The sequence below is a fragment of the Leguminivora glycinivorella genome, chromosome 1, assembly GCF_023078275.1.
Source record: "Leguminivora glycinivorella isolate SPB_JAAS2020 chromosome 1, LegGlyc_1.1, whole genome shotgun sequence".
NCBI classification, from domain to species: domain Eukaryota; kingdom Metazoa; phylum Arthropoda; class Insecta; order Lepidoptera; family Tortricidae; genus Leguminivora; species Leguminivora glycinivorella.
Window position 1 is genome coordinate 26,267,623 of NC_062971.1, and position 239,761 is coordinate 26,507,383.

General features: G+C 36.8%; 14 protein-coding genes across 19 annotated transcripts; 4 read left to right on the forward strand and 10 right to left on the reverse strand.

Moving 5' to 3' along the window:
- The first annotated feature begins 14,928 nt into the window (after positions 1 to 14,928).
- On the forward strand, positions 14,929 to 20,664 carry LOC125235022. Of its 2 annotated transcripts, none has more exons than XM_048141560.1 (6): positions 14,929 to 15,254; positions 15,431 to 15,613; positions 16,193 to 16,319; positions 16,854 to 17,014; positions 17,749 to 17,853; positions 18,947 to 20,664. In XM_048141560.1, exons 1-6 carry the CDS (start codon positions 15,225 to 15,227, stop codon positions 18,977 to 18,979), a joined length of 639 nt encoding a protein of 212 aa, XP_047997517.1. In that variant the 5' UTR covers positions 14,929 to 15,224; the 3' UTR covers positions 18,980 to 20,664. The 2 variants fall into 2 exon arrangements, with proteins under 2 accessions (XP_047997517.1, XP_047997460.1); XM_048141503.1 differs by having other exon boundaries at positions 14,933 to 15,254; positions 18,958 to 20,664.
- On the reverse strand, positions 20,659 to 54,315 carry LOC125234901 (inactive pancreatic lipase-related protein 1-like). Of its 2 annotated transcripts, XM_048141343.1 has the most exons (8): positions 54,208 to 54,315; positions 53,038 to 53,083; positions 34,221 to 34,488; positions 32,147 to 32,295; positions 30,184 to 30,410; positions 23,384 to 23,488; positions 22,265 to 22,418; positions 20,659 to 21,794 (listed from the first exon to the last, which is right to left on the reverse strand). In XM_048141343.1, exons 1-8 carry the CDS (start codon positions 54,251 to 54,253, stop codon positions 21,656 to 21,658), a joined length of 1,134 nt encoding a protein of 377 aa, XP_047997300.1. In that variant the 5' UTR covers positions 54,254 to 54,315; the 3' UTR covers positions 20,659 to 21,655. The 2 variants fall into 2 exon arrangements, with proteins under 2 accessions (XP_047997300.1, XP_047997360.1); XM_048141403.1 differs by lacking the exon at positions 23,384 to 23,488.
- Positions 54,316 to 57,815: 3,500 nt separating this feature from the next.
- Positions 57,816 to 94,522, reverse strand: LOC125234761 (serine/threonine-protein phosphatase 6 regulatory ankyrin repeat subunit B). Of its 2 annotated transcripts, XM_048141185.1 has the most exons (19): positions 94,095 to 94,522; positions 79,196 to 79,297; positions 76,316 to 76,417; positions 75,786 to 75,902; positions 73,833 to 73,925; positions 71,113 to 71,326; positions 70,629 to 70,825; positions 70,322 to 70,420; positions 70,090 to 70,234; positions 69,846 to 70,003; positions 68,523 to 69,750; positions 68,235 to 68,434; positions 67,602 to 68,138; positions 67,302 to 67,508; positions 66,503 to 67,193; positions 64,681 to 64,901; positions 62,227 to 62,355; positions 61,102 to 61,237; positions 57,816 to 60,205 (listed from the first exon to the last, which is right to left on the reverse strand). In XM_048141185.1, the coding sequence occupies exons 1-19, from the start codon at positions 94,425 to 94,427 to the stop codon at positions 59,982 to 59,984; spliced, it is 5,133 nt and encodes a 1,710-aa protein (XP_047997142.1). In that variant the 5' UTR covers positions 94,428 to 94,522; the 3' UTR covers positions 57,816 to 59,981. The 2 variants fall into 2 exon arrangements, with proteins under 2 accessions (XP_047997142.1, XP_047997219.1); XM_048141262.1 differs by lacking the exon at positions 73,833 to 73,925.
- Positions 94,523 to 98,571: 4,049 nt separating this feature from the next.
- Positions 98,572 to 104,984, forward strand: LOC125230927 (medium-chain acyl-CoA ligase ACSF2, mitochondrial). Of its 2 annotated transcripts, XM_048136221.1 has the most exons (12): positions 98,579 to 98,845; positions 100,263 to 100,440; positions 100,687 to 100,815; positions 101,019 to 101,239; positions 101,409 to 101,521; positions 101,645 to 101,751; positions 102,193 to 102,320; positions 102,459 to 102,624; positions 102,815 to 102,928; positions 103,061 to 103,203; positions 103,456 to 103,597; positions 104,719 to 104,984. In XM_048136221.1, the coding sequence occupies exons 1-12, from the start codon at positions 98,787 to 98,789 to the stop codon at positions 104,944 to 104,946; spliced, it is 1,728 nt and encodes a 575-aa protein (XP_047992178.1). In that variant the 5' UTR covers positions 98,579 to 98,786; the 3' UTR covers positions 104,947 to 104,984. The 2 variants fall into 2 exon arrangements, with proteins under 2 accessions (XP_047992188.1, XP_047992178.1); XM_048136231.1 differs by lacking the exon at positions 103,061 to 103,203 and having other exon boundaries at positions 98,572 to 98,845; positions 104,719 to 104,978.
- LOC125230940 (medium-chain acyl-CoA ligase ACSF2, mitochondrial-like) lies at positions 104,984 to 113,079 on the forward strand. 2 transcript variants are annotated; one of them, XM_048136240.1, is made up of 12 exons: positions 104,984 to 105,188; positions 106,232 to 106,397; positions 106,945 to 107,073; positions 108,568 to 108,785; positions 108,858 to 108,970; positions 109,156 to 109,262; positions 110,044 to 110,171; positions 110,465 to 110,630; positions 110,787 to 110,900; positions 111,028 to 111,170; positions 111,512 to 111,653; positions 112,705 to 113,079. In XM_048136240.1, exons 1-12 carry the CDS (start codon positions 105,133 to 105,135, stop codon positions 112,930 to 112,932), a joined length of 1,710 nt encoding a protein of 569 aa, XP_047992197.1. In that variant the 5' UTR covers positions 104,984 to 105,132; the 3' UTR covers positions 112,933 to 113,079. The 2 variants fall into 2 exon arrangements, with proteins under 2 accessions (XP_047992197.1, XP_047992205.1); XM_048136248.1 differs by lacking the exon at positions 106,945 to 107,073.
- A 6,767-nt stretch (positions 113,080 to 119,846) lies between these two features.
- LOC125229795 (cytochrome P450 4C1-like) lies at positions 119,847 to 144,351 on the forward strand. Its single transcript, XM_048134739.1, has 9 exons — positions 119,847 to 120,016; positions 121,494 to 121,606; positions 121,840 to 121,930; positions 138,628 to 138,813; positions 139,072 to 139,439; positions 139,552 to 139,620; positions 139,699 to 139,870; positions 140,015 to 140,185; positions 143,544 to 144,351. Exons 1-9 carry the CDS (start codon positions 119,863 to 119,865, stop codon positions 143,711 to 143,713), a joined length of 1,494 nt encoding a protein of 497 aa, XP_047990696.1. The 5' UTR covers positions 119,847 to 119,862; the 3' UTR covers positions 143,714 to 144,351.
- A 146-nt stretch (positions 144,352 to 144,497) lies between these two features.
- LOC125229805 lies at positions 144,498 to 150,535 on the reverse strand. The gene is made up of 5 exons (XM_048134748.1): positions 150,283 to 150,535; positions 149,804 to 149,882; positions 148,695 to 148,834; positions 148,255 to 148,356; positions 144,498 to 145,325 (listed from the first exon to the last, which is right to left on the reverse strand). Exons 1-5 carry the CDS (start codon positions 150,337 to 150,339, stop codon positions 145,239 to 145,241), a joined length of 465 nt encoding a protein of 154 aa, XP_047990705.1. The 5' UTR covers positions 150,340 to 150,535; the 3' UTR covers positions 144,498 to 145,238.
- Positions 150,536 to 152,814: 2,279 nt separating this feature from the next.
- LOC125231660 (5-hydroxytryptamine receptor-like) lies at positions 152,815 to 155,312 on the reverse strand. The gene is made up of 3 exons (XM_048137161.1): positions 155,217 to 155,312; positions 154,273 to 154,380; positions 152,815 to 153,498 (listed from the first exon to the last, which is right to left on the reverse strand). Exons 1-3 carry the CDS (start codon positions 155,310 to 155,312, stop codon positions 153,442 to 153,444), a joined length of 261 nt encoding a protein of 86 aa, XP_047993118.1. The 3' UTR covers positions 152,815 to 153,441.
- Positions 155,313 to 155,465: 153 nt separating this feature from the next.
- LOC125224993 (neurotensin receptor type 1-like) lies at positions 155,466 to 156,377 on the reverse strand. The gene is made up of 2 exons (XM_048128512.1): positions 156,149 to 156,377; positions 155,466 to 156,110 (listed from the first exon to the last, which is right to left on the reverse strand). The coding sequence occupies exons 1-2, from the start codon at positions 156,375 to 156,377 to the stop codon at positions 155,503 to 155,505; spliced, it is 837 nt and encodes a 278-aa protein (XP_047984469.1). The 3' UTR covers positions 155,466 to 155,502.
- A 6,457-nt stretch (positions 156,378 to 162,834) lies between these two features.
- LOC125228564 (retinol dehydrogenase 12-like) lies at positions 162,835 to 164,016 on the reverse strand. The gene has a single exon (XM_048133179.1). It carries the CDS (start codon positions 163,884 to 163,886, stop codon positions 162,915 to 162,917), a length of 972 nt encoding a protein of 323 aa, XP_047989136.1. The 5' UTR covers positions 163,887 to 164,016; the 3' UTR covers positions 162,835 to 162,914.
- Positions 164,017 to 185,165: 21,149 nt separating this feature from the next.
- Positions 185,166 to 187,179, reverse strand: LOC125225000 (neuromedin-U receptor 1-like). Its single transcript, XM_048128516.1, has 4 exons — positions 187,002 to 187,179; positions 185,614 to 185,714; positions 185,304 to 185,411; positions 185,166 to 185,211 (listed from the first exon to the last, which is right to left on the reverse strand). The coding sequence occupies exons 1-4, from the start codon at positions 187,177 to 187,179 to the stop codon at positions 185,173 to 185,175; spliced, it is 426 nt and encodes a 141-aa protein (XP_047984473.1). The 3' UTR covers positions 185,166 to 185,172.
- A 2,993-nt stretch (positions 187,180 to 190,172) lies between these two features.
- On the reverse strand, positions 190,173 to 194,959 carry LOC125226818 (neuromedin-U receptor 2-like). Its single transcript, XM_048130923.1, has 4 exons — positions 194,331 to 194,959; positions 193,876 to 193,976; positions 193,388 to 193,495; positions 190,173 to 190,256 (listed from the first exon to the last, which is right to left on the reverse strand). Exons 1-4 carry the CDS (start codon positions 194,956 to 194,958, stop codon positions 190,185 to 190,187), a joined length of 909 nt encoding a protein of 302 aa, XP_047986880.1. The 5' UTR covers position 194,959; the 3' UTR covers positions 190,173 to 190,184.
- A 911-nt stretch (positions 194,960 to 195,870) lies between these two features.
- LOC125226807 (carotenoid isomerooxygenase) lies at positions 195,871 to 233,046 on the reverse strand. Its single transcript, XM_048130915.1, has 15 exons — positions 232,993 to 233,046; positions 232,638 to 232,751; positions 231,800 to 231,911; positions 231,239 to 231,385; positions 228,291 to 228,401; positions 223,828 to 223,925; positions 223,344 to 223,424; positions 219,092 to 219,172; positions 218,049 to 218,173; positions 216,882 to 217,058; positions 216,089 to 216,245; positions 215,350 to 215,411; positions 214,896 to 214,994; positions 212,859 to 213,035; positions 195,871 to 195,927 (listed from the first exon to the last, which is right to left on the reverse strand). The coding sequence occupies exons 2-14, from the start codon at positions 232,738 to 232,740 to the stop codon at positions 212,859 to 212,861; spliced, it is 1,530 nt and encodes a 509-aa protein (XP_047986872.1). The 5' UTR covers positions 232,741 to 232,751; positions 232,993 to 233,046; the 3' UTR covers positions 195,871 to 195,927.
- Positions 202,778 to 203,561, reverse strand: LOC125226821. Its single transcript, XM_048130937.1, has 2 exons — positions 203,537 to 203,561; positions 202,778 to 203,209 (listed from the first exon to the last, which is right to left on the reverse strand). Exons 1-2 carry the CDS (start codon positions 203,540 to 203,542, stop codon positions 202,844 to 202,846), a joined length of 372 nt encoding a protein of 123 aa, XP_047986894.1. The 5' UTR covers positions 203,543 to 203,561; the 3' UTR covers positions 202,778 to 202,843.
- Positions 233,047 to 239,761: the final 6,715 nt, after the last annotated feature.

Consider the following 239,761-nt stretch of genomic DNA (forward strand, 5'->3'; position numbering starts at 1 on the left):
TGCCATCAGACCTTTCAACCCAAAGGGTAAACTAGACCTTATTGGAATTAGTCCGGTTTCCTCACGATGTTTTCCTTCACCGAAAAGAACCTAGAAAACATATATCATATGCAAAATGAAATAAAACTAAGAAAACGGATTATATTCATTATACGCGAAATAATCTGATTCCATAAATTTATTTCATGAGTAACTATCGCGGTGACAGAAGACAATATTATATACACAATTTATTATATTATAAAAGGTTTTTTAAATTATTTCTTCCAAGGCTACACACGTTTTAATAGAAAAAACTGTGATAACTTTAATAATTAAACTAAAAGGTCAAGTATTTATGCACGAAATCATGTATGCAAATCTTATACTTTTAAACGAGCAATTCTTGTATATTTATTTATTTATTTATTTATATATTTATTTACACTCACGATCTCGGAAACCGCTCTAACGATTTCGCAGAAATTTGTTATGTGGGGGTTTTTGGGGGTGAAAAATCGGTCTAACTTATCCTTAGGTCCCGGAAAACGCGAATTTTCGAGTTTTCATGCGTTTTTCTTCGCGCGCCATCTCGTGTGCAGTAGTTGTACTGTTAAGACAGAATTCTTTCGGTCGATGTAAGTACTATTTATTGCAAAAACTAGATGGCGACACAGGTCAAGGCTAAAACGAATAGAAAAATACACTATTTGAGTTTTTGTGGCGAAATGCGCGCCATCTCGTGTGGAGTAGTTGTGTTGTTAAGGCTGAGAATTATTTCGCTCGATGTAGGTACTATTCATATTTGAACTAGATGGCGACACATGTCAAGGATACGAAACAGAACCGAGCGAAGCTCGGTTGCCCAGATATTATGTAATTTATATGGCGGTGTTTTTACGCAAGTATCAATAATGGTTAGTCCGCAACGCTACTGACGGCGTGGCGGTACCGACCATGAATGCTATCCCTTTCGCTCTAGCCGCACGTAAGGTTGGTTCGAAGAGGATCGCACGCTATGTCTGTACCGCAGGCTACAATCGTTATGCTTCTGGTTATAGTGTGCGTCTGCACACAGGCGCACGCCAGCGCCGCCGGCGTCGAAATTCGAGCAAGCAGATTTTTTGAAAGCGCTCTTAAATTAAAACGGGACTTAATCGCGTAAAACTTACGTTTTATATTTAACCCGACGTTTCGGACATGACATTACGTCCGTGGTCACGGGTAGACTGGCTGGGAGTTGTATCAACATCTTCTAGCTGTACGAGTTTTTCGAACTACCCGCACTTGATTGTCATCAGTCACTTTTACGCTAGGGTTGCCACTCTGCCTACATACAACACTCACGACATCCGATGGTATGAGACGGGAAGTTTTCTCACCGTTATGTCCGAAACGTCGGGTTAAATATAAAACGTAAGTTTTACGCGATTAAGTCCCGTTTTAATTTAATAATATAATATCAAATTATCAATATTTATACGGAAACGGATTAAGTCGCGTATAATCTTCTTCCTCTAAGAATTACAATGTAAGTATTTTTGCATTCATTTTGATCAGAGCACAACACAACAGTTCAAAAATCAGTCTACCAGAGCTTCTGAGTTCCGTCGCCGACGACGGGTGACCAAGGGTCAGAAAACCCACGCACCCGCGACCGACAGCGTGTGGTACAGCGGCACATGCGGCTCACATCCAAACATTCCAAACGCCGCCGGGCGCGTGTGACGGGCCAGAGAAACCAGGGCCTTAGGGCTAGGTGATTATCGCCGCGCCGCAGAGGACGCGCTGAGGGGGGGCGGTGCCTACAGCAGTTGTAGTTGTATGCATACCTAGCTCACGCACACAGACGCGTCCGCTGGCGCCGCCAGGGGCGGCTCACTCCGCTATCCTATCGCCGCGCTACAAGTATATCCTGGCGGCCGCGAGCTGTGGCCGCGAGTTCGCGGCTTACTCAAGGGTGGCGCACATTCTCACGGAATGCACGTTCGCACTTTCTATTGTTACTTTACGTCGCGAGGTTTTTTAAGCGATGTCCGCGGGTGGAATGGCTAATAATACTTAATTAAATAGACATATTGAATAAAATAAATACCAAAAGATATTCTTATACAGATCTACTACTGATTAAGTCCCACGGAAAAGTTCAATAAGGCTTGTGATGTTGGAACCTTGAACAAAAATATATAAATACAGCGTATATACCTAGAAAGTACTCAAGACTTGAATATAATAATATAACATTTAATGTGAGTATTAATTCGTTTGGATCCATTGGTAACCCTATCACCGGACGCCGCGCACGTGCGGCTCGTTTCTTTGTAAGAATGTTGTAGGTATTTAAAAAGGCGGCATTTCGGAAACATCAAAGCAGTGGGCCCTCTTTACTTGTGCTATTATATATTCTGTGGCGCCGCGCCGGTGTCCACGTGCGCTCTCTGCAGTGTGCGCTGCCGCTGCCACGAAACGTTTACCTACTCCGTGTAATACTGATAAAAGAAAGTATTGACATGAATTCACACGTTTCGGAAATGACTGTAGGTGTTTTAAATATTTTAGCACAATATGTTTTTTGCCTCTTATTGCCTATTATACAATATAGGTATACATACCTACTATGGCAACTCTATCACAGCGCAGAATATGCAGAAGCCACATGGTGGTCTGCGACAGAAACTCAATAGACATTTTCAGAGTTTTTAAAATAAGTACCTAAGTAGGTACGTGAAGTAACATGGTAAATTAAAAAAATATCATTAGATACTTATTGCGAAGGTGTAAACAATTTCCTTCGTTTTGCCACATATCAATAATTACCTATATAAATTAAATTCATTAATCCGTATACAACTATACATTACATTTTTACAGTACGGTAATACTCACCCCGTTATTCATAAACGTACACTATTAAGTTATCAAGCCGATAAAGTTCGGTTGTCCCTTTCCGACGTATTGGTGTGATAGAAAGGGATAAACGAACTTTATCGGCTGGATAACTTTAGTGTACGTTTATGAATAAAGGTGTTAAAATTTATAGCTACGAAATTTTACATAAAACACCTACTTTAAAATAAAATAAAAAATGTTGAATTTGGTTAACATTATAAAAGACCTCACGCAAGCTGTGCTAATTAGTTCGCGAATTCGTCGAGAGGTGGCGCTAAACACAATTATGCTCATTAGGGATCATCCATAAATTACGTCACACGTTAAGGGGGAGGGAGGGGGTCGACGAACTGTGACAATGTGTGACAAGGGGGAGGGAGGGGTCCTAAATTTCGTGACGTCACATTTCAAAATCTATCATAATCTAAGGGTTAAAACACGAACTATAAACTTTCTTTATGATAACCTCATACATAAATATAACTCAAACATGAATCATAAAAATAAAAGCCAAAAGTAGGCGATAGTCTAGACCATTCAGAACATTCTTATGTTAATAAAATAAATTTAATTCGTCATTTTTAGGGTTTTTTTAAACTTCTCGGTGAAAACTCCAAAATCGATAAGCGTTTAACAAAAAATAAAACCGCCTTCAAAAATAAGCGCGTTACAAAACACGGAGAAACTAAAAAGCAAAAAATAATAAACCTTTGAATTCAGATTTCTTATCGTATTGCAATAATCTAAACATCCAAATTATAAACAAATCAATTATTTTTGCAGTCGGTACCAGACCTGTTCGTCGCCTTGCTATTGCCTGTTTGCCCCACCCAACCATACGCAGGCTGGCACCGACTCCAAAAATAATTGATTTGTTTATAATTTGGATGTTTAGATTATTGCAATACGATAAGAAATCTGAATTCAAAGGTTTATTATTTTTTGCTTTTTAGTTTCTCCGTGTTTTGTAACGCGCTTATTTTTGAAGGCGGTTTTATTTTTTGTTAAAAAAGTTTATTTATTTGTTGATTTTTAGTGGTTCCTATTGATATTATATGTATCAGTCCGAATACATGTACACTAGTGAAAGAATTATCCTTTAACTCCTAACCATTGAGGAGTTGACCTTCCATCATCAGCTCAGCCACATAAAATTATTACCATCAGGCGTAAATACTGGTTTACCTTTGAAAAATACACTGAAGACATTACATGTGCCTATAACATTTGAAGAGTTCCCTCGATTTCTCCAGGATCCCATCATCAGACCCTGACTTGGTGCCAATGGGACCATCTCGGGGTTATACCCGTTCGATCAAAAAAAAATTTTGAAAATCGGTCCACAATTCTCGGAGATATCGAGGAACATACATACAAAAAAAAAAAAAAAACATTCAGTCGAATTGAGAACCTCCTCCTTTTTTGAAGTTGTTTTGGTTTTATTTCGTATTGTAAAATGTCTATTGTATACCATAAAATAAATTAGACATATCTGTGTCTAAAAAAAATTAAACTACAGCAATTTGAAAATTAAATAACATAAAAAAATTATTTGAGCGATTACTTAGGTCGAAAAAAAAAATTAAAATTTGTCTAAGCCATGTATAGCTGAAAATGTTGTAAATGGCCTAGAATATCACCTATCCTCGACTTTGCATCTGGTTATAAAATATATAAGATACCAATTGTTTTGTCGACCGATTCAGAATGTGGAATCTTGAGCGTTGCGGGGGTTTCATTCAAGGCATGTAGGTTAAATAAATTTGTCACTCACACACCAACACGTGGAAAATATTAACTGCAAAACAAAAACATCAAACAATGTAGTTTGATTCATTTTTTTTTTAACATTTAAGAATCAAAATCATCATTTAAACGTTTATTCTACCAGCCACCGCTAGTTGTGGACATCAAGTTAAAATTTCTATGAAATTACTTTGCACTCTTGTAGATAAAATGAAACTTTGTAATTCGTTTTTAGGGTTCCGTAGTTAACTAGGAACAGTAGGAACCCTTATAGTTTCGCCATGTCTGTCTGTCCGTCCGTCCGTCCGCGGATAATCTCAGTGACCGTTAGCACTAGAAAGCTGAAATTTGGTACCAATATGTATATCAATCACGCCGACAAAGTGCAAAAATAAAAAGTGGAAAAAAATGTTTTATTAGGGTACCCCCCCTACTCGTAAAGTGGGGAGTGATTTGGTTTTTCATTGTAATCCTAACGTGTGATATGTTGTTGGATAGGTATTTAAAAAGGAATAAGGGTTTACTAAAATAGTTTTTTGATAATATTCATATTTTCGGAAATACAAGGAGGGGGGGAGGGGTCAAAAATCACGATTTTTAGTGTGACGTAATTTATGGATGATCCCTTAGAGAACCTATACTTCTAGCCTAGCCCAGTCTTTAGACTTATGTGAGTAACGTAAAAGTACCTAATAGTTTTGTAGGTACGGAACCCTCGGTGGGCGAGTCCGACTCGCACTTGGCCGGTTTTTTATATAGGATTTACAATCTTCTTTCTAAGAATCGTACTTTTTTGCGCCACCTACATTGCTGATGCCTACATTTTTTTAAATGTGTATTGATATGATATTAAAATAAAGAAATATTTCATTTGTTCGTATAAAAAATAAAAACACTCAAAAATATTTGGGGATAATATGATTTTGGCCACTTCCAGGCTGCGAAACAGCGCCATCTAGTTTTAAGCCTAAAAAGCCCGTACATTTCAGGCGTACGCTTTTTTGTATGGGCTTTGTCAGTTCCGTATTATATAGTTCTTGTTATGAATATTATGATCCTTAGTTCAATATTATTGCAGTTAATTCTAAAAGTTACGCTGCACGCTGGTTATTGATTTTGAGAGGTGCCTCTAGAATAGTAGTCGTTAGCCACATTTTTAAATTTGCCGCTGTTTTGTACTGCCGGATATAGCTTTTTTTTTTGTTACAGGCTTTTAGTATTGCTACACATAAGTAATATTAAATAATCCCTTGAATCGTTATTTTCGTTATTATGTTTTATGTTAGTTAAGTAAAGATATTTTCAGTACAGATGGTGTTTTTTTTACGCACTAGTGTGAGAAGTGGTTCATTATATGCCAGGTCGAAACTTCGGAGGGCCATCTGTACTGAAAAACGTCGTACGATACGCGTGCAAAAAGGAAATTCGTAACTCGTGTCGATTTAAAACACTCCCTTCGGTCGTGTTTTAATTTATCGCCACTCGTTTCGAACTTCCTTTTTTACGCACTTGTATCGTAATGTACTATTATTAATTGACACTATATTATGACAGCTAAATGAATATTAATATTTTAAGAAACAAATGTGAAGAAATATTTAAAAAATTGTTTGTCTGTAAAGTCGGTTTACGGACGGTAGTTTAACGTGATAACGTCAAACATTACAGTAGTATAGACAGGGGCGGTCAGAGTATAGCAAAAGGGGCCCGATTCTGGGACTTTTTTCACGTTTTTTTATTTATTTATTTATTTATTAAAAATACACAAAAGTTAACAGTATTTCACCAAAGCACTTATGTGGTAATATAATTATGTACATGTTAAATTGACATAAATAAAAGCAAACACACTTAAAAGTTAAACTATGGTTATTACATTAATAACCTAAGGAGTGTAGAGTCTATGAACCTTAAGAGTTTTCTGTAAAACACACCAACACTATCAGCAAATATGTCAATATCGTCTGTCTCCAACATGATGCGGTTAAGAGCAGCTCGGGCTCGAGCGGTGCGCCGGCCGCCGCGAACAGGCGCCGCCGCCGCCACATTCGCTCTTGGCACTTGCAGCCCCATTCTCTCAAGCACGGATGCGTCATCTACTCTATGGTGAAACAGTTGGCGGTAATGCATAATATGCAGCAGTTTCCGTCTGGTTTCTAGAGTTTGAAGACCAACCATTCCTGTTACGAATAGAGATGGATACATATATGGGTAATATCCGTACAGTCGTTTGTAAATGTGCCTACAGAACTTCCTCTGCACTCTTTCTAGCATAGTGTTTTGTTCTTATTAGAAAGAATGCATTAAAATAAGCATCTTTTATAAATTAAAGTTTTTTTTAAAACCTACTAATTTAGGAGTTAGAGTGGTGCAAAGTTGCAAAATTTTCCCGTAGCATTACTAAGGCGCCAGAGACAGAAAGCGATATCGACGGAGCCCCGCTTATTACAGAAACTGCACAGAATAGAAGCCTTCGTCCGTTTGAAGATACCTAACGAACCTAACCTATACCTATATAAAAGTCGTCATTTTGTATCCTAGACCGTTTGCGAGACACGCGTTAATTTTATTAAAGTGCTAGTGCCATTTACTAATCTTAGAACCCTAATATCTCAGTAAATATTAATGGAGAAGAAAAAGTTTATATAACAAAACATCCTTATTTAAATTGGTTATATTGGTAAAAAAATCTCTGGCGCCTTAGTAAATACTATGGGAAAATTCGCAACTTCGTACTGCTCTAACTCCTAAATAAGTAGGTTTTTCAAACAACTTCATTCTATAAAAGATGCTTATTTTAATGCAATCTTTCATGTTTTTAAATTACAAACACTCAAAAATAATAAACACGGGCGCGCCATCTGTCGCAGCTGTGGTGCTTTACTCAGGCCACACGCTACAACCATACCGACTTTTGTGTCAAAGTGACAGTCAGCAATGTCAGATTCCACATTGGTCATTAATTTTGGAATCAGCACCCCCTAAAACCTATTTTACGACACCCATGATGCCTTTTGTGTCAAAGTGACAGTCAGCAATGTCAGATTCCACATTGTTCATTAATTTTGGAATCAGCACCCTCTAAAACCCATTTTACGACACCCGTGACGACTTTTGTGTCAAAGTGACAGTCAGCAATGTCAGATTCCAAATTGGTTATTAATTTTGGAATCAGCACCCCCTAAAACCTATTTTACGACACCCATGACGACTTTTGTGTCAAAGTGACAGTCAGCAATGTCAGATTCCACATTGTTCATTAATTTTGGAATCAGCACTCCCTAAAACCTATTTTACGACACCCATGACGACTTTTGTGTCAAAGTGACAGTCAGCAATGTCAGATTCCACATTGGTCATTAATTTTGTAATCAGCACCCCTAAAACCTATTTTACGACACCCATGACGACTTTTGTGTCAAAGTGACAGTCAGCAATGTCAGATTCCACATTGTTCATTAATTTTGGAATCAGCACTCCCTAAAACCTATTTTACGACACCCATGACGACTTTTGTGTCAAAGTGACAGTCAGCAATGTCAGATTCCACATTGGTCATTCATTTTGGAATCAGCACCCCCTAAAACCTATTTTACGATACCCATGACGACTTTTGTGTCAAAGTGACAGTCAGCAATGTCAGATTCCAAATTGGTCATTAATTTTGGAATCAGCACCCCCTAAAACCTATTTTACGACACCCATGACGACTTTTGTGTCAAAGTGACAGTCAGCAATGTCAGATTCCACATTGTTCATTAATTTTGGAATCAGAACTCCCTAAAACCTATTTTACGACACCCATGACGACTTTTGTGTCAAAGTGACAGTCAGCAATGTCAGATTCCAAATTGGTCATTAATTTTGGAATCAGCACCCCTAAAACCTATTTTACGACACCCATGATGACTTTTGTGTCAAAGTGACAGTCAGCAATCTGAGGTACTACATATTTGTAATCTGAAAGTAATCAAGTCAATAATTTCAGTTATTTTAAATCGACTATGATTCCGAATTATTGGTAATAGTAATTATTGTATAGATGATTAGTGATTCCTTTATATGTAATGGTAATTTACCGTTTCACTTGATTACATTACAAGTAATCTGACACCCAGTAGTGGATTACAAAGTAAAATCAAGTAATCGTGTAATCCGGAATCGATTACGATTTGCCCATCTCTGCGGCGCTGCTGCAAGTTTTGAGACAGAAGTATATGCTAGAAAGAGATGCAGATATTTGCCACTCACTCTTACCTATAGTTGCGTCTCAAAACTTGCAGCAATAACTTGCTTAACGAGAACAACACACGGGCGCGCCATCTGTCCCAGCTGTGGTGCTTTACTCAGGCCACACGCTATAACCATACCGAGCGCATCGATCAGCCGCTTAGTTCCAACGCGCGCCAATAGATGGCGCAAAAACTATATTGCGAAACGGGACAATGACGTCATCTTTTTCGTGCATGCTGCCCGTAGTAACGAGTTATTAGACGTTATCACGTCAAAAATGACAGTTGGTAGGTTTGGCAGTTCCCAGTTTGTCGAGGAAATTTCGTTCAATGGCAACCCTAACCCATAGACCATGAACTTTATTTTTTCATATAAAGGAATCACTAATCATCTATACAATAATTACTATTACCATGGGGTCTCATCCGGAACAGTGCAAAATTATTTCCAAATAGAAGTCATAGATGGCGCTAAGTGTCACGATTGACGATTATTATTTTTTTATCAACTAGATTTAAAGGTATTTGAAGCGTCATAAATTAAGTACATTATAAATTAAATACAAACATCGATGACAACACAAATTTAATGCATTATTTTAGAAATTTTCAAAGAAATAATATCACGTAATATATTGCTACTGACTATGACGCAACAACGTGAACAACCTGCGCGCGACAGTATCGAGCTACCTAAATTTTATTGCATATTGTCACTAGATGGAGCTGCCACTATCTACAGTATACTGCCAACGAAACGGTGCGATTGTGTGCGTTCCGTTCATTGAGTTATATGTACTACGTACTATAGGCGACGTTGCCAGACGGAAACTCTGCACAAGCTGACAGATGCGCGGAGTGCGCGAAGCGGTAATTTACGCGTAGAGTAGTAAGTCCACCATCAGATGTGACACATTATTATATTCCGCCTGTCAAAATTATTTATTTATTTATTTACAACTTAAAAAATACAAAGTAAGCGATCACTGCCGCCCATGGACACCCGAAACACCAGGGGTGTTGGAGGTGCGTTGCCGGCCTTTAAGATGGGTGTACGCTCTTTTCTTGAAGATTTATCTTCTTCTTTAAAATACAAATATATACTTATATATATAATAATATATATATAGTGCGGTCAGTTTTTTTGGACAAAGCGTATCCATTGTTCTCTTTTTTCATGACCAGGCCAAAGAAAACAGCAAAAAGTGAGCGTGCTAAAAATACAATTTTACTCAATAACTATTAACAATCAATAAACAAATTAACTTTTTTTTATATTATAGTAACATAATTCATAAAGTAGTAAGTAGTTACCTAATAATTTTCCAAATTGAAATAAATATATTTCGCAAATCTATTAGAGGTGAAACACATTAGTAGGAACAATGAAAATGGCACATCTGCGTGGTTAACTTTTTAGTCTATGATTGCGTCACCAAAATCGCGGTAGCCTCGCTCCCGCTCGCGTGTTCGTAGAATATTCAGCTGTCGTGTCGGCCGATAATATTTGTTTGTGTGCGTTAATAATGTAGGTATACGTTTGTAGTAGTGTGCGTGACAAAAATGTCGTCTATTAAACAGCTGCCAATGATCGAAATTCAAATTAGTTGAACAATTTCCATTGAAAAAAAGTTTGTAATGCATCGGTCCGAATTGCGGATACTAGTTTTATCATCTTTTAGTAGATATAATTGAATGTAAAATTATTTATTTTGCCTGACACTCTTGAGTATTTTTTTAATGCCGTTATTTTAATTTTACAATATAATATTTGGAATATAGTGCTTTATAATTATTAAATATAAAACATTTTTTAAATACTTTTTGATACAAAATCATACTTCATTGATTTGGAACAACGCTTTTTATCGGACCTACATCCGACACTATCGGAAGCGTTTATCGGATGTAGGATGTCGATCTGACACCCGATATCGGATCGGATAATGTGAAAACGGCCTAAGCATTCACCGTTAGTGCGTTTTCACATTATCGGATGTAGGACCGATATCCCATACACTGAAGCCGCCATCTTTGATTTTTGCCTTTGAAATCCTTCCGACATTTGCCACATGCACGACCGATGCGATGCATGCGAAATCAAACCTTATCGATATGGAAGTATGAGACGCGCCGATTGCCGACTGGCTAGGATTTCCGAACGCACACGAATGCGCGCTCGGTCGCCGATCTGCGGCGGAGTGGGCCAAGACCTCGACGCGACGCCGTCAGCAACTAAGTACTACCTAGGTACTTATAAATAGTCAAGAGCGTTTGTATGGAGAATTAACTCCTCCTGTATCGTCTTAAGGATGAAATGTAATAATATTCATTTCTATATTTCTAAGTAACTACGCGCCTGCTTTCGAGTGCTTTAAATTTTAACAAATCAATGCATCCTTTGGTCGGGGGCTGGGGCCTCTCAACTCAAGGTCGCCGGCGCGCGGCGCCGTGGTCGCGGGGCGCGGGGCGTGGGGTGCGGGGTGGGGCGCCGCGGATCTCGTTCATTCAATTCCGCTTGCATGTGTTGCGGACAGAGCGAGTATATTATACGTACGCGGCGAGCACACATACAAGCCGCACGGCAACGCCATCTAGTAATGTTCGACTTTAAACGTCCATGTGACGTTATAGGTTTAGTGCGTGATAGCTAAAACAGATGTCGCAAGATGTTGCAGTTTGATGACTATTTCGACGTAGGATACTGATAAGAGTTTTGTTGGCCACGCGTGGCTACTAGCGCCATCTAGCTCTTTGAATGTGGATTAAATTTAGCCTACAGGTCTAGAATACTTAGGACGGCGCCCATTTTTAGTATGGGATTAGGTATCTGTACTAGTATTATTTGATCTGTGCTATTACCAATAATTCGGAATCATAGTCGATTCAAAATAACTGAAATTATTGACTTGATTACTTTCAGATTACAAATATGTAGTCAGGGAGTATAGAAGTATAAAGGAGGAACATCTGTCGAAGTACAACAATCGCAAAAATGACCGGCTGAGGCCTTGTAATTCCAGTTACAAATCTCTCCGCTTGGAGCGCATGTCTCGCTCAATGATCAGCGATGTGACATGACATTAGACGTTCTTTTCTCTAGGCTGATTTCGTCAGACTGAGCAAGTCTAGACGTAGTCCCGTGGTAGTGCGCTGGCTTCGTACGCAGATGTTCTCGGGTTCGATTCTGACAGCGATCTTTTTGCTTTTTGTTTTTTTTTTTATACATGAAATTTCTTTTTGTGTATTTTTATTTGTGTTTATTTATTGTTTTATTCAGACAAATGTTAATTTAAGCCCTTTAACATTGTTTGCCCCATGTTAGGATTCTTAGCTAATGTTGTAAGTCTTGCGAAAGAAATTTCGAAAAGTAGTAACAAAACAAAATATTTTTGGACATTAAAAAAATAAAAAAAATTGAAGAAAAATATTAGTAGAAAAAAATAAAAAGATCTCATCAGGATTTGAACCCGGGACCTCTTGCTCCGTAGGCGGGGTCACTACCGATAAGGCTAAGAGATTGTCAAACCCTTATCTCCCTGCTATTGCAGCGCCACTTATCTTTTCTTTTATATGGGCACTTCTGATACTTAAAGCTTTCGCTCCTTATATTTCTAAACTCCATATATGTAGTACCTCAGATTGCTAACTGTCACTTTGACACAAAAGTCATCATGGGTGTCGTAAAATAGGTTTTAGGGGGTGCTGATTCCAAAATTAATGACCGATTTGGAATCTGACATTGCTGACTGTCACTTTGACACAAAAGTCGTCATGGGTGTCGTAAAATAGGTTTTAGGGGGTGCTGATTCCAAAATGAATGACCAATGTGGAATCTGACATTGCTGACTGTCACTTTGACACAAAAGTCGTCATGGGTGTCGTAAAATAGGTTTTAGGGAGTGCTGATTCCAAAATTAATGAACAATGTGGAATCTGACATTGCTGACTGTCACTTTGACACAAAAGTCGTCATGGGTGTCGTAAAATAGGTTTTAGGGGTGCTGATTCCAAAATTAATGACCAATTTGGAATCTGACATTGCTGACTGTCACTTTGACACAAAAGTCGTCATGGGTATCGTAAAATAGGTTTTAGGGGGTGCTGATTCCAAAATGAATGACCAATGTGGAATCTGACATTGCTGACTGTCACTTTGACACAAAAGTCGTCATGGGTGTCGTAAAATAGGTTTTAGGGAGTGCTGATTCCAAAATTAATGAACAATGTGGAATCTGACATTGCTGACTGTCACTTTGACACAAAAGTCGTCATGGGTGTCGTAAAATAGGTTTTAGGGGGTGCTGATTACAAAATTAATGACCAATTTGGAATCTGACATTGCTGACTGTCACTTTGACACAAAAGTCGTCATGGGTATCGTAAAATAGGTTTTAGGGGGTGCTGATTCCAAAATGAATGACCAATGTGGAATCTGACATTGCTGACTGTCACTTTGACACAAAAGTCGTCATGGGTGTCGTAAAATAGGTTTTAGGGAGTGCTGATTCCAAAATTAATGAACAATGTGGAATCTGACATTGCTGACTGTCACTTTGACACAAAAGTCGTCATGGGTGTCGTAAAATAGGTTTTAGGGGTGCTGATTACAAAATTAATGACCAATGTGGAATCTGACATTGCTGACTGTCACTTTGACACAAAAGTCGTCATGGGTGTCGTAAAATAGGTTTTAGGGAGTGCTGATTCCAAAATTAATGAACAATGTGGAATCTGACATTGCTGACTGTCACTTTGACACAAAAGTCGTCATGGGTGTCGTAAAATAGGTTTTAGGGGGTGCTGATTCCAAAATTAATAACCAATTTGGAATCTGACATTGCTGACTGTCACTTTGACACAAAAGTCGTCACGGGTGTCGTACGGGTGTCGTAAAATGGGTTTTAGAGGGTGCTGATTCCAAAATTAATGAACAATGTGGAATCTGACATTGCTGACTGTCACTTTGACACAAAAGTCATCATGGGTTTGTTATATAAACTTTTTCTTCTCCATTAATATTTACTGAGATATTAGGGTTCTAAGATTAGTAAATGGCACTAGCACTTTAATAAAATTAACGCGTGTCTCGCAAACGGTCTAGGATACAAAATGACGACTTTTATATAGGTATAAGTTAGGTTCGTTAGGTATCTTCAAACGGCCGAAGGCTCCTATTCTGTGCAGTTTCTGTAATAAGCGGGGCTCCGTCGATATCGCTTTCTGTCTCTGGCGCCTTAGTAATGCTACGGGAAAATTTTGCAACTTTGCACCACTCTAACTCCTAAATTAGTAGGTTTTAAAAAAACTTTAATTTATAAAAGATGCTTATTTTAATGCATTCTTTCTAATAAGAACAAAACACTATGCTAGAAAGAGTGCAGAGGAAGTTCTGTAGGCACATTTACAAACGACTGTACGGATATTACCCATATATGTATCCATCTCTATTCGTAACAGGAATGGTTGGTCTTCAAACTCTAGAAACCAGACGGAAACTGCTGCATATTATGCATTACCGCCAACTGTTTCACCATAGAGTAGATGACGCATCCGTGCTTGAGAGAATGGGGCTGCAAGTGCCAAGAGCGAATGTGGTGGTTGGCATGCCGGGCGCGGTGCCGGCGCGGCGGCGGCGGCGCCTGTTCGCGGCGGCCGGCGCACCGCTCGAGCCCGAGCTGCTCTTAACCGCATCATGTTGGAGACAGACGATATTGACATATTTGCTGATAGTGTTGGTGTGTTTTACAGAAAACTCTTAAGGTTCATAGACTCTACACTCCTTAGGTGATTAATGTAATAACCATAGTTTAACTTTTTGTGTGTTTGATTTTATTTACTTATGTCAATTTAACATGTACATAATTATATTACCACATAAGTGCTTTGGTGAAATACTGTTAACTTTTGTGTATTTTTAAAAAATAAATAAATAAATAAATAAAAAAACGTGAAAAAGTCCCAGAATCGGGCCCCTTTTGCTATACTCTGACCGCCCCTGTCTATACTACTGTAATGTTTGACGTTATCACGTTAAACTACCGTCCGTAAACCGACTTTACAGACAAACAATTTTTTCTTATAAAGATCGCCATTCATTAATAATACACTAAAAGACAACGGTTTGTCAACAGACGATCGCTTCGTTTGAATACGTGCGTGTAAAATCATTGGAACGAAAATAAAATACAACATATTGTTCATGCGTGGTTGATGCTTAAGCCCCAACTAATGGTTGTCATGTCAACTAGCTATCGACTTTTATCAAGAGATTATACTCGAATTTAATTTTAAGTTACTAAACATGTGTATTTAACTTGTTGGAAACATTGTGCAGGATAAAATTGTTGTTTTACTTTCCTTGGAAAGTTTTATATCATGTCCGTCATCTCCGATCGTTCTATAGCCGTGAGTAATATTACTTTTCTATTTCGAGAAGTAAAAATATTCCGAAAGCGAGAATTGAAAGTTTCAAATGATGTTCTCTACAAGTTATGCTTACTAAACTTTACATGGAACAAGCAATCTAAAATGTATACTTCTGGGAGTTTGGACCGGTTGCTTTAATGTTATTATTTTTACAGTCTCGACCCAGCCTAGAGCAGGTGGTAGCGATTGTAGACTTTATGGAAAAACATAAAACTCTGGCTCTTGGGTTAATGCGAGGACTGGAAGGGCGGGAAGAGAGCAAGAGGTTATGGTTCCAACTTACTAGAATAGTCAATGGTATAACTGGACCTACAAGACCTATGAAGTCATGGATTAAAGTAAGTCAAAACTGTATTAAGTAAAGATACGAAGTTATAAAATATGTAAACAATAAGCAGTTATTTTAATACTTGCACCACTACTTGATTATATTTAGAAGATAGCTGTGTACCTACACACAGAAAATATTCCAATATATTCCACATGGAGAAAAAATACTTATGATCAAATAATTTTTACACATATTTGTACTCCTTAATTGAAGAAACACTTTTTTTAGAAACTTCTTAAAGTTATGAAGATTTTTTTTGCATTTAATATTAGCATCAATTTACGCAATCATTGTTATATAGACTTTACTTAAAACATCAAAATTTGAAATGTACATTTAATCTTGTGAAATTAAAATACAAGTTGATTCTAAAAGTTGCTTAACAAACAATAGTCAGTTTGAGGGGTATAGTCTACACTCTACAGTTTAATTTATTGCTCCTATTACCAGAGGTCCTGGTATATGGAGTAGACACTTTTTATGTTGATTTTGTATTAGAAATAAGGTGCTTGGCACTGTAAGCATTTGTACAAAATAAATATGTGTAGTATTTTGATTGTATTGATAATAATGTTAAATATTTCAGTATTGGGCCGACAAGAAATCCACTGTAAGAAATAAAGTCATCTCAGGTGGAGGCGATCCCAACAGCTTGTGTTCCAATATCGAGAAGAAGATATGGGACCTGTTCCTTGCACATGATGTAGGGAAAAGTAAGTAAATTTGTATTTTTCTAAATGTTTTTGATTTTTGTTTCAAAAACAGTTTATAATCTCATCATTAGTTTTTCTTACTCTCATACAAAATGAGTAAATTTTTGTTTTTTTACTATGAATATTTGTCACAAATGTTGTTAATGTTACCTGTAATTTCAATAAATCATTTTTTGGAATAGTTGATATTATGTATTGGTAAAAAGAATTTACCATAATGAGCACAGACATTATTTGTGATTGTGTATAATAAATATTCCACTTTGTTACTTGTATCATTATATGAATAAACTGACAAAGTGGCTTTATAGCAATCAACAAAGTAGGATGATTCCCGTACTCACATTTACCATATAAAGAGAAAAAACCCCTACTATGAGTATGCATGTAACCCAATTTTAAATTTTTTAAGTTCCAAATTTAAAAGCATAAAAATTGTGAGATTTAATAGTGTAGTAGAAGAAATACACCATATGGATGTTTATAATTAGAAACAATGTTTACACAACTCTTAAAGCAATATTTTTCTTATAGATTCCCGCAGTGCAGTAAAGCAGGAGGCCCACTTTGTTGATGACAGCTTTTACAATGAAGACAGTATGGACGTCAACCACATTGAGTGTGAACCTGTCCTAGCTTTTGAGGAGCCCATGATAGATTATGAGGACCGACAAGTAGCTGTCATGGAGAAATTAGTGAGTGTACTTAATTGTTTATCAAAGTATTGATGTAATGTTCTGTAGCCAGAATGTAGCAGTACACGAGCATGATCCCTGATTCATACAGTAACTCATAATCGGAGGTCGGCGGGGTAAGCTATTTTCCTGCTAGTATGACAGACATGAAAATAGCTCACCCCTGCCAACCTCTAAATAGTTTTTTGACAAGTTTTCCTAGATTATTTTGTTCATGCATGGAAATTGGAAAGGGTGCTGAAATGCGAACTACCTCACTACCACTGTAGAGGATGAGAAACCCATCTCAGAATAGTGCTATCCTTATTTTTTAAATAATCTATAATTACATTCCAACACTTCAGTATTTTCCATACATACATATGAGTACATAAACTCGCGGTGGTATTTCCATTTCTGCATACATGAATTATTAAATTGAGAGCTTGATAAACTAAAATTCAATTGTACTGTTGCTAGGTTTAGGTTTTGTAGTCTTTTTTTTATATACTATGTTAGTGGCAAACAAGCATACGGTCCGCCTGATGGAAAGTGGTCACCGTAACCTATGGAGTCTATGGACGCCTGCAACTCAAGGAGTGTCACTTGCGCGTTGCCAACCCTTTAGAAACTTGTATCTACACTCCCTGATGTGAATTTTATTTGAGTTGTTTTTTCTAAATTATGCCTATGCTCAGACTATTAATGATATCTTTTGTAGGGCAAATTTCATATTTACTTTAAATTGCTTCCAGGTAAAAGTAATGAGCGACCAAGCAGCGGCAATGTCGCAAATGGCGCATGCCACCCTAGTCAACTCGCAGGCTATGGAGCGGTTAGCAGAATCCTCGCATATACAGGTACTATTATTTCTGAAGAAGTTTTATAAAGTTTACTCGCGGATTGCCCCAGCTTCGCACGCATACATATAAACCTTGGTTTACTTTATAAGTCTATCTCTTTAAAAAACCGCATCATAATCTGTTGAGTAGTTTTAAAAATGTAAACATGTATAGGGACAGACAGACAGCAGGAAACGACTTTATTTTATACTATGTAGCCTACATAGTGAAATCTGAAATGTTTGTATACTTGACTAGGGTGCAAGGCCTAGACGACAATTCTGGCTACTAAAAGAAATACAAATAGGAAAACAATTCCGTTTCTGTATCATAATGTTTTTCATATTAGTGTGATAGAGTAAGTGTTTCATTTCTCTGCGCATTACATCCCATCTTGTCTGGGCTAATAAAGTTTTTTCTCTTTTTTATTTATTAATATCTGGGCGACCGACCTTCGCTCGGTTCTATTTTAATATATCACGTCTTTAGATAAAAAAAAACTCTTAACAAAAACAAAAAAAAAAGACAAAAACAAAAACTTAATTGCTGGCCGGGATTCGAAACCCTGACACCTACGATCTATCTGCGTACATTAGACCGACCTCGTACGACTGAGCTAAGCGGAATCGATGCGCGCGCGGCGAAATTAACTACCATATTTTACGTTTACAAACGCGAAAGAAAAACTCATGAAAACTCGAAAATTCGCGTTTTCCGGGATCTAAGGCTACGCTAGATCGATTTTTCACCCCCGAAAACCCGGTCGGTCTCGGTACATATAAATAAATAAATAAATAAATATACAAGAAGTGCTTGTTTAAAAGTAAAAGATAAATGGGCTCTCGGCCACAGACTAGCCAAAGGCAAAGACGTGGCAACGATGGAGTGAGCTTGCCCAGAAGATGCCTGTTCACCCTTGATTCGAAGGTTGCCGGGTTATGTAAGCTCGGAAATAAAGCCGCCGGCAATTTCATTCCTTGGCGTGCGCATAAGAAAAGAAGGAGCAAAGTGCTTCGTGCGAATTCAAGTTTCAAACTAAAAAAAGATATACAGTCTTGGCCAACACTTACTCAGAATCCCCCACTATTTAAATTTCTCTTATTTTAATCAGATGTGTTACAGGCTCGAGCACTGGAGCGGCTAGCGTCCACGTTCGAGAACATATCGGGCGCGGCGCACGACATCCGAGGCTCCATCGTCGAGATCGATTCCACCATGAAGCGGTTGTACTCCACGTCGCCCACGTAGCACAGGTACTTGTGATACAGGCCGCCGAGACATTAGTTTAGCAGTTAGTCCACAGTTCACTATGTTCTATTTGATGCTATGTATAGCATCAGACGGTCAGACGTATCCGATCTCAGCATCAAAAGTACGACAACGTTGACATTTAAAGAAGACCACAACAGTACATACTAGGTACTTATAATAAGTATTATGAGCATAAGCAGTTCATAGGAGTCCATAGGCTAAACTATGCCTGTCGTGTCGTATGATGGGGCCCCTAAATAAAAGTCATAAAACAATACTGAAGGTTTTACCACATACCAGATTGACTTATTACCCATGAGTTGTCGAACAACCCTATATAAAAAAAAAATGCTCTGTATTAGAGTGCAAAAACGCAAGTCAAATAAAAAATAGCACCCATGGCGATGTTTCATACCTGACATTATTTTATTAAGTCATTTCGAAGGGAATATTATTAGACGCGAGAAGTATAGATGTACCGTGGATATACTACTACCCGTTTGCTGCAGATAAAAATAAATTAGGAAATTATTTTTTGGCTGATAGTACTAGTCACATTTATTAATTACGATCTTCGTACGTGTTTTATTGTAGGTATGCGTGCAGTACCTACAAAGCACATTGATTGCTATACTGAACCGTGCCGTTAGTTTTAGTAAGTGCGTTTAAGACAATCAAGCTAGGATCATAAAATAATACACTAAAATCTATGATCGTAAGAAATATTTTTTTATGGGCTTTTACTATTATTGTGTATCTCTCCTTTCTTGGGTCATCGGCCTTTTGAATGTTTTCCCACCATTCGTATGCCGCCGCCATTAAATACTGAAATATGTATAGTGAAAATTTATAGGTGCTTCCCTGTTTTAAGTGTATTTATTTTCTCTTTGAAGTAAATATGTGGCGTTCCAAGCCTCAAGGATAAGGAATCTAAGGATACCCTCCATGTGCATAAAACGTTGTTTCAAAAATATTTTCAGTAATAAAAATAATTTCGTGCATTATTATTTTAGCAACGTATTAAAAAATTAAATGTTTTATAATCATACTGCATAAAATAAACCAGTTCACCTGATCGTTCTTGTGTTTCTAAATCTAAAACATATTGATAACATATTTATTGTAATTATTTATGTATTTTAGCACAAATATACATCGAATATGTAGGTAACTATCTAACTTTTTATGTACGACTATAGTTAATTTCTGTACAGTCGACTACAAAGACATGTATCCACTTTTTCACCTTATTACAATGCAATAAGGTGAAAAAGTGGATACATCTCTTTGTAGTCGACTGTACGTATGTTACCTATCTTAAAATCTCGTCACTAGTTAAACTTAACTAGTATCGTCAATGTGGTAAGCTTGTGTTATTTGCTTGTAAATTTGTCACAAGATGTTGTAACGTAATAGCAATTCGACTTGTAATATAATTGATTAATTAAGTGTAAACTTCTATGTAGATCGTATTACGTTGTCAATATTTAAAAGTATTTAGCCCTTAAGTATTAGCTGTATATTGTACAATATTGTAAATAGTGAAATTTATGAAATAAAACTAAGTTTTAATTATTATATTGTATTTATTACTATTCTTAGTTTTAATACAGTTCTTTTATCGCTAACATTACACAAAATATGTATACAAAACTAGTTTATTGTCAGAAATAAGCTAACATCTTACATATTTTGTTGTCTACCAACATCATTCACACATTATCGTCCATTGGTAAATTAGTAAACGTACCATCTCATGCCTTTTGACTTAAAAGAAGTATCGCTCTACGACATTAAGAGAAGTCTGGTACGTAGCCGAATGGCACAAATGCTCACGAAACGAAACGTTCGTAGATATCTATCTCTATCGCTCTTGCGTATTGGCGTGAAAGAGCCAGACTACCTTTCGCGGTGTTTCGTTTTCGTTTCGCGTCGCAGAAATGCCATTCGGCTACGGGGCCTGATGTTTCAAGAAATTGACACCCTACTTAAAACAGCAGAGAATTTGGCAGAAGGGTATTTTCAGGAAAATATGTTAAAAACTTGATTCTCACAGATCTCCTGGTATTTTTGGGTTTGTTCAGCTCAGACTCACAATATACGGAAAATTGTAGTTTCCACTGCGTCCGTGAAAACAAATCTTACTAAAACGTGACATGATCACGCGATGGAACGGACATGGACGTGAGAAGGTTTTCAACATTGTTTTGTGGAAACACCCAAAAACGAAGCACGTTCATATTTGGTGCTTGAAAAGTACAAATTGTAGCTGTTTTGGGCTTATTAACTTGAAACTGCAAGCTTTTAACATCTCACACACTGTAATATCAGTACTTTATAATAGCCTGTCTGTACGACCTCAATACTAACTACATTTCGATTAATTGATTATTAAATCCGATTTTGGTACCGGGTCGGTGTTGACCTATATGATGTGTCTTTGCACTACGGATAACGAAGTCGTTGTTACTGTGGGTACACCATAGCACTTTCAGTATCACTAATAAAATAATGTAGCTATAATACGATTGGCAGTCCTTCGCGTGGTTAGCACCGCGTTAACGACGTATCACCTGAGGTACTTGAGCAGGCGTGTGAGCGTGGAGCTCCGCCGCCGCCGCGTCATGTTGTCGTCGGGGATGAGGCCCCGGGTCCCCAGGCTGTAGGGCGAAGTGGGCCCCGTCGTTAGGAAATAGTCGCCCGAGGCACTGAAACAAAGGCAGGACGTTACAAAACTGAAGATTGGTCGCATAATCAAGAAATCTTATTCTAGTGCCGCGTTCAGTACACATTAAAGTTATGCAGGTTAGAGCCTTCCGTGAAAATAAATGGTATTGGAGAAATCATCCCAATTTGGTTAAACGTCGCAAGGATAGTTTTCGGCCCAATTTACCTAATACCTACAAGGTTTGGTCACCAAACCGTAGTCTGTGTAGATGTACCTACACAGACTACGATGTTCGACTTAACATTATACTTTTAACAATAGTCAGGGGTAACATAAGACAAAAGAAAATAAAATTTATAGATAAAACCGTGCCGTGACGTCCATAAAAGACTCGCTAGAGTCAGCATGTCGCAACTGTATTAGGCTAAAACCACGAATCGTGTATTAGGTGTCATTCGAATTCCTGCGGATACCTACAAATATGTGTAAGTTAACTAAGGTTCCTCTCACCGCGTGTTGACCAAGTCTCCCAAGTAGACGGTGTGAGCAGAGCGGGCGTGCCTCGCCCACGTGTCGAAATCCGGCGCGAAGGCGCTCGGGAAGGCCGTCGGCGATTGTATCGACTCCACGAACAGCCGCCAGGAGCGGTCGTGGCTGCACAGGTCTGGAATGTCACGTTATCATTTATCACTTATCCATCGATATTATTACTAAATACTTATACCCTTACGTATAGTGAGAATAATGAGCCTTATAGATAAGGAAATCGTGAATGCTTGATGGTTATTAAATTGTAAATATTGTAATTAACACCGACCGCTCCGTTAACTCCTCAACCAGAACGTTCAGAACTGCTTATTACCTAAAATACCGGTTACCAAAGTTAGATTTTTTTGCACTCGCGTCCGTAAGCTTAACTACTTATACTTTTATTCTTCACATAGACTTAAATTACAAACACCTACATAATTATTATGTTAGCTAGGCGTAGTGCTTGTCTGCATTCAGTGCCAATGTTTTGAAAAGCGTAGCTAAGTAAATATTTAAATAATAATAGGTACCTATCTGGGTGAATCAATTTCATTTTGTCATTTGTTGCCACGGTTATATACTTAGTCACTTATTTCGAATTAATTAACAGACATATTTTTACGACAGTCTTTAGTCCTTTTCCTTTACAACACTTAATAGGTCTGCTGGCTGCAGGGACAGTAAGAAATTGATTCACTCATCTACGGAGTAACTTTGAGCTTACCTGTTATTAAACCATCAGCGGCTAACAAGGGTCACAAGCAATACAGATGGAATTAAATGGACATCCATCACCTTCTCAAAAGCATGCCATACAGTATAACTTCAATGGCGTAGCGTAATAATATGGGGTAGTTCATCGGATGATTTCCAGGCAACCAACTTTGTTTGCATGCAAGAAACTACCCGATGTAATTTCGCCATTATATATTACAGTTGGCGCCCGAATTTTATAGTAATATGCTCTTATTCCATTTGTCATTTCCCAAAAACAACCAATGGGCATTGCATCATGTTTAAGCTCGCGGCCCGCAAATTTATGTCAGCGTTCCTAAAGCTAACCCTTGGCCCGTTTATCTTGTGGTATTCTGAACTTACTACGCTGAGTAATCGTTCGCATCTTTTGCATCCGTGTCATGTTCTGAATTTGCTCGGAGGTCAGATAATATTCGGCGAACTCAGAGTTACTATCGTCAAGAAACTCTGAAAATGTAATTGTGTAGTATCAGGATAACTGCTTCAGTGCAATATCGTACATATACTTATATGTATAGCCAGAGAATATGTCATGTGGGAATCAATTTAAAAAAAAATATTTTTTTTAATTCACTAAATTAATACATATCATCACAGTTGAATTTAAAAATCACAGTAAATTATGTGCCTTGTTTGTTTTTGTAACGGTGTAGCACTAGCACTTAAATTAAATAATGAATGCCGGATCTGGCATTATTTTGTGCTGTCGTATTGCACCGTTATCCAACCTGAACAAAAAAAGAAATCATGTTATGTTGGTACTGAAAAACACGTGATGGTAATTTTTTTATAACAGTGGCAGTGCAACATGTGATGTTTAATTTTATAACTACTGAATAGCGTAACATTCTATTTACATCAAACGACAATATTATGTTTATATATAATAATATATCATGTGTATACCCTCCTGTACGATTGGCATGTTTAGCTAGGCTGTTAATGTTAATTTAAGGAATAAATAAAGAATATTGTATTATTATCTCGTTTTTAACGCAGTTAAATTACCACGTGTTGCACTGTCGTGGACATTTCGGTCATGCAATATAATATACAGGGCCGGATTAAGGGTAGAGCGAGTGGAGCGGCCGCTCTAGGCGCTACACGTAAGGGGGCGCCAAAATCGAGAATGTGGAAAAATCCATACAAAAAAATTATACGTTGCGTAGGCGCGCACATATCACAAAATGGCGAGAAGAGTCGGGAATGAATCCAGCTATTGAAAATCTAGAACTGTAATTCAAATTAAGTGGAAATTTGCACCACATTCCCAACATATACCAACACTCAGGGTGCTGTTGCTAGGGCACCGTAAATGGAGGATTCTCCCTTGACGAACCACATGGAACGTTGTGCGACCGAACGACAAAGATACGTAGCTATCCAAATGCAAAAATATGAGTCTATCCGTTAGTCCAAAGCGGAGTTCCTCATAAAGCCAAAGGCGCAAAACGTCTCAGAGGCGCAACTTTGTGTGTCACAGGAGAAGATAAGCGAACTTCAACGCACGAAGATCCCGAAGGGCACTTAGTGGCAAAATACCAAAATGGGCATCCCGACAGTGAAGATCGAGTCCGCAGTTAATCTCTTAATTAACTCTTAGCATCATAAAAATAATAGTATTAGTCGGGAACATAGGCGCCCTGTGAAGTCAAAATACCCCAAAATATGCCAAAGACGAAAATTCGCGCTCGCTTCGCTCGCGCTCACTATTTATATCAGTTCTCTTTTAGTTACTTAGGAAAAATTCCGCGCTCGCGTTTTCATTCCGAGTCTGCTTTCCTGAATTGGCCACTATAGTACTCCATTTTGTTTGTTATTTTATGTAGGTACATGATATCCACGTTCAGCCCCACGTAACTATACTAGGGTGTGACTGAGAAAGTTCAAACCTTTGTCCCTTTCGTATGATGAAATCCATAAATTCTGTATTATAAATATGACGGCATTACTTACTATGAAAAAAATTCCGCGCTCGCTACGCTCCTCGCGCGTTTTTTCTTGCATAGTAAAACTTCTTGTCAAGAGCGCCGAAACTCAAACTCGCTCTACCCTGATCGGCGGCACGGGCCGGCGCTGATAATATATAGTATATATTCTATTGTGAACTTACTGTTTCTGAAGTGCTCATGCTGCTCATCGATGTACTTGAACTATCTGTGATATCGATCACAGCAGAGGCTTGGCTTGTCTCTCGATTTTGACTGCCGGGTGGTGAAGAACTCGATTCACCGTACGATTCACTAAAATCACTGGTGGACTTAGGTCTTTCACGGTTTTTAAATAAACACTGAACGTCACAAGGTGTTTTGGGACATTTGCCTAAATGGCACGCGAATTTTGTAGCGTTTTTAAATAAATACACATTATTGCAGTATTTACAACAATACGTGACTTTATTGTTCACTGTGTGAGTAGTAAAATGTTCAAACACTTTACTTTTCGGTCTCATGGTTTGAGCACATCTACGCTCGTGTTACAAGCACCAGATATATTGGATAACTAATAAGTGCAACACGGTAAATGCTTTTGGAGGAAGCGAGATTCCCATGGCACATCACTACATGTAATCGAGTCAAGTCAATTAAATATATGGAAACATGAATCAGTACTTTTCTTATCACAGGTTTACGGTTGTTGTTGGTATTCATACGTGACTAAGTTATTGCTTGGACATAAAATAATTTTATACAATTGTGTAATTTGCGTAGGTATTAACTAGATAAAGACTTTTCTGTGACTTCACAGGAAAGAGAAACATTCACGTCGCCAATTTTAGGTAGATTTTTAGTTCGATTTTTTTTCTTATAAATGGAACGGTTTATCAAATAGTAAGAAATTCACAGCTGTATTAAGAAATATAAACTGATACGGAAACGGGTCTCATGGGCTACTTGATAATTTTCTCAATAACTACGTATAGCTACCTCCCTGTTGCATATTAAATTATGGTTATTAATAAGTCAGGAATGCAAAAGCTTTGAATTCATTAAATTGCTAGTAATCAATGGATACTGGAATACCTAAATACTATCTTAACTACTATAACTGGAAATGTATTTACTATACCTATATCGTCACTGACATTACAGGCCTCTACTACGTATATAACTACCTGAATTTTATTAGATATCTGTTGGAGTAAGCTTATAATTGCAGTTTCATCTTGCGTGATTTGATCTAATCGTTTGTTCACGATTATGATATTATGATAATGATAAATTTTACCTCTTTAGTATGTTTCTGATGAAACAATAATTTCGAACAGTAAATCTATCAATTTTGATGTGTTTCCATTTTATGAATGACTGCAATTACGTTGGCGTTGCCCATTAAAGGGTTTAGTTATTACAAGTGTCTTTCAATGTGTTGCAATGGAATTGGCTCTCGTTTTGCCTATATCTGTGTACATATCTTCAAAGTACAGGGACGGCGATAAGCAGCTCTGCAATTATTAAATAATATAGTGTTATACAGTGCGTAAACGTAATAAGGGCGATAAATGAAACCAGGCATATAATTCAATATTGTTATCATTAATTAAGAGGTGTTTTTGAGTTACTCTTAAGTTTCAGCCTATAATTAATTTTTGAAAAATTTCCCAGCAGCAATGTACTGTAAACGTGGTTGCGATGACAATCAATGACAACTGTCAACGAGCGTTTAACGCGAGTGTGTTTGCATTACGTTGCGGGCCGAATTAATTTGTATGGATAAAAAAAATATTTCAATTTTAAGTAAAAGTTATCTAATTCCATTGTTTATGTCCTATACTCACCACCGTTAAGAGGTTCGCCCGTATTAGGTTTACACCCTGTATAAGTTTATAACGAATTTACCTACTCGGAACATGTATCATGTCGTAACTCGCAAAAAAGTATTTCTAGGATAGTTGACCCTTGATCCATGTTTTCTTTATTTCCTAATTTTTATGTATAATATGTATATTTACCGGCGCACCTACACATTTACATCTTAATCGATTTTTTCGAGTTATTGAAGATAATGGGCCATTTTTTCAAAGTTGTCCACCCCACTTTTTTTTTTTGGATTTGGAAATTTTTATGTGGTTTCCCCTCAGAATCGAGAGCTCTTTCAATCCTAATAGGAGAAAAAAAGTGTCCCAGGGTTTTTTTCCCATTCCGTTACCATTTTTTCATACATTTTGTATGGCGGTAACGGAATGGAAGGTCTGAAATATGTATGGAAATCTTGGGACACTTTTTTTCTCCTATCAGGATCGAAAGACCTCGTGATTCTGAGTATAAATCGCGTAAAATATACCCATGTTACAAAAAAAGTGGGGTGGACAACTTTGAAAAAAATGGCCCTAATACTCTGAATCGTGCATCTTAAGTTAAAACTTAGCAGGTGGAAATTAGCTAAAATTACGGCATAATTAATGGAAGGTTTTTTTAAATATGTACGTTATAGACCGAAGTTATTTTTCATCAACCCTCCCCACTCCTCCCTCCTCTGCGTCACCCCTCTACCCTCCCTTAAAGGTCCGAAAATGCGATTTTTCTCGATTTCTGACAAAACTGTTGAAGATACAGAAAAAGCGCGTAGGAACGAAGTAATCCTTAATAAATTTACTACAAATCATTCATTAACACTTTGGATCTAGCACTTATAGTTTACGCGTGATCCGTCACGAAAGTTGGTCCTTTGATGCAATCTTCTTTAGTGAATGTTAAGTTTTCGCCCAAAATGCATACGAAATCGTCGAAATTTGTTTGATATAACTAAAATATTGTAACTCATGACTAAAATAAAATTAAGGGGGAAAAATCACTACCATGGGTGGAATTTCCAAGATGTCTTGGAATTCCAGTAACTATTTAAGACGTAATATTTTCACGGTAGTAGTCGCTAGGAGTAACTTAACATTCACTAAAGAAAATTGCAGTAAAGGACCAACTTTCGTGATGGATCACGCGAAACCTATAAGTGCTAGAACCAAAGTGTCAATGAACGATTTGTAGTAAATTTATCAAGGATAACTTTTTTCCTACACGCTTTTTCTGTATCTACAACGGTTTTGTCAGAAATCGCGAAAAACCGCATTTTCGGCTATTTAAGGGGGGGAAGAGGGGTGACGCAGAGGGGGGAGGGATGGGGAGGGTTGATGAAAAATAACTTCGGCCTGTAATGTACATATCCCAATCAAAAAAAATCTTCCATTAATTATGCCAACATTTTCATACATAACTTTCCAGAAGCAACGGACTATTTGGTGATGATCACAATATAACTAATGATCATATTACTTTGTCGTCGATGAAACATATATTCGTATACCTATCGACTGGACTAAGAGCCCAGAGCCGACTAGACCTTCCTCATTTTCTCAAGGATGAAACTTTGAGAGAATGTAGAGTTAATATCGACGTTTAATGTCTGCATATCACATAGTTCGGCCCGTTCGCCATTTTTTTGCTATAAGGTTTTTAACCGTCGCCTCATATCTCAAGAAGGACGGTTATCAAGTCGTCTGTATGTTTTTTTTTTTTATTTTTTTTTTATTTTTTATGTTTGTTCCTCGATATCTCCGTCGTTACTGGACCGATTTTGAAAAATTTTTTTTTGATTGAATGTATATGCATACAGATTGGTCCCATTTTTCTCAGAACCCAGTTCTGATGATGGGATCCTGGAGAAATCGAGGGAACTCCTCAAATCTGAAAGGCATACATATGGTGATTTTTGTGTTTTTAAAGGAACAGCATGCATTTAGGTACGGAACAGTGACATTTGGTGCAGTGGAACTGCTGATGATGGCCAGAACGGAACTCTTCAAATCTGAACGGCACGCTTATAGTGACTTTGGTATTTTTATACGAACAGCATGCACTTTCGTCCAGAACAGTGACATTTGGTGCAGTGGAATTTCTGATGATGGTCAGAACCGAACTCCTCAAATCTGAACGGCACGCTTATAGTGACTTTGGTATTTTTATAAGAACAGCATGCACTTTCGTCCAGAACAGTGACATTTGGTGCAGTGGAACTGCTGATGATGGCCAGAACCAAACTCCTCAAATCTGAACGGCACGCTTATAGTGACTTTGCCATTTTTATAAGAACAGCATGCACTTTCGTCCAGAACAGTGACATTTGGTGCAGTGGAATTTCTGATGATGGTCAGAACCGAACTCCAGAAAACTGAACGGCACGCTTATAGTGACTTTGGTATTTTTATAAGAACAGCATGCACTTTCGTCCAGAACAGTGACATTTGGTGCAGTGGAACTGCTGATGATGGCCAGAACCAAACTCCTCAAACCAGAACGGCACACTCATAGTGACTTTGGTATTTTTGTAAGAAAAGCATGCATTTAAGTTCAGAACAGTGACATTTATTTAGTTATGTTTGTTAAGCATAAGTTTTGAAGTCAAAGTTTGTCAAGCTTCGATTTCTTATAATATAATCGGATTCATGAGGAATTGAGGAAACTCCTCAAACCTTAACGTTATACGTATATTCATTTGTGTTGCCATCTAATAATTAAAGCATTAAAAGCAGTTTTAAAAAATACTTACACATTTCTACATAATCCAACATTCGCAAGTAGCTTTCACCAGAACCCGAAAGGCGACGGTTTTTTTTTCTTAAAAATTATTTTAAAGACTAACTTTCCTTAAATTCTCAAGGCTGATTTTTATATATGTAATAGAAAAGGCTGTAAGGATTTGATAATCATCAATTCCTGACCATTTCCGCCGGCCGTACTTTTACCAGACGCTTGAAAGTTCTCTAACTTACCCTAAATTATCAAGCTACGGCCGGCGCAAATGGTTAGGAAATGATGATTATGATGACGAACAGTATTATCTAACACATACATAAAAATCAGCCTTGAGAATTTAAGGAAAGTTAGTGTTTTTTTTTAAATCTTTTAGCAAAGAACTGGCCGATGAGCCGAACTAGGTAATATCCAGACATTAAACGTCGATACAAACTACATAATCCCAAAGTTTCATCCTTGAGAAAATGAGGAAGGTCTGGCGGCTTAGGGTGCGTAGCCGAATGACAGAGCCAGACTACCTTTTGCGGCGTTTCGTTTTCGTTTCGCGTCGCAGAAATGCCATTCGGCTACGGCACCTGGGCTCTTAGTCCATACGAGTCGTAGTAGTATTACCTTCGGGTGTGAACATATCAAAGTCGCCATTAGGACAGCCGGGCTGCGTGCCGCCGCTGCCCGCGTAGTTGGGCCAGAAGTCCACGGTGCCGGTGGAGGCGGTGGTGCCGTACCCGCCCGGGTCGCTGTGGATGATGTCCACGAAGCGCGCGCACTTGCGGTCCAGCCCGGCCCGCACGCCCAGCGAGCCCTCGAACAGCGCCCGTGCTGGGTCTAAACCTGTGATGCTGGATACGACAAGTGCTTTTACAATACATCATTATCAGAGATCGGCGGGGTGAGTTATTTTCCGTCTAATTAGATCGGCGGGGTGAGTTATTTTCCGTCTAATTAGATCGGCGGGGTGAGGTTTTTTCCTTCTAATTTGATATAGCTGACCTTATATTATAAGGCAAATAGCTTACCCTTTCTGTGCTCTTATAGTTATTTGTTTTACAAGGGGGCAAAGTTGTTATTTAACTGCACGTGCCAATATTGATACCCGAGCAAGCAAAAGATTCCAATATTGAACCGCGAGGGTAACGAGTGGTTCAAAAAGTGGAGTTTTGAGCGTTGCGAGGGTTTCAAGGCACAAAGGTTAAACAAAATTTGCCACCGACCAACACGAACAAAATAGGTACTGACTATAAAACATCAAACTAAATCCAATCCATCAATATTTATGATTCAAAATCATCATTTATAGGTAAAATTCTACCAGCCAGCTTAAGACATCAAGTTAAAATTTGTATGAAATTACTTTGCACTCTTGTGGATTAAATGCAATCTTGCTATCTGTTTTCGAATAGCAAAGTAAGCCTTTACCAGTTGGTGTGGTGAAAAAATAATTATCACGTCATTAGCTAAAGTACCTAAGTCTTAATAGAAAACCTGGACGAAACACTTTGTGAAGGTTTTAACCTTTTTGATGCCATGTCAAACGCTGTCGCTCAGACGCTAGGTCACCGAAGTTTTAAAAACTCAAATTGCACTTTATTTCTATGCATTGCAGTCTTTGCTGCTCTGTGGTCTATGACGTAGTAATTCGTCTTTGGCGTTGGATTTACGGTGCCAATATACAGGTACGAGTACGTATGTACGTGGTGTGGAAAAAGTTAAGCAATTTGTATTTTTAAGTTGTAGATAGGTACCTAAGCACATTCACTTCATTGATAGCCTATCGGTATAATTCTTTCTTACGTGGCAGATAAGAAATTTGAATAAATAAATAAAAAATAAATATTATAGGACATTCTTACACAGATTGACTGAGCCCCACGGTAAGCTCAAGAAGGCTTGTGATGTGGGTACTCAGACAACGATATACATACATACATACAATCACGCCTGTATCCCATAAAGGGGTAGGCAGAACACATGAAACTACTAAATCTTCACTGCCACTCTTGGCAAATAAGGGGTTGAAAGAAAACGAAATTGTGACATTGCAGTGACAGGTTGCCAGCCTGTCGCCTACGCCACAATTTAACCCATATCCCATAGTCGCCTTCTACGACACCCACGGGAAGAAAGGGGGTGGTGAAATTCTTAACCCGTCACCACACAGGCAACACGATATACATAATATACAAAATACTTATAAATATTCATAGAAAACATCCATTACTCAGGAACATTATACCTGTGCTCATCAGTCATCACACAAATAAATGCCCTTACAGGGATTCGAACCCGGGACCGCGGCTTAGCAGGCACGGTCTCTACCCGCTTAGGTTGTTACTTGTTAGTATTCCGGAAAAAACTTCACGTTTTACATATATGTAACCTTAAAATAGCAAGGACAATGACTGCAACTCAAGATTGTTTACGCGTGACAAGAAAACAGTCTTAAAATAAAATAATCATTAGCATTTTATCGGCAAATATGTGATGAAAACTGTTTTGTTCAGTCTTGAAATAAACCGCTGCTTTGAATAACAATGAGTTACGTTCATGAGTCAAGTGAATTATGTGATTTGATTACCGTGCAACGACATGGCCGTTTTCTCTGGCCCGCCTGCCGGCGTACCCCATCACGTGGGCACCCAGCGAGTGTCCCAGGAGGTGCAGCCGTGTAGTGTTCATCCCGGCTCGCGCCAGCATTGTGAGGGCCTCTCCCAAGTCGTCACCAACCTGCTCGACAATAAATAAATTGCAGAACCTGTTGTACTTACACGTTACATGTAACGTAGGTATTGTATAAAACATTGCCGAAATACAGGCTATCAAACTGGTTATTTAATAGTAAGTTAAGTTTACGGTTAGAAAGACCTCAGGATCGCCGCTGGGCGGAAAAAAAAAATTACGAGTAGAAAACCCTCATTAATTGAATCAGATTGTTCCGAAATTGTTCTTGTACGGACTGGTTTTTAAAGCATATCACTGAGGGTCAATAACATCGATGCAATCTCACGAGCGTTGTCGTGGACGTGCCCGAATCATAGTATTCTCCGTTTAACGAAATATCAGTACATAGTATGTATTGTATTGCACGCGCAGGTCTCTCACCGCCGCGCAGGTGTAGTCGGACCATAACTCGACAGTATACACGCTTGTACAAAAACTGAGGAACAGCTGTCTTTTTACGCTGTCACTATATTTGGCGAATCTTCTAGCCAACATGTTTGCCCTTACTGCGGTGGCTCGCCTCTGCCTTTCTATGTCCTCCTGGTCTTTTAAACTGGACAACAAGATGTGGCCAAGATATTTGACTTCGTGTATTCTCCGCAATTGAACTCCATCAAGCAAAATAGGTGGTACATGTGTGGGCATATGTGCTGCCTCCATGAGCATAAATTCAGACTTGTCCGGATTTTATCTCATGTTATGCTGGCTGGCGTATCTCTCGCATTCTGCAAGTAACTTACGCATAGCTCCCACAGATGGTGCTAGTAGGACCATATCGTCTGCATATGCGATGTGATTTATCATTTGCCCATTGATCGAGCAGCCAACCTCGGTACTGGTCAAAGCCTGCGACAGCCCATCCATGTACACGCTGAAGAGAGCCGGAGACATTCTGCCTCCTTGTCTCACGCCACAGTTTAGCCCGCTGGCTGTGGACAGAGTTGAATTCCACCTTACTACGTTCTTCTGCTGGGAATACCACTTCTCCAGTACCTTAATAATTGGCGTGGGCGCTTTCCGTTCCCGTAGTTTATTCCACAGCAATTGGTGGTCAAATACGACTCAAGTGGACTTTCTATCACTACAGGAGTTGTGCCATCAAGATGCAGAACCAGGACCCTCAAAAAGGAAAAAATAAAATGTAACTAATTCTGTTTTATTTTTCTAATTTACTAAACTTCAAAATTTTACTGTATTTTATTTCTTCATTAGTAATTAATTAGTCAAATCGATGCAAAGTTAGCTTAGACAATTTTTTCAGATAAACGGATATCAAAGAAAGTAAGATCGAATAGATAGCACTTTCAACCTAAAACTTTTAGCGTAAACTATTTTACCTTAACCAATCTACCAGACTCTTCGCTTCTATATTTATAGATTTTTTTTTGTTTACCAAAGTAACTATTCGTCTTACTGACCTTTATTTGCACTAAAACTAATGCAAAATAAATTTTATACAATGTTATATTGCAATATATATCATATCATGAAGTATTTTGCAGATACTTGTCTAAAAATATTGGCAAAACGCTACATTTTATAAATGCGTCAAAAATTAACCTTTTTGACGCTTCATATCTCGAAAACTATTTGACAGACATTGATAAAAATTTTATTATGTGTATTGCATCCTTCTCAACATTTTTTTTATTAACCGTGCATAAATTGGATTATAAATTCTGAAATACCTAACGCGGTGTCTAGAAATCTATACGGCTATTAAAATTTTCTTCTACAATCTTATGTTGGCCAATAACAAGGAAAGATTATTATATTTACTCGATTTATATGTAAATAGACTCGTTTTTGTATTCTCTCGGTAAATCATCGGTAAGTGTGATCAATGATCATCATTCATTCCAATAAAAGGATATTTATTAAATAGTGATTTAAAATTCTAACTTCAAGTTTATTATAGATCGGTCACTTACAATTTTGGCATTCGGAACTGCTGAAAATACATAAGTCATTGGCAGTCCGAGAATCCCGACGTCAGCTTCCTTCTCCCAATCCAGAAGAATCACGTTTCTCTTCTTGGTGGTTAAATAGGCCGAGAGAACGGCGGTGGTGGCCGGGCCGCCCACCTTGCCTCGGTAGCCGAATGTGAACACGATGGTCGGGTGGGCATGGTTGATGCATGTCGAATTAACCAGGAGTTCAGGCTTCGTCAACGGAACCACTTCAAAGTTATCAAGCGTTCTGAAAAATTAAGACATGGTCAATCTTAACATATGTCTAGACTCTAAAGGAAGCATTGACCTCATGCAGGAAGCAATTTTATGCGTCTATTTATAAAATCCAGTTATATATAGCTATTTTTAGCAGATACAATACGTAAAAATGTTACTAAGAATAAGAGCGAATCGAAATGTAGGTAGGTATTTTAATTAAAAGAGTTATAGGAGCTACACTACAGGTGTCATTTGATTTAGTAAATTACGGTGATTACGGATAAATACATAATTAAAAAAATAACACACAGTTCCCTTACTAATCTTGATGAGGTAGAGCCGTTATGACCAAGTTAAGCGGGTTCTTTAACACACATTCCTGATAAGTGGGCATTATGTCTTAGGGCATTTTCAGAATTTGGGTCCCCCCAATTAGCGTAAGTTGTTAACAACAATTAACTCGCTGTCAGTTTTGTGACGACAATTAAGCATACAATTTTTTCACATTCTCAGTGTAGATTATCGCTTAAAGTTTATGTAACTAACACAAAAACAATATTTTTATTGAAATTTCATGCTTAATTATCGTCACAAAACTGACAGTGAAATAATTTTTGTTAACAATTTACGCTAATTGGGGGTCCCAAATAATGAAAATGCCCCTTCGGAGTTTGTGCTGTAACGTGTATCATCTCAGGTATACGAGACATCGAATCGCCCAGTTGCACTTGGTGGCATAGTATACATAAGAATAACTTAAGACGAAAGTCCAGCATCTGCAAGGTTCGCCTATTCATATAAACATAGTCCTCGTTTCCATCTCTAGATATTAAAATTACTGAAAACGCAATTTGTTGTGCCTATTTAGTTACTTTTAAATATATAAAGTATGTAAATTGTATTGTAAAAAAATGGTAAATAGTTATGAAGTGAAAACATATACTAACTCTAGGAGAGGACACTGATTTCTGTAACACAGGTTTTTACCTAGCTCAGAAGTCAGGGACCTACATCACTTCTACTTGTACATTGCTTTTGTCAATTAAATATGAGTCTTATATGACTACCGGTCGGTATGATTTGACGACCGGTCTGGCCTAGCGCGTAGTGACCCTGCTTGCTACGCCGCGGTCCCGGGATCGAATCCCGGTAAGGGCGTTTATTTGTGTGATGAGCACAGGTAATGTTCCTGAGTCATGGATGTTTTCTATACATAATTAAGTAATATCTGGGCAACCGCTCGGTTCTGTTTTGTATCCTTGACATGTGTCGCCATCTAGTTCAAAAATGAATAGTACCTACATCGAGCGAAAGAATTCTCAGCCTTAACAACACAACTACTCCACACGAGATGGCGCGCATTTCGCCACAAAAACTCAAATAGTGTATTTTCTATTCGTTTTAGCCTTGATGTTTCTAGTGTTTGCAATAAATAGTACTTACATCGACCGAAAGAATTCTGTCTTAACAGTACAACTACTGCACACGAGATGGCGCGCGAAGAAAAACGCATGAAAACTCGAAAATTCGCGTTTTCCGGGACCTAAGGATAAGTTAGACCGATTTTTCACCCCCAAAACCCCCACATAACAAATTTCTGCGAAATCGTTAGAGCGGTTTCCGAGATCGTCAGTGTAAATAAATATATATATAAATAAATAAATAAATAAATAAATATACAAGAATTGCTCGTTTAAAAGTATAAGATTTGTATATATATATATCGTTATCTGAGTACCGGCAACACAAGTCTTCTTGAGCTTACCGTGGGACTCAGTCAATCTGTGTAAGAATGTCCTATAATATTTATTTATATTTTATTTATTATATGATATACCAACTTTTATTGCTCTTAGGTTTAAAGGTAAGTAGGAAAAAGTTTTCACAAGTCTGCTCTGTCAAGAGTGGTCAAGATCAATCTAACTTTAGATACTTACTTTACGCTAATGGCCCTATAATTTTGTAAGAGCTACAGGTGTGTTCGATTACGAAGACAATAAATGATTGATAACAGTTAACCTAAGTTTAATATGGATTGAGGCTATTGGGCACTCGCGGCGCGACGGTCAGGGCTGTCACAGACCACTTTTCATGCGCACATCAGCTTATACTGACCTCTCATGACGTGTGGTTGTTACGAACTAGATCAAGTTACACCTCATGCTTATATTCTAGTCTGGCTAGACAAAACATTATGTCAATTAGATAGCTTAATGTCGTAAGCTTGGTCTACTTACAAGTAAATATGTAATGATTCTGTAATGTAGATGTAGTGCAGCAATTACGTATCGTCAAAGTTTGTTATTGTACTATTTAACTAAACTAGAAAATTAGTAATTATATTAAATATAAGTATGTACAGTCGACTACAAAGAGATGTATCCATTTTTTCACCTTATTGCATTGTAATAAGATGAAAAAGTGTATACATCTCTTTGTTTTGTTGTCGACGGTACGTATATTTCAGGTCGTGGCCCATATCATTTGTAGGATGTTAAATCTGCCTGTCCCTACCGACCTATCGGACGGTGAAATTTATCAGCAAATGATGATTGTCAGTTTTAACTGTATTTTCTAACACATATCAAAATCAGCCTTGAGAATTTAAGTCAGTGTTTTTTGAAAAAATCTTTTAGCAAAAAAATGGCCGTCGGGCGGAACTAGCTCATATGCAGACATTAAACATGGATAGTATCGATATGAACTCTACATTGTCCCAAAGAAAATGAGGAAGGTCTGGCGGCTCTGTGCTTTTCATTTTTGTAGGGAGTTAGTCGACAGTTACTTCCATTCCATACCACTCCCATATCAAAGTTTTAGGACTTATTTGGCTAATTTACAATATTTTAGGTAGGTCTAGAAATGTAGCGATTAAGTAATAAAATAAACGGTAAAAACCTATTAACTTAAATCATTTTTGAAGTAATCATAGTAATGTCATAAACTAAAATTCATTGGCCGCGTGCCGTGTCTACCTATAATTTGTAACTTTATACTTATAACGCAAATAATAATCGCGCCTCGATAATCTGCAAAAACAAGATAAAGGATTTATTTACTAAACAAGACTTCACGTAGGTACATATTAACCAATACGTTAAAGTTTACTTGTAGGCATTCGATTGCCAACAACTCGTCCTACCTGTTCGCATGCCTTCTTTGGATTCACTGACTTTTCGGGACTATAACTTAACCTACCTGCTTAAGGCTGCACCACGCCTTTGGCAGGGGTCTTCCTTTAAGTATTCAAGATCTTCTCTCGTTGAATTTCTCAAAGTTATTTGGATCTAATATTTACCATCAATGATATGGTAAATATAATTTAAGGCGGTATCTTTGTGATATGTTACTATCAGGGCCATATGAGTCTACCCGATAGTCTAAAGCGGAGTTCCTCATAAAGCCAAAGGCGCAAAACGTCTCAGAGAGGCGCAATTTTGTGAGTCACAGCAGATGGTGAGCGAACTTCAAAGCACTCAGATCACTTAGTGGCAAAATACCGAAATGGGCATCCCAACGGTGACGATTGAGTCCGCAGTTAATCTCTTAATTAACTCTTAGTATTATAAAAATAATAGTGATGGCGAAATATAAGGCCTAAAAGTATGTTCCCGAACATATTAGGCGCCCTGTGAAGTCAAAATGCCCCAAAATATGTCAAAGACCGCAGCTCTGCAGACGATAAAAGCTTGAAAGGTCGCGGATTCCCCGCTGGCGGGTTGTCTTAATAAATCAGGTCAATAGGAAAAAAATTCGCGCTCGCGCTTATAATTCATAATTTTCTTCTATTTTAGTTAGGACAAATTCCGAATCTGCTTTCCTGACTTGGCCACTATAGTGCTCCATTTTGTTTGTTATTTTATGAACATGATATCCACGTTCAGCCACACGTAACTATACTAGGTAGCGACTACGAAAGTTCAACCTGTTCAACCATTTGTCCCTTTCGTACTCTATATGATGAAATCCATAAATTCTGTATTGCGTTAATCTTCAAATTACGGCATCATCATCCTCCTTACGTTATCCCGGCATTTGCCACGGCTCATGGAAGCCTGGGGTCCGCATTGACAACTAATCCCAAGATTTGGCGTAGGCACTAGTTTTATACGAAAGCGACTGCCATCTGACCTTCCAACCCGAAGGGTATCTAGGCCTTATTGGAATTAGTCCGGTTTCCTCACGATGTTTTCCTTCACCGAAAAGTGACTGGCAAATATCAAATTAGTTCAGAAAAACTCATTGGTACGAGCCGGGTTCGAACCCGCGACCTCCGGATCGAAAGTCACACGCTCTTACCGCTAGACCACCAGCGCTTACGGCATGGCATTACTATGAAAAAAAATTTCGCGCTCGCTACGCTCGCGATTAATTTTCCTACATAGAGAAACTTCATCCCAAGGGCGCCGAAACTCAAACTCGCTCTACCCTGATCGAGTGCACGGGCCGGCGCTGGTTACTATGTCGAAAAACAAATTAAGCTACTTTTCTAATGAGTTCAGAGTTGAGCGACCCGTTCCGGCTTTGTATAGGTTACTTATATAAATTATATAAACCTTCCTCAATCAGTATATTCATACTCGTAGTAGGTGATAATGAAAGCCTATTTAGTACTTTTTAAAGTTTATCGCGATCATACAAACAGACGCGGCGGGGGTTTTGTTTAATCTACTGATTAAGAGGATACGGTAGCGAAAATGCTAAAATGGAAAGGAGCCCCCCTTTCAACATGGGAATTTTAGTCAAATATACAAGTGTTATTAACTAGATTTATCGAAAAAAATTGTCCATTAAGAACAACTCAGTCAAAAGATATTTCAAAAAAATCTTTAAAATCGAGGTTCCGCTCTCGACTATTTCCTCCTTCAAAACTTAATCAATCGGAACGAAATTTGAGAATCTGAATAACAATGAAATAATCTATGTCGGACTGTTTAGCTTTTTTGGTTAATTGTTACCAATCTTGAGTATATCACACATTTTTTTGCGCCACATACCCACTAGTGGATAAAATGCGTTCTTACCCGCTGGTATTAAAGGACAAAACACGTGTTTCCGAGCTAGTGAGGGGAAAACAATATTACGGGTTCATTCAAATCATTTAGTTTTTTACGCACAGGGTTTCAGTAGGTAGGTATCAGATCAGTATATATATTATATCTTGAAGCTAAATCCCCGACGTCAAAAGCCGCAAAGAATTAGCTAGTTATATTAAATTCGTTCCAAAACGTTTTAGCTTTCAAAACTTGATAATAATTATAACTTATCACATGAGAAACGTATTGCGTGAGTGATGTATCCCAAGTGGGTTCACGCTAAAGCACCAATAGAGCGAATAATAACTAGAAAATGCGTTTCATAAGATTGTAATTAAAACAAATGGCCTTGGACAGTTCCAGTCTACCTGTGTGTTTGTATTGGCAATTGTCTCTTCCGCTCTAGACGTTCAGAAATAATTAAAACGTTGGTTAGGTCTAGTGTCTTAATGGCAAAACGATACAGTCGGTAGTTTCGTGTAAGGTACAGCGGGGCAAATCTCGACTGGGGGACAAATGTAACTGGTCCATTTTTTCGATGTTTTACAATGTTTGCATTCTTAAATAGAGTGTCCTCCAGTTATATATGGTAGGCGTGTTCAGTGGATACATGTAGAACTCAACATCATAACTAGTGTAATAATGGAAAAAATGGATTATTAGTTCCAATTGCCCCGCTGTACCTTACCCACTTTTATTAAGTTATAAGTTTTATTGTTGTTGTAAGCGAATTTTCTGACGTAGGTACCTAATTAGAGAAATAACAATAAGACCTGTAGGCCTGATTCGGCGCCTTATTTAGTCCAACATCTTGTCAATATTGTTGCAATGTTATTGCTATGCCAAGATTTCCTTAAATCGTTCAAGTAGCTGGGACTTCATGGATATAAAATTCTCGAGATTCGTACGAAAACCTAAGCACAAAATAGCCAAGTTAACTTTTTCTACGTCGTTAGTTTCTTGTTGAAATCTCTCGCTTACTAATTTAATAATGTTTTATGTAATGTAACATCCGTAATACAGCCTGCTGCCCGGCTTGATTCTCTACATGAAAACAGACTTTTCATAAGGGAACGGATAGCGGGTTGTCAAAGCGTACCCCAGGCTCCAGGCTCCCATGAGCAGCTCGAATCTGGGATAACGCAAGGAAGATGATGATAAGGGAACGGATAGGTAAACTCGAATTTTAAAATTGCCTGAATCAATTAATTATGTTTAAAATATCTGTTAAATTATTGTTGCGCGTGTTTAAAATTTTTCAGTCTATAAAGCGATCCTTTTTCGAGTCATTTTCAACTCGCAGTTCAAAGTGGACGATTGTTTAAAATGTGTAATCTATAAAGAGTCCTAGTTCACATCTGAATCGTGATATAATTAACTTATAACTTACTTTGACGACCGGTCTGGCGCATTCAGTAGTGACCCTGCCTGCTGCGCCGCGGTCCCGGGTTTGAATCCCGGTAAGGGCATTTATTTGTGTGATGAGCACAGATATTTGTTCCTGAGTCATGGATGTTTTCTATGTATGTAAGTATTTATATATTATATATATCGTTGTCTGAGTACCCACAACACAAGCCTTCTTGAGCTTACCGTGGGCCTCAGTCAATCTGTGTAAGAATGTCCAATAATATTTATTTATTATTTATTTATTTATTTATTTATAGGGAAAGTTCGTGCTTCATTTAATTTCATCTAACTTCCAACGTTCTTCCCGATTAGTGTAAGGGAACAAAGATTACATTACAAGGCATGCATGAATAAATACGTGCAGGTTCGTTTGTTTAATTTGAAGTGTAAGATAGCCGGTTAAATAAACCAGTCTTTAACTGCGTGTCAGTCCAGGGATGCCAGACAATAGTATTAATGTCTTACCTACAGACACTACTGTAACGTTTTACTTTTTCCACGTCTTGTTTTTGTAGTTACAAACAGGCTTACACCACTCATTTAAAAAAAATACCTACACAAAAACAGTCCATCTATCTGAAATGTACTTATTGCGCTTTGCTTTAGCGGTCCGTTTATTAGGCAGCCGCTATACTATACATACCTACCTATATTCATTGATTAACGAGTGAAAAAGTTAATATAGACTAGAAGCGAACAACTATTAACTTCGCCTACTGATTTCTAAAAATAGTATTACAATGTAAAAATAATAATATAAGCAGACTATTAATTTCATCTTCTAATAGGTTGTTGTGTACCTAGACTTTTTTTAAATTTCAATGCTTGTGTACATTTATTCAACCTTGTTTTTGTTAATTTGATCTGATAAAACAACAATTTTGTTTTTAAAATTAATTTTGTTTATTTTTATACAGAGTTGGCAACCCTAAAAGTAGGCACGCATGTTTATCAACAAACCTGCAAAGAAAGCGGGGCCACCCGATTACGATCCTCGGCCGCGTGTGTTGTATAACTCAAGGTGCTCCAATGGTCTACTTTGGTAACCTAAACTGAACCGAACTTGCCATAGAAGCTTACTTATTGCAAATTTTCCTAAATCCACTTACGTATGTAACGTATCGTCACCTATTGTAAAATCATTAGGCCTCATTGCATTTATGAGTAGCTAGGTGTTTTTCTAACAATATAGTTAAGGCAACCCTGACATTGTTATAAAAAGCGATTTGATACAACCCAGCCGAGTACGCATTTAGGTTATGTATTAATTATAATGGAAATATAATTGGTGACATTAATGATAATAAACGTTAAATATTTGATAGAAGGTTTCTTAAGACGAAGACATGATTGGAAACAAAATGTAATCTGTATTATAATTATAAGCTTGTTTATTTCCTATTAACCGACTTCAAAAAAAGGAGGAGGTCCTCAATTCGTCGGGATCTATTTTTTCCTCCTACGGTTGGAATTTACATTTACGTCCATTTATTTAATATATGTTTGTCGTTTTTAGGGTTCCGTACCTCAAAGAGGAAAAACGGAACCCTTATAGGATCACTCGCGTGTCTGTCTGTCCCTCTGTCACAGCCGATTTCTCCGAAACTACTGGACCGATTTACTTGAAATTTGGCACACGTATGTAAACCTGTGGCCCAAAGACGGACATGTAATTTAATTTAATGAAATTTAATCACAGGGGTCACTTTTGGGGGGTAAAATTGAAAATTAAAAATCAAAGTTATTAAAACTATATTGTGTTACATATCAAATGAAAGAGCATTTTATCAGCATCTGAAATATATTTTTTTTATATTTTTTGTTTTGGTAATTTAGAAGTAATTTAAGAAAATAAGCAAAAAATGACCATTCCCCCCTTATCTCCGAAACTACTTAGCGTAAAATTTTCAAAAAAATACACGAGATAGCCCTCTCCATGTAGATTACAGGAAAACCTATTAGAAATCTACAGTCAAGCGTAAGTCGGACTAAAGAGAAAAAACTAGATTACGAATTTCACTCACTGCCGCTGCAAGTAGTTACTAAACGTCTTAAAATTGTGTAATCGAGTTGGACAGGTATAAAGAAATTAATTTCTGTCTTTTTCTTTTTAGAACTTGTTCAATTTTTTTTTCATTTGTACAAAATGACTTAAGTTCCTACTAAAAAGGAGGCGCTTAAGACCGTTTATAAATTGACTGAGCAAAATTTTATTCAAATCGGTCCAAAAAAGGTGTCTGTTGACGAAAACATAGAATTTGTGCCACCGAAAGCCCAAATCTGAAGTCCATTTTGCTCTATCTCTTATCGTTTCCGAGATATATACGTAAAGTCTTGAAAGTTCGAAACGTTAACTTTGCCATCATAGTCGTTCAGGCGCTCATGAGTTCTTTGTATGGAAAAGTCGAAAACCGACTCGCACTTGACCAATGTTCATAGAACGTTGTGGTTTTTTTTTATTAGCAAAAATGACTTAAGCGCCTTCAGAAGTGTAGGTGCTTAAGACCGTTTGTAAGTTAAAGTTAGCTGTGATGGCTCAACGAAGAAAGAAGATTTCAGTATCCTACTTATCAGGGCGAGCGGTAGCGAAGCCCTCCTATAGTCGACAAAGTTCCGAACCTTGTGGTACATTTTTTGAAAAAACTATCACGCCTATGAAGTTGTGCTTAAACATAGTAATTTATATTCATATCTAGATTTCATATCTGTAAAAAAATATTATTTTATTGTCATTTAAAAAAAATCAAATCTCAGTTTTGTGTTCAATATTGTACTACTAACGCCATCTGTTAGGACTCTAAGGAGTAAGAAAACATCGTTTACTATTTTGTATAACTAACGCCATCTGTTAGAAAACTAAAGAGGTAACGTTGTATTTTTGACGTCTGTCAACTATGATGATCAATCGAAACTTGGCACTGGAAATGGCGCGTAATTCAATTTTTCTATGGGAATCAAAACTTAGCCCCTACATTTTTAATATTATGTTATGGCTCGTCAAAGTTTAGGAAGCCAGCCAGAAGCCAAGGGAAGAAAGGGAGGGAGAGAGAGGTTATCAACACGGTGTTTTCAGTCAAAAGAAAAAGTAAATTTTATTTATTTATTTATTGTTGAGAAACCCAATGTACTTAGGATATGTTTAGGAAACTCAATGATAGAGTTGTTCGCTGTCGTTCGCTAGATGTCACTGTTACCCCCGCAAACTGGGCAATGACTTGTTTTCGTAAAATGTATAAGTATTTTTTGATGTCCACATTTTTCGTTAGATGTCGCTGTACCACCTGCAAACTAGCGAACGGCATTCTATGGTTCAATAACATATATTTAAATTGTATTAATTTCATCTTTTTTAGGGTTCTGTAGTCAACTAGGAACCCTTATAGTTTCGCCATGTCTGTCTGTCTGTCCGTCCGTCCGTCCGTCCGTCCGTCCGTCCGTCCGTCCGTCCGTCCGTCCGTCCGTCCGTCCGTCCGTCCGTCCGCGGATAATCTCAGTAACCGTTAGCACTAGAATGCTGAAATTTGGTACCGATATGTATATCAATCACGCCAACAAAGTGCAAAAATAAAAAATGAAAAAAATGTTTTATTAGGGTACCCTACATGTAAAGTGGGGGCTGATATTTTTTTTTTCATTCCAACCCCAACATGTGATATATTGTTGGATAGGTATTTAAAAATGAATAAGGGTTTACTCAGATCGTTTTTTGATAATATTAATATTTTCGGAAATAATCGCTCCTAAAGGTAAAAAAAGTGCGTCCCCCCCCTCTAACTTTTGAACCATATGTTTAAAAAATATGAAATTTAGTAGGAGGTAGGGCATAGCGAATGATATTCCGCTTTGTGTGGTAGGGCACAGCACAGCGGATATCGTCTCGCTCGAATCTAGAGCAGAGCCCAACTGGGGAAGTACCTCCGCCTTACAGAAGACCGCAGCCAAATAGCACTAGACCCTACTCATAGTGTTGTGTTCCTGCCGGTGAGTAAGGCTGCCAGAGCTCAACGAGGGTGCGGTGTGCTGATGACGGGAGGACTTACGGAACTAACTTGTTCCGTCTATTGTCCTTTGAGTCGTCGGCAACCCGAACCCTCCTTGGAACTTGTACACTCCTTTTTGCTGTGTACTTAACACAACACACATTGTACTTAACACAGCAAAAGGGAGTGTACAAGTTTCTAATGGGGTGGCAACGCGCATGTGACACTGTTTGAGTTGCAGGCGTCCATAGGTTACGGTGACCGCTTTACATCAGGCGGACCGTATACTTGTTTGCCACCGACGTTGTATTAAAAAAAAAAAAAAAAAAAACACAAAAGTAGAACTTTATAAAGACTTTCTAGGAAAATTGTTTTGAACTTGATAGGTTCAGTAGTTTTTGAGAAATATACGAAAAACTACGGAACCCTACACTGAGCGTGGCCCGACACGCTCTTGGCCGGTTTTTTGTTATATTGTTTTGAACACGAGCTTAGCGATTTGATTGACGTGATTGACATTGATTGATAGATTAGCGATAGACAATATATGACAAATCAAAGAAACAAGTAATTTGCATACATACGTGGAGGATCTAAGAACTTTATTAAACAAAGTTAGGTTAGAAGTAAAGATAAAACTAAATCGATGACTGTACGCATATGTAACATAATTGACCGCAGCAACAGCGTAAGGTCTACATTTGAACTCGATTTGATTGACCGGATGTTCTTCTCTACAGGTCGCAATTCTCAAGCGACACTCATGAAATTTTGTAACCAGATACTATGCATGACAATTTTTTTGTTGTCGATCCAATTTTTGGAAATTTTGGAAATAGCCAAAAAGGGCTTAAGTATCAATAGTGTATATGGCGCTAAATACTATCGTAATTGAATTATACGAACTCTGTATTTTGACATTTGCGTTGTCTAAGCATGTCACGAAGATCTACAGCTCCCAGAGCCATTAGTTAATATGCAAGCAAGAATACAAACCATAATTATATGTCATTATAAGTATATTGTTATCAAACTTACTTAAGGGTTCAATATGATTTTTTAATAGTTAAATCTATAATGGCCATCCACCCATAACGGACACTTGTTAACCACATCACCTGAATATGGTATGTACTAATGTTGAGAAATGTTTTATGGGTCGATTAAAGTTTGTGTACACACCTACTAGTATATTATGTAATTGTCTACTTTACTTTTAGTCAATGAGTGTAATCAGATAGAGCTAACATTAATTGGTTGTGTAGTTGTAGTAGGTTGACAACAGTTTCAACTAATTGCAATTAATATTACTTAGGGGGGTTCTTAGGGCAATAGCCCAGAGCCGCCAGACCATCCTAATTGTCTCAAGGATTAAACATATGGGATAATGTAGAGTTCATATCGACGTTTAATGTCTGCTTATTTGATAGTTCGGCCTCACGGCCATTTTTCCGCTACTAAAAAACCATTTCACTAACTTTTCTTAAACTCTCAAGGCTGATTTTTATGTATCTGTGTTAGAAAATACTGTTAGAAAATAAGAATAAATAATCATTATTGCAGGCGTTACTGCTGCTCCACATGAGTTTCATGTAAATTATGAAGCACAAGGAGGGCGATTTTTGAATCTCGCATAAAATACCGGTTGAAAACGGTGACGAACGCGTGAGACTCAAAAATCGGCCCGCAAGGACTTTAATATCTGATGAAGTAACGTTTTGCTTTGAAATTCTGAATCAACGAAAATAATGTAATCCACGATAAATACGAATAGTGTATTGTTTCGATATTGTACCGCGAGAACTAACGATGAATCTTACGAAAATAATGCATCCTCAACCAGCTTTATTTTCTTACCAAATTTGAAGTCGGTTCGTCCAATATTTCATGAATTCATTGATTTTATTTCAAGATTACATTTAAAACGTCCTGTTGTCGACGACCGGTGAAAATTGCGTCTAAACGTAGGAAATAAAGGCAACGAAATAAATCAACAGACACACCCGCTCATGACTATTTTTGACACCCTTATAGGATACAGATAAATAATACCTTAGGTACCTACTCATGCACTCTGTGGTTTTTTTTTTCAAAATCTGTTTTTCTCTCTCGGACTGTATCATTTTTTGTCAAGAATATTCCTAAAATAATGTAAATAGTTGCTAAACAAAAACATAATAGTTTTGATATTGGATTATTCAAATAGATGCCTCTCCATAGTCTCGCCTTTTCCTAAGGATGTCAAGTTTTTACCCTTTTCGTGCAATGAGGGGCCAACTGACTGGCTACCTACCATTTCGCGGGACGGTAACGTCCTACCTATCAGCCATTTCGCGGAGGACGGTAAAAATGCGTCCTACCACAGGTATCAGCCATAAATAAAAGTATTTGCGGTCAAATTAATATTGGACGTCCCGCTGGTAGGACACAGGTGTTTCCGAGCTAGTGAGGGGAAAAAGTATTTGCTATATTACTTAACGAGTCTCTACGAGTCTCTACAAACTATAGGAACCAGGAATTCCCCGTTCTCGCCACAAGCGCTAGTAGATATCTTTACTTGCGTAGCCTCAGAGCCAGCGGCGTATAGTTCTTTGGCGTCGGAGGTTCGTGTACCGTGTCAGGTATTTGACAATTTCGCCAGAGCGTCGAGTCTGCGTGCACACTCCCGCAAACAATTGAATGATACTGCACGTGTAGAATAGGTGTACTTACCTATCTAGGTGGTCAAAGATAGGTAGGACTTACAAATTCTTAACTAATAGCAAGGACGATAATAAAGGACCAGCAGAGTCCATACTAAATGCCGTACCCCGTTGGCAGCCGTAAATCTATGTCACTAGATGTCACTAAGAGTGTCATTTGAATAAAAATGTCGTTTTTTTTTTTAAAATACGCACGTGGTAGTTCAACGGCATTACAAGTGATACAGTGAAAAGTATATAGGATAGATGACGCTAGGGGCCCGTGTCATGTTTCAGTCCCTGTTTACAACGCAAGCCATCGTTCTTATTTTGAATTATGACAATCATGCAAAAGAGTACCATACTGTCAAATTTTCTATCTCTTTCATTTTGAGCGTGACGTCAATGATTAGTAATATTACTTTCAATATATTTAAAATTTAGATTTTAATGAGGCCATTTCGAACGGTGTTTATGATAGATATCATGTTGACAATCAATCTCCTGACCGTCTCGCTCATACCAATCCTATCCTATATTTGAACGAGTGCGACCGAAACAGTTGAGTATTATTGAAGATTTTTGAATGTCTAAAATCTTATTGGTAGTTGTCGAAAACCCGCTTTTTCCATAAAGTGTTGGCGCGACGTCAAGTGGGTGATAGGCGTACGAGCAAGTACGCGTTGGATGGTCGACTATTATATGCGCAGCGGTTTTTACGCGTACTTACGGTGACACACAATCGAAAAAGGTCGTCGAGCCATAAGTACGCATACCTGCTCGTATCGTACGTTTATCACCCACTTCAGACTGCGTTTCGATCGGCGTTTAGCGACAATGATTATCAGCTCGGCTTCATGGCTTTACGAACCTTAGCTCGGACCATCGAATACTTATAAACTTCTTTATACACAAGGGTATAAAGAAGTTTATAACCAGGTGCTCCATGACACCATTGCACCAATCTGTCGCCAGCACTACTACACTTCAACGGCCAAGTCACACAACATCCATACTAATATTATAAATGGGAAAGTGTGTGTCTGTTTGTTTGTCCATCTTTCACGGCAAAACGGAGCGACGTATTGACGTGATTTTTTAAGTGGAGATAGTTGAAGGGATGGAAAGTGACATAGGCTACTTTTTGTCTCTTTTTATATCCCCCACTTCCTTAGAATGGAGGATGGAAGTTTGTGGTGAGATTTTCGAATTTAACGCGAGCGAAGCCGCGGGCAAAGGCTAGTTAACTATAATGATAAAGAAATCGCAGTAAGGAACTTTATGTAGATTTCATTACTTTTTAGAGATAAACAAGCAGCTCCATCGAGACGGCTATTTTTTACAGAATGTTTTTGGTGGGATATACATAGGCATAGGTATATATCACTAACAAGGTATCTATTGTCTTAGTCCGTTTTCACATTATCCGATCCGATATCGGATGTCGGAAGGATTTAAATGGAAAAAATCCAAGATAGCGCCTGTAATGTATGGGTATCAGTCCTACATCCGATATCGGATCGGATAATGTGAAAATGCATTTAGTCTCATTAATTATTACTTATGTCAGAGTTTCACTAATTATTTCCTTTTATTCATTTATTATCTCAGTTTAGGTTTATACGAGTACCAAACGAGTAGTATACGAGTAGAAAATATATTACCAAAACAATACAAACTATCATTAATTTATTATAAAAACGTAATCCAAAGTGCCACACCTGGCGGCCTAACTATCCGCGTTGTGTCCAAGACGAAGCCTGACCGACGAAGCTAGCAAGTCTCTCTACGTGTTAGCTGAAATACTGTCAAACCATTCACTGTGATTACTCAGATTATTATAAGCAAAATGATCTTCGAATGAACTTTCTGGACAATGTAGATGCATAAGAGTTTTGAATGATTCACGGTTATTTTCATTAGACTTATATTGACCGGGATATAGACCGTGATTACTTTTGCATGCAACTGCGTCGAAATATCGGGAGCTCGACAAAAATCAAAAAGGTAATCACGGTCTATATCCCGGTCAATATAAGTCTAATGTAGATGCATGGGCGCAGTCGAAACCAGCTCGCCCCTTCAGCCGTGTCCCGTTGAAAATCGGAAAGATTCTTTTCCTTAGCACATTTAATGTTTACAAATTGGATTCGCCTTCTGTCACCTAAACTGGTAATTTTATGTATGAGGTCATTGGTCATACAATTATTAATTTATACAGTTATTAATTCTGTATCTCTACTCGCATTGCTGCTGCGATTCTAAAATATTTAATATCCATATTATGAATATTCAATAAATCATACAATGACATTTGTGATGTGACATGGATGTCAGATGTCACATCTGTTGGCACAATGATTGCGTTTTGTTGAACGTATTTGAGCTCAACATATAGGTTTATTATCACTAAGTATATTATATTAATGAACAACGAAACGGATGTGACATTTTCCTAGTCCACCAACGTCATCTAGTCATTTTATTTGGCAATAATTAGACAACATGCGAACAAACTTAGCCAGCGAAGCGATCACAACTACGTCGAGGCCGACCAAAAAATATAATTTGTAAAAATTGTGTTTTGAGCCAATATTTTGATATTAAAATAAAGTTTTTTGATAGTTATTCATAGTAGGTATAATATAAAAACAAGTAAAAATATGTGTGAATATATGTTTTTTTCCACTCCCGGGTTACGAAACAACGCCATCTAGTTTTAAAGCAAAAACTAAGCTTTTTTCAGGGGTACGCTTTTTTGTATGGGCTATATCAGTCTAGTATTAAATGGTCCTTGCTAATAGGATCATGCATGAATTTAAAGAGCATTGACTTGTCTGGCATAAAAAATCGGCTAAGATACGGCATTGGGCTATAAATAGAAACATAACATGTAATATGCGGCTATATTAAGCATGACCGCTTTAATTTTAGCTCGCTAGGTATCTCGGAAGAGTCGAAAGTAATGCTTGCATTTTTTTTAATACTACGTCGGTGGCAAACAAGCATACGGTCCGCCTGATGGAGAGCGGTCAACGTAACCTATGGACGCCTACAACGCAAGGAGTGTCACATGCGCGTTGCCAACCCATTGGAAACTTATACACCCCCTGTTGCTGCCTTTTGCTTTTGCTGTGTTAAGAGGATACGGTTGCGAAAATGCTCAAATGGAAAGGAGCCCCCCTTTCAACTTGGGATTATTAACTAGATTTATCGAAAAAAAAATTGTCCATTAAGAACAACTCAGTCAAAAGATATTTCACAAAAAAATCTTTAAAATCGAGGCTCCGCTCTCGACTCTTTCCTCCTTCAAAACTTAATCAATCGGAACGAAATTTGAGAATCTGAATAACAATGAAATAATCTATGTCGGACCGTTTAGCTTTTTTGGTTAATTGTTACCAATTTGAGTATCACAACTTTTTTTGCGCCACAATGAAAAAGGTCGTTTTTGGAAATTTTTGATTGGCTCTAGAATCTTTAAAAAACAGAATATCAAAAAACTCAAAACGGTCCGACACAGATAAAAATAATAACAATCTGTGTTGAAAAAATCATTGCTCTATCCTCCTGAGTCCCCGCGTACTTGTACAAGTACAAATTAAATTCGAGTTTTGAACTCTTAAACAAATAAAAGAAAGTTCCAAATTCAAAATCGGAAAAATACTCAGGAGGCGAGAGCGATTGTATGGAGAATTGACCTACCGTATCGTCTTAAGTACACAGCAAAAAGGAGTGTACAAGATCTAAGGAGGGTTCGGGTTGCCGACGACTTAAAGGACAATAGACGGAACATATTAGTTCCATAGGTCCTTCCGTCACCAACACGCCGCACCCTCGTTGAGCTCTGGCAGCCTTACTCACCGGCAGGAACACAACACTATGAGTAGGGTCTAGTGCTATTTGGCTGTGCTGTGCCCTACCACACAAAGCGGAATAAAATCTTAGCACAAAGCGAGATATCTGAAGCGGAATTTGGTGTTTTGTTTGTATGAAAAAGCGGTCGAATATTACTCAATAGTTATTACCTGCTGAATTGTTTATGTTATATAAAGAGGGTAAGTTTCTACACTAGTAATTGTTTTGATGCAACTAGGTTGTGTAACGAACTGTTAAAAATAGTCATTTCCCATTTAATCGTTTAACATAGTTACGAAATAGTAAATTGTATTAAAGTTTAAAGCAGTTTAATATGTTTTCAGAGTTTTCTGCTTAAAATGATTAGTAGTCTATTTTTTGATTCCTATCGATCAAAAATCTAAATTAGTCAATATTTTAATACCCCCATTTGTGGTCTTCACTTTCGACTATAGGGAATCAGTACTGAAGACATTGCATGCATATTTGCGATTGTTATTCTCGGTACTTTAAATCCATACTAATACAGGTTGTGTAACGAACTGTTAAAAATAGTCATTTCCCATTTAATCGTTTAACATAGTTACGAAATAGTAAATTGTATTAAAGTTTAAAGCAGTTTAATATGTTTTCAGAGTTTTCTGCTTAAAATGATTAGTAGTCTATTTTTTGATTCCTATCGATCAAAAATCTAAATTAGTCAATATTTTAATACCCCCATTTGTGGTCTTCACTTTCGACTATAGGGAATCAGTACTGAAGACATTGCATGCATATTTGCGATTGTTATTCTCGGTACTTTAAATCCATACTAATACTATAAATGGGAAAGTGTGTGTGTCTGTTTATTTGTCCGTTTTTCACGGCAAAACGCAGCGACTAAATTGACCTGATTTTTGTAAGTGGTGATAGTTGAAGGGATGGAGAGTGACATAGGCTATTTTTTGTCTCTTTCTAACACGAGCGAAGCCGCGGGCAAAAGCTAGTAATAAATAAATAAATATTGGGGACACCTTACACAGATCAACTTAGCCCCAAGCTTAGCACTATGTGTACTATGGGTGCTAAGCGACGATATACACCACAGAACTTAATTTAGATAGAAGAAACAAATTCATATATTTGTATAGGGGCCGAGCGTGTCAAATTTTGTACTGAAGTTGATTCTTGCCTGTAATTTTAAATATGTCTCAGGCTCTTGATTGTTCATAATTTTTGTGTTGTTGCAATTGAATATCACGTAACGAGGCATTTTTTATGTTTTGGTTGACTTCAACTTACAAAACTTGACGCCCGAAAGCTGCAAGCTGCGAGTAAAGACGGGCAACTCAGTGGATTTCACTGAGTTCATTTGACACGCTAAGTAGATACGTTTGCTTGATCTATGGTATATATGACATCTGTGATATACACACATAAATAGATAAATACATATACTTATATACATAGAAAACATCCATGACTCAGGAACAAATATCTGTGCTCATCACACAAATAAAATATGTCCTTACCGGGATTCGAACCCAGGACCGCGGCTTAGTAACCAGACTTTAGTTTTTTTTTTCGTAACTTTCAGATTAGGTAAATTCCTAATAAGTAAAATTATACTCACCCTTTGTAACAGCGTAGCCAAGCCGCTTGCGTGCTGTGAAAAATACCTGCAAGATGGAGTAAACATAATTTACGACTTACAGCATAACCTAATTCCGTGACTATTATTAAAACAACGATGGTAAATACTTTTCCTGCAATAACAATACTATTATGTCACTTGACGGTGATGGTTCTTTCACTAAAATGTTTTGTTACATTTAAAATATATTTTACGTTTATTTGTTTCACAAAGGGATAAATATTTATACCTGAGCATGGAATGGAATCGTGTGCGAAGCGATGGTTTCAAGGTAAGCCGGTAAACAAGGCACCGATGAAACAAAAAATTTCGCGACACCAATACAAGAAAAATACCTATTTACCGTAAAACATCAAACTAAATCAAATTCATCAAGTTATTAAACATTTATGAAATAACTTTTCACTCTTGTGGATAAAATTCAACTTTCTCATCCGTTTTCGGAATATCAAGAAAGCAATTTTCACCACACCAGTTGGTGTGGTGAAAATTGTGTTTGTTATGAAACCGTTACCATTTACTTTTGGGTCTTCCGGGCGTATATGTATAATAAGCATTTCCTCACTGTAAGGCTGTTTTGCATGTAACAAATAATATGCTGCCCCACATTATAAAAAATCTAACCTAGGGTGCCGCATGTTTATGTATGATTATTATTAGTTTAAACAGGCTCTTTTCTATTAGTTTAAAATTAATTGCCATCTAATTGAATTCTGCAAATCAACCCAATACTAAAAGTATTATTATTCGTTGATTGAGTTCTTTGAATAAATAAATAATTTGAATGATCTTGTTGACGGATTAGAAAACTTAGGGTGGTATATACACTTGAAAAATACACATAAGTCAAGTTAAGTAGTACTTAACAGAAGCCTGTCATACTATGAGCTGAAAAACTTATTAAGAATGTAAGGTATTATGCAATAACACTGTTGAAATAAATAACTCTTTCTCTTTGGGTTTTCATTCCTAACTTTTTGATACAGATATACAAATAAAATTAAAACAAAGGAAATAAATCTCAAATACGGAAACGCAGTATTATGCGGTCTTTTTCAGGTTTTCTTTCCCGAATCGACTGAAAAATGAATATCAGCATAGCCTGAAATCCAATCAAATTTAGACAAAATGAATATAAATGTAATGTACCTATAATAAATAACAATATTTTCCAGGGGCACTTTTCACTACACATTTTGTTTGTTTACACCGTGCGGGGTCGTGTGGCGCTGCGTGCGCACGTTTAGCGGCGTCTGCGCACCCTACTGATATGAAACGAGGCACCTCGACGAGGTCTCGAATCTATTTTAATTTGCATTTTTACACCCGACATTATTGCTTTAAAATTTTCACAAAGTGTGTCAACGTAAAATCTTAGATTTTCATAATTATTTCCTAAGTTTACACAGTGTTTATGTAATGCATATACACCGTGGGCCTGAATGACCTGAAAGATTTAACCATGCATTTTTGATGTAAAATGTAACAAAAAATATTATATGACTTCTGTAATTTTTTAGAGATTTTTTTTTTGTATTTTCACATAAAAAGTAAGTAACTGTTATTCATACAACTTGCACTTTAAATGAGTTTTAAGGTTAAATTTGTCTAAAAACCTCATTTTTGAAAGGATTTATTTCTCACTTTTTGACATCTATCAATGAGGATAATGAACGAGACTATTTTCCATAATGTCATCAACGCCGTTAAAAAGGCCTTCTGTACTGAGTAACATTAAGAAAATATAAGTTTTTTTCAATTGGGTAATAACTCTGAAACTAGGCGATATCCAGAAAAGTTTATATGACATTATATAGTCTCTAAATGTGGTCAGGAATGCACTGTTAAATCTTTCGGGTTATTTGGACCAACGATGTATAGATATTTAATGCTTTACGATCACGACTGTAAAACTAAAAAATGCTGAATTGCCTTACCTATTTAAACGGTACCTACCTATATATATAGCAATGCCTACCAACCTACGAATTTATTTGAAATTGCTAAAAAATAATGATAAATACGTTCGCATTTCATAAGTTTCATACCTACTACATATATAGTCACCGTGCACCTGGTATTTATTGTTATTTATTGTCATTATTGTTAACATAATTATATAGAGTCGTGGAATGTATTGGACCCCATACATATCACGACTCTTGACTTTCCGAGCGGACTCTATTAACTGTTCATATAAAATTTGAGATGATGTACCGTGTACATAATAAATTGCTAACTGAGATATAGACGAGACCTTAACGCTTGGATAGTTAACTCTTCAAAGGCCGATGGTGTTCAGAAAATGTAAAGGTTGAATACAGTAAAGGTTAAAGTTTAATTATAATTTAGTCTTAACCTCTAGAATGACTTCCGGTATTAGGTGGCCTAATATGACCTGGGGACTACCTACAAGTAACTATCCTCATCAATGTCTATAATGTCTAATATCCATTTTGGGTATCTTTTCGATACGACGATATCATTCTATATCGAAGATATCAGTTTATGTTTATGTTGCTGAATATGATCTTGAGATTTTATTGTCCACCATCCTAACATACCTAACCTAACAATGCTTTTACTTAATAAGCTATGTGAATTCTGACTGAAAAATACAACCCTAAACCTAAACTAAAAAGGTGTTCTACTGTAACATACCTCTACCCACTTACAAATAAAATAAATAAATATTGGAAATTCTTACACAAATTGACTAAACCCCACAGTAAACTTAAGAAAATGTATGTGCAACACATAAATGCCTTACTGGGATTCGAACTTCGAACCCTTATCATATGCAGTCACTATAGTTACCTAACCAGTTTCTGTTATGAAAAGTACATACTTAACTGACTAATTGTATATTGATTTAAACTAACACGATCTTCACTCATATTATTAAATTAAAACGGGACTACGGGGTAAGTTTTACGCGATTAAGTCCCGTTTTAATTTAATAATATGACTAATTGTAGTCAATTGTTTGACACCATTTTATATTGATTTTAATGGAAATTATCATATCTATGTTTTTCTAAATAGTGCTTTTGATCCTTATTTAAGTGTTCAACACGGCTGTCGGTAATTATTTCTTTATTTACTAATAAGAATGCAAGGTTGTCAAAATAATTAACTGCTTTCTAAGTTAGTAGCAGTTAATTCGTTCGACCGTGCACAGGCATGTCTACCGACCTTACTTGCGGATAGCTACATAGACGCTCACGATCAGAAGACCTAGGAACGAAACACTCACATTCCATTTTAAAAATATGGTACCCACCTAAGGCCAGGCCTACGTCACTCGCTCGCTGTCGCGCGTTAAGTACCTACACGCTAGCCGTTCATTCGAATGAACTAGTGGTCGGGGGGCGTCACACGCCTGCCTGTGTAGTCGCGTGACACGTACCTACTTATCTTCTGAGTTTTACGTAGTAACTTATTAGTTCAATAAAGCGTATATATAATAAAGGTATTTGTTGTTTTGCGGGCAAGTGAAGGATCTGTTACGTTAGTAACTTATTCATAATCTGTGCTAAGGCCGTTGTTCCTAATCCTAGGCGGACGTCTGCGGGATACTCCGTACATCAAGCGTTTATGTATCAACAATTTACTTTTCCCCTCACTAGCTCGGAAACACGTATTTTGTCCTTTAATACCAGCGGGTAAAAACGCATTTTATCCACTAGTGGGTAAAGTAATTTGACCTTGAATAAAGTCAAATTAACTGCTTTAAAATTGATAAAAGTAGGTGAATCTAGTAATAAAGATGATTTACCACCTGTGGAACTATTGGAAGCAGTGATAAACGCATTTTTTGCGTTGTAGTTTCCTCGCTATAGTGAGGGGAAAAGTTTTGTGTTACACTCGGGTGCAATAGTACATTACATCAGAGGCCGGGAAAATGAGGATTTCCGGCCAAGTGGGTATATACGGCCGAGCGAGCGTGCGAGCGAGGCCGGATAGGGATACGAGGCCGGGAATCCGTTTTCACGCCGAGGCATGTATAGTGCTTTTCTCAAACATACAATGAAATAAAAAAAATGCTCTAAAGGACAATATTTTATAAAAAAAAAAGTTACTTTGCAGGCCTAGGCCTAAAAAATAATATGAAATCCCTTTACAGTCCTCTCGAGTTGTTGCGCCCAAAAAGCGATACTTCCCAGCCCATTTTAAGGAACGTAAAGACAATGTTTGAGAAAATGTATTTTATTTCTCGTGTGTTAAAAAACTCGCAAGTTCAGGATTCTATTCTCGAACCACTCGCTTCGCTCGTGGTTCAACTATAGAATCCTTTCACTTGCTCGTTTTTCAATTCCACACTCGGCGTTAAAATACAACTTTGCCCCCTTGTATAACAAATAACTATTAGGTAAACTTGCTGCTGATTTATCGATAAAGTTAATACCTAACAATATTATAGCGATTGAAAAATTTTGTCGGAAGTTTATAAAATTTCTCTCTAACACATTGATTATGAAGTTAGTAAATTAGATCATGCCACTTTAAACGAGGTACCTGTCTAAATGTAACCGTGTCAATGAACTACAAAAGTACTCGTTGGAAAACCTGTTTACTTGTTACTCTTTTATTGATTCCTAATGATAATACTGATGCGCTACTTAATATGTGTATAGAATTTCACATTATATAATACATTTAAGTCACGGTTCTTTTAATTGGGAAATTGATATATAAATATATATTGAAAAGTAATGTAATAAAATAAGAAACAATATAAATACACAAATGCACAACACGTTTATTTACAAAAATATTAGATTACGTTTCTAAAAGAACAAATAGGACAAGTTACTTGCTTTGATTATCTACTCGTATCTCTACTTTATCTTACAATACATTACTTAATTAAAATGGAAAAATATTATTTTCACTATCACAAACATTCGGTCCATATTAAAAGTATCTTATTATATTACATATATTAATTATAACTTACTTGACTTTAAATAGGTATAGGTAAAATCCTAACTTATTGCTTTAAAACCTTGATTTTATTATAATTCAGAAATCTAAAAGATAAAAAGTTATTGTACAAAATGTTATAAACAAAAATATTATTATATCTACCATGCATTTATATTTACAATAATCTATATGTATAAATTGTACGCTATGAAATTAAAAATTTCCCATACAAAATGTTTGCCATGTTTAAAAAGGTTTTATATCGAATATGTGACAGTTAGGTAAAATGTGGCGCTCTCGATTAATTTCTAAGATCGCACTGTACCTATATTAAATTTTTTTATTAAATTTTTTACCCTCCCAATTTCATGTGTTCTCCAAATTTCATCAATCACGTGTTCCCATAATTTCATTTTCAATTTAATTTTATATCCCTTTTATAACAATGTAATCATAGGAGATGTACCTATATACATATTAAAAACGTGTACAAACGGACAAACATTTCAAGGACGTCTTTTTCTCAGTTAACCCTTTAACCATTTTGACGTTTGTTCTACTCGTTCGCGTTTGATTTTGAACTGTAATTCTTATTCTAGAGGTGGCGTCTTTGTTTTAAGTATTATGGCAAGTATTTTGCCGCCACCGATTAAAGGGTTAACATAGAAAAAAGCTCGTGATTTTGAAAAAGTCACCATTTAATACTAATTATTTTTATAACTTTAAATAGAAATGCCCAGGGTACCTAGCCAATGTCACAACCGCTTACGCTTCGTAAGCGTAATGTAGCTAGCTCTCCCTACATCGCTCTTCTTCAGTGGCACGACTGAGCCAGACTGCGTTTTAATCGCCACGTAGCGTTAACAATTGTGTAATTGATTTCCTTCTTCAACTTGAATTCCTAGCAAATTTTATTTATTTAAACATTTGCACAAATTAACAATAAAAAGTACAAATGGCGGACTTAAACCTTAAGGCATTCTCTACCAGTGTACCAAACAATAGACTTGAATGATATTGATCAAACGGTCTTATATTATAATATTCTTCACAGAAGTACTAGTATAGATAGAGGTACTTATTGCCACCGCAGGCAGAAATTTGCGGTTTTGATTTACATTGGTGAAAATATAAGTATCTAAGATGCGGTATCTTCAATTTCCGATCACGTTTATTAGTTATATGTATGACGGGTATTAGTAGGCAGGTATTGTTTTTCATTAGGTGATATTATTCGTTTTCATTACCATGTAATTCGTAAGTGCCAAGTGTTAAGTGGGTAATTTTACTTCTCCATTACAATGTCTTTGCATCGATAGTATGTTATTGTGTACGTTATATAAACTGTATTGTTTCGTACCGATTATTTTTACATTATAAGGAGGCAATTGACATGATGATGGATCTTTTTTGGAAAATACGAGTACACCGATGTAAAACATTTAATGGATACGAAAAAAAAAACAAATGGAAGTTCTAATGCTTTTGCACTATCATATTACTTACACCAAAATGAATAACATGTTGCGAAAAGGTCGGTCCGCATTAAATTCACAGTTGAGATATGCCTTGACATTGGTTTCGGTGATTGTGAATATTTCGAGGTTCATGTGTTCACGATGCACAATAACTACAATAAGTATAGTTATTTAAAACACCGAACAACACGGTAGGCGTGCTATAATCGGAACATTATTAGCAAAGAACGAAATGAGTCACTTCGGATAAATGTCACTAATACTTTTGGATTCTTCATTATTATTTACTAACCTGTTAACTTTAGAAGTCTATTGACTTTAGAAGTCAAGCGATCTTACAGCAGCCTTTATAACGGTCCTACTCAATTTCATATGTGTATTAAATTGCGTCCTATACTTGATTCCTGATCATTTTCTGACCTGAGACTTCATCGACTATATCTTGAGCTCTTGGCGCGCAGGCCACTCCGAAATTCAATATGGTTTCGTGTAAATTCCTGGCTTCTCCCTATGGGTTCAAGGCGGAGCCGCCACATTGTTGGGGACCACCTCCGAGGTGTTGTCGGCCTCCTCCGCGTCGGTGTCCTTAAGCACCGGCTCCTCGGGCTCGTCCCGCATGAGCGCGCGGTACTTCTTGGCGATGATCTCCCAGTCCACCACATTTTCTATCCTCGTCATGTTGTTGAAGCTCATCTGCGAGCCCAGCGGGCTCAGGTGCACCACTGAGAGACGTGTAGAGTCTACAAGGGTGAATAGTTATTATTTGACATTAATCAGTAGAATGGGCTATTTTGTGGAGAAGATTTCTATAACAGTAATCTTAAGATTTATCGGATTTTATTGTGTTTATTTTTCAAGTAATATTATGAGTATAGAGTAGGTACACGCTTATAAATGTTAAATAAAACTATATTATTACAAGGTGCAAAGTAGGTACTTCATAAATCACAATAATTGACTGGTACATCATATTTATAATTACGACTTTTTCCCAGAAGAACGGATAGAGGTCACCGTGTTATTTGATAAAATACTGATACACATCGTTCACATCATTCATTTTTAAAACTTCGCTCATGCATTAACTACCGCCGTGTTGGGACGCTGTTGATCTGACCTTTCCCTAATTAAAATTAACCTACAACACCCGTTTAAACTCGACTTATTTCCCATAAAGCCTAAAAAAGGTGCCTTACTCTTACACTACTTTTCCGACTAGGCACAGTTTCGAAGTTACGTATTTCAGGACATAAAACAATAAATTTGAACGCGTTTTAAGAGCATTAATTGTACTAGACAGCAAGAACGATTATTAAATTACTACGTTACATACATAATGCACAAATATTCCAACTGTTTCTATTTTATTTTATTTTTTTGCGTAACCAATGTAACCATGTTGAACTCGATGGTCGAGTTCGAAACACGAATCAAGTTTTTTTGTTAACTAGTGTTCGTCCTAGGGATATCTATTGAAGACCAATGGATTAAGGATGAAAAACTGGTATACCTTCGGAGAAGTAAGAAGTGATAGATATATAAATACAAAAGTTATATTCAGTAGACGGTCTTTCTGGGTAGACGGTCTTCTCCACACTGGCCTTATACAAAATATGAGTTTGACAGTTAAATTTACCTTTGGGCACAACTTGTCCCCTCTTCACCTTTGACAGCCACTTGGCACCGGCCTTGGTCCTCGCGCTCATCTGGTCCTGCCTCTGCAATCCAATCATATGCACCAGGCTTGGACGCTTCTTCTTTGTAATGCGACCCTGTGCAATGATATTAATGGAGCGTCACTAGGTGGCGTGCGAGTGCATATAATTGTTAATCAATATTTTAAAAATAAGGATGGCTTATGGTAAAAATAATAATTAGATTTTCGAACGGACGACTTGTGATAGTGGCATCTGACTATAAAGAGGCAATGTGTGAGTGCCATAAACGTCCCGTGTGACGATTGTCTTCAAACAAAGGATTTAGCCAATTGAATTATTCATCCGTTCATTAAAAATAAAATCTCGTATTCCCATCCATAGGAACAAAGGAGCCAATGTGTTGTGGATATTTTAGTAGTTTTCTGTAGTCAACATGGGGACTTCATGGTTTGTGTAGATACAGCAGTGATGATGTAGTGTAAAGTGAATCTACGCGTAGACTTTCAGCTAAATAACTGATTTGAGTTTAGGTAGATCATAAGCCAACTGAACTGCGTGTAACTTTAGGTGATAAATAATGTAAATGACATATGCCGTCAAGTCGACACATGAATTAAGAAAATTAGAATCGTTTGCATTAGGTACACGGTATACTTATGTACATTTTCGTAGACTTTATTAGTTTTCTAATTGGCGTTGGAGTTGATAACAAAGAATCGATTTTTTTTTACCACTGTCTGTTTTTCAGTAAGGGCATTTTCAGACTAGTGTATTTTACGAGCATATACGGTCGTTCTGGTGTTGTAAGCTTACACGTGCGCCAAATTGGCCTAAATTCCATTTTTACGAGCTTACAATCGTGTTACTTCTTCCTTTATTTGATTTATTACGCGAGTTACGCGCGTCGGCATTCGCACGTATAAATGACTAGTCTGAAACCACTCTTATTCTTTTTGACAGCCATTTGTCCAATGGTAGTCTAGCATTTGCTTGAAGATATCTGCTATATAAAAATACATATGAGCTTGAGGAGTAGCACCTCTATACTCATTTATATCCTTAAATTTCCTCAATAGAAACATTAGTAGCAGAATTATAGGAACCTTGCACTTGTGTATGAGCCACATGAGCCAGGTGGTGACGAGGTTGAGCGGCGACGGCGCCGTGGTGGTGCGGTGCATGTTGCGGATCAGCTTCGACAGCCCGTACTTCCACTCGATGTCTGACTGAGCCTGTAACACCGCACAGTTATCAATTCCTATCATTAGGTTACATTGTCCGTGTGCAGCAAACGGTACTTGCCGATTCTAGTCGGTTTTTAATCGGAGTAGAAATTTTTGTCATGCATTGTCGTGGCCTCTAGTAAATATAAATCTAAAGGCAGTGCCTTGAAAACGATTTATCTGAGATACGATATCTGGAAATTAATGTAAATGTAAGTTTCATGCATTAAACGTTAATTATTTATGTTAAGTACTTAAATTTAAACATGTTTTATGTAGACATAATAAATAGGTATCTAGACCTATTTATTCTATTTGTAAATAATTTTATTTAATAATTATAAATTAAAACATTTGTGATACTTAACATCGGTTTTTGGAAAGAATTTCTGCGTATTGGACTTAGGCCGGCAACAGACAGTCTTAAAAATTCATAATCTTAGAAAATATTTGTATGCAAACTGACACTGACAGATCTGTCAGTGTCAGTTTGAACTGTCAGTTTGCATACAATTTTTTTTTAAGATTATGAATTTTTAAGACTGTCTGTTGCCGGCCTTAAGTAGTAAGGAGTTAGGGACTAGTCCCATTTAAATGGAATCTAGGTACCTATTTGACGTTTGTCATGCGTTCGGAAATCGACAAATAGCCAATTGTCTCATTCCAAAAACCGACCTTAAGCTGATAATTATTTAATTACGGTGTACCATTTAGTTAAGTAATTTATTGTATCACTAACATAGTTTTTAAGTATTATTGTATTGGGTTGGTAAGAAAGTAATGAGCGAATCATAACCAATATTGTAATTTTTATTTAATTTATTATTTTAATCATTTATCAAAAATATAACGGCCTTCGTTATCTACTACTTGTCTCCGTCGTTCTGGTAAAGAATGAATAGCATCGGCGAAGAAGTTCTTAGGTTTAGATTCAAAAAATCGAACTTTTTTTCATTCTAGGCATTGCTTAGCGATCTGAATGATGCGTAATCCGTAGGTGCCAAGTCTGGAGAGTACGGTGGATGAGGTATCACTTTCCAACCTAGCTCCAATAGCTTTAGCCGAGTCACTTTTGCAATGTGTGGGCGAGCATTGTCGTGTAAGAAAAAAACTTTAGCATGCTGTGGACGATTCTGACATTTTTTTTGGTTTAAATTTTCAAGCTGATTACAGTATACTGATGCGGTAACAGTCATTCCACTTGGTAGGAGTTCCCAGTGAATAATACCATGAATATCCCACCAAACGGACAGCATAACTTTTTTCGGGTGAGGCTCTGTTTTTGGTGCCTCTATTCCTTTTTCGTTTGGAGCTAGCCACTGACGTTTGCGTGTGTGATTTATATATAAGACCCATTTTTCATCTCCAGTGATAAGGTGGTCCAACCAGTTGAATGTGCGGCGAAAAGACAGAAGTTGTATGCAGATATCGGCACGGCGGTTTAGTTGATCTCTATCAAGTTCGTGCGGTATCCAAACACTGTATTTGTAGTTTTTTCCCAACTCGTGTAAATGTGTTTCTATGGTGACATGAGAGCAGCCTAACTCGGTAGCAAGAGTACGACTCGTTAGCCTCGGATCTCCTTCAATTAAGGTTTTTAATTTGTCTACATCAATCTTCACCGGTCGACCAGACTTAGGTTGATCTGATAATGATAAGTCGCCACTACGAAATCGCTGGAACCATCGTTTCGCCGTGACCTCAGACACAACTTCAGGAGCAACACGCTGACATATATTACGCACTGCTTCGGCGGCTGAATGGCCAGACTGAAATTCATGTAGTAAGCAATGCCTTACATGCACTTTTAATTCGTCCTTTTTCTTCCTTATATTAGCTCGGCGACAGCTAGTGAATGACTGACGAAAAACTGTGCGACTCGCCCTTTATATACTTTCGACTGTAGAAGATTCTAGAAATCTCTCAAAAATTTTATGTGGAATTCAATCGATCGCTCGTTACTTTCTTACCAACCCAATACATAACATCTTATGAGCCATGAGCTTGAAATAAATGAAATTTAATTTAATTTAATTTTTAATTTATTCTTTTATAAAATAGTTATGTAATGTATAGAGAATTTTGCGCAAGTGATTAAAATATACTAAGAGTGAATATCTCTTAAATGATACAGCCTTATTGCATATAAGTAGGTAATATGTAGGAAGTACATTGGCCAGAGAAGTGCGCAAACACGCGTGTTGGGTATAAGTAATTTATTGTAATAATTTAATTTATTTAGCCACATGTTTAGTTGCATTTATTGTTTAGTTAAGTATGGCATGATAATTAGTAATGCATAAAGTATACATGATTTTGTCCAACGGACGTTACCTGAATACGCTGGTACGTATCTGACATCATAGCGATGAGCAGATTGATCAGTACAACCACGGACACCAGCATGTAGATTCCGAACACTATTTTGAAGAGATAGTTGGTCCAGAGTGGCTGCACGTTGCTGTCGTTGCGGTGCACGCGCGTCTGTTCCGTCGTCGTCTGCCCGAACACAGCGAAGAACAGCAGCTCGAACGAGAACAGAGGATTCATGGTCACTGTGAACAAACGTACACGCGAGGTGACACACGCAGTTACCTGGATGCGCTGATAAGTGTCCGACATCATCGCAATGAGGAGCGTGACCAACACCACTACCGACATCAGTAAGTATCCTCCGAACACGAACTTGAACAGGTTCTGACTCCACAGAGGCCGCAGGGCTGAGACGTAGTTCAGGTCCGACAAGGTGAGCTGGCCGAAAAGGGCGAAGAATAATTTCTCGAACGCCTCGATCGCCGACAATGACGCTAGAAGACAATACTCAAATGGACCACTTTTCTTTTAGTTCTACTCAAACATCAAGACACGAATACATTAGGTTGATGCAACGCTCGGTGATATTGCTCTAGAGCCGTTCCTTGTGAAACATAAAATAAAACTAAACGTTACTTACTGAAATAGAAAAAAATACATTCGGCAACTTTGAGCTAACACATAGGCCTGTGAGAGATATGTATAAAATCATTAAATAATCGTGTAGGAGAAAGGATGGGGTAGACTGATACATTGGTTTTAAATAAAGAATTAAAAAAATAATTTCTAAATATTAAGATTTTAACTTGTACGATGATGAAAAAATGATACATGATCGGAGTGTTAAGGTTTTTATGCTAATTATTACGATTATGGTGTCAGATTAGTATTAGTTCGAGTCATTGCATCAATCTATCCCGTCTCTCTACTTCAGCTAGGTGTCACAGACATGGACAGCGTGCGCGCCCGGCGCCACATGGAGGACAATCAGCCAAACATATCCGAAACATAAAGGTGCCTCAAGAGCCAAGACACCGGTGTAAAGTAAACGCAGGACATAAGCCAGCCACGGCATGCGCAAAAAAACTTGCTCCATCAAATGCGTGAGGTCGGCCACTCATTCCACTAAATCTAGGGTTGTGACGCGCAATGCATGTTCTGTGTCAACAAGGTAGGTTCAAATTCAAAACGTTTTCATAAAGCACGCGTATGATTCAAGTGCAGCAGAATATGCATTGTATACGGAGTCTTAACAATTAGGTACAAGACAATCTAAACCATTTCGCTACCATGACTCATATCGTATTGGTATATTTATGACGATATAAATTATGGAAAACGATATATTGTATATTACAATTCCTAACACATTCCACATGAGGTGTTTTATAGCAGCACAATCATCTAACAAAACAAAAATATTTCACATTTATTTCAATCAACCAACGATGATAACATTCTCGATGTGATATAAACATTCAAGCTTTAAAGCGGATGCATGGGTCATTAGAAAATAAATAAAATAAGCACATCGAGATAATATGCGATCATCGTATGATAGTGACACATGTAGAGATAATCTGGTTTCGGACTCGGACTTACGTCCCGTAGGCTGTCCCTGTTTTCTCCGGTATGATTCCCCGGGCAGTGGGTTCGTCCATTGTTCATCATTGTTTTGTCTTTTCGTTCGAAGGTTATTATCTATCATGTAATTTGAATTAATAACAGTAGATAATTATATCACAAACACTTTCGAACATTACAACTTAACTACAATAACTAAAAAAACGTATATCTAAAATGATCATGAGGTTATTAAATGATGTAATAGATTCACACTCACCGTCGGAAAATAGTTTCCTCCGAGCCGTTCTTGCAATTTTTGCATCCTCTGGTTTGACAATATTCCTGAATGGCTGGTTTAACGCGACGATATGCATCGAGAAACCAAATACAAATATCGCTAACACAGCGAGAAACCTCCCCAAGTCTTTCATGAGGTCGCCGATGATAATGGCCCACGGTCCGAACAAATGATGGAATGACAAGAAATCCAGAATTTGAACACAAGCTAGTAAAAATGATAAGGCGAAACATTGATTTCTACAGTACATTAGAGTTGGCCAGTATTTTTTTTCGACAAATATCCAGCCTACGACATGAGTGGCTACCCCAATCATACCCAGTAATAACACTGCTATTTTAATCCATCCTAAGCCTGATTTGTCACTGGGGTTAGTTAGCTCGAACAAAAGAAGGCCGCTCAACCAGATGAGGAGCATCCACTCGTACCACCTTGGTACTAAACTTTCCCTAAATATAGAGTTATAAATGGGCGTAATTGCCACTAAAGCTAACAATATCATGAGGTAAATGTGAGAAGTCAAATATGACATGAACTTAATGATTGGAACCTTATTGTATTTTAAAATTGGAAGAGAAAACACCATCCAAACAGGTGGACAGATTATAAATGCGAAAAAAAGGAACATAATTTTGATGCCAGTCCATTTGAGGCTCCCTCTCCAGAGTTCCTGAAACAATAAAGGTGTACATATATAGTTACGAGTATATATACATTTATGGTTTTCTTGTGTGAGAATAGTTTTTTTTTGCAACTTTGCAAGTTACCTATATTTTACCTGAAGATATCTCTGAACAACAGTGTGAGCAATGACTTCTTTTTGTTCATTCTCAATGAGAACATCGAGGAACTCGATGTTTCGGTTGTCGGTGGCGGTGAGGATGTGCCCGGCGGAGTCCGCGCCGGCCGCGAGAGCCAGTAACTCGGTGGCCATCGCCTCGCATTGTTTTCCCGCGGCGATGAGGTCTTTGGCACGTTCCTTTTCCTGTTACGGACACACAATGCATGTTAAATACTTGATGCCATCTGCACGTATCTAACTATACTATGTCAAGGTGTGCAATGACAATGACATTACCTTAGTAGATAAAATAATGTAGATGTTGGATAACTTAGCGGCGGTATCGACGGGCGCCGGTGAAACTAGCACAAATTCCTCGATGGGTAAATTGTTGTGGTTTTTAGAGCACACCATGAGGTTGTAAACGAATCGTTTGTCGTCCATTAGAGATTGTGTGTCATGCTCTTTGTGCAACAAGTATTCAAGGACGTCGTTGTGGTTTTCAGACGCGGCAAACCATATAGGTGCACAGTTTAGATTCGTTTCACTTTTTGGTGATGCTCCAGATTCGCATAGAAGTTTGACAACGTTTAGGTGCCCCGCCTTCGCTGCGCAGTGTAATGGCGTCCAACCGTTTTTATCAGTGGCATTTATTTCTGCCCCCTGTCCTAGTAAAACCTCAACCATCTGGTAATGTCCATGGGTAGAAGCTATATGCAAGCCAGTTTTTCCATGTCGATCAGTGCTTTGAAGTAACTCCGCCGATCTACTGAGTAAAAGTCCCACGATCGACATATGCCCTCCAAAGCACGCAAGATGAAGCGGATTATAGCCCTGAAAAGGTATTCAACAAGTGTTAAAATATTTCCTTATAGGTATTATATACATTGTATACAATACTATATGAATAAATTATCAATTTAAACTAACATTTTCTGTACTAGCGGCGTCGACTTGCACTCCCGCAGAGTTTAGTAGTAATCGCACAACATTTTCGTTGCCGTTGTAAGCCGCCAGGTGAAGTGGAGTCAGGCCGGACTCGGAACCTAGTACGGGCACTAGGGATACGCCAGTTGGGGCTTCCGACTTTACAGTTCCCGGGACATGGGACAGTAGCTCGCGGACGGTTTCTGTAAAAGCAATAATGTAACATTTAGCAAAACTGATTATAAGATAACACATATATTATGTAATATTTTACAAAACAAAAATAAGTACCCGCTTGTCCATAATATGCTGCTATGTGTAATGGAGTAAGACCCAGCTTTTTACTTGATATCCTCAAAGTATTTGTTGATCTCATAACATCTAATACGTTAGTGTGACCATGCTCTGCTGCTAAATGTACAGCGGTGAGCCCTGCTCTATTCTCATCGGTGCAAGATGCGCCTGCTCTTACGAGGACTCGGACAACGTCTGCGTGGCCTCCCTCTGCTGCTAACTGCAGCGGAGTAGAGTCGTTCAGTTTATTACGAGCGGAAATAACACCAGTCCGATCAAACTTCATAAGTTCTTCAATCACTTTTACTGAACCTTGAATAGCGGCAATATGGGCACATGTATTGCCGTCTTTTGTAGTGGCCATTACGAGGTTTGGATGTTGCTGTAAAAATAACTGAACGACCTCTGAATAATTGTTTTGTGCCGCGGCATGTATAGGTTTCTGTCCTAATTCATCAGTAGCATCAATATTTGCACCGAGCTCTAACAAAAGCTTACAAACTTCTATTTGGCCGCTAGCCGCCGCTAAATGTAACGGCGTTTGCTTTTTCAGTGTAAGAACGTCTATCATGGCGTTATGGTCGCGTATTAAAAATTTAACTAAGTGCGCGTACCCATTCATTGCTGCCAAATGCAGTGCTGTTCTTCCATTTCTGGCTTTAGAATTGATGAAGGCTTTATTGGTTAGCAGTGCATCACAGACTTGTAGATAACCGTGTTCTGCTGCCAAGTGCAAAGCAGAGCGTCCTTCAACATCGAATACATCTACCCTGGCATGGTTGGATAATAGTGTACTGACCAGTTCCATATGTCCCCTATGGCATGCTATTAGAAGTGGTGTCCAACCAACAGAATTTTGTTTATTAAGAGCTCTACCAACATCAGCAGCTGACATATGAGTTATCATTTCTGTCATCACATCATTATTTCCCGCAATAGCACAAAAGTGAAAAGCCGTTTCATGATTATGCTTTGTTATAAGGGTTACATCAGCCCCATTTTCTATAAGGCATTTAACAACTTCTCTGTCAGCTGCAGGAATTTTAACTTCTTCTTTTTTGATTTTGCAAGCATAATGGAGTGCGCTAGCTCCATCATCATCTACGGCGTCCAGGTATGATGTGGCGATGCTTTCGCCTTTATGCTCCTTCACGAATTCTATGAGGTGGCGTACGACGTCCGGTTGACAACTTCTGCAAGCCATGTGAAGGGGTGTTTCTCCAGTCTGAAAGTGAATCATAATGAAATATGTTATTACTTTCTGGTCCCGGTTAAAAGTAATGTTTATATGTATTTAGGAATAATTTTTAGTATCTTTACCTTTGACTTCCTTAGAGGATCGCCTCCATCTTCTAATAAAAGTATCAATGTTGCTAAATTTCCATATCTAGCCGCCACGTGAACTGGTGTCATTCCATCCTCAGTCGCTTTATTTGGCCCTGCTCCAGACTTTAACAGCATCAATGCACACTTATCACCTAAAAATGTGTACATACAAGTGATATTTAAGTATTAAAAAAATATTTTATCTTATTATACCTACAAGAATCGCATAATAGTATACCTTCTGGTATTCTCGCAGCAATGTGCAATGGCGTTTCTCGTTGCTTTCCTCCTCTAATGTGTACGTCGGCACCATACCCGAGTAAGGTTTCCACCACAGCAGGTTTGCACGATTCCACCGCTATGTGGAGAGCCGTGTAGTTATCCTGCACATTGGCAATGGAAAGCATATTAAATGTAACAAAATATTTTGATACCAAATTTCATTGCAAGGGTAACATATTTTATCTTACATTAGTAGTGACGTCTACACTTTCCCCCTTTTGCAGCAGGGTGTTGATGATTCCAACGTGCCCGTAGCGTGCGGCTGTGTGTATACTGCGAGCTCCATCCTGAAAAATCGTAAAAGAATATCCGGTTTAACGCAGTCATCAAAGCGTTTGCCTACTTAGCCATATAGGATTGACTGGGCGGGTAGGATTTGCCTTATAAACTTATAATGTCACAAATTAAAAGGACAATAATGACATTTGGTTCTTGTACATTAAAAAAAAGCTCAAAGAATCGTTTGTATTTATGCAGTAAAATCATCATAGGTACCTTATTAGGCATGTGGAGATACACTCCTTTCTTGAAGAGCATCATAGCGCAATCAGCATGGCCGTTCAGGGAGGCGATGTGCATGAGCGTGCTGCCGTCCTTCGTGCGCTCGAAGATAGACGCTTTGAACTTGTCTGCCAGCAGTTCGATGATGGCTGCGTGACCGTTCTCCGCCGCCAAGTGCATCGGAGTCCGGTCTGTAATGGGGTGGCATTGTTTCAATTCAAGTGTCTAAAATGGAATACACACGGCTAACACCAAACACGAGCATTGATGAATAGATGGATGTTTTGTTCGGTGTTTGTTTTGGAGCCGATCCCAAGGTATCAGCATCAGCGTCGGTTTTTTTACAATTCGACACCCTAGCAACTTCGCCATCGTGGAGGGTGCCCTGTTTGTGGTTTGTATGGCGTTTGGCACGTGTTCGATGTTGCCGTTGTTTACCAAGCGTAGGTAAGGAGCCACCAAAAGAAGAGAAACATACCTTCATTATCAGCAATGGCAGCATTAGCCCTGACTCCGTAGAAGTACTTGACGAGCGGCTCGTCGCCCTCGGCGGCGGAGATGTGCAGCGCGGTCATGCCGGCCTCGTTGGTGGCGTCGATGGCTGCGCCGTAATCGACGAGGATGCGCGCCATGTCCACGTCGCGGCGCCGCGCGGCGAGGTGCAACGCCGTGTCGCCGGCCGGCGTTGATGCCTGGTAACATTTAACGTCAGCTTTACAGCTTGTCAAAAAATAATACAAATTAAAATGTGGTATCATCCCTTTACAACAAAATTCTATTCTATTCTATTCTTTTTTATTTAATGTGGGAGAAAGCGAGATGACACGACAATGTTACCACTTTTTGATTTTTAGTGTTTTTGCCAGACTGTAAGATGGATTTCCCTGGATCATTTTGAAAAGGAGTCCTTTTTTATTTAACCGTCGCCTCATATCTCAAGAAGGACGGTTATCAAGTCGCCCGTATTTTTTTTTTTATTTTTTTTTTATGTTTGTTCCTCGATATCTCCGTCGTTACTGAATCGTTTTTTGATTGAATGTATATGCATACAGATTGGTCCCATTTTTCTCAGAACCCAGTTCTGATGATGGGATCCTGGAGAAATCGAGGGAACTCCTCAAATCTGAAAGGCATACATATGGTGATTTTTGTGTTTTTAAAGGAACAGCATGCATTTAGGTACGGAACAGTGACATTTGGTGCAGTGGAACTGCTGATGATGGCCAGAACGGAACTCTTCAAATCTGAACGGCATGCTTATAGTGACTTTGGTATTTTTATAAGAACAGCATGCACTTTCGTCCAGAACAGTGACATTTGGTGCAGATGATGGCCAGAACCAAACTCCTCAAATCTGAACGGCACGCTTATAGTGACTTTGCCATTTTTATAAGAACAGCATGCACTTACGTCTAGAACAGTGACATTTGGTACAGTGGAACTGCTGATGATGGTCAGAACCGAACTCCTCAAATCTGAACGGCTCGCTTATAGTGACTTTGGTATTTTTATAAGAACAGCATGCACTTACGTCCAGAACAGTGACATTTGGTGCAGTGGAACTGCTGATGATAGTCAGAACCAAACTCCTCAAACCTGAACGGCACACTCATAGTGACTTTGGTATTTTTGTAAGAAAAGCATGCATTTAAGTTCAGAACAGTGACATTTATTTAATTATGTTTGTTAAGCATATTGAGTTTTGAAGTCAAAGTTTGTCAAGCTTCGATTTCTTATAATATAATCGGATTCATGAGGAATTGAGGAAACTCCTCAAACCTTAACGTTATACGTATATTCATTTGTGTTGCCATCTAATAATTAAAGCATTAAAAGCAGTTTAAAAAAATACTTACACATTTCTACATAATCCAACATTCGCAAGTAGCTTTCACCAGAACCCGAAAGGCGACGGTTTTTTTTTCTTAAAAATTATTATTCAATCACCCGAATATACCTTACCTTACTATATACTTTTGTTAGTAGGATAAATTAGGTGAGACCATATTAATTACCGTTGATAATTAATTATTTGTGTCTTTATTGTTATACAAAAAATAGTTGTTTATCGAAATAAATGAAATCGCAGAAGTTATGCATTGTAGGTATACAAAACGAGTATCAATTTCAGTTGAAAGTGTTGAAACTCATCGGTGCGCTGAATAAACCAATGCATAATGTAAATTTCAGCGCCAGATTGTATAGCGTGATAACTGATATTTTCACTGATTTATTGGTTTGTATTAGATTTCAGACTGTATTGATTATTGAAGGCAGGTTTATTAAGGCACTGCTTAAAATGATGCTACTGGAAGCTCTACTACTTTCGCACAATTTTTTATTAGTCGTTTTAACAGTGTAATGCACAAACATACATTATCAATATGCGTAGATTATTGATATAAATATAAAGTTAATTGATTCGTTTCTGTTACGAAAATTAACCACGTATATTGTGTAGAATTTATACTTGTATGATGTACTCCTATAATTGGTTGTATTTATTACACACACTCACATTCTAACACACTTTCATGCATGTAACTCAAATATAAATGTCATAATAAAAGGTTTAATTTTACTGTCGTAACAGAATAATTAGTTTGAATAATTACAAGTCCTTAACTTTGTACATTTTTTTTTGCAATTCACTCTTAAGAACGCTATGTATACATACATTCTACAAGCTTTGCAGTGATTCGTGACACGAACATTTGTACCTACAGGCTCAAAAGTGGTGGTACTTAAAGTGCAAGAATATCGATTGCGACCAAGCATATCAAGGCGTTAATGTTTAGTGTAGGCAGAAAAACTCGCCTCGTCTACCAACCTAGAACATCTCAATAGTTGAGCAAACACAAAAAGTTTGAAAAAAGACATTAAAAAAGTGACAAAACATAATTACTTTATTAAATGTTTGTGTTCTCAAAACTAGGTTATGCAGTATGCACCCTCTAACCTACATAACAGCAAATTGTGTAAGGTACATATATTATATAAAAATAAGTATCCGTATATCACAAAAAGTCATTCTATATTATAGTAATATTAATTATTTACGTCATTTCGCATTTCAAATAGGTATTATACAAAGTATTTTGTGATATGTAAAGCAGTGCCTCAAAAACCTGAACGTACGTGTAAATAAAAATAACATTGCTCCATGTGATTTGTCAGGCGTCAATCAAAAGAACTTACCTTGAGCTGTTCCGCGGTCTGTGCGCTGAGAAGCTCGCGCACCATGCTCTGGTTGCCCGCCTCCACCGCCAGCAGGAGCGGGATCTTGCCCCTCTGCAACACCACGTCGCGAATTAACTTTTTCCATTCTTTCTGTCTAGCTCTTTCCTTATTCAACTCTATGAAACTGAGTTCAAGTTTCTGCAAATCTTTCGGCTGCAGAGCCGAAGTGCCGGGCGGGCTGCGGGCGCCGCCGCGCACCGGATTCGCGCTACGTGGGGGCTCCGGCCTGCCATCAGACATTATCGGCACCGGGCTCGCGCCAAACCCGCACTGAAGTAAATGCAGTCTCCATACGGTGCAGCTTAGTGCAACTCACGGCTGCGGCGAGGCGCGGCACGAACCGGCCGCTAACTGTCACACCACAGACAATACTTCCAAACTTATGTGCAATCTTTGTATACGGGGAATGCCAAATCGATCGACTATCGTGCTTCATATTAGATTCCGATGCATGCAAAATTGGTAACAATTTTGATTCACAGCGACGGATCACCGACGTGGGGTATACGTACTTGGTTCTCCATTGAGCCAGTCTACTAGTACCCGGGTACGAGTCGGGGCATAGCAGAGGTCTCGTCCAGCTCGCGCCCAAAGAATGACTGAGACTTCTTGTATTATAATAAGTAATTTTGAAATTCAGTTCTGACGTTATAACTAATATTCCGCGCCTAATTTGCATTGTAAATTCGCGTTGTGACGTTTGCTCGTAGGCTAAAGCTCGCGGATCTTAATTAGCTAGTTTCTATTCGCAAGGGAGGCACGTTTTACTACGGGGGTATGTCCTTGAGACCTCACGAGTATTTTGTTGTTTCGATTTCAGATTATAGGAACAAGTAATTAATATTCGTCAGACTGGTGCGTGTAAGTGAAAACATGGCTAGCGCAAAAGTTTTATTAGTTTTATTTCATTTATGACGTTACGGGACGGGTCTGGCGCTGGAAGGGGCTTTGTTTACAGTGGAGGGCGTTTTCGGGGGTAGTTCCTGATGGCGGCGGATGGCGGTGCCAGGCGACGCGGCTGCACGCGATGCCGCGACTAACGATGCACCGCCACCCAATCTGCCTGCGAACCTCCTCGATTAAACAACTTTATTTCAATTACAGAGAATGCAATATCCTTTACATTTCATAAAAATTGAAGTGCTCCTGTAGAGTTTCGTTCATTTGTTCGATTTGGAATCTGCATATCGGTCTATCATTTCGGGTTTATTTGCTAGACGCATGACAGATTACTATATTTATGTAAAGATATAGGTACTCGTATAATGTTAAGCAGAAGCAGAAAGAGCAGCAGAAAACACGATGCTAAGTTTCGTATTTTCCGCCACGTGGGACTGTAGCTCAAGTTCAGGGGCCGGACTACAGGTAGTCAAGCAGTTAATTTCAGTTGACTTTTATTACTTTACCTTTCGAGTTATTATAAAAACAATCTAGCAATAGATGTATAAACACGTCAACATCCTCCTTGCGTTATCCCGGCAGTTGCCACGGCTCAAGGGAGCCTGGGGTCCGCTTTGACAACGAATCCCAAGATTTGGCGTAGGCACTAGTTTTATAAACTAGATATATAAACACGTCATAATAAGAAGCTTCGACCGTTGATGACTTCATTTGGAAATTATTGTGAGCATATATTTTATTTGTCATGACCAATATAAAAATATTTCTGTACGGCCGTTATTTAAAACCATAATGGATGATCCTTCTCTCTTTTTATATTATTTGCTTATTTGAAGGCCGGCAGCCGGCAGGTCTTAAAAAAGTGCTGTTGTATTTTTTCTTAATATTCCTCATGTTTCCTTTAAGGAGATTTTTCCACTTTCCACAACTCCCGTGAAGGGCACATCGTTAGCTGTGCGACATATTCTTTGTCCCTAGTTGCTTTCATTTCTTATACAAATATGTACTCACTCCATCAGCCCGCAGTCGTATGTCCTTCCCTGCGGCCGTGAGCAGTGCCCGCAGGATGCTGGTGGCCGTACCGGTCTGCCTGCTGGCCACGAGGTGGACCGCAGTCTGCTGTCGGCTCTATTACAAACACAAGTGTAAATTTAATAAATCATCGATATATACAATTTAATAGAGTGCCTAGCCCGTAAAATTACCTATTAGCATTAGTTAGTCTTCGTAGCAAACAAAAATATGGAAAGGAAATAGAAAGGGGGGTTTCAGAAAAAAAAACTGCACCTAGTTTTCAAAAACACTGATAGAGTTGGTGTTAAAAGCCAACCAGAATCACGAGAACAATATTAATTGCGATAAGTAACGTTTAGATAAGTCCCAGAAAGTAGTATTTTAAAGTTTATAAGTGAAGATGCTCGACAAGCGACGATTGGCATGTTGGCTAAGCAACTAGTATGGTAGCTGATTTTCGCGTTACCACAAGAGCTTATGAGAGAGAGAGATTAACATTTAAAAAAAGTACTTATACAAGAACTTACCCCTCCGGTGGCAAAAGGATCCACTCCTCTTTTGGAGAGCAGCAGCTTAACGATGTCCTCACGGGAGTACATCGCAGAGATGTGCAACACATTGTAGTTGTCCTGCCAAATACAAATTTTAATATTAAAAACAAATTTACGTACTTAATTTGTTTAGTTACAAATTTACGTAAAAGTGAAATATTACTGTGCCTCAGTTGAGTCTTGAACTCAATGCCTCATCCAAGGCATTTACACTTTTAAAAATCAAAGCAAAAGTTAAACAATTATACGCGTTTTTAATATCGTCATAACATAACGAAACAGTTGCTACGACTCCAGGGTTAATTTATTGGAGCTATAGATCTGACGACCGGTCTGGCGCAGTCAGTAGTGGCCCTGCCTGCTACGCCGCGGTCCCGGGTTCGAATCCCGGTAAGGGCATTTATTTGTGTGATGAGCACTGATATTTGTTCCTGAGTCATGGATGTTTTCTATGTATATAAGTATTTATATATTATATATATCATTGCCTGAGTACCCACAACACAAGCCTTCTTGAGCTTACCGTGGGCCTCAGTCAATCTGTGTAAGAATGTCCTATAATATTTATTTTTATTTATTTATTATTTTTTTATAGGTACATATAATTGCACAGAGTTGGGTCAAATTACCAAATCATATGCATTGACCTCAACAATAATTTGTCTTACCCCCTAGCCCTGGCTTTAATGTAGGCATAATTTTGAGGTTGCGTGCGTCTCCTCGATCACCTTCGGATTTTACAGGTGATGTCATTTGTGAAGTCAAACTCACGAGTCCAACACCATTCATGAGTCAGTCGTGAGTAAGGATGTGGCATTTGACTGGTCAGCGGCCGGAAAAGTTGAAGCTAGCGATAAGAAATCAAATTGCTGTGTCTGAGAACTTAGTGGCGTGCACTGGGCATTGTTGTTCAGAGTACTTCGTTGTAGTTGGCATATAATGTTCGATATTATTTATACTTCTGTATATGTATTTATTCATTAATTAATGACTTAGTAGCCTTGTAAATATATTATTAGTAGTATATCATTAACACATTATTTCTTGTATTCATCAGTCAACCCTACCAGACTAACTTGCGGCCCAATTCGAACTTTAAAATTCTCCAAATATTAGGTATAGATACGATATGGATCGGATACTTGTCTCAGTTTCAAAATTGTGTTTTAAGAAACGACACTTTTGACGCTCAATATAATATATGACTTACATTCATATTTTATATTGAGCTAATCTTTTAATACAGCCATTTACTTCCAAATGCTTATAAAGCACCGTAAAATTGTCCAATTAGAGCTCTAGTCCGTAGCTTGCTACTATGGTTTGCCTGTGGGCGTATTTTACTATACTTCATGTAAGGCGAAGACACAATAATGTCTACCTAATTAGTAATTATTACATACGCATCTATGAGCAAACAGAAGAACAACTTGGTATTGATAATTAATATCCTTTTGAATTTTGAACCTCTACGCCGTAGGCGTCTACGTTTTCTTTGGAACTTGTGACCTCATCACTGTTTCATTTCACCGTCAAAAACTTAATGAATCTTGAACCTTATCCTCTTGATAAATATGTGAATTGCTTTGATTATCCTTCTGTATATTTCTTCATTTTATAGCTAAAAAGCTAAAAATTGTTATAAAATCATCTAGAAATTATATACTAAATTACTTTAATACTGATTTTAATGCTAATATCCAGTAAGACGTAAATATGCCATACGATAAATAAATAAATGCTAATATTTAATTCGCACACAGGGGCAGGCTAAAACGTTTTAGTTTTCATTCAGTTTCGCCAAGTGCACGTTTGAGAATAAGTCCCCTGCGGCAGGCAAGCGGCAAATTACCTCTTTGTTCCACTTTACCAAGACGTTGGCTGGTAATTACTGGTGTGTACCAAATAGCCAGTACCCTGGCCAGCCAATCGATATCACATCTACTTTTTCATAACATGCAAAATTATGGCCACCACATTCGAGTAACCCAATTGCAGTATATTTATGGATACCGGTATTAGGTACGCGTGCTGTATTATTATTTTTTACGTCCGGAAATACCGTTTCTTGGTAGTCACATATATTTATTCATGTAATTTTGTTGTAATCTGCGTATACCTATACAAGACATAATAATTAATAACATTATATCTCAAATAACAATATCTCTGCTTTGCCTAAAGGTTGACTGGTAGAGAATGCTGTTTCGCATTAAGTCCGCCTTTTGTACTATAAGTTTTTCTTTCTTTGTGTACAATAAAGATTAAATAAATAAATAAACATTTGTACCTAAGTTATTGTCGTAAAAACGATTTTTATATATTGCCTCCATGTTATAGAGCAACCTAGACTTCAGTCACACCTCGGACATGGCGATCAAATATATGAAAGAGGCGCGTTCCTAGCACACAGTCTAAGCTCGTTTAGGTGAACGCGTGTTATGCTTGTATGAGTGAAATATGACAGGTCGACTGTTCGCGTTTTTGACAGGCGGTAACTGTGAGGTAACCGAGAGTGGGTTGCACTTTCAGCGGGGAGCGGGAGTGGTCATACTGTATGATAGTACTCTTTATTATACTGTGCTTCAGTGCATAAAGATAAAGTCTAAATTTCAGTTTTGAATGCGTTTGTGTTTGACACGTCGTCAAAAACTTTCAGGGCAAGTTTAAGAAAAAGCAAGTAAAAAATATTAAAAATAAAAACTACACAACACGCCATGGTTTCGATACGTGTGTATAAACGGAATCTGTACTTATCTATGAATATTTTTCTACTTTACATGGTATTTGAAATATCTAATATAAGTGCCTTTTGGCCTTATAAGAGTCAATTTGAAGAGTTGTAGGAGTACTTACATTGTTTCTGGCGCCGACGTCGGAGCCGAGCTCGATGAGCCGCTCGACGAAGGACGTGCGGTTGTCCTTCACCGCGTACATGAGTGGCGTCATGCCCGTGGTCTGTGGAGTAAACCAATTTTTAAATACAAAAAAAAATTAATCTTAATAAGTTAGGTACATCATCCACAACATATCCACCCACACTTGATCATTTTCACAGACGTCAAAAGCATGTGAGTGTAGGTATAGGATATATTATTTTCATTTTCTGTTTTAATTTTTTATTTTAGTATTTCAATTTATGGCAAATTGCGATACTTCCATAGAACGAAACAAATCCGATTAAGGGCCATTTTGAAAACAGTAAGTTAGATAATTATATACCTTTCCGTGGATACTTAACAGTGCTACAAAATACTAGTAGATGGTACCGTAAGGGAATAAAACAATATATTTTACGTGAACGAAGAAGAAGATTCTATATGAATTCCCCACTATGCTCAGGATTATAAAATAGGTGGAAACTCTTTTGTGACCACGTGAGTGATGTATTGAAGAGCAGGATGTGCCTTTTCACATCTCTTATAATATTTAAAAATAATTGAAACTAAAAATGTGACCTTTTCGTACAAATTGGCGCCGTCGTTTGTTTTCTACAGTTTTATGTTAATTATGTAGTTATCCTTATATAATATATAATTTGATCTTCGGTCGTCCATTCGATTTTATTAGTACTAAAGGAGGAGGAGGGAGTAACTGTGTATTTTGGGTATAAGTACATACTTAATTACGTATCGAGAGTATACTAAATTGTATAATATATTGTACTATAAGTTAATATTCAATTACACACCAAAGATATGTAAAAAAACTAATTCATGAATAATTATATTTTTTTGGTATATTAATTAATAGTTGTTTGTACGTCGAGTTAGTACCCGTAATCAGTCTTGTGACGGGTAAAACTATAAAAAAGGATCCGGGAACGTGAGAACTTAATTAATATGAATAATAAATGACATTAGGTCACCCTAATGATACGTCAGTGGCCTTCCCTGACCTAACAGATTAATGATGTCCTAAAACTTCTAAACGTAAACAACTTTGATATCTAAATTTAATTCGTATTAATCGTGTGGTTGGATCTACGCGGGTTTATATCGCGTTTAATACCGGTTGGCGCAGTAAAGGAAGACATGTAAACATTGATAAATATTTAATGTTGTCTGGAGCTTCTTTAAATAATTTTAGTTTATTTCGGACTAACTGCACATGACCTGGGCTACTCAGTTCTAGTTAGCTCCTTACATCTAGGATTTGTTTAATTTCGACGTAAATAATTAATTGTTATTGGTAATTTCTTTGAACTTATAAAAAACATTAAACAAATTATTTCTAATGGAAACTCAGTAAATGAAAACTGCATTGGGTATTATAATGTAAATTTTCTAGCAGTTATTATATTATAACACTATTTTCTTCTACGATAGGAAAATTACATGTGAAATAGCATAGTTTTATTAATGTGGCTCATTAAGACGAGTCCTTGAGGCTGTCACGACGAGCTTCACGGAATAAACGCTGCTAATGTTTCAGTTTAGAGTGGCAGAGCGGCCGAGCTTCCGTGTCGGTAACAAGCGGCCAAGCTGTCGCGCGCCGCAAGTGATACGCTCAAGCGGGCTTATATATTTTTAGAAGACTCTGGTTACCACGGAGAAATAAGGAAGCTGAGAGTGCTCACTCCACAAAAAAATAATTATGCCTAAAGCCTAAAAGAAAATTCCTTTTCTTAAATATTTTTTTTGATACTTCATTATTTTTTAAATATAAATCAATAGTTACAAAGCATATAAATTTCATCAAGATATTATGAAACTCAGTTTTTAGACAAAACAATATATCTTTTATAGGTCATCAATTTTCTCAGTTTTTGATTCGTATTTATTTCCATAGATTCAAGATAGGTACAAAGTATACATTTATAAAAAAAAACATTTTATACCTACTTATAGTTACCAGTTTCTTAGGCAGGGGATCACATGGTAAATTAGTATGCACAGCCTAGGCCGAATAAATTATTTGTTACTCCCCAGCCGCGCTTAATATGTGTCCCCGCTCTATCTTGAAACTCGCTGACTACTTTTAGAATTAGCAGCCCTCTTCCCGTGATTGGCTTAGAGTGTGCACGGCCTCGCTTTAACAATTACTCTAATGATCTCTCACACAAACGGTTATTAACTACATTTGGATTTACACTTTACACTGAACGGAAAATGTTGTAAGGCGACGTGACGTGACCTCAGGTTTTTCACATTCTCACTGAGCGTGAACTTGAGATGGTATAAAATAAATCTATACAATATTAGAGGAAAATCATATTTTAAGCTATGTGCAGAAAATATTCGGCACACGTAAATGTTAAGGTTGGTGCAATGATTATTAGTAATATATTAAGCAAAAGTTGTAATCATGTTTCTTAACGATAACATTACTAAACTAACCTCAGGTTTTGAAAATTATGATATATATACCGATTTTAAAAATAACTTGGATGTAGGATACATCAACGTAAACCGGTCACTCCCTAGGTTAAAAAATATATTGATATTCATAGGCTAGGTCATGTTTAATTCCTATAAACTAGATGGGATAGGTCTAGGCACACCTAACTCTTGCATTGTAGCTAGCAATAAAGGAGTGGAATCACTCGTAATGTTGCCGCAATTTAGGCAGATACATTCCTCATGTCGAGGACGGCCTTGTTCTGTAAAAATAAGTAGCCCAAATTACTGCGGAACGTGAATTAGGAAAGTAGATTTATTAAATAGGTTTATAGCAAAAATAATTATATCTATTCATGCCTTAAACAAGTCTTTGCGTTACCCCGGCTCCGCTTGGCTTATGGGAGTTTGACTACCAATTCCAAGAATTGTCGTAGGTTAGTTTTTAGGAAAGTGACTGCCGTGCCTCCAGTGCCCATGTTATTGAGACTATTGAGACTAGTCCGATTTTCTCAAGATGATGAAAAACTATTAGAATAGATTTAAATGTATTAGAATTGATGTATATTTGTTAACTTTTTTTACATATGTAAAACTCAAGCAATGTATATAAGTATATATAAGTATATATTATAAGTATACCTAGATATTTTTCTAGCACGAACGTCAAGTTGCTAGTGCTTGACAAAAGAAAAACATCGACAATCTTTTTATCGATAAATAGCCTTACATGAGGTTATTAATTACCCCTCATAATAATCTCTATAATCTTGAATAATCTTGTAAGAAATTATGTAAAGTATTAAAATATGGTTCGATTTATTATTATTGTCCATTTATTTTCAAATATGTGACATTTGTATAAAACATTAATGTTAATTAGACATAAATTCAAGCCTATATTGACATGTTATGATGTAAGTTATCGATAAACTATTAACCACTGTATCACTATTAGTGTCACTTCGTTCGTGCCAGAAAAATATCTAGGTATAATAGAAAAATATTTAGGAAAAATATAGAGTTATAAGTATAACATTTAGTTTAGTCAAAATAAACAAAAACACTTCAATTGTTATAAAAAGAAAAATCAAAATACATAAAGAGTAAAAACAAATAAGTAAGGTCCATCAACAATCGATTACGGTACAGGACAGAAACGTTATACCTAAATAAATACCTAAGATGCATTAGGTAAATATTAGGTAAAGCAAGTTGGTTATTGTAAACATTTTCTGTATTTTTATAGGTATGTACCTAAAAAAAAAACAAATTATCGTTAATCGATCCCCTCTACAAGCTAATTTCCGCACGTGTCCTGATTTCGCGAATAACGTCGCGGCGGGGCACTTCCTGAGCATTGCAATATCCGCTATGTAAACCCTTTTAGTAAATTGTCAGAGCCGATTCAAGTGCTGACCCTCGCCCCTATTACGAAAGCTGTAATGCTTTCGCTATGGCTTTACGGAGCACTGTCATGGTAATGACAAATACAAGTAGGGGCGAAAATGTAGAACGGAAATTAGACAATTATTCGTGGAATCTTGTCATTGTTGGTAAATAGAACACGTTTCAGGTTAAGAAAAAATATCGGGTGTTCAGGTAGTCGTTCCTCGTTGTCTTCTTTGATTTTGGGATGCATAATAGCTCTTGTTAGGTAACTTAGTCTAAAGTAAAGCAATACTGAGTAATACTGATGCCTAATTATTCTCCTTGTTTATCCAATTATAAACTGTATCATAGCTATACATATACAACATGTAACGTCAAAGAAAAAAGTGTCCGGTACTCGGACGAAAAAGTCAGATCGTCATGAGAAGCCCCACTGGCTTTGAAAATATTAAGATCAGGCTATGAATCTCCTTCAAATCTGTATAAATAATCATTTTTATGAAAATAACACCTTATGATTTATAATCATGAAGAAGTCTGAATAACAAAAGCTTTTTGCCTATTGACTGCTAGAGCTTTTCGATATTAGGTAGGGTTTAAAGAATGCAAAGTCACTTCCGCTTTTTTTTTCAGCATAGCAATTAAATTGATGAACTTCCGAGGAAGCTAAATAATGAAGAAGAGCTTTTACATATTTCTAAAATGTGATACCTACTAGTAAATATGCATGTCACTTACTGGTAGGTATAAGATCGGTATATCACACTGAGTATTTTTCGTATGCTGGTGGGGTGACGCCCATGATAATGGCATGTTTATCACGATTATTTGGCCGATTACTAGTTTTATGTGGTTTTATTAAACGTCAACATTTTGATCATCAGCAGGCAATCGATAAAATAGGTCCCTATCGCACTATTAGTAAGTGCGATAGGGACGGCCTGAATTTTATCGTCTATCGCGCGACCATGATAAAACAACTGATAAAATAAATAGGGACGGCCAGATGTTTTATCATTTATCGTTACCATTCTTGCCAGGCAGGAGACGATATGGATGGGATCTGGATCTAATTTTCGACGTATTTATGTATTAAATTAAGAATCAAAGTTGTAGCTTAGTTTAAGGTCTGCATGGCTCTATTAATTTATAAAAAAAAAACTTTTGCATAGGTAATTAACGAACTTTATGACTATGCTAGTCACTTCCGTCATGCATACAAATAAGAAATTTCGTAAAAGAATAACGTAAATATGTAGTTATACGAATTCCTCAAGCCTTAACCAAAAATTTTCATGAAGTTTATAGCTCGAATACTTAAGTTTATTAATCATACTTGCTTTGTGCTAAATATTTATGAATTATTCATAAGGTTACGGCAGTTAGTTCTTGTCATTATAGTACAAATTCGCAGCGAGTGTAAAATGAAAGGAAATTGCGGTAAAGTGTTGTTTATCAGGCAACTGCAGGTAATTATCTGATTATTTTATTGCAGTTTTAGTTTGACAATGTATACGAGTATTGTCATAATTCACTACGGGTTTACGTTGGGCGGTATGGGTAGTGTAAAGTATACGACATCAACGCGACACGACACTTGGATTATTCAGAAAGACAACTCAGTGAGCTCTTCGTGTCATTATTATCTTGTCCATATTATAGTTATTATACTATAATATTGCATCAGATTGGACTTGTTCTTAATGTAACTAACATTTGATATGGAAATAATTTTAAAAAGTTTGTTTTACCGTAACTGTCATTGAGTAAACAAAATTTTACATAGGTATCATTATTTAAGTACATATAATATACCTACTCTATTTGCCAAAAATGTTTCTTAACTATACAAATAATAATAAACAAATATGAGAAAAAATATAATATTTAAACATATTAAACATACAGATTACCATCAAAATGACATCGACTATATCTACGTACCTAACTATTACCTAAAATATAAAGAAACAGTGTTTACAAGAAAACTAGATAGGTCAACGCCAAGGTCATTAATCCTATCGATTGAGCAGGCGCAAGCCGCACGCAAAACTCCTTGCCTTGACACACAAATGGTCAGCCACCGCCACTTCACCAATTTACATCTGAAATTATGTAGGCCGAGCGGTTTGCTGCCGGAAGCGGGCGATCCACGAGCTCGACGTATCCACATTATTTCAATTACTTATTGAAATGAACGGCAGAACTTTGATTCACATCTAATATTGACATTTTGGAATAAATATTACATTTTGGAACTGTAAATGGTACATATAGGAGAGGGCAAGTTGAAATTATATAGGATTTACAATCTTCATACTGAATCGTACCTCCATTTTTTAGCGCCACCTATTAGATACTATCATAACTACACTGATGATGCCTACAATTTTTTTTTTCAAAATGTGTATTGATTATCATGATAGAAATATGTACCTAATTTGTTCTTATAAAAAATAAAAACACGCAAAAACATTTGGGGAAAATATGATTTTGGCCACTTCCATGCTGCGAAACAGCGCCATCTAGGGGTACGCTTTTTTTGTATGTTCATTGTCAGTCCCGTATTATCGTTCTTGATTTTAGCATTTTTTCTAGGATGGATCAGTACTACACCTACATGTGGAATCAGCATGGTCTAGTGTGGAGAAAAAACTCAAGTAGATACTGATCACTATTTGTAGATCAAGTGATTTTTCGTTGTTTTTATTAAGCCTTTAATTATTTGACATTCTTTTCCAGTCATCCGGTTTTAAATCGTGAATTGTATTGAAGAGATTCGTTTTTGTATCAATAATGATTTTAAGAAGGGTTGTTAGAAATGATAAACCACAGTGACGCCGGTTACCAAATTCGAAAACAGAACAAATGTCTCGATTTTATCAAAAACATTTAAACAAAATCTTGCACGTGTCGTGAATTCGGCGCGGAGTAGTCATTTCTATTGCTTGCCTAACTTAAATACGACTACTCCTAACCATTATAATCGTGGTATCACATTACATTTAGTGGTAATTGTTCGTAAGCTCATACTTATACCGGTTATCCTAGTCAGATTCTCCAGCAAAGGGAGCTACAGCCCCTCTCGTTCCTTCGCGAGTACGTTATGGTAAGCAGCCCTCGTTACGCCCGCCGTCTGACACACTTTACTCACGCCACGCTACGGGAGCTGCCCAGTAAAGATTTACTTTTTAATTGAGCCACTGGCACGCTTGCCGCTATCGTAAACGACTATTGTACGGCCAGAAATAGACGACATGTAACTAAAACTAAATTTCGTTTTTAGTAATTATTCGAATGAGTGTTCTGAATTAGGGTCGTTTTCACCATTGGCAACTTGAATGCGCAGTGAGAAAGGTCTCTGTTTTATTACTCCAAATAAACTGACTCATAATAAGAGCCAACTAGATCTATACGTTTGCTACGTACCTAAAACAAAAGAATGCTGTGCAACGCAAGCACGCCGTAAGTGTCGCAACACTCGCAAATGGATCATGCTTGGCCTTTACCCGGAACTTCATCTCCGTATAATAATGTGAATGCTTCATTATTATTATTTAAAGCCTATACCGTGTCCCACTGCTGGGCAAAGGCCTCCCCTTCGATTTCCACTGGTCCCGGTTATGAGCGATCTCCGGCTAGTCGCTGAGATACACGTCCAGGTCGTCCCGCCATCTCCGCCTGGGCCTGCCAGATCCCCGCCCGTCTTGCGGCACCCATACGGTGCTTCATAAAAAACATATTTTTATTAAAACCATATCTTGATATTAAACTTCATCCAAATCTGAATTTTAAAGCTTTCATTTAGGGCATGCAAATGTAATTACAGACGGTCAGAGCTTTCGCATGTAGGTATGTACTTATAATAAGGATATTAGTAGGAAACAAGGAGGAAAACAAGATGGTGGTATTTAAAACTGACAAAGAAAGTTTCTGAAACGCGGTTCGTCCCTCCATGTTTGTGTGATATCTTGGCAACGGTCGCGTGCAGCGCGCAGTCATCTTTACTTGTTTTTACTACCGGAGTCAGTTTACTGCGAGATCGATCAACCATACCCATCCCTGTATGATTTGTTTTGGTTTTTCGTGATCGGAGAAACGGAATACGTGGGTTGTAAATCGATAGGACAACTCGGATGCGATTTTTAACATTCAGTAGCAAAAACTGATAAATATTACAAATGGGCGAAGATGTTTTAAATATGTTACAGATTTCTAAATATACATAGTAAAGAAAAAGAAGTATCCTCATCAGTCATATATATAAGACCAAAAAACAAATCGACTTCTAAGAGGATAAAATAAAATACCTACTATTCCTATAATAAAATCCTAAAATGCGTTAGCAATTTATATGTTTGTTGTCGATGCAAAGTCTATGTTTTTTAATATAACTAGTTTTATTTTATCAAAATAAGTAATAGGTTATTCTCTAATATGAGATAAAAATATTCTGCGCTTATGCGTGTTTTTCGTTTATCAGCTTTTAATGTTATCTAATAGTACGAGAGTCCACGACCAAAATTTTTGTCTCATAGCAATACAGCCAAAACCGCATCAAATCGATAGATACGATTATTCTGAACTCGAAAATACCAATATCAGACATTTTCCGCGTAGCGTTTGATCTGACCGAATTTTCAAAATTGTCAAAGAATTTTACCGAACTGCATCATAGCAATATGTCTGATTTGCAGAATGTAGTTGAATGATAGTTCTGAGATATCGGAAACATATTTTTCAGACGTTAGTGGTGTAGCGCAAACCCGTAAAATCACTTAAAAAAATTAAAAATGAGACAAAAAAAATGTCTCATAGCAATACGTCTGAAAATCTTATTTATTAGTAAATTTTGGTTATTTGATGCGAACAAAACAATTTTCAGACGGAAATGTGAACGCATTAAATTTTGAGACCGTTTTGAAAATGTTAACAAATTTTACCGATCGGTATCATAGCAATATGTCTGAAAATTGTTAGACATGATAAAATAAGTTGTCCACATGTGCAAAAAATTTATATCAGACAAATTAAGTGTAGCACCTTCTCTATTATGGGAGTATATGCTACACTTAAAGTGTCTGAAAACAGGTTTTTGGTAATCATGGCAGCAATACGAAAAGTTAAAAAAAAAATTATCCGTATTGCTATGATACAGGTCGGCTAAATTTGTTGACATTTTCAAAAATGCGCTCAGGCTATGTGCTACGCGCAAAATGTCTGAAAACAAACTTTTTCGTAATACAATTATAAAATCTATGTACATTTTCACTATCAGACGTATTGCTATAATACCGACTGCCTTTTTTTTTGACACAGCAGAAATGGCCTCCCACGCAGTTGCAACACTTTCGACCGTTACTACATACCTAGTCGGGTTCAGAATCATACAATCTAACGATTTTATAGGGTTTTTGCCGTATTGCTATGAGACATGGTTTTGGTCGTGGGCTCTAGTACTATAAAATACACGAATGTACCGTGTTTTTGATAGCAATTACCAAATGTAATGGCATTGCCGCTGTCAGATATATCGGAGTGGACAAGGTGTTCACAAATAGGTATCTAAACTAGCTTGGGTACGTAGCCATTTGTACATTTGGCTACGTACCGTTATATCGTTAATCATAGTACATTATCGTTATAATTTATAATATCGTTGCTCTCTTCCTTATTGGCGCGACAGAGCCAGAATGCGTTTCAACCGGCGTTTAGCGTTAACGATTGTCATTTCATTTCTAGGCGGGCTGTTGTCAGGCCACCAAAGTGTGAATGATGTGGTCCCAATCCAATTCAACTGGTATGGTATGCTCCCATACCAGTTCTCATACAAGTACGCTGACGTCAAAGTCCTTTTTTTTTTAATATATTTATTGGCTCTATTACTAATGTAAATTAATTACACTGTCTAAAACGTTATTGACATTATTTATAAACACGCTTCAGGTCTCTAATAGCGATTAATAATTTGGGTTTTATGTTGTTTTTAGTTAGGTATGTACATATATTATATTTTTAATTATGTCTCTAAGGAAATTGTATAACCAACATTGTTAAATACACCATAACTATGTATAACTAATTTTATTTTTGCATCACGCGTTAGGAAGTATAATTTTTCTCGAAGGGATCGTTGCACTTTTCTACCTAATCAAGAAAATAATATTGCCAGCGTAAAAAGAGTTTGCACATAATATAATTGATCAAAATGTTTTTTATCTGTCGGTAACATGCTTACTATTTGTACATAGTCGATAGTTGTTAATATTTTGAAAAATAATTTCCACCTTGGGCGTTAACACTTGAATCATTTGCTTCGTTCAGGATTCAATTGCGCTCTCGCCGTAAATAATATGTAATTTTGGTCCCTTGTGCCATAATTACATATACTTAAATATATAATTAGGTTTTAGAAGTAAAACATTAAATATTCACTAAGTGGTGCCTATTCTGATTTTAAAATTTGTTATAGTTTTGATATTTTATTGATAACTTATACCAATTTTGTTCCATACAACTCTATGTCATATATTGTATATGTCATGCGTTTATCATCATTTATAAATTAATCAATCTACCTAATACACTTACTACAACAAAAAAAAACGCTAAAACGAAATATAAAAAATCTCACTTAAGTAGAGAACCGACCTCTGGAAGTGAACCCATGATGCTGGCGGCGTTGCCCCTTTGCACCGCTAGACTTAATTTTTGGGCAAAGAAAGACCCTGCCCTGTAGTCCCTATTCAATTTATACATTTTTAATCATTTCATGCCGAAATCTGTAAAATATGACCTAAGTTATTTTTCCCATTTTTTAGGCGTTCTCAAATCCGCCGACCGAGTTTACTTAAATTAAAATAAAACCATGTGCACTAAAATATTCTAGCCTTTTATTTATTGGAAAAGTTGGAGCCTATGTGGAAATTGAGTAGGGGGTTGCTGGGAGGATCCTCCCAGGACCCCAACTTCATTTAGCTTTTACTCTTAAAATAAAGGGGTAGGTACAAATTATTTCAAGTGTACAAATTCAGCACCTATAATCTAAACCTCGTATAATAAAAAAACCCAAAACGCAGTGGGGTTTCTGGAGAGCATCACATAAAAAAAGAAGTTTAACAGTTTTTGGTTAAAATATATGAAAAATGAAAATATCAAGATTGTGAATGCAATGGATGGGATTCGGTTTCGTATATGGATAGATACCGAGACGAACATATATCTCACAAAGGTTTTTATGATTTGTGTAATTATTCGGACTTATCATCACTGGGTGGCTAGCCGAATGGCACAATCGCTCACGAAACGCTCACGAAACGAAGCGCTAGTAGATATCTATCTCTATCGCGCTTGCAAACAGAGCCAGCGATCGCTTTCAGAACTATGTTGGTGCAAAAGTGAGTCAGTATCTACAAAATAGGTATTATCTAATGGATAAAGTGTTTATATTTATCTGCAATAATGTAATAGGTCAGTTAGTTCTTAAGTGTTTTAGCAATAAATTATAAAACAGAAACCAAATTATTAGCCTTTTCTGAAAAAAATAAATAAAGAAACGTGTCAAAATTATGCATGTTGGTTCAGTTGTGCTACAAACTGTAGGTTTGTAATATTTGTTTGTTTGTTTATTTGTAATATTTCCTGTAGAAGAATATTAATAGTATTTCAGTATGTTATCTTCTTTTTAATGTACCTAGTTGATATTTTAGCAATGAGTAATGAGAAACTTGACTAACAGATCCATCCATCATGTGGCTGAAACTAAAAATAAGCTATATAGAGAGTTCAAAATTTGCATACCAGATTACTATATAATATAATGTTCACAAGAAATAAACGACCGATTGTGAGAAATTTACCCCTAAGAGGGTTACACAATAATTACACATGGGTTGAAAGTGTATATGTGTGTACCGAGAACAAAAAAAAAAGGTGAAGGAGTGAAAGCTTTTAAGTCTCTATATTACAATACAGGATTTAAAGTTTAGCCTTATTGTTAGTTCTTCTTAGTTGGTGTTTGATAAAAAAAATCCTATTTTACTACAGGCAAACTTCAGCATTACATGTGCTACGACGTAGCACAATGTTACGCTTTTGGTACATACTCTACGGCTCACCGCTTTACCACCGGGTTTAATTTAAAATAAGTATATGAAATAAAAATAATTAGCTCTAAATAAATACAAATGGATATGACATTTTTATTTGACGGAACGTCATTTTTGACCATGATAATTTGATAAATCAGATCCATATCATATGGAGAGCCATTTGAAGTTAGCATTATTTTACAGATAGAATCGGTGAAAAATAGATGGAGATCCTCCTTTTTTATACACTGGGAGTCAAACGAGCAGACAGGTCACTCGATGGTAAACGATCACTGCCGCCCACGCATTGTCGGACACATTGGACATGGACACCGGAACACCAGAAGGGTTGAAGGTGCAATGCCGGCATTTAAGATGGGTGTACGCTCTTTTCTTGAAGGTTTAGAGGTCGTATCGGTTTGGAAATACCTCATTATTCCTGATTTTCAAACTATACAAATGAAAATAGTCGCTGCTTTGGATGACCCCTATAACTATATGGAAATAATTCAATACATTTTATAGTTTGTTTTCTTTTCAAAAAACCTTTATTTCTAGAATTTACTTCTAATCTACTAATATGCCGTAATATTCACCATATAGTAAAATATCCTATAATGGACGGTGATGCCATTATGGACAAAAAACATATATCCTTAAAAATAAGTATCTAAAATTAGTTTCTAAAAGCTGTCGGCAATATACCATAAACTAGAGTCATAGAGCTGCTTAATTTTGAAGTTTCATTTAATTCGTTTATTTCTGAAGGATTTGGCGACAAGATAAAAGTCATCAGTTTACTACGCGTCATACTCGTGAACGGGTGCCGTCTGTGAAGACCGGTCTGTTTAAGCTTACTGGGGCTATTATAACTAAGTAACTTTAATTCTGATTTATATTAGATTAGGACACTTTGTTCGGTTCTCGTTTGTTTCCTTTCTTTTAGTGAATATTTTAAATATGTGATTTTGACTCTTGGAGACCATATACATCTCGAAGGAGAATTAGATTAAGTATACATTTTATCTTTAGTTGTGACATTTAGAGTCATTTGCACCTCTAAAGTAATTTTAGACTTTTTTTTGTATTTGTACTTTTATATTTAGTGTAGTTCTTGGTTGTAATTCGACATTTAGAGACCTTCTACATCTCTAATTAATTGTAGTAGAGTTAGTATACTTTAGTTAGAACTTAGAATTAGTATAGTATCAATTGTAATTTCAATTAAATTTTAAATACCTCTATTTTCTAAATATGTACATATATGTGTCGTGTAAAAGTGCCCCTGTGGCCTATTTGCTGAATAAATTATTTTGATTTTTAAATTATTTTGATTTTTGATTTTTTGACTGAAAAAAATATCAGGACGAATTCTTAGTAATGTTGCTAAGAGAGTTGAGTTCATGTATAAAATAATAAAAAAATAATACTCGGTGTAATCTTGAATGAGTTTTGAGTATCAGTTGGCTTTAAAAGCAAAATTTTAAACTTATTTCACTGTCCATAATGGGGGATCCATTACCGGAGAACTGTCGTCCATGATTGGAGAAAAAACACCTCGTTTAAATTTGTTAACTATGAAGAAATGTAAAAGAAGGATAAGACATTCAAGTTTTAACACGCTTAGCGGTAGAATTTTTACACGTATCAGTGAATTATCAAAAATAGGCAAAATTTTATCTTAAACTGTCCATGATTGGGTCCGTTACCTTACATGATATATTAATACAACTTTGTAATTCTGTGTGCAAATTGTTGATTTCATCAAAAAAAGTAACATTGGAATGTTTTAATCATTTTCAAACTAAATCACTATAAATATACTTATTAAGTACGTCAGAATTAATAATTTATGGTTGGAAATATTTATACATGGATAATGGTAATACCACAAAAACTTTTATAGTGTATCATGTCAGACGTCTAATTAACAATATATTTATTCTATGTAATACTTACCGAATATCCCAAAGACTTGATGAAGATTTAATTATGTGTATAAAGCTACATTTAGAAGTTTCCTTCCCCGATAAGAAGAAAAGTTTCTGGGGTACCAAACTTAACTTCGAGGTAGATTTTTATCAACACTAAATTGCACCTCGCCAAAGTTTGAGACTGAGTACATGCTAGAGCGCAGACAACTGTTTTTTATTTCATTTTTAATGCAGTCAAAATAGTAAAATCTTATTTCAACCGGCGTTTTGCTGAATAGTGCTGGGCACGAATATGATATAATATTTTATTATATCTTTAGTTTTACTGTCTGGTGTCGGGTTCAAATCCCGCTAAAAGTATATATTGTGATAAAGTAATTCATGAACGCTTACCTATATTTGTTCCTGTGCTATGGGTATTTTCTATGTGGTATATTTAATATACGTAATATGGAATCCACAAAATTTTAAAGTGTATTAAATTCGAATTGAAAGTTTTTTTTTTAACATTTTAATAAAAGTAGCTGAATTATTTAGTTGGCCAGATCTAGGTGTTTCAAAATAGACTAAACTAAATAGTTCAATACAGCTTTGAACCATTTTGCAAATGAACGTTCATTTTTAAATCATGGTTGTTTCTGGTCCCTTTAGAGGCATGTAGGTATCTGCGTACCTAAATATGTAATATTATAAGTACTACGAAAGCAACAAAGACATTTGATACGATTTTATTATTTAGGTATAAATCCTTTTGTGGATTTCGACTGCAGTGCAGCCGTCTATACCAAAATGATTGTTTGTTCCTTTTATACTACGTCTTTTTTTTTATACTACGTCGGTGGCAAACAAGTATACGGCCCGCCTTTTGCTAGACAACGACAAAGTAACGCTTTTCATTTGGTTTCCAAGTAATTTTCTCTACTAACAAATTCATACCATACTTCGGTAGGTAGTCTATGTTTTGTATAGTAGGTCATAGAAATGAGGGTTAATAGCTAACCGGATCGTGTATGCCCGCCATGGGCACGGTGACGGCGTCCTCTCCGCCGGCCGCCACCAGCTTCTCCAGCACCTTGAGGGTGTTCTCCACCGCCGACCACTCCGTCTTCTGGGCCAGCACCAGCACCTTCGCTGCCGCCTCCCGCATGTTGACCCCCGCGCTGGGAGGCTTCGGAACGTCTCCATTGCTCTCCTTGATCTCCTTCTTATCACCATTGACGGAGGACGTCTCGTCCTTATCATCCGTGACCTTCCCCGCTGTCGATTTATCATCCTCAGTGTTTTTCTTAGGCGGACCCTTTCCGCCTTTTTTGCCGCCTGGCGCTTGAGACATCCTCACTTCATAACCAGGTCAGGTTCACGATCACTTCGTCATCACTACACTGAAGCGTCGCGTATCACCGTGCTCGGTCTGGGCTATGTTGAGCGCAGGGCGGGCGGGCCATGACTGCGGCACGGCTGCGTAGCTCAGCCGATTTCTTGCATGATTCGAGTATATAAAGGCGAAGGCAGGTGCGCGAACCGGATTTACAAACAAACTTGAATCGGCGATGTCTCAAAACGTCACATGCATTGGCTCGATTTTTACTTTTCTGTTATCGGGGGATCTCCGTCAGACTTCTAGCTGCTGTCTATCTAACACGTTACACGATGCACGATGCGATGCTCGTAGGAAACATTGTGTATTGAATTTTATACTTGGATATCTTCTTAAAAAAAAAAACGAAATGCTAAACCATATGTTTACCAAAATGTTGTGGAAATATTTTCAGACCTATGGACCTATGGTAAAGAATACGCTTAGAATAAACATCCCTACGATATGTTTAGTTTAGGTCCTACTCGTGGACGGGTGGCAAATATAATTGCTTTTTCTAATTTAGAAATGTAAGTACGTAGCTATCGTTGTCAATAGATTACATTTTGCTGATTACATTATAGTCAATTGGTAAAACGTGTCGAGTCACGTACTTGCAGAACCGAGCCGGTTTGGAATCATCAAACGTGAAGGAAATATCGTAAGTTCATAAGCCAGATTATTAAATTGAAGACTTGAATTTGCATCATATTTCAGGCGCGCATATGAGCCGCAGTTTGTGGGCCCTTAGTTTAGGTAATACACATTTAAACTACTAGCCCCTACTTGGGGCTCTGTGAGTTGTATCGAAAAGCATTGAAAATGTCATTATATTGTCATAAGAGTATGACATAGATTATAAATGCTGCTGCTGTATTATTTATTCAATTTTGTAAAAAAAACGCGACGACAAATAATTTACTAAACTGTTGGGAATCACGAAAAATATGATCTGTATATCTAAGTTCTCTGCAGATATTCAATTTGAAACGGAGACCTTCGCTGGTTACAAGCCCTAAAACTAGGAAATTTATGAAAATTCTAAAACAGAAAAGTCATTCCAATCAGCAGTTACACATTTGTGATAGGTACTCGTATTTCACGTAAAGTCACATTTAACTTCTCAAACCTACACCAACGTAAATTGAACCCTCCATATATTTTATGCCTCCATCATTAGCTAAATCTTGCCAGTGTGTTCTGAGTCATGGCATAATTTACACAATGAATTCGTGTGGTTTCAATGTAATTTTTTGTTTGTTGATCTAAAAATCTTGAATCGGCGACTCCGGGGTAATTTGGTTACAATGAATGCTTCGTAATTTAAAAACTATCAGCAGATTGAGTGATTCAAGTGATGTCTATTGATTAACATCAGGATTAATTATGAGAATTTACCTATTTTTATCAATTGTATCTGTACCGTACCTACATAAGAAATATACTACATAAGAAAAGACTACTACGTATATAATCGTAAAATAATAAAATTGGTATTTTACACTTTAATATGGGCTATAGGTACTTACTAAATGACCTATACTCGGCTTAAGGGCATTAAAATGAATTAACTCCTTATCAGCTCTTTAATTTATTCCCCAGTTGGATGGCCTCGTCCATCCTCGACCTTGTTTGGGAAAATTGGGGGAGGAATACGGACGCGTTTCAGCTACTTCGATTTGTATCGTGGCCTTAAGAGGTCGAGGGAAATTTGCATGTTTCGTCACAGGCGGGGGTGCGCGGCGCGGGGGGCCGTCGCGTGCGCTCCACGCGCCACTTCCGGTGCCGCGGGGCCCGGGGCGCGGGGCAGCTCCGCCACGGCCTCGATTCTGCCACGGCGATGATCAGATACGGAGGAACACAAGGGCTTGACCACCGGTCTGGTTTAACATTTTTAATACAATAACTAGGCAGTAAGACGTGCATGTTCGAGTATAAAGATGCGAATTGGAAGGCAAAACGGGACAATCGTAAAGACATGATATCTACCAGTTTTGTTTGAAAACCTAGGTTTTGCCCGATGCATGACTGGTAGATAACGTCATTGGGCATTAAGTCCGCTATCTGTGCGCGTTTTTTGTAATGAATGGAATCAAGTTTAAATAAATGTTACAGGCATCTGCTTTTATACTAGGTATTGGTAAATTACGTAAATTGGAAATATGGCCCGTTTGCTATATAAGATAATTAATTTCTCAACCTTCAACTGGGGTGTTAAATGTTACAGGTATATTATTTATTTCATATAATTATTACTTTAGTAGTGGAGTGGAGTTGGATATTGCTATGACGCTTTTTCAGGAAGCTCGCGTACCTTAAGTATTTACCCGCGGTAAATAAATACGTCGATGTAATTTTTTTTAATAAGAAAGTAGGCAAATGAAAGAAAGGTCGCTATATGACGGTAAGCTATCACTGCCGCCAATGTACAACCGCAACACCAGTTAGCAACAATTCCAAATTGAGATAGGTACTTTCATACTTATACACGCTATCTAGGTTGTACATTTTGCGTTCAAAAATACCTATATGCTCCAATCGAATCGTTTTACATATTGCAGGCATGCATATTCCAGATTATATGTTAGAGGATTGCTAATGGAGAGCTAATTTTGACGATACGTTATTTATGATGACATTGATGACTATAATAGTATAATGTAATGTAATGCTTAAATTTTCCCGTAGTAAAGTTCTCCTAAATAGTAAACACTCGAAAAATAGTCGACTAATCACATCATTATCATGTTGCCATTGGTTCTATAATTTATGGCCTTATATTACTAAGGTTGACACTATCGAATGTGTACAGTCATTTATTAACACCGTATCTTTATTAGGTATTTATACTCTTGAACTACAAAATAATCCACCAATATGTTGCCATTCAATCCACCAATAAATTTTCATTTTTCTGTGACACTATAGATAAGTACCTGGTATAGCTATATTTTTAATTTACAATAAAAATAAGAATAATTTCACTCAAAATAAACGTTTTTATAAATAAATACTATGATAATATTGATAGTACATAGATTGGATACCTATATTTTTATTTGATACTAATGAGTAGCAGTATACTTAATCCATACTATAATCTATACTAATATTATAAATGGGAAAGTGTGTGTGTGTCTGTTTGTTTGTCCGTCTTTCACGGCAAAACGGAGCGACGACGAATTGACGTGATTTTTTAGGTGGAGATAGTTGAAGTGATGGAGAGTGGCATAGGCTACTTTGTCTCTTTCTAACGCGAGCGAAGCCGCGGGCTAAATATAGTAATATTATAAATGGGAAAGTGTGTGTTTGTTTGTTTGTCCGTTTTCACGGTAAAACGGAGCGACGTATTGACGTGATTTTTTGTGGAGATAGTTGAAGGGACCTCATATAAAATAGTGGGTTAACCTCAATTTTATGGTGGTGCAGGTCCCTTAGAGAAATTAATTGTATTTGACCTTTTAAACCTTTACTTAAAATAAACGGAAATCAATAATTAGACGGTGAAATGTAAAATGACCATAAAACATAATTTTGTAAAATCGCTGTTATTAATGACTCTTATTCTTAAAAATAAAACTGTGAGTAAGTTCATTTGGCATACCAATTTACGATATTTATGGGCAAGTGAAAATAAAATTACTCCTACATTCTTCTTTTACATACAATAAGTACAATAACTCAATGTCATTGTTTAATTTTTAATAGTGATAATTATTTAATCAACAAGATACCTACACATTTTACACCTATATCAGATAAGATGGCGTCTTAATGTGGTATCAACATACAGTATAAGAGTTGGACGTGTGTCTTGTCAAAGAAAATAATTGAGTTTTTATTATTATTATTTATTGGTAGTTAGGACAATAGTTCTAGGATTTGTTTGTGTGGAAATAGTAGAAAGAAGAAAAATATCAATTATCGCGGCTATCTCTACCTCTACCTAATGTATAGGTATACAAAATTGTAGGCATTTGTGTTTACTTATATGGTGTGGTTGCCTCATCAATACTAATAATATACAACAGTAAGATTACCTACCGATTACTCTTATTTAGTTATTGTAAGTAGGTATTTAAAATCATTAACTATTTTTTTCACGTAATCAGATGATAACTAATCTAATTATCAATTTTATTGTTAATGAAAATAGCTAGTTCTCATAATAGTAACAGGCTTATTAAAATATCCGTAATAGCATGCAGTATAAATAAGTTTGCATAAATACATACAAAACAAGCTGTCTTTTAACCAGCCAGTACGCGACATAGACTGGCGGTGATAACAGTGTGTTGAGTAGATTAAAGTGAATGTCAAATTATTAATTCAGCCATGTTAATTAAGAGTCTTATTTACGAGCCGTTCAATATTATTTTTGGCAAAAGCATCAGGTAAGATTGTGAATTCAAAATGTTAATTTATAAAACGTAATGTCCGTTTTAAATTAATATAATCTTGATTCATTTATCATTTCATTAATATTCTTTCTTTGAATAACATTTTTGTGTGGAATTTAATAGGTAAGTATTGATAAATAGTAAGACAAGATATTTTAGAAATAAAAAGAGGCAACATTGCAGTTTGCAGTATCATCCCGTCTTCTCTCACCTAAAGTCTGTTAAGCCATTTCCGTCTGTCAAACGTGAAAAGTTTAGTTTCGTCTTAATCGTAAACGCCTTATAAATAAGTAGTTATTTGTTGTGTAAGGGGGTAAAGTTGTTGTTTAACCGCACGTGCCAATATTGATAACCGAGCAAGCGAAAGATTCTAATATTGAACCAGTGGAATCTTGAGCGTTGCGAGTTGCGAGGGTTTCAAGGCACGAAGGTTAAACAAATTTTGTCACCGAGTGAAACACAAAACTTTTCACCACACAAACACGAACAAAATACTGACTATAAAAAATCAAAGTAAATCAAATCTATCAATTTGTTGAATACTTATTTATGATGTAACTTTTTTACCTGCAGCCAGCTTAAGATTAAGACATCAATTTAAAATTTGTATAAAATTACTTTGCACTCTTGTGGATAAAATTCAATTTTGCTATCAGTTTCCGAATAGCAAGAGAGCCTTTACCAGTTGGTGTGGTGAAAATATATTTTTTTACTTATAACCGACTGATGCAAATCACTTAATCATTAAAATAAAACGAGTAACAATTATGTGCCCGTTTAGTTTATCGATATAAATTATATCGTAGCATCAGACAATAATTTTTTAACCCCGGATGCGTCAAAAAATCGTGGGTTCCAACCTCGGCTATGCCATGTACTTAGAGGAAAAAAAAATAAATCCGCAAAAAGATGACCTAATTTTACGCACGGATCCGTGCATGAGCATACGATGGGTTAAGCGTTTATTGTTCACACTGGCTTATAAGTATAACAGCCAGTGTGGTAGCACCACCAGGTCAATGAGTAGGCAATTTATTTGGGCTTCTGTCCTTGATCTTCAAATTATCTCCATTACAAAATTAATCAAGATCGGTTCAACAGTTTAAGCTAAAGAGGTTACAGATAAGCAGTCTAGTAGTCAGTACTTAGTATAATAGACAATGGTAGAGGTGTCATACTGTAAGCATAAGTAACAATACTTATACGTTTTAAGGGACAGTTATCAATTCCCATGTGCTATAATAATTAATGTAATATTATAATTAATTACCCAATGGTTGATTGGTAAACAATGCCTATTGGCATTGAGTTCGCCATTTGTACATGTTTCTTTGGTTGTGCAATTACGTTTAAATAAATAAATAATTACGAACTGTCGATATTGTTTTAACTGGGTCGAAATTAATTTCAGGCATGCCAGTACCGCACTTTCCAATGTCAGTTATCTACATAATCCTGGCACCGAACCTCTGACTTACGCCACAATAGGCCAGGCAGTTGAGGCCAGCGCGCACCGCTACCCCGGCCGGGTAGCCGTGCGCTCCGTGTACGAACACCGCACCCTCACCTACGAGCAGCTACTGACAGAAGTAAGACACCAACAACATTGGTCGGTACCCTGTTCCAGAGAGTTTTATCCATGGGAGTGACTGCATGTTCTGTAAATGAGATCTCGCGGGTGACTTAACCAAGATACCTAATATCTAAGAGTGCATTTTATTCATGTTACTATGGATTTTATGATCCATGCGTCAAGGGCTAGTGTAATAGACTAGCCCTTGACGCATGGTGTTTTGACGTCAGTTCATATGTGTAATAAAATAGTTACTGTACAGGCAGATGCTTTGGGCTGCGCCCTAAGATCTCGAGGGTTGGAGAAGGGAGACCGTGTGGGTATCTGGTCACACAACAATGCCGCTTGGATCGTCGCTATGGTCGCAGCGGCGAGGGTCGGCCTTATCTCCGTAAGTAGTGTGGATACCCTTCAAAAATCAATTAATAATATAAATGGCTCATCTGAAATCGCCCTACAACAAGGTAAACTTAATGAGCTTAATTTATTTCGGAAAAGATTATATGTACATTCACTAGAAATCTGAATATTCACTTCGTTAATTAGCCCCCTTATACATTTTAATTAAGAATATTGAATGATTTTTACTTTCAGGTAGCTTTAAATCCGGTGTACGAGAAACCTGAATTAACGTACTGTATAAAGAAAACAGAATTAAAAGCCATTATTATCGGCGATACCTTAGAAAAGGCTAACTATTATAAGACAATAGAGCAGTTGATACCAGAAGTCCATCGGCAAAAAGCTGGATCAATAGAGTCTAGAGAGTTCCCTAGTTTGAAGACCATCATTACGTGTGATAAGAATGCATTACCGTAAGTTAACATTCTGTTTTTGTTAAACTGCATCAGATATACCTAGCGGAGTTATTAGTATTCTGCATAAACACTCGGGAAATTAACAAAATTAGCTCCATGTGATATTTAAGATATAAAATACCGAAGCAAAATTCCTACTTTAAAAGTTGCATTGCTCGCTTTGCAGAGGCACATTCACATATGACTCCCTGGTGGCCAATAAGCATGACGCGTCACGGTACGGCGCTCAAGTAGACCCGGACGAAGGCGCCATCATCCACTTTACATCAGGAACTACTGGTAACTTCATCAAGTACTGATTTTTCATTTTTATTATTAAAGTAATTAAATAAATGAAAAATGATATGTAAATAATAGTGTAGGTACTTTTCATATCGCATATAATTTTATTTTTGATTTAAGGTGATCCAAAAGCAGCATTGGACTCGCATTTCGGAGTAGTAAATAATTCGTATTTTATGGGTAAAAGGCAAAACCTGCACGAAGGCCATGAAATTACGTGTGTTCAGGTAGGTAAAAACTCATTACTATAGTAAAACATAAGACAGTCAGTGCGATTTATAGGGTGAATAGTAGGTATCTATCTGCCCATGAAAGTAGATGGCAACCTGAAAGATGGCGGCGGTAAATGCTGACCTTCAGTCATGACTGTCTTAGGTGTATCCACTTATAGACGACGGTCAACCAAATCTAAAAAGGCGGCATACTTGAAAAACGTAGGGCTCAGCCGTCAATTGCCTTCAAGAAACGCATGCTTTGACGTTAGTAGAATCAATGACGAGCTATAACACTTAACAATTGATTGAAAATGTAGGGGCGAAGGTTTCATTCCCATAGAAAATTTGAATTTCACGCCTTTTTTTAGTGCCTAGATTTGGTTGACCGGATAATATATGTAGTTTTTTAGTTGCAGTTGTAAAAGCCTCCTGTTCGAATAAAATCTATTTCAGTCTCCGTTATTCCATGCCCTGGGTTCGGTCATCACGGTAGCGTCTGCGCTCCGCCATGGGACGTCACTTGTGCTAGCGGCACCTACCTACAACGTTGAGGCAAATATGAAAGCTCTGCTATCTGAAAAGTAGGTACTATGTATTATAGATATTTATTTTGAAATAATAAACGATTAAGTCGTCATGATATGACGCTCACTATGGCGCTTTTGTTTGTTCCAGGTACTGTAACTGATAGTATCGATATTGTTTTTTCCTTGTTGTAGATGTACTGTTATAAATGGCACACCGACGATGTTCGTGGATCTCGTGTCCCTGGCTCGGAAGACGGGAGTGAGCTCCAACCTGCGAGTAGCTTTGAACGGCGGCGCGCCGTGTAGCCCGCAGCTCATCCGGGACATCAAGGAGCACCTCAACGCGCGCACTGTCTCGGTAATGGCACAGTACGGAGAATTCTGCAACACTTCGACGTCCTCAATATAATACCCCCTTCCCACCCCTATAATGTTCCTCGGATCAAATGTCTCATTGAGGAGTGGTCAGAAAAATCATAGAAAAACAAAAATTATTAGGTATCTTCTGACTTGCGCAGATGAAATTCAAAGAACTCCTTTGGTTACAGAGCTTATTCGGAATGACTGAGACGACAGCAGGAGTGTTTCAGTCGCTACCCAACGACAGCACTGATTTGGTTGCCGGGACGGTCGGCTACATACATGATCATATTGAAACTAAAGTAATGCACTAGTTTCTAGTTATAAGTAGTAGATATAAAACACTTTTATAAATTAGGTCGATGCAATTTATAGTCAAAAAAATCTCGCGATTGCTGATAGTTTTTTTTATAACAATGTTCTAATTCCCGAAGGTAGTCGACGAACAAGGAAAAGTGGTTCCGTTCGGCAGTTCAGGGGAGCTGATGGTGCGGGGGTATAATACAATGATGGGCTATTGGGGAGAGCCGGAGAAAACCAGACAAGCTCTAGGGAAAGATGGATGGCTGCACACAGGGTAACGGCATTTATTCAAACTTTTAAAACGATTATATTTTAAGGCCTGTGTGCACAGCTAAGATGAAAAACGTTGGCAGAAAATAAAACGTGATAAAGCGTAAATAAACTATGGAAATTATAGCGTATCGCTATACTATTCTACAAACTATTGTCATATTGGCTAAACCGCTTATCGGTGTCAGAAATGGTCGACAAAAATTCAAAAGCATGATGAATGGAAATCACTTAATTTTTTTCATAACTGCCGCAGAGACAAGTTTACGCTGAGCGAAGATGGGTACGGGCGGATAGTGGGCCGGCTGAAGGACATCATCGTGCGCGGCGGGGAGAACATAGCCCCCAAGGAGATCGAGGACCTGCTCAACACGCATCCCGACATCGTCGAGAGCCAGGTACCTACTTATTAGATATCGTATATGGATATCTATTTAGTGCAAGTGTAGGCTACAGTACAATATTCACACAATGACAGCTATCTATCATTCTATCGAGGTAAAAATAATTGTTGTTCGCATACCATCACACAACACAACACACTGACAATGACATATGTACTCGTATCTTCGAGAAATCGGATTTGTTTGATCGCAGTGTTATGAATCGTTAGGTACTGTGACTAGACAGACTACCATGAAACTGAAAACTTACTTATATCGTCTAGCGGCCCACCATACAAAAAAAATGCCAATCAAATTTGAATCAATGATATTTAGAAGACAGGGCTGAATTTCTGTTGTTTGAAAATCGAACGAATAAAAACAAAAGCTACTCAATTCCATTTAACGTAGATTCAAATTTCATCGTAGGTATTTTGTCCTAGTATTAGGACATTCCACCCCAGGAGGATATAGGTAACTAGCTTTTGCCCGCGTTTACTCGCGTTAGAAAGAGACAAAAAGTAGCCTATGTCACTCTCCATACCTTCAACTATTTCCACTTAAAAAATCACGTCAATTCATTGCTCCGTTTTGCCGTGAAAGACGGACAAACGAACAGACATACACACTTTCCCATTTATAATATTAGTATGGATTTAACTCTAATATGGGAGATTTTATTCGATAGTTTAGTTTAAGGGAAATTTTAGATGTAAAGGCTGATATGTGTATGTGTTTTATGTTTAATTTATGTGTAATTAATATTTTTGTGTAAATTTACTCTAATTTAATTATATATTTATAATAACTTCGGTAAACTGTAATATTTTTGATATCTTTCATGACATACAATTGCAATATTTGGTCTCTCGTTGTACAGATCTAGTCTAGTGTGAGGACCCCTGGAAACAAGGTTTTAAATAATCATGATATGCACCAATTGACATGATAACAAACGTAAAAAAATAATAATAAATATTGGGGGGACACCTTACGCATATCAACCTAGTCCCAAAAATAAATTGTGTTTTTGTATTGTACCAGTTTACGTGCAATAAACTTATCTTTATCTTTGTTATGTCACATGAGTTGTATGTATAACTAAAAACCTATCATGTTATCAATCTTATCAACAGGTAGTCGGTGTTTCAGACGAGAGGCTTGGAGAGGAGTTGTGCGCGGTATTACGTCTGCGAGAGGGTTCCGCTGTCACTCTCGAGGAGGTGACCCGGTATTGCTCCGGCAAACTGGCTAAATTCAAGATCCCTAGGCTATTGAAAGTCACTGAAGAATTTCCAAAAACGGCGTCGGGCAAGATTCAGAAGTACAAGCTTCGAGACATGATCGATTCCGGGGCACTTTAACAAGCATGAGCAAATATATTAGAGTAAGAGACGTATGTTCGTTTATAGATTGTATATTTTACTATATAAGTTTATATTATCATTTTGTTATGTAATGAATGTTTATATTTTGCGACGCAGTTTACAAACAGCTGTTGAGCTCACTAGACTGATAGTGTATTGTGATAATATATATAGTTAGGTAATATGTTGTTTAGAACGGCGCTGTCTGGCTCAAATATAATCATCAGTAGAAGTGTAAGGTACGTAAGCATATTATGTATATTTAAATCGTTAAGTAATTATATTTTTGTTATTAATTAAATAAAAACAGAGCAGAAATAAAAATACATTCTACTCCTACGATATGTTGTATTTATTTTTTAAGTTAGTATGCGACACTGATTTTATTATTTTTGTAGATTAGTTTTTCTTGTATCTCAGCACTATAGGTACATATCAGTCGTGGGAGAATAGTATTTTATACAATCGTGATATAATACAAAGCTTTTCAGTCGAGTACCATGTTTAGGCCACGAAGCTTGCTGAGTGGCCTAATAGTACGGTACGAGAGTGAAAAGCTTAATTATATTACTATTGTATACAATACTTTTTCTACGAGTCATCATCTTCATCATCAATGGACGGAAATATCATCATTCATGCAAGTTAAAATTAATGTTAATAGAGTCGTTCACCGTTGTATCAACATCGAATTACCTAGCAACCAATTGTTTGTAATAACCGTCTCTGAACCGGCTGATAACGCGACAGATAAAAAAAAATGTGTTTCAGATGCAGGAAAATTTGCCAGGTATCGCAAATTAGTATAGAAATTGTATGAAGTTCTATTTTTGAAATTATTACAGTTAACTAAAGTCAACTATAATGAGCTTATTATAATTGAGTCGGAACTGCCATAGAGTATCCAACACTGAAAAGTTAGCACTTATAGTTTAGTCTGTGGTGTCCTAATTGACAGATTACAGTCGACAAGTAGAAAAAGATTTTTAACACATGGAATTTTCCTTACCTTGACATGCACACAGTATTATGTATATTTATGTCACTTACGTATCTATGCGTACATAACCGATACGGGTTGCCCAGCAAATGTCGTTTTTATTGGACTTGCTCATCAACAACTGCAGGCGTAAAGCGAACGTAGCTTCGTGATAAAGCGAACTATGGATTTCGAAACATATTTATTTTAATGAGGATAGGTATTTCCATTTCAAACATTTCGATGTTATAGTAAATAAGTAGGTATGCATGGTTTGTCAATTTCCATCTATTTATATTTCAGTCGTTTAGCATCAAATGGTTATCTGCACAACCCCGGCTCTGAGCCGCTCACGTACGCCACTTTCGGCCAGGTTGTGGAGGCCTCCGCCGACCGCTGGCCGGGCCGCGTCGCCGTCCGGTCAATCTACGAAGATGTCACACTCACCTATGAACAACTACTTACTAAAGTGAGAATATTACATTGAAAACATTAATTTTTTTTTGTTTCTAGTATTTCTACGTTTTGAAAACTAGCAAACGCCCTTGCGGCAGTGGTCGCTGGGTTTCCCTTAGGCCCATTTGGTTTGCTGGCTATTGACGAGGTGTTATTGGTTCAGTTGGCAGACTGTTGGAAGAGTGACGCATAATAGGGCATCCCACTATTGAATTCATTCTAGAGAACTTTAAATACTAAGATACATGTAATCTTGATTGAATAATTTGTGGTTGCTACCGTCCTATTGCATCATCAGAAAGAAGTAGGTTAGGTACTTACGTCAAAATGAAAGAAAATCGGGTAATACTTACCAGAAAATGACTGGTGTTTAAGTTTATATATCAATAAATAAAATAACAAATAGGGCTACCTAGTATACTAGCCTGGCTAGTACCTATCTAGTTAAAAAAAAGTATGTAATATTGTGTGCCTAACAAATACCTATCATCAATACGCATAAAGTAATAAGTAAATATATCTAGCAATAAAAAAACGTAAGTAGTAATGTTTGATTACAGGCAGACTCTTTGGGATGCTCTCTAAGGGCCCAGGGCTTGGAGAAAGGGGACATGGTGGGCATCTGGTCCCACAACAACTCGCAGTTCATTGTCACCCTGGTGGGCGCCGCACGCGCGGGACTTATATCGGTACTTACATACAGCATTTCAAATCATGAACCCTCCATCTAACTCCATATTTAAAATTTACATATTTCAATAATCAAACTAGACTGTCATCATAAAAGCCAATGATAACCATCACTGGACTTTAGTAAACTGTGTGCTATCATTTTTAACCGTCGCCTCATATCTCTCAAGAAGGACGGTTATCAAGTCGTCTGTATGTTTTTTTTTTTGTTTTTTTTTTATTATGTTTGTTCCTCGATATCTCCGTCGTTACTGGACCGATTTAGAAAAATTTTTTTTTGATTGAATGTATATGCATACAGATTGGTCCCATTTTTCTTAGAACCCAGTTCTGATGATGGGATCCTGGAGAAATCGAGGGAACTCCTCGAATCTGGAAGGCATACATATGGTGATTTTTGTGTTTTTAAAGGAACAGCATGCATTTAGGTACGGAACAGTGACATTTGGTGCAGTGGAACTGCTGATGATGGCCAGAACGGAACTCTTCAAATCTGAACGGCACGCTTATAGTGACTTTGGTATTTTTATAAGAACAGCATGCACTTTCGTCCAGAACAGTGACATTTGGTGCAGTGGAATTGCTGATGATGGTCAGAACCGAACTCCTCAAATCTGAACGGCACGCTTATAGTGACTTTGTTATTTTTATAAGAACAGCATGCACTTTCGTCCAGAACAGTGACATTTGGTGCAGTGGAACTGCTGATGATGGCCAGAACCAAACTCCTCAAATCTGAACGGCACGCTTATAGTGACTTTGGTATTTTTATAAGAACAGCAGGCACTTTCGCCCAGAACAGTGACATTTGGTGCAGTGGAACTGCTGATGATGGCCAGAACCAAACACCTCAAATCTGAACGGCACGCTTATAGTGACTTTGCCATTTTTATAAGAACAGCATGCGCTTACGTCTAGAACAGTGACATTTTGGTACAGTGGAACTGCTGATGATGGTCAAAACCGAACTCCTCAAATCTGAACGGCACGATTATAGTGACTTTGGTATTTTTATAAGAACAGCATGCACTTACGTCCAGAACAGTGACATTTGGTGCAGTGGAACTGCTGATGATAGTCAAAACCGAACTCCTCAAATCTGAACGGCACACTCATAGTGACTTTGGTATTTTTGTAAGAAAAGCATGCATTTAAGTTCAGAACAGTGACATTTATTTAGTTATGTTTGTTAAGCATATTGAGTTTTCAAGTCAAAGTTTGTCAAGCTTCGATTTCTTATAATATAATCGGATTCATGAGGAATTGAGGAAACTCCTCAAACCGTAACGTTATACGTACATATTCATTTGTGTTGCCATCTAATAATTAAGCATTAAAAGCAGTTTAAAAAAATACTTACATATTTCTACATAATCCAACATTCGCAAGTAGCTTTCACCAGAACCCGAAAGGCGACGGTTTTTTTTTCTTAAAAATTATTCTAAGAAATGTTGAGTGATTAGAGAATTAAATTACTGAATGCATTTTTTTAGGTATTGCTCAATCCTCTCTATGAAAAACCAGAATTAAGTTATTGCATCAACAAAACCGGCCTTAAAGCAATCGTAGTAGGAGACACGGTTAAAAGGAACTATTTCAAGGCTATAGAAGAATTAATACCAGAAGTTCATAAGCATTCACCTGGGAACATTGAGTCGAAAACCTTTTCTACTTTAAAATCTATTATAACGTGTGATAAAACAGAGTTGCCGTAAGTATTGATTTAATTTGAAATATAATGGGATGTGAATACCATTATATTATAATTGAAATGTATTTTTAGCGGCTCCTTCTCTTTCGAGTCCTTACTATCGAGCAACCAAGACGCCTCACGGTTTTGTTCGAAGGTTCAGCCTGATGACGGAGCTGTTATACACTTAACATCAGGAACCACAGGTTAGGTGCTGGTTACTTTTTCATATTTCTTGAAATAGAACTTCATATGTACAATAAAGTATGGGGCGGCAATTTCGACTGGCGGGTAATTTAAACTATCCGTTTTTTTTTTCATGTTTACTACTTTATATTTTCTTATTTTACTACTTTACTATTTTTCTAAATAAAATAAATATTTTTTGCAGGAGACCCCAAAGCAGCGCTAGACTCGCATTTTGGATATATTAACAACAGTTATTTCATAGGCAAGAGGCAAAATTTACATGAAGAACATCACACAATTTGTGTCCAGGTTAGAGTTATTTACGAATTATTTGCTTTTAATATGTACATTTAGTTTGGTGATTGGTGAAGCATCATTACCAAATACCTAATCACTCATGATGCCTAGTTTGGAACGTAGGTATCTAATACGACGCATACCTAGGTAAGTTTTGGGACGTGTTATTTTTTGTGAAGCTTCACCATCTGCTATGATTAAGATCAGATATCGTCATGAAGGTAATAATTGCCATAAATATTTAGAGCTGTAAAAATAATTGGTAGGTAGATACTTATCTTGTTTTATAATAATGATAACCTTTGTTGTAATGTAAATTAAACTGAAAAATCTTAATGAAATAATTAGGTAGGTATAGGTACCTATACTAACAATGTATATCAAATCGGTCCGCCGGTGACGAAATATATATTATGTAAAAGAACAAACCTGTTTACAAAAAATGTCCAAAATAAAATATATGAGCCTTGTAGACATTGCTAAATCAATATTATAGGACATTCTTACACAGATTGACTGAGTCCCACGGTAAGCTTAAGAAGGCTTGTGTTGTGGGTACTCGATATATTTAACAAGCTTTACCCGCGGCTTCGCTCGCGTTAGAAAGAGACAAAAAGTAGCGTATGTCACTCTCTCCACTTAAAAAATCACGTCGATTGGTCGCTCCGTTCTGCCGTGAAAGACGGACCAACAAACAGACACACACACACTTTCCCATTTATAATATTAGTATGGATATACATATAATTATAGTATAAATAAGAAGTATAGTGTGTTATTTCCACACCTACAGGCACCTCTGTTCCACGCCATGGGCTCCGTGATCACGACGGGCGCTGCGCTGCGACACGGCGCCACGCTGGTGCTGGCGGCGCCCATTTACAACCCCGACATGAACTTGAAAGCTCTGCTCAATGAGAAGTAAACATTCATCCAAAATGTACCTATACTTAAAAGAAATGAACGTTAGGAATTGAAAGCCAGCAGCTAGTGATAAAGCCGTATAAGACGGTTCTGTTTGGGTTCTTTATAACTTATTCTCGTCGCTTACGGTAAGGACATGATTCTTCGTCAGGGGCTCACGTCATTACAATGTACGAGTGTATAGAAGTGCCCACGATGGACAGTTGCTTCATTTCGATGTGCAACTATGTTATCACACATCAAAATATCTTGGTATTTTTTTTAAATCCGCAATTTATCAATGTGTTTAGATGCACAGTTCTGAACGGCACACCGACGATGTTCGTGGACATTCTGAATCTGGTGAGGAGTAGCGGCGCAAAGCCAAACCTCAGGGTCGCGCTGAACGGAGGGGCTCCTTGCAGCCCGCAACTCGTGAAGGATATTAAAACACACCTCAATGCTGATATGGTTACGGTGAGGTTTACTAAAGTTCGTTTAATCTCTTTTCATACAAAAGTTAGACCTTCAGACTCTTCAGAGACATCGGCGTCCTCGGCATTCATTGCAATTTGTATTCGTCGTTATTACAAGTGGCATCGATCAATTTTTTTTATGTAATCTATTTTGCAGAGTTTATTCGGATTGTCAGAGACTACGGCAGCAGTGTTCCAAAATCTACCAAACGATAGCACCGAGCTTGTCGCTAACACTGTTGGATATATTCACGATCATGTCGAAGCAAGGGTAAATTAAAATATTCTTGTCTATTCTGAGTTTCTATAAATAATTTAAATTACTATAAATTGAATTGTATATAAATATGTTATATAATTTCGCGTCTTACCTACGAATTTAACGAATTTTTTCATAGGTGGTCGACGATGACGGCAATACTTTACCCTTTGGTAGTCCTGGCGAACTGATGGTAAGAGGCTATTGCAACATGATTGGTTACTGGGAAGATCCGAAGAAAACAAAAGAGACTCTGAGAGATGATGGCTGGCTGCATACCGGGTAAGCATATGATATTAATTACGGCTTTAAGTATACAGTGCTATAAGACCTTTAAAGACTTATTAAAATAATAATACTTATTAAAATAAAAAGTTTATTTAATTTTAGAACTGAGTAGTTGAGTAGGTACCTATCTAAATATAAGTAGTTTTATGGTTAAGTCTTCGTGGTCTTTGCCATACGATAAAAACAATTTGGTAAAAGGAGATTATACTTAAGCCTATATATGTACTACCATATACATTTTAGAGTCAACGATAGACATTACATTATCGTCGTCAAAACTCCCAGTGTAGGCTCTATAAATACACTTTTATTTAAGAACTAGATTTTTTTTGTAGAGACAAGTTCACCCTGGGTGAAGATGGATACGGGCGGATAGTGGGCCGGCTGAAGGACATCATCGTGCGCGGCGGGGAGAACATAGCCCCCAAGGAGATCGAGGACCTGCTCAACACGCATCCCGACATCGTCGAGAGCCAGGTAACTAAGCCATCACTCCCATTTTAGGGAGTATTCATGACATTTAAATGGGCGGGGAAGTTGTACTCATTCTTGGTAACATTTTTGGGATATCCATATTGAACACTTTGATCCGACTTAGGTACTATTTTTTATTTATACAGTGTTTTATTTCATAGGTAGATTTAGTTTAGTTATAGTTTAATTTATTAGTTCATATAATATTGTCTTCGGTTACCGCGATAGTTACTCATGAAATAAAACTATGGAAACGGATTAAATCGCGTATAATGAATTTAAAATACATCCCGACGTTTCGAACTCTTTACAGCGTTCGTGGTCAACGGGTGACTGAGGAAAAATTAAAATGTGCAAAAGCTACCCACATACAAGAAATATTAACGAACCATGACCACAAATAATATAGATTTCTAAGGCAGGTTCACACACTATTAATAAAGCTAGTTATACAATATTCAAAAATTTACCATTATTATGTTAAAAAATAATTAACCAATTAATCTACACAAAATTGACAAAGAACAAACTGCAAATGTCCAACACCATACAATACAAATGCCTCACAGCCTTCGTCGTGCTTGTTCCATTATTCCATGGGGATGTATTTTAAATTCATTATACGCGATTTAATCCGTTTCCATAGTTTTATTAGTTCATACTTATGTTTTTATTGTTAGTTTACAAGTAAATATAAAACAGTGTCGCAAGATTAATTTATTCGAAAAGCAAATTATTTAATTAATTGTTATTCATTCTTCATCAATTAAACGACGCTGTGTAATCATTCATTTAAAATTACGATGGCGCTGTAAACACATGTACTTACCTATTTTAACTAGGTACCTATGTATTTTAGTATCTATGTGTTTTAGCAAGTTTCGTTATTTCATGTTAATCTTATACAACTTAATTAGTTAATTTTATTGAACAATGAACTCGGAGAACATTAATTAGACGGACTCAAACAAAACAAAATACTTACACTCAAAATTGAAAAATGTTTCTTAATTCTGTAATTTCGCTTAGTAACACCGATGTTTTGTTTTTACAGGTGGTTGGCGTCTCCGACGAAAGGCTGGGCGAGGAGCTGTGCGCCGTGGTGCGCCTGCGTGAGGGTGCCTCGTTCAGCTCGGACGACCTGCGTCGGCACCTTGACGGCCGCCTCGCCAAGTTCAAGATACCGCGCCTGCTGCGGGTCGCCGACCAATTCCCCAAGACAAACTCCGGGAAAATACAAAAGTTTAAGATTCGAGACTTGATTGAGTCGGGGAAGCTGTGATTTTAATTAAATACCTCATAAGTGCTGAACATAAAATATATATGTAACTTTATAATTTATGGTTTAAGAAAACTACCGTGACTATTCATCGTCGGGTCATTAACCCATTATAGCAATGTTAATTAAATTTAAATGAATAAAACCTGGCATGTTGAATTATTTACTCGTGGTATCTGAGCGTGGTATCTTTACATATTTAACCTCCTAAGTCCCCGCGTACTTATACAAGTACAAATTAAATTCGAGTTTTGAAACCTTATTAACCGTATAGAAATAAAAGAAAGTTCCAAATTCAAAATCGAAAAAATTGGCCTAGGACTATTACGAGGATAAATCAAAATAGTGTCTTATTTAAATGCGCATTCGGCATTATTACAAGTGAAAAAATGTAGACACCCAAAAAAGCAACAAACGGTGTGCTACTCTGCAGCGGCGCCACCTTAACGAAATTCAACTAATTATATGTTAAAATGATGTTCGTAAGACGTACAGTATGTACGTGTAATGTTATGACTGTACCTATAGCGGGAAATGAAATAATGGGCTTTTATTGTTACATCATCTATTTTTTTCTTATGGAAATTGATGTGCCAATGCTGTTTATTATGTACGTATGGAAAAAATCACTATAACTTAGTAAATTTATGTACTTTCAGTAATTCCGCATTCCGCCTGAACGGTATGAGATAGTATGTAAGGAGGTGTACCTACAGGTAAGCGAGAGGGAGATATATTCCTTCCCGCGCTCGGCGCGATTTGCTCTGGGTTTCAATAATTATTATTAAATTTATGCCCCTGTTGTACACTCTGCTTTTCACTTCGATTGCGAGGAATTAATTATATTTTTCTCGGCAATTTACACCACGAAATTGTCGTAAAGCGAAAGAACATAATACATAACCAACTTTTTTTTTCAACATGTAATCAGAGTTTCAGACGCTTGGTTTTTTGCCAAGTCAAACATTTTTTTAACGATAAGTAATCGAATCCTATTTTATTTGATTTACTGAATTTAATGACAGAAAATACGAAATTCTAATAAATTATAGCAAAAATAAAATTGTGCAATATGTTTTAACTGTTTGTCTCTTGAGACCGATTTCCTTAGTCTTAAAATAGTCTTAACAGACAGTCTTAAAATTCATAACTTGATAAAATCATAATCAGTACAGAAATCAGATCGAGTGCACGGATTTCCATACAATTTCGCGACTGTCTACACACACTCTTGTTTTTTATGATTATGAATTTTAAGACTGTCTGTTGCCGGCCTTAGAAGAAAATTTAACACGCTTCATTATCAGTTAAATATGTAACTATTTACACAACAAAACAAATTAGAATACACTACATATTTCGTGACACTAACCATAATATAAGTAGGTACATACATACATACAACATACATACAATCACGCCTGTATCCCATAAAGAACAGCAGTAGGCAGAACACATGAAACTACTAAAGCTTCAGTGCCACTCTTGGCAAATAAGGGGTTGAAAGAAAACGAAACTGTGACATTCATTCATTCATACATTTAAGTAGACCTGTACGTATATAGTTAACTAGCTTTTACCCGCGGCTTCGCCCGCGTAATAAAAGTATTCTTATTGAAACGTTTACAAAAAATAAGATTTTCATTTGGATCCGTAGGTTTCTTTGTAGGTACATCTGTCCGCGATTATTTCGATTAAGGTAAAGCGGGGCAATTTTCGACTGGGGGGCCATTGTAACTGATCTATTTGCTGTACGGTCAGCCAAGAAAGTGGTATCCCACTTTTCGACTCTATTGATCGAAAAGTGGTAAAGCACTTTTTTGGCTGACTGTACCTTACACATATTACTATTGTTTTAAAAGAAATTCTTGCAATGATTGTAGAATTGTTACACAGCGACCACAGCGTAGGTAGTAGGTACGAATATATATGTATTTTACCTATATAAATATTTATACTGGGGAAACTTCATACAACCCACATAGCCAGTATCTCGACGCTATGGTCGGTAGGGTAAAAAGTACTTCCTTGCATTATCGCTTACAATTTTTTCCATTTTGCTTATACATATTGCAAACGTAAACATATAAAAGGCAAGCAAACAACGATCTTCTTACAGCACATTGAATGTAATAGTTATTACGGATGCCGGATACTCGCCGATGCCTACTTACTAATCCCTTCCCACTGAGCCACCTGCATTTTACACTGCCTAGATATCGATTGCCGACCGATTATTCCGACCCCAATCCCTATTCTTATCCCCGTCCCTATCTCTATCCTTGTCCCCGTCCCCGTTCCCGTCCCGTCCCGTCCCTGTCCCCGTCCCTTCCCTATCCCTACCCTATCCCTATCCCCGTCCCCGTCCCCTATCCCTAACCCTAACCCTAACCCTAACCCTATCCCTATCCCTATCCCTATCCCTATCCCTATCCCTATCCCTATCCCTATCCCTATCCCTATCCCTATCCCTATCCCTATCCCTATCCCTATCCCTATCCCTATCCCTATCCCTATCCCTATCCCTATCCCTATCCCTATCCCTATCCCTATCCCTATCCCTATCCCTATCCCTATCCCTATCCCTATCCCTATCCCTATCCCTATCCCTATCCCTATCCCTATCCCTATCCCTATCCCTATCCCTATCCCTATCCCTATCCCTATCCCTATCCCTATCCCTATCCCTATCCCTATCCCTATCCCCATCCCCATCCCCATCCCTATCCCTATCCCTATCCCTATCCCTATCCCTATCCCTATCCCTATCCCTATCCCTATCCCTATCCCTATCCCTATCCCTATCCCTATCCCTATCCCTATCCCTATCCCTATCCCTATCCCTATCCCTATCCCTATCCCTATCCCTATCCCTATCCCTATCCCTATCCCTATCCCTATCCCTATCCCTATCCCTATCCCTATCCCTATCCCTATCCCTATCCCTATCCCTATCCCTATCCCTATCCCTATCCCTATCCCTATCCCTATCCCTATCCCTATCCCTATCCCTATCCCTATCCCTATCCCTATCCCTATCCTATCCCTATCCCTATCCCTATCCTATCCCTATCCCTATCCCTATGTCCCTGTCCCTGTCCCTGTCCCTGTCCCTGTCCCTGTCCCTGTCCCTGTCCCTGTCCCTGTCCCTGTCCCTGTCCCTGTCCCTGTCCCTGTCCCTGTCCCTGTCCCTGTCCCTGTCTCTGTCCCTGTTCCTGTCCCTGTCCCTGTCCCTGTCCCTATCCCTATCCCTAACCCTAACCCTATCCCGTCCCCGTCCCCGTCCCTGTCCCTGTCCCTGTCCTTGCCCCTGTCAAATTATCATGCTAGGAGGTGAACTTTGAAAATTCCTTTCTTAGTGCTCCTCTACACCATATAAGGAACCTATGTGCCAAATTTGAAATCTGTAGGACCAGCGGTTTCGGCTGTGTGTTGATATATTATGTCAGTTAGTCAGTCAGTCAGTTTCTTCTTTTATATATTTTTTGATATTTAAACCCCATTGCACTACAACAGGGGAGAAGGTATTTCACTTTCGCCTCGTTAGATTTTAAAAACGTTGTATTTATCGTGATCAGCGACCCAATAAACCGTAAAAACGATACCTATATTAGTTTTTTGACTTTATCACCCCCTTTTCACCCTTTTAGGGGTTAAATTTTCAAAAAACCTGAAACACGTCTTTAGTCATATGTTTTTAGGATCCCTCCTGTGAAGTTTCGAATAAAACAGTGAAACTAACATTGTTTCCCCATACAAACTTTGAACCCTCATTTGACCCCCTTAGGAGGCGAATTTTGAAAAATCCTTTCTTAGCGCTCCTCTACACTATATAAGGAACCTACGTGCCAAATTTGACATCTCTAGGACCAGCGGTTTCGGCTGTGCGTTGATATGTCAGTCAGTCAGTCAATATCTTCTTTTATATATTTTTTTGATATTTAAACCCCATTGCACCACAACAGGGGAGAAGGTATTTCACTTCCGCCTCGTTAGATTTTAAAAACGTTGTATTTATCGTGATCAGCGACCCGATAACCCATAAAAACGATACCCATATTGATTTTTTGACTTTATCACCCCCTTTTCACCATTTTAGGGGTTAAATTTTCAAAAAACCTGAAACACGTATTCAGTCATATGTCTTAAGGAATCTTCCTGTGAAGTTTCGAATAAAATAGGCAAACTAATCTTGTTTCCCCATACAAACATTGAACCCCCATTTGACCCCCTTAGGAGGTGAATTTTGAAAATTCCTTTCTTAGTGCTCCTGTACACTATATAAGGAACCGACGTGCCAAATTTGAAATCTCTAGGACCAGCGGTTTCGGCTGTGCGTTGATATGTCAGTCAGTCAGTCAGTCAGTCAGCTTCTTCTTTTATATATTTAGATTGCTAAAACAATTTGAAAAATGTATTTTAAATAATTTCAGTGCTTTTTTTTTATGGGTTAGGAAGCAAACGAGCAGACAGGTCGCCTGATGGTAAGCGATCACCGCCGCCCATAGACACCCGAAACACCAGAGGTAGAGGTAGGCTTTCCCGCTACAATAAACTTTTTTTTAATATTTTTATTAAACTGTAGGGACCAAGGTAATATGAAGAACAGCCAAGTAAACGCAACATATTTAACCAGTCACTTTTAATTGTTAGATGATTTTTAAAACGAAGTATTATTTATGTATAACAAATAAATTTTGTTTTCACTTCTCATGCTTGAAAAGTGCACCTTTATGTAGTTTAGTTATAAAAAGGACTTGTAGTCTCATTTAAACGTTTTGGTGTTAAACTGTAAGTTTATATTGAAATTAAATAAATGAAATGAAATGTAGTGCGAAGACGACATAAAATCGCATTTTATGTTCTAGAGCATAAAGTACAATTTTCTTCTAAGGCCGGCAACAGACAGTCTTAAAATTCATAATCTTAAAAAAAAGAGTGTGTGTGGACAGTCGCGAAATTGTATGGAACTCCGTGCACTCGATCTGATTTTTGTACTGATTATGATTTTATCAAATTATGAATTTTAAGACTGTCTGTTGCCGGCCTAAGACTAAGGAAATGGGTCTCAAGAGACAAACAGTTAAAAAATATTGCACAATTTTACTTTTGCTACAATTTATTAGAATTCCGTATTTTCTTTCATTGAATTTAGTAAACCAAATAAAATAGGATTCGATTACTTATCGTTAAAAAAATGTTTGACTTGGCAAAAAAACCAAGCGTCTGAAACTCTTGATCACATTGTCGCCCCCTTTATACCCGACGTTGTGTAACACACATGCCTGAATCCGACTTGGGTATGGATCCGCGTGGGCAACAAGGGTTCATCATATCAGTAATACATATAACGCCATGCTATATGAGAGTAGGAGAAGGGGTCGCTTTCGACCACACTGTTATATGTATATTTACTCCAGAGTTGGCATCGCACGTCTGTTAATGAGAGTCAAGTCTACTGGCCTATCCAGAGTGACTCTCCCTGTACGATCGGTTCGCCTCCAGACTAAGTACTAGCTGAACATATAGTACTCTGGTGTCCTACACACCACCTGGACGTGGGGGCGCTGCCCCCACGGGGTCCTCCATAAGCCTGCCCCCACTAGACCCGACCCTTACTCCAACTCATAACCGACCGTACTACATGCTTTGCCTGTGTGCTTCCGGTACACACTCCGGGGAGCCCTACGCTCCCCAATCCAATGTCCTTGTATTATTTGTCTAGGTAGACACCTCAGGATTGGACTACGACTTAGTGAAACTACGTTAACCAAAGGCCGTTGGCTAACCCTTTGTTCCACTCCCATGTAGCTAGTATTGTCGATTATACAAGTATAAATATGTGTATAAACACTCACCAGGGCAGACTCCTGTAACGGCGTGGAGGCGCTACATGTACTCCTCATTTCATACACCCCGCGCCGTCTCACGCCACGTGCACGTACCTTACTTTTCTTCCAATGGCGCCAATGTGCTTCCGTCCCGCCATTGGAGCTGTCATTCGAGCTGTCCGTGTTGCCACATGACAAAGTAGTAACCTATTCAATACCACTTACCAATTTACATCGCGCTCGGCGCGACACACATGTTGAAAAAAAAAGTTGGCGGGAGTTGATTATGTATTATGTTCTTTCGCTTTACGACAATTTCGTGGTGTAAATTGCCGAGAAAAATATAATTAATTTCTCGCAATCGAAGTGAAAAACAGAGTGTACAACAGGGGCATACATTTAATAATAATTATTGAAACCCAGAGCAAATCGCGCCGAGCGCGGAAGCGCGGGAAGGAATATATCTCCCTCTCGCTTACCCGTAGGTACACCTCCTTACATACTATTTCATACCGTTCAGGCGGAATGCGGAATTACTGAAAGTACATAAATTTACTAAGTTATAGTTATTTTTTCAATACGTACATAATAAACAGCATTGGTACATCAATTTCTATAAGAAAAAAGTAGATGATGTAATTTCTATATATGAGAACTGAGTGGCGCCGCTGCAGAGCATGCTCTGCAGCGGCGCCACAATAAAAGCCCATTATTTCATTTCCCGCTATAGGTACAGTCATAACATTACACGTACATACTGTACGTCTTACGAACATCATTTTAACATATAATTAGTTGAATTTCATTAAGGTGGCGCCGCTGCAGAGTAGCACACAACAAACGGAACCGTTATGCAAAGATCCTATGAATCAATATAGTATATAATTATATTATATTGTAGATTTAATAAGATAGTGTATCAATGAGGCTTTAATTAATAATGTTCATAATTGTCTATCAACTCGCACTGTGACCCAGGCGGCATGGACAATTTATTGCATTATAATTGTAATCGATAAGTATATAGAAATTATTTAGGTATATATATATAACAAACGAATGCGCCAGTCGTTGCCAAGTTTTGCATCCGGGCAGATTCGCGATGTTGCATTGCATATCGTTATTGATTTTAGTGTCACTTATCGTTGCACATTTGTATTTTAGATATTGTCATGCAGGACGACTTATCGCCAAAATTCCTGGACCGAGAGGCTGGCCTCTGATAGGAAACCTCTTTCAGGTCTTATTACCACCAGGTAGTTATTAATATTATTTAGTAAGTATTTAAAAAAATAAAGGAAAAGTGACATATTTGAAATCGCTGTAGCTAAGGTAAGTAAGTAATCACGGAATATTTTTTTCACCTCACTAGCTCGGAAAGGACTTTTTATTCTTTAAAAACAGATAGCAAAATCGCATTTTATCCACAAGAGTGCAAAGAATATTTGAAATCCGAACGTGTCATTATTTACTTTTTTAAATATAATTTCTTGTAAAGGCATGTCCCAGACAGGACAATTTTCTCCCTGTGCTTAAATTGTCTTAACAAATCATGTGATGCAAACGTAAAAATAATTTCATATCGAATTTTATCCGACTAAAAACATAAAATTCAAACAATTTTATAACATGATTTTACCATAAAACACTTGAAATCGTACAAGAAATTGTATTTTTGACTCTTCCGTTGTACTTATTCAGAACGCACCTTAAGTAATATTGCAATCTCAAAACGCGTGAAACGGAACGCACCCAAATAGATTTTTCTTCTTGATTCTTAGGCCTGATTTAGACGGCGTGCGAACTCGCATGCGATTTTAGTTACATTGCGGGCTGTTGAGGTTAGATTAATTTTGCACAGCCATCAAATAACGCAATGTAATAAAACTCGTATGCGAGTTCTCGTACTGTCTAAATGGGCCCTTAATTTGAAACTTTTGTGGTGTCGGTGGGTGCATAGTGGAAATTGTAATAAACGCAAATTGACTTATTTCCAGTTGTTTTTATTGCGTGTTTCCTCGCTTTAGTGAGGTGAAAAATTATGTGTTACACACGGGATGCAAAGTTATTTTACCTCGTGTATTGCAACACTCTCTGCGCTCAGGATTCTATTTTTGAACTACTCGCTTCGCTCAGGATTCTATTTTCGCAAAGTGGTTCAACCATAGAATCCATTCGCTAGCTCGTAGTTCAACCCTAGAATCCATTCGCTAGTTCGTGTTGCAATTCCACACTCGGTTAAAATACAACTTTGCTCCCTTGTATAACAAATAACTATTTTCCTGGGCATACCGGAGATACCGTGTGAATTCTTCGAAAATTAGCTGTTCAGTCACTATTTTTGCTTATTAATAGATAGGTAGATAGAGACATATTATTGTAAATATGTCACTCAAAATTAAGGTATCAGTATCAGGTATTAACTAAGTATCTCAGAAATTATAGGTCTGGTAGAAAATGTTTTGGGGATTGAGAAAGACAAGAAAAAGGTATAAATAAGTCATAACAATTATATTATAACCAATACGATTACATTAAACTTAATTATTGACCGGGACTAGACCGTGATTACCTTTTTGATTTTTGTTTTCCGTGATCATGATGCATGCAACTGCGTCGAAATACCGAGTCGGGAGCTCGACAAAAATGAAAAAGGTACTATCACGGTCTGGGTATACCCCGGTCAATATAAGTCTAATGAAAACAACCGTGAATCTCCTAATATGATTTCAGATGAACTGTTTTTATTTGCAAGAAAACTGCGAGCGGAGTTTAAAGGACCCATAACAAAACTAACTTCTTTCAATATTCGCGTGATTAACATTTACGAACCAGAAGATATCGAGGTAAAATTAAATATTCTTATTAGTCTTACCTATTGCATTTTAAGTCGAAATAAGTATTTACCAATCGTAGACAAAAAAATAAATTGTAATTACGACGTACCTACTTATTAAAATAATAAAAAATCATGGGTAAGTTAGGTATATACTTAATTCACATAATTTGTGTCGCTATAAGTTTTTCAACTTGTTTCTAGCATTGAAGGGTTGTTTCTAAACACTAAGTTATTTTTCAGATAATACTTTCCACAACCCGTTTCAATGAAAAACGAATTCCGTACAGTTTCCTAGCACCGTGGCTCGGCCAAGGATTACTTGTAAGCAACGGCAAGTATCATCTAACCTACCTATATTTTTTGAACCAGCCTGAGATACTTGAATACGAAAATTAAATAATATATATATATATATATATATATATATACATATATACACCGTGTTTCACTTAACACTAAAAACCTGAAAACAGTTTGTTCAGAATCGAGAGTAGAATCGATTGAGCTATATCTTGATGGGGGTAATATTTTTATTTAAATTAGTATTATTAGTTATTTTTTACGTGCCCATTCTATTGTGCTCGTAATACAACATTGTGTATATCGCATTGCTAGAGGTTGTTTATCTTTTTCAGTATTTAGGGGTATTAATACTGGCTGGTTACTTGGACGATTATTTTTTCCGCTACTAGTTTGACGTTGTTTGTCAGTTTAATCTTAATGTTTATCATAAGTCATAACAAATTGAACTCGTACCTAATTACAACCTTGTCATTTTGAATATTGGTTTTAAATTTGCTTACTGCGATTACCTGTCCAATTTGAAGTTTACTGTGATAAAGCTTTAAAGTGTTTTACAGTGACATCTTAGCTGTCTATTGGTAAACCTTATCTCGTTAGTAGTAGGGTACCCCCGTTACCAGCCCGGGTCTGGGGCCTGCTCCCAGGACCCCACCACCGCCCATCCATGGTCTTGCTAAACCTAAAAAAAAAAAAAAAAAAAAAAAAAAAAAAAAAAAAAAAAAAAAAAAAAAGTAATAGCCCCCCATTTAGATTCATTGCGCTGGGTCCCGACGCTCTCAGAAGCCTCCTTCTAGTATTTACACAATACGTTCTTTACACAATACACCTTGTGCACGACGGTTACAAAAGGATTACCGACCCTTTCTATTGTTCGATCTGGACTCTGCGCTAGACCATTGTTACCCTACCCAGCTACCTGGCAGTGTCATGCACACCTTTTCCTTGTGTGTCATACTGATAGGTATTTTATAATTAATTTTTAGTATAACTTTGTGATCATATGGATTGCGATTCTAACCTAACCTAACCTAATTAAAATACCTAACTTTTCCATTCGTAACCTAACCAAATTTAATTAAAACCTACTCTTAGTTAACCAAAGTAGTCTAGACTTACCTTTATGAAACCTGAGTTTCACCTACTTTTACTTTATTTCTATAAATGTAGGTATTTATGAAATGTATTATAATTACGTTTTAACTTAAGAACTTCTGAGTTACATTTAAGTTTATCCAAATACCTAAACTTAACGATCCTATCTAGCGTATCTTTCTTTTTCTCGAATATTTATGATATCTTATACCTATTTCTATCATACATCTCTTTGTTGTATTACCAAATTTGTACATATGATTAATAAGTCAATTTTATTGATTACGTCTTAAAATAAAAGTTACTTTCCCATCTTATCAAACTTTTTTTACATATATTTCAATGTTTTGTATCTGAATAAACCTCGATAATTTTGTAAAGTTGCATTTTTGCTTAATTGCTTTATTTATTGTACCTTCTTTGAATAATTTACTTACCTATGTCTATTATTATTTTTTATGACTTGTGTATTGTTTAAGAGAATGCATACTTTCAATAAACTTGTTAAGACGTGAGAAACTGAGAACCGGTTAAAACATGTTTAAGGCTAATTCTATGTGAAAAAAAAATGTCTTTTGTGTATTTTTATAGATAATATATATTTATTGTTTCCGTTTATTTGAATAATTCGGGTTTTGGGTAAAGAGATCCTTCGACGAACATGTCAAGGCATGATACTTTGTATTCATATTTAACAAAGAGCATTAACTGGTGTAAACATGTTTTAGACTAACGCACCGGTAATTCTTGTGACTTGAATTTATTATTGTAACAACTTAGGTGCTTTATTATAGATGTTTATTGTATTGTAAAATGACAAAAAGTTTATTGTTTGCGTTCAGGTATAAGATGAACTGGTTGAAACAAGATTTATGGTACGTTCCCCTGCTCTCTACCATATTACGAGTATAAAAGCCAAAGAGAGTCGAGGCTGAATTAGTATTCCTGTAGAGGCAGCCTTCTGTACCAGAGCTCCTTGTATCTAGTGTGGTATATAGAGAAGTGGAGTGTGCGTTCAAAAGTGAAGTGTTTATAGACAGATCTAACAATGGACGTGAGTATGTTTTTCTTTTTAAATTACTGTAACCCATATTGCCTTTTTATAATATTGTTTCGTCTAGTGTTCTTTGTATTTAATTAATAGAATTGTTAATAGTGTTTAAAATATTGTCTTTCATTGTTTCAGTTCTCTGAAAATACTTTCAAGAACTATTACTACCCGGAAAATCAGGGTGATTCAACCGATGAGGAAGGTACAGCTGGTTTCAAAGTTAAGCAAGCCCTCGCAAAGAAACGTCCTGGAAATAATATTGACAGCTTCTTTGAACGACCTAAAAAGCAGTGTAAAACCTTGAAACGGTCTTCGAATGTAAGCAAAGGTTCGCCAGAAGGCGTGGCTAATTTATCATCTGGACAAGATGATGGGGCGTATTCATCTCACTTAATTAAAATAGAGATATATGATATGCAAACAATCAAAAACATCCCAGCCACGGAACACTGGAAGCACGCGGACGTCAGACTGAAGTATTTTGCGTTGGAAGACGACTTGGAATTACAAAATACGCGAAATATTGTATATAATATTACAAAACAATTAGCTTCTAAGGACACATGTGTAAAATATTTTATAGATAATAAGAAACAGTGATAAATATAATTTTTAACGATAGCAGTAGGATAGTGTTAAAGTGTTTCACATTTCTTATCTTTCCTTTTTATGATTTAAGTAAATTTCCTTGTAAGATATTCTTTTGCATTGTTTCACATTAAAAATGACGAAAAGTGTTAAGTCGATCCATTACATTTGTTAATATGTAATAACCCTCTTTGTTTTATAAAATGTATACTCTTTATTGAATTACTGAACGCAGAAACTCAATGTGGGGAGGCGGCCTCGTTTGACAATGGATTCTCTGAACTGTGATGTTTTTGATGCGGAACTTATAAGACTCTGTGAAGTAATCGAACTAGATGAAGAGTTATATGAAGCCGCCCGACTTGTGAGCCAATGTCACGGAGAGACGTAAGTTATTTTCACTTATAATATTCATGTTCCTGCATGTTCAAACCATTTAACGAATACCTGCTTCATGTTGAGTTCCAACTTGTTATGACTGGATCTTGTTTCTACTTGTAACGATTATTTCCATTACCTGCTGAACAATAGGATAGTTTTTTAACGAGACGATACTTGATCTTATTGTTACGTTGATGGTGAGGTGGGAGAGCCCACATATATAAACGGGGTATCTGAGATTGTTATCATTCAGTGTTTTACCACCGTGCTTCAATAATTGTAATACTTATTTGTGACGTTCATTTCCAAAATGGTTTTTACTTACTATCATATTGGTCCCACTTTACCTCGTGACAAGATTGCACAATTAAGTAAAGAATTTATTTTAAAATGTTTCCATAACAGTATAAGGCTCTGGTACACAGAAAATAAGTTACCTTCCACATTAGTGGATGATTTTGATATTAAACCATACTTTACACCATGTAGTGGTCATTATATCAACGATTCCAAGAAGAAAACTGTATCTGAAGATGTAATTGACGGTGTTTTAATGATGCAAGCCTATTGTCAGCAGTGTCGAAAAGATTTGAGTTAGTATAAATGAAGTAACATTTAAATATTTTTAATTATATCTCGCATCAGAGTATTTATAAATGTATATGTTTTCGTTGTTTTAGATCTTCTCAAATAGGAGGTGGATTGAAGAGGTCGGCTACAGTTTTAGAGACAGAAGAAGAAGTATCTGTTAAGAAAAGTCGCCTAGCTGTTGAGCCTACATCATCAACGTCATCTAAACTAACCCCTTCTGTCATTGTAAGTACAAATAATAATGCTGAAATTGAATGTTCTGTATGTAAAAAGTTAGTGTCTAAAAGATATTTTAAAAATCATTTAAACAGTAATCTCCATAAAAATAATGTTATAAGATCTGACTTAGAATGGATTGATGTTCAATTAATTGAGAATGCGTTTAAGAATAGGGTGGCCACTTATAGAATACTACTTAATGAAAAAGTTTACCAACCTTTTACACCTGAAACTATTTTACAAAAGAATAGAGATAAAATCTTTGCATTATTGGATCGTTCCCTTAGTAATCATTTTGCATTGAAAGTTAACTTTATTCTAAATGCCGATTTTACACAAGAGAGCAAACAAATCAATAATACTTTTGATTTCCAATTATGTAACAATATTATTGATACTAGTAGCGACAAGGATGAAATTTTCGAGTCCGTGGTTAAGGATATATTAACAAAATTATCTAACTTTGAAAGAAAAGACAGTGGGTGGGGTTTAGTAAAATTTAACTATCTAGATGTTAATGTTAACAAATTTAATCCGTTGCGCGGTTCTTCTTATATTGAGTTACCACGAGATATTCAAAATAAAAAAGCAGTTATTAATGTAAAAAATAGTGATCAAGAATGTTTTAGATGGGCAGTATTGTCAGGATTATACCCCCCAACAAACCATCGTTCAAACTGTACTAAATCGTATATTGCTCATATAAATAAATTGAATTTTAGAGATTTAACTTTTCCAATAAAATTGGGGGATATTCCAAAATTTGAAAATAATAATAATATGAGTATAAACGTTTTTGGAATTGAATACAATTCTCAAAATAAAAAACATGATATAGTAGGACCATTGCATTTAACAAAGTGTAGAAAAGATATCCATTTGAACTTATTGTATATATCCAAAAATAGTAACGGACATTATTGCTTTATCAAAAACTTATCTAGATTAGTATCTAAGCAATTATCAAATACACAGCATGCTGTTCATATTTGCGATGGATGCTTATCCAACTTCACAACTCACGAAAATTTAATGAAACATCAAAGAAACGATTGTTTCCATGTTTGCACACATTTACCTTCAGAACAAGATAAAAAGAAAAACTGGTTCAATGAAAACGTTCCCACCAATGAAGTTACCTTCGATAATTACGAACGTAAATTAAGGGTGCCTTTTGTTGTTTATGCTGATTTTGAAGCCTTTTTAAACCCAATAGCAACACAGTCAAATAACCCTACAACATCTTCTACTACAAATATTCAAAAACATGAGGTATATAGTTTTGGATATTATATTAAGTGTTCTTATAATGATAAATTGTCTGTGTATAGAACATACAAAGGTAAAGATTGCACCCAGGTATTTATGAAGTACATAGAAAAAGATTTAAAAAGCATTTGTAAGAGGAATACTTTCGGAAAAACTCCATTGCCTTTATCCATTGAAAATAATAAACATATTGCTCAGAGTAGGACATGTTACATTTGTGATAGAAATTTAAATAGTGATTCTATAATTTCCTATAATTTCCATACTGGTCTTTACGAAGGCGTAGCACATACATTTTGTACTGAAAAATACAAAGCACCTCAATTTATACCTGTATTTTTTCATAATTTGAGTAACTATGATAGTCATTTCATAGTACATGGACTTGGTTTGGTGGAAGGGGACATTGAATTGATTCCACAGAACAAAGAAAAATACATTTCATTTTCTAAGAAGTTACAAATAAATAATCGCACAATCAAATTGAGGTTTGTAGATTCACTTAAATTTATGCCCAGCAGTCTTGATAAACTAGCAAAAAACTTGTTCCCTAAACAATTTCATGAATTAAAATTGAATTTCACTTGTGAGGACGATTTTAAACGCTTATTACGAAAGGGTGTGTATCCGTATGAATACATGACATCATACGATTCTTTAAAGTTAACTGATCTTCCCTCTAAAGACAATTTTTTTAGTTCTTTGACTGATAGTCACATCTCAGAAGATGATTATAATCATGCAAAAGATGTTTGGTCCCATTTTCGTTGCAAAAATATGGGCGATTATTCCGATTTATATCTAAAAACAGATGTTTTGTTACTGGCTGACGTATTTGAAAATTTTAGAAACCTTTGTCTTAAGACGTATGGTTTAGATCCCGCGCATTATTATACTGCTCCAGGATTAAGTTGGGATGCAATGTTATTTACGACAAAAATAAAATTAGAACTCCTAACTGATATAGATAAAATATCATTCATTGCAAAAATATTCGAGGTGGCATATCGCAGTGTAGTAACAGATATGCGAAAGCTAATAATAAATTTATGGATGATTTTGATTCAAACATACCATCGTCCTATCTTATGTATTTTGATGCAAACAACCTTTACGGATGGGCTATGTCTCAATGTCTCCCTACAGGTAAATTTGAATGGGTTCATGTAGATACAGACTTCAATATAGCCGATGACGCTGATCATGGTTTCATATTAGAAGTTGACCTCGAATACCCTAACGAAATTCATGACTCACATTCAGATTTACCATTCTGTCCTGAAAACGTTTGTTTGGGTAATTGTAAAGAAAAAAAACTGATTCCTAATTTAAATAGAAAAACTAATTATGTAATTCATTATCGAAATCTAAAACAGTGTTTGAAGAATGGTTTGGTATTAAGTAAAATACATCGCATTCTTAAATTTCAGCAGTCTATGTGGTTAAAAAGTTACATAGATTTAAATACCCACATGAGATCGCTGGCATCATCTGATTTTGAAAAAGATTTTTTTAAACTAATGAACAATTCAGTGTTCGGTAAGACAATGGAAAATGTTGCAAAACGTGTAAACGTCAAATTATTAAATCACTGGGAAAATCGAGGGAAATCGCAGGGGGTTCAGTCTTTGATAGCTAGACCTGAGTTCCACAGTCTATCCATATTCTCAGAGAATTTAGTAGCTGTTCAATTGAATAAAACTAAAGTCTTTTATAATAAACCGATTTATTTGGGGTTTTGTGTATTAGATATATCAAAAACTTTAATGTATGACTTTCACTACAACTACATGAAAATCAAATATCCTAACAAACTCAAACTTCTTTATACAGATACGGATAGTTTAATTTATCAAATTTTCACTGAAAATTTTTATGCAGATATAAAAAAAGATCTTAATTTCTATTTTGATACATCTGACTATCCTCCTATCAATAAATATAATTTCCCACTTATAAATAAAAAGCGATTAGGATTTTTCAAAGATGAAAATAATGGTAGAATTTTAAAAGAGTTCGTTGGTCTAAAATCTAAAATGTATGCCTTAGATGTTGAAAAATATGATGAGAATGATGACAAAAAAGGTAAATATGGTGTTTTATCAAAAGCTAAAGGAGTCAATGGATGTGTTACAAAGAAATTTACTCTAAATAATTTCAAAACATGTTTATTTAACAAAAATGTGCAACGTGCTCAAATGCTAAGATTTAAATCTATAAAACATGTAATATTCACTCAAAAAATTAATAAAATATCATTATCTCATGATGATACAAAACGTTACTTATTAGAAAACACTTGTGACACCCTTGCGTGGGGACATTGTAAAATAAAAAAATAATTTAAATTTTGTCATGTAAATGACAGAACATTCAAATTGGAATTATTGTTTGTAATATATATTTTGTATGTAAATTTGAATAGTTAACTTAAATTGAATTGTAAATTATATTTTAATTAATTGTTTAATTTAACATTTATTCGTGTTTTGGCAATAAGAATATTGTAAACATAGATTTATTGTTTTTTATGTTTAAATTTAAATTGGTGGTTGGGTATATAAAATGTAACAATAGATTATAAAGAAAAGTGTTAATATCAGAATAAATATACATATTTTTTATCAGTTTTTTTTTTTACTCTACTTTAGTTTAAATAGTAATATGTTTATTGAATAGCACCATTTAATGTCTATCCGCATTCATATCAACACTGTTAAACATATTACAGCATTCAAAGATGATTCATTTTTATCATCCTTTCACTACCATTGTCGCAGGTCCCAGTGGGTGTGGCAAAACTCAATTTGTTACAAATTTTTTGAATAATACTAAAGAGATATGTAACATAGAATTTGATGAAATTATTTGGTGTTATGATGAAATGCAACCTCTTTATAATCTAGAAAATGTAAATTATAGTCAAGGAATACCAGATTTTTCAATTTTCGATGGGAAAAAACCTAAACTTCTAATAATAGATGATTTAATGAGAGAATCAGATGGACGAGTTGTTGATATTTTTACTAAAGGAAGTCATCATAGAAATTTAAGTGTTTTTTATATAACACAAAACATATTTCATCAAGGAAGAGGTCAACGTGATATTTCACTGAACACAAGCTACATTGTATTTTTTAAGAACCCTAGAGATAAAACTCAAATACGATACCTGTCACGACAAGTTTGTCCTGAAAATTCAAAATTCGTGGATGAAGCCTACAAAGATGCTACAAAGGATGCTCATGGTTACCTTATGATTGATCTGAAACAAAATACAAATGACATATGTCGTTTTAAAACAAAAATATTTCCATTTGATGGACATTGCACAGTGTATGTACCTAAAAAGGATTTAAATATGATAAAAATCAACAAATTTTAGTCAGTTCTACATGATGCATGCAAGAGTAAACACATATAAACATTTATTAGAAGCATTGCACTTGCTTAAACCCAAATATCGTACTGCATTACTTAAATCTTGTGATGATGAAGAGATCAACATTATATGCGAGTGCATTTATAACGTTCTGAATGGGAAAATTCCTTTAGAAAAAAAGGAAAAAACAAAGTTAAAAAAGTACAAAGACATATTAAGGAAATTAGTTTCAAAAGGTAAACATAAATTAAGAAAAACGGTTATAATTCAAAAAGGAGGTGCCTTTTTACCTATTATTTTAGGAGCAGTTCTAAGTGCCTTAGTTAACTCTTTATCATAAATAAACAAAATGGAAAACACGAAAAAAATGTTATTAGTTGAATCGGACTTTATTGAAAAGTTAAAACGCAATGAGAACCCTCCTGAAAATTCCTCATCTCGGCTAGATGAAGAGATGCAAAAAATTCTCAAAAGTAAAATGAACGATCGTGAAAAATGGATTCTTTATTCTCAAGCATTGCAGCGGTTTCTACATTTTATTGAAACAGATCGAAAACCGTTTAAGATACCTATAGTAATGGAGGGTTTCGATCAATTCAACAAAGAAAGTAATGATATCATAAATTCAAAGATACCCAAAAAGGAGGAGACAGAATATAAGGAATCAGCGAAAGGTGATGTAACTGAGATAGCTGCACCATCTTTGTTTAACACGACACCTGGTGAAATAAATCAAGAATCAATGCCGATCAGTCCATCAAAAATAATAGAGATATTACCTAAATCTTATGAAAAAAAGCTAGAACGCTATTAGATTACATTGTTTTAAGTAAACCTAAAATTTGGTGGAAGCAGACTGGTGAAGTTGTTATAAACAACCAGACTATTCAAAATAGCAATATTACTGATTTGGTGAGTGACACGGTTAGATGTCTTAAACGTCCTAAACCAATTGGCTGGGAAGTGTTTGCTTTACTTTTAAAAGATATCAAAGTTCCTAAGTCATGCATAGGTAATCCTACAAATTTAGCATTTATTAATGACACTCCTTTGATTGAGCCCTTTACCCCTCTACTTCTATAAGAACACGAGCCTCGTTAGATAAAGAAAACAACACATCTACTCCTCTTACTACACGAGTACAAAAATCATCTGCAAAAACTATAAATTGGGAAAGATGGACTCCTTATTAGATATTAACAGAATCTACTATGATATCTCTCACCCCGCTGGTTATAGCAGTTTAAATAATTTAACAAAGGAAATGAAAGGTCAAATGAATAAAGAAGATGTAAAAAAATGGTTACAATCTCAAGACACGTATACACTACATAAACCTGTTCATAGGCGGTTTACTAGAAATAGATACATTCTATCTAACTTTAATGAACTTTGGCAAGCTGATTTGAGTGACATGAGTACATATAGTCAATTTAATGATGGTTACAAATATATTCTTTGTGTTATCGATGTATTCAGTAAATATGCTTTTGCAAGAGCCATGAAGAAGAAGGATTCAGCAACAGTTAAAGAATGTTTTGAAAGCATATTTACTGAAGCCAACTCAGTTCCTCGTCATATCCAATCTGATAAAGGTACGGAATTCGTTTCAAAGGTGGTAAGAGATTATTTCAAAAGTAAAAATATTAATTATTATACCACTAATAACCCTGATATTAAAGCAAGTATAGTAGAAAGGTTCCAGAGAACTCTTAAAACGAAAATGTGGCGTTACTTCACTCATAAGAATACATATAATTACATAAATGTTCTACAAGATCTTCTTTATTCTTACAACCACAGCTATCATTCAAGCATAAAAATGTGTCCAGTTGATGTTAACTCTAATAATATTATGACTGTTTGGTGTAATTTATATGATCGCAATACAGATAGACAAATCTCACCAGAAACTGCAAAACTAAACGTAGGAGATCATGTTAGAATCACTAAATACAAACATATATTTCAAAAAGGTTACGAAAGTAATTGGAGTGATGAAATATTTATAATTAATTCAATTATTAAAAGATCTCCTCGGATTGTTTATACACTAAGGGATTTGGAAGGCGAACGCATAATTGGGACGTTTTATTCAAAAGAAATACAAAAAGTAACTTACCTCCCCTCCAACGAGTATAAAATTGATAAAATATTACGTTCACGTCGAGTTGCTGGCAGAAAGGAAATACTAGTGAAGTGGCAAGGTTATCCTAATAAATTTAATTCTTGGATACCTGAATCAAGCTTAAAGAAAATATGAGTGATAATAGCTTTTATTTAACTTTGTTAAGTAATAGTTCATCCGATTATTACACAGATAATACGACTGCACATTTTTTAACAAAATTACCAAAGACCATTAAATTGGATGGAGAATGGGTAGTTGGTTTGGTGGAATTTCAATACCCTTGTTCTATGTATAATGTACAAGAGCATGAAAACATAATTTATATAAAGAAAAAAGTGTTTTCGACTGCTGACAAGACTTCAAAAATTGTGGATATAAAAGCTCATATACCAGCCACTACTTACGATAATATAGATCACTTTCTTCAAGCGTTTAATGAAAACCCTCAGTTAAAAAATAATGTTAAATTTCGTTATGATGAACTAACAAAAATGATAGGAGTAACAACATCAAATAAAGATATCACTTCTATCATAACAACTCCAATACTAAGTCTTCAAATGGGTTTTAAACCAAGAACAAATTTGAAACAAATCACATTGGGAAAAAACCCAGCAAATTTATATTTAGGTTTACCATCTCAAATATTTGTTTATACAGATATCATTCATCCACAAGTAGTTGGAGATGTTATAACATCGTTACTTAGAATAATACCTTTAGATCCAACTAAGTTCATTTATGGAGCTTATAAAACACATATTTTCTCACCTGCTCACTATGTACCAGTTTTACGAAGAGAGTTTGATACAATTGAAATAGATATAAGAACAACAACCGGTGTCAGAGTACCATTTCAATTTGGGTCTTCTTGCGTGAAACTACACTTTCAACGTGTAAAATGATGTATAACAGATCATCAACCTCTTGTCCTTACGAACATTATTATTCACACCAAGCCGGCTCTGGTGTAGGAATTGTCTATAAGGGAGTTCCATATCAAAGAGGACATGGTATAGGCAGTTTTTTGGGAGGACTATTTAGATCCGTACTCCCTTTATTATCTAGTGGTTTAAGAACCATTGGAAAAGAAACTTTAGGAGCAGGAGTTGGACTCTTATCTGATATGGTAAATGCTCGCCCTATAGACAGTTCCATACGATCACGATTCAAGGAAGCAAGTGCAAACCTGAAAAGAAAGGCCGATGAAAAAATTGATTCCCTTATGTCAGGATCTGGGTATAAAATGTCCAATAAAAGAAGGGAACCGCTCATTGCTCTAAAAGCATCGCGACGAAGAGGAAGTAAAAAAAATAAAAAAGATATAAATAACGATATATTTTCAAACTAAATAATGTCATTTTTACATAATCATTCATGTGAGTGTGCGAAATCTGAATTAGATATATTTGCCCTTCCATCAACTCAAACAAGCATTGAAAGCGGACAGTGGATTCATTATAAACCAATTTCATCTTTAAGCGATGACGGTCCAATCGAATTTCAAGTACCTGGTTCAGGTGATGACTACATAGATCTATCACACACAATGATACACATTACTGCTAAAGTGTTGAACCAAGATGGTACTAAATTAAAAGCAGATGCTGCAGTTGGACCCACCAATAACTGGTTACATTCTCTTTTTAATCAACTTGATGTATATTTAAATCAAAAACTCATATCACCACCAAACAATACATATGCCTACCGTGCTTATATGGAAAATCTTCTCAACTACGGACCAGCAGCCAAAACAACTCATCTTACTTGTGGATTGTGGTATGAAGATACGCCGGGCTATATGGATACTGTTGACGTTAACAACAAAGGGTTTAACAAAAGGCTGGAATTTATCAAGGAGAGTAAGGAAGTAGAAATGATTGGTCATTTACATGGTGATATATTTAATCAAGAGAAATTCTTAATAAATGGTGTAGAACTACGTATTAAGTTAGTTCGCTCAAAAGAATCATTCAATCTTATTTGCCACCAAGATAAAAAATTCAAAGTACAAATAATGGATGCCAGCCTCATTGTAAGGAGAACGAGAATCAATCCTAGTGTTTTGTTAGCCCATCAAAAAGTATTAGCCACAACAACTGCGAAGTACCCCATTACGAGGGCAGAAGTTAAGGTTCTCACAATACCAACGGGGGTTCAGGGTAAAACATTAGATAATATATTTCTCGGACAAATTCCTAAAAGATGTATTATTGGATTTGTATCAAATTCAGGCTTTAATGGTAATTTAGCATTAAATCCTTTTAATTTTCAACATTATAATATGAATTCATTTAGTTTGTTCGTAGATGGTCATGAAGTTCCTTCTAAAACATTACAACCTTCATTTAGTTCTGGTACAATAGCAGCAGCATATCACACTCTATTTTCTGGAACTGGTATTCATTTCCATAACGAGGGTAATGGAATAAGCAGAACAGATTTTGGTCAAGGTTATTGTTTATTGTGTTTTGATTTAACTCCTGATTTATCTGCTAATTCAACTTCACACTGGAATCTTGTTAGACATGGTAGCGTTCGGATAGAAGTACGTTTTGATTCCGCTCTAACTAGTACCATTAATTGTATTGTGTATGCAGAATTTGATAATATAATTGAAATAAATAAAAATCGTGATGTATCTGTAGATTACAATAGTTAAGAAACATATAAATACCCCGTTCTCTTTAATTTATTTTATTTGGAATTCATCATTGTTTGCATGATCATCAATAATTTGTATATGTTACTTAACTATGGATACTAAAGAAATTCAATTTTGTATGAGGAAACTAAACCCATTGTTTAATTCAAATGTTTTTGCTGCCAACAAAATACCTATTCGGGTTAATCTACCTACCTTTATTGTCAGTAATTTGGACCCTGATTCAAAACCGGGTTCCCATTGGGTTGCTATACACATTGATGTAAATGGTGTAGGTGAATATTTTGACTCCTTTGGCAGGAAACCTTCCGGTTATCATAAGTCATTTCTAGATAGAAATACGAGACGGTGGTTTTACAATAATAAATCACTTCAAAACCATTTCACTTCTGTTTGTGGTGAATATTGTTTAGTTTATTTGTATTTTAAGTTTCATGGAAAATCTATGAAACATATGCTTAACTTGTTTTCTGATAATTCTTTATGTAATGATCTAGTATTACGAAATATGTTTAAGACCTTTTTTGTGAAATAAATAAAAATACGTGTACTGGTAATAATGATTTTTATTTTGAATTCTCACATAGTAACCTTTATAAAACTACAGACATTTGACACCATTTTATTTCTTATTTATTTTGTTTGGAATGTGAAACAATGCAAAAGAATATCTTACAAGGAAATTTACTTAAATCATAAAAAGGAAAGATAAGAAATGTGAAACACTTTAACACTATCCTACTGCTATCGTTAAAAATTATATTTATCACTGTTTCTTATTATCTATAAAATATTTTACACATGTGTCCTTAGAAGCTAATTGTTTTGTAATATTATATACAATATTTCGCGTATTTTGTAATTCCAAGTCGTCTTCCAACGCAAAATACTTCAGTCTGACGTCCGCGTGCTTCCAGTGTTCCGTGGCTGGGATGTTTTTGATTGTTTGCATATCATATATCTCTATTTTAATTAAGTGAGATGAATACGCCCCATCATCTTGTCCAGATGATAAATTAGCCACGCCTTCTGGCGAACCTTTGCTTACATTCGAAGACCGTTTCAAGGTTTTACACTGCTTTTTAGGTCGTTCAAAGAAGCTGTCAATATTATTTCCAGGACGTTTCTTTGCGAGGGCTTGCTTAACTTTGAAACCAGCTGTACCTTCCTCATCGGTTGAATCACCCTGATTTTCCGGGTAGTAATAGTTCTTGAAAGTATTTTCAGAGAACTGAAACAATGAAAGACAATATTTTAAACACTATTAACAATTCTATTAATTAAATACAAAGAACACTAGACGAAACAATATTATAAAAAGGCAATATGGGTTACAGTAATTTAAAAAGAAAAACATACTCACGTCCATTGTTAGATCTGTCTATAAACACTTCACTTTTGAACGCACACTCCACTTCTCTATATACCACACTAGATACAAGGAGCTCTGGTACAGAAGGCTGCCTCTACAGGAATACTAATTCAGCCTCGACTCTCTTTGGCTTTTATACTCGTAATATGGTAGAGAGCAGGGGAACGTACCATAAATCTTGTTTCAACCAGTTCATCTTATACCTGAACGCAAACAATAAACTTTTTGTCATTTTACAATACAATAAACATCTATAATAAAGCACCTAAGTTGTTACAATAATAAATTCAAGTCACAAGAATTACCGGTGCGTTAGTCTAAAACATGTTTACACCAGTTAATGCTCTTTGTTAAATATGAATACAAAGTATCATGCCTTGACATGTTCGTCGAAGGATCTCTTTACCCAAAACCCGAATTATTCAAATAAACGGAAACAATAAATATATATTATCTATAAAAATACACAAAAGACATTTTTTTTTCACATAGAATTAGCCTTAAACATGTTTTAACCGGTTCTCAGTTTCTCACGTCTTAACAAGTTTATTGAAAGTATGCATTCTCTTAAACAATACACAAGTCATAAAAAATAATAATAGACATAGGTAAGTAAATTATTCAAAGAAGGTACAATAAATAAAGCAATTAAGCAAAAATGCAACTTTACAAAATTATCGAGGTTTATTCAGATACAAAACATTGAAATATATGTAAAAAAAGTTTGATAAGATGGGAAAGTAACTTTTATTTTAAGACGTAATCAATAAAATTGACTTATTAATCATATGTACAAATTTGGTAATACAACAAAGAGATGTATGATAGAAATAGGTATAAGATATCATAAATATTCGAGAAAAAGAAAGATACGCTAGATAGGATCGTTAAGTTTAGGTATTTGGATAAACTTAAATGTAACTCAGAAGTTCTTAAGTTAAAACGTAATTATAATACATTTCATAAATACCTACATTTATAGAAATAAAGTAAAAGTAGGTGAAACTCAGGTTTCATAAAGGTAAGTCTAGACTACTTTGGTTAACTAAGAGTAGGTTTTAATTAAATTTGGTTAGGTTACGAATGGAAAAGTTAGGTATTTTAATTAGGTTAGGTTAGGTTAGAATCGCAATCCATATGATCACAAAGTTATACTAAAAATTAATTATAAAATACCTATCAGTATGACACACAAGGAAAAGGTGTGCATGACACTGCCAGGTAGCTGGGTAGGGTAACAATGGTCTAGCGCAGAGTCCAGATCGAACAATAGAAAGGGTCGGTAATCCTTTTGTAACCGTCGTGCACAAGGTGTATTGTGTAAAGAACGTATTGTGTAAATACTAGAAGGAGGCTTCTGAGAGCGTCGGGACCCAGCGCAATGAATCTAAATGGGGGGCTATTACTTTTTTTTTTTTTTTTTTTTTTTTTTTTTTTTTTTTTTTTTTTTTTTTTTTTTTTTTAGGTTTAGCAAGACCATGGATGGGCGGTGGTGGGGTCCTGGGAGCAGGCCCCAGACCCGGGCTGGTAACGGGGGTACCCTACTACTCTCGTTGCAGTAACGTACAACACAAATAAATAGTCTTATGGTTTATGATGGTAGTTAGCAATTATTTTATTGAGTGTAGAGCTAAAAGTCAAGTAGAGCTGTACAGAAAATTAAAAATTCAATTTAAAAGAAAGTAACGATCAGATTAAAAGATGAATACTCTAGATTTAAAAAAAATAAAAATCAGTTGGGGTGTCTGAGGTTTTGAGTGATACCGGAAACACGTTGTATATATATATATATATATATTTAGTATGAATAGGTAGACGTTTGACCACGATCACACCTGATGGTAAGTGATGATGCGGTCTATGGCATTCCACTCCTTGGCGGCTTGGCTTGGCAATATTACCTAATCAAAATGTATGTACCTACTCTAGACTTTATATTGGTATTTTTAATAATAATTTGATAATTATATTGTACTAAAAGGAAACAAATGGCACCAAAGACGGAAGTTGCTGACTTCGGCGTTCCACTTCAACATCCTGAAGCAGTTCTGCCACACGATCATCGAGCAGACGGAGACGTTGCTGGGCAGTGTGCAGGCCGAGCTCGGCAGCCCCAGGACCGACCTGCTGCCGATCATATCTAAGGCAACTCTTCGTATTATGTGCGGTATGTCTTTATAGTAACAAATAGATATATGCCTCCTCTCATGAGCGGGTTTGGACTCCAAGGTGGTGTAGTACGGATTGGAGACGCACGAACCTACACCTTCCTATTTTCCTTCAATCTTCATAAAAGCTTTTAAATTCAGTGCATATTCCTGATCCTTTATTGGTTTTGTTATTGGTTTTTACCAATAAATCACCACCTGGCTTCTACCAGGACTCGAATCCGCGATCTCCAGATTGAAGGTAAATTTGTTTTCAGAAACTTCCATGGGTACGTCGTTGCGTGAAGGTACAGAATCAAGGAAATACTTTTCAGCGCTCCATACGATTGGTTATTGTATAGTCAACCGAATGATCCGGCCGTGGTTGTACCCCGACGAAATATTTTACCTCTCAGCATTTTGGAGAATGGAAAAGTCTGCCTTGAAATATTTACATAAATTTACAAACCAAGTTATTCTAGAAAGGAAAAACTACAAAGCTACCAATGGAAAAAATAATGATGGTTCGGCAGTGCATGGTCAAAAAAAGAAACAGGCTTTTTTGGATTTGCTTCTTATCAACGAAATGGAGAACAAAATAGACGAAAATGGAATACGGGAAGAAGTGGATACGTTTATGTTTGAGGTGAAGATATTTTTATAAAAGTTACACTGAAAACAGGCAGATGTGTGCCTTTTCTCTACATCTTCAGAAATATAACAACCTTTTCCAATTCGAAATCAAACTTTGATTGCAGGGTCATGATACAACGGCTATGGCGCTTTGTTTTATGATTATGAGGATCGCCAACGAAACAATTGTTCAGGCAAGTGTCGATTTTACTTTTAGTGTTTCCATACAGTTCTCAGGAGTAGAAGTATTTCTTAAGTAATACTGTTTTCAGAATTGTATTTACGAAGAGCTGCAACGTATATTTGGCAACGACAGTCACCGACAAGTGACGTTTGAAGACCTGGGCGAGATGAAGTACCTGGAGTGCTGCATAAAGGAGTCCCTGCGCCTCTACCCCAGCGTGCCATTCATCGCTCGTCATATTAATGAAGACGTCACGTTAGGTCCTTACCTACTTAAAATATTACTTTTTGACTAGGAAAACATTCATGATATGCAATACGAGTTTATGCATTTTAGTGATCTGTAGAAAGTAGAATCCAGGATATTGTAAATTTGTTACAAGTGTGTCTCATGTATTTTTCCAGGAGGGTATACCGTACCAGCTGGCACTATTTGCCAGATCAACGTGTTCGATATCCACCGAGATGAATCCATGTACCCAGACCCTGAGCGATTTGTACCGGAAAGGTTTATCAATGGGAAACGACATCCATATGCATACATACCATTTAGCGCCGGACCAAGAAATTGTATAGGCAAGTAATTTACTTACTACTATTATAAGCATAGCTGGGCACCGTTAATCAAATAGTTAACTTCGTTAATCGCTAATCCGTTACTAAAAAATTTAACTTCGTTAATCGTTAAAGCGATACATTTCGACAAATTTAACGTAAGTTAAAGTTAATCGTTAATCCGTTAACACGTGAAAAAAATTAACTTTTGTATTATATTTCTGTAAAAGGCCGAAGTACTGCTAGCCTATTGAACTCTAGGCTGCACGTGGAAGGCAGTGATCGCCTGAGCTACTGCCAAGAGCTGTGTCAGGAGAGATGCTGGCGGTGACGGGACTGTTGTGGCACTTTGGGCGGTAGAGGCTAGGGAAGCGAATGTGGTCGTAAATAGGGCTCGAATTTGCTGCCCTATCACTACAACAGTCGCCATTGTAAAGCTTAGGATTCACCGAATCAAAGTTAGTAAAGCAAATCTACGTGAAGAATACTTTTTAGGGTTCCGTAGTCAACTAGGAACCCTTATAGTTTCGCCATGTCTGTCTGTCCGTCCGTCCGTCTGTCCGTCCGTCTGTCCGTCCGTCCGTCCGTCCGTCCGTCCGTCCGCGGATAATCTCAGTAACCGTTAGCACTAGAAAGCTGAAATTTGGTACCAATATGTATATCAATCACGCCAACAAAGTGGAAAATAAAAACTGGAAAAAAATGTTTTATTAGGGTACCCCCCCTACATGTAAAGTGGGGGCTGATATTTTTTTTCATTTCAACCCCAACATGTGATATATTGTTGGATAGGTATTCAAAAATGAATAAGGGTTTACTAAGATCGTTTTTAGGGTTCCGTAGTCAACTAGGAACCCTTATAGTTTCGCCATGTCTGTCTGTCCGTCCGTCCGCCCGTCCGTCCGTCCGTCCGTCCGTCCGCGGATAATCTCTGTAACCGTTAGCACTAGAAAGCTGAAATTTGGTACCAATATGTATATCAATTACGCCAACAAAGTGCAAAAATGAAAAATGGAAAAAAATGTTTTATTAGGGTACCCCCCTATATGTAAAGTGGGGGCTGATATTTTTTTTCATTCCAACCCCAACGTGTGATATATTGTTGGATAGGTATTTAAAAATGAATAAGGGTTTACTAAGATCGTTTTTTGATAATATTAATATTTTCGGAAATAATCGCTCCTAAAGGAAAAAAAAGTGCGTCCCTCCCCTCTAACTTTTGAACCATATGTTTAAAAAATATGAAAAAAATCACAAAAGTAGAACTTTATAAAGACTTTCTAAGAAAATTGTTTTGAACTTGATAGGTTTAGTAGTTTTTGAGAAAAATACGGAAAACTACGGAACCCTACACTGAGCGTGGCCCGACACGCTCTTGGCCGGTTTTTTGATAATATTAATATTTTCGGAAATAATCGCTCCTAGCTCTTGGCCGGTTTTTTTTAGGTAATATTTCGGACTTTTAGCAATCGACATCGGTAAAACCTAGGCACCGGCAAATCATAATTTGCCGTACTTCGACCTTTTATAGTAGCGGTTAGAACGTGTTTTTCGCAGCGCAGATGGCGCCTGTGCCCTACTAGATTAACTATTAACGGACTCGGAGAAATTTAACGGAAGTTAACGAGTCCGTTAACATTTTTTCAAGTTAACTTAAAAGTTAATCCGTTAATCGAAATGTTAACTTCGTTAATTAACGATTAACGGATTAACGAGTTAATGCCCAGCTATGATTATAAGTAAGTGATCGGTCGGCAAAATCTATAATATTCTTGACCTGTTACATCGAGAATAAATCCATATCATTGCCGAAACTGCTCACAACATTGGATGAATTATGGATACCTACGGTAGGTGTGATAAATAGCACTGACAGCCCAGCCATCCCAAGGATTGGCCTTCGAACCAGCATCTGAATAGGTAATTATTACGCAATAAATATAGGTTCATAATATAATGGGATATTGAGGTTAAGTGAGTACCTGATTATTTAAAAAAAAATGGTGCAGGATTCAGCTAGGATTAAACAAAAATTCTGTTTTGGCTCAAAATTAGTTTTTGTATTAGTACTTTATTTTTGCGTCAGTGACATAACTACTTAAAATAATTATTATTAATCAATTAGTAAACTATTTTTAATATTGAGTACCTATTACCTAAGTTAAGGAAGTATCCATAATTACACAGGCAAAATTTTGCAACACAGAGTTGAATGACCAGACGTAACATAAGGACCACGGACGCTATAAATAACGGGCCGAGGGTTCCTCCGATAAGGAATTCCTTTGTCCCACACATTATTCTAATGCAGGAATTTACGCCACATTTATGTAAATCAAATGTTATAGTATAGTCAGGTACGATACATAATGTATGCAGTTCCATTGGCGTTGATAAACCAATGGTAATGGAATTTAATAAGTAATTATAGCTGCAGGGACAGCACATGATTTGCGCGAGATTACATCGCCGCAAGATAGGCTACCCGCCCTTAAATCATTATACAACAAGAAAGAGAAGTATGACCTATAATACATCGCGGAAAGATACTATCGCGTCAATCATGTGCTAAACCTGCTGCTTGGAATAGTTAATTTTATTGTTTTATGTGTCATAAATAGTTGTATTCATTTTAATAGTCTTAAAATAAATAAAATAAATATTGGGGATACCTTACACAGATCAACTTAGCCCCAAACTTGTAGAACGTTGTATAAAGCTTGTACTATCGCCGTGTCTTGCGTGGGCGACGGTCGCGCGACCGTCGCCGTCGCGTCTCATCGCATCGTTTACTTCCATATCGATAAGGTTTGATTTCGTATGCGTCGCATCGCCGTCGCGCGACCATCGCGCGACCGTCGCCCACGCAAGCCACCGCGTATGGGTGCCAAGCGACGCTGTACATACTTAAATAGATAAATACATACTTATATACATAGAAAACATCCATGACTCAGGCTCAAATATCTGTGCTCATCACACAAATAAATGCCCTTACCGGGATTCGAACCCAGGACCGCGGCTCAGCAGGCAGGCCAGGCTCACTACCGACTGAGCCAGACCGGTCGTCAAGAGTCTGGTCTTGTTGTAACAGACATGACATCTTGTTTAAATCCATCAAACAATTGAAAACTATGACATGTCATTACCAATATCGATCGTCCGAGATAGTGACCACATCTTTAAAAATACTTACGTTTAAACTTTAAAAAAAGTAAAGCTACATGTAGCTACTACATAATTTAGGGCCGGTTGCATCAAACCGTCAGTCACCGTTAAATTTTATTGTATGGAAAGTTCCATAGACGTCTGCTACTTGACGATGATGTGTCTGTCAAATGTGGTTGATGCAACTGGCCCTTAATGAAATGTCTTGCAGGTATGAAATTCGCTATGATGGAGTTGAAAGTGGTAATGTGCGGGCTGCTGCGTCGGTTCCGGCTGGAGCCGGTGACGCGCCCGGCGGACGTGCGGTTCACGGGCGACCTGGTGCTGCGGGCCGCGCACCCGCTGTACGTGCGCTTCGTCAGCCGGGACTGCGATTGCTGATGTGTGAGCTGCTGCGGGTGCCGCCTGCAGCCGGTGCGCGGCCGGCGGACGTGCGGTTCACGGGCGACTTGGTGCTGCGGGCCGCGCACCCGCTGTACGTGCGCTTCGTCAGCCGGGACTGCGACTGCTGATGTTGTGGGCCCTGCATCAGCTGTAAGTGCGCTAGACTACAACGACAAATGATGTACCAGCTAAGTACCTAGTTGAGAATATGTAGGAACCCGCGGAAGTGCAGTCAAACGAAAAGTCTGGATCTGGACATAGTCTAAACGACCATCATCTACCAAGCCAAGCCATTAATGCCACGTGGTAATTTCAATTCATTTATATTTCGATTTAGCTTTGCCTACCGACTTTCTCAAATTTCGGGACCAACAAATCGCTGATCTGATCTTTCAGTGCCAAATCAAAGATAACATTTTTATTAGAAGTACATAATAATTTCCTCATTAGATGATGTGAAGAGCTATAGGTATATATATCATGATACCAAAATAATTTTCACCTTGGGCCTTAACACTTGAATCCTTCACTATGCTCAGGATTATATTATATTTATTAGAGTCCCCCGCTACACTCAAGATTCAATTATAATCCTAAAGTAAAGGATTTAAGGAGGAGGAGGTTAAGAGTCAATATACGCCCTCGCCGTAAATTATGTTATTTTGTGGTAGTATGTACTACATATTTACCTACACCGTGCACCTTTTAGGTATTTCCGCAGTGCCCGTGGCGTCACGGCCTATTCATTACTAGTATGACAGTGAGTATAATAAAATTACTATTAGGTCATTAGATATATTTGTCGTAATAAATGTTATGTACTTATGCTTAAGCCATGTAACCGGATTTGTTGTTATCTCTTATTTAGTTAGCTCATTAGTCTAATGAATTGTATTAATTCTAAAGTATTTCATAGTAAACACTATTATACATAGGTATATTATTCGTATGGTGCGACTGGAAATATACAAAGAGTTGGAAAATAATACTATTATTATTATAAAATAAGACTAAGTAATACTATTTTAAATCGCATTTAACAAAATTCGTAATTGCATTTTTCTTAAAAGAATGAGAACATTAAATCTTACACATATTAAAGGACATTAAACCTAGGTATCCTAAGCATTATATGTTTATGCTATGTATGAGCAATTATGTAATACACAGTCAGTGGTGAAATATAATAATTTATTTATTTACAAATAGATATTTCTAAATTCTTTAACTTCTAAAATGCGATCAACTACTGTCGTGTGGAGTGTCATGCGTCCAGCGAGCCGTCTAAAAAGCAAAATTTGTCAACACTAAATACTTATGTATATTAATTTGTGGAAATAATGATTAAAAATTACAAAACCGCTAGAAAATATTATGTTTTCAGACTTAATATGATTATCTACTTAAAAACTAGGCAACTCATAGTCTCGTAGTTACTAGAGAAAGTCAAATTCTTATTTAGTGACTTCTTCGGACCGGACCTTGAGCGTCGGTATAGTCACTGGTGGGCACGTAATAGGTATTAATATTGGGAGCCTGTCGGTGGGTACACGTAAATTCCCATGTCATCCAATTTCTGTTGCAACTCGCGTTCCTCTTGGACCAGAGCCTGAAATTATCATTCAGTATTAGGTTAAGCGACTAGGCTAGCCTAATCAAGGCAAGCATTTATAATAATATCATTTCTTTCTTAAAAAGACTAAAGACTGGTTTTTTTTCTTGACAATTACGAGTAACTATTTACCAACATGAATTACTTAATATTAATACTCTTAAACATCTCCGATGACAATAAATTAGACTGAATAGCTACAGCTAGTACGGACCTCCTCTGCTTTACACATAATTATCCCACAGTGACTAGGGTTTGCAATCCGGATATTCGAATATCCGAATTATTCGAATATCCGCCAATATTGTTATCCGAAAATATTCGAATAATCTAAGTGAAATTATCCGGATAAACGGATAATTTCTATAAACATTATTTTTTATTTATAAGTGATATATTTAATAGATAGACGTCACTTGAACCAATTTCGATCAATTCTTAATATGGATAATGTTATTGCTAACAAGTTAACACCTATTTATCTTCAAAATCAAACTAATATTTACAAAACAAAGAAATCATTCGTGAACAAGAAGTAAGCAGAATGCCTCACCCCACGCACTCAGTTCTTATCGAATATTCGATTAATTGGATGATTAAAAAAAAAACAGAAAAACGTTCAAGTATTATTTTTTAATATGAAAACGTTACCCCGACCTACTTTCATTACTGCTAATAGCTAACGTGAAGTTATCTGTAAAACCATACTTAATAAGGGAGATTTATACCTAGATTTCCTGGTCCCTTGTTTTTTTGAAATTGAAATTTAGCGCCTCACTCCGAATTTAGCTGTTATCAGTTCCATGGCAATTTAGTACTCCAGAATTCCCTCCACTTCACTAAGAAATATAAGGCATTTTCCTTTTAAGTCTTTAGTTACATGCATACACAAAAATCGGTCTAATTACTACTTATACTTTTAAATCTTAGCCGATCTACTGATCAGTTGGAAACTAAAACCCATCAAATCGCTGCCGAGCAATTTGAGGCGTTTTGGATTTTAATGTTTAAATAAGTTCGCCTTTGTACCTCCTCCTTCTTCATTCTTTTAAATTTTATGTCTGGTATATTTTATGTTGGTGGTACAGTAAAGAATTTACTTACTTATTTATCACCTCTCCCCTTCCAGTGGTACTTTGGCACCAGCCACTGTGCAACTAAGGTTTAAAATGATCCACACCTGGATAGAAAGTGTCTTCGACTAATTGCTTCTCTTTTTTTGGTTATTCTGTTTTGAACAAGTACCCATATCTTTGCTCACTCCTGTACTAAGACCCTAACCAGGACGCTTTTGTTTAGAGCCTACGAAAAGAGTTTTCAACTTTTTATATTAAGTATCCGATCCGGTCCAAGATGGCATTTGGTACGGGCGTAGGCATTTATGCAAATGACTAGTGACTACAGTGGTATAGTATCAGCATGGACAATTATGCCACTGTCTTCCAAGCCGAGACATACCCAATAATTACCTGTGTACATAAGAATATAGTTAGACAAACCCAAGGAAAGAATATCTATATACTCAGCGACAGTCAGGCGGCACTCAAAGCCTTCACATCGCCCAGAGTTGACTCTAGACTGGTATTAAACGGCATCCAAGCTCTTAACAAGCTTGGAAGGCAAAACAAGGTGCAACTGGTATGGATACCCGGGTACGAAGGCTTCATTGGCAATGAAAATGCTGATGAACTTGCCAAGGCCAGGCCAGATCTGTAGACAACTTCACAGATCTGAAGGAACCATTAAAACGGCTATGAAAGACCAAGCAAAGGCTAATCACCAAAAAGAGTGGGATGCCCTGCTAGGTCTGAAGCATTCAAAGCTCTTTATGCGGAGGGTTGAATCTGGATGGAGCAAAAAGTTAGGAAAGCTAGGCAAAAGACAACTCCAAATTATAACGGGGGTGTTCACAGGCCATTACGGGATCAAAGGAATTTTGGCCAAGATGGGACACGCTGACTACACTGATTGTCGCATGTGCGGCGAAGAGGAAGAGACCATCAGACATCTAATGTGTGAATGTCATGCCCTCGCCAGACAAAGAATGAAGAACTTTGGAGCAGGCTACCTTGTACCAAAGGACATCAGAGAGCTACCCATGAGCCTCATCATCCGATACGTGGAGATGGTCGAGAAGCTCCTGAATAGCTGAAGGATCTTAAGATCGAAGGGGGTAATTTCACAAAAGATCCCGATGGGTCGAAGTGTATCCGGAAGGGCCCCCGCAGATTTAAGATGAGTATCCGATCCGATCGAGCGGAGGACCGACTCCTATACATTCTCGAAATCATTCAAGGCGCCATCTTTGATTTTTGCCTTTGAAATCCTTCCTACATCCGATATCGGATCGGATAATATGACAACGCTGTATGGCCCTATAACCATCATTATATCCAATGATGTTGTCTCACGTTCCACTCTCAACAAGCCATCCTCTCTACCATCCATTTCCAAGATAAAGGTGTTGTCAGAAAAACTTCTCCTTATACCTTACACCTAACTAATTACTACTACTGTCTTATATCAACAGCTCACTATCTGATTGCAAGATTCTAGTCATAGAACTAAAGATAGAGAGCTGGGTGTGTTTTAATTTCTACAGTTTGCTGATTTACGCAAAAAATAAATAAAATATGTAGGTACATTTCGCATTATGGCGCTCATCTATCTCAGCCGTTATCAATTTCATGCTTCTACGCACCTGGAACATTAATTTTGTTCCGTTTAATAAATTATCCGAAATTATCCGAATTATTCGAATATTCGAATAATAAAAATTGTATTATCCGAATTATTCGAATATTAAAAACTCGTCGGATAATGCAAACTCTAACAGTGACATCACTGTTGCCACTGACACCAATAGGTATAAGTACTGAATTATCTTCACGACTAGGTTAGACAAGCCAAGACAAAGAGAACTCACATAGATAGGATCGGCTCTGAGGGTGGCGTGGTTTTGCTCGCGGAGCTCCTGCAGTGACGTCAGCAGGTTCACGGTGTCCACGTTTGCATTTGTTAGTTGGGTCTGAAACAGGAAAACCCTCAATAACCCTTATCTACGTGAAAATACATAACAATCATATTAGTATCAGTATCATAAGAGTAGTGAACAATGTAATTGCTATAACAGAATCATTGTTGCTTTTAGATAACGGTAGGCACTTTTTTATTATTATTATACTCAAGAATTACAAAACATTACTTATACAATGCTCCACAAAACTACAATTAGTTTGACTTTTGATGAGTGTATTTTTTATTTATGCTGAATTTAATATAAACAGTGAGAAGGCAGTACATACATATGCTTCTTCAATACTGTAACTACTGCAGGTAGTAGCCAGCTGCAGCACGGGCACTCACCTGCAGCTCCAGCATCTCCTGCAGCTGGACGCGGGAGGCCTGCTGCGCCTCGTTCAGCAGTTCGCTGTACCGGCTCTCGGATCGCAGCTCGTTGTCTAGCTCTATGGCTAACACGTCTCTCTCGCCGACTATCTCATCATCTGGAATTTTTAATAGGTAAATATCAGCTATAATAAGACCAGTTAAAGGAAGTTACTTAATAGCAACCATAGAAAAACTGGATCTCGTGCGTCGACGCTCGTGAAATTACCAATTAACTGCGGCCGCTGCGCAAATTTTGAGTAGGAACTCGGACGTAGGTATCTTTTTTAGGGTTCCGTAGTCAACTAGGAACCCTTATAGTTTCGCCATGTCTGTCTGTCCGTCCGTCCGTCCGTCCGCGGATAATCTCAGTAACCGTTAGCACTAGAAAGCTGAAATTTGGTACCAATATGTATATCAATCACGCCAACAAAGTGCAAAAATAAAAAATGGAAAAAAATGTTTTATTAGGGTACCCCCTACATGTAAAGTGGGGGCTGATATTTTTTTTCATTCCAACCCCAACGTGTGATATATTATTGGATAGGTATTTAAAAATGAATAAGGGTTTGCTAAGATCGTTTTTTGATAATATTAATATTTTCGGAAATAATCGCTCCTAAAGGAAAAAAAAGTGCGTCCCCCCCCCTCTAACTTTTGAACCATATGATTAAAAAATATGAAAAAAATCACAAAAGTAGAACTTTATAAAGACTTTCTAGGAAAATTGTTTTGAACTTGATAGGTTCAGTAGTTTTTGAGAAAAATACGGAAAACTACGGAACCCTACACTGAGCGTGGCCCGACACGCTCTTGGCCGGTTTTTTTTGTTTGTCATGCCAAAATGTTAATGTTCAAATGAAGGTTTCGATCAACGAAAAAAGTAAATAAATATTATACATACATTCAGTGGAATTTAAATGTCTTTTAATACAAAAATGGCTGTGACGTACCTACAGACAGACGGACGGACAAGCAAGACAAAGCTAAAGGGTTTTTGCCATTTTAGTTACGGAATCCTCAAAAATATACTAGATAAGCACATAATTATTAATAATATATATTATATAAATATGTATGCGGGGTACCTTCTTCAATAGCTATTCGTATGATGTCGTTCATGCGGCGCCTCAGTGCTTCCAGTGCTACTCGTTCTGCTTCTTTGCGCTAAATAAATAACAAAAAGTAAAAAGGTCTAAATAAAAGTTTACATAATACGAGTAGGTATGACACTGATTCACTGTAGTTAACTTACATACCTTACCTTAATTTAGCCTAATTAGACATCGAAAATTAGAAGCGTAGATGACATTTAATATTCTGAAGATTTAAAGCGAGCCTCGAGAGACACAAAAGGCAGTAGCTTTATTTTTAAAATAGTTTTTTTACAGAATATGTAAACATATTATGTTTCGAAACGATTTTGGAGTATAAAAGTAGGTTCACGGGGTATTTGGATGCTATGCATACTAATATCTTAGTCTATATTATTCATTCTTTTACTTTTAGGATACGCTCGTGCAAATAAAGTTACTAAAGGGTTATGTTATAGCTGACAAAAACTCACCATTTCTTCTATCTCATGGCAACTTGAAATCTCAGCATCACTTATATTTTGATTCATCTTAAAATATTACACTAACTTTCAGTAATTACTTATTTGATCTTATCGAAACTGGTAGTGATAATAATTTCTGGTTGCACACTTGCACTTGGACCCGTATTCTTTTAGAAATGTAAATACTTATATTACAATTCGGTGGGTACTTATGGTAAAGAATAGATAACGATTGGATATCTGGATAATGTGTGAGGTGGGGGTATAATACCTGATGACAGGTAGGTAATTGTTGTTAAATAACACGTGTTGATAATTATTAAATAGTAAATTATTCATAATTGCTAACGAAGATAAACTTAAATTCCCATGGACTTAAGTTAAGATAAACTTAAGTTCCATTGGGACAGGGGACTACACACTACAAAGATACCTTCATACACACGTCTTTGATTGAAGATACCCAAGTTTTTATGAAAATTACCTTTGTTAAAGAAACTCTTTTATTTGTTGCAACAAATAGGTACCTTATAAATAGATTAATTATTCTAAATCCAGGAAAACATAATAAGGTACGGCGGGGCAAATCTGGACTGGGGGGCAATTGTAACTAATCCATGTTTTCCATTATTACTATGATGTTGAGTTCTACATGTATCCACTGATTCGTTGTCAAACCGGACCCCAGGCTCCCATAAGCCGTGGCAAATGCCGGGATAACGCAAGGAGGATCATGATTACGTTAAGAAATGAGTCGATCAACTTATTAGCAATTACCTACTTAATAGTAGTTTTGGTAAACGGTTTTGCATGGCATTTTTGGTGTTAGAAAACATGGTTTTTAAAATATACGCACGAAAATATTAATTACCTACAGGTGCTACTTATATGAGAGCTATATAATTACATCAAATGATGTAAACATGTAAATACCTACGTGATCGGGTCTGTTACAGAAGCATGGTTATAACGCAGTTTATCGCCAACACACGTACACACGTAACCTATCTAAATATGTAAATTTTATATACATATTTTTATGTATTTATATCACAACATATGAATCATATGGTTATACATGTAGTATAGAAGTACTAGAGTATATCGTGATCGTCAAAACGAAATTTAACACTAGCTAGTTAGCTAATCCCGATAACTTAATTTAAGATTTCATTATACATACGATGAACATGTTGATGAACGATTAAATCATGAAATGAAGGATACCTTCTGTGCATAACCATAGATTAAAATATAAGATCATACCATCCCATACATTAAAATGCGACCGCCTAAGAACGCGCATACACTACCTACACCACACGTAGATGGCGCCATATTGTCTATCTCTATCGAATTAAACAAAAAAGAAAATAGTGTCATTACGAAATTGTATTACTTAATACTTACTTAATCCATGGACATTAAAATATTTTTAAATGCCAATGAATACAAACTAGAGTGCCTAACATATTGGTCATCATAAGACTCATAAGTTCATAACAAGAGTTTAAAAATATGTACTTTGAATTATGAAAATTAAGCACATAAGTAAGTAAATAATATTTTATTGATATTATGATTTTTATTTTATTTTACAACTTAAAGCAACACCAGCAGCAGCACCATTACACTACAAAAATGTGTAGCGTTAATTACTTTATACCTATTTTTTGTTTTACAATGTTGCTTATCACAAAGTCTAATTACTACAATTTGCGAGATTAAGTTCTTGTATGCCGGATGCCGTTACGCGGATTCGTCTATTTGTAGGTAAAGGTAACTATTATGAAAATATCTCGCTATACAGATTAATTAATATAAAAGTGGTACCATGAGACTGTTCTCAAGGCACAGTGTGGCATCAGACCTCATTTTTGGCCATGGTCTGTTTATAGTAAAACCGGCCAAGAGCGTGTCGGGCCACGCTCAGTGTAGGGTTCCGTAGTTTTTCGTATTTTTCTCAAAAACTACTGAACCTATCAAGTTCAAAATAATTTTTCTAGAAAGTATTTATAAAGTTCTACTTTTGTGATTTTTTTCATATTTTTTAAACATATGGTTCAAAAGTTAGAGGGGGGGGGACGCACTTTTTTTTCCTTTAGGAGCGATTATTTCCGAAAATATTAATATTATCAAAAAACAATCTTAGTAAACCCTTATTCATTTTTAAATACCTATCCAACAATATATCACACGTTGGGGTTGGAATGAAAAAAATATCAGCCCCCACTTTACATGTAGGGGGGGTACCCTAATAAAACATTTTTTTCCATTTTTTATTTTTGCACTTTGTTGGCGTGATTGATATACATATTGGTACCAAATTTGAGCTTTCTAGTGCTTACGGTTACTGAGATTATCCGCGGACGGACGGACGGACGGACGGACGGACGGACGGACAGACAGACATGGCGAAACTATAAGGGTTCCTAGTTGACTACGGAACCCTAAAAACCGGTAGCCTAGACCAAAAAAATGCTACGACTAAAACTCCCGAATGTCAAATATGACTAGTTTACGAGAAATTATTTTTTGAAATTTAGGGCAAATGTACCCGAAAATTGACTAAAACTCAAAATATCCTGAGAACGGTATCGATTATAAAAAAACACTTTTAAGAGAACTTATAGAACTAGCAATATACTATCGTATGGAATAATCAGCACAGTCCTAACATCATTCATATCGGTATTAGAACCAAATTAGTCATTTTCGATTTTGATTTTTTTTCTCGAAAGTTCCTGTATATTAGCATTTCTTTTATTTTTTTACTGAAAGGTGATTAGCTTCCCTATATGCCATAATTATTGTATTAAGCAATTCCATAGGATCTAGAAATTATGGTGTGCTTAATTACTCTATGGGGATTTTATATGGGACGTTTACTGAACTTATTGGTCAGTTTAAGGAGTCTCTTAGCCTACAGACCCTATAGTTGAATTTTTTGCTTTTGTTACCGCCTTACAGGGGTTCACTCGGTATGACGTAATGTATTAAGCTCAAGAGCGCTTGTATTGTGGGTACAACAACGATACAACGATATATAAATACTTAAATACACAGAAAATATCCATGACAATAACAAATACATATCTGTGCTGTGCTATTGACCACATGGCACCCTTTTTCGAAACTTCGCCTGCGCCTGCGCTCACGTATTACACCTTACACCTGGGCGGGACTTGATGAGACGCTATTCCTGAGCTTCGTATTCCAAAACGACTGGAAAAATATGATTTTAATTAGAGGCAAATAAGTCAGGCACACTTGGAACATGCTTATTCACCTAAACGTGCACTGTACGAATATACTTAAAGTGTATACGAATATACGAAGCCCGACGCACACGGTTCTAAGAGCGTGCGCAGACAGAGAGCGGTCTGCGTTCTGTCAGAGTTCCGCGTTCTGGTGACCGTTGACCGCTCAAGAGTTCCAACGCACACAGGCGGCGTTCAAATTCTCGCGTTCTAGTTTCGTTTGTGTCTTTGTACATGCAACATGTCACTGAATAGTTCGTTTTCCTATGAAAAATTATTGCTCAAAAACTCCACCTGTTAAATTCTCCTTACAGATGAACAGCGATTCGATATTTCTATTCGCATGTCGATGAATAGTTTCATTAATTGAGAAAAAATAAAGGCTGGCTGTAATTTTAGGGCATTGTAATTATTTATTAAAGATAAAATAAACATAACAGCATTTCGTCGTGTACTATCCGTAGATTCGACCTCAGAAATCCTTCCTTTTCCTAACCAATTCATTTTTTTTTCTGTGTTTGCAACCTCAGACATCCCCGCGTTCCGGCGTTCTCTGTCTCCGCGGGAAAAGAACGCTAGAACGCGGCGTTCCACTTTGACCGCCGCGGGCAGACTGCCCGATGTGTGCGTTGTTGCTACAGATTCGGTATATTCTAAAGAACGCAGAACTCTGAACGCGGAACGCAGAACTCCAGACCGCTCTCTGTCTGCGCACGCTCTTAAAAAGTGCATTGCTTACCTTTAAAGCCTTTCTGAATTTAGTGGACATAAGGCTGAAGAGGATAGGATTAATTGCGATGCTAAACCAGCTGTTGATGTCTACAACTCTATATCCGAGCCCCCACCACTGAAACCCGAAACAAAGATTTAATAGACGAGTATAACAGTCTCATCCTTCACTCACGAAGAGGTCCGCTCGTTTAAATATTTAGATGTAAGTAGTAATAAGTTAGAAATGAGTTTGAATAATAGTACATTACTACAGAGGCCGGGACAAAGGGGGTTGCCGGCCGAAGACATTATAGACGTCCTAGCCGCACCTGCAACGTCATACTTCGCGGCCAATTATAAGGCACATAACATCAATATTTCATACCATGTTTGAGAAATGGTACATTACATCAGAGGCCGGGAAAATGAGGATTTCCGGCCAAGTGGGTATATACGGCCGAGCGAGCGTGCGAGCGAGGCCGGATAGGGATACGAGGCCGGGAATCCGTTTTCACGCCGAGGCATGTATAGTCCTTTTCTCAAACATACAATGAAATAAAAAAAAATGCTCTAAAGGACAATATTTTATAAAAAAAAGTTACTTTGCAGGCCTAGGCCTAAAAAATAATATGAAATCCCTTTACAGTCCTCTCGAGTTGTTGCGCCCAAAAAGCGATACTTCCCAGCCCATTTTAAGGAACGCAAAGACAATATTTCACTGCATGTTTGAGAAAAAGGCTTTTTTTATTATCAGTCTCATCTCTAGTTATTTTCTTATAGATTAATCTTCTTCTTCAGTCGTTCCCGCAATAGTGAGAATCGTGACATCGTGTCATTCTGTTGAAGACTGGGTCCCTTCATAGGCATCTGTTCCTCGCCAAGCGCATGGCCTCGTGCAGTTTTAATAACTTATATGTTATGTTTATAAATAAATCAATAGAACGTAGATATCTTAAATATGTGAGGCCTTACCTTAGCCCAAGCTCTTAGCTGCTGGAAGTCCAGGGCGGCGCTCATGACTCGGATGGCGAAGAACGGCAGCCAGCAGATCAGGAATGACACCGTCATAGCTACTGGAGACAAAACCACGACACTAGATAAGGTACGTTAGCCGCACGACTTCCTACGTACGGACACTGTAATAAGGTACCATACCCGGGTAAGACAGAACTATTTTTTGGCGAGTTGGAAGGACATTAAGTACATATTCAATGCAAATACAAAAAACAAATTTCAAATTCAAATCCACATAATCCCTTTAACAAAATAATTCAGAAACTAAGTAATGTACGCCCAAAACTGAAAATACATTTTTTCCAGACCCAAAACCGAAAATTATTAACTTACCTATTAATTTGTTAACTTTGCTTCTAGGATTTGGATAGTTAAAAATCTGTTCTTGCAAATAGTTTTTCGGTTTGACATTCACTTTGATTGCGATCATCGTATATACAAACGCCATTATTAGAAGTGGCACCAAAAACGTTATAATCGCTAGCAGTCCGTTCACAACCCTGGCTACAGCCGTCGGAACCGTAAAGCATACGGTCGACTGTTGATGTCGAGTCGTAATTGCTTCAACTGTAAACATCTCCGGGACGGTCTCCATAATTGCTATAAGCCACAGTAAAACAATTATTTTGGACACTCTCCGCCACATTGGAGTAGATTTCAAAGACATAGGACGCATAATGGCTATATATCTCTCGATAGATAATGCGGTAATGGTCAGGATACTGTTGTTCCACGAGCAGACCACGCACACGAAATATATTTGGCAGACTAACTGGCCGTAGATGAAGGTGTCGTCCAGTTTTTCCTGCACCGCCAGTACAATACAGGAGGTGACAATCAAGTCGGACACGGCTAAGTTGAATAGGTTGCAGTAGGTTGCAATAGGTTGCAATTCGTTGCAGTATGCATAGATTTGTCATGGTAAATGACCAGGCACGTAAGCAAATTTCCTACAAGGCTGATCGTAAAAATGCAGATCATGGATATTGTGTATACCACCTTGGAGTAAGCATACTCTTTAGGCAATGCTTCTTCTAAAAACTCGGCCCAAACTGTATAGTTAAACTCGCGGGATGCAGATAAAATTTGGTTAAGCATTGTGAGCGATAAGTTAACCATTTTGGTATTTCAATTGACTAGGTAATATCAATCGCTAATTTTAATGGCATTTTCCATGCACTAAAACACGCACATACGACGAGGTACTACTTGTAGTGGGCGCGATGTGCGCAGGGAATTGTTTGCTCTAAGCGTTAACTTTGTTTGAGGTAGGTATAGATACACTTAGATTAATTGGATTAGCAAAGGCAATGTTTTTTTAAACGACTTTAATACTTAGGGCGCTATCATACTGGCGAGTCGAAAGCGAGGCGAGCGCGCAACGGTCTCTCTGCGATTTAGTATTTTTCGAGTGAGTTTGTTAATTGGACTCGCGGCGCGGCGAAGTCGTTGTGCGCTCGCTCGTGGCGAAGTCGCTTAACTTCAGACTATTTAAGTATTTTTTTTAATATTTACGCTATTTATTTCCACACAAATACAGAGGTCAGATGTCAGTCACTTTCGTAAACCTAGTGCCTACGCCAAATCTTGGGATTCGTTGTCAAAGCGGACCCCAGGCTCCCATGAGCCGTGGCAAATGCCGGGATAACGCAAGGAGGATGATGATGATCAATCCAACGTCAATCGCTTACGGCTCAGCCACGACATTGGTCTAAGCGCGACAGCGGTGAGCGGCAGCCATACATTGGAGCGAGACACAGCGATGGGACTTTTCATTCGCACGTATGGCTGCCGCTCACCGCTGTTGCACTTAGACCAATGTCGTGGCTGGGCCGTTACGCTTCGTGAGCGTATCGTATCGTAACTAATTAGCACTCCCTATCGCTCTTCTGTAGTGGTGCAACAGACTATGTTTCGATCGTAAGTAGTACGACTGGCCCCGTAGCCGAATGGCATTTCTCCGACGCCAAACGAAAGCGATACGCCGCTGGCTCTGTCGCGCCAATACGCAAGCGCGATAGAGATAGATATCTACTAGCGCTTCGTTTCGTGAGCGTTTCGTGAGCGATTGTGCCATTCGGCTAGCCACCCTGGGCCCATTTCTTGAAGCTACAAGTTACAATTTACAAGTGGTTGTCAATATCTAATATGACAAGTTGGAAAGAGACTTCCGCTTGTAAATTGTAACTTTCAGTTTCGAGAAATGCGCCCCAAGGCATTGAGGTATAATGTACTAGAGAGGACACGGCGAACAAAAAGTTTGCGCCACGAACATAAGTCTAGTGGACTTATGTTGCCTCAGTCAGTCTCTGCGCGTGGTGGGAGGAGGTTGTCTCTGACTGCACACAAATAAAATGAAAAAATGCCTTCCTGTGCTATAAGATACTGTTGAAGCCATACGAGAAAATCTAATAAAAGTGACGGTGTCACATTTCATCGGTTAGTAGACAAGCTATTTTGATTTAACTTAATTTAAGTCATTATTATAATGAAGGGACGGGCTCCTTAAACGCGAAGCTATGGCCGCCATTTTGACAACTGGAATCATAGATGAATCGCGCAGACATGACATGTGGGTAATAAGGTATAATAATTGTGATCATATTCTGTTTTCAATATATAATATAAAAATATTTATTTCAATTTATAGTTTTGAATATTACACGGTTTTAATACGAATTTTAGTCGATAATATTATACAATAAGCATGATTTTGAATTATTTTTGAATTCTCATTATTGACGAAAAATAGTGACACCAAAACTGAAATAGTATTTAATGCAACCGGTGTTTAAGGGAGGTAAAACAAGGTGAATGGCGCGATTATTATTGTGAGCGACAGAAACTTACAAAACTAATTTTATTCAAGGGAAATTAAAATTTATGAAAAAAACAATTACGTATGTTTATTTCACTGAGTAGAAATTAAATATAACACAATGTATAATAGTGCTAAAAGTAAACTACTTAGTATTTCACACACAAAGTATAAAACAAAGGTCTACACTAAAAGTGTCGCGTCAATGTGGTCAAGTCTTACTCTATGACACGGTTCGCTTCACGCGCATGCGCCTCCGCGCCGGTTGCCGCCGCTGCCTGACAGTCGGCGCACAGAATATGTTCGAGTTGTCATTTCTAGTACGTAGTACATAGTAGTTCAATGCCCCAAGGGCTCATAAAATTGTCTCATTGTCCCAAAATTTCATCCTTGACATTTTGAGGAAGGTCTGACAGCTCTGGGCTCTTAGTCCATGTATAGTCAACATTATTCCAACTTAAAGCCTGACAAGGTTTTATTTGACCCTGAGAGTGTCGCTACAAACCGATTTCATATGGCAATAATGTGCGGACGTCATGTATAATGGGGACAGTGTGTACTGGTTTCGCGTTAATATTTGTAGAAAATTAAAACATGGTTTTAGAGAATCAAAATTTAATAAGCTAGGTTTTAAGACTTGCTACTTCTTTCCGCACAGCCTAAAATACATGAATCTGGTACCTTTATCGAAGTCGTCGATGTTTGTTTTCTTTTTACGTGGGACCTTGTTTTGTACTTGTGGCAATGATGGAATGGCCTCCTTGAACAACCGATCTCGGAACATTGTTGTCGAAATGCTGTGAAATCCTTCATCATTTTTTGTTGTACGTAATTTATCACGTTCAGTATAATTATTTTCACATTTTTAGGGTTCCGTAGTCAACCCCTTATAGTTTTGTCATGTCTGTCTGTCCGTCCGTCCGTCCGCGGATAATCTCAGTAACCGTTAGCACTGGAAAGCTGAAATTTGGTACCAATATGTATATCAATCACGCCGACAAGGTGGTAAAATAAAAAGTAGAAAAAAATGTTTTGTTAGGGTACCCCCCCTACATGTAAAGTGGGGACTGATTTTTTTTATTCCAACCCCAATGTGTGATATATTGTTGGATAGATATTTATATTCATATTCATATTTTTTATTGGTAAAAGTAAATTACATGTCAGTGGTTACATTACATTTCATTGTGTCAAATATCAATAAAAATAATAACAAAAAATTAATGAGGGTTTTAAAATCGTTTTTTGATAATATTAATTTAATATTTTCGGAAATAATCGCTCCTAAAGGGAAAAAAAGTGTGTCCCCCCCCCCCCTCTAACTTTTGAACCATATGTTTAAAAAATATGAAAAAAATCACAAAAGTAGAACTTTAGAAAGACTTTCTAGGAAAATTGTTTTGAACTTGATAGGTTCAGTAGTTTTTGAGAAAAATACGGAAAACTACGGAACCCTACACTGAGCGTGGCCCGACACGCTCTTGGCCGGTTTTTAATATTATTTTGAGCATATTTGCGATGAAACCGTTAGAAAATTTAATATTTTAAATTTTAAATTAACTTTAATATTTTAATTTTAATATTTTAAACTAACTTCTAGTTTACGTCACTGACATTCGATGACTTTCGATGACGGGTGTCAAATAGTAGGTAAGTAATCCTTGCCAGTAAAAGAAATTAGTTCAGCTGGAAATCCGCAACGCGGCGAGGGTCAAATAAAAACTTGTCAGGCTATAAATTATAGTATTTTTCACCTCACTAGCTCGGAAAGGACTTTTTTATAGAATAGAACAGAATAGAATAGAAAACGTTTATTTGGTGAAAATATACAAGTAAAACAACAATAGCCTTAATCTATATACATCTTAAACTAAAGTCACCAAAAAGGTTTATCTTTGAAAACAGATAGCAAAATCGCATTTTATCCACAAGAGTGCAAAGAATATTTGAAATCCGAACATGTCATTAGTTACTTTTTTAAATATAATTTCTTGTAAAGGCATGTCCCAGACAGGACAATTTTCTCCCTGTGCTTAAATCTTGTGATGCGAACGTAAAAATAATTTCATATCGAATTGTATCCGACTAAAAACATAAAATTCAAACAATTTTATAACATGATTTTACCATAAAACACTTGAAATCGTAGAAGAAATTGTATTTTTGACCCTTCCATTGTACTTATTCAGAACGCACCTTAAGTAACATTGCAACCTCAAAACGTGTGAAACGGAACGCACCCAAATAGATTTTTCTTCTTGATTCTTAATTTGAAACTTTTGTGGTGTCGGTCGGTGCATCGTGGAAATTGTAATAAACGCAAATCGACTTATTTCTGTGCAATATGTTCCAATTGTTTTTATTGCGTGTTTCCTCGCTTTAATGAGGTGAAAAGTTATGTATTACACACGGGATGCAAAGTTATTTTATACGTGGGTATTGCAACACTCTCTACGCTCAGGATTCTATTTTTGAACTACTCGCTTCGCTCAGGATTCTATTTTCGAACTACTCGCTTCGCTCGTGGTTCAACCATAGAATCCATTCGCTAGCTCGTAGTTCAGCCCTATATAGAATCCATTCGCTAGTTCGTGTTGCAATTTCACACTCGGTTAAAATACAACTTTGCTCCCTTGTATAACAAATAACTATTATGCAACAGGCATTTAAATGAGGTCAAAAAAAACGAGTGGCGTGGGTAACAATTTGAGGCGAAGCCGAAAATTGTTATTAAGACGCCACGAGTATTTTTAGACTCAGTTAAACACCGTTGCATACAATACTTTTTCTACGACCATGCACTTAGTTTTTAATAGTTTTCTTGAATAACTTTCATGAAATTCACACTATTTCCTGTATTTTGACGCAAACGTTTGCACTGCCAGCTCAGCTGCCCAAAGCTTTCCCGCGCACGCGCGCAGTATCGTTATAACAATGCGTTGCCATGGTTACAAAGCCAAACAACGCGTTTTTAGTTTTTTCGATACTGCGCGCATGCGCGGAAAGCCGGCGGACGCTGGTTTTGGGGAATAAACTTTTATGTAGGGTTTGAAAGATCTATGCACGACCCTGTACCTAAATGACAAACAACAGTTCGGGAGTAGAAAAATAGTTATTTGTTTTACAAGGGGGCAAAGTAGTTGTTTAACCGCACGTGCCAATATTGATACCCGAGCAAGCGAAAGATTCCAATATTGAACCGCGAGCGCAGCGAGTGGTTCAATAAGTGGAATCTTGAGCGTTGCGAGGGTTTCAAGGCACGAAGGTTAAACAAACTTTGCCACCGAGTGAAACACAAAAATTTTCACCACACCAACACGAACAAAATACTGACTATAAAACATCATAATTTTTAAGAAAAAAAAACCGCCTTCCTTTGGGGTTCTGGTGATAAATACTTTCAAATGTTGGATTATGTTATCAATTCGTCTGTATATTTTTTAATGTTTGTTATTCGATATCTCCGTCATTTCTGAACCAATTTTGAAATTTGGATGATTCTGAAGTACTTACAGATGAGAATGATTATCAGAACGGAACTCTAACCAGGGGCGGCTCACTCTTCATCAGCAGTTCCACTGCACCAAATGTCACTGTTCTGGACGTAAGTGCATGCTGTTCTTATAAAAATACCAAAGTCACTATAAGTGTGCCATTCAGATTTGAGGAGTTCCGTTCTGACCATCATCAGCAGTTCCACTGCACCAAATGTCACTGTTCTGGACGTAAGTGCATGCTGTTCTTATAAAAATACCAAAGTCACTATAAGTGTGCCGTTCAGATTTGAGGAGTTCCATTCTGACCATCATCAGGAGTTCCACTGCACTAAATGTCACTGTTCCGTACGTAAATGCATGCTGTTCCTTTAAAAACACAAAAATCACCATATGTATGCCTTTCAGATTTGAGGAGTTCCCTCGATTTCTCCAGGATCCCACCACCAGAACTGGGTTCTGAGAAAAATGAGACCAATCTGTATGCATATACATTCAATCAAAAAAAAAAATTTTCAAAATCGGTCCAGTAACGACGGAGATATCGAGGAACAAACATTTAAAAAAAAATACAGACGAATTGAGAACCCCTTCCCTTGAGATTTGGAAGGCGGTTAAAAATAAATGAAATCCATCAATCTATGCAATATTTATGATTCAAAATCATCATTTACAGGTAAAATCTAGCAGCCAGATTAAGACATCGAGTTAAAATTTGTATGAAATTACTTTGCCCCCTTGTGGATAAAATGCAATTTTGCTATCTGTTTTCGAATAGCAAAGAAAGCCTTTACCAGTTGATGTGGTGAAAACAAGTTAACTTTCATAAGCCTGCATGTGCACGCAGGCGGTGTGACAGGTCTTATGAGAATGAGGAGGCACACTCAATGGTTATGACAGATGGCGCCACCCTATTAGTCCATTGCACTGATAAAGAATTTCATACGTGAGAGCGAGAAGATGATAATTATGTTTTCTCTCTCTCTCTCACACACATATGAATGACAGTGACATGCCTAGGCAGTTGCACAGGCGCCGCCTGGCGGGATAAAATGTCAGTGTGCCTCCTCATTCGTGCACGTGCACGTCTACGGATACGCATCGGGTGTGACTCGGCCTTAATAGTTCAAAAGTGTGTCATTAAATTGTAATTGTGTAACTATTTGACGACCGGTCTGGCCTAGTGGGTATAGGTGACCCTGCTATTATATTAAGCCGATGGGTCTAGGTTCAAAGTCTGGTAATGATAATTGACGTAATGGTATTCACTCAGTAAATCTATATCCTATAATATTTATTTATTTAACTAAGTTTTAAATAATGAGGTCTATTTTTTCTGACATATTAAGTTTGGCACGTCACTTGGTCTTTTAGTTCTTCATAGCCCACTAGTTTTTCTGAGTAATTCCACAGATCAGTAATAAGTTTCTTATTTTTAGTTTTTCTAGTCATATAGCTCTCTTTACAATCTATAAAGTACTTTCCGGTGGTTGTGGCTACTTCTTTCGCAACCGCTAAATAAATAATTGTTTGAGCTCCTTCCACCACATTTCTTGAAGAAATCCAACAGAGAGAAGAAAACAAAAGACGTTCTAGTGCACACGATGCCGCAGTAATGTTAGTCATGATGATCCCAGGGTGAACGGCATTCACCGTGACACCTGATCCTTTCAGCTTTCGAGCCAACTCAACGGTAAACAATACTGTGCACAACTTGCTGTTGCTATATGTAAACATGTCCAAGTAGTAGCCTTTCTTGTTTATGTGTTCAAAATTAATTCTCCCAAAAAAGTGTAAAGTCGAACTAACGTTTACTATTCGGCTTTCCCCAGTTTTCTTTAGTAAAGGTACAAGGAGAAGAGTCAAAAGAAATATTCCGAAGTAATTGACTTGCATTTCTTCGACAATGCCATCCTCTGTGAAACGATCCCCGCAGCCGTTGACTCCTGCGTTGTTGATGAGGACGTCCAGTCGCTTCTCCGTGCTGGTGACGTCCTCGACGAACCGGCGCACCGACGCCAGGGACGACATGTCGAGGTGCTTGTACACGACTCCCGAGTTGCCGGTCTCGGCGATGATGAGGTCGCGGGCTGCCAGCGCGCGGTGCTCGTTCCGGCAGGCCATGATCACTCGACCTCCACGTTTCGCCAGGTCTTTGGCCGTTTCGAACCCTAATCCGCTATTAGCTCCTGTCACTATAATAACTTTACCTCTCATGGGAACCTTCGATTTGCAAGATGTTTTACTTATTAACACGGACAGTTTAGTAACAAAAATAATAACTAAAACAAACACCACAAATAGTTCTCCTCCCATCTTGACAACACTGAGATCACACGCGTGGTTGATCGTTCTTAATGACGGCCTGCGTTTCAACTAGTGGTGCCCTTTATGCAGTCATAGTACCTATTACCTATCAGTCTCGCAGTAAACTGTCCTCGTGCATGTCATGACTCTATTATGCGCCGCTCACTTCAACGGCTTGTGACGTGAATATAGTTATCTTTTTAAGGTTCCGCGACGAAATAGAAACTTGACCCAGAACTAGTCTCCTGGTACTCCTGGTATTAAGTAATATATTGAGCAATATAGGGCAAAACAGAAAAAATGGGTGCAATAATTTAGAGAGCATGACAACTGTAAGCAATTTATTTACGACAATTATTAACAAATGCACTGAATTTGGACAAGTTTTCTATGTACCTACCTACAATTTATATTAGCGTAATAATTTTAATTCCGTAAGAAAGAAAATAAAAATGACATGTAGAAAAAAAATGGTTCCATAGTAGAAATACAATGTTAAGTGGACGGCAGAGAAACATATTGCAACTATGTTGCAAACATACACTCGTCGCTAAGTCGGGGGCAGATGTTAGTATATCATAATAATTGTATTATCGTAGGAAGTTCATATCGGCAAAGGTCCAATGTTCAAATGGGACCGATTTTATACAATTAAATCTTAAATATTAAAGGTAGGTATACTAGATATGCTAATAAGGCAATATGCCCACCAAAAACATACCTGTTAAAAAGGGGGCCAAGTTCCTATAGGCTAAATTCAAATTTAGAAGTATTCTGATTTTAGATATTTTTAACCAAGTAAAACTACGTATTTTCACAACTGGTATAGTTCCATATAAACTTAACATTGGATTGGATTTCCAACCTTTTTAGGGGATTAGCCTTTCCTATAGGCCCTCTTTCTTTAACAGGTATATTTTTGGTGGGATTATACGTTTTTTCTTAATTTTTCATAATATGTATTAATGATACGTAAATAAAAAATAAAATCATACATGTAAATATTACAATAACACAGCATTCATTATAGGATAATTAAAGTCAATAGACATTGAGTCACTGAGGACAGCATATCTAATGAACTTGCTCCTTAGATAAACATTATCTTGTCCGACGACCCTGAATGCATTGGATGCACGCTTTACTGTAAATATTGTGTATTACTCGAATACCAGTAATATTCCGATAAATAGTCGGCATATAACGCTGACCGTCATAACATAATATAATATTTCCCCTCACTAGCTCGGAAACACGTGTTTTATCCTTTAATGCCAGCGGGTAAAAACGCGTTTTATCCACTAGTGGACCAAGTAATTTGACCTTGAATATAGTCAAATTTTCTGCTTTACAATTGATAAAAGTGGGTGAATCTAGTGATGAAGATGATTTACCACCTGTGGACTACTGGAAGCAGTGATAAACGCGTTTTTTGCGCTGTAACTTCCTCGCTATAGTGAGGGGAAAAGTTTTGTCATTTTGTGTTACACACGGGTGCAAGTGTATTTTACTTATTCTCGTTTTACGAACTCGCAAGTTCAGGATTCTATTCTCGAACGACTCGCATCGCTCGTGGTTGAACTATAGAATTCTTTCGCTTTCTCGGTTTTCATTTCCACACTCGGCGTTAAAATACACTTTGCACCCTTGTATACGTATAAGAAATAACTAATGTTAATTTTTTATTTCTGTAACTGTTCTAGAACCGAATTTTCTTAAGTCACCCTGGTGAGATGAGTGGAACCGGGGTATGTTTTGTATTCATGTATCTACATATTTTTATGTCCTAAACAATGATGACTAAGCGTGAAAATGTTGGGCTGTACCCAGTAAGTAACGTACATACATACATACAATCACGCCTGTATCCCATAAAGGGGTAGGCAGAGCACATGAAACTACTAAAGCTTCAGGGCCACTCTTGGCAAATAAGGGGTTAAAAGAAAACGAAACTGTGGCATAACATACGTAGTTACATAACATAACATACTATAACAAACTTAATTACCCCCTTATTCATAAACGTACCTACTCTAAAGCTATCAAGCCGATAAAGTTCGTTTGTCCCTTTCCGACGTATATTGGTGTAATAGAAAAGGACAATAGTTATTTGTTATACAAGGGGGCAAAGTTGTATTTTAACGCTGAGTGTGGAATTGAAAAACGAGCAAGTGAAAGGATTCTATAGTTGAACTACGAGTGAAGCGAGTGGTTCGAGAATAGAATCCTGAACTTGCGAGTTTTTTAACACACGAGAAGTAAAATACATTTGCACCCGAGTGTAACACAAAACTTTTCCCCTCACTATAGCGAGGAAACTACAACGCAAAAAATGCATTTATCACTGCTTCCAGTAGTTCCACAGGTGGTAAATCATCTTTATTACTAGATTCACCTACTTTTATCAATTTTAAAGCAGTTAATTTGACTTTATTCAAGGTCAAATTACTTTACCCACTAGTGGATAAAATGCGTTTTTACCCGCTGGTATTAAAGGACAAAACACGTGTTTCCGAGCTAGTGAGGGGAAAACGAACTTTATCGGCTTGATAATTTTAGAATAGGTTTATCCCTATCGCTATCGCTATCGCTATCCCTATCGCTATCGCTATCGCTATCCCTATCCCTATCGCTATCCCTATCGCTATCCCTATCGCTATCCCTATCCCTTATCAAGATGTTTAATAATATAACACTTTAAGTTCTCGCGCTTTGTACACATATTTAAAGTCACATACAGGTCGATGTTTCGGCCAGGTTGCATAAGGGGTTAATGTTTATTTCCCACCATGTTTATTTTAAAGGTAAAAATAATGTTAATTAATCGCGTTCGACCTTAAAATGTATGTTTTGTCTCAGGGTCGGTACAAAAAAATTACACATATGAAAGAAAAAGTGACCAAGTCCTCTGGTGCCTGAGGCTGGAATCGAACCAGCGTACTTTCCAATCGTTCATATTCATATTTTGAAAAATCGCGGGCTAGGTTTAAAATCGGTGCATTTGTCATCTGTGGAAATCACCCTGAGAAATAACATTATGTCTAGGAACCCTTATGACTATGTTACATGAAAAAAAATATCTGACGTACATTGCTGGTTTTTGTATAGGGATACCAACTTTAGCAATTTTGGTTACAGGCTATAGGTAGTTATAACCAACACTATACCTAAAAATAAATTCTGCTTACATAACATAAATTATTATATTATTCTAACAGTTCAATATTCAGTCAGTCATAGTAAAATTTATGTCAAACTTAAGTTTTAATCAGCATTATAAATTATATAAGTATGGGTAGGTACAATGAATTTAGGTAACATCGTATAGATTGGCGTCGTTAAGAAATTCGTTCACGGTGTAGTAGCACTTATCAATTAGCAGCTTCTTAAGATTATTTTTAAAGGCGGTTGGATTTGTTTCTAGTTTAATTTTTTCAGGAATTTTGTTGACAATATCTAGGTATAACACGGGAATGAGGGCTGTTTCAAGTTTCAAGCAAAAAACGACATTTAGACTTTAGAGTGTAGTTAACGCTTATGTAGCGACGTCCTTGCTCGCTTGAAAGGGATATGGGGTGTCTTATGAAAGGGTTTTGAAGAGTAAAACAAATGGAAAACATATAATATTTTCGCACACTAAATGTGCTATTTCACGCAGGTCATAGAAAAGTCGTTCTCCCAAGGGAGTTATGAAATTTTTAGTACCGTAAGTACTTAACTTTTTAAAATCTATTTGCACATTTTAACATTGCGAGTGTGATAAAAACATTGCGTGTAACTCGGGGTGTAAGAATATTCCAAACTCGAGTATTGAAATCGAATCGTATCGAAAAATCATAAAGGCTGGCTTGTTGCAAGAAGGTGAATATGGCCAAAAAAACTTGGTGCAAATAATTTTTTTCTTACATTAAAATTAATAAGTAGGTAGGACAGGTAGGTAATAAAGATGGCAGTTTAAATAAACGCCAAACAACAATATTGTTAAAAATCAGTAATAAGTATTGTTCCTTAATAAGTCTTATTGATAAGCTAAATAAGGTGAAATACCCCATAATGGACGGTGATGCCATTATGGACAAAAAAACACAAATCCTTCAAAATAAGTATCTAAAATTAGTTTCTAAAAACTGACAGCTATGTACCATAAACTAGAGTTGTAGAGCTGTTTCATTTTGAAGTTTCAATTAATTCGGTTATTTCTGAAGGATTTGGTGACAAGATAAAATTCATCAGTTTACTGAAAAAAATATCAAGACGAATTCTTAGTAATGTTGCTAAGAGAGTTGAGTTCATGTAAAAAAATAATAAAAAAATAATACTCGGTGTAAACTTGAATGCGTTTTACTTACTGCATTAGGCATGAGATAAAGTCTAAAACATACTAGTTTGTTGCTCCAAAGATATAAAGAAATGGCGTTATTTTGCGACTGTCCATTACTGGAACCGAAAAACTGTCTACCTCCTATGATGGACAAGGAACAATTTACAAAACCAAAATTTACAAGAAACAATCCTATGTTAAAATAACTCAAACTAATTGCATTTATGGTATATAATATTGACTCATTGAGTATCAGTTGGCTTTAAAAGTAACATTTTAAACTTATTTCACTGTCCATAATGGGGGATCCATTACTGGAGAACTGCCGTCCATAATTGGAGAAAAAACACCTATTTTTGATTTGTTGTCCATGATTGGGTCCGTTACCTTAGATAGCCTTGCGCATTTATGTTCCTATGTATAAAATGTATAATTCGGGTCAAAGCTGTTCTGTATCTGTAGCTCTGTGACGGAGATGTCACTAAACGTGGTAGCTAAGCCACTTACAACTTACAACAATGAGGAGGAACACTCAACTCAAAGATTATGACAGATGGTGCCACCTTATTAGTCCCATTTGATTAGTCCATTGTACAGAGAAAGACTTTCATACGTGAGAGCGAGAAGAAGATATTTTTTTCTCTCTCTCACATATGAATGACGTGAATGATGCCTAGACACTTGCACAGGCGCCGCCTGGCGGGATAAAATGTCAGTGTGCCTCCTCATTACCTATTTACTCTATTTACATGTTACAAAATTATTACTTCACGCGTAGTCTTTTTCGAATTTTGGACGTCCAAAGACCCTGAAAAAAAAAACAGCATTAAAGTACCTAATGTATTAGATTACAAAACGAAGTGTAGGTGCAGTGGGTACATACATACAAATTACATAGTACATTACATACTACATACCTACACAGTACCTAGTACGAGTAGATACCTTTGTAATCCAACCACCACGGTAGGTGGTAGGTGGTTGAAGCCTCGACCTATGATGAACTCGAACACAAATTAAACTTAACCGCTGCATCTGTGTCAAAGTGGTTTATGGCTAACGGACTTATATATTAAACACCAAAAAGACTCAGTTTATCCACTTTGACCTCTCAAGCCGACAAACAAGACCACTGTCAGTAGCGGTTAACGGTAAGCGCATAAAACAAGTAATGAATGCCACGTTTCTTAGGTTCGAGTTAAACAGCAGTCTCACGTGGAGTTGTCATATTGATAAAGTCTGCAGTAAACTGGCTACATCGTGCTTTGCACTTAAACGATTAGCGAGACTACTTCCGAAAGAAATGGTTCGGTCGTGCTATTTTGCGTCCATACACTCACACCTTCAGTATGGGGTCGAACTGTGGGCGGGAGCCGCTGATTGGGAAAGGGTGTTTCGTTTACAAAAACGGGCAGTAAGAGCTATAGTACGGATCTCTCAAACCGAAACTGCCAAACCTCACTTTAAGTCACTCGGTATTATGACGCTACCATCTCTCCTTATTTTTAAAATGGCAGTGACCACTCGAGAAAAAGTAGACGCAACGCCCAACTGTAACACGGCCCCGCGCAGGTATGAGACCCGTAGCGCGCGCGCTGGAAAGCTGCCCTGCGTGTCACATAGACTCGCTAAGTCAGGGAAGCTCACACACGTCATGGGTCGCAAGATCTATAATAACCTCCCGAATGCAATAATCGCCACACCTACTATAGCAACATGCTTATAGAGCAGACATTCTATCACAGATGTCATATATACCAAGATCAAGCAAACGTATCTACTTAGAAAAAACTTGAAATCCACTGAGTTGTCCGTCTTTAATCGCAGCTTGCAGCTTTCGGGCGTCAATTTTTGACATTCTATGATTATAACAACACAAAAATTATGAACAATCAAGAGCCTGAGACATATTTAAAATTACAGGCAAGAAACAACTTCTTTATACTTTACAATAATAGTTATCTAATAGTCTTCTTGTACTAATAATTTTTATTTATAACGATTGTATTTGAAATATTGACATGTAATTTATTTATTATCAATAAAATGATTATGATTATGATGTTTTACCCACATACATACATAGTACCATCGGCAACACTATTAGCTGTACCTACTTTTGTAATCCTTATTTTATTACAAGGGCATAAAGTCTAGCGATGGTTAGTAATGTGTTATTCCACATGAATTTTGCAATAAAACGTCAACTTTAATCGTCAAATTTTTGAGTTGTCATCTTATTGCGAAATGCATGTGGGATGACACGTTACATTATTCCGTATCAGAATCCAGTTAAGGGTGTTGCTGTTAGTACCTGCCAGAGATGAGAAGTACAACTGTATAGAAAGGACACTTCCTACAGACCCGAAGTTTCGAGAGATCGAATCGTGGTGTCTTTTTTAACATATGACACTGTCCCTTTCGACTAAGGGTCGTCAAAATCAAATAAATAGTTGTCTCTTCAACACACTTGCTCGTAACGTAAAATTATTTAACCTAGCTAATCTAGTTAGATGTTTCCGAATAATACATTGGAAAGAAACGTAGATGATTAAACAATGAATTAATTATTATAAATCTGTGAGTCTAGTGAATATAAACCGCTTTGCGTCAATGTTACAATCAAAACTTCTCGAAAGCCTATTTGGGTGAATTTCTCAGCGTGATTTTTTTGTGGCGGAGCTGATATTCATTGTGTGGGCTAATTGTTTCCGGGTTTTTATTTTTTTTATGAAAACCAATCCTAAAATACTACCTTCGGCAACATTGCAAATTGTTACAACTGTATGTATATTTATTTAAAAATAATTTTCCATCGATATTCTAATTTTGGTGTAGCGTCCAGAGCCTGTTTTTAGCGGATTATTGCTATGGTAAATCCAGTAAATCCGCAGCTATAAAGAAGACTTGCCATAACTTCATTCATTATTACATTAAGTATATTTTAAGATGACATAAGTCAATATTATTATACAATTTAACACTTATAACTGAGCACCTAAAGTTGTCCGGGGGAAAGAACCAATTTTGGTGGTAAGTATTGAAATCATTTTTATGGTTAAACGAGACGCAGCAAGACGAACAAACGTGTCGTAACATGACCATTCAGGTTCGTTCCTGCACTTAGACATGACACAAGTGTCATACCTTGCTGGATTGGTCCGCCCCACACAAAAATATCTAATTTTGGTGGGTTGTAATATTTTTTCCACCAAAATTACATAAATTTTGGTGGTGAACAAATTGAGGGCAGTAACATTTTTGTTTCTATTTGAAAAGTATTTATTACATGTTCAAAGTTTATTATTTCAAGTAGAAAATAATAGAAAAATGAATAAAAGGCTTTATTTTTGATTTTATTTTTTATTTTTGTGGGTAGACCAATTTTGGTGGCGACCATGTCATTGAAATCGTAATTTCTCTAAAACTACTTATTATAATGAAAGGTCATTGATACATAACATTGGTAATAATTAGTTATATAACATAAGTACATAATTTCAACAAAAATTACAAAACTAAAAAAATCCACCAAAATTAGGCAAATTTCGAGTATGTTGAAATCCACCCATTTAAGGCATAGTGTTTCCTATTATTATGATAATTACCTTAAGTGCTCTTCTGAATTTAGTAGAAAGAAGACTGAAAATAATTGGATTTAGTATGACACAAAACCAGCCAGATACGGTGATCATTTTGAAAATTACAGCCCACGACTGCAACAACAAGAAAATAAAAATTAAGTTATATTAAAAACGTCAATTTAGAAGTCAGCCGGAGAAGCTGACCATTTAGGCATTTATTGAAGACTTTTTTAATTCATAGACTATCTACTACGGAACTGTGACTGATTAATTGATTATTGATAAACATTAAATTCCCAGGGGATGTCAGCCTGTGCTTGACTACTGGAAACTGAAGTCACTGAACTTAGACACAACTCACTAGTCAGTCGACAAAATATATAGCTTGGCACTAGGTACTTAAGTTATGTCTAAGTTATTAATGTATTTACCTACTTCACATTAAATAACGGTGATTTGTTTTCAAAAAGTAAACTTTATTAAATTTGTAAACTGTTAAACTATTAATAATTCTTATAAGTAGGTAGATTGGCGAGATATTAGGCGGACATTAACATGTACAAATTTTGATGTTAGGTTGACTACTGGTGCCTTCACATTCTTCTCCGTGGAAATTTTGGTCTTCTCCAATTAATACCTACTTTCCTATAACTTCCATTCTAAACGACATGTCATTCATAAATCTAGAAATGAAAATACGGCTGTTTTTGTTCTTTTCCGAATGAACGACGGTTTTCCGTTTTCCTTACTCGGTTCAGGATTCAATGTACCCACGCCACGCCACGCCCTCGCCGTAAATATGTTATTTTGGTTCCTTGTGACACAATCTGCTATCAGGGTCTTGGTTATTTTATCACTTACTTTTGTCTTTACTAGCTCCATAGGCTCCAAGACAGAAATGAGTATTCTTAAAATAAAGTGAGGCATCCAACACACGAGAAAGGACACCGTCAGTGCAACTGGAAAAAAATTGCATCGAATTTTAATTCTATGTAGAACAATTTTATACCGTATTAGGTATAACATAACATTAGAGTATATTTTTTTAGAATAATAATACGACGTATGTTGCATAAGACGGTTTTATGCATTAACGTCAAATTTCGTCTCATTTTTAGGGTTCCATACCATAGGTAACGTGTAAAGGTGTAATGTCTTTTTATCTTTCAATTTTATACAATATATATAGTACTTGTCTACTCACCTATTATGTTATTGATTCTTCCTTTCGGATTCTTATGACTGGATATCCCGTTTGATAAGACCTTTTGTCGCCGAAAATTCACTTTTATAATTATCATACAATAAGAGGTTGTTATTATAAGCAGCGGTACAAAAAACGTCAATATAGCTAGTATTCCGTTTAGAACTCTAGCGTACAGCGTTGGAACTGTGAAACAGGTCAACTTCTGGACTGGTTTAGTTGTAATCAACGAGATGGTACTCATTTCTGATGCCGCTTCTGATGCGGCCACCAACCACATAATAGTGATTATTTTAACGACTCGCTGAAATTTCGGAGGTGCCTTTATTTTCAAGGGATGGCAAATCGCTATATATCTCTCAATAGACAACGCGGTCATAGTTAAAATGCTGAAGTTCCATAAGCTTACAACTGTAAAATATTGAATTTTGCATATCATTTCTCTCGCTTGATCACTACCTGAAGGTAGTCCATGAAGCGTAAATACGAAAGTTAACATTAAGTCAGATACCGCCAAACTGAACAAGTAGTAATTGGTAACAGTATGCATTGTTTTATCTAAATAAATAACGAGACATATCAGAAAATTAATGAAAAGACCAATAACTATTATGCTGCACATAGCGACAATATACATCACTTGAAATTCTTTGATAAACACAACTGATTCTTCCATAAAATCAAACCACAGCGTCATATTAACATCACGAAAATTGTCAGCCATGTATATAGTTAGAAGTAGACAGTTTTTTCTAAAAGTATGTTTGTCGACAATTATCAGGAAATTACGTAATGTTTCTGTAGGTATAGCGATCAGTTCGGTCTCTCTCACTCGACTGAAATGTTTCGATTGTATGGCGCTCTAGTGTTTGCTTAGCTAAGTGGAAATTGTAGATAATGGGATTAGGTAGTATAAAATTACTTAACTCATGTAGGAAGTATTGCCGTGTGTGAATAGGCAATTAGGCAAGTTATATTTGCCTGACTGACCTATTAAATTAGGTTCAAAATTGGTGGTCTGTTTTAGTTCGTGGTCGTAACAATGCCAAAATCGAAAATGGAATATGATGGGATGGGATGTCGCAAAAAAATATACCGCTAAAGATTATTTGATAGATGAGCATACAAAAGACTACCACCTCCAATACTACTTGCTTTAGTAATACATAACATAACAATCTCCGCACTGCCAGAACGTGCACTGACCTAAGTCAATTAAGTACCTATCACACCTTTTACTTTTCCAATGTAAATGTTGTTTTTAACCGCCGCACCCAAATCTCAAGGAAGGTGGTTCTCAATTCGTCTGTATTTTTTTTTGTTTGTTCGCCGATATCTCCGTCGTTACTGGACCGATTTTGGATTTTTTTTTGATCGAATGTATATGCATACAGATTAGTCCCATTTTTATCAGAACCCAGTTGTGATGATGGGATCCTGGAGAAATCGAGAGAACTCTTCAAATCTGAAAGGCATACATATGGTGATTTTTGTGTTTTATAAGAACAGCATGCTTTTACGTACGGAACAGTGACATTTGGTGCAGTGGAACTGCTGATGATGGTCAGAACGGAACTCCTCAAATCTGAACGGCACACTTATAATGACTTTGGTATTTTTATAAGAACAGCATGCACTTACGTCCAGAATAGTGACATTTGGTGCAGTGGAACTGCTGACGAAGATCAGAACGGAACTCCTCAAACCTGAACGGCACGCTTATAATGACTTTGGTATTTTTATAAGTACAGCTTGCGTTTACTTTCAAAACAGTGACATTTGGTACAGTGGAACTTCTGATGATGGTCAGAACGGAACTCCTCAAATCTGAACGGCACACTTATAGTGACTTTCGTATTTTTATAATAACAGCATGCATTTAAGTTCAGAATAGTGACATTTATTTGTTTGTTTTCAAGTCAAATTCTGTCAAGCTCGATTTCTTACATGTAATCGTGTTGCGAACGCAACCTTTTATTTGTGTATAACTTACTTATCGCTCGGCTAATTCCGTAAGATTTATAAAGAGCCTAAAACTTAACCAACCTTTTTAACAGCTCAAATATTGCAATTCACTCTTTCATCATCTTCGCTACCATAACCACCACTTCCATACTTAGCCGTTTAGTCAAGTCACCCATTGTAATCCAGTACCTATTTTGAAATATATTATAGTCTACTTTATATTGAAGTTTTTATAAGTCGTCGGCTCCTGATCCTGCACGGCGGCTGCGATCGGATATGGGATTCATGAGGAATTGAGGAAACTCCTCAAACCTTAACGGTATATGTATATTCATTAAATTTGTGTTTCCATCAAATAGTCAAAGATTTAGGTATATTAAAAGCAGTTTTAAAAATTACCTTCACATTTCTACATAATCCAACATTCGCAAGTACCTTTCACCAAAACCCGAAAAGCGGTGGTTTTTTTCTTCAAAAATATTTTTAATAACTATAGTTTATTTTAAATACTTCGTTGCTTTCGAACTAAGTATGAAACTCTACATTTTGAAAACAAAAATAAAATAAATTATTTAAAAATAAATATTATAGGACTTCTTACACATATTGACTGAGGCTTGTGTTGTGTTGTGGGTGCTCATCACACAAATAAATGACCTTACCGGGATTCGAACCCATGGACCGCGGCTTAGCATTCAGGGTACACTACGCGCTAGGCCAGACAAGTCGTCAAATTAGAAAATAGTTCAGTTTCTGATTCTCCTCAAATTCTTATACCTACGTAATCTCAAATTTATGATCTGATTGTGACGTAATTCAGCAATTCCCGTCAACTTTGTACAATGCCACGTCAGCAAATTTTAATTGATCCTATTTTGTTACCAACATTTAGTAATATAATTCGACTTTCGTAAGATATATACAGGATAATTGTTATAATTAAGAAAATATAGATACTAGAGAACCTTAATGACGAAATAAAACTTAATAAAATCTCAATTAATCAACAAAATCTTGGTAACAAAATAGGAATTAATAAAAACAAATTTAACTTTTCCCTTAATTTTTGTACAAAGTTGACGGGAATTGCTGAATTAATGATAATATCTTTTCACAAAATTCATAAATTAACGAATTGATTTAATTTCAAGTTTTACAGTTAAAACCTGCTTTCCTCGTGTTGGTGTGGTAAAAAATGATGTGTTTCAATCTGTAGCCAAAGTTTAACCTACGTGCATTGAAACTCTCGCTAATTACAAAAAAACTATAAATTAATAAATTTGATCATGTCAAAACATAGGGTGGATCAACAGTTTATTTCATTAATGGTTACAAAGCTAAGCAGGATACATTAACCGTTATACATTTATGTTCGACTAGGGTAAAATCACCAAAAGATGAACAGTTAAGCGAATTTCCTAACTTTGACATTTTTTTCTATATGATGTAACTCATTTTCAACAATTTTATTTTTTTTATGTGATACTGTATTTTATTGCTTTTAGAACTTTCGGGACTCATGTTATGATTCAGTAATTTTATAAAAATAATTATATCTAAAAAGGGGTCAAAATTCCCAGTAGTTGAACAACGTGCCCTATCTCTGAAAGATTTGACCCCGATAGATGAACCAGGATAAAGCCAGAGTAATGTGCCCAATATATGAACGATATAATTCCAAAAAGTTGCATTTGTGGGAAACATTTTAACTTTGCGCCTATTGTAAATGCATTAGTATTAATATAAAATTTATGGTTTTGTACAAAAAGCATATAAATTCAGTGTTTATCCTAAAATAGCATGCAAAGTAGTTCCCTTGAAGCCCACTTGCCTGTCGGTTCATCTTGGAATGTGATGTACATCTTATTCTCGCTAAGGCCGTTTCTTCGGAATCCTTCTTTAGTACAGAAACCCTGCTCCGTCCTCACATTCGAAGGCTCTTATAAGTCTCCGGGTGCCTCTCACTCTTATTGAGATCGCTCGAATAAGGTAAATTTGGACCTTTACCTTCAGCGAAAACATTATTTGTGAGTATGGTTTTCCCCATTTTGTATTAATATAAAATGGTCTTACAATATTTAAAAACATCAATAGTTAATTAAAAAATATAGAAATATTCTGTAAATTAAAGCGTTCATTTTAGCAACCACTACCTAAAACTTGAACAAATTAATTTATTTGGATCATGTCCTGGACACAATATTAATGAATTGAACGAACTAATTTGATGCGAAATTCATTTACTGGAATCCTAAAAGAACGTAACCTGAAGGATGAACCAGAAATTTTTCCTAGTTCTCGTTTTGGGTACAGATTCTTTAGTTGAACAATCCCGTTTTCATACAAATTTGACCTTAAATAAATCCTTATTATAGAAAAAGCTCAGTTCATCTTTTGGTTAAAAAATCAACGACCAACAAACAATCAATTTTATGTGAAAATAGTATATCTATCTATTTTATTCGAATTTATAATACCATTTGAAAAAACGAGCCTTTGTCCAAAAGTTGACCATCGTTCATCTTTTGGAACTAACGTACAATATTGGAACCATAACTTGACCAGCAACAATCTCATTAAATGAGTAAAAAAACGTAATTCTTAATAATGTAAACAATAGATACATTAGTCAAGAATATATAAAGAAGTAAACTGCGTCAATAAATGTAATATTCGATTTTTTACGAATTAAGAAGCTTAAATTTTGAAGGCCTCTCCGTAATAAGAAATAGAAAATGCGATTTTAGCGTTAAGCGCAAACTCGACGACCGCTCACGGACGAGTATCTACATGGTTCATTTGTCTGGGGATTTAAATTTTAGCTTCGGCGATGAGTTGATGCGTTTAAGAAAAATACTCCCGGGTGCGTAAAATGGTTTGTGAATTAATTATTTTCATTTTTAGACACATCGGTCATCTTCTGGGTGTCGGTCATCTAATGGTGCAACTACCCTACTGTATTATCGTTTACGTTTCTTAGCCCGCCCGACTTCTTAGGTAGGTAGGAGGGCGGCGCAGTTTAGACCGCGTGCGTCGGGCTCCCTCTTCCCTTTAAGTATGAAATTCTACAAACATGTCTTTACTTGTCAAGCTCAACGACCTCGGAATTCCTGACATAAGAGACTAAGTACTTAAACTCTATTTTCGTAATATTTTGTCTCATTAGGTACTCCTTTTCAATAGCTGGCCCCGTAGCCGAATGGCATTTCTCCGACGCCAAACGAAAGCGATACGCCGCTGGCTCTGTCGCGCCAATACGCAAGCACGATAGAGATAGATATCTACTAGCGCTTCGTTTCGTGAGCGTTTCGTGAGCGATTGTGCCATTCGGCTAGCCACCCAGAACGTCTAAATAGTCAAAGGCATCACTCTAACATCATTGTCAACAGCCTTCCGCCGCTTCTTCCCGGGCTTGCAACCTGACCCTTACTCTCACACTCGACTCACCGACATACAGACAGACGTTTTAAATTCATTAAAATCTAAACCTACTACAGACTGACTGTCAAGATAACAAAACCTTGAAAGGTTCACAAGACCTGGCCCCCATTGACAGGACATTCTTATTCTTTACACAGATTGACTGAGCCCGACACCACGCTTATAAGCTCAAGAAGGCTTGTATTGTGGGTACTCAGAAAACGATATATACAATAGACAAATACTTATGTACATAGAAAACGTCCATGACTCAGGAACAAATCTGTGCTCATCACACAAATAAATGCCCTTACCGGGATTCGAACCCAGGACCGCGGCTTAGCAGGCAGGGTCACTACCGACTGAGCCAGATCGGTCGTCAAAATTATATAATTAATCACTTATAAAATATGTCATTATTATTTAGTTAGAGGTAGATTCGTTTTTAGCTTAGACCACACCGTTTAGTATGTCGTGAATTCTTTACTATTTATGAAATAATTTTACTTGTTTTCTCGTTTTCGAATCATGGTAGTCCAAAGTCCCTGAAAAGCAGAAAAAAACAGCGTTAAAGCGTTAATTTGACATCGTCCAACAGTGTTGTATTTTTATAATGTATGGCATCCCTTTTGACTATTAACCCTTAAATGCATGACCTTGACAAATAGTTATTCAAATTTGAATTTCGACATGCTGTCAATAGTCAAAAATTCATGATGCACATACATATACATCACTATGCATTTAAGGGTTAAGGGTTGTCCAAAGTCAAATCATTATCCTAAGAACAAATTAAATTATTTTCATAGATTTTTTCTTATTATTTTATTTAAAGTTCAAGTAATTATCTCTACAATATATACTAAGTATTATAATTAACACATTAATAAATTATGATTATAATAATAGTTACTCTCGACACCCTTGAGTTCTCACACCGGTGTTGCCCTTGAGCCATCTTGGATGTCGCTTTTTGTGGGGGCCCATCTTGTGGGGACGAGTCACCGTCTGCCGGAAATAAAATTGGATACCGTTTTATTAGGCAGGCGTCCGGTTTTTTTATCCATAGCCCAGTATTTAGTCCATCACTTTCATCAAAATAGACCAGTTCATTTTAGATTCCATTAACTCTCAAATCTCAAATAGTCCTTACACCCTGGCGGGTGTTGCCTCTGCGTGTGTCCCATGATACGGGCAAGGGCAACATCCGCTCGGTGTACCCCTTACATTTCATTAAAGTGTCGAAAGGGCCTCTACGTGTTGGCTTCGGCCCCGCGCACGCCTCCCAAAGGTCCGGAATACCATTGTTCCGTGATGGGAAAGTTATAATAAATACCTTAAGTGCTCTTCTGAATTTAGTGGATAGAAGACTGAAAATAATTGGGTTCAGTATGACACAAAACCAGCCAGTTATGGGAATCATTTTGAAAATTACTGTCCACCACTGCAACAATAAAAAAATAACCTACATATATTGATACGAAACACAATAATTATTTGTTTTACAAGAGGCCATTGTTGTTGTTTAACACCACGTGCCAATTGACACCCGTTAGGCCATGCACTCGTAAATTTATATGTAAATTTGCTCCCTAGTTATTTACTACCTATTAGAGGTGTGCGCCGATGGCTAAATCGTCGGCGGCGGCGTCCGGGCCAAAAATGGCCGGCGGCGTCGGCGTAATCGGCGTGATCGGCGTAATGATTAAAAACATGTTATATTTTAAAAAAAACGGCACTTCTATGACCGGCATTACAAAGTACATATATAAACTTTTTATCATGAGTCCTGTGACACAATTTAATGTTATAATGAAGATTTTAGCAATATTTATAGCAAATTATTTCGTTTTTGACTTGAAATTTGTCACTAAGTTGATATGAACTGTCGCCGCCTCCGGGCATTTTGCCGATTCTTAAACGGCGTGACCTTGGTGGTTACTAAACTGCTCAAACTTGGTATTTGTATTTGCACTATTTGGATATATTTTTGGACAATTTTATTCAATATTTATTAAAATTTCTCAATAACCTTTACTATAAATAAAATATTTGTTATTCAGCAGTAAGAAAGATGAGGGACTTCAGTATAAAGTTCTTAATGGCATGCGAAAAACTGATGCCCGCATACGGGGAGATTTGTGTGCGATTTTGTTCTGGCTTACGTCTTGACTATAACCAAATGGTTACAGCGCCTACGAAAATACCAGATCTGGAGAGCCAAGACTCTCCAGTTGGATCTTCAGCTATTTTTCCATCTGGATGAGTACCATGTATTATTCAAGATCTCAGCCATCTCAGGGCTCCTCGAAAAATACCTATGTGCCCATCACGTCGGCAAACTGCTTATAGCCACTGTGTGTAGAACTATAGTTTGGATGGTGGATGGTTTTTTTGCGTCCTAGGTGCTCATAGAGGTATACTACTCAGTTTGGCTTCACTTTGCGCGATCTTAATTTCGTTGCTGATCTGGTTTTGCACGAATTGAAGTTTTTCATTATAATTCTGTGTGGTTACAACTACCGGCAAGTACCAACCTCCATTTAATGGTAGATATCACAGTATAAGGATAAATCAGTAGTTAATCTCCGGCAGCGGCGACGCGGTCGTTACTACTGCGCAAGGTCACGCAGGGTTGTACCCTGTGCTACTGTCCTACTCGTAGTAACTGTGTATGGCGCTATGCTAGTACCAACGCTCTTTCTACCTTTTCATCTAATAAAGATTCAAGTACGTGTTTGTTTCTTAAATACTGACGAAATCGTATTTACATAAAATGTTTGAATAGATGTTTGCACAATATTTAAGTAGGTACCAAACTTTAAAGCTAGATAGATCGCAGCATCTACCTAAATGTCGTTACAGATTAAATCCTTATTGATTTTAATGTGTCATTCTAGCTTTAAATCTCACTTTTACGCCATTTACGTAAGCAATAATGTACCTAACACTGCAAAAATATAACAACCACTTACTTTTCTGGGTGTCTAGGAATTCTAAAGAACATTCTGACATTTCCGCCTTTTGAGAACTGTTCTCCATACACCCATAAACACTACAGTAACGAAAATATGTCTTCGGTGCTGACGTCATTTTCTCCCGAACTCAACACGTCAACACAGCGCGCGAACGCGGCCCCGACTGTCCAGCCCAATACTTACCAGTTTCGCATGTATTCGGTGCATATGGAGAGTAGTTTTCGACACACCGCGCGGAGTGAAGTTTGTTAGAAGAGTTATTACTGCTTTATACTGTGTAGATATCCTGTTTTTTTATGTGCCTAATATGTGGCCCACTGCTGGGGAAAGGCCTGTCCTTTTTAGGGTTCCGTAGTCAACTAGGAACCCTTATACTCGTAGTTTCGCCATGTCTGTCTGTCCGTCCGTCCGTCCGTCCGTCCGCGGATAATCTCAGTAACCAAGCACTAGAAAGCTGAAATTTGGTACCAATATGTATATCAATCACGCCAACAAAGTGCAAAAATAAAAAATGGAAAAAAATGTTTTATTAGAGTACCCCCCCTACATGTAAAGTGGGAGCTGATATTTTTTTTCATTCCAACCCCAACGTGTGATATATTGTTGGATAGGTATTTAAAAATGAATAAGGGTTTCCTAAGATCGTTTTTTGATAATATTAATAGTTTCGGAAATAATCGCTTCTAAAGGAAAAAAAAGTGCGTCCCCCCCTCTAACTTTTGAACCCTATGTTCAAAAAATATGAAAAAATCACAATAGTAGAAATTTATAAAAACTTTCTAGGAAAATTATTTTGAACTTGATAGGTTCAGTAGTTTTTGAGAAAAATGCGGAAAACTACGGAACCCTACACTGAGCGTGGCCCGACACGCTCTTGGCCGGTTTTTATCCTTATATACTCATTACAGTTTGCTGTCCGCTCCCGCCAGTCATTATAAAAATGCATCGAGGTCGTCCTTTTATCTCTTTTTTTGTCTTTCCTGGCCGGCCTGGCTGCGGTAGCATGGTAAACATTCGTTGGTACTTTGGACTACCGATCCGGGTATCTATCGCATTAACACATGTAAAATTAATCAGTGCTGACATTGCTGCACGACGCAAAAACCAAAACCAGTTTTCTGGATCAACTATCTGCATCCAACTTAAATTTGTATGCCGAGAGCTATATGCTGGATATCCGTTTCCATAGTTGTGTGTAAAGCTCTTTTTTTTCTCGACAGTCATCAATTGACCGGGCACAATGGAATTCCTGTGGTTGTGCTTATGATGTGTGTTCCTCCGGTTATTACTGGGGACTATTTTGGGCCTTTCCGCGTCACGCCGACCATCAGCAGTGATCGTGACAGCTCTTTGTGATTAAATAACCTTCTCATGCCCGTTGAATACAGGAAGTTCAAGATTTTTTGGACTGTGAGGTCTTGAAACTCATTGGGTTGCAGCCACTACCTATCTACTCATCACAGATATTTTAACACTTACTTTTGTTTTGTTTACTCTAGTAACTCTATGGATCTATCCATAGGTTCCAAGACAGCAACGAGTACTCTTAATGTAACGTGAGGCATCCAACACATGAGAAAGGACACCGACATTGCAACTAAAAAAAAATTGTATCGAATTTGAATTAAATACCTATATGTATTACAATTCTATTCCGCATTATAACGTTATATCTGGGTGTATTGTTTAGAATAACAATATGACATTGTATGTTTAATGTATTTGACATGCATAAGTAGTGTGTTTTCACAATATCCGACCCGATATCGGATGTCCGACCATATATTTAAGCCGATATCTTTGATTTTTGCCTTTGAAATCCTTCCTACATCGGATCGAAAAGTGTGAAACGGTCAAATTGATAGATGTCCCTCCGGTGCCAATATTTTTTTCACCTCACTAGCTCGGAAAGGACTTTTTTATTCTTTAAAAACAGATAGCAAAATCGCATTTTATCCACAAGAGTGCAAAGAATATTTGAAATCCGAACGTGTCATTAGTTACTTTTTTAAATATAAATTCTTGTAAAGGCATGTCCCAGACGGGACAATTTTCTCCCTGTGCTTAAATTGTCTTAACAAATCATGTGATGTGAACGTAAAAATAATTTCATATCGAATTGTATCCGACTAAAAACACTAAATTCAAACAATTTTATAACATGATTTTACCATAAAACACTTGAAATCGTACAAAAAATTGTATTTTTGACTTTTCCACTGTACTTATTCAGAACGCACCTTAAGTAACATTGCAATCTCAAAACGCGTGAAACGGAACGCACCCAAATAGATTTTTCTTCTTGATTCTTAATTTGAAACTTTTGTGGTGTCGGTGGGTGCATAGTGGAAATTGTAATAAACGCAAGTTGTCTTATTTCATGTGCAATTATGTTCCAGTTGTTTTTTAACCCCCGACGCAAAAACGAAGGGGTGTTATAAGTTTGACGTGTCTGTCTGTGTGTATGTCTGTCTGTCTGTCTGTCAGTTTGTTTGTCTGTCTGTCTGTCTGTGTGTGTGTGTGTGTGTGTGTGTGTGTGTGTGTGTGTGTGTGTGTGTGTGTGTGTGTGTGTGTGTGTGTGTGTGTGTGTGTGTGTGTGTGTGTGTGTGTGTGTGTGTGTGTGTGTGTGTGTGTGTGTGTGTGTGTGTGTGTGTGATGAACCGATTTAGTTTTTTTTTGTCTGAAAGCTGAGTTAGTCGGGAGTGTTCTTAGCCATGTTTCATTAAAATCGGTCCACTATATCGCGGTCGGGGGTTTTTTCAAAATTTTAATTTTGTGGTTATATTGCGTGTTTCCTCGCTTTAGTGAGGTGAAAAGTTATGTGTTACACACGGGATGCAAAGTTATTTTACCTCGTGTGGATTGAAACACTCTCTACGCTCAGGATTCTATTTTTGAACTACTCGCTTCGCTCACGATTCTATTTTCGAACCACTCGCTTCGCTCGTGGTTCAACCATAGAATCCATTCGCTAGCTCGTAGTTCAACCCTAGAATCCATTCGCTAGTTCGTGTTGCAATTCCACACTCGGTTAAAATACAACTTTGCTCCCTTGTATAACAAATAACTATTTTTTGTCAAACTTCTTTAACGGAACCTTTGCACATTAAAATAATTGGCAACTTAACTTTAACGGATAACCAACAAAAACGCATATGCAACTCTATAGTAATTACGTTGTTCTTATTGCTACGAGAATGATCTACGTCTAGAGCCACTATTATACTAGCGTCTCCCGAGCGTAGGCGTCTTGTCAATTATGGCGTCTATGGCTGCTGTTCGACGCTCGATCGGCGCAACGTTGACGCAATCTGTGTAAGAACGTCTTATAACATTAAAAAAACTGCCTCCCGATTTATACTTTGTCAGATGATAGTTTAGTTTCATTGTATTAGGTTTCAAGTCAATAAAGAATTATTGTTTATTTTATTTTTTTATTTTATTTAAAGTTATGAATGTTATGATGAAAAAAAAAAATTGTCACCCGATTGACCGCAGCTTAAACATGTATACTAACATTGCTATTGAAATGAATGACTTTTCCATTTGGCAGAAAGTTATATTGACAGATTTTGGAAGCATATCCGTAAGTCCCACTTGCACCAACCACTAACTCGGGGTTAGTGGGCTGTCATCTGTCAAATTCCATATAAAATGGTGGGTTAACCTTTCGTTGTCGTTGGTGCAAGTGGCCCTAATGGAAATAAAAAACCTGTTTTGATAGGTACGTGTGTGTAATTATGATATCATAGTTATTTTGCTAATTTTACTCTAGCATGTCGGTCCAAAACAGCTTGCGACGTAAGTAGGTATGTATTTATTCCTATTTTCGTGTTCTCTTGATTTTTATATTCCATACATTCTGGAACATATTAAAAAACCTACTTAAAACGATTATGCATAAGTGCTTAAACATTCATACATAGGTAAATGTAGAGATGTGATAGAATTTACCTTTAGCGATTTTCTAAATTTGGTGGACATTATACTGAATAAAACCGGATTCAAGACGCTACTAATCCAGCTATTAAAGTTGACAGCCTGAAACAGTAGACGCCACCTCTGAAAAGTAGAGAAAACCTTTTGTCTTTACCTGGCGAGAACCAGACTTATTTAATAGTAAACACACATTAAATAACAAAAGCAGAAAAAAATAAGTGCGCATATAATAGATATTTCTACGAATAAATTACAAAATAAAGGATAGATAACAAAAACAAAACGAAGTAGGTACTTATCAGCGCTTAGTGTGTATAAAACTAACCTTGCCTAGATTGACTAATTGCTTGGTATCTAGGAGACAAATGAGCAACCTTACAGCGTTAAATGGCAACCAACACCCATAGAATGAAACTGTCATGGCCACTGAAAACATAATTCATACTTCATTCTTAGATATTTATAAAATGTTTAACATACTTATATAAAATGTTAAATCTTTAAGGCAAAATAATAAATAATTAGTTATAATTTTTTTTACATACGAATTCTGTGGAGTAGATGGGGACAGATTACGATCAAGGGTGTTGTATTGTATATGCTGCTCGATGAATGTGGCAGGGCAGGGCGCATGCCTCTCTTAGCATTTAAGGGGTCGATAGAAAACGAAATACGAAATTGTGTTTCTAATTGCAGTGACATGTTACTAACATTTTTTTTTTATTTGAATTATTAAAACATAATAATATGACTTATTCTAATACAGTTCCTGTATATAAACAGATTTCCTGCAGGTTGAATTACGAATGAACCTTATGGATTCGACAGTCGACTTCAGCGACTTCTATGACACAATGAGATAAAAGGGCGTGATGAAATTGTTAAACCGTCACCACAAGACATATTATTTTATTCCAAAAATATAATAATAAACTATTTTTCGGTTTGAATGTCTAAATGACCCGGATACAACGTGTATAACGATAACGATAGCCGAGTTTTCGAAAACATTACACTGAAAAGGGTGGAGGGCTTTAATCCGTAGGAGGCTGGAGCAAGCCATGCCGAGTCGAGCACTACAAATATACTAGGCTGGTAATATACAATGAGGATTACTTCTAATTCTAAGAAAAAACTGCCCCGTATTACGCTACCGTAAATACTTTTTAATAGTAAATGTCCAAAAATGACACCAAACACTTAATAAAAATGCTCAATAAATCAAATTATTAAATATATTCAAATACTTAATAGGTACATATAGGAACGACTTACACATGAGCCAATTGATTTTTCTCCTTGGATCTTTGTAGTTAAAAACGATTGGTGGAGAACTATTTTTCTCTCTGGCATTTACTTTAAATAATATTGTTGAATAGACGAAAGTCATAATTATGAGGGGTAAAAAAAATGTCAAAGCAGCCAGCACTCCGTTCGTGACCCTGGTCAGGTAAGAGGCTCTGGTGAAGCACACGGAAGATTTCCGGGTCTTGATCACATCCACCGTCAGCATCTCAGGCACCGTCTCCATAATTGCAACTGCCCATAAAATCGCAATGATTTTTGCCACTCTTCGTAACACTGAGTTTGATTTCAACATTAAAGGATGCAAAATTGCAATATATCTTTCAACAGCTATTACAGTCATTGTCAATATACTGTTATTCCATAAACAACCCACCGAAAACCACTGTATCAAACATATAACTTTACTGCCCGGATTGATGACTCGATCATAAACTTCTATCAACATTGCAAAAGTGAGTATTAAATCAGCAGCAGCCAAATTGAATAAATAATAATTAGTAACCGTATGCATTGACTTGTCTACGTAGATAACGAAACAGGTCAAAAGGTTTCCAAACAGGCTGCTTAAGAAAATACACAACATGACCGTTATATAAATATATTTGTAAAATGAGTCGTCTATTAGCAATACTTGTTCTATGAAGTCAGACCACATCTCTAGGTTATTATCACTTTCACTTAAAACTTCTTCGCTAATATTGCACATTTTGAGACAGAGGTATTTTTCTGTTTAGGTATGGTTAATCTTGATCTAAAGTATCGATGTTGAGATAGGTATATGTACGTAGAAACGACTAGACCGTGCGTGTGATTACGACACCGCACCTCTTTCATCTGGAAGTACATCATAAGCTCAGGCATTTCTCCGACATTAGCCGCGATGTTATCTACTAGCGCTTCGTTTCGTGAGCGTTTCGTGAGCGATTGTGCAATTCGCACACCCTTTTAGATTAATTGGATTAACATCAAGTGCTTCGTTGTAAGTATGTGTGTTATCTATTAATCAGTTTAATTTTATTAAAACCATTACCCATCCATAGTTGATACCCATTGTTAGGTACCCATCTTAGGTACCAATGAATATTTGAACAAACGCTGTCTCTGCAACGAACAGTCCACTTCTTGGTCTAGTGGTCGTATTTTACAATGTTTTACAGCTTTATTATTTTATTCGTGTTGGTGTGGTGAAATTCTGTGTTTCACTCGGTGGCAAAGTTTCATTAACTTTCGTGCTTTGAAACCCTCTCAATGCTAAAGATTCCACTTTTTGAACCATTCGCTACGTCGAGGTTTAATATTGGAATCTTTCGCTATCAATATTGACACGTGCGGTTAAACAACAACTTTTCCCCTAATAAATTACACATATGAAAGAAAAAGTGACCAAGTCCTCTGGTGCCTGAGGCTGGAAACGAACCAGCGTACTTTCCAATCGCGGGAAATGCCTCTTAATCCGCTCGGCCACCCAGGTCACAGCTGTCGAGGTCGAAATTATCTCTCATATGAGTAATCTATACAAGGACTCGTAGCGCCCTCTGTCCACCCCTAGGGCAGAACGGTATGGTTCTTGCCCCCCGTGTAAACCAAACTCAGGTTGGTTTCGACACAGCTCGAGAAATGGCGCTGCTAAATCAATTCTAATGAACACAAGTTAAATTATAATCTATTGAAAATATTTCAACTTGTGCTGTCTTAAGTCCAGCCTCAGGCACCAGAGGACTTGGTCACTTTTTCTTTCATATGTGTAATTTATTTCGGTTTTAATTTATATACATAGTAGTGTGACTACTTTAAGACAGCACAAGTTGAAATATTTTCAATAGATTATAATTTAACTTGTGTTCATTAGAACTTTTCCCCTTGCCTTTTTCCAACTTTTTTTCAAAAAATAACTATTTTGATTGTAATAATATTAGCGTAATAAATTCATTCAAAATATGTAAAATTATGCCAAGTATCACGTTACTTCCAACCTTAATATTATGACGGGATTTTATTTCTAATGCAGTAGGTCGTGCGATTTTACGTTCTACGGGCGCTGTCGTCAGAAGAGAAACAAAATAGATCTTAGACAATAAGTAGCTATCAAACAGCTTAAAGTTAAAGGACTGAATACTACGGAACTATTTTTAGGTTTGTAACTTATTCTACTCCCAAGCATGTCTTATTGGGGCATTTTCAGAATTTGGGACCCCCCAATTAGCGAAAGTTGTTGTTAACAAAAGTTTTGTGTCAGTTTTGTGACGATAATTAAGAATGAAATTTTTAGTTATGTAATTAAACTTTAAGCGATAATCTACATTCAGAATGTGAAAAAAGTACATTTTTAGACAGATTTCATGCTTAATTGTCGTCACAAAACTGACAGTGAGTTAATTTTTGTTGACAACTTTTGCTAATTGGGGGGACCCAAATTCTGAAAATGCCCATTGACACCGTGCTTTATTTGGCGTAGAAGTTTTACTATAATGGCCTAGGCTTCAAATAGGTTGACTGTACCTATACCTATATAAATGTAAGTATACCTACGGGTTTTTAGGTTTTCATAGACAATGTTTTTTTTAGTTTGATTTATTTAGCCAATGAAAGGAATACAAAAAAATGACACAATCCAGCCACTTATTCTTGAATGCACGGGGAACAGTACAGTGAACACATCTGACACATGAGTTCTTTACATCAAATATGATGTTAGGTACATGTAGCAAAAATTTACAAGAATAAATCAACTTTAATTATTACATACTAATACCAAATAGTTGTCAGGTATTTACCTAAAATACTTATACTTACTTATTATGTAACATTTATACTTATCAAATAATAAATAAGATCTATATATGGGTTAACATTTTCAACCATTGCTAATGCCTACGCAGAAAATAGGAAACATTGGTTATTACATTCAAAGAAATGAGTAGCAGTCAAGAACGATTTAATACTGGACTGACAAAGCCCATACAAAAAAGCGTACCCCTGAAATGTATGGGCCTTTTAGACTTAAAACTAGATGGTGCTGTTTCGCAGCCTGGAAGTGGCCAAAATCATATTCTCCCCAAATAAGTTTACGTGTTTTTATTTTTTATGAAAACAAATGACATATTTCTTTATTTTAAAATCATGATATCACGTCAATACACATTTAAAAAAAAATGTAGGCATCATCAGTGTAGTTATGATAGTATTTAATAGGTGGTGCTAAAAAATCGAGGTACGATTCTTAGTATGAAGCAAAGAGGATCGAGTATTATAGAGAGTTACTGTCAAAGTAAAATGTATAATCACAGTGCATAAGACTGCCATCTCTCGACACAGGCTTAAAACTTTTGAACCTCAGTTTTGACAATTTGGCCCATATTGTTAGCTTGATATGTGTTAAAATGTCAAATACTAATATTAGCGCCATCTAGCCGAGCGTTCCCCAAAGGTGTAACACCTTCTAGGCCACCGTACCTTTTTCTCTAGGGCTTTGAGATACGTTTTTTCTTAGACTTTGTCCGTCTATACGGAGTTACATATGTCTTTGGTATGAAGTAAATCCTATATAAATAATCCTTGGTAGAAATATTTGCAATTAATATTATTTATCTATTGTTGCATAAATCCGATATGGTGTAGTGTAGTGTTTGAGTTCCTTCTTATTTTTGAATTCCATAGATTCTGAAACAAAAACCAATCAGTGCGCCACCTTTTATCAAATTGAAATATCATATAAAACAGCAGTTCTCGAAAAATTTGTACAAAAATTAAGGAAAAAGTTTTAATATTCAATATTTGTAGTTTTTCTTGCCTGTAATTTTAAATATGTCTCAGGCTCTTTTTGTTCATAATTTTTGTTTGTTGCAATTGAATATCACGTAACGGATTTATTTTTGGTTGACATGAATTGAGATTTTAGTAAGTGTTATTTGGTTCATTAAGGTTCTCTACCAGTATCTATTTTATTTTTGGTCTTAATTATATCTATATTTTATTAATTATAACAATTATCCTGTATATATCTTACGAAAGTCGACTTATATCACTAAATGTTGGTAACAAAATAGGATAAATTAAAATTTGCTGACGTGTCTATGTACAAACTTTTTGAGAACTGCTGAAAATTGCGTTAACTAAAGTACTTAAACATTTCAATACCTTGCAAATACAACGCTAAAATACATAATTAATATAACTATGTTCCTACAATATGTGCGGAAAGAGAAAAATCGTAGGAATTATGGATGCCTTACATTCCACGACTCTTCCCTTGTCCCTTTTTTGAACACAAAGTATGTGGCAAACAAGCATACGGACGGCCTGATGGTAAGCAGTCTCCGTAGCCTAACCGCGTTGCCGACCGTAACACTCCACACACATATTACTAATCAAAGGCAACGAATACCAGTATTGAATATATATTGTCAACACATTCACCACTGAGCTACGGTCGTAGCGCTACGTCGTAGCCGATAACATAGATTTCCCCGTATTTATGTCACCGTAATATTGTAAAAACCGTTAGTTTATAATTTCACTAGCGAGATTATGAACTAACGAAATATTGTGAACCGTAACGTACAGTTCACAATTTAACGTGTTATTTTTACGTTAGATTATAATCTAACGAAGCGAAACCGTCAAATTGTAAACTGTCATGGCGTCGGAACGAAGCTAGCGCTCTGATTGGTCGGTTTTAAAGTAGATCGTTCTGTGGCCATAGAGTGACTGACACAAATAGACAATGCAATCACAGATGTCAATCAAAAACCTCATTAAACTTTTATCATCAAAATTCGATATATTGTTTAAGGAAATGGTCGAAAAGGAAATAAACAAAATTGTCAGTTACTTTGCTTATTATGTGACGACTTAATTGGTATATTTCTTGTGATTTAATATTCCGTTTTCGAAAAAAAAGCCGTTATTTTATAATCTTACTAGTGAAATTATAAACTGACGAGTTATGGTGAACCGTAACGTTCACAATTTAACGGATTATTTTTCGTTAGATTATAATCTAACGGAGAGAAACCGTCAAATTGTAAACTGTCATATGCGTCAGGAGCTAGTGCCCTGAATGGTCTGTTTTCTGTTAGATCGTTCTGGGCCCATAGAGTACCTAACATAAATAGACACTACAATCACAGATGTCAATTATTAGTACATTACTCTTCTTTCAGTCTTGTTTTGATTTATCGACACCCGTTTTAAACTTCCTCTTTTTTGCACTTGTATCGTTCGACGTTTTTCAGTCCATACATATGGATGCCTTTAAAGTTTCGATATGGGCACATAACTAACCACATTTCGCACTAGTGCCATAAAACTGCATCATGTGTACTGTGTACTGAAATATACTTTTCAGTACAGATGGTCGTTTTTTTACGCACTAGTTCGAGAAGTGGTTCATTATATGCCAGGTCGAGACTTCGGAGGCTCATCTGTACTGAAAAACGTCGTACGATACACGTGCGAAAAGGAAATTCGTAACTCGTGTCGATTTAAAACACTCCCTTCGGTCGTGTTTTAATTTATCGCCACTCGTTTCGAACTTCCTTTTTTACGCACTTGTATCGTAATGTACTATTTCAGTTCCGATGGTGCTTTTTTTACGCACTAATGCGAGAAGTGGTCCATTATATGTCAGGACGGAACTTCGGAGGGCCATCTGTACTTAAAAACGTCGTACGATACATGTGCGAAAAGGAAATTCGTAACTTGTATCGTGGCGTGTCGATTTAAAACATTAATTTATCGCCACTCGTTTCCAACTTCCTTTTTTACGCACATGTATCGTAATGTACTATTTTAATACATTAATTGACATCTGTGATTGTAGTGTCTATTTATGTTAGGTACTCTATGGGCACAGAATGATCTAACAAAAAACTGACCATTTAGAGTGCTAGCTCCTGACACATGTGACAGTTTACAATTTGACGGTTTTCTCCGTTAGATTATAATCTAACGAAAAATAATCCGTTAAATTGTGAAAGTTAGGCCGTTTTCACACTATCCGATCCGATATCGGATTTCGGAAGGATTTCAATAGAAAAAATCCAAGACGGCGCCTGCAATGTATGGGATATCGGTCCGACATCCGATATCGGATCGGATAATGTGAAGACGCACTTACGGTTCACCTTAACTCGTCAGTTTATAATCTCACTAGTAAGATTATAAACTAACGGTTTTTTTTTCGAAAACTGAATATTAAATCACAAGAAATATACCAATTAAGCCGCCACATAATAAGCAAAGTAACTGAAAATTTTGTTTATTTGGCGAGTTCAACCATTTCCTTAAACAATATATCGAATTTTGATGATAAAAGTTTAATGAGGTTTTTGATTGACATCTGTGATTGCAGTGTCTATTTGTGTCAGTCACTCTATGGCCACAGAACGATCTACTATAAAACCGACCAATCAGAGCGCTAGCTTCGTTCCGACGCCATGACAGTTTACAATTTGACGGTTTCGCTTCGTTAGATTATAATCTAACGTAAAAATAATCCGTCAAATTGTGAACTGTACGTTACGGTTCACAATATTTCGTTAGTTCATAATCTCGCTAGTGAAATTATAAACTAACGGTTTTTACAATATTACGGTGACATTTATATAGCGTGTAGTGATTAGCACTTTATGGGGGGTTAAATAGTGACACATATCCAAAAAAAAGTGCATACTTCGGATATGGATATTTTACTCGTAGTTATATTCGTCTGTCAATTCATACAGACGCATACAATAAATAAAACGAATTGAGCAATCCCTGATACTCGTATTAAGTAGGTACTAACATACCTTTAGCGCTTTTCTAAATTTTGTAGATACCAGGCTGAATATCAGCGGGTTTAGGATGACACTGAGCCAGCTGTTGATTATGACGAGTCTCACCAATAAACTCCACCACTGAACAAAGATAAAATTTAGTTAAGTTTAAGTAATTTCACTATGTTCTTGTTTATAGACATGGAAATGTTATTAATCATCCTACTTGCGTTATCCCGGCATTCATCACGGTTCATGAGAGCCTGGGCTCCGCTTTGACAGCTTATCCCAAGATTTAGCGTCTGTTTTTACGAAAGCGACTGTCATCTGACCTTCCAACCCGAAGGGTAACTAGGCCTCATTGGGATTATTATTAAGGTTTTATTAGCATTTTAAATAATGCTTTTGATTTATTGTAATGTGTGTGTTCCTACGAGCTAAGTACGTTTCTGAGGTTGTGCAATGAAGTTAATTTGTATTATATTGTATTGCGATGTGATGTTTTATATAGTGGTACCTACCTCAGCTAGTTTGAGTAGTTGATTGGGATGTAGAACCGCGAGGAGTGTTCGTTCCACGAAGTATGGCGTCCAACATATCAAGAATGATACCATAAGCCCGGCTAAAAACACACACTATATTATGTACAAGGTGTAAAAGAACAATGCTGCCCTGCTAAGCCGAGTAGCACTATCTCAAAACCTCAAACCAGTCAGTTATAGATACTTAAGTATAAGTTAGCTATGGATTTTCGTTTGAGATAGCGCTTTTCGGCTTAGGAGGGCAGAATGATACCTTAAGGCCTTGGGTAGCTCATTAGGAAAATGACTCTATACTCTTGAATGATTTTATTATACTGATGGACACACTTTCACATAAGTATAATAATATGCATGGGGGTATGTATACTTGACTTAAATGCATATGCTTACCAGATTAAATATAGGTACCCACTTATTAATATTATGATGCTCACCGATGAGTGTATTCATTTTTTTAGTAACATTTCGGTGCCCTAAGTTCTTCTGTCGAGTATTAACTTTATAAATTATCATTGAATACACAAAAATCATAATAATCAGTGGAATGAAAAACGTCACAATTGCTAACACTCCATTAAGAATTCTTGCCAGTGGAGTAGGGATCACGAAGCAGGCGATGGTTTGGCGGTACTTCCTCAGAGTGACAATCAACATCTCCGGTAGTGTTAATATAATTGCTACTGTCCACAACAAGGCTATGACTTTCATTACTCTTTTCTTCATAATCGATGGATTAGACTTAATATTTAAAGGATGTACAATCGCTTTGTATCTCTCTATAGCCAGCGCAGTCATGGTCAACACGGTATTGTTCCATAAACAGGTCACTGAAAACCACTGCATTTTGCACACCCATTCACTTGGCGAGTAAGTAAAGTACACATCTCCTGCTAGCTCGAACATAATAGCAAAAGTTAGAGTCACATCCGATATCGCCAGGTTAAACAAATAATAGTTGGTCGTAGTGTGCATAGTCTTATCGTCATAAATGACGTAACAAGTTAACAGATTTCCGAAAAGGCTTAATGCAAATATGATAGCCATAAGACTGGCCACAATCATTTTAGCACAATCAGTTTCTATTAAAAAAGCTTCCGTCCACATTGCTGACCACAATTCCACATTGAATTTATCAGAACCATCGCTAGAGTTAGACATAGTTTAAGTATTATTTTAATCTGATACATTAATATATAAGTACGTCCTTGTAATAGTCGGTCTACTCTCTAAATGGCGCATTGGCAAGTTCGCCGGTACCGGTACCGGTACCGGCGGTAGCGTCTTATTTGTTTGTTCATTATGCGCGTAGTAACTTCATTTAGTAAGTTTGTAGAGTAAAGTAGACATTTTGATTAAGTGGACAGTGTTTACGCACAATTTTCCATTATCTTCTAGTAAGATTATTCGACTGTTTACCCTCATGCTGAAATTAATAGGTATAAGTTCTTGGCTAATATGTGTAGGTATTCAGTAGTTAACTACATGTTGCTTATTCAAATGATTTTTCTAATTGGTACTCGCTGAGACTACACTAAACACATAATTTATATGAGGTAGGTAGTCAAAATTCATTGTGTGACATATTAGGAAGGAATAGGGGACAATAATTACTTATTCGAGCAAGGTATCTACATAGTTTATTTACTAAAGTACAGACATTACATAACATACATATATTATGTTTTTATATCACATCTTGGAATTTAATTATTTTTTTAATTCTGATAAAATCCGTTATTTAAGCTAATAATTATCTAAATTATCGACTGCCATGGTAGAAGTTGTGGCAGGAGTTGGCTGGCTTTATACCTAATGTATTTGATTTCTCCATATTATGGCCTGCAATAAAAATTAAGACAAGTCAATTAAGTGGGCAAGTTAGTTTCGAAAGAGAAGGCACATCTTTTTTTTTCAATATTTTACCTTAAAGGATTTTCTAAACTTGGACGACACGAGGCTAAACATAATAGGATTCAAGACGACGCTCAGCCAACAATTGAAGCAGCTCACACGCCATGCTATGTTCCACCACTGAAAACAAATATAGTTATTTCTTTTACAATGGGGCAAAGTTGTTTAACTGCACGTGCCAATATTGATACCTAAGCAAGCAAAAGTTTCCATTATTGAACCCCGAGCGTAGCGAGATTTTCGAGATGTGGAATTTTGAGCACTGGGTTTTAAGGCACGTAGGTTAATAGGTTTACCGCCGAGTGAAACACAACATGTTTCACCCCACCAACACCAAGAAAATACTAATGTATGATTGAAAATCAACATTTAATCGTCAATTCTACCAGCTATCTTGGACATCAAGTTAAAATTTTGATGAAATTAATTTAACTTTATTTCCGTTTGTAACGTTGAGTGCTTCCCGTGCTTCACTTGTTATAGCCGGGTTGAGTCGGGACCATTTCTTGGCTAATACCTATGTAGAGAGTATGTAGTACCGAATGTAATGTTATTAGAACCAATTTCTGTAATTTTGCTGATCACTGTGTATCTGGAGATTTTGTTTTCATGTATTATTATTTTTTTCTTCTTTTTTTCGTTTGTCACGAACAAACAATTTCTATGTCTATAAAAATCTCATTATTTTATTGTCAATATTGATTTTCTTAATTTCAATAGAATACAGACCTCAGCAATGTTCAGGAGCTGTTGCAGGTTTAGTACACAAAGCAGCACTCGCAGTACAAAAAACGGTAGCCAGCAAACGGTGAACGATGCCGTCATAGCTACTGGAAGCAAACACAAAAACAATTCAATATCGAAAGTTAAACACCTACTCGTATTCACTTCAACTCAAATAAGTACAACGCTCAGCTTTTTGGTCTCCAACATTAACATCCATACTAGGTAGATATCGTAGCTAAATATACCTATTAACTCTGAAAAGGATTGATTTAACAGAATCAAAACGTTAAGTGACTGTTATTTTCTAATAACAATGAAAAACTACTTAGGATACGAGGCATTGAGGTGCACAAAAACTACATTCAGTAACATTCATAGCAGATAAGTTGTAAAACATTAAATAATGTAGGTACCTGAAAAAATGCGGAATAAATTATTCTTACCCCTGTATTGGCTTGAAAAATTCAGATATTTCATTTAATATAATATAATATAAAATATATATAATATACAAATACTTATAAACATGGAAAACATCCATGACTATCCATCTATGACTGAGATAGGTAGTTCATAAATTTCATAATATATTTAAACTATTAAATATTCGACATCTTGCCGTTTCACACAAAATTAATTGCTTTTATTTGCCGCACTACCAATAAATTGGAAAAATAAATACTTACATTATTACACGTAGTAACAATTCACAGCACTTACCGGCAACGTTGTTAATTTTTCCTCTAGGATCGTGAAAGTTAAAAATATTATCTCTCAAACATTTTCTTCGTTTAGAGTTGACTTTTAGCACGATGGATATATAGACGAATGTCATTATTAAAAGCGGAATAACAAATGAAGCAAGCGCTTGTGCTCCGTTTACAAGACGGACGCGCGCTGTTGGGAATGTGTAACACACCCACGTGTCCCGGATTTTCCAAGCATCGACGTCGAGAGTGTCCAATACCGCCTCGGTAATTGAAACCAGCCATAGAATCACTATTATCTTCACCACTCTGCGGCAATCGTGATTACACTGACTACTTTTGATCTTCCACGCATGGCAAATGGCAATATATCTCTCAATAGATATTGCAGTCATAATTAATATGCCACTATTCCATAAGCAAAGTATTGAAAACCACTGCACTCGACATGTGAATTTACTATGCACATAAGTGGAAACCAGATTTTCAAAAATTTCTTCTAGCATTGTAAATGAAAGTGCTAAGTCGGATATTGCTAAGTTCAGCAAATAATAATTAGTAACTGTGTGCATTGATTTGTCGTAGTAAATTACGAAACAGGTTATCAGGTTACCGATCAGACTGACTATGAAGAAAACACACAAGAAAATGGCAAAAGGAAATTTAAAATCATTACACACGGTAGCTCTTTCTAAAAATTCCATCCAAATTCTCATTGAGTCATTGGATACTTCCGAGATGGCCATCATATTTGTGTTTATTGATATTGCTGTATATGTAATATTATAGGTATTTTTGTCAACCAAACATCTAATAAATAGGACCACATACTAGGAATGACAGAAAGCAAATGATTATTTCCACCTACTATTTAATTTGCCTACTTACCTCTAGCCTACCTTAAGCATGTAGACTTAATATTAGAGGTGCTGTTTACCCACAGTGATAAGCCGTTTTAAAAGGCGTGGTAGCACCTAGCCAATGAACACAATGAGTTAATTTACCTAATACCTTTTTCATAAAAATTACTTGCATACACCCGAATTGGTAACTGTATTATGAAGCCCTGAACCAAAACGACTAAAATAGAATAGAATTTGTGAAGTTAGAGGCTTGTAGAGTTAGAGGTTTGGTTCTATGTAAGCAAATTAAATCTAATAATTTTTAGACAAGCGAGCCTTATGGTCTTGTCTTGCCAAAATTTTACATAAAAATGTTTTTAGCAGGATTCTTTTTGTAAGGATTTTATGTTATCTTTCATCTTTTTATTTGTTATAGTGGGTAATTTCCTAAAAAATCACAAGTATTATTTTAGTATTGACAACAATATTTAAACTTTCACCTTAGTAAGGGGCTAGGGGGTGAAAGTTCCACTCGTTGTCGTAAAATGTATAAGTACTCTGGTAAGTTTTATTGATGTACAAGTTTTCGCTAGGTGTCTCTGTACCACCTGCAAACTAGCGAACTACATTCTTAGGTTAATTGTATTTATATGTAGTTAAATTTTAATAATGTCATCTTTTTGGCAAATAAATTCTTGTTGAAAAGGTTATCTTCAAGAAAAGAGCGTACACCCATCTTAAAGGCCGGCAACGCACCTCCAACACCTCTGATGTTTCGGGTGTCCATGGGCGGCGGTGATCGCTTACCATCAGGCGACCTGTCTGCTCGTTTGCCTCGTATCCCATAAAAAAAAAAAATATTTATCTGACTGATTGGTGAATGAAAACATCAAACCTATTTAAAAATTCCGCCATAAATATATGACGTTCCATGTCTAAAGGGTCCGCATGCTTTATGTTCTATAAGGAACCTTTAGGCATGGAAAGTCACATGAAAAGTTGTCGTAAATTAATAATAGATGGCGCTGAATTTGAAAATCTTGACTGATAACTCTATATACCTATACCATACTATTCAATAAACTCTATGTTGTTACCATATACGGAACCCTCGGTGGGCGAGTCCGACTCGCACTTGGCCGGTTTTTGTGTATATACTACAGCTACTACTACTCGCAATAGTAGCTTACATAGAACATTTCAGCTTTCTAGGGTTTCACGTGTTTTGATGATCGTAAGTGATATGAATATAAACCGAAAGTATAAGAGCAATGACTTTACTAGTACATATATTCTGATATTTTTTATCTAGTACAATCCAGACCCAAGTCATGAGGGTTAAAAAACCGACAAAACGCTCGTACGAGAAAAGGTCCTTGGCTTCGTTTGGCCGTCTTGGTTGATACAAATCTCAATTAGGGCCAGTTGCACCAACCACATTTGACAGACACATCATCGTCACGCAGCAGACGTCTATGGAATTTCTCATACAATAAAATTTAACGAACGCTTTAACGGTGCCAGACGGTTTGGTGCAACTGGCCCTTAGTCTTCCTCCGAAGAAGTGGTTAAGCGAGTAGGCTGGATCAGTAATACCTCATTTTATTCTCCACATGGACTGAAAGAGACACAATTACCAATTTAAAAGGGGATATGTTTTAATACCTAAAGTACATACATACTTTTCGGCAATTACTGTTTTCTCGTTGACCCAACCGTCTCGTTGACAAAGCACAGGTCCGATAGTGCGTGGAATACTGCTGTCACCTTTGGGACGGTTCCGCCAAGTATCAGCTGGCGGCCCTGGATGCGATAGAGCGTAGGGCACATAGGCTCTTCGGCGATGACCCTACTATTAAGGCTAAATTGCAGACCCTAGAACATCGCCGTCGAGTCGCTTGTCTATCGATATTCTACCGGATACATTCTGGGAAGTGCGCTCAAGAACTGCACGACCTAATTCCTCCTTCTCCTTTCCATCTTCGGACGTCCAGGCGAGGGGAACGAATGCACCCGTATGTGGTTAGTGTTCCATTTATCCGCACAAAGCGATTTGCCTCATCCTTTGTAATGCGGACTGCAAAGGAGTGGAATGCGCTCCCATCATCGGTGTTCCCAGAGAAATACGACCTCCGTCTCTTTAAACGTAGAGTGAATAGGCTATTACTGAATCGGTGAGCTCCATCTTAGACTCTGTCTTCACTTCCCATCAGGTGTGACTAGGGTCAATCGCCGATCAGTCCATAATAATAAAAAAAAAAGACTATTTTATTTATTCATTAAGTAGATAAGATGCATCCTTGCGTATGTACTACTCGACTGCGTGTGTAATTTTGTTTACTATTTTTACTTTACTTGAAATTAATTATCCAGTAATGTGGGAAACTCTAGGCCTAGATTTATATATCTTTTCGTAAAACGTATTTGTAAATGGCTGTTTGTTTTCTAACTAAAAAAAATACCTACTTATTGTTATTTTCATAAAATTACCTTCAAGGCTTTCCTAAATTTGGAAGATACGAGGCTAAACAGAGGCTAAACAGTGTTTGTTATTGTCTTTGTTACAATAACATATTATATTAGTAAGAACCAGACACTACGAGTATCTGAAAGCAAATGGGTAAGTGGCGTAGCTGCACCAGCACGGGAAGCATGGTCGCGCGATAGACGATAAAATAGCAGGCCGTCCCTATCGCACTATTTGTAAGTGCGATAGGGACGGCCTGATATTTTATCGTCTATCGCGCGACCATGCTTCCCGTGCAGTTCACCATCACCCACAAATCTAATTACTTACCGAAAGTAGACCAGTGTGCGTAGCCGAATGCACAAACGCTCACGAAACACTCACGATAATATCTCTCTCGTAGCTATATCTAAATATATAAATATCTCTATCGCTCTTGCGTAATGGCGCGACCGAGCCAGACTACCATTCTGCGGCGTTTCGCGTCGCAGAAATGCCATTCGGCTACGGGGCCTGGTATACTTACTTAGTAGGCATTATAAATAAATGCGTTTACCCAAATTGATAAATTGATTATAAACAACTTTTGTTTATAAAACCTATACAAGAACGAAAGAGATCTCCGAAGGTGACAAAAATTTTGAGCATTTTCGCATCATCCGATTCTATATCGGATGTAGGAGGAGGTCATAGGCAAACGTCAAAGATGGCGCTTTTCATATAGATATATAGGATACTAGCTTTTGCCCGCGACTTCTCTCGCGTTAGAAAGAGCCAAAAAGTAGCCTATGTCACTCTCCATCCCTTCAACTATCTCCACTTAAAAAATAACGACAATTCGTCGCTCCATTTTGCCGTGAAGGACGGACAAACAACAAGACACACACACTTTCTCATTTATAATATTAGTATGGATCGGGGCTCAATGACGCACGTAGATTTTCCCCCACGAAGAGTGTGTATGTCATACAAAACCATTCTCCATTCATATATTTTTTCATAGGTACAAGGTCTAAGTACCTATATTAAGGACAGCCAAAATATTTCATATTTCATTTTAGATAAATAATAAATTTATTTAATTTCAGATAAATATTTTATAATAAAAATATATTATAAATATAATTACAATCATAGTCTTATTCTTATTAACTTTACCTACAATAGCTTTTTAACTTTAGCATTAAATACCATTAACAATAATAACATTAAGATCACATACTAATTCATTCACACTCATCAACATTAATTACAATAATTATTCATTAGTGTATAGCACATACCTAATCACATTTTTTCGTTGCATCTAATTATAAACAGTTACAAGCGCTTAGATTTAAAGCTTTCTATACGGCCGGAGCTTTTTCGCAAGTTCTCAATTTTATTTCTTTCTCCTTTACTCCAATCAAGGCGTTATTAGCGCGACGGGGAAAGATGCACGAGCGGAAAGCAGTGTTTTCAGTAGTAGTGTAATATTGGTGCACCTGGATCAAAGAAGATCCAGGTGCCACCAATATTACACATTAGAATACTAATTTGAATCGATCGATCATTCAAATACTCATTTTGCATCCATTCAAGATGTCACGTATTCAAGTAGTGAGGTATTATAATGCTAGTAGGTACATCTAGCTACCACCAATATTACACATTATAATAGGTACTAATTCGAATCGATCGATCATTAAAAAATTTTTCGTTCACTTAAGAAGTCTCATATTCAAGAAGTGAGGTAGCAGAATACTTGTAGATTGTAGGTAAATGTAACTGCAATAAATATTACACGTTCGAATACTTTTCAAAGCAATCCAAGAAATCATCATTCAAATATTAATTTCGTCTCCATTCAAGAAGTCATGTATTCAATGGAACTAGCGAGATAGGAGAATGCTTGTACTAGGTACATCTAGTTGACTCGTTTTACCTACCTATTCAAATATGTGCTAATTTTACATCAATTAAGGAAGTCATGTATTTAAGAGGGGGATATTTAGAATATTAGTAGGTAATTAACACGTATAACTATAATCGAGTTTTTGTATACATTGAGGTATGTAATCTGAAATCTCTAAATAGAAATGTCTACCCGATATGAGTAATGATTTTGATTTCGTACTGATGAGTTAGGTACTGTTCTCTTAATAAGATATTATTTTATAGTTTTATGTACCTACTCTAGGTAATTAACATTGAGGTAAAAGTTGGATATAGTTAAATGAAATTACGTGTACTTTTATAATGTTTATTAACTTAAGAACTATGTTCATATTACACAATCACATTAAATTGTACCCTTATTCGATGGTGTACCCATGTGGCGTATCTGAGGACAAACCTTCGTCTATCTTGTCAATTACTCTACGCGTTAATTCGTAAACTTGGTCTAATAACGTATTTTTCACTACATATTGGGCACACAGCTCGGCATTACATTTACATATATGTTCAAAGTTCTCATTCAATTTGTTACTGTCGTAAATTTCTATTTTGATGACTTTTGTACCTCCATTCCGATGTGGTTTTTTGATAAACGAGTAAACGGGTGTTGCCTTCCTCTTGACCCCCAAGGACAGACGTCTCACCCCTGACTCCCGTTCACTCTGACTTTGAGTTTGGGATGATGCCAAAGGAACGAAGTTGAATAGGTGTTCTGATGTATCCTGTAATTAATAATTAAGTTATTAGTTTAATGTTAACTACGAGTATTAACTTTTAATTAAATGAAAACTTGAAATAAGTTACATTAATAATAAAATATTTTATTGCACACAAAAAAAAAACATAAGTTACAGAGAAATCCGATGAAATTAACGAAGTAGGTGACTACAGGTGGACTTAGCGCTAAGCAGACACATACATTAAAAATTGTATTTACTTAATTATTATTTTATATCAATTACGTATGAGTAATGTAACCATTATAATTTGAAATTATTTTATAATAATAATACAAACACTCACTCTAAAAAAAAAGAACGGGTACTTACCGACATATTTTCCGTAGAACTAATCGCGTTGAATTTGTTTGTTTGTTTGAAAAAAATATTATTAAAACCTAATGTAAAGAATGTATCCATATTTAATGAAAACTTTGTGGCTTTGTTTAGACCGCCCGATTTATATTGGATTTACAGTTTTAGAATTGGCAAAAACACATTTATATCAATTTCATTATAATTTCATTAAAAAAACGTACAAAGAAAACGTGAAACTCTGTTATACTGATACTGATAGCCTTCTTTATAACATTATTACTGATGACTTTTACAATGATCTAAATAAAAACATATCAAAATATGATACTAGTAATTATGACCACAATAACCCTTATGGTATACCTAAACTAAATGCTAAAGTACCTGGTTTATTTAAAGATGAATTTGGTGGTACGGTAATTACTGAATTTATTGGATTAAGAGCAAAACTGTACTGTTTAAAAAATGTAAAGAAGACAATAACGAAAGCAAAAGGTGTCACAAAACCTATAACGAATAAATTAAGAATTAAACATTTTGACAAAGTTTTGCAAACAAAAAAAGTGTATACCCATAATATGAATATGATTCGATCAATCAAACATGTTTTATATTCACAGCAAGTTGATAAAGTAGTTTTAAACTGCAACGATGATAAAAGGCAGATATTGCCTGACAATATACAAACATTACCATGGGGGCACTGTAAGACTATATTTTAAATTATATAATAATGTGATACTAAAATTTGTTTTTGTTTGTTTTTTTTTTGTACCTATCTGTAATAATCTCCAGAAATTTAATAAATGTATTTACTCTGTTAATCAATTGTTTTATTTATGTTAAGACATATCCTATAAAAAGCGTTGAGATATCATATTTTTTTCATAATAACAATGAAATTCATTAAGCATACCCAAACTCTGGAAGTAAATAATATAATCGTTGAAAATGACGTGCATAAAAATACAAGACATAGTACATTATTACCTAATACAATCCGCTGTATAATATGTGGACCTTCAAACTGTGGTAAAACTAATGTAATATTAAATTTATTATTACATGAAAATGGTCTAAAGTTTAAAAATATCTATTTGTATTCAAAGACCGCTTTTCAGCCAAAATATCGCTACCTCCAACTAATTATGGAGAAAATTCCAGATGCTAACTTTTTAATATTTAATGACAATAAAGACGTTATCCATCCAAATGATGCTATGACCAATTCAATCATGATTTTCGATGATGTTGTATGTGAAAATCAAGTGAACATTAGGAATTACTTTGCTATGGGAAGACATCGACAAATTGATTGTTTTTATTTATCGCAAACTTACTCCAAAATTCCGAAGCAACTGTTAAGAGACAATGTGAATCTCTTAATTGTTTTTAAACAAGATGATACTAACTTAAAACATATATACAATGAACATGTAAACACCGATATGGATTGGATAAAATTTAAAGAACTTTGTTCAATTATATGGGATGATTGTTTTAGCTTTTTATTAATTAATAAAGATTGTACACTAGATAAAGGACGATATAGACAGGGGTTTGATACATTTATTTACTTTTAAATTTCCCATTATTTAATGTTTTAAATGTTGACGAAGGCTCACTTGAAACTGAGTGCTCGTATTAAAAGGTTGGTGTCAAGACTGCTGAAATGGATACACATTTAAAAGATCAACTTATCAAAGCAGTAGATAACATAAAAAACAAAATAAAGAAGATAAATAATGAAGAACATGAAAATAATATTAATTTAAAAAAGTTTTTAAACCTATTACTGAACCATTAGAAAACCTCGTTATGCAAAGTTCTTTTGTTAAACCAGCTATTAACATGACTACAAGTACAGATACGAGTGACAAATCTCAGAATTTAAATGATTCTATAGGATACAAAAATTTCAAAGAGATAATTGCTCCTGATCAGCATTCAGAATATTATGAATACTCTAATGTTAGTAATAAAACTTCTCAAGAACAAAATAATGATACACTTCTATCTCTAAAAAAAGAAGACATGATTGATTTATATGAGGACATCAATATACCATTCGGGATTCGTAGCACGAATAAAAAGTTGATGATGGGTAATTCTGATGTATACTTGTCTTTGGTAAATAAGACTTCCGATACTGAAAAACAATATGTTATTACTATAGACAACAAAAAATTTGAATTAACCGCAGGGTTGAAAGAACTATTGATGCGAAACAAACCCAATCTCAGTCTTGTTACTGAAAAAGATAAAACTGAATACAAAGAAATGTTAACCCGTACAAACGCACATAAACGAGATTTTGATCCAAACGGAAAATTAAAAGGAGACAAAGGTATAAAATATTGCAGTATTATCAAACCTCTCTTTTCACAATTACTTGACACTAACATTAAAACAGGTGGTAACTTACCTGCATTAAAACATTATAAAAGTAACACAGATTATATTTATTGGGATGATCCAAATGAATTAATTGAAAGGCTTAAACTTTTGATTGCATCCAAAGACGCTGGAAACACCAACCATGATAATGAAATTATATCAATTATTGAAGAATTAAAGGAAGCCGGTATTGTAAAGCAATAAAATAAATTGAAATATTATGTTAATGCTCAGTGAATAAATAAACGTGTCTTAGACATGACAAATAACAATGATATTTATAATTGTAAAGCAGAATTTAATAAAGTATTAAGTATAAAGGAGGAAAATATATTATCTAATACAATAAATACAGAAATAATAAACAAAATCGATGCCTGTATGAAAAAGGTGATGAATATAGATAAAAACATTTCGGTTTTAATGAATCGAGTAACAAAAGTTGAAAAGAATATTTCTAACAAAGAATTTGAATATAATATTAATAAACATTATGAGCAAAGCGGACGTCGTAAATGAAATTCATAAAAATGCAAGGGTGAATTTTCCTCGAAGAAGCGTCATTTTAAGAGATATTGATGACCTCTGGCAAGCAGATTTAATAGATATGCAGACTTTTTCAAAACTGAATGCTGGTTATAAGTACATATTAGTGATTATTGACTGTTTCTCAAAATACGCTTGGGCATTTCCACTCAAACGTAAGACTAAAGAAACCGTATCCAAAATGTTTGAAACATTATTATCAAGAGGACGTAAACCAATCAATTTACAAACAGACAGGGGTAATGAATTTTATAATAGTAATTTCAGAAAAGTTGTTCAAAAATATAATATTAATCATTACTCTACATTTTCCACCAAAAAGGCATCAATAGTTGAAAGACTTATAAGAACTCTTAAAGCTAAGCTGTATAAGGAGTTTAGTCTGAAGGGTAATTATAAATGGGTCGATGGAACTCTTGACCAGAAAGTTTCAGAATATAATCATACTTTTCATAGGACGGTGGGAAGAGCGCCGATCACGATCAATCGTAGTAATAAAGGAGTTGTATTACAAAGATACATTAAGAATTTACTAACAAAGAAAAACCCGGTTTGCAAAAGGTTTCGTATTGGAGATTTTGTAAGAGTTAGCAAGTATAAAGGATGTTTCGAGAAACGATTTACCCCTAATTGGTCAACAGAAATATTTAAGATAACTAATGTTCGAAATACTAACCCCACTACATATTATCTAGAAGACGCCAAGCGTAGGCCTATTTTAGGAGCATTCTATGCGCAAGAAATTCAGAAAACTTTGCATCCTCAAGTTTATCTTGTTGAAAGAGTGTTAAAACGTAAAGGAAATAAAGTATATGTTAAGTGGCTCGGCCTTCCACCGAGTGAAAATAGTTGGATTGATAAGACAAATCGTTTGTAATCGGGTTTAAATTTACTTTCACTGTTTTGTACACTCATTTGTATTTCAAACTCTACACTATAGAGACCAGTACAGACATATCCAACATTTAAATCTATTTCATAAAAAATGAAACGCACGAGAAATAATTCTGAAAACGAAAATAAGAAGAAACTTAGCAATCAGAAATTTGGAGCTGGCTTAAAGAAAACTTTTAATAATCTTGTTTCACACACTAAAAGACATATCAGTAATCTAAAGCCAAAATGTAAGAACATGCTAATGGAATTAGCGTATGCTGCTGCTCAAGAATTAGCATCGGACTTGCCTATACAATTACCCAGAGTGATACCAGTACCTAAAACTGGCGGATTTCTACCATTGATTCCAATTTTAGCAGGATTATCGGCTACAGGAAGTTTAGCAGGAGGTGTTGCGGGAATAAGAAAAGCTATTAACCATTATAAATCAGCAAAACGACAACTAGCTAAATTAAAGAGACATAATATGAAAATGGAGGGTAAATGTATTGGAAAAGGAGTGCATCTTAAACCCTACAAGGGTGGACTAGGAATTTATGTTACAAATAAAAAAAACTAGATGGCAGGCTACCCAATAGAGCATTGAGTAATATCGATATAATAAAACATTCGAAAAGTATTCCTTACTTTCGTGGTGTATTCATGAGAGATGAATTACCACCAAAACCATTACCGATGGAATGTGGTGTGATTAATTTAGATTCATCTGAAAATAACGGTACTCACTGGGTAGCCTATGGAAAAAATAAAAATTATATTGAATATTTTGATAGTTACGGAAATTTAAAACCTCCAAAGGAATTCATAAAATATATGGGAGCTAATATACGCTATAATTACGATAATATACAAAAAAATCATTTATTTAACTGTGGGCATTTATGTTTAAAATTTCTGAATTCATTCTGGCAGAAATATTATTAAATAAGTAAACTTATGTGTTTAATAAGACCAAAAACATAATACAACAATATTATAATAAACGATATCTTCTACCGTATCACATTCAACCTCGAACAGTGTCTAGAATCGGGTGTTAAGCATACGTTTACATAATTTTACCTTACAAAATCAAGTGATACATTATGTATGTTTTCAATAAAAGCGGAATTACAAGAATACCATCGAATATTCAACTCCCAGTCTTCAAAGGAGCAAGTCGATTAAATTCTAGCAAGAGAATTACTAAGAGCAATAAGTTATTTCTTCGTTCTCTTGGGTTTAAAATAAAATAAAATACTTATAATAAGATGTTGCATATCACAGATATTCCACAACAAGATAATTCAATTGAAAGCTATACCATCCATTCATACAATCCCTACAATCATAGCTTTAAGGAAAATGACGAAATCAGGATACCTATAAATCAACAAGATGTGTATGTATTACCATCTGCAAGCTCCATTTACATTGAAGGGTATGCAAGTGTATGGCGAGTAGATGCTGGTGGGAAAAAATAACAAAAGATGTAAATTTTACAAATAACCCCATATTATTTTTGTTCAAAGATATAAGTTACGAACTAAATGGGATTGAAATTGACCGGAATAAAAATTGCGGGATTACTACAACGATGAAATCTCTTATTTCAATGAATGAAGGAGAAAGTAAGAACGCTGCATTGTGGGGTTGGGATCTAAGCGGGAGTATTCTAAAGCAAGGTCATTTCTCCATTATAATACCTCTGAATAAAGTGCTTGGCTTCGCGGAAGATTATAATAAGATTTTAGTCAACTGTAGGCATGAACTTGTACTAAACAGAAGTAATTCAGTTTTAAATAGTGTTGTACTTGAAGAAAATGATCAAGTTCAAATTGATATCCATAAAATCCAATGGCGGGTACCACATGTTAGAGTTTCTGACCGTAATAGATTGCCACTACTAAAGTGCTTAGAGAAAGATCGATCTATACAACTAGCATTCCGGAATTGGGATTTGTATGAATATCCACTTTTACCTAAAACAACAAAACATGCATGGTCAGTAAAAACCGCTTCCCAGTTAGAAAAGCCTAGATATGTTATATTAGCATTACAGACTGATAGAAAACTAAACAAACTAAAAAATTCTACTATATTTGATCACTGCAATATAACTAACGTCAAATTATTTTTAAATTCACAGTACTTTCCATACGATCCTCTTAATTTAAAATTTAGCGAAGACAAATTTAGTATATTATACGAAATGTATGCTAACTTTCGTCAGTCGTATTATGGGGTCGGTGTCGATCCTCTGCTTAATCTGAACACATTAAAAAAAACTCCTTTATTTGTAATAGACTGCTCAAGGCAGAACGATTCATTAAAAACTGGCCCAGTTGACGTTCGAATAGAAATCGAGTCCTCAGAAGACATACCTGATAAAACGACAGCCTATTGTTTAATTATAAACGATCGGCTTGTCGAGTATAAACCTTTGAGTAATATAGTAAGGAAATTATCATGAATGTGATTTTGGATGTTCAAGGATTTAAAAATGAAAATAATCAATTTATACCAAAAGAAGTGGCGATTATTTCTCAAAAAAGTTTTCTTGTGTTTCTGATCAGCCCTCCCCATCCGTTCTATACCTTAACAAAGAAAGAACGTTCACAAGTCTCTTGGGTGGAAAAATACAAAGGAATATTATGGAATGAAGGCTATGTATCATATTTTAATTATAAGAATTTGATTGTTGATTACTGTAAAGATAAACACATTTATACAAAAGGTTATGAAAAAGTGCAGTGGGTGAAAGAAATAACAGACAGTGATAATGTTTATAATTTAGAACATTTTGACTGCCCAAATTTAAAGACTTTATGCGAAAAATATTCAAATAAATGTGATATTCAAAATTGTATATATCATGCTAATGTCTGCGCTTTTAAAAATGTATCATGCCTGAATAAGTGGTGTATAGAAAATAATGTTTTTTTTACAAAATAAAATATAATCATGAATACCTGTGTTATTATTTTAAAATTATGATGATCTATAAAACAAAATAATATAGGTAATAAGTAATTTTAGTACCATCATAAATATCAAACCTAAAGTCACTCGAACCAATTTGCAAATAAATAATCAATTAAAAATGGACAACAATGTGGAAGACATCGATGAAGTTCTTATTTATCAATGTCATATACCGACATGGACACCATATATTATACTGGTTTTCGAGTATTGGCATGAGTAATCAGAAAAGATAAATGGTTCGTATAGACTTGGTTACAAATTTGAATGTTTGAGTGTTACTTTTAGAATTGAATCTGATAAATCAGAACTTACTAACATCCTGCTACCTCACTACTTGAAAAGGTGACTTCTTGAATGGACACAAAATGAGTAATTATTTGAATGATCGATCGATTAAAATTAGTATTCTAATGTGTAATATTGGTGGCACCTGGATCTTCTTTGATCCAGGTGCACCAATATTACACTACTTTCAGTAGGCCCTAGCCTAGCAGTGTGATACTATACAGCACGACCACGGATGATTTTATTAATTCTGATGCGGTACAAATTCAGCATAGCAGTGACTGCGTGTGCGACTCACGCGTAGACGCGCAGGCCGCGTAACCAACCAATCCGTAGCGAACGAAAGGCAATGAGGGTTTTCTGAATCGTGTTTTCACCAGGTGGCTACACTGAGGTGCCAGGTCTTTCTGATAGCAAACTTCAAAATCCCCCAATCATATCATATTCAATGGACATTTATTTGATTGGTGTATTTTGAAGCTTGATGCCAGAAAGACTTGGCTTCTCATTATCGCCACCTGACGGAAAAAACGATTCAGATCAGAATTTATTGACTCTGTAGGACCAATACAGAAGAACGATAGAGTGTACCATGTACGCTCGAATACATCACCTTTTAATATTGTAGGTAAAGATTTTTTGACTTGATAGGTAAAACTGTAATTTCCACACAAAATATTGTTATATTATTATTAGCATCAGGATTGAAGTGTCAGTGATTATGATTGAAAAGAACCTAAAAACACCAGGATCTGTGATAATCATGCATTCATTTTTTTTTTTTGAAAAAGCTCTGCCATCATACCACTCGTCTTGTGTTACGGTGTGCCATAAACCACAATATCTTAGAATTAAATAAGTATTATGAGTATTAACTTAACATCAGTTTTAAAAATACTGGGAAAAGTTTATCTTCGAAACTTACAAAAAATTAAAGCTCTAAACTATGATATCCGCCGGGCACGCACAGACAGCATCTCGCTCACACACGCTCAGTGAGAACGAGAGGAGAGCCAGAACATGGATTGCCAACAACGAGGGCAACCCACATTCCACGTTTCATGATAAGTGCGCCGTTGCTATAAAGGACGTCAATTTATAAGATACTTACGAATACAATATAGGTTACTAACTTTGCGCGAATAAACACAATATTTTATTTTTGTTTAGGTAATACATAAACTAACTGTTTTACATAAACTACATAAGTAACTAGTCGAGACTCCATTGTCATATCACTAACAGACCCTCTAGCACAACTTGCCTTGTCACGCGCGAGGCCATACTTGAAGTCGTGCTTGATGTATGGACTCGCGCGTGAGAAGGCAAATTGTGCTAAAGGGTCAGATATGTACCTAATGCAAAATTTCCCGTGCTTTCCGTCCTTCACATCTGACTGTTCAACCAGTGTTCGCGCTTTTCAAAAGTCACTCTATTCAACGCAGCTGTCGGGTTTTTTTCTTTGGATATTTTTGTGACTATGAGAAGTTAAGGTAATGTGGGCGAAAATTGAAGATTGATTGATTTTTTTCCTGAAGGTTAAGATGAAATATGTTATTTATCGTAAAGCCCTACAGGCGGCTTTTTATCATAACCCGCAATAAAAACCCTTAAATTTTCCCCCACCTTACCTTACATAGTTCTCTGATGACTGGCATATATCAGTGCATTATTTGAGGCCTAGTCTAGGGTTGTCATACATCGCACACCACATGTCCCCGTTTCAAGCTTAACATCGTGGTGTCTCCGTGAATTCTGGGGCCTATTTCTCGAAGCTACAAGTTACAATTTACAAGTGGTAGTCACTGTCTAATATGTCAAGTTGGAAAGAGACTTCCGCTTGTAATTTGTAACTGGGCATTTTCACGAAAAAATATTCAAAAACTTTTTTTTCAAAAATTTAAATTTAATGTTTTTCCTACTCAGAATCACGAGCCCTTTCGATCTTACTAGGTAAAAAAAATCGTCCCAAATTTAATTTTTCCACTTCGTTACCATTTTTCAAACATTTTATACAGCGGTTACAAAGTGGACAGAATGTGAAAAAATAGAAAATTTTGGGACCATCTTTGTGTCTCTTGTTTTTTGTCCTAGATCGAAAGGGCTCGTGATTCTGAGTAGGAAAAACATAAAATTTACCTACCTACCTTTGAATTTTTTTTTGGTGATTTTCTTGCGAATGCCCAACTTTCAGTTTTGAGAAATGGGCCACAGAGGTATGTATACGTCTGACAAGCCTAACCTACACCCGCTCGGGCAGAAACCAGCCGTGCAGACACTTGGGCGCGGGCGAGGGCGTGCGGAAGCAGACGCGCGCGAGCTCGCGCAGGGTCGCCGCCTCCAGCACCAGCAGCGCCACGGCGCGCGCGTCGCCCGCTCCGTGCACCACTGCGCTCAGCAACACGCCCTCATCTTCGGCCTACATACAAGCAAAGAGGATAGAGTATTATAGAGAGTTACTGTCAAAGTAAAATATGTAATCACAGTGCGTAGACTGCCATCTCTCGACACAAGCTTAAAACTTTTAAACATCAATTTTGACAATTTGGACCATATTCTTAGCCTGATATGTGTTAAAATGTCATATATTAATATTAGCGCCATCTAGCCGAGCGTCCTCCAAAGGTGTAACGCCATCTAGGCCACCGTACCTTTTTCTATATGGTTCTGAGATACGTTTTTTAGGGTTCCGTAGTCAACTAGGAAGCCTTATAGTTTCGCCATGTCTGTCTGTCCGTCCGTCCGTCCGCTGATAATCTCAGTGACCGTTAGCACTAGAAAGCTGAAATTTGGTATCAATATGTATATCAATCACGCCGACAAAGTAGTAAAATAAAAAGTGGAAAAAAATGTTTTGTTAGGGTACCCCCCCCCCACTACACGTAAAGTGAGGACTGTTTTTTTTTTCATTTCAACCCCAACGTGTGATATATTGTTGGATAGGTATTTAAAAATGAATAAGGGTTTACTAAAATCTTATTTTGATAATATTCATATTTTCGGAAATAATCGCTCCTAAAGGAAAAAAAAAGTGTGTGTGTGTCCCCCTCTAACTTTTGAACCATATGTTTAAAAAATATGAAAAAAATCACAAAAGTAGAACTTTATAAAGACTTTCTAGGAAAATTATTTTAAACTTGATAGGTTCAGTAGTTTTTGAGAAAAATACGGAAAACTACGGAACCTACACTGAACGTGGCCCGACACGCTCTTGGCCGGTTTTTTCTTTCCTTAGACTGTAGCTGTCTACACGGAGTTACATATGTCTTTGATATAAGTAACATCATCGTCTTCAACAGCTTAAATACTAAACTGGCACAGGCCTCAGGGAGCTCGGCTCATGATTTGTTTTGGCTGTAGGCCATTGGGTTCTAATATGTATGTGATTTGAAGACACGAGCACACCTCGGACACTGGCGATCAAATATATGAAAGAGGCGCGTTCCTAGCACACAGTCTAAGCTCGTGTAGGTGAACGCGTACTATGCTTGTATGAGTGAAATAAGACAGGTCGACTGTTCGCGTTTTTGACAGGCGGTAACTGTAAGGTAGCCGAGAGGGGGTGGGCGGTACTTTCAGCGGGGAGCGGAAGTGGCTATACTTAATGATAGTACTCTTTATTATACTGTGACACAGGTACGGTATGTAAGGGAGACAGGGGTAAGTGTAAACAACTTGACTCTTGAGGTATTAAGAGGATACGGTAGCGAAAATGCTAAAATGGAAAGGAGCTCCCCTTTCAACTTGGGAATTTTAGTTAAATATACAAGTGTTATTAACTAGATTTATCGAAAAAAAATTGTCTATTAAGAACAACTCAGTCAAAAGATATTTCAAAAAATCTTTAAAATCGAGGTTCCGCTCTCGACTCCTTCCTCCTTCAAAACTTAATCAATCGGAACGAAATTTGAGAATCTGAATAACAATGAAATAATCTATGTCGGACCGTTTAGCTTTTTTGGTTAATTGTTACCAATCTTAAGTATCACACCTTTTTTTGCGCCACAATGAAAAAGGCCGTTTTTTGGAAATTTTTGATTGGCTCTAGAGTCTTTAAAAAGCAGAATATCAAAAAAATCAAAACGGTCCAACACAGATAAAAATAATAACAATCTGTGTTGAAAAAATCATTGCTCTATCTTCAAAAACCAGGGAGGAAATAGTCGAGAGCGTTTGTATAGAGAATTGACCCCTACCGTATCGTCTTAAGGTCTGCAGTTATCGCAGTTCTATATGGACCAGAAATGAATAAAATTGTATTACGCGTGTAAATATATACCTTAGCGCCCGGTCTCGGAACGAAGATGGGCTCGCTGGGGTAGCAGTCCACGTCGCACCACGTCCGCGTCTCACCCGTCGCCGTGTCCACTTTGATGATCTGTAACCAACACGTTCACCCCGTTATACTTATTATATGTATGTATAGGTGATAGCCTGTCCGATTTCCATAATCAATTTCGCCATACATTTATTATTGCAACAATTTCTACAAACTTCTTCGGATTTCCTTTGGACATTGATGAGTCAGAAAGTCAGACTAAGCTGTAGCGAATGTAGAATGTTAGCATAAATTTAATGTCAAACTTCTATAAAATTATGAAAATTATATATAATAACTAGCAATAAACTCTGTGCTTCAAATACACTGCAGAGTTAACTTAGCTTAACTCTAGTAGTTTCACAGAATTTATATGTACCTACGCTTCCTTACTTCTTTTTACGTAATTTCTTACCAGTCCTGGGTTTTCCACGTCGACATCTGAACTAATCGCGTAGAAGAAACGATATGGTTTTCCTGAAAAAAAAAATTGTTTACCACAGACCTTAGCAAATGAGACGTATTTTGTTTGACTTAAACTTTTACTTCCACGCTGCGCTCTAAGACTGAATAGACGTAGCTCGAAAAGTGGCTAATGGCCGGTTGCATCAAACCGTTGGTCACCTTTAAAGCGTTCGTTAAATTTTATTGTATGGGAAGTTCTACAGGCGTCTGCTGCGTGACGATGATGTGTCTGTCAAATGTGGTTGATGCTACTGGCAATAAGTTGAAATGGGATTGAGCTCTAATGCCATTTCAACTTATTAACTTACTTACTTACATTTCAACTTACTTTTAGCTGCCGAATGACGAACGACTTGCAGGCCAAGATAACCAGCAGTGGGACACATTGGGCTCTAAATAATAAAAATATAAGAGTCCTCGTGTCGGGCTCGGACAGCGGCTTGGGCCGCCCGCGGTACCATTCCGCGCAATCTGCGTTGCTTAATGCCTGTTCTACAGAATAGTACTGATCATAGTGACCTGCGCGTGCCGCGGTGGGTCCAGCCTCCAGCCGCGGAACCACTCCGCGTAGTTTGCGTTGCTTTGCATCGATTGAAATCGCCTATACCAAAAAGGTGCCTACGCCAAGTAGACAAAAAAGCGGCCGTAGCATCCTTTATTACGATTTACAAAGGGCTGTAGTCACCTACCATTGTACAGGTCGTAGTGTATCCTGGGCGTCTCGCAGCCGAGGTCGGCCAGTAGGCGAGGCGCCACACGCGTGAGACGGGGGGCGTCAAGTGGGATCTCGAGCCGCTTGGGCCGCCCGCGGAACCACTCCGCGTAGTCTGCGTTGCTTTGCATCGACTGAAATCGCTCATTTTAAGTACGATATCGTGAAATGCCACAAATGTAGCCCCTCAGATCAGAAACGACTACGAGATTCGAAGTTGTAGCCTTTGACATAAGTGAGTTTACCATCAGAGCTGTTTTAATATTTCGGAGATTTAATTAAGATAGGTACTTAGGTAGGCTTTTTGCTATCCACTTCCCTTGACGAAAACTCACGGCTTTTGTGGTTCTGGTTTTTAACCCCCGACGCAAAAACGACGGGGTAGGTATTATAAGTTTGACCTGTCTATCTGTTTGTTTGTCTGTCTGTTTGTGTGTGTCTGTCTCTGGCATCGTAGCTCCTAAACGGATAAACCGAATTAGATTTAGCTTTTTTTGTTTGAAAGCTGAATTAGTCGGGAGTGCCGTATTTCATAAAAATAGGTCCACTATTTCGAAGATTTTCTCAAAGTTTTAATTTTGTGGTTAGGTTATTACATACACACAGTATACATAAACACACATTTAGGAGTTGAAAGAAAAACGAAATAAAGGTCCCACATCCCACAGTCTACTTCTACGACACCCGAGGAAGGAAAGAGGGTGGTGAAATACTTAACCCGTTCCACATGAAACATATTACACACATAAAAGAGAACAAATGGGACTTACTTCAATGGCCTGGATGTACATAGCATCTATCACCTTAGCGTCATTATACGCACAGATATCGACGATAAGCCTGCCGTCCTGCTCAAACGAGTTGATGATGTGGAGGTAAAACAAGGTGTCGGTCCGGTATCGCGTCACTTCTTTCCCAGTTTTCCGACTTATTAGAACGATGTGTGTCTGAAATCAAATTATATCAGACAAATAAGAAAAATCAAGCTCGTATGTCAACAAATAACTTTAAATTAAAACGAAAATATTAGTAAACTAATTCAATTCGATCAAGACAGAATAGTAATGGTTCACTGACAAGCCCCTAGTACGTATTCACAAAATGACTGTAACAAATAGACCGGCCCATGGTGGTGGTGGCATCGCGAACAAACACTGCCTAATATAAATCAGAAACGGCCACTCAAGGCCTCAAAATAAGGCATTAGTGGATATCGAACCGCCGACACCTAGCCGAAGTGTCGAGTCGCAGTTGACGCTACGTGGCGATAGAAATGCAATGCAGTCTGTCTCGGTCGCGCCACTAGACAGGGGACGTAGCCGAATGGCACATGCAAACGCTCACGAAACGACACGCTCGTAGATATCTATCTCTATCGTTCGTGCGTATTGGCGCGACAGGGCCAGACTACCTTTCGCGGCGTTTCGTTTTCGCAGAAATGCCATTTGGCTACGGCACCAGGGATAGGGAGGGGAAGCTACGATACGCTTACGAAGCGTAAGTGATTGTGACGTTAGCTACTAGATTAGATAGTATTTATATAGGATTTACATACTTCATACTAAGAATCGTACCTCGATTTTTAGCGCCACCTATTAAATACTATCATAACTACACTGATGATGCCTACAAATTTATTTATTTTTCAAAATGTATATTGACGTGATATTATGATTTTAAAATAAAGAAATATGTCATATGTTCTTATAAAAAATCAAAACACGCAAACATATTTGGGGAAAATATGATTTTGGCCACTTCCAGGCTGCAAACAGGGCCATCTAGTTTTAAGCCTAAAAGGCCCATACAATTTAGGGGTACGTTTTTTTTGTATGGGCTTTGGCAGTCCAGTGTTAAATCGTTCTTGTTAGATAGTATGCAATTATGATGTTAGCTAGACAGACGTTAGATCGATTAGATACCCTGGCTTGAATTACCTTGTGTTCCGGGTACCAGTGCAAGCTCTTGGCGAGAGGTTTGTTGGAGAGCTGGTTCCGCACCACGCCCACCAGCGACACCGACAGCGGCTGCTCGACTATCACGAAGTAGTTCTCCGTTATACCTGAAAGTATTATCATTGGTGAAAGGTTTATACTCGAAAATTAATTGCCCGATTCCAATTCTTGAAACAAAACGTCACTTTGACATTGCCGTATACAATCCAATATCGTATTTAAGAGTAATTTTTGACAACTAGGTATTAAAGTTTATAAGGGCCGGTTGCATCAAACCGTCTGTCACCGTTAAAGCATTCGTTAAACTTTATTGTATGGGAAGTTCCATAGACTTCTGCTGCGTGACGATGATGTGTCTATCAAATATGGTTGATGCAACTGGCCCTTAATCAGGCCATAGGTCTCGCTCCAGTTAGCCGAAATGTAATAGGGAACAAGGACCCTGTAGCCCTAACGCGTACGAAAACTTACGTGGGAATAAATCATTATTTTTAAAATATATAATTAATTATTGTTTTTTCTTTTTTTTAGTTATAAATTATCTATTCATCAAAATTTACATGTCAAAAAACACCTTAACTAGAAATAATTACCTACAAATGCATCGTTCATCTAAATCGGTTATGGCATTCAGAAGTGATGGTGGAACAAAGAATCTCACATACACACATACCTACATGAACGCTGAAAACAATACACTGATTTTTTCTTTGGGCAGTCGTGTAAAAAGTAATCAGTCAATACCGCTCCGCACCGATTCTGGAAGTAAAATCGCCGTCAATAGAAATTGTCAACAATGTAAACAAACCATTCTATAAAATATCAATATTCTAGCACAATTTTATTACTTTAAAGGTTGAGGATCATAATGTGACATGAATTGATTAAATAACACATGGATTCAGCCAGCATCTGATGAGTTAGAATGAAAATTAAAGACATTTTGACTACAAGGTTTGTTTACATTGTTCACAAGTTCTATTGACGGCGACTTTATTAATTAATTACTATTTTTTTTTATATACCAAAAGTATGCATATACGCCGGGTGTAGTGGCCACCGTGGTTTCATGCTGCCTACGACGCGAGCTCGCTCGAACATATCCCCTGAAACGAAGAATAAACAACACATTGTTACATATAAAAAATAACCTAACCACAAAATTAAAATTTTGAAAAAACCCCCGACATAGTGGACCGATTTCTTAAAACATGGATAAAGACATATATAACTCCGTATAGACAGATAAAGTTTTAGAAAAAAACGTACCTCAGTGCCATACAGAAAAAGGCACGGTGGCCTAGATGGCGTTACACCTTTGGGGTACTCTCAGCTAGATGGCGCTAATATTAATATTTGACATTTTAAAACATATCAAGCTAAGAATATGGGCCAAATTGTCAAAACTGAGGTTCAATAGTTTTAAGCCTGTGTCAAGAGATGGCAGTGTATGCACTGTGATTACACATTTTACTTCGACAGTAACTCTCTATAATACTCGATCCTCTTTGACATGGATAAAGAACACTCCCGAATAAATCAGCTTTAAAATAAACTAAATCGTAATCGGTTCATCCGTTCGGGAGCTACGATGCCATATACAGACAGACACACAGACAGACAGACATACAGACAGACAGCGAAACATGTTAAACTTATAACAGTTATAACCCCGACGTTTTAAAGTAAATACCTATTTTGTAATTAATTTATCTTTTATCTAAATATATAAAAGAAGAAGCTGACTGACTGACTGACTGACTGACATATCAACGCACAGCCGAAACCGCTGGTCCTAGAGATTTCAAATTTGGCACGTTGGTTCCTTATATAGTGTAGAGGAGCACTAAGAAAGGATTTTTCAAAATTCACCTCCTAAGGGGGTCAAATGGGGGTTCAAAGTTTGTATGGGGAAACAAGATTAGTTTGACTATTTTATTCGAAACTTCACAGGAAGATTCCTTAAGACATATGACTGAATACGTGTTTCAGGTTTTTTGAAAATTTAACCCCTAAAAGGGTGAAAAGGGGGTGATAAAGTCAAAAAATCAATATGGGTATCGTTTTTATGGTTTATCGGGTCGCTGATCACGATAAATACAACGTTTTTAAAATCTAACGAGGCGGAAGTGAAATACCTGTTGTGGTGCAATGGGGTTTAAATATCAAAAAAAAATATAAAAGAAGATATTGACTGACTGACTGACATATCAACACACAGCCGAAACCGCTGGTCCTAGAGATTTCAAATTTGGCACGTAGGTTCCTTATATGGTGTAGAGGAGCACTAAGAAAGGATTTTTCAAAATTCACCTCCTAAGGGGGTCAAATGGGGGTTCAAAGTTTGTATGGGGAAACAAGATTAGTTTGACTATTTTATTCGAAACTTCACAGGAAGATTCCTTAAGACATATGACTGAATACGTGTTTCAGGTTTTTTGAAAATTTAACTCCTAAAAGGGTGAAAACGGGGTGATAAAGTCAAAAAATCAATATGGGTATCGTTTTTATGGTTTATCGGGTCGCTGATCACGATAAATACAACGTTTTTAAAATCTAACGAGGCGGAAGTGAAATACCTTCTCCCCTGTTGTGGTGCAATGGGGTTTAAATATATAACAGAAGATATTGACTGACTGATTGATATATCAACACACAGCCGAAACCGCTGGTCCTAGAGATTTCAAATTTGGCACGTAGGTTCCTTATATAGTGTAGAGGAGCACTAAGAAAGGATTTTTCAAAATTCTCCTCTTAAAAGGGTGAAATGGGGGTTCAAAGTTTGTATGGGGAAACATGATTAGTTTGACTATTTTATTCGAAACTTCACAGGAGGATTCCTAAAGACATTATTATGACTAAATACATGTTTCAGGTTTTTTTGAAAATTTGACCCCTAAAGGGGTGCAAAGGGGGTAAAGTCAAAAACACAATATGGGTATCGTTTTTATGGTTTATCGGGTCGCTGATCACGATAAATACAACGATTTTAAAATCTAATGAGGTGGAAAAGAAATTTTCTCCCCTGTTGTTGTGCAATGGGGTTAAAATATCCAAAATAGCCATAAGTATAGCGTTAGTTTTTATCTTTACTTCTGGTTCAAGAGATTTCAAATTGACACGGAAGTTCCTTAGAGGAGCACTAAGAAAGGATTTTTCAAAGTTCACCTCCTAGCATGATAATTTGACAGGGGCAAGGACAGGGACAGGGCCAGGGACAGGGACAGGGACAGGGACAGGGACAGGGACAGGGACAGGGACAGGGACAGGGACAGGGACAGGGAGAGGGACAGGGACAGGGACAGGGTCAGGGACAGGGACAGGAACGGGATAGGGTTAGGGTTAGGGATAGGGATAGGGATAGGGATAGGGATAGGGATTGGGATTGGGATTGGGATTGGGGTTGGGGTTGGGATTGGGATTGGGATTGGGATAGGGATAGGGATAGGGATAGGGATAGGGATAGGGATTGGGATAGGGATAGGGATAGGGATAGGGATAGGGATAGGGATAGGGATAGGGATAGGGATAGGGATAGGGATAGGGATAGGGATAGGGATAGGGATAGGGATAGGGGTAGGGGTAGGGGTAGGGGTGGGGGTAGGGGTGGGGATAGGGATAGGGATAGGGATCTGGATAGGGATCGGGATCGGGATAGGGTTAGGGATAGGGATAGGGATATGGATAGGGATAGGGCTAGGGCTAGGTGTAGGGATCGGGATCGGGATCGGGATAGGGATAGGGATAGGGATAGGGATAGGGATAGGGATAGGGATAGGGATAGGGATAGGGAAAGGGAAAGGGATAGGGATAGGGATAGGGATAGGGATAGGGATAGGGATAGGGATAGGGATAGGGATAGGGATAGGGATAGGGATAGGGATAGGGATAGGGATAGGGATAGGGATAGGGATAGGATAGGGATAGGGATAGGGATAGGGATAGGGATAGGGATAGGGATAGGGATAGGGATAGGGATAGGGATAGGGATAGGGATAGGGATAGGGATAGGGATAGGGATAGGGATAGGGATAGGGATAGGGATAGGGATAGGGATAGGGATAGGGATAGGGATAGGGATAGGGATAGGGATAGGGATAGGGATAGGGATAGGGATAGGGATAGGGATAGGATAGGGATAGGGATAGGGATAGGGATAGGGATAGGGATAGGGATAGGGATAGGGATAGGGATAGGGATAGGGATAGGGATAGGGATAGGGATAGGGATAGGGATAGGGATAGGGATAGGGATAGGGATAGGGATAGGGATAGGGATAGGGATAGGGATAGGGATAGGGATAGGGATAGGGATAGGGATAGAAATAGGGATAAAAATAGGGGACGGGGACGGGGATAGGGATAGGGGAGGGACGGGGACAGAGACGGGACGGGAACGGGGACAAAGATAGAGATAGGGACGGGGATAAGAATAGGGATTGGGGTCGGAATAATCGGTCGGCAATCGATAACTAGGCAGTGTAAAATGCAGGTGGCTAAGTGGGAAGGTATTAGTAAGTAGGCATCGGCGAGTATCCTGCATCCGTAATAACTATTACATTCAATGTGCTGTAAGAAGATCGTTGTTTGCTTGCCTTTTATATGTTTACGTTTGCAATAAGTATAAGCAAAATGGAAAAAATTGTAAGCGATAATGCAAGGAAGTACTTTTTACCCTACCGACCATAGCGTCGAGATACTGGCTATGTGGGTTGTATGAAGTTTCCCCAGTATAAATATTTATATAGGTAAAATACATACATATTCGTACCTACTACCTACGCTGTGGTCGCTGTGTAACAATTCTACAATCATTGCAAGAATTTCTTTTAAAACAATAGGTGTAAGGTACAGTCAGCCAAAACCGGACCGTACAGCAAATATATCAGTTACAATGGCCTTCCAGTCGAGAATTGCCCCGCTTTACCTTAATCGAAATAATCGCGGACAGATGTACCTACAAAGAAACCTACGGATCCAAATGAAAATCTTATTTTTTGTAAACGTTTCAATAAGAATACTTTTATTACGCGGGCGAAGCCGCGGGTAAAAGCTAGTAAGTATTATAATAACGGTGCTTCTCTTCATAAACTAAAAATGTTGCCTAAAAAAATGATAACCCTCGAATGGTGAAGGCGTGTTTTTGTCCCACCATTAACCACTCCGCTGCGGTGGAATGGATCCCTACTATATTACTACTAACTAGGCATCTTTGACTAAGGTGAGACAATTGACAAGAGTGAGCAGTACATTTTACAGGATTATGATTGAAACGAACCTTTTTCCGTGAAGGGAAATTTGACCACGACATGCTGCAAGCGCCCTTTTATGAGAGACATGCCCACGTTATACACGTCTCCTGAAATCACACAGGAAAATAAACGTTAGTACTGAAATAAATACGCACGTATCGTGTGTAGCAAAAGTAAAAATTTATTTACATAAAACATCGCTGAAAATCAGCGCAAGAAAAGTCGCTTTCACAGTAAAAACAACTCTATCCAAATCAGTTTATCAGCAGACAGCATTTGGGTACAAACAACACCCAACGTCGATCCCACAAACGCTTCACGATTCGCTCACAATTCGTGAGCGGCTACGCACTGTAGTCGGAGTTAAATTAGTTTAATTATTTGATGTGGAACTGTGAACCGTCGAAACCAAAAATCTTTTAAATCTTTGTAGCTCAAGAATGGATTTCAACTTTTTGACGTTTTCTAACAAAGTCAAGCAGTTGCTAGTTTAATATAAAAGGTACTGACCATTAGGCATGACGTGGGGATGCGAGGTGTGGTTGACTAGCGCCAGGCTCTGTGTCAGGTTCCTCCGTCCCAGCGTGTCCAAGGTCACTGGGTCCACCCTAGAATATATTCAACCCTCAGATTTAATTACTTCTTCACACCGCTGCTCGAAGATGTGACAATAAGCGCTTTATATTCTGTGTAATAGGTATAGCTTGGTCAACGAGCGATTCTAGATGGAATGGCCGAAAGCAGAAAGTTTCACTACGGGATGTTGTTAGGGGTAGTCAGGAGACATACATACTAAAAGTCCTCGGACTTTGGACGTGAGCTCGAAGAGGGGGATGAAAAAAGGTCCCATTTTTTGGTTTTTTGCTCATATTTCAAAAACTATGCGTCAGACGAAATTTCGGTTTACTACACCTTGAAAGCTTATAAAATTCTCTATAACTTTGATCTAGAAACTTTTTTTCTATTCTTAACCATTATCTAGGTATGAGCTCCTAAAAACTGTTGATTTTTTAAAAATCGTTTCCCCCCCCATTTCTTGCTTCATACATTGCTCCATATCTTGAAAAATATTTATCTAAGACAAAAGTTTTCTTAAAAAATCTTGTATATCATTCAAATACCTTTCATAATATGTGTACATATGCTTCTGGGTCATGTACCGTTGAATAATTATACGACTTTAAAACGAAATGAAACAACAAATGTATGTGATAAACGTGTAAAATATGTATTTCATGAACATGATTGTATTACGATGCTGTACAAATGCATTCACACAACAGTGTAACAATACAATTAGCTGTACATAAAGGCCTTCTCACACCCACATCTACCACTACTACAATCTGTGGTGCACCGGCAAAATATTGACTTCATTCTCGAAATATTTCTTCCGGAGCAGCTGGTACTTTGGTTTGCACAGGAATCAGTAAGTTGCTTTCGTTCCGTGCCATGCCCATTCATCATCCTCCTTGCGTTATCCCGGCATTTGCCACGGCTCATGGGAGCCTGGGGTCCACTTTGGCAACTAATCCCAAGATTTGGCGTAGGCACTAGTTTTACGAAAGCGACTGCCATCTGACTTTCCAACCCGAAGGGACGGAAAGGACTCATTGGAATTAGTCCGGTTTCCTCACGATGTTTTCCTTCACCGAAAAGCGACTGGCAAATATCAAATGACATTTCGCACATAAGTTCAGAAAAAAGTCATTGGTACGAGCCGGGTTCGAACCCGCGACCTCCGGATCGAAAGTCAATGACACCCCCAGGAAAGAGGAAGACACTGATGATAACGGCGGGGAGGATATTGTCTAAGATACAGTTGTCACATCTGATCCAGATGACATGGAAGAAACAGTTTCAATTTGTTTGATTTATTTGGGACAACAAACACAGTAACACACAAGACGTTGTTTCACTTCTTACAGTTATAATAGAGAATTGCAGTGTTGACAGTAGTAAGGTGTGAGACCTACAGCATTTCAAACAAACAAAGAAGACCGATAATATCATCCCGCCCAAAGAGGCAGCGAGTAAATTAAAACACGTGTAAGTTATATCGATACCTCCTAAGGATACTGAGTCCAATAAGTCCTAGTTACCCTTCGGGTTGGAAAGTAAGAAGGCAGTCGCTTTCGTAAAACTAGTGCCTACGCCAAATCTTGGGATTAGTTGCCAAAGTGGACCCCAGGCTCCCATGAGCCGTGGCAAATGCCGGGATAACGCAAGGAGGATAATGAATGGGGATGGCACGGAACGAAAGCAACTTACTGATTCCTGTGCAAACCAAAGTACCAGCTGCTCCGGAAGAAATACTGAAGTCAATATTTTGCCGGTGCACCACAGATTGTAGTAGTGGTAGATGTGGGTGTGAGAAGGCCTTTATGTACAGCTAATTGTATTGTTACCTGTTGTGTGAATGCATTTATACAGCATCGTAATACAATCATGTTCATGAAATACATATTTTACACGTTTATCACATACATTTGTTGTTTCATTTCGTTTTAAAGTCGTATAATTATTCAACGGTACATGACCCAGAAACATATATTATATATACATATTATGAAAGGTATTTGAATGATCTACAAGATTTTTTAAGAAAACTTTTGTCTAAGATAAATATTTTTCAAGATATGGAGCAATGTATGAAGCAAGAAATGGGGGGGGAAACGATTTTTAAAAAATCAACAGTTTTAGGAGCTCATACCTAGATAATGGTTAAGAATAGAAAAAAGTTTCTAGGTCAAAGTTATAGAGAATTTTATAAGCTTTCAAAGTGTAGTAAACCAAAATTTCGTCTGACGCATAGTTTTTGAAATATGAGCAAAAAACCAAAAAATGGGACCTTTTTTCATCCCCCCCTCTTCGAGCTCACGTCCAAAGTCCGAGGACTTTTAGTATGTATGTCTCCTGACTATCTCTAACAACATCCCGTAGTGAAACTTTCTGCTTTCGGCCATTCCACCTAGACGGCCTTTGAGCATTCATTGACTGATCTAGTACAGTAATAACGTTTTCCCCTCACTAGCTCGGAAACACGTGTTTTGTCCTTTAATACCAGCGGGTAAAAACGCATTTTATCCACTAGTGGGTAAAGTAATTTGACCTTGAATAAAGTCAAATTAACTGCTTTAAAATTGATAAAAGTAGGTGAATCTAGTAATTAAGATGATTTACCACCTGTAGAACTACTGGAAGCAGTGATAAACGCATTAAATAACTATTTGTGCGCTCAATTTCATTAATAGTTATTTGTTTTACAAGGGGGAAGTTGTTGTTTAACCGCTCGTGTCAATATTCATACCCGAGCAAGCGAAAGATTCCAACATTAAACGCGAGCGTAGCGAATTTCAAAAAGTGGAATTTTGAGCGTTGAGAGGGCTTCAAGGCACGAAGGTTAAACAAACTTTGCCACCGAGTGAAATACAAAATTTTTCACCACACAACCCCCAACAAAATACTGACTACGTAAAACACTGTATAAAACATTAAACTAAATTAAATCTATCAACTTATCCAATATTTACTCGTACCTATCATTCAAAATTAGAAAATATAGAAAGAAAGAAAGAATAGTTATTTGTTATACAAGGGGGCAAAGTTGTATTTTAACGTCGAGTGTGGAATTGAAGAAACCGGCCAAGAGCGTGTCGGGCCACGCTCAGTGTAGGGTTCCGTAGTTTTTCGTATTTTTCTCAAAAACTACTAAACCCATCAAGTTCAAAACAATTTTCCTAGAAAGTCTTTATAAAGTTCTACTTTTGTGATTTTTTTCATATTTTTTAAACATATGGTTCAAAAGTTAGAGGGGGGGGACGCACTTTTTTTTTCCTTTAGGAGCGATTATTTCCGAAAATATTAATATCATCAAAAAACGATCTTAGTAAACCCTTATTCATTTTTCAATACCTATCCAACAATATATCACACGTTGGGGTTGGAATTTAAAAAAATATCAGCCCCCACTTTACATGTAGGGGGGGTACCCTAATAAAACATTTTTTTCCATTTTTTATTTTTGCACTTCGTTGGCGTGATTGATGTACATATTGGTACCAAATTTCAGCTTTCTAGTGCTAACGGTTACTGAGATTATCCGCGGACGGACGGACGGACGGACGGACGGACAGACAGACATGGCGAAACTATAAGGGTTCCTAGTTGACTACGGAACCCTAAAAACGAGCAAGTGAAAGGATTCTATAGTTGAACCACGAGCGAAGCGAGTAGTTTGAGAATAGAATCCTGAACTTGCGAGTTTTTTAACACACGAGAAGTAAAATACATTTGCACCCGAGTGTAACACAAAACTTTTCCCCTCACTATAGCGAGAAAACTATAACGCAAAAAATGCGTTTATCACTGCTTCCAGTAGTTCCACAAGTGGTAAATCATCTTTATTACTAGATTCACCTACTTTTGTCAATTTTAAAGAAGTTAATTTGACTTTATTCAAGGTCAAATTATAAAGTAATTCATCCACTAGTGGATAAAATGCGTTTTTACCCGCTGGTATTAAAGGACAAAACACGTGTTTCCGAGCTAGTGAGGGGAAAATATTTTTATTCAGGACGTTAACAATATTCCTTACGTCTACGATACACATTAATAGGTATTATATTAACGTCACTGAAAAGGTCTCCCCTCAGCATTTTGTCAAGTTACCTACCAGCCAACCAGCCTACCAGGTAACTTGACGCTGGTCTTCCGTGGAGACTTGTCCAAGCGATCGCGTCAGTACATATTTATAACAAAAATTAAACTTACGAGATATGGAAAGAGATTATAAATATTAAAACTAGAAGTTATCATTTATAGGTAAATTCTACCAGACAGCTTAAGACATCAAGTTAAAATTTGTATACAATTACTTTGCACTCTCGTGGATAAAATGAAATTTTGCTATCTGTTTTCGAATAGCAAAAAGAGCCATTACCAGTTGGCGTGGTGAAAAAGATATTATGTACCTATGAATGACCGGTCCCTCTGTGAAGGCATACATCTCGTCACCGAACGGGTACACGGATATCATGGCGTTGTCCGACATTGACTCTCCCGGGTTAAAAAGTGCCGAAACTCTGGAACATGGAAAATACAACCGTTATTTGTATAATATGTTAATACGCATAATCCATCATTTGTCAAAACTAGAAAAGATGCCAAACGGGTCATATAAAACGGGATTTCAGACTAGTTTCGTTATCATTAATTTCGCTTTTAGGTAACATTAGTATTGGATCATGACAAAAATGTTGCATAAAACATTAGGTATTTGTTAATTAAACGTCTCCTAATTATAATTGGTATGTGATTAACAATGAATATAAGTAATTTAAACAGTATTATCAACGGTTGTAAGTCTATTTCTTCATCTATGTATTAATACATTAATGAAATAGTACATTACGATACAAGTGCGTAAAAAAGGAAGTTCGAAACGAGTGGCGATAAATTAAAACACGACCGAAGGGAGTGTTTTAAATCGACACGAGTTACGAATTTCCTTTTTACACGTGTATCGTACGACGTTTTTCAGTACAGATGGACCTCCGAAGTTTCGACCTGGCATATAATGAACCACAACTCGCACTAGTGCGTAAAAAAAACACCATCTGTACTGAAAAAGTATATTATATATCTAATACACCGTGTTTTTATTGAATTCCGTTAACTTCGGTATATAGTTAGGTCCATTATAGGAAACAGAATAACATTTATTTAATTTTTTTTCTATAAAATACCACACCTGCGATAGATGTTACATCAATTGCTGTTGAGAAACGGTGAACAAGTGAACAAACAAGTGATAGCTGTTAATTTCATGTTTTTTTTAATTATCCATATATAATTTACTCAAATTAATGTATAAACTAACTGGTAAAATAGAATAGTAAAATAATCCAAATAATCTTGATTTCCCATAGAAACTTTGGACCCCCATTTCACCCCCTTAGGAGGTGAATTTTGAAAAATCCTTTCTTAGTGCTCTTCTACACCTTAAAAAGAATCTACGTGAAAAATTGGGAATCTGTAGGACAAGCGGTCGCATATCCCCACTTGACCTGGTTAAAGTCCCTCTGCTTGTTCTGTTACAAAAGTATAACCAACGCAATTTAACCAAAAACACCTCTCGAAACCAGTTCGTAACTGGCCCCGTAGCCGAATGGCATTTCTCCGACGCCAAACGAAAGCGATACGCCGCTGGCTCTGTCGCGCCAATACGCAAGCGCGATAGAGATAGATATCTACTAGCGCTTCGTTTCGTGAGCGTTTCGTGAGCGATTGTGCCATTCGGCTAGCCACCCTGGTTCGCTTGCTAATTCACTGCCAATCTCTATAAACAAGCAATCTACACTATCGGTAATCCGACACAAATGACTCCCTTACAATCGCTATCTCCATCGAGACACGAAAGAACTCTTAATCGGAATCGCTATCGAGATAGGAATGAACTTGACTGTCATTTGTCAGGGTCTAGAGGGTGCTTTTTAGGAAAATAGGTATATGTGTAAATTTCTCAAATGGACAGATAGCATAACAAAACAGTAAGCTGTTTGTCGATAGCTTGATGGAATGTGAAGATAATATTTAAATGCGCGATGAGGCCTCAAGGGCTCGTTCACACCGACAAAACATTTACGTACAATTAATCGTAATCAGATTGTTATTTTTAATTGCGAATTGTGCGACTTTCGAAATTAGACGACTTTCAGAATTACCCTAATGCACCTTACTTACTTAGTGCGGCGCATAAGAAAAGCCACTGGGTCCCTTTGTAGAGAAACTGGTTAGGTATATTGTATGATGTGGATATCACACATCATACAATATACCTGCGCCGCACTAAGTAAGTAAGGTGCATTAGGGTAATTCTGAAAGTCGTCTAATTTCGAAAGTCGCACAAAAATCACCATTATTTCCATCATATCAAGATTCCCCTTTTGGAATTACCAGAGCATTTCTGTCATTCGGAATTACCCTAATGCACCTTATAGTATAATCCAATAATTCTGTGGTTTAACTTTTTTTAACTGACCGACCGATATCGCCCCGTGAACGGTTATCCCCTTAGGGCTAAGAGGCTTAGGGCTAAAATACACAGAAGGGACGCAAGTCGTATAGACGCGGAACGGACACCCGCGCCGCGCCGTCCAAGTGCAGGTAATTTAAAAAAAACCGGCCAAGTGCGAGTTGGACTCGCCCACCGAGGGTTCCGTACAAACTTTCAATATTTGAATCATCAAATGTTAATTCATATAACTCTACAGACTTGACTAAATCCCTCAAGACTCAATTTCCCACATAACAAGTCTGTGGGTCTAGTGAAAAAGGGTATAACTCAAATTGACTCGGTGAAAAAGGTCATAAGCTCACAAGTCCGAGATGGGACTTGTGCCTTTTTTCACCGAGTCAATTTGAGTTATACCCTTTTTCACTAGGCCCACAAAAGTAATATTTGATATACTGCAATTTTATTACTTTACAACGTCCAAAGAAAATCAAAACAATTCGACTTCAAAAGTTTACGTTACAACATTGTCGTCGGACGCTCCTGATCCTGATCCGACCCCATTATACTATATCAGGAAAAACGCGATGTAGGAAATGAGCGCTCAACGTGCAGCGACATATATCGGCAAATTAAGTAAACTAATGTGCGCGAGCTTAAAGTATGGAAGATGATTTTTATGAGATAATTATTTATTGCATGAACCGATTTTAATAATTTTTCCTCTATTTGAAAGCTGGTACTTTTATTGTTATTCTGTACAGGTACAATTAACACCCGCAAGGGTGGTGAAATTGAAAATGTAAATCAAAAACGTTGTCGCCCCAGGCCCCACTTGACACTGCTTATATAGTCTGTTTTAGACTTGAAGGCCAATAATGATGCTGATGATCGTTGTTAGATTACCTGTCAAATATAGTGTGGCACGGATCTGGGGCCGCACTGGTCCCGAACTCCGTGACCACGATGCGCCGCGCCGCCTGGTTGCGCTTGTATGTGTTGGACTGCAGGAAACGGCACTGGTATGTGGCGCTCCCGTCGTGAATGGCAAACCTGAAAATATACGCATTTATAATACCTGGAATAACGATAACTGAGTAATTAAGTAAGTACTTCTAGGGACATTCGTTAAACTGAATGAGAGCATGACTATCGTTTACCTTTAAGTATGAGAACGGAGCAGCAGACGTAAGGTGGGATGACGTCAAATATGCTCACAACACTTAGAAACTAATAAGTGACTTGAAGAATAGTACGAATGTATGTATACCTACTTAAGTTATAAACGGCATCCTTTCTTTAGCCGTCAATGTTTGGCAATATAGTAGTTTCCCCACTTCGGCCCGGTTTGTATCTGGAATGACATCCTCTGTGTGTTGGTAGGGATAGGGACCAACAAACCACTGAGTGACTCAATGCCACCACTCTCCTTTTCGACGTGGTTTAAGGCCGAGTCGATGTACATACCTGTGCAGCAGGGCAGAGCTGTCGAACAGGTGATCGAACCGCTCGGAGCCAACTTGGAGTGAGCCCGGCCCGTTCCGCAGCAGGGTACCGCGTACCCATGTTGGGATTTCACCTAAAAAGTCGTAAAGTTTGTTATTCAAAATTGGAGCCCATTTTCTATTTGAGGTAGGTAAAAGTGATCATACTCGTAATAAGATTTTCCCCTCACTAGCTCGGAAACACGTGTTTTGTCCTTTAATACCAGCGGGTAAAAACGCATTTTATCCACTTGTGAGTAAAGTAATTTGACCTTGAATAAACTCAAATTAACTGCTTTAAAATGGATAAAAGCAGGTGAATCTAGTAATAAAGATGATTTACCACCTGTGGAACTACTGGAAGGCTGTGATAAACGCATTTTTTGCGTTGTAGTTTCCTCGCTGTAGTGAGGGGAAAAGTGTTGTGTTACACTCGGGTGCAAATGTATTTTACTTCTCGTGTGTTACAAAACTCGCAAGTTCAGGATTCTATTCTCGAACCACTCGCTTCGCTCGTGGTTCAACTATAGAATCCTTTCACTTGCTCGTCTTTCAATTCCACACTCGGCGGTAAAATACAACTTTGCCCCCTTGTATAACAAATAACTATTATACGAAGTTAAAAAAGTTAAAGTTATAATATTAAAACAGCTATTTTGTAAATACTTAAAAAAAAACACTGAACAGTTTATAGTTATGTAAATAGGAACATAAACCAGCACCTAGTAAACGTTTTGAATAATGTAGGTCATGTATCACAAACAATATCAAGGAGTGAGAAGAATTACATTTTGTCAAATTAAAATTATAATTTATAAAACCTGTAATGTGTCCTTCCAATGGTTCTGTGACCTCCTCCTCACAGGATCGGAGCCACACAGTCGGGTCGCAGTTGGGGTACAGTTTCTGCTCACACGCAGCCATCGCGGTTCACTCTGAAGTAATAAACGCACGCACGCACTGCACATTATTCAAAACCGCCATCTTTTAGCTAAATTTGTGACAACATTTTTAATTAGAAAGCGTAAACTCATTCTTAAGTTTAAAGTTCAAAATGTAGGTATTTATAAGTTAGTTACATTTTTAATGTTTTTTTTTATATAATTTTAAAACTGAGTTCAAAGTGATAATGATCTTATTATTATCAATAACCAATCAATGAATGGACATAGGTACCTACTACGATTTGATTTACAATTGCGGGTTCATTAGCACTCGTAAGTAATGCGAGCCAGTCATTAGTGAATTCGGTCCTAGGCCAACACAACTAATCGTCTAAACATGCCGCTATTATCCGCCCGAGACTCATTATCCTCTTAGGGATTGAGACTAATTACGCAATGACGCATGATTCTAACTCCTAAGTAAAAATAGGCTATTAGCATTACAAGCCTGGCCTTATTGTCCAATTGTCCAAAGGCTGATACGTAATGCAGCGTAGTGTATGGCTGGGTTTGCAGGTGGAGAAACAAAATGCGATGATACGCTCGAAGGAACATATCATATTAGGTAAACTATCGAAAAGCTAGGTAGGGTAGGTAATATCATTCAGAGTAAGCAAAGAGGATCAAGTATTATAGAGAGTTACTGTCAAAGTAAAATGTGTAATAACAGTGCATAGACTGCCATCTCTCGACACAGGCTTAAAACTTTTGAACCTCAGTTTTGACAATTTGGCCCATATTCTTAGCTTGATATGTGTTAAAATGTCAAATATTAATATTAGCGCCATCTAGCCGAGCGTCCCCCAAAGGTGTAACACCATCTAGGTCTCCGTACTTTTTCCTATATGGTCCTGAGTAATTGTACGTTTTTTTCTTAGACTGTAGCTGTCTATACGGAGTTACATATGTCTTTGGAGTAAGTAATAAAAAGTATCTTTATATGGAGAACATTATGACAATTAATCATTGGTTATGCGTACATACACTACATACATACATACAAATAAATAACCTCACGCCTGTTTTCCCGAAAGAAGTAGGTAGCTAGTTCAGTCCAAGTTGATAGAAAACTAAACTGTGAATGGTTTTATAAGTTGCATAATTTGATTTATAAATATGATAATTAGAAAGAACATTTATTCATAATATTTATTTTGAATTTATGGGAGTAGTTCTCTCTCTCTTACTACAAGTACCAGACATTCGTCATCAGCATCAGGGTCCGGTGTTTTAGCCACGGCTCACTAGGGAAGCCGGTCATAATTCAAATTATTTTTATTTCTCGAAATATCGGCCGATCTGAAGTAAATTTTAAAAATATAAGTTTCAAATAATTAATATAAATAAAATATTTCAATAATCGGCAGCATAATGTAGATTTAACGCCAACTGTCCGAAATAAAACTATGTCCACGGTTCAATCGTTTCCCTGAAACATGATGCACCAAAGATTGATTGTTTTGTTTTGATACATAACATTGCAGTGGATGCAACGCATTTAAATTCTATGCTGAAATATAATCCAGATAAAATACCGTTTTGTAAGTTTCGTTTACAATAAAATTTAAACTAATGAAATCTAAACAAGAAAGTGCAGCTTTTAATTCAGCTCTTAAAAATTAAACCAAGACTACAGTTATGATTAAATGTGATTACTTTATTTAATTAACTATATAAGTATATTTGCGAAAGAAATGTACAATATAATCCTACAAATCGGTTTATTTTAATCGAAAGAGCTTACCTGTTTACAAAACCAACACAATATCACTGGCGCCTTTACATGCACTTCTAAGAGCCGTATGAGTATAAATATATAAGGTATACATATACTTCAGGGTGAAAGAGGTTCACTCGATGCGGTTAGCGGTCAACATATGACTGTGGCTGGTGGCTCCGTCTGCTGAAACATAGGGGGTGAGGCCCCCCTTTCACCTTCACCGCGCTTCAGCGAGCGTCTCTGCGAACGGACGAAGATCTACGAAATATCGTTTTATTTGTTGATTCGATCTCCTTGTAAAATAATCTGTTAAATAATTAAGATACAAGTGAGGAAAAGAAGAAACTCGAAACGATCGGCGATAAATTTATTTGGTCGTGTTTTAAATAGAGTTGCGAATTTGAAGGCCCTTTGAAGTTTCGTCATAGACATATAAAGACAGTAGGCTCGCACTACTGCAATAAAGTTGTAATAATATGTGTACAGAAAAATAAATTGTGATGCATAATTTCAACTTTTTAAATTCAATTGCCAGATTCTGCCACTTTATGAAAGGACAATATCCGTTAATAAGCGATGCATAATTGCTTAGGTATATGAATTCAACTATCCATGACCCTCCTTAACCCTTCGCTATATCGTATTAATCAGTAGGTAATTATACTTTTTCTTCGTTAAATTACATTGAAAACGGAATATAATGTTCCAAAAATATAGATAAGTACTTATATCTAAACTTAGGTACCTACCTAAATATTAGTACTGCATAGTCATATACAAACCTTCAGCCGAATAAAATGCCATTGTAATAAATAAAACAAATGAAATTATCTTCAGTTGTTTTTCCACTTGTGTTATTTCAGTTATTTTAAGTAGATATTTTTAAAATATAATTTGCAAACTGAAAGAAGTAGTACACAAGAAAAAATGGTTCTATTTCATCATCAGCAACACACGTCATCAGGCAAACATTTTTTTTTTCTCATTCAGTTCTTGGTAAAAAACTTTATTAATACTTGTCCAATAACGTTAGTAACTTGGGCCACGGTCGCTGCCTGCTGCCCGCTGCCCGCTGCCCGCTGAAGGGGATGATCCCGGCGGGGCGTCCTCGGACAAGGTTACGCAACAAGTTCAAGTTCTCCGTGCGCATGACATTCGCCAACCACAATATATACATGTATATAAGTACAATACAACCCTATCAACAGTTGCATTTACGTGCATTTTACTTTTGTTTTACTTCAACATTAACCACACACCACAGGCCACAGGTATATCACTTTTTTTCATAAAAGCTCATGTGTTTGTCAATTTTATTTTTTATTTTAACATATATCTGTCGCAGTCTAGTCTTATTTCCCACTTAATCGCTTACTAGTAGGCGATAAAGTAGGATGAGATTTTAAAATTAAATTGAAAAACATGGAACAAGTATAGTAATATTTCAGTAACTAACACTTTTAGCTTACACTCATTTTTCTACAATTCTAGTAGGTAGATCACTGATAGAAACGACGCCATCCCCCTCAAGGGCATGTGACAAGTTCAAACATTTCAATGCCAATTTGCGAGCTCGACTCGACCCCACGTACGTTGCTTAACGAGTTTTAGTAATTATGTCCTAACTCCAAAGGGATTAAAATATACGTAGTATACCTACCAATCTGCACAGAGCACAATCAATACCACTAATAGGTATGCATTTTTCTAAATAACTTACTTGTGTCGCTAGGTTAATTAATAAATATTTGAGAACAATCTTACACCGATCGACGTTTTCCCAAAATAAACAGAAACTATTATCAGTAAAAACTTGAAGTAGGTAACTACTAAATTAGAACAAAAAAAAACAAATAAAGGATGACGAGATTGAAGCTTTTAATTGAATATAGGTATATAGTCGTCGATTTGTAATGGCAAATGGAAACTACTTATATGTACACATTAAGAATGTCAAATTTCAAGGTTTCGAATATCTGTCCAAAACCCTTGTAAACCCGATCAGTAATCTTGTGACAGCTTAGCTGCTAAGATATCTACAATTTCGCGAGGTGACGGAAGCCCCTGGCGACCCAAGAACGTGACTAGTGAACCACCAAACACGTTGGTTTGCGCGTGGTACGCCCAATAAACAAGTGGGTAATTCAAAACAAAGGGTTTTTAGACGGATTGTAATTTATTCTTGGAACCATACTACTCGTACCCAAATACTTAGGTAAGTAAGTAAGTAATAGAATAACAGGCAGTTATACATTGCTTTTATCTATTATGAATCACAATTCTGCAACCCTTGTGATGAGACATGGTTTGCTGCACTTGCTGATAAGAGACAGAAGCGACGCCAAGGTGGTTCAGCGCCGATTTTCGCAAACTTCTCCTGTCGGTCCTGCGGTAGACTACGTCGGTCTGGCATCGGTCTATTAAGTCACCAAAAAGGTGCCTCTCGAATGTTACATCATAAACCGTCTGCAATAGACGTTAAAGCCAATGTTGATGATCTATATGAAACTGAAAGCTGGCATGTATGCACGCTTTATTACCTAGATTCGAATCATGTTCATCTATAATATGGAATAAGTACCTATGATGTAACGATCGTCACTAGACCTCCATCATATTTAATCTAATTTCCAAACGTGCAGAATCGCGTGAGTGAATAATAGTATGTGCTCGATGTCTCGCACGCGAGCGATCACGTGGAAACCCTGATGCCCTTACTGGACTGGTTTCCACCAGGAAATAAGTATTAGTTACTATTATGATGCTGAAATTGTTTTGCTTTTGGGGGGAGGGCTTTGCTTTTAGTATATTTGAGAGTTGGTTTTTTACGTGTATACTCGTACTACGATACGAGCTTACTTTGACACTAACATATTCGGAAGTGCGTAGGTACTTTAGCTTACTTTGCTCGTAAACTTTGTTAATTGCAACATAATTATTTCATGAACCATATTTAGCCCAGGAGTGCTCGTTTTTTAGGGTTCCGTAGTCAACTAGGAACCCTTATAGTTTCGCCATGTCTATCTGTCCGTCCGTCCGTCCGTCCGTCCGCGGATAATCTCAGTAACCGTAAGCACCAGAAAGCTGAAATTTGGTACCAATATGTATATCAATCACGCCAACAAAGTGCAAAAATAAAAAATGGAAAAAAATGTTTTATTAGGGTAACTCCCCCCCACATGTAAAGTGGGGGCGGATTTTTTTTTTCATTCCAACCCCAACGTGTGATATATTGTTGGATAGGTATTTAAAAATGAATAAGGGTTTACTAAGATCGTTTTTTGATAATATTAATATTTTCGGAAATAATCGCTCCTAAAAGAAAAAAAAGTGCGTCCCCCCCCCTCTAACTTTTGAACCACATGATTAAAAAATATGAAAAAAATCACAAAAGTAGAACTTTATAAAGACTTTCTAGGAAAATTGTTTTGAACTTGATAGGTTTAGTAGTTTTTGAGAAAAATACGGAAAACTACGGAACCCTACACTGAGCGTGGCCCGACACGCTCTTGGCCGGTTTTTTGATAATATTAATATTTTCGGAAATAATCGCTCCTAAAGGAAAAAAAGTGCGTCCCCCCCCTCTAATTTTTGAACCATATGTTTAAAAAATATGAAAAAAAATCACAAAAGTAGAACTTTATAAAGACTTTCTAGGAAAATTGTTTTGAACTTGATAGGTTTAGTAGTTTTTGAGAAAAATACGGAAAACTACGGAACCCTACACTGAGCGTGGCCCGACACGCTCTTGGCCGGTTTTTCCTGATATAATGAGGTCGGTTCAGGAGCGTCCTTGCGACATGTCGTAAGTCTGAAACTATTGAAGTCGAATAGTCTTGATTTTATTTGGACGTTGTCTAACAATAAAATTGTATATTAAAATATTACTTGTTATGTGGAAAATTGAGTCTTGAGGGATTTAGTCAAATCTGTAGAGTTAATAACATTTTGATGATTCAACTATTGAAAGTTTGCACGGAACCCTCGGTGAGCGAGTCCGACTCGCACTTGACCGGTTTTTTTTTTCACTCCAACCCCAACGTGTGATATATTGTTGGATAGGTAGGTATTTAAAAATGAATAGGGGTTTACTTTATACAAACGTTTTTAAATAAAACTAATATTTTCGGAAATAATCGCTCCTACTTTTAAAAAATATGAAAAAATCACAAAAGTAGAACTTTATAAAGACTTTCTAGTGAAATTATTTTGATCTTGATAGGTTGGACAGTTTTTGAAAAAAATACGGGAAACGGCGGATCCCTACACTGAGCGTGGCCCGACACGCTCTTGGCCGGTTTTTAGGGTTCCGTACCTCAAAAGGAAAAAACGGAACCCTTATAGGATCACTTTGTTGTCCGTCTGTCCGTCCGTCCGTCCGTCTGTCAAGACCCTTTTTCTCAGGAACGCGTGGAGGTATGAAGCTGAAATTTATATCAATTACTCAGGTCTACTGTCCCTTGAAGCTGTGAAAAAATCAAACTTCTAAGCCAACGCAATCAAAAGATACAGCCGTTTATGCCGCAAATAATAAATTGAAATTCATACCAAATACTCAGGTCTATAATACCTTTAAGCTGTAACAAAATCAAACTTCTATGTCAACGCAATCAAAAGAAACAGCAATTTGTACGGAACCCTCGGTGCGCGAGTCCGACTCGCACTTGGCCGGTTTTTTTTTTCTTTATGCCCTCGGAGACATTATTTAACAATTTAAATACCTAATTCATTCAAAATAAGCACATATAAGTAGGTAGTTGAGTTTTACATAATAGAGTAATTTAATGAATTATCTATAAATCGACAACATAAAGGTACATAAGTTGTAACGTTAATGAGAGTGTGAGTGGCTAAGCGGCTGCTACATTTCTCAAGACGGCGAAAGATATGAAAGGATTAGCACATTTCCTATATTCTAATAGCATAATATTTATACCAGGAAAATAACAAGGCAAGTATGTAATAATAAGCCCGTTTACAAATTATCGTACAGCAAGTACCTTTAACGCTAATAACACGCGACTAGTAACTATCTAACGATGGTTTAACGTGGATATGATTTCAAGAAAGTTTGGTATCAAAGTGTAAGCTGTTTAAGTATGGATTTCATTAGACGCATCCACATTATTCATAGCGTTTGATGATAATTAAATAAATAACAATTTCATCATCGCTTTTGAATTTTCACATTCTACTTAAGTCTTAGCAAACATGGACACGTTTGAGAGGCGAGAGCCCCGTGCATCGTAAGGGAAAATCCTATCCATAATGCTGTTACTCG

Excerpts from the sequence above, each read along its gene's own strand:
- LOC125235022 (XM_048141503.1), top strand. The coding sequence starts at position 15,225 with ATGTCCGTCATCTCCGATCGTTCTATAGCC. Across the intron at positions 15,614-16,192 it reads CTATGAAGTCATGGATTAAA|TATTGGGCCGACAAGAAATC; the intron begins GTAAGTCAAAAC and ends TAAATATTTCAG. Across the intron at positions 17,015-17,748 it reads TAGCTGTCATGGAGAAATTA|GTAAAAGTAATGAGCGACCA; the intron begins GTGAGTGTACTT and ends AATTGCTTCCAG.
- LOC125234901 (XM_048141343.1), bottom strand. The coding sequence starts at position 54,253 with ATGTGTAGTGAAAAGTGCCCCTGGAAAATATTGTTATTTATTATAG. Across the intron at positions 34,489-53,037 it reads TGGCTACGCTGTTACAAAGG|AACGCTTGATAACTTTGAAG; the intron begins GTGAGTATAATT and ends TTAATTTTTCAG. Across the intron at positions 21,795-22,264 it reads GGAGACTTGGTCAACACGCG|TGCCTCGGGCGACTATTTCC; the intron begins GTGAGAGGAACC and ends CCTTTGTTTCAG.
- LOC125234761 (XM_048141185.1), bottom strand. The coding sequence starts at position 94,427 with ATGTCTCAAGCGCCAGGCGGCAAAAAAGGCGGAAAGGGTCCGCCTAAG. Across the intron at positions 73,926-75,785 it reads TACGACTGCGGGCTGATGGA|AGGGGCAAGATCCCGCTCCT; the intron begins GTGAGTACATAT and ends GTGGTGTTGCAG. Across the intron at positions 64,902-66,502 it reads GAGGAAACTATTTTCCGACG|TGACCATGAATCCTCTGTTC; the intron begins GTGAGTGTGAAT and ends GTTTGTTCACAG.
- LOC125230927 (XM_048136221.1), top strand. The coding sequence starts at position 98,787 with ATGTTAATTAAGAGTCTTATTTACGAGCCGTTCAATATTATTTTTGGC. Across the intron at positions 101,522-101,644 it reads CTTTACATCAGGAACTACTG|GTGATCCAAAAGCAGCATTG; the intron begins GTAACTTCATCA and ends TTTTGATTTAAG. Across the intron at positions 102,321-102,458 it reads AAAGCTCTGCTATCTGAAAA|ATGTACTGTTATAAATGGCA; the intron begins GTAGGTACTATG and ends TCCTTGTTGTAG.
- LOC125230940 (XM_048136240.1), top strand. The coding sequence starts at position 105,133 with ATGTTGTTTAGAACGGCGCTGTCTGGCTCAAATATAATCATCAGTAGA. Across the intron at positions 106,398-106,944 it reads ATGAACAACTACTTACTAAA|GCAGACTCTTTGGGATGCTC; the intron begins GTGAGAATATTA and ends GTTTGATTACAG. Across the intron at positions 111,171-111,511 it reads GATGGCTGGCTGCATACCGG|AGACAAGTTCACCCTGGGTG; the intron begins GTAAGCATATGA and ends TTTTTTTTGTAG.
- LOC125229795 (XM_048134739.1), top strand. The coding sequence starts at position 119,863 with ATGTTGCATTGCATATCGTTATTGATTTTAGTGTCACTTATCGTTGCA. Across the intron at positions 121,607-121,839 it reads ACGAACCAGAAGATATCGAG|ATAATACTTTCCACAACCCG; the intron begins GTAAAATTAAAT and ends GTTATTTTTCAG. Across the intron at positions 139,621-139,698 it reads CCAACGAAACAATTGTTCAG|AATTGTATTTACGAAGAGCT; the intron begins GCAAGTGTCGAT and ends TACTGTTTTCAG.
- LOC125229805 (XM_048134748.1), bottom strand. The coding sequence starts at position 150,339 with ATGAATCAAAATATAAGTGATGCTGAGATTTCAAGTTGCCATGAGATA. Across the intron at positions 148,835-149,803 it reads ACGAATAGCTATTGAAGAAG|ATGATGAGATAGTCGGCGAG; the intron begins GTACCCCGCATA and ends TAAAAATTCCAG. Across the intron at positions 145,326-148,254 it reads TCAGAGCCGATCCTATCTAT|GCTCTGGTCCAAGAGGAACG; the intron begins GTGAGTTCTCTT and ends TGATAATTTCAG.
- LOC125231660 (XM_048137161.1), bottom strand. The coding sequence starts at position 155,312 with ATGACGGTGTCATTCCTGATCTGCTGGCTGCCGTTCTTCGCCATCCGA. Across the intron at positions 154,381-155,216 it reads AGCTAAGAGCTTGGGCTAAG|TGGTGGGGGCTCGGATATAG; the intron begins GTAAGGCCTCAC and ends TTCGGGTTTCAG. Across the intron at positions 153,499-154,272 it reads AATTCAGAAAGGCTTTAAAG|TCGTTTTGGAATACGAAGCT; the intron begins GTAAGCAATGCA and ends ATATTTTTCCAG.
- LOC125224993 (XM_048128512.1), bottom strand. The coding sequence starts at position 156,377 with ATGGTTAACTTATCGCTCACAATGCTTAACCAAATTTTATCTGCATCC. Across the intron at positions 156,111-156,148 it reads TATGCATACTGCAACGAATT|CCGTGTCCGACTTGATTGTC; the intron begins GCAACCTATTGC and ends TATTCAACTTAG.
- LOC125228564 (XM_048133179.1), bottom strand. The coding sequence starts at position 163,886 with ATGGGAGGAGAACTATTTGTGGTGTTTGTTTTAGTTATTATTTTTGTT.
- LOC125225000 (XM_048128516.1), bottom strand. The coding sequence starts at position 187,179 with ATGTTGTGTATTTTCTTAAGCAGCCTGTTTGGAAACCTTTTGACCTGT. Across the intron at positions 185,715-187,001 it reads TCGAGTCATCAATCCGGGCA|TGGCCATGACAGTTTCATTC; the intron begins GTAAAGTTATAT and ends TTATGTTTTCAG. Across the intron at positions 185,212-185,303 it reads AATTTAGAAAATCGCTAAAG|AATGTATGGAATATAAAAAT; the intron begins GTAAATTCTATC and ends AATATGTTCCAG.
- LOC125226818 (XM_048130923.1), bottom strand. The coding sequence starts at position 194,958 with ATGATTGTGGCCAGTCTTATGGCTATCATATTTGCATTAAGCCTTTTC. Across the intron at positions 193,977-194,330 it reads AAAAATGAATACACTCATCG|CCGGGCTTATGGTATCATTC; the intron begins GTGAGCATCATA and ends GTGTGTTTTTAG. Across the intron at positions 190,257-193,387 it reads AATTTAGAAAAGCGCTAAAG|AATCTATGGAATTCAAAAAT; the intron begins GTATGTTAGTAC and ends TTTTTGTTTCAG.
- LOC125226807 (XM_048130915.1), bottom strand. The coding sequence starts at position 232,740 with ATGGCTGCGTGTGAGCAGAAACTGTACCCCAACTGCGACCCGACTGTG. Across the intron at positions 218,174-219,091 it reads GGCGTATATGCATACTTTTG|GTATAACGGAGAACTACTTC; the intron begins GTATATAAAAAA and ends TAATACTTTCAG. Across the intron at positions 217,059-218,048 it reads ACTGGTACCCGGAACACAAG|ACACACATCGTTCTAATAAG; the intron begins GTAATTCAAGCC and ends ATTTGATTTCAG.